This window comes from Carassius gibelio, chromosome B25, assembly GCF_023724105.1.
Source record: "Carassius gibelio isolate Cgi1373 ecotype wild population from Czech Republic chromosome B25, carGib1.2-hapl.c, whole genome shotgun sequence".
Taxonomy (NCBI): Eukaryota; Metazoa; Chordata; class Actinopteri; order Cypriniformes; family Cyprinidae; genus Carassius; species Carassius gibelio.
Genome location: NC_068420.1, coordinates 7,608,531 through 7,882,903, shown reverse-complemented (window position 1 = coordinate 7,882,903; position 274,373 = coordinate 7,608,531). Strand labels below are relative to the sequence as shown.

Sequence of the window (274,373 nt, the reverse complement as noted above, 5' to 3'; positions counted from 1 at the left end):
TCAAGACATCCTTAAAAGGGATATTGTCATATTTAGTCAACTATTTTCAAAGTAAACTTTTATACACACATTTACACCAATATGAGACATCATAGACCTACAGTAAGATCAACTACAGTACACAACATGAACCAAGTATTTTTGACACACAAACACACATGCACAGTCTGCATCATAAACACGTGTCAGTACAAGCCACATGGATACAAACTAGCGCATCCCCCTGCTGTTTTCCCCCAGCGCTCTCTGAAACTCATCTCCAGCAGGTGGTCCAAGCCAACATGCTGCAGCTCTGCTATTTGATCCCTCTCTATATAGAAAAACAGATTTCGTTAAAACACATCTGATCAGGGGAATCCATTAAAAGAGAGCTGACAACCATCTACTCAAGGGTGCTTGACTAAAATGTGCTTTACAGTGTATTCAAAAGTTGGAAAAGCATAGCAAATATAGGGTATAGTCCAACTGCATTTTACAGTTTTAGATTTCCGTTGAGACAAGTTTGTTTCTTGTAGACTTTTTGGGCAAATTACCTAACTAGGATGTCACTATAATGAGCATTATCTCTACAAGTGGGCTCTGTTGCAGTGCCTCTATGAACAGTGTTGGTGTCATTGGCAAATATGAATTAAAGAGACTTATTCATTGATAAATAAATCAAGGGTGTTTTTGCAGAAAAGTTATTGTGCCGTAATTGGTGCTATTCTGTCTAGACTTCTTGGTGCGGGATCTGACAGTCTAGTCATTAAACAGTCACCAAGTGCCTGCAAGCATCGTGTGGCCTGTCTCATCTGAGAGCCACAACTTCTACAAACCAAACAAAGCATAAACTTTATAAATAATGTACAGTGTAGGTCATTCTACAACATGTCCACCATTGTGCCCTATATATAATAACTTTGACAATGAAGAGCTGATGCAATCTTTTACTGTGTTGATATAGACAACAACAATCATACAGTATAATGACCCATATAATACAACAGACATAAATATGAAAATCAATTATTTAAATTCAAGTTATTTAAATGGGTGTACAGAGAAAGAAGTAAATTAAACCTCATTATTTAGAGTAATAAAGGAACGGAAAGTGATTTTTATGCAAAAAGGCCAAATTATAAAAGCTCAAATTTGAAAAGTCATTGAAAATTCCAGTTTTTACAAGTGCTCTTTCATCCTTCGCAAAGATTCCTCAAGGGCCTGAAAATCAAAGCCAATATATAGCATTTTATTGGTCATGATAGAGGTTAAATGTGTGCATGTTTTTGACTCATTAATGTTTTGTACTGTGTTATTTAAAGGAACAAATCACCAAAAAATTGCTAGTCTGTTATCATTTACTCACCCTCATCTCGCTGCAAACCTGTATAACTTTCTTTCTTCCATAGAATACAAAAGGAGGCATTTCGCTAAATGTCCAAGCTGCACTTTACAGTAAAATTAGATGATGATTCATACTATTAAACTTCAAAATGGAGAATAAAAATGAACATCCAATCATCTGTGATTCTAAAGTCAAATGGGATTGGGATGGAATAGGAACAACATGAAGGTGAATTAAAAATATTCAAAATAGTAGTTACCACTGCTAACAAAGCATAACAAGTTTTAGCTTTCCCAGTAATATGTTACAGTAAAAGAAAAATCACCATCTGTGGGCAAAAAAGCATCTTTTTTCTAAGATGGCCATGTATTCTGATTAAGTCATATTTTCATGTCAAAGCTTACAATAGATGCTTATTAAGAGCGTAGCTGTTTGCATTCATGTGGTGCCATTAGCCATCGGGGGAATTAAATGATGACAGAATTTTCTTTTTTGCTGGGTAAAATTAACACTTTAAAATTGTTGTTAATCCTGCCAGATCCTTCAGTCTTCATAAACCTAAAGAATGAGAAAAACAGAAAGAAACCGTAGGTCCGTTACCATGGCAAAGCAAACAGAGCTGCAGATGTCCATCTAACAAACAAGCAGTGACCCCAAGAGATCTGTGCCTCTTTTCGCCTGCTAATTGACTTGTTATTGATAAGCCCAATGGCAGTTTGATTTATGTGAAAAATGTCTTGAGTCGACAGCCACCTGGCATTAAGCTGGGTGTTATTCTCCACTGTGTGTGAGATTTTGGGGAATAGCTGTTGAGGTGCTGTTATCAGCATCTGAGCTAGGGGACACCTGGCATGTGGGGTCAAAGATATTGGTGTCAACGCAGAGGGCAAAACTGAACTGCACACCAATCAAAGCATGTTATTTGAGTGAGATGAATCAACACGCACAGTCTTTTAAAGGTCACTAGTACCTGTTTAGAGAGCTTTCCATCTTCTGACATTTATGTGACGTTTTTATGACGTCAAATTGGTAATTTTGGATTTGATCAAGTTGTATTCGATCGCATAATTCCCTGCAGTGCTTGGAAGTGCTTGGCTTTTCCTGAAAGTTGTTAGTTTTTGGCAAGGAATTTGTTTAGCGAATTTGGCCCATCTTGTTACATTCTGTGGGCATGGCCATGTATTCTGATGAAGTCACATTTCCCTATTAAAGCAGACAACAGTTGCTATTAAATGCTTAGTTGTACACATTCTTATAGTGTCATTAGCCATTAGCAATTAAAGTAAAGTAAAATGGCTTGATAATCAGGTGATGGGCAAAAGCAACATTTCCAAATCGAGCATCCATTAACAATGATGTCAGGTTTCAAAACACATACTTCCTGTGCAACTGTAATTGGGAATGCTAATGGCTAGCTTTCTCTCAGACTTCCTTGTTTGAAAACAGTAATTATTTGGACAGTTTCATATTAGTAGCACTATAAATTAAACACTCATTATTAAAAAAACTAATCTTTAAATCATAAGAAACTTGCAACTTGGAAAGTTTTAAAGTACACTTGTGAAAATGAACCAAGGAACCCCCACCCCCAAACAAAACATGGTTACTATAGTTAAACCATGGTAACCACAAATTAACCATAGTTTAACCATGGTATTTGTAGTAAAACTGTGGTTATGCAAATGGTTATAAATATGCCAAAAAAAACACAGGTTAAAACAATGGTTAATTTCTGTAAGAGTCGCTTCCCAAACAGTGTTGTTATGCAATCAGATAAACAATTAGAATATATAAAACATTTTTAAAAAATGCATTTTTGGAGTGGACGAGGCCTTGTTCCAGGGGGTTTAACAAATTCTTCTTCTTCACATACCATCCTTTTTCCTCTTGTCTCCTACTCTCCTTCCTTAAAGTTTATTTTGTACATGAATATTCCAAGCCCTGGCCCTGAATCCACAGCCATTTGTCAAAGTTAGTTGACAGAAACTCTCCCTCTCTTTCTCTCTCATCACTTTTTCCTGAGCTCTGCCTAATAATTATTAATGCAATTATCAGGAAACACACTATTCATTACTGTCTTTCCATATCTCTCTCTCTCTCTCTCTCTCTCTCTCTCTCTCCGTTTGTCAGTTTCTGGTCCCCCTCATAGACGAGGCCTGGGAGAAATCGACGTGTCTTGACTGTCTGACCAATGTTGCTTTTGCTGTCTTCGGGTTCTGTTGGGTCCTTTTCTGCCACTCAACTGAAATTTAATTAACTTCTAATATTGTGCCAGTCTGTGTGTCGTACAGGCTTTTCTCAGTATCCAATAATACCGAATTAGACTCAATCTACAGCAGAGAAGATGGCGTTTGTATTCTTCAAACATGCAGTAAGACCTGCATGTGTCTGCGTGTGTGCTCAGAAGAAGAGCTAACCAGATGCACGCTATGTACTCAAGTAAACCTCCGGCGCTGAAGCCCGTCAGCTTGAATCCGGGACAGCCGGGTGAGAGAGAGCGGAGGGAAAGAAGCCGGGTGTCTTCAATCAAAATAACAACGCTCTTTAATTCTGCTTTAATTAAATCTGCTTTTTCCCCAAGCGAGGCGCAGGATCAGACAGCCGCTGGAGACTCGCAGCCCCGAAAAAGTCTCTCCTCCGAATGGGTTTGTGTTTAATCATTGCGACTTTACACTCTGTCAGAGAGCTTTCTATTCCAAACTAATGCTGGTTTACACAGCCGGCCTTCTGAATGAGAAAAGCTTAGAAAAGTGTAAACTGAATTTACTAGATTTTGACATTGTCAGCATGTGTGCATATAGATAGATAGATAGACAGACAGATAGATACTAATAAATATCGACAGATGCATATAGACAGATATAAAAGACACACAGATGGATAGATATAGACAGATTGACTGATATATAAATATTTACACACATAGAGAGACGGATAGATATTGCTAGATCCAGACAGTCAGATAGACAGACAGACTTTATTAATATATTAAACATACTGCAAGCTGTCTTTGGCGGTTGTCTGTGTGTGAGAATGAAAAGATGAAAAGAGCAACTCTGTCTCTCTATCTTGACTAACCCTCGTCTGTACCCTCCCAAGTCGATTCGTCAGGAAAGACAAACGGCGTCCACTTTCAGCAGTGAAGCCTGCTTATTATTTTCCTGTCCTTTAACTAAAAAGTCCATTATGAGAAATGGCAGGACGACTGTGGCCTTTTCAACACCGCTGGTGTCACACCGTAGCCCTGAGGACAATAGAGCCCCTGACACAGGCGTTAATTCAGGGCCACCTTAAACAGTCTGATCTTTAAATCTATTCGCTCTGTAATTATAATGGAGGACGGAGGGGTGAGGGTCCACCTGTCAGAGCGCAGAACTGTGTCCAGAGCACCGCGATACAGTGAGATCAGTGGCCAGCGAGCATCTGTCAAAATCTATCGTTTGTTTACAGCAGGAGATGGCCGCTGGGATAGCATATGGCAACCGCTGATGGGTACGGTGTGGCAGTCGATCAGAGACAGAGATGCAGAGCAGATGCTGGGTGAAGGATTCGGGAATAGAGCACTTTGTGGCACCCTAGAGGAAGATTTCATCACTCAAACATTGCTCAGTTGCTCATTTATGCATCGTCCTAAAAATAGAGAAATAAAATATAAAGCAGAGAAATGACATGAAGAAATAGACACAAATGAGACAGTTGTGAAATTCAGTTGGAGTATAGAGTGTAAAAGAGTATAAAAGTCTGAAAAGCAAAAAAAAAAAAAAAAATGTTTTAAAGATAATAGTGATGCAAAGTATAAAACCTAGTACTTTAAATAAATAAATGTGGAAAAAACAAATAATACAATTTAAAAATAAATAAAATTACAATTCCAGTTGTGAAAGTCACATTGTTACATAAAAAAAGGTACAGTGGGAAGAAATGAAGTCATGCTAATGATAAATTAATCATTAATAAAGTAACATTTACAAAATATTGCAAATATGACAAACAAATTCAATTATTAAATTATGGGTTATATATAAAAAACAAATGAGTACACAAACAAAATGTTAAAAAGATTCAAATTAAACTGCAATTATGCAAAAAAGCTGCAGTTGTGAGATAGCAAGTCACCCAAGTAACAGTTGGGAGAAATAAATTCATAGTAATGAGACTTACAAAAGAGAAGTAACAAAAGGTCATTGTAGTCACAACTAGATGAGGTTAAGTTGCAGGTTTGACACATTTCAGCCTATAAGAAACAACCAAGATATTAAAGATTTCATTTGTGATATTTCTTTCTTCTGGGAACTGACTTGAGAACAGTACTGCATAAGTTCAGAGGATTGATGAATCAAGGCAAGTTTGCTGTGACTCCACATTGCTGACAGTGGTACAGTTATTGAAGCGATGCTTCCTGTTACTACCACATTGCAAAATGAGCCACTTATTGTAATGATGAAAGGAAACACTCTTCCCCTCTCTGTCTCCCACTTTCTCCTCTGCATTTCCTGTTTCCTCTCTTTCAGTCCCCTGGGGTGCGCATCGCTCTAATAAAAATGGCTTTTCATTCTCTTCCACTAAGCGGACGGATTGAAGAAAAAAAGTGTGTGTTGTTTATTCTAAAATAGATGGCTGAAATAGATTTGATTTGTGGTAAGCAGCTTGTGAGAGACCAGAGTGACACAGCCGACACGACGCCGGGCGATAGTTTGCGTGGTCATATATGTAATGCCAGAAACATGTGCTGGCCAAGTTGCAGCCGCTCTCAAAGTCAATTTACCATTTAATCTCTGGCTCACCTAAAACTAATTCAAATAAAATAACTTTACGCTATCACCGTGCCTAGAGACGAGATACGACACTGTGCTCAACTTTCCCTAGCCTGTGTACCTGATTAGCATTGGCTTCTTGATAAATACGTCTGTTTCTAGGCCTTTTAGACGAAGCAAGTCGACAAACTAGTGTTTGAAATGAGAAAAAGCTTCAAACCTTCCAGTCAAACAGATGTGAGATCACATACACACCTGTAAGACAGGCATGCGACATGTAGTACAGAGCGATACTCCCTCTTCGCTATTGAGCTGATTATCAGCAACGCACAGTTCAAAAACACGCCCACACGTGCAAACACTGATCCGCTGCAGACACACGCCGTAGCGCCCACTCGCTGTCGTGAAGCTGTCCGTCACAATTAGCAACAGACAATCTTGAAGCGAGCTGACTCAGAATGAGAACATGCGAAACAACTGGCAGAGTAGCCGAGGTTAGCACAGAATGTCGTAGATGGCACACAGCTCTGATTTCTCCTTCATCTTTAGACAAACTCTTATCCACACACTTGTGGATGAGTCAAAAAGTATACAATCATAGCTAATCATAGCTTCTACTACAGCTACGCAGGAAATACCTAACTTTTGTGGGTGTACACAGCCGCTACGCAAGGATGTGAATGCTAGTGATAGCTAGGCAAGCCTGATTTTTCTGAGTAATTCATAACAATTGCAGTTGCATTCTATTTGGTGTTATGGGCTTCAGCATTAACTGTCTGCTTCTATGCTAAGCAAGCTTGATTTAGTCACACAGTAACTTGATTTAGCGCCGTCATACTAATTCATAACATAGCAAAGTAGCATTCTTAAAGATAAAGTGGCTTTAGCATTAACGGTTTACATTTATGATAAGCAAAATTGATATAGCTATGTCAATTCATAACACAACAAATTTGCTTTATTGATAGGCTTTAGCATAAACGGTCTGTTTATGCTAGCAACACAAGATTGATTTAGCTACGTAAGTTAGCTTTCATGCTTGCATAGCTAAAAATGTGTCATAGGATTTCATAATAAATTTGTATTTTCCATAGTTTAACAGGCATTCGCATACATTTCTTTTTAGTTTTTCTCTACAACAGAGAACGTCAAGATTTGAGCCAAACTATAAAATGTATACCTTGTAACCTGAATAATAAAATTGGGTATAAGTTCACTGCATTACCCTTTTGAGCATTAAGTTTAATTAGTGCAACAGCAATCCCATGGTTTTACTACAAATAAAACCAAAAAACACAATTTAACCATTGTTTTGCTACACTAACCACCATGGTATTTGTAGTAAAACTGTGGATATATAAATGGTAATGAATATGCAGAAGAAACATGGTTACTAAACTTTTAATAAAGTATAATAAAACCATGGTCAATTTACATAAGGGTCAGGAGAATAGCCACCTGCTAATAAAAAAAAAAAAAAAAAAAAAAAACAGACATAGCACTTGCACATCTCACATTTCTCAAGAAAATCTTGTTATAATCTTGTTTATGTTAGTAAAATAATTGCCAAACTCACTATTTGCCAGATATATTCAAAAAGATATAAGAGGATAGCATATTAGAGCTAGCCTTTTCCAGGTCTTTCTTTTTACTGAGACCATATGTGACAACAATAGCCCTGAACTTCAATTTACTGACAAATAACACAATACTGAGTGCTTTTCTGCTGTGTAAGGATGCTTCATTCCCATCAAAAGGCCCATAAAAGAAAGTACTGCCACCAAGAAGCTGGTTTAGATCATTTTAATACAAGCAGTTGCAGTGGAATTACACAGTGGTTTAATATAAACCCTTAATCAGCATAATTCAAGTAGAAACGTCCTCAAACCAACATACTGTTTACCTGCATTAAAACACTAAACAAGTCAAAATACAACTACAGTGTACCTGTTATTGCTAACAGTATATTGTTAAATTGTGCAAACGAGTAATACTTAATATTATGCAGATTTTTTAACAGAGGTGTGTTAATAAGATCAGAGTTACATGCTTAAAACATACTTAATGCATTAGCAACTATCTAGCATCATGGCAGTTCTGCTACTCACATTTCATCGTGAAAATCTAGTTCCAATCAAGTTCACGTTTGTAAACAAATTATCAGAATATCGTTGTGTTAAAATAGCTATTAGCTTAACAGGACTTGGGCTGCTCCCCTTCACACTATATAACTGATGATAGAAAAACCAGGTGACAGATTGAGAACCGTAACGAATCAAGATTTGGATTTGTCAGTGGAACAGCCCCAGCTCAATCCCAAACTCTTCTCCTGGTTGTTTATAATGCAGATCTGGTGTGCTAAAAAGGAATATGGACAATGATCAATAACAGCTGCTAGTGCTGTAGATGATCAGTCTGACACATTACATAAGACTAGCCATAAAAATGACCAATATAGGGGCCGGTCTCATTGGCGCAGATTGATTTCAAGTCTAAGGCTAGACAAGATTAGCCATTAGCAAGAACATGAAGTGGAAAACCTAGCCTTAACTCTGATTCTGTCACACACAATCTGAAACCAGAGAGGAGGTGAAAGAGGATTTTTGCGAGTTATAAGTGAGTTGTATTTCAAAGTCCATGTTAGAGCAGGGGAACAAGGACCTACTGGAGAGACAGGTAGTCAAATGAAATCCAAATTTAAGGTGGCACTCGATGGATTTTATCTCATTTTACACGCCTCTACTCTGTCATATCACATTTTCTCTTCTTCTATCTCTCAATCACTCTATCATTTTATCTGCAATCGGCTGTGTCTTTCTTGTCTGATTTTGTGTGGTTAAAGCTGTGAGCATGCCTAGCAAACCGTTATGAAAAAAAAGTCCAATTACACCAGCCTGAGAGCATTTTATAAAAAGATTCACAGCACATGAATCTTTATTATTTATTATATTCCAGAATACTGAGCACTGTCTGGTTTTTAGGCGACATTTCATCCAAATGTGCTTCACGTCTGAACAGATGAAGCAGTCCACATGTGTGGGCACACTTTTTTTTTCTCTCTCTCTCTCTCTCTCGTTACTCTCACACACACACACACACACACACACACAAGCAAACAACCTCCCTGCATGAAACAACCTTCCCTGATTTCATTATTCATCAAATAGGAAGAAATGAGACGGAGAATTGGCGCCTTTTTCACAAGACATGTTACAACACTGTCACCAAATGGCGAAGTCATATAATTACACCTTCTGTTTCGATCACACAGTAGAAAAACACACACACACACACAGACAGAGAAAATCTGATTAAGGTCGGCTTGCTTTGGCAGCCCTTGTCTTTATTTATTTATCTTAGTAAACACACGCACACTTTATTCTGGGAATGTGAAGCATAGCATAATTAGCAGAACATGGCTCCCTAATTGGGCTTTAATTGATATGAAGTGTGTCGCCAGGGCTGAGGCCTCACGTAGCAACACATGCTGAGCAAGTGGGCGTGGCTTCGCTGTCACTCAATCCCACTGGCACGGCTGACGAGGAGTCATTAAAAAGAACGTAGGTATGTTTTATTTGAGGACATATGTTTATAGCGCTAGAATGATGCAGGAATATACATAATCAGAATACATTTCAATGTTTCATCCTTTGCAATGACTCAGTTTAATCTAGTAACTAATTTCTGCCAAACCACCACAGTTAGCAATATGCTACATTCCATTTAAAGGCGGCTGTGGGATATTCTGACTTGATATCTCAGAAGCTCAGACTAACATAGATATGGTATAAATCAACACAATGGCATGGCTAGCACTTGTTTCGCAGGTGTACGATTACCAAAATAGAAGATAATTTACCGTTTTACTTGCCCGTCTTCGTAAATGTATGCTTAATTGGTTATATCACAGCAGAGCATAGGAACTTGGACTCAGTCTGTTTAAATTTGATTAAAACAGAATTTTTAATCACTGAATCTAGTCATATGATTAAAGAAACAGGCCTGAAAAAGGGATTTGTAACATCAGCCAAAAAGGAAAGTTGTCTAAAAAGTGGTAATCCGTTTTAAAAACTGGAGAAAAACAAAACATGATCATGCATAAAAAGTAAATTGTGTACATTTTGATTTGAAGTTGACTGTGTAAAAGTTACCCGAGTGCTGCATCTCAATGAAGTTTGCAGTGCGACTTCAAATGCAGTTTCTTTTTCAGATGTATTTCTGATTTACAAGTCAAATAGAATGCAGCATTACCATACTGTAAAACAATAGCGCAATCCCAACTAGCACACTTCCTTAAATAGTAAGTAAACCAGATTTGAATGTCCCAAATGTTAAAAAAAGAATGCCAAGGGTATCAAAAGTCTGCATGCTTTTTCATCAGTTATTTCCCACAACATGTATACTGCAAATGGAAGGTTTGTGAAGATCCTTTCAGCTCGCTATTGACTTTTAAAAAAAAAAAAAAAAACAGAAAAAAATAGTTTAAAAACAGAAATGAATGCTAAAGCGGTTTTAACATATGAACTACGTTATTTCTACCACCGTTATTTCTACCACTTGCAAATGCAAAGAGTATGTGAAAGAAATATTTCTAAAATCTAATTTTCTAACACGGTTTGTTTTTATAAAAGCAAGTTATAAGTGAAGTGCACTACAGGTTTTTTTTTTTGCTGGGGAACAAGGACCTGCTGGAGAGCTGGGTAGTCAATTATAAGATTTATAATTTTTGTATTTTATTTTTTCATTGATGTCAGTGGTGGCTAATACCAGGTATTATTGTAGGAACTTTGGATGTTCCCTATGGTAACCATGGTAAGTTCATGTAAAGGGGAATCTAAAAGAAGTTAATTTTGACCAGCATTTGCCCTGCTCAAAAGGGACACTTCAGGACAGGCTAAACTTAGCTGTCCTTTAAGTGAAAAAAAGAGGTCCTCACCTGGGAACAAACAATCGTAAATAACACTAAAAAGTGTATGCAGCAGAAAAAAGGGCACAGCTGCATGTCAGCATTGTGTGGACAGCCGAGTTCCTCTGAGAGCCGCCCTGCACTGAAATTCTCCTCAAACGATCATTTAAGTGGCCGCTTGTGTCCAGGACACACACACCGTCCGCACAGAGTGGCTTTCATGAACCCCTTGGGGGAGATGGAGATGTCAGCTTGTGCGCTCTCAAGCTCCCTGCCATCACAACCTTCAAGGACACTCAAGTTCTGTTCTGAAGGCCAATTAAGTGCTTTCCTGATAATAAATTAAAAAACAATTCTCTGTGGATTTAATAACAAACTCATTAGGCACTGCTAAAAGAACGGAACTGCCTTTTAATTAGACCCACACCGGATTAATGCACAATTACCACAGCCAGTTCATTCATCTCATCTTGGGTGGGATCAGAATGTAAACACAGGTTCAGATAGCTCTCAGTCTCATATTTTGTCTCCATGATAATGAAGAACATAATGATAGAGGGCATGACCTCAGTCTCAGAACACTACTGATGTTTTCCTGTTTAATTTTAATGGTCTGCATACAGTGGGCTCCAAAAGTCTGAGAACTCTAGTGAAAATGTTTATGTGCATTTATCTTTGTGTTTTTTTTTAAATCACAATAAGTTCTTTAGAAACCTAGACATAGTGCTGAATTAATATCTATTTTAGATTTTTTACTCCAAAATCTTTACAATTAGATTTAAAAAAAAAAAAAAAAATATATATATATATATATATATATATATATATATATATATATATATATATATTACACAAATACAATGATGTTAAATAAAACCAAGGTACTGTACTTAAAACATCATTTTAAGTAGTTGCAATAAAATATATTTTTTTAAAGTAATAAAATACATGGAAATTAAAAATAGAAATGATGCCATCCATGCCAAACTAAAAAAAAAAAAAAAAGTACTAAAACAGAAACTTAAATGATTATTTTATGCATTTAGCAGATGCTTTTATCCAATGAGACTTAGTGCATTCAGGCTAACATTTTTTTTTTACCTGACATGTGTTCCCTGGGAATCAAACCCACAACCTTGCGCTGCTAATGCATTGCTCTACCAATAGAGCCACAGGAACACTAATAAAATAATAAAAATAATATTTTACACATCTATTATATATTTAATAAAGACAAAACAACAAAATTACTGAAAGATGAAAATGAAAAACAAACAATAAAAACAAAGTAATTTTCAAAACATTCCTCCAATATGGTCTCAGATAGATAGATAGATAGATAGATAGAGACTCAACTTTATATGAAAACCATTTCATTTATTGGTTTAAAACAGTACAAAAAGGTTTATTTAAATAGCTTTAAAAATACAGGATAGAACATGATGCTCTTTGCACTATGGCCAGTAGAGAGCACTGCTTGCACTTAAAAAAAAGACGGATAGAAAAAAACAACAACAACTGGAGCACTACCTAGTAGTGTTGAATTCTGCTTAAGCACCTGGAAGTCCCTATTACACTAAGTGTTAGTAGTATAAAAGTGCTCTGACTAATTGAATCAGTATTGTCTGGAAGATTGAGAACAAGCAGAACAATCTGGAATTCAATGATCACCACTTTTTGGCAATGGGAATAAGGGGAAAGGTCAAGTGGATCTTAGAAGTTAATTGTTTTTCTATACAAGAACATGTTTCAATAACTTAAAAAAAAAAAAAAACATTTAAATGTCTTGTATATGGCACTAATGATTGCGTTTGAAGCATTAGTTAAGTACTACCCGTTGCCATTATTAGTAATTTTATTATATTTTACCCAATCAGTTATAAACTATTTTAGTGTTTTTTGTTGTTGTTGTTGTTTTAGTTAATAATTAGCATATTTAAAATGCATTTTGAAAAGCATTTAAGTCTGCATCCCTGAAAGTGACTGTATATAATTCACACAATAACAGCTGCAGACAACGACTATGACAAGTTCTAGAGGAATAGCCTCTCTGCAACTTCAAAATCCTTTCAACTTTATATTTCACACTTAGATAGTGAACCCTAGTAGTCCATTAACCACATTTTTGGGCATCCTCTTCCAAGTACATCTGAATACACTGAACATTATAATCTGTAGCTTTGTGTCTAACATCGCAGAGAGCAGTTACAGGTTTCTCATCCAGGTCCTTCACTCCTGTTGTGAGGCATATGCTCAGCTCATATATTTGGCTAGAAGACCAGCGAGACTAGAGTCTCTTCTCTGTATTTCCTTGCTACCTTCTTCCTCTTGTTCAAGGCACTGACAAATACCTCCTGAAGTCAGGATGAGACTTATGCTGTGAACGATAGCAACCCTCACTTAACGATCGCGCGTGTGCAACCTCAGGAGCCTTCCACCACATTTCGGCAGCATTTTTTAACTCCGGCAGGATGTCGGGAACCACAAACTTCTCTGCCAGGAAGACCACAGGCAGCACGGCCAATAGAGAAGCCCAACCCAACACTCCCAGCCAATAGGACGGACCGAGTCGACTGACATCATCCCTGATCTCACCAATATGTTCATGTGTAAAAAGCGCCCAGCTGAGAAAAAAGAAAAACCCTGTGGGGAAAAAACAAAAGGGAGAATGTTAAACATGTTCATGTTCCTTGGCTAAGGGAAGCTTAATAGCGAGGTACTGACCTGTAGGTACTAGTGTGAACAGCAGCAGGGTGGTCGGATCAAGCACCTGGCCTGCCATCAGCAGCGAGCGAGTGTTGGAGTAGGAACGCACCGTTTGAGACGTCCAGCAGAGAGCAAACATGAGACACAGCAGTCCAGAGCTCACCGACATCAGGAAAGCCACCACTGCAAACACTCTCTCAGCCTCCAGAGCTGTGGAAACCAGAAAGAAACTCCTTTAATACTGATGCATGTCATACGGTCATCCTTGGAGCCAAAATAAAAATAAACCATGTCCCGATGATTATGTCCAGACCCAATAATAATACTTTTTTTCTTTTACACATACACACAAATATATGATAAAGATAAATATACACATAAAAACTATAAAATACAAAAAAATACTTATTTGTGTACATATATATATATATAATTTTTATATTTTTGTCTTTAGAAACTCTAAAATATATAAATGTAAAATTTATAGTCTATATAAACCCTATAAATCTCCCAAAGAACAAAGAAAAAAGCATACAGGTTTCAAACAACATGAGGGAACAACACACCATTTTCATTTTTGTTTGAACTGTCCCTTTAAAGGGTTACTCCTTCCCAAAATGAAAATTTTATCATTAATCACTTATCTCCGTTGTTCCAAACTTGTAAAAACTTTTGAAAATTGAAAATATTTTGGATGAAAACCGGGAGGCTTGTAACTGTCCCATAGACTGCCAAGTAAAATACCATCAAGGTCCAGAAAAGTATGAAAGACGTCGTCAGAATAGTCCATCACCGTAACGTTATGAAGTGATGAGAATACTGTTTGTAAGCGAAGAAAACAGTGAACAGTCTCCTGTCTGTTTCACCACATCACTCAAATTACCTGCAATCTTCTGTGTCAGCCAGCCATATTTTTGTTTTATGTTCATACAAAAAGTATTCTCAACACTTAAAACATTACGGTTAATTTACCCAGTTTTTCATCCAAAATATATTAAATTGTGTTTCGAAAACGAACTAAGTTTTACGGGTTTGGGACGACATGGGGGTAAAGTGATTAATGACAATATTTTCATTTTGGGGTGGAGTATCCCTTTAAGAATGTCTAGCATAAAACCATGACAACAGATTTCAGTCTGAGTGCTCTTGAAGAACAACATCTCATCATGAAACTATTTAAAACTGATCAGTCATTACTTCATCCTTCATTATTTATAACATTCTTCATTTTTCATGTTCTGAGGAAGAACTAAACCGAGGGGAAAACCAGACAGGCTACAACTAATAAAATATGCGAGTAATGCAAGTCCAGCGTGTCATAGCCTGTCTGCTGCAGCCCACCGAAGCGTAGAAACCCCTCCAACACAAAACCATATCATTATTTTACGCCAACGTTGGAAATTCAGAAGTTGTTCACAGGTTCTCTCTCATTTGACTGCTCTGTGCTTCTCAGCATCTTAAATCCTGCAAAAAATGCCAAAATATGCTCTAACGCTTTCAGTTCCCATTCTGGCTATATATTTTAATACTCCAAAAAAACAAAGCTTTTAAAGGCCTCAGAGTGAAACACACAACAGAAAAGCATCTAATTGGGCTTTTTACTGTTTTTCAGTTATGCATCTTTTATAGAGGCCAAGTTTTTAAGATGCAAAGCCATTTTATAAAATTAATGAGGGCCACACGTGGGCTACTAAAATATTACTATTGGTCACATGACAGGTCGAAACCAAATCAAATAGCTCTAAAGGGCGTAAGCATACTGTTTTCTGAGGGGGTACTAATACCAGTCATGATTTACAGACAGTCTTTCGGTTAAAACATGACTTCAAAATATATTCACATGTAAATGTTATGTTTATAATGTAAGGTGACTTAATATTGTAGTATATGTTACAATTTAACACCACAAAATATAATATAATATAGCATATTATTCAACTTTTTTTTGAAGCAAACATTTCAAACAACACTTGGCAATGACAAATAGCTTTTATTCCCTAAGATAAATGAGAATAGCAGCCAAACAACACACACCTTTAGCAATGTCTTCAGTGGTCCAGCTGTCATCCAGTCTGGAAACATTCCCCGAGGTCCACAGACCCCGGTCATCCAGCCACCGAGGTGTCCAGATCGCATAGCTGATACACAAACAGCCCATCAAGCCGAGACAGGACTCAATAAATCGAAAACGACTTCTCGAGTCGACCACTTCTGGTCCTTTCATCGCTCTGTTGGGAAAAAGCAGATGGTTAGATATAACAATAACAAAGTTGCCAATTTAGCTGGAAACCAAACTTAAAAAAATTACAGTTGGCAATATCAGACAAAATTAGGCAATCATTGTTAAGTTTGCTTACCTTGAATGGCTGAAGTCTTTAAAAATGTGTTTAAATGACAGAGATTTGATTCCACGCAGTCCAGCGACTGTAACTGATCACGTTCGAATATCAAATGAATCAGAGAAACGATGTGCAGAAGCATTTCCCCCACAATGCTGTAATACGACACTGTAAAGGTTTCTCTCTACCCACGGTGGAGACCCAGTCGCAATGGAAACTCCCCCTCTCATAAACATACAGTACACTGCCAGGGCTTAAATTCCCCCAGAAACCCTGCGAGTGTTTCAGTGAGTCATGTGGTTTGAAAAGTGAAAATGACATTTTATAAATCACTTTCCTGTGCTCAAAGGAGTCTGTGGGTTGAATTTAACCAAATGTCCAATACTGGAGAAAAATAAATATACTACTCATAAATATATTATGTATATAATGATAATTATTATTTTTTTAGTAGATTACTATATATATATATATATATATATATATATATATATATATATATATATATATATATATAGTGTGCATATTAAATGTCCCTCTGAAGACAAAATAAGTATAGTTTACTCTGATCATCCTATTCAAAAATGATCGGCCCCCTCCAGCTCTTACTGCATTATGTTGCCTTCTTGAGCATCAGTAAATGTTTTCACCTTATACAATAGTTATCTATGAGTCCCTCAAATGTCCTCCATGTGACAAGATGGATCTCAAAATCATGAAGTCACTGTTGGAAAGGGTTCAAATATACAAAAAATGTTGGACAAACAAAAGAATGTGCAGGAGGTGGAGGATTTTTCTGAAGAACAGCAGGCAGATGAACTGCTCAGGACCAACAAGGGACTCAAGAACAGCCATCACAAAACAGAAAGACAGTCGAGGATCATCCAGGAAACGGCACGCAGTGTTAAGATGAAAATTTTAAACGGGTGTGTCATTTTTAGAAATTCAGTTATTATTTTGTCTTGTGGAGGATGTATAAACATCTGTTATGTGGCTTATTCAAGACAGTGTTAAACAAACAATAACGTGATTTTCATGATCCCTCTTATTTAGCTAAAATTAACATTTTGCATATTCTGCAAGAGGCATGTAAATTTATGAGCATAACTGTATATATATATATATATATATATATATAGGTACACACACATAAATATATGCATGCATACATAAATGTTTATATGACTTTAACTTTTTAAGCTTTTTACTTTTTTTCTTCTTTTAGTATTAAGCAACACAACCAGAACCACAGTAACTGTAGTAATACATCAGGAGGGTTATTGTGTCGTCATGGCAACGACTAAATGGCACAGGAAAGAGCCACTCTCTATTCTCCAGCAAGGTGAACTCACAGGAAACCCATGAACAAGGCTATTTCCTGTTGCTCGCTTTCTGCTACATACCTCAGGTCAGCTTTGCCGTACTCTCACCAATGCAAGCGAGACTGCGGCATCCGATCTCAGATCATTGTAAAGGAGCAACATAACACATTGGAAATATAATTCAACATAAAACATTTTAATTGATGATTGATTGATTGATTGATTGATTGATTCAGTCAGGAGCCCTTAAAACATTTAACACCAATGAAGATCTGAAACAAGGCATTTTCCTTGGAAGCTGAAAAATGATAAGCAACCACGGTGTGTAAAAAAAAAAAATAAAAAAAAAAAAGTCATTTTTGGAACAAATTCATCATGTAACGATAAGAAGATTCAAAAAGTAAATAAACACATCCACTTTTATCCTTAGACTGACAGCCAAGCCACAACAAAATCTTAAAATGATTTAAAATCAATTTAGAGGGGTCATATACATTAATATTCCCCTGAGATTTACAGCGTAAGGTTAGTAATTTTTTGTGCGCACGCCAAAAACAGGTGGTTTTTTTTATGTTTTTTGGGGGGTTTTTTACACATGGGCGGTTATTCCTCAATAAAAGTCTCTTTTCAAAGCTGAAACTGATTTCTGCCGCCCAAACTGTTAAGATCTGACTGAAATGAACGGGGATTTAATTAAAAATAAACATCTCCCTCTCGTTTCTCATGTTGGGATCCTTTGAAAGGACATGCAGAGTCGTAGGTGCTACACACAGTTAGAGACGCTGCAAAAATGCTTCTTTAATGGCTATTTAATAAGTCTTTTAAGTAAAATATCGAAAAAGCTTTAAAACTAGATCAATTTACTTAAGAAACAACACTTCATAAGATATGATTACTTTTAATAGATTCTCTTGAATAGCATTAGCATCAAATAACAAAAATACTTTTATTACTTTGTATTAAAGATATAATATGCAGTGCTGTTTCTTAAGTAAATCCATCCTGTTTAAAAAACATTTTTTTAGATATTTTTACTGAAAAAAAAAATTAAACTTATTTTAAGAATAAAATTAATTGATGAGTTGTTGTTTTTCCATAGGAAATTGCAATGGGAAGCAAAATTTAGATACTGAAATTTACAATACATTTCCCTTATACAAAATTCTAATCAAAAAATTAAAAAAAGCGATTCCTCTCAATAAGACCCCTTAAAATCAACTCCAAGACAAAAGAGTAAATACTTAGAATTTGATATGAGAGCAATTAAAGGGGCAGTCTCCAATTACTGTGACAGCCAGGGTAATAATTAAAGTACAAAAACATCCAACAATAACAACATTTTCATATACTGCTGTGGTGACTCTCTATAATTGTTTCAGTCTCTAATTACAGGGATTGCCACTGTGTTGTTTCTGCAATTAACAGATTTTACCTTTAAACTGTACATAAGGTGAAGGTATCTTTCATAAAATAAAAAAAAGTATTTGTATTTGACAGTTGCGTTGCACATACTTGTTTCTATCAACTGTTACTCTATTTCCTGGCTTTTTCAAGCAGGTCTGTGAAAACATCCAATTGTGTTGGGTCCTGTCCAGCAGCTAGCTCAGGCTTGTGCTTCTCCAGCCAATCAGATGTGACGATCTGCTGTCGCAGAGTACCAATCAGAGAGTCCAGACTCTCTGAGTGGATGTCGGATTGGCCATTAATAATGGCAAAGTTCTCATCAGCCAATGAGACGGGTTCTGCCTTAATGTGTACTGTGTCATGTTTGGTTTGAACGCTTGAGGACTTAAGTGTCTGGTCTTTGCACTCGTCTATCGTCTTAGTGTCTTCCCTACTTGCTGTCCCACAGCTGTCATCCTGTTCCTCACTTGTTGTCTGCTGTGTCTCAAGCACTGAAGAGCCCTGAAGTTCTTCTAATGCACATTTAAACCTCTGCATACCTGTAAAACAAGGATTTGAAAGGAATAAATGCCATAATCAGATCTTATCCAGCTCCAAAGGAGACACTACAAGAAGACGGGGACTGAAATGGAAATGAGCGATCGACAGACCTAGCTTTAGTTTGTGCAGCTGATCAGTGAAGATGATTCTGAACCAGCCTGGAGACACACAGCTGAAGGCCTGACCGCAGCTCAGCAGAACCTTGTGCTTGAGGAAACACCTCCACAGAGACAGCTCCTCAGCAAACGTCTTCACCCTCAGATACTACACAAACACCAAAACATTATATAGAAATCGGCTGAACATGACTGATTTCCAGAGTTTGGATGCATAAGTCTGGTCTAAAGGTGCTCACCTTGCTCAAGTCTGCCCAGATGAAGAAACCCGCACTCCTGTGCAGGAATGGTATGTCCAGTTTCTTCAGCTCTTCGGTCATGAAGCTGTGAGCCTCTCTTAGCCTGCGTCTGTTCTCTGGAAGGAACTCACCATTCAGCCAGTCTGGAGACAGCAAGAAATCTCTCTCAGTTAAGTGCTGTTGTGAACGAATCATTCTTGTCAACGAATAAATCTAAATGATGTGTTCATGAACTAGACTGTTAATGTTTTTCAGTTTAACTTAAGATACAAATCAGGTTCTCACGCAGTGAAACAAACATCGTGGAGCAAAGAGAAAACTGACAACATGCCCAAAAACGAGACAGAGCAGGTTGCTTTAGGTATAACTCAAAGTCTCAGCTTTAAAAAAAAAATTAATTTAAAGAATTTCAAACAATAAATACTTTTTTTGTGGCTCTTTAATGTGTCATGACAGATCGCTGTAGCGTCTCAGTTCAAGTGAAGCAATCATCTCTTCCTCTTTACTATTTATAGCTTGAAATAAACATGAATGAACATCAGAAGATAGTTTCAACCATGGAAAGACATCACTAAACACCATTTTTCAAGATCATGTTCATGCCTAAAATGGCAGATTCAGAGTTATGATTAGTCAAATCGCCTGTCAATCAAAATCACTGCAAAGGATAAAATGCACACCAGAAGGGAAGTTTATCAGTGAATAACGAAATACACTTTGGTCTATTTATCATTTAAAGCAATTGCACAGCTTCAAATATAGTCATATAGACCAAAACCATACTTTTGCAGTACAATCCGTCCTAAATTATCACAATTACAAAACGTTAAAGTTAAAAATACAAACTTTAAGTATGAATCAAGCCAGTACACCAAATTGTAGTATTCTAAAAACGCATATAGCGCAAAAGGTTAATGGTACAATTACATGACAAAAATGTACTAATTATTATTATTATTTTTTTTTTTTTGCATTTTGAAAAGTTTCACGTTTAAAGACAAAACATTGTTGTCATTTACACAGAGCCATAATGTATTATGCATCACTTCGTAAAGAAGCACTATGCGCAAACCTATAAACTATACATGTACGTATACATTTCCACAAATTTTTTTTTTTTTTTAAAGCTTACATGGAGACAGCATGGTGTACAGTATGATTTAAAAACATTTGCACTTTGAAATCTGTATTCAAAAGTTGATGCATACACAGTTTTCCATTTTTAGTTGAAAACAGTGTCATGTAAACCCCTATAAAAAGTCTATAAAAGCATAGAAAAACAAAAACAACAAGAAAAATAAAAAGTATACTATCATTTTGACAGTATGTTTTGGGACACACCAACACTAATTTTACATGGATTTACAGGATGAAATGTATGGGAATTGTGAATCAGCCGTAGAGTGAAAAACAGAAAAAACACTGACAAAGCTAGGGAGAAAATGTGTACCTCTGTCTCGAAGAAGCTGTGCCATCTGGTACTGTGTGGGTCCTGGGACTCCGTGGAAGCAGCCCAGCTGATCCAGGGCCTGAACCAAATCTCTATTCTCAGAGTAGACCATGCCAACTCGCATTCCTGCCATAGCAAAGTCCTATATGCATACACAACATTTGAATGCAATAAAGCAATGCCAAGAATCTGAGGAAATGCTTTTCTCACAGTAGGAATAGTGACATACCTTACTGACGCCCCACATAATGTGGGTTCTTTGGGGATCTGGCAACCTGTGAAAAAAATTGTGATGATTAGTTCAAGCAATATTCACATGTACCTAGGGCTGAATGATATGGCCAAAATTTATATCATATTAAATTTCAGTTGATATATAAAATAATTCCGATATCGATTTGAACAATATTTTAAATAGCCCAAGAAATATTTTAAAAATATTTGTCTGTACCTACAAATTCTACAAATCTATAAAACCTCTTCCCATATAATATTTTAGAAATAAAAAAAGTACAAATAAATTAAAGTTCATCTTTTATTTATATTTCATACAAACAAAAAATGTGAAATCACGTCAAATAAACAAAATCCAAATAAACAGTCAAAAATACTGTCAGACTCACCTTATTAATATAAAATATTTAACTTTAAAAGTATAAAATAGGATGATTATTCTTATAGACTGAAAAAAAAAGTGCTCAGAGTTGCAGCAGAAAACAGAAAAAGCGAAACTGCTAATTCATTCTGCCAGCAGGAGGCGCTTTTGGAGCAGCAGAAACATTGTTTTCCCCGGTAACGGCTGTACACAAAATGCTCTGCTCATAAACGCTACTTTATCAGATAAAAAGAAAATGACATTGACACCTTTCCAAACAAAACTAAGTAAATTACACTTTAAAAAAAGCACAGAAATAAGAGAGAGAGAGAGTTTATGTGCATGTCTCTCACCCATCCAAGCTGAGAACACTGCGAAATGTGTCCGTCTCATTGAAAACGGAGAGCATGTAAATCTCATCCACAATCACATGAAGCTTGTGCCTGGAGCAAATGTAAGAGAAAGAATGAATAAATGAGTCCTGCTGAGGGCAGAAATTAAAATTCAAATGACATTCCTGAACGCAAATGTAATTTCTCGTCAATAGGGTGCAACTTAATGACCCATGTGAATACATATGGAAAACGATGTGCGATCACAGACCCATAAGTTTGGCAACCAGTTTTTCATCAATTACACATCATCACGCCATTCTAAAACTTTTTTGATGAAAGCCATTTTTTCAACGAATAGGGTGCTAAGCTCTCAAGTGCATTTTGATACTTTTATGGTAGTTCCTCATCTCTCCTCTGTAAAAGTTTTTACTATATGGAAAAAGAGCAGCATGAACAAAGTTATGTGGGTTTTGTAATAACATGCCATTAATATTTCTGTATTGATAAAATGTCACTGGCTTCCAGATATTAAAGAGGATGATAATGAAAAAGCTGCTTTGGTTCAGTGCTTGTAAGAAACGGTTTTAACTCACATTTTGGCAAACTCTAGAAAGCTGATCATCTCTTCAGACGAGTACACTTCTCCCAGTGGATTGTGGGGGTTTAAAAGGATCAGGGCTTTGATGTTCAATCCCTATATAAAGAAAGTACAATTTTAAGAGAGCCATACGATGTGAGTTTCAAACATGTCATGTACATGTTTAAGTAAAAAAAATTAAATAACCTCTTTTTTGGCGTCTTTAAGAGAGTTCTCCAATTTCTCAACAGTTAGCTGGAATGGTCTGACATCACTTCCTGTGGGCTGTACCAACACAATACAAACAGAAATATAATATGTATAGCTACAAGAAACATAAACAAAACCACAGAAAACCAGTAAATATGTCAATGTTACATTATGAAATATTACGACTGGACTTTCGCTAACCACCTGACTGTAAAGTGGCACATGGTGTAGTTTGACACTGCTGTACAAGCCCACATCCTCTGTTATCACACCATAGAAGGGGGACGGGATGAGAATGGCATCTATAAAACACACACAATAACATTTTAGAAGATATTGTTTATTGACATGTTTATCAAAAATGGTTTGATTGTATAATAAGTAAAAAAAAAAAAAAACATTTTCTCAATATCTTAAAATGTTGGAGTAGATTTATAAATTGTTTAGTATCCATATCAAAGGCTTTCAGTAAATTTTGATAGTAATTGGTAGAAAAAAAACACAAATCAGCGTACCAAGTTTCTGAAGGATCATGTGTCACTTAAGACTAGAGTAATGATGCTGAAAATTCAGCTTTGCACCAAAAGACTAATTTACATTTTCAAATACAAGAAAATGGGTGAAAAAGATATTTTAAATTATAATAGTAATTCACATAATTTCCCTTTTTCCTGGCATTCTGATCAAATCAAAGCAAACTTGGTGAAAATATGGAGAAGAAAAAAAAAACTGACAACCCCAACAAAATGAGATATGAGCCCAGACATATTCTGTGGTGACCAGATGGTCTGATACCTTCTGGGTCACAGAGCGTAGCTGCCAAAGCCGAGAACAGAGACCCACAACCGTTCATAACAACGACCTGCGGAAGAACCGAAGGAAACAAGCATGCGGTCTGAATTTCTCTTTTAACAGAAAGAGGAAGACTAACAGACATAATACCATACAATAATTCAACAGTGATATAGAAATAGCAGAAAAACACTCACGTTCTTGGGTTTTAGCGGTTTGGGAGAACAGCAGTAGTCTGACAGGAACTTAGCAACTTCCTCTCGAAGGCTTTAGGGAAAAGAACATCAATACTGTGAAATGAAAGCTGAGCATGGGATTTTACACTAAATATACAGATTACAGAAAAAGAAAAGAAGTTAAGGATAAATGGTGGCTTACAAACTGTGGCCTTTCCAGTCGGGGTATTGTAAGAACGCTGGTTCAATCTGAAGCATGTCGGGTCGCATCAGCTGTTAGAGGAACCAAGAATCAATAAACAATGACTGTAACATGTAATATCCAGGCTCAATAACATCTTTGTCAATTCATGTCCATTTAAAGGTTTTTGGAAAGTATTTCTGGTTGTAAGAACACTGAAATGACAATGTGAGTGGTGCTTGTCTGTGCAGAACTCGAAAGGGTAATGTAGATGGTTGCTAGGACATTGGTATGCAGTTTCTAAGGCGTTCTGAATGGCATTTAGCTTGTTTTAATTCAGTTGCTATAGGGTATTTTGGGTGGTTGCTCCCTGGCCAAAAAAGCACATTCCCCAAGACTCCATGATAGTGTGATATATATATATTTTAATGGGATTTTTTCTTTCTCAATTTTATAGCCCACCAGGCGCAAATCACCGCTAATGAAAAAGGATCTCTACTAATGAATGCTAAACAAGTAAATCACATCTCTTACTCTTTTCTGCAGGAGGTCAAAGCACAGCTTGTTTTCACTGGTCCCTAAGTTTATAATGCCCTGAAATAAATAACATTAAAACCACAGCAAATTACCAAACAGCAGAAGCTAGTCAAACACAAAAAATGTATTCAAATGAGCAAACTTCACAGATTTGTTTATGAAGTCCCAAGAGGCTTGTGCCCTCTGCAGTCACCAAAGCAGTGCCTGTAAAACCAAGACTTGGTTTGTCTTTAACATCAGAAAAAATCAGTTCACTCAGACAGAGAATAAACTTAGTGAGTGACTGTAGAGTAATATATTTTCACAAATGTTCTCAGATCCAAGCAGTTTTTTTTTTTTCTCGAGTTCATCTTTACTTAAACCTGAATTTTGTTTAAGAAATTAATGACAAAAATGATTTAAAAAGGAACATGAATGTCACAATGCAAGGTGATTTCAAAATTAACTAATTAAGGAAAGGAATTATTAAAATTTTACAAAAAAGGAAAGGCACAGTTACACTTTAGTTATATATTAGTTAAATATTTTAACCATTTAATTTAAACTAGGTTTTATTTTAACTGCCCTTTCCACCACAGAGATTGTTTGGTTCTGTATGGTGCAGTAAAATGTATTTTTATCTTCTTCTTTTGGTATAGTCAGTCATTTGTTTATTTCTGCATAAAACATGCAGTATACATTTTTCTTGATTTTTCATCTACATACCTACACTACAGATCAAAAGTTTGGGGTCAGTAATTTTTTGCTAATGTTTTTGAAAGTCTCTTTGCTTATTTTTTTTAATAGTATTAAAATTTTAAATAAACATTTCAAGATATTTTAAAATGTTTTTTATTCCTATGATGGTAAAGCTGAATTTTAAGCATCATTACACCAGCCTTCAGTGTCACATGATCCTTCAGAAATAATTCTTACATGCTTATTTGCTACTCAAAAAACATTTATTATTATGATGCTGAACACAGTTGTTTTTTAATATTCTTGTGAAAATGTTTAATATATATTTAAGTTTCTTTGAAGAATACTAACCCCAATAGAGCAGCATCTATTTAATTTGCTGCCACATTTAATCAATTTAAAGTGTCCTGTCAAATTAAATGAATAATTTCTTTTACAAAAATCCTACAGTTGTGAGAGTATTTAAAAGTATATAATTTATCATATATTTTGCCATATCCAGACCAAAGTGTTATTTTGTTATACTAAAAAAATAAATAAAACAACAACATCTGCAGTAACTAATAATATTAAAGCAGTACTGTTTCCAGGGAGACTAACATGAGGGTTTGAATTCTCGTCGTGTTTGTTGGCACGATACTGATTGTAGCCTTCCTGCAGGATTCCCTGGTGCAGACGCATGCTATTGCCACGGCGGGAAAGGTACGGGCTGAACCGTGCCGTCTGATCACCCCAAGGCATGCTGGGTACAGCTTTGGCACTGCTGGGTAAGACATAGGGGAACAAGGTTTGTGAGGTGCTGGGCACCGGGAGCGTTTCCCTGCTGGTGGAGGCACTCTGGTCATCCGTCCCACGTGATGAACTCAGGACTTTGGACAACATGGACATGAGACGAAACTCATGATCTCTCTCCTGCTTCGCTCGCCTCTCCTCCTGCTGCTCCCTGCGCTCCTCGGCCCGCGCCTCCTGCCGCATCCGGTCCTCCTCCAGAGCCAGGAAACGCTCTTCTGCTGTCTGCTGCCAGCTTAGATATCCAGCCAGAGCATTCGATAACACCCCATCGGCCCCACGTCCCACTCGCCGACGCTTCCTCTGATGGAACGATCCGGAACCCCCTTCCTGGTCGCCATGGCTACCTCCGTCTCTCATCACAATGGGAGCTGTTGCCGGGGAAACACCCGCACCGGAGGAGCCGGTCATGTTCTGGTCACTGCAATCTGTGGTGCGATATCAACAGATATTCAACATTCAGTCAGTCCATCAGAGATAAAAGACCAAATAAACACTTCATTAAAAATTAACTGAACAATTATGTCAACATTTTATTCAAGCGGCAGTTGGTGTGATAACATGCCAGCGCTATCAAGAACATCTGCGTCGCTGAAAGTAAAGCACTGGATGGAAAATCCCTGCCAACAGCAGACAACAAAGAGTTTGGCATAAATACTGCAGTAATGCCTGTGCAGCGTTAAACCACACAGACCTTCTAAATAAATATGGATAACATTCATTTTCTTGATTATACATCAATGCAATGCTATTTTTGAATTGAAGTGATGAAAATATTATATACAGTTCCTGAAGCTTAGCTGATAGATAATATTACTAATTTTACCGTATTTTTTGATCAAATAAATGCTTCCTTCGGTAAGAAAAAAAAAAAAAAGTCTTTCAAGAACATAAAAAAAAAACTTGTAAATAATGGTGTACTGTGTTAAGCAAGTGGTGTTTTGATACTGTTTCTCTGTACTTACTGAAATCAAGGCAGATGTTTTTTTTAATATTATTTAAACATGAAAAAAAAAATCTGTCTATAAATTGTATACTGTTATTGGATATTGTGCCGATTTAAATATGTGACCAAAGTAAAAAAAACAATTTACCTGGCTAACAATAAATTATTTGTAAAATTTGTAACTGTCAAAATTAAAATAGCCTGAGATAAACATAAGATTGAGTTGAATATTTCTAACCAATTTGCAGTGTATAATATTACATAGGAGAAGAATTTATAGCTGTCATGAATAGATGCATTATTTTGCAGGTGTTATTGCACATTAAAAACACTAGTATGTTTCCGCACAATATACATGTTCACCTTTATGTTCATATGCATATGTGAAAAATCATTTGAATAAAATTGTGGTGGGGCCAGTGAAAATGCTGAAAGGGAAGTTAAAATCTTAACTTGCCTAAAAAAAACTCAATTATTGAGAAATACGTATTTATACATATTCTATGCAACAAGCGTCTGTAAGATGTGTATATTGTTTAGAACATTATGCAGATGATGTTTGGTTTCTGTTGCACTGTGACGTGTATTTACACATCCAAATCTGTTTATCCATCCATCCATCCATTCATCTCAACAGACTGTTCAGGATACCTGATGGAGAACAGATGACATGCGTGTTTCCCTGCTCTCCGTCCATCTCAGTGTTCTCCTCTGTGCTCGGACCCGCATGTTTGTGATCAGCTGCTCCTGCCTCATCATCCTCATCAACAGGTCCGAACTCATAGAGCATCTCAGGAGGGCCCGCAGCTTCATCATCCGAGCTCATCACCTCCGTCTTGATCTCCAGAATCTCGCCTGCTCTGGGCTGCTGACCAGGCGCCTCTGACCCCTGCATTCCGGTGACCTGGTTCGTCACTGTGCCGCCCCATAAAGGCAAAGTCGAACCGGAGGTAGCGGCGGATCGGTTGCTCTGCGCCCTTTCCATCAGCTCGTAATACCTCACGGATCTCAACGTCTTCTGCTTGTACTCCAGCTTTAACTTCTTGATCTTCTCCCTGCATTGATCCCCGGTCCGATTGATGCCCTTCTGCCGCAGAGTGCTGGCGATTCGGTTGAACACATGCTGGTTTCGGAGACAGGTCACTAGCTCGGTTTGGACCGGCACGTCTGACCAGATCTGCAGCAGCTCCAGAACCTCTGGCTCGGACCAGTTGCTGCCGCGTTCGTACTTTTTACCGTAGACGTGAATCAAATGCATTGCAGCACTACAACTAAAGCTACAGTGTTATGTTTATAGATTGCGACAAGTATGTTCACGCATTGGTATGGTACCGCGTCTGAAGGACTAAAAGCAAGTGCATTAAAATATTAAAACTCCAGCGTGTGAGTTACTGTAATCAATCATCTAAAACGAGGAGCGCTGGTACTTTACCCCGACCGGAACCAGATCCCTTTACTTTCTAATAACAGTCTCGATCATGCATTTTCAGTCCGATGCTTTTGTTCTTTATTCAAACAATTCCTGATACATCCGGGTTCACGGCACATGCGTGCTGCCCTTATTCCGGGATAAATTTGGACCGTGACAACAAAGAACGGCGCTGCGCATGCGCAGAACGAGGAACGGTGAAGCAAGAAACCCATTCGATGCATAGGCGCGCCATCTAGCGTTTACACTAGTATTTTTCAAACATTGCATAATATTTACTTATTTACTTGAATTTATTATTTTTGAATGCTATTAGATAAGGATCAAATTAACACACACACACACACACACAAATATATATATATATGTTTTCCTGTGTTTGTGAGTTAACATTAATTTTAAAAATTACAAAAACATTAGTGAATACAGAATTAAAATGCGTTTAACCTACATTATTTGGACATGAGCAAACAGATATCAGTTGAAGTATTTTAATTAATAAACGTTATCAAAGATGAATAAATATTGTAACAAATGTATTGCTCATTGTTAGTTTAGTCAATGCATTAATAAAGTGATACACATTTTCTTATGGTGATTCTCATTATTGTAATATAGATACTATTTCTATTACAAACTATTTCTTTTACAGTTAGCATGAATGAAAAGCAATCAAACAAACTCTACCATGGAGTGTAAATAATGAAATAATCTATTCTCCCTTAAATCCATCCATTCAGTCCTAAACAAGAATGAAAGTACGATGTAAATAAAACATTCATTTTTTATTATTTGAGGAAGCTGCAGGGTTAAGACGTGAACCCGTACTGCCTTTTTTTGTGATACTTTGGCAATAAAATAAAAATGATTGAGGGACAAACTAAATCAGCTTAGCAGGAGCTTGGTTCAGTGAAGATGAATCCTTGAAGGAAATTTTGTTTTCATTTGTGACCGGCATGCTGCTGCTTTCGGAGTAAAAATACTGACAAGACTGTAAATCTAATATATCTCTTTCAATGCAAACATTATGCTTATTACATTTGGCTCTCCACACTGAGAAGGATCCAACTGTAATATGATTCATTCACAGCAATGCAAATTCTGTCATCATTCATTAGTGGTGCTTGCCGGAGGCAAGGCATCACTATTACTATGCTCCGTGCTTATTATTATTCTTCTTCTTCCGCCAAAACTTCGGCGCGTAACTTGTCCCGCAGCCTTTGTCACAGACCAACGAAACAGGCGTCAAATCGTGCGGCCTATTCGGGAGATGCGTGCTATGACTTTTATAAGCGATCGGGTGTACGATGTTCGTACATCGGGCGAAAAAATGGCCGAAAAAACCCATAGAGTTAACATTGCGGCCAACTTTGACGGATCGTAGCTCTGAGAGAGAATTTCGCAGAAACATGTGAATCACCACATTTGTAGAGGCTATCAGGCTGTGCGAGAGGATACCTCGCAGAGGGGTACAAGTTGTACCCCTGGGGTGCTAGAGACCCCCAAAGTTGCCCCATTGACATAGTATGGTGAGGGATCGCCCATGAAACACTGTGCTTTTCCTACTATGGCAAATTACCTAGGGGTTTTGTATTGAACATAACTCTGCATCAACGTGTCATAGAGACAAGGGGGTGGGCTCATTTGAATCAGGCAACCAATCAGTCTCTCAGGATCACTGTGAATCTATCAAGCCACGCCCTAGCAACCATAGAGAGCGCCATAGCAACAAGCCCCATAGACTTCCATTGAAAAAGATCAGATGAATAACTTTGGATAGAAGTGTCATAGAAACATGAGGGTGGGCTCGTTTGACTCGGGCAGCAAACGGCCAATCATGTAACTCCTTCAAGACAACCTAGCCACGCCCTAGCAACCATTAAGAGCTACCTAGCAACCCAAAGTATAGAGAGATATCTTAACATCTGAAAGACATAGAAGCATGGGGGTTGGTTTATATTAGCAAGCAACCATTGGAGTATCATCATTGGCAGCTGCCAGGCGAGTCCCTAGCAACCAAACACAGTACCCTAGCAACTGTTTTGCAAGATCTATATCTCCGCATCAGAACATCGTAGAGGCATGGGGGTTGGTTTATATTGGCCAGCAGCCTTTGGAGTATCACCATTGGCAGCTGCCAAGCCACTCCATAGCAACCAAACGGAGTACCCTAGCAACCGTTTTGCACGACCTATATCTCTGCATCAGAACATCGTACAGACATGGCGGTTGGATTTTTGGACTCATGCTAGCACACTGGACTTCCAACATGCTAGTCATGCTAGCAGTGATTAGCTACATGCTAATAGTGATTAGCTAAGTGCTCAAATGGGCTAAGAACTCTATAATAACTACATAGTGACCATCTGTGACAACTACCAACCACCTAGTAACATCATAGCAACCACCCAGGAGACCATAGCAACTGCCTAGCAACCAGCCGAAACACCCTAGCAACCGCCTAGCAACACCTTAGCAACCACCCCAAGTACCATAGCAACTGCCTAGCAACCACCCAGGTTACCATAGCAACCACCCTAGCAACCACCCCGGGTACCCTAGCAACCACATAGCAACACCCTAGCAACCGCCCCGATTACCCTAGCAACCACCCTGGGTACCTTAGCAACGGCCCTAGCAACCATCATGGGGACCCTAGCAACCGCCCTAGCAACCACCCCGGGTTCCCTAGCAACACCCTAGCAACCACCCCGATTACCCTAGCAACCACCCTGAGTACCCTAGCAACGGCCCTAGCAACCATCATGGGGACCCTAGCAACCGCCCTAGCAACCACCCCGGGTACCCTAGCAACCACATAGCAACACCCTAGCAACCACCCCGATTACCCTAGCAACCACCCTGGGTACCCTAGCAACGGCCCTAGCAACTATCATGGGGACCCTAGCAACCACCCTAGCAACCACCCCAGGTACCCTAGCAACCACATAGCAACACCCTAGCAACCACCCTGGGTACCTTAGCAATGGCCCTAGCAACCATCATGGGGACCCTAGCAACCACCATAGCAACCAAGTGTACCTTAGCAATGGTCCTACCAACCACACCCTAGCAACAGAGGGGCGAGTTTTGCCACTGCAAGCACCACTCACATTTTCTTCAGGAAATGTACCTTCTAGTTATTATTATTATTGTGTACATATGCTTTGAAAATGAACAGGTTCTAGCATGAACATAACATATTCACATATTCTGAAAGCTGAATAAATAAGCTTTATATTGATGTATGGTTTGTAAGGATATGAAAATATTTGTCCGAGATACAACTTTTTGAAAATCTGGAATCTGAGGGTGCAATAAATAAATAAATAAATAAATATTGAGAATAAATTGCCTTTAAAATTATCCAGATTAAGTTCTTATGAATGCATATTAATAATCAAAAAATAAGTTTTGTTATATTTACTGTAGGAAATTTACAAAATATATTAATGGAACATGATCATTACTTAATATCCAAATGATTTTGGCATGAAAGAAAAAAATATAATTTTGACCAATACAAGGTTATTATTATTATTATTATTATTATTATTATTATTATTATTATTATTATTATTATTATTTTGGCTATTTCAAAAAAATATACCCCAGCGACTTGAGACTGGTTGTGTGGTCCAGGGTCACATATGTGCATTCACTACTGATACTGTATTTAAAAGAGGTCTGTGTTTAGGTAAAAAAATTAATTATGAACAGTTTCTGAATCCTGCAGATGGAGCCCGCGAATCGCAGACCTCACATGCCATGACGTAGGCATACTTCCTGGGAATTGTAGGCCATTTGTGATTACCATGGATTTGTGTACGGACGAATTACGGAGCCCGTTATGTCTGTGGAACAATAAAGAAGACGCTACCGGTGGCACGTGACACCACAGAGGCTTTGTCTGCAAACATTCATATATTAAGTATACCATGTAAACTGGCAGACACAAGATTAATAAATAATTAATGATAAAGGACTACAGGAAGACGCGTGCTGTTGAAAGTTTCATCGATCTGCGCGCTCTCGCCGCGTGATGCTGAGTTGAGTTCGCGGGGGTCTCGCGGAACGACGCGAATACTCCGTAACGGTCTCTCAGTGGATGTACTTAAATTTTTTTGTCGTGAGCGGAGTTCATTTCGTAGCTGTTGTCTGAAATGTGAGCCCGTTACCGGATTCCGAGGCTGTGTAAAGCACAGTAATGACAGCTCGGTTCGTGTTGGAGGAGGGGTCAGCGTCTCATTTCTAAGGTACGTTAAATGACAGTTCGCGTGTTTGTCGTTGTTTAATTTAATGAGAACGAAAAACTGAGATGAAGTTAAAAAATAGAAAGTTTTTATTGACTATGTTATTCTTGTCATATTAAGCTTTTGCGTTTTAGTCCAACTTCTGAGAGCAGTTTCATATAATTTGCTCAGCATAGTATTTGTAAGTTACAGCAGATTTGTGTTTCCGATGACAAAACGTGACTGATAATATTTTCTTCTTCTTCTAAGTTAACTTAACGTTACACACATTGATTTGAGGAAACCCAATAGATGTATAATTCTGTAATATTACAATTGTGACCAAAAGGGAGAATGTTACTTCACTCAAAAATCTAAATTCTTTAACCTTAACGTTACTAATGTTGTTCCAACCCTTTATGGCTTTATTCACAGAGTAACACACAAATATAAATGACACCGGTCACCGTTCACTTTCTTTGCACCTGTTTTCTATACAAATAACAAATAATGAACGGTAACTGGACGTTGTCATTCCACCACACGCATCCTTTTGTTTTCCACGAAAGGAAAAAAGCACGAAATTATATTTTCAATCTTTTAAACCGACTCCGAAAGATTTATTATTGTATTAAACGCCCGGTGTTTTCAGCGTAATTGAATGATTTCTGTTGCTCTGAATGATTTACGGTGCACGTGAGTGTTTAGAGCTGTAAATATACTCAAAGCGAGCATAAAGACACTATAGGGATACTCTTTGTCTCACGTAGTCCATATGATGAAAGAGTGATGGTCCTTAAAGAATATCAATCATTATATTATATAAATATTATAAATGTCTTTTCACTTGTCTTGAAACATGCATTCTTTTGGCAGGTTTGCTTATGAAACCTAGATTTTCCAAAGGGCTTTTTTGATCAGGCAACGTTAGTGTGGTCATCTCTTGATGAGAGAGAGGGAAAAAAGAGGTAGAGATAAACAGTGCTGTCTCTCTCCCTGTCTAATGAGTGACTAAGCACTTCGGTTCCTGCCCTCACAGAGCAATCATGGATCATTAAAGCTTTAGTAGTTGTGGTTGTGTTTGATGAGGAGTTATTAAGGCTTAGTAATTACTGTTCTTTCTTCCCCAGAGAGCGTGCTATAAAAATTTGGCCCTCCTAGCCAGCATACAGTAGCATCGCCCGGGACGGCGCCTCTCGCAAGCATGCAATCTGTCAGATCCTCGGAGACAGCTAGATAATCTTTCTTTCCATTTGATTCAGGCCCTAACAGAGGGCTCAGAGTCATTAAATATGAAAAATAAGCCATTTGAAAGAAGATTGATGGCCGATCTCCAAAAAGATCCCAAAGTTCTTCATGACTGACTTCACATTAATTTGAATGTCGTTGTGGCTTCGCAACCTGTTACTGAAGCAGGAATTTGTGATTAACTAGAAATGCGCTCTGTAATTTTTCGGTTCTTGGGAAAGCTTGGATAACCAATTATTTTCATTGTTTCTGGTCAATGTTGCGGTTGCAGCGCAATTACCAGAATTCCCTCTGGCCTTGTTCCACGTCCTGCTTGTAAGCTGAAAAAAAGCTGGTCTTCTGCCTTGTTTCCAACACACAAAATAACACAAAGACCTTGTCAGATCTAATAAAGAGAAGAAAGGACAAGCCACAAGCCCTGTTTATATGTCAGAACATCAGCTGACTTGAAATCAACAGCCTTTCTGACAGATCTTACATGTGCTGCGTTCTAAAGTTGAATCCTTCATTACCTCCTACGTTTATCCATTAGAAGAAAGCTTTCACAAGTGGCTGCATTATTAAATTAGTCTTGTCGAGACGAGCAAAGATTGAATACGAAGGATGTTAACCTGAATGGCAGTTATTTGACAATGCTGAAAATGAGGCGGAAAATAATTTCCTGAGAGTTGACCTTTTTTCAATTGCCTGTCTTATAAACTTATTTTAGCTGCTAATTGACTGAATCTTCTTAAATTGAGCTTAATGAAATGTATTAATTGGTTTAAACTATCGATTAGGTTTAGATATGTCAAGCTTTGCTTACAATGAAATGTACAGTATCTCTCTTTCTCTCTTCCTCAATGTCTCGCTCATTTTCTGTGCTTGCGGAGGTGTGACATTCGCAGGTTCCATCGGTAAGACACACATGATTATTTTCCTCCTTCCTCTCCAGCTCACCGCTCTGTGCCAGCCCTTAATGAGCTCTGTAATGCAGATTTCAGACGTGACGATTTGTTTGTTTCTTCAGCAGGCCTTTTACAAAGATACTCACTTCTTCTACCAGGAGCTGCTATTTAAATGCTAAACCCTGCATTGTAGCCGTCATACTCAGTGGAATAGTTTTGCTAATGGCATTCTGTTGTTTTTAAACCTTGTTTTAAATGACATTGTTCAGGTTGGCTCTATAATTTTAATACAATTCCTAGACCTCGTGCATCGCGCCTTTGCTTTAGAAGGAAATAGTATGAATTTGCACGCTTGCTGTCTTTGAAAGCGCACGCCAGGCTTAATTGTTCATGCTCTGTTTTGTTGTAGAGGGCGTTGGGGGTTATATATCAAGTCCTGAGCCAAGCTTTGAGCTTACTTACACCGTCAGCAAGAACTGAGCTGTCTCTAAGGAGCTGCTCAACTCTCATGGGACTCTCTCTTGCTGTGTCGGAGAGCTTCTCTGATGGATGGTGCAATGCTCAAGCCACACGGTCATCGTCCCAATGTATATGGTGTCAAACCTTGTATAAAACACCTTCTGTTTTTCCATAACTTCTGATCCCAAATTGTTCTTCTGGTAAAAACAGGATTCATTATAAAAGGACATTATAAAAGTAAGTGTAGACTCACACACACACGGTTTGAGGTCATAGTTTTCTTAAAGAAATTAGTATTTTTATCCAGCAATGTTGCATTAGTTTGATCAAAAGTAACAGTATGACTTAGGGGTGACCCTGAATAGTCGAAGATTCGATGCTTTATTAGGATAAAACTGATTCAACTAACAAACTCAAAGTAATATTTTAGCAGAGGTGTTAACGTAACAAGGAACATGCCATTTTGGCTGTATATGGGTGCCCAATGTCTGATTTCACATAGAACTACCAGTTTTCTCCCAATAAGGTAATATGCAGCCTGTTATGATAATGCTTTAAATAAGAATGTGAAAAGAAAGAAGATTTTAATAAATAGTTTTTAAACATGCGTGAATAAATCCAACTACCCCCTTGACAGATTTAAGGTTCACTTTCCACGATCTGTGACCGACAGGAGCATCTTGGCAGCAGGGATTTGAATCTTTTACAAGACTCAATTTGACACAGGCAGAGTGAAAGACTGGATTTTTTCGATCAAGTACTGTACAAAATTTCTAAACATTTCAGTTGGTTCCAATTACATTTTTGGATGCTGTGAAAATAAACGCCAAAAAACTCAAGATATTATCTATTCACTGTCATTCACTGATCTGGCAAACTATCCAAATGCTATTTGTTTTTGTGCTCTACAGATATTTCAAAAGATTTATTTTTGTCCAGTGCGAAACCTCTCATCATAACAAAACTTCATGAGATCGCACAATGAAGTAAGACGAGGGACAGCTTCACATATTTAGGCGTTCGCGTGGTGTTTAAAAATTGTATTTAAAAATTGTGTATTTTGCCCCGCCCCCAAACATATGGATCGATTATAAGTCAACTATAAGATTCTGATTGGACTATACTCCGATACTGGCATTTTCTGTGGATCGGGTATCGGTCAGACGAGACCGATCCAAATCCGATATTGTGCGTATACTATTCTGTGTTATTGTTGAGCTCTGTGAAAGGCACAAAAATATTATAAAGCACCAAAACTTTTTCATGCACATGTTTCAAGTGATCTGAAGCTGTTACATTCATACAGTTCAATGTGAGGAGCGATGAAACTCTCTTTAAGAGCACACAGTAACTGAGGTTTAAAACTGTTCAAAGAAAAGGCTCAATAAACTAATGCACAGATTTAATACACAACGTATCTACATCTCTTGCCTTTTTTACTAGTGATGTCCAGTTCGCAAATTGTTCTTAGTGAACCGGTTGTACCAGTTCACCAAATTAGACTGAATCGTTTGAAACCGTTCACGTCTCCAGTATGCATTAATCCACAAATTACTTAAGTTATTCACTTTTTTAATGTGGCTGACACTCCCTCTGAGTCTAAATAAACCAATATCCTGGAGTAATTCATTTACTGAAACAGTACACTTACTGAACTGCTGTGAAGAGAGAACTGAAGATGTAGAGCAGTGTGTGTTGTACTAACTTTTCTATGTGGACTCGGAGGACTGCACACTGTGACTCTGTGTTGTTTCAAGCTCATAATTTAGTGCAGAGGGTATTATTATATTATATTATATTATATTATATTATATTATATTATATTATATTATATTATATTATATTATATTATATTATATTATATTATATTTATTATACTTTTTTTTTGTATAATACTTTTCTAAGCAGTCGAAGATTATTAATAGTCTTTCTTGTTCTGTCCTAACTATATGTTGCTGCCTTTATTACAGTGCTATACATTTAAAAGAAACATCCTTTATATTTCTATATAAATGTATATACTTTTACAACAATACAAAGAGCAATGTGTAAAATTTTACCAGATTTTAGACTTATTCACTTTTATTTTTTAATTTTTTTTTGCTAAATTTTATAAAATTATTTTGCACCCTTGATTCTTCTAGAATTCTTCTATCGTTGAATCCCTAATATTTATTGAGCAGAAAATGTGGATATTAGAATGATTTCTGAGAGATCATGTGACACAGAAGACTTGAGTAATGATGCTGAAAATACACTTTTTCCATCACAAATTATACTTTAAAATGCATTCATATAGAAAATATTAAAATAGAAAACATTTTCTTGTTAGCACAATATATATTTTTTTATTATTATTTTTTGCATTAAAAAAATGTACTATTATCTATGATACTATCATTTTTAAGTGAACTATCCCTTTAAGTTTTTAGTGAAATTATTTAAATTCCCATCTGTATCTCACACACAGCTATTCAAAAGATTGGATCAAAAAGATTTTGGAATACAGATTACACCACTTTTATAGTTCTTTTATGCCCTGTTAATATATGAACGCTTACATTTCCCTTGTAATTACATGAAAGAGCATAGGAAACTGTCTGCAAATTTTTGTTTCACAGAAGAAAGAAAGTTTTACAGGTTTGGACGACACGTGGTGTGAATAAATGATGACAGGATTTGAACTATTCCTTTAAAACGAGCAACATCAGCAGGAGATAGATTTAATGTCCTTTTATGTGGACTTGCTCTAGATCCAAGCACAGAGCAAGTGGGTACAAATGAAACACACAGCCTTCTCCTTGTCCTACAAAGCGTTGTTTGTATCCCAGTTTCCCTTGGTGTAACACTAGCAATAGCACTCGAGACACTTTATGAAAATGTATGACTCGCCATGGTCCATCTGAGAATGTTTTCTGACAGAACAGTTATGTTTAGATAACCTGAGCTTTATAGAAAACGACGAGCCTCTTGGTGCGCTAGTATTTCTTTCCAGACACTCTGTCTTATCTTCTCCAGGACATTACAGTGCTGAATTCACAGTGCAGCCCACAGATGCATTAGAAAACTAACTTCATCACCAGAAGGCTTGGAGACGAAGCACTCCTGTTCATGGAGGGACGCTGGACCCTGCTGCCGTTTCTGGGGGCGCTCCTGGTGCTCTTTGGCTTCATTTCAGGCCAAGGCATATACACCAACTCATGGGCCGTCCACATTGAAGGGGGAGCCGAGGAGGCTGAGAGGATTGCACACAAACATGGTTTCATCAGTCACGGGCAGGTGAGTGGTTATCAGAGCTTAATCAAAAATGTATCTCTTGGATCTTGTGAGAGTTGCTACGTTTGTGTATGTGGACATAATGCTGCATGAGGCTTGTAGTGATGTTGTAGTATGTCATTCACCTTCTTGCTGTCAAGCTCTGTTGCTTTAAACAAGAGGAAGACAGATTTGCACAAACACTCATCCGCACACATACTGGCACAATCGCTATGGCCCCATCGAGAAGTCCTTGTAGATGCTTGTCGAGTCGCCTTTCCCCAGCGTCTGTCACCGTTCAATTCATTAAGATGGAGATGTGTCAGCTGTGATTGGGGAAATTAATTTCGGCTTATGTTGTATTCTTTTTTTCCTGCAGCTCGCATTGTCTCGTTTGTCTTGCCAGATGTTCCCTCTTCTGTTGTTATGGCATTAAATGCTTAGCTGGGAGACGAAAAGCAGGAATGTATCTGACAGCTGAAACATTGTATGTGAATTAATCCTTGTGAGTGCAATGCCCTCTGAGCTCGCGGTGAGGAGTCTGTGAATAGCACGTGTGTGGGAGGACAGGAGTGGAAAGAGCTGCCAAAATGAAGCTCTCCTCTCCTCTCTTTTCTTATCCTCCCCTCATCACTCCTCACCTCTCACATTTACCCTACTGTAAATCAAACTGTAAACACTAGACGCTTTTAACCCTGCTTGAAATCAAATTTACCTCAACAACTTAAGATTTGTATTTTCTTTTGGCCCAGTTGGTCCAGTAACTTGATTTGCTTGTCCTGCCAACATTTCTGCTGGTGCCACAACAAATTTTTTACTATGCATTTTTTATTTGTTAGAAATCATAATTACATTTTTGTTAAAGTCTTATCTATCTATCTAGCTATCTATCTATCCATCCAATCATCCTGGTGCGGATTGATGCACAGGCTTGCATAGGCTGCAGCCTAGGGGCCACACGTGTGCAGGGGTCATCGGATTGGCCAGACATTTTATTGAAATTTTTTAGCGCGAACCAGGCATGGCACGGCGCGTCATTACAGTTTCCAGCTTGGATGGGCCTGACAAATTGTGAACTTTAAATTAAAAACGTTATCCAATCACTGTTTAACATAATAAAAGTTAAAATTTAAAATGTAAAAATTTAATTAAATGTATGCATTTAGCAGACGCTTTTATCCAAAGCGACTTACAGTGCATTCAGGCTATAAATTTTTACATATCATGTGTTCCCGGGGAATTGAACCCCCAACCTTGTTAAGCAGTGCTCTACCAATTGAGCTACAGGAACACTATTACTATTACTATTACTATTACTAATAAATTACTAACTAATATACTGTTTGATTATCTATAAGTATACATAATATAGATTTTAATAGCTTGATGCTCTTGAAATATTTTGTTGCATTGTAAAAACATTTCGGTGCATAGCACGAACCTTTCCGCAATCGCTCTCCATGGTTCTGACCAAAGAAGAGTGCTTTGGAATCTCCATTACGCATCATATCTGGGCTGCATTTCCCGATAAAGCTGTCTCTTAGCATGCTACGAAGACTCTTAAGGTATAACTTAACTAAAGGTATACTACCACTAAAGGTATACCATTGCTAGGCGTCTTCAAGGCTATCATCAACTCGCGAGGCAGAGGCGCTGGTGCCCTCCTAGCAATGGCACTGGTCGTGCTAGCACCCTGGGGTGGCAGAGACGAAGATGTGCTAGGTGATGTGGATCTCAGCTCTCTTCATCTCCTGTTTGCAGCGATGACTCCGAGACTGTACGTGCACGTTTAAGGTACCTAAACAACGACAGTTGCAACAGGGCTGAGGACTGGGTTGGAAAATATGTGACGTCATTATGTTTTTTTTTTTATTTAATCAGTGTTGATTATGAAAGTGAGCATGCAGCATGAGTAAGATATGATACATTATGATATGCACAATATGTCTGGAGACATGGGTAAAACATTTTGACCACTTCATTAAGTTTTGTTTTGTTTTGTATAAATTGTAATCCTAATTTTAATCAATGTTTTTGCCTGTATTTAATAAGTAAGAAGCAAATATATAGCAGACAATGTAATAAGGCACTGACATGATCACTTGCATTGCATGTGAATTGGAGGGCGCCCAAACTCAGCTTGTGCCTCACAGATTTGAGAAATATAGGCTATCTATTATAGAAAGCTTGAAATGTCTACTTTTAAATGAAAATATTCAAAACCAACATAAATAGGCTAATCTCTGAATATGTAATCCATATGAAAAGTGCATCTCTTTCTGGCGTTCATGGCGAGTCCGCATCGTCAACTTCATCTTTGCAGCAACACAGAAAACACCAGTTTATTACTAAACAATTAAATGCCTCCTTGCTATTTGAGACACATTCAAATTTGATTTTTCCGGCCTCATTAAGGACTTAGAAAGTAAAATCAAGAAAGAAAAAACTGAAATGAAAGAGACAACAGCAAGTGATGAGAGAGAGAGACAACAGGAAGTGAAGAGAGTTGAAATGTGAAGGTATTTTGTTGCTTTGATGTTTATAGTTACATTTGTTTTTGGGGCTGTGGTGGCAGATAATAATATCTGCTATTCTTTCCACTTACACCTCTGTTTATGTTAGTGTTTCTTGATCATAATTAAATGGTTTATTCAAAGCACTTGGCCTTGTTTGTATTTGTGGTTTGTTTTGTAATATTCAATTTTTTATTTTACCTACGTGGTGTGGTGGTAATTGTCTTACTGTTGTGGTCCACCACTTGAAGGAATGTAAAGAAAACACTGTAGTGTTGGCTGTCTCAATGTGTGTGTATGCCAATTCACCGTAGTTGCATATGGACATGTATGGCACTAAATAAATTCCTTTTGGGGGGGGGCACCTTAATCCTCCCGTGCATCCATCCATCTATCTATCCTCAGTCAAGAGTCTCCTTTCTAATGTAAACTGACAGAACTGAACAAATTAAATCACTAATTTTCGACCGATACAAACCAGCTATTCTGATGAACACATCTAAGACATCCATTACTAAGAAGATAATAAGCTGGAGGAGAGCAGCAATAGATCATTTTTTATGACTGAAAAAAGATGGATTCTTTGTTGTTCTTCATTAAAAAACAACAATAAAATGGTAAGATACAATGACAAACTAGCTTACAAAACATTTATTAACAAAAACTGAAGTTAACGTAAAGCAGATTATGAATATACTTAAGATTCATAAATAACAAAACAACATGTCTACACCAGACGCGAGTGACATATGATTTGACAAAAGCAAATGAAACCCAGTGATATTCTCTGCTGTGGATGCGGCTCAACGGGACACAACGAATTCATGATGGTAACCTGATGACGCGTTCCATTTCTGACGAAATCTAGTGCTCTGACACAAAGCATTTCAAATTAAAAAAAATTGAAAAAATTGTTTCCTCAAAAACATTAAGCAGCACAAATGTTTACAACATTGATAATAATCAGAAATGGTTACTTAGCAGCAAATCAGCATATTAGAATAATTTTCAGAAGGACCATGAGACACTGAAGATTGGAGGAATGATGCTGAAAAGTCTGCTTTGATCACAGAAATACAGTAGCCTATATGTAAAAAAAAAAAAAAAATTAAATACATCATTTAAATTGACAATATTTCACAATATTACAGTGTTTACTGCATTTTTAATAGATAAATGTAGCATAAATGTAGCCTTGGTGAGCATAAAAAAATGTGTTTGTAGTATATAACTATTACACTGATTATACAATCATAACCATACAGTTTCATTAGCTAAATATATATTTCAAAAATATCAGAGAAGACAAATGATTGGTTATTGTCCAGCAGTGTATTTTATTTCTTTGCCAATTAAAAGTAAGAGCTAAGAGAAGGCGAAAGGGGCCAAAAAATGGGGCCAAAATGGCTCTTTTGACGTTGAAGGTTGCAGACCCCTGTGATAGACTGATGTGTGTACGTGCACATCTTGTGTTTGCATGGAATTCCTGGCGTTCATTAGTGTGGCATAATGAACAAGCTCTCCCTGCATCTCCATTGATTTATGCCTGACACCGACCTGTCAATCAAACACGGGACACTTTCACAACCAGCATGGTGGATTGATTTTTCATTATTCATTTCAGACTCTCAGACAGATTGTGAGAGTCCTTGAAGGATCCCTGTCTTCTGAGTTGAATTTTTGATGCCATATGGTGCTTTCTCTCGTCTGCCTCTCTCTCCTCTCCATTTGATGTTATTTTTCTTCTGCTCAGAAAATGTGACTTGAGCTGAGAGCTTTGCGATGCAAGGCTCTGGGTAAGAAGGCGTGGCATGCAAATCCAAAGCACTGCCACCACGGCCGTGTCTTGGCATGGAGCTTTCTTGCAACGATTTACCAGAAATCCTACACTACTGAAATCATATCGCTTCAAAAATGCATTATATAGATAGAGGAACAGTAGCGAGACTGTAAAAACTGGAAGAGAAAAAGTAGCAAAAGTGTACAGATGAAAGCCAGAAAATGATTGAGGGAGATGATAGGAAAGTTGAGTAACACATGTATGAATGGAGCGGAAGGTGGATAGATTGGATGAAAATGGGCAGTTTAGATGTAGACCAAAATACTGCAAGAAGAGACAGAATCACAGAACATTTTAGAACTGTTGATTTAAAGCTATTCTGATTTCCAACCAATTAGATTGCGACCTGGTTAAAACAAAAAGATCAAATTGAATAGATTTTAAAGGGGTTATTAACTAATAAATCAAAATTCCCTTCATTTTTATGTATAAGGGGTATTTGTGCTATAAAAGCAATTTTATAAATTTCAAAAATCAGATCTTTCTTTGTTAGTCTAAAAACTATTAATAATGAAGCCAATTTGCCAAAACGACAGGTTTTGTAATGTACCACTTTATGATGTAATTTGTCTGTTATTACAGATTGGTTGATACTGAGAATTTATGCACATTTGACCTGATTTTTACACCTTTTTACCTTTGCGGGGAAGTCGTCAAGGTTGCAGGTTTGAGTCTCATACCGGCAGAGGTTGTAGGTGAGTCTGTAACGGCGCTAATGGAGGACAGGAGACAAATGCAAGTACGAGTAAGTTTATTAGGAGTATGGTGATGATGAAAGGTCGGAGAGTAACGCAGGAACCACGGTGGCAGCACAGACTGGTGAGTTGAGACGTGGGGTGCGTAGAACGATGATGACAGCGGTGACAATCCAACAGTGGTGAGTGTATTCCAAGCGTGACGACAGGAACCGAACAGAACGGCGACAAGGCAAGGCAGGAACAACACGAACACGACATCAAACACCAGGATCTACAAACAACGATCAGACAAACAGGAAACGAAAGACAGGGTGTTAAATAGTCTGTGGGAACTAGCCGCACCTGCCGCTGATCAGTGATCAGCGACCACACCCACATGAAACAATCAACATGACGTAACATGACTACAGCTGGAGACGGTGCATTCACGAACCGTGACAGTACCCCTCCTCCTAAGAATGCCTCCTGGCGTCCCCAGAATCTCTTACCTGTCGATTGTAATCATCGATAAGGGAATGATCCAGGATGTCCCTAGCAGGTACCCAACTTCTCTCCTCCGGACCGTAACCCTCCCAGTCCACCAAGTACTGAAATCCGCGTCCCCTCCTTCTAGAGTCCAGAATACGATTAACCAAATAAGTGGTCTCCCCATCTACGAGACGCGGCGGGGGAGGGACCGGGGTAGGCGGATTAATGGGAGAATGAAATACAGGCTTTATTTTGGATACATGAAAGGCGGGGTGAATTCTCCTGTACGTCGGAGGGAGTTTGAGGCGGACTGTCACCGGACTAATGATCTTGGTGACAGTAAACGGGCCGATAAATTTGGGAGCCAGTTTATTAGAAACGGAACGGAGAGGAATGTTCTTAGTAGAAAGCCACACCTTTTGACCCACGACGTATACGGGAGGCCTAGACCGGTGGCGATCGGCTTTGGCCTTGGTGCGCTCCCCCACTTGGAGTAGAGTCTCGCGGGCTCTGGTCCAAGTGCGGTGGCACCTCTGGACGAAGGCGTGAACGGAGGGGACCGCAACCTCGGATTCCATACTGGGAAAAATTGGTGGCTGGTACCCTACACTACACTCAAAAGGAGATAGGCCCGTAGCCGATACTGGTAAGGTATTGTGGGCGTACTCCACCATAGACAATTGTTGGCTCCAGGAGGAAGGATTCTTGGAGACCAAACATCGCAACACCCTTTCCAAATCTTGGTTGGCTCTCTCGGTCTGGCCATTGCTCTGGGGGTGAAACCCTGAGGACAGACTTACAGTCGCTCCTAGTAATTTACAGAATTCTCGCCAAAATTTAGACACAAATTGGGGTCCTCTGTCAGAAACCACGTCTATCGGGAGGCCATGTAAACGAAAGACGTGGTCTATGACGGTCAACGCTGTCTCCTTGGCTGAGGGCAACTTGGCCAAAGGAATAAAATGGGCGGCCTTCGAGAACCGGTCCACCACGGTTAAAACAACCGTGTTGCCCTGGGAGGGCGGGAGGGCGGTAATAAAATCTAGAGCGATATGGGACCAGGGTCTCGAAGGTACCGGCAGCGGTTGGAGTAACCCATCCGGGGACCGATTGGAAGCCTTACCAGTGGCACATACCGAGCAAGCCAAAACAAAATCGTGAATGTCGCGAGCCATAAGTGGCCACCAGAATCGTTGCTTGACTAAAAATCTAGTACGGTTAACCCCTGGATGGCAAGCCACATTAGAGCAATGTCCCCACTGGATAACGTTGGACCTTAATCCCTCCGGCACAAATAAGCGGTTCGGTGGGCACCCGGGCGGAGGCGTTACCCCTTCTAAGGCCGTTCTGACCTTCGACTCGATCTCCCATGTGAGAGTGGAGACCACTAATGTCTCAGGAAAAATACACTCGGGAGTGGACGGGCGTTCGGAATGGTCAAAAATACGAGACAAGGAATCGGGTTTGATATTTTTGGAACCCGGGCGGTACGAAATAGCAAAATCAAAACGACCGAAAAAAAGTGCCCATCGAGCCTGCCTGGAGTTCAACCTTTTGGCGGTGCTAATGTACTCTAAGTTCTTGTGGTCAGTCCATACTATAAAAGGAACCCCCGATCCTTCTAACCAGTGTCGCCATTCCTCCAATGCCATCTTGACTGCCAACAATTCTCTGTTACCAATATCGTAATTACTTTCTGCAGGAGATAAACGATAAGAAAAATACGCGCAAGGGTGGACCTTGTCGTCTAAGGGAGAACGTTGGGATAACACCGCTCCTACCCCCACCTCTGACGCATCGACCTCCACCACGAACTGCCGTGTGGCGTCAGGGGTAATGAGAATTGGAGCTGAAATGAAACGGCTCTTCAGTTTCGCAAACGCAGCTTCCGCTGTGTTTGACCACCTGAAAGCAGTCCTGGCGGAGGTCAAGGCGGTCAGAGGCGCGGCTAGTTGGCTGAAGTTGCGAATGAAACGCCGGTAGAAGTTAGCGAACCCCAGAAACCTCTGTAGGGCCTTACGGGAATCTGGACTTGGCCATTCTACCACAGCCCTAACTTTCTCGGGATCCATGCGTATTCCCTCAGTCGACACGATAAACCCCAAAAATGGAATAGACTGTGCATGAAACTCGCATTTCTCCGCCTTGACAAAAAGCCCATTCTCTAGCAACCTCTGAAGCACTCGTCGGACGTGCTGCACATGTTCCTGGAGAGAAGAAGAAAAAATCAATATGTCGTCCAGGTAGACATAAATGAACTGATCAATCATATCTCGCAGCACGTCGTTGACGAGTGCCTGGAAGACCCCTGGGGAGTTGGAGAGCCCGAAGGGCATGACCAAATATTCAAAGTGCCCTCTGGGGGTGTTAAACGCGGTCTTCCATTCATCCCCCTCCCTGATCCGAACCAAATGATACGCATTGCGTAAGTCCAGTTTTGTGAAAATAGACGCTCCCTGCAACCTCTCGAAGGCTGAAGACATCAACGGCAAAGGATAAGTATTCTTTACCGTGATGTTGTTCAGCTCTCGGTAATCAATACAAGGTCGCAGTGATCCGTCCTTCATTCCCACAAAAAAGAACCCCGCCCCCGCAGGAGAAGAGGAAGGGCGGATGAATTTGGAAGCTAGAGAATCAGAAATATATTTCTCCATAGCCTCCCTCTCTGGCACAGAAAGTGAATAAAGTTTGCCTTTAGGCGGAGACTTACCTGACAATAACTCTATGGCACAGTCGTAAGGACGATGCGGAGGAAGAGAAGCAGCTTGAGACTTACTGAACACTTCCTTCAGGTGGAGGTACTCAGCGGGCACGTTAGATAAATCCACCGCCTCCTCCTGTAACACAGACACAGACACAGACGGACAAGCAGACACTAAACAAGACTCATGACACTTTCGAGACCAAGAAAAAATGGAATTAGAGGACCAGTCTACTTTGGGGTTATGGAGAAGGAGCCAAGGGTGCCCGAGGACAATGGGTGCCAGGGGAGAGTCAAGGATGTGAAATGAGATAGTTTCGGAGTGGTTGCCAGAGGTGATGAGTGTGATCTCCTCAGTGCAGTGAGAGATAGTGGGGAGTTGCTGTCCAGTGAGGGCGTGGACCGTGATGTGGTGCGGCAGGGTCTTGAGGGGAATGTGGAGCTTGTGTGCAAGGTGACGATCCATAAAGTTACCTTCTGCCCCCGAGTCCAGTAGTGCCTGACAGTGGTGTGTCTGTGCTGACCACCGCAGTCTAACCGGAAGGAGCGTAGATGATGGTGGTGATGAGGTCTTCTCGGCAGAGATCCCACCCGATAGTAGCCTCATGCGTACTACCGGGCTTGGCCTTTTACTGGACAGGTCTGGGCTTGATGTCCGGCTCCCCCGCAGTACATGCAAAGGCCCAGGGATCTCCGCCTCTCCTTCTCCTCCCGGGAAAGCCGAGCTCGCCCTACCTGCATGGGCTCGTGATCGTAGGTGGGGCTGACCACGTCTCCGCCGCTGAATCGCCCGTCCGCCGGGCCCCTGGATGTGGTGTTGAACAGCCCCCTCCTCTCCATCCGAGTGAGGCGGGCATCCACCCGTAACGCTAGCTCAATGAGTCCATTAAGAGAGGGGGGCAGATCCAGGGCGTAGATCTCCCTCTGGACGCGGTCAGCCAGCCCATGCAGGAACATGTCCCACTGCGCCTCCTCGTTCCAATGGCACTCCGCCGCCAGGGTTCTGAATTCGATGGAGAAGTCTGAGACGGACCTCTCCCTCTGGCGTAACTCCGCCAGCCTCCTGGCTGCCTCCCGTCCTGCGACGGCCCGATCGAAGACCCGCCTCATCTCCTCGGAGAGCGCCAGGAACGAGTCGCAGCATGGGTCCTGGTTCTCCCACACCGCCGTCCCCCATAGTGCCGCCCTCCCAGAGAGTAAGGTGAGCACAAAGGCCACTTTCGCCCTCTCGTTGGCGAATGTCCTGGGTTGCAGGGCAAAATGCATATCACAGCGGGTTAGAAATGCTCTACAAAAGTTGGGCTCACCCGAGTATGCTTCCGGGATAGGAAGGCGCGGTTCCGGCTGGGAGGTGGTCACTGGTGGTCCCGGGAGAGCGGGCGGTGTGGGTGGCGCAGTGGGCGCTCGAAGAAGATGGAACTGCTGGGTGAGCTCGGACACCTGCGTCACCAAGGCTTGGACCGCGCGACCAGTGTCGTTAAGAGTCCTCTCCTGGGAGTCCATCCTCCGAACACTGGCGCTGAGAAATTCTTCCAGAGATGAAGCTTGAGTACTCGCTGCCTCCATGTTGGTCTGATCGTTCTGTAACGGCGCTAATGGAGGACAGGAGACAAATGCAAGTACGAGTAAGTTTATTAGGAGTATGGTGATGATGAAAGGTCGGAGAGTAACGCAGGAACCACGGTGGCAGCACAGACTGGTGAGTTGAGACGTGGGGTGCGTAGAACGATGATGACAGCGGTGACAATCCAACAGTGGTGAGTGTATTCCAAGCGTGACGACAGGAACCGAACAGAACGGCGACAAGGCAAGGCAGGAACAACACGAACACGACATCAAACACCAGGATCTACAAACAACGATCAGACAAACAGGAAACGAAAGACAGGGTGTTAAATAGTCTGTGGGAACTAGCCGCACCTGCCGCTGATCAGTGATCAGCGACCACACCCACATGAAACAATCAACATGACGTAACATGACTACAGCTGGAGACGGTGCATTCACGAACCGTGACAGAGTCAAGGCACTGAATCCCCAACTGTTCCCAGGGTGCCGCAGCAAAAAGTGGCTGCCCACTGCTCCGGGTGTGTGTTCACAGCTGTGAGTGTGCACTGTGGATGGGATAAATGTAGTGCACTTATGTAGGCCACATCATTTCACTTTCACTTTTAAATCACAGCAGCATCCATCTATGAGGAATGTCGCTGTCAAACATACACAACTGTTAGCCAATCATAGCAGTGGGCATTTACAATCTACAATCTGCCACACCTATTCAAACAGAGCATTCTGATGAGGGTAGTCAAAACAGGACAGAAAATTAGCCAAATCAAAATTATGTTGTTGTTTTTTTTATGTAAAAATCTTGATAACAATATAAGTGGACATCATAGAACAGCACAAAATAAAAACAAAGGCAGTTCATGAGCCTTTTAAATTAGATTTAACACTCTTTATTGCACTCTTTATATCCTGGTTAGGACACATTGTAACATAAAATACAACTGTTTTTGTGCTCTGTTAGTCCGGGGTGTCTTTGGTCTTTTAGTGTCACCCCTGAGGCTCAATGTGAGTACAAAACAGAGATTAAGGGTGACAAAAGTTACATCAGATCAACAAATGACTTGTCCATAATGATGGAAGACACCTTATTCATCTCTGAAAGTGCTTGTCACTCTCTGCGGGAGAACAATGGGACGCAGGAGACATTTATCCAAGCCCATAATTGCTTGATTGCCTGGCTGGAATCCTGCAGGGAAGGCTTCGGCCTGTACTTCAGTGAGAACAGATGGATAGATGAAGAAAAAAGGAGTGAAAGCGGGGCTTAAATGTCATGTCGTGTCATCCCTCAGAGCTATAGGATATTCCTGGGAGGAGGTGGAGGAAGGTAGAGGGGACCTGGGGGAATGAGACTGAGCTCCACATTCTCTCACGCTGGAGGCTGTGAATGTCACTGAACAGGTGAAGAGTGGGTTATGCATTGTCTCTGAAGCCTGCTTTCAACACCTTACCAAGCCCTGGCCATAACTAATGTCAAATTCCTGCTGTTCAGGTTATTGTACAGTTCACTTAAATACATCTTGACCTGTTCCCTGTCATTTCCACAACCAATTTAAGAGCTGTCACAAGTGTGGATACGTTGATTCACAGTAGAGCCAGACACACACATATATGTATATGTGTATATATATATACCCCCAGGCGGTAGTGATGTGATAGTTACAGGTGGTTAAATTCGTGGTCAGGCACTGACAAATCAGGTCAGGCGATCCTTGGGGCTACAGACGAGCAGAGGGTGGCATTCAAGAGGGCTCCTCGAGCTGAAGACATCCCCTGAATTTAGTGGAGATCTGCCGGCACGTTTGTGAGATAGTGACTCCAGTCCACATCACTTCAGTAAGGAGGCCCTTGTTCAGGCAGCAGCATTCAAACGTTGTTTTAATTGATTGTAAGTGCCCTGCAAAGTGGATTTCACATGATATATAATTTAAATTGTAATTATTTACATAGGTATATTATGTCACACTTAACACTTTTTTTTGTAAGTTTTGTCTGTGTGTGAAGACAAAAGCGTAAATCCATGAATGAATGTTCCGAAGTGAAATAAACTTCAAAGGAATAAAGTTGAATGGAACTTTATTGAAATAAAATTCAATAAACTTCAACTTAACTGTTCAGTGCACTTATGTCAGACTCGTTTTGGATAATAAAGTTTATTGTTAAATTGTTAAATAACCTGCCTCCATTAAATATCTTTGTAACGTCATTATAAGTGTTTGATCACCACATTTGAGTGATCATTGCAAAAAATGTGTTTATGTATATATTCTGTTTATGTATATACTGTCTTCTATATATAGTACCAGTCAAAAGTTTGGACACACGAATGGGAAAGTGTCCAAACTTTTGATTGGTGCTGTACTATAATATACACCAAGAATATCAGCCGATATATCGATATCAGTATCAGCCCCTAAAAAAACCCATATCGGTCAGGCTCTAATTCACAGTATAACAAAAGCTGAACAGGCTGTTATAAGTCAAACTGACTTTCCCAACTTCCTGACTACTAGGCGTTTCAAGGGCCTCCCACTGTCCACACACCTGCCACTTTTCACCACTTCTATTGTAATGAGCATACCTTAGGTACGTGGATGTTCAGATGGGGAATGAGGGGGAAAAATTAAGAACAACTGGTTCTTATCACTGCAACAATAAAAGGAATGAGTTTAGGGAGTAGTTCGGGAAAATGAATCCTCAACCTGAGAGTAGTGAACAGCTGCTGAACCCATTCAGTGGAAAAGATATGAAATAATTAGCAGTGGAGTAACGCCATATGCTCTAGTTTTGCATTAGTGTTGTACGTGGCTGTAGTTTCAGAAACCATGGACATCTTCTTTGTCTTATAGGTCATTAGTCATTTTGCACACCCTTTTATCTGAAGTGATTTACTGCACATAAAGAAGGGTTTTTTCCCACTACATTTTGATTATCTATTTCTTGAGAACCCTGCAAGCTATACATCTGTCACTCCACTTCTTGTTCCTTAAAAAGCATTTGATTATTTCTAGTACCTTCAAAGTATTCAAGACTGTGGTGCTGAATGCAGAGGGCATTGTTTCAGAGAAGAGGAAGGCTGGGGATTTGCTTTTGGAAGAGGATTCTAGCATTTGTGAGGGTTTAATTTGGGATTTGAGCAGCTTTCTTTGTCCCGACTGCAGTTGGTGTTGTTTTTGCGTTGTGCTTCGTTTATGTCGCGAGTGTGTGTTAGAATAACAGCTTAGCAGGCAGCTGATCAGCACACTTCAGTGACGCATTTCACCCATATCTCCCCACCTCTCTGCGTCTGCACACAAAAAACACTCGTGATTGCTCCCATCGCTGAGCACAGCTCTCAAAGGCCTCTCTACACTCATAGCTGCTGTTGGGGAAAATGGTGGCTGGTGTATTGTGGGCTGATTGCATTTGCCACAGTTCCTTGATATCATTGTCTTCAGTTTGTTTTGAATGAGACAGGTCCTGGAATTGGTTACAGAGAGCAAGTCTTTGGTTTCTGTGGTTCTGAGAGTGGTGTAAACTCCTGTTACGTGCCCCTCATGTATCTTTCCTCCCGTATTGATTCTTGGCATTTAGCTGAACACACCAGTACACATATGACTAAGGGTTATGTGGGTTTTGACAGTAAAAATTATATATATTCTATAATCTTTGTATTTATGTGGAGGAGATGATAAGTTCATTTTGCCGTGTCTGTTGAACTGAGGTGCTACAGCGATCTGTCACTCCACATTAAACGGCGCCAAAATGGCATTTATTGTTTAAAAACTGCAATACAATGGACAGAATTTGAAATGTGAGACTTTGTTTCATATTTAAAGTACCAAAGCACAATGCTTATTGCGATTTATTGGATGGGAAGTTGTCCCTAAGTCTCCACTAGTGGTCTCACTTCCCCATAGGCACCTCACCGTAGGCACTACAATTCCCACAAAGCCTTGTCCCTTCATCACAATAATTGCACTCTTGTTAATTGCACTCATGTGTATTCACTTGTTAGTCATTATCCTCCTTATATTAGCCAGTCTTTTCCTGTTTGTCTTCATGGAGTCCTTTCCTTCTGTTACCCAGTTTCCTCGTCTTCTGAGTTCCTGTTCCCGTTCCTGTTTTTTTCCAGTTTGTATCTTTGTCGGATGGATTTATGGTTTGACCCCCTGCTTGTTTGATTTCTCTTTGGATTACCCATTAAAACCCTACTGCAATTGGATCTCTCGTTTCCTGCGTTTCACTGGGTCTCCGATCGTCACAGAAGTGCCCTTCAGTGTTCCTTCCGTTAATTGAAAACAGGGTGGACTAATCGATTCTTGGGATTTAAGAATCTATATCATTCCGTAAGAATGAGAATCGATTTATATCTAGATATCAATATTTTTTACCCAGCCCTACATAAAACCCAAAAGGGAGCAATGATTTGGTGTAAAAAAGCTAAAAGAAATGTTTATGTGATGTTGAAAGAATGTCAAATGGCTCAAGCATAGTTTCAACTTATTAAGTGTTTGAAACATCCACTGTGAAGCTGATGTTATCTAAATAGAATTATTACGACCTATCGCAACAGCACTGTTATTGCCCTATGATTTCAATGATGCGGAATACATGGAATCCAGTCATAAAAACAGAATTCAGTTTAATGCGGAATGTCACAGAATTTGTCAAATTTGGAATGAACCAAAAGATCAAGACACTTGATCTGTAATGACTATTACACTAGACTTTTATCTGTAAATATTAAGCCGTAAAAGTCAAATTAAATATGAATCCTGCATTTTCTGCATGTCTCTATTACTGAATAGAGCAGAAGCGCTGTTTCATTTACTACACACATACTGAAACTAACGTGACACTCGTGGTGATTACAGCATCTGCCGTCTTGAGTAAAACTAGTGTCATATCACATACACAGAACTGTAAAGGTATTCCCAGCAACCCATCAAAATAAATGTCTGGTTTCATTTGAAGACATTGTGCCTATTACTATTTTTCAGTAGAATGTACATAGGCTGCTGCTACTACTACTACTACTACTACTACTTCTACCACCTCTACTACTACTACTACATCTTCTTTTACTACTACTACTACTACTATATCTTCTTTTACTACTACTAGTACTACTACTACTAATACTACTTCAGATTAGATTAGATTAGATTCAACTTTATTGTCACTATGCAGAGTACAAGTACAGAGCCAATGAAATGCAATTAGTATCTAACCAGAAGTGCAATAATATAGTGTTTTATATACATTTAAGAGTAGAGTAAGTGAAGCTATGATTTACAGAATGAACAGTGGAGTTGCTATATACAGTATTAAGCAGAGTATGTACAGAATATAAATAGGAATGCAATGTAAGTGTGATACAGTTTGATAGCTTGAAAAAATATATATTTTGTAGTCAGTGCAAAATATGAGTCATGCAAATACATGTATGTAAAGTACTGTGACCAGTGCAGTAAGAAAGCAGGTGCAGGTTAGATTGGTTGTGTGGAGTTCAGCCTCGGGGAAGAAGCTCTTCCTGAGCCTACTAGTGCGAGAGCGTAGGCTCCTGTAACGCCTGCCAGATGGAAGGAGGGTGAAACGTCCATGATTAGGGTGAGAGGCATCCTTAATGATATTCCTTGCCCTGCCCAGGCAGTGCTTATGATAAATGTTCTCAATAGTCGTTAACTGAGTTTCCAGTGATCCGTTGAGCAGTTTTCACCACCCACAGAAGTGCATAGCGGTCAGATGTGGAGCAATTTCTGTACCACACTGAGATGCTGTTTATGAGTATACTCTCAATAGTACAGCGGTAAGAATTCAACAAGGCTCCTGGGACTCAGGTGAACTTTCTTAAGGCCCCGTAAGAAGTAAAGGCGCTGCTGAGGCTTTTTGACCAGGGTGGAGGTGCTTAGGGACCAGGTGAGGTCATACTACTACTTCTACTACTACTACTACTACTACTACTACTACTACTAAAATAAAACAAACATTATTTTTTAAGGAATAATCACACAACGGTTCTTCCGTGTTTTAATTTTAATTGTAAATCCCCTTTGTTTGCCAAAAAATAAAGTTTGCTTAATTCTCAGTATATTAAAAGATAAATTAAATAGAATGTCTTTATTTGATAACCAGAAAAAAATTAATACATAACACAGAATTTCTGAATTATAAGGCTACTTTAAGAAAACAAAAAAGAAATTAAGTTGTTTTATGCATTCAAATAATTAGACATGTTAAACACATAATATGGTAACTGAAAAAAAAGAAACCAGGAAAAAATGAACAAATCAGTCATTTCATAGGGCCCTACACTGTGTCTAGCAGGATATAATGGGAATAAATTTAAATAAAAAAAAGATATAAAATTAGAAGAGGTAGGCTATTAACTTTCTAATGAAAATGTGGCATTTTGGAAGCTTTCAAAATATTTTGTGTTAAATACAAGTTAAGCTCTTGTAAATCTTTGTTTATCTGTAGCTTGCTGTTGATTACCAGACAAAACACAGTTTGTAAAAACAAACAGAAAATGAATTTGTAGTCAAGGTCGGATTTTTTTATTCTATGGTACACAAAATATATTTTGAAAATCTTCAGTTGAAATGCCTTTCTTTTCAAATGTACAATTTTGGGTGAATTATTTATTTAATAGCACATAAGCCTATTCTTTGTCTTATTGTTACCAGTTGTGGACATTAAACATTTAATCACATTCTTTCATCTAAAAACAATAACTTGCTTCTCTCTGAAACAACTTTCCTTTGTATCCTCACTATTTATTTTCCATCTGTATTTTTCCAGCACACCCTTTGTCTTGCATCTTTAATTCTTTTAGAAACAACTTTTCACAATCCAATGAATTCCTGATGTGGAAAAAAAAATTACTCTGGACTATGAACATGTTTAATGCACACTTTAATGTAGTATATAAATACAGATTATTGCAGTGTTTCCCATACACTGATATATTTGTGACGGCCTGCCACAATAGCAGAATTGAGCGGCACAAATACATTTTCCAAAAGACTTTGGCTTCATTAAATAAACTTAAGCAGTGCACGTTTCAAAATCGAAATACTATGTTTCCCTGTCCCCACATTGACTACACCCACATTTCTTTAATCTAAGTTAATCACAAGTCCCCACATGCACACATTTCTCCTCCAAATCCCATCGTCATTCACATATACTGATCATTGATGATGAACTTTCACTGCCTGGCTGTCTGTTTCTTTCCTTTACTTTCTTTCTATATACCTGGTGCCAGAATACATCCAAAGGCTTTTCTCTCTGCCAACTTTTCAGAAATCATTACTCTAAGAGGGCTAGAGAGCTAGGAAAAAGTTGGACACCCTCCTCAAGGCTCTTAGTGCACTAAGAAAGAAATGCATATTGATGGACCAACTCTGCAGTCTCAAACACACACACACACACACATCCACTCAAAGATGTAGCCATGATGAGACAATATCTGAAAAGTTACGTCTATATGACAGCATGGGTGTTGAAATGCAATCAGAGGTTTGTCGAGACAGTTTAGAGCAAAAATGTACCACAGGGACCTATGACAGCCACAATGAAATGCAAACAAACACACAGGAATTGCTCAAATAGAACACTTTTGCATTACACTTGAACTTCGCTCTAACTGTTTTACACGTATGCTACACCGACATCTTTCACAGTCATAAAAATAGTGTAGTGGATCATTTTCAGCTTTTAAGTAGTAAGCAGATCAGATGAATCTGTGGGCTAAGCATACTTATACATGAACAAGTGTATTTACATATGGAGAAGTGAAGTTATTATATTAGCAGTGGTGTACAGGAGTTAATATGCCAATAAACACACCTGTTCTATTCTGTTGTGTTTCATTTATCTGTTTCTGAAGCAACAACACGTCCTCTGTAAAAGGCCCCTTAGCCTGCTGCATTCTCTCTCAACATCTGATCTCACCTAGCAGACTGGTAATAGAGGAGAATACAGGATTGTGCTGTTTGTTGCAGGGTCGGTGAGAAAGTTTGCTTTGATCTGGTGCCGTGACCCGGAGCTTTCTTTGCTTTTTTTAAGTCTGGGTTTTTGACACAGTTCACAGCCGATTTCAAGAGCATTTGTTGATTTGAGATGATGAGGGGTTCGAGATGAAGACATGTTAATTTTGAAGACTAATTATCCATCAGCCTCAAACAGCACTTCCTCTAATCTTTAGACGATTCATCTGTTTTGTGTAGCCCGGAGCACTTGAGAGAAAACTTTTACTTACAAAGCGCTTGATGAAAAAGTTCTCATTTTGCCAGCTCTGACAAGGGCAAGAGAATCTGTCTTACAGCTGGAGACGATACTGTCTGAAGTTCTGCAGGAGGTCGATGGAAGATTGATACGATCAGCAGAGATGGTGGAACTTGAAATATCAAGTCTGGCGGGCTCAGTGTGACTCAAGGGAGTCAGTGTGGAGGAAAGAAAGTGAGAGCACTTATGCAGTGTTTGTGTGTGTGTGTGTGTGTGTGTGTGTGTGTGTGTGTGTGTGTGTGTGTGTGTGTGTGTGTTTGCATCTACTTTGAGCCGTCCAGCATCAGCCGGACAATTATAGGGTCTGAAAGCATTTTCACTTCTGTTGTGAAATGTAACAGGTCACTGAAGGGAGAATTCAGTAAACTGTCAAGCTACCTATGCATGCAGTATTTCAGCTACCTAGCATTCAGAACCTGTCCTCGAGATTGTGGCATACAGATTGTTACAGATTGTTTGCCGTTACCCAAGTTGCATGATTTCTTTAGTCAGTTGCTTGCTAAAGCACCGCAAAATGCACTATTTGGGCACAATTCATTCTTAATTCCCCACAGACGGCAGTACTGTGTAGTTTCTACATTCAGAGCAGAGATTTGACTTGGAATGTGCACTTGGAATTTATTCCCATAAATAATACAGCAACCCAAAGCGACTGCAAACTCTGGATGTCTTCACGCAGTGATGTCCTGATCAAGCAGCAGCATCATTTGCTTGGCAGGAGTTAGATTTCAGACTTGAAAAGGAATACATTTATATCAATGGTTGTGAAAAGACTAAGATCATTTCTTAAGCGAAGCAGAAAAAGATCAGGGTTTTAGTAGTAAGCAGTTAAAGTGTAACTAAACCCCTGGTCAGAGCCTGACTCCACCCACTGACAATATTTGAAAATTGGTCTTCCAGGCCAAGTGCATGCAACACTGGCGCCTAATTTTAAAGTCTACTGGAAAACTATGCAGTCCAGCAGTGCTGTCACAACCAGCAACACACCTACGTACCATCCTGAGCACTGTACTAAATACAGATAAATCTACGCTAACTTGAATATCTAAATAACTATATAATTGATATGCTAAATAGAAGCTATAATCCTGATCCTGACCGTTTTCAATACTCGCAATTCCAACTCTTGACTCACTACAGTGATTTTGACGAAACAAGATGGTTTTATACTGCCAGGGGCGTGGTAGCTCGTAGCAAGGGGCGTGATGAGCTGGAAACTGCTTGCGTCACCTGCCACCGCTTACGTCACTTGCCACCGCAACATCCAATAGGAAAAATCAACAGCAGTAGCCACCGTTCAACCTGAAGAGGGCAGCACTCAGACGTTTTTACACCATATATTGTAGAATTAAAACACTTTATACTCAAATGTCAAAAAAGTTACTCGAAACAATGAACAGCACTAATAAAGCCCCATTCTTATAGATCATTAACTAAAAAAAGTTGGTTTAGGGTTTAGTTACTCTTTAATAAAAATCTTCTGTCACCTGTTGTTTATTTCCAGTGCTGTTCATCTTATTTGTTTGAATTGTTACTTGACTGCACCTTTCTCCAAAGAGAACTGTCAGAAAGGGAAGATTTCCATCAAACAATCTGTCACTCTCCCTCCCTATCGCCCATCTTCACTCATTCTATTACACATCTCTCTCTCTGTACCGCCGTTCTGCAATAAAAGGAGATGAATGTCTCTCATCCTTCTCTGTTGTATCGTTATTTCCATAATTCACAGTACAGATAGAGCTGTTCTGGCTGAGTGAGTCACAGCAGAGTGGGGTGGGAATGAATATTCATAAGGCCACCGAAGGCACTCTTAGCCGACCAACATGGACCGCTCATCACTTTCAACTCACGTGCCACGGCCGGACATTGTTTGTTGTGAGCAGGGATGATGTCATGATCCTTCACTGTCTCTCACAGGTGTCTGGTGACATATGAGAGCTTGTTGAGGTCAATTAATTCATTTAGATTATTTTGCATTTCCTTATTTGAGGTTTATTTTTTATTATTAATAAATATAAATATAATACAATTACTGATGTATATCAGATCACTTGCCACAAGCAATGTTCTCATTGCTATACAACTCAGTTCTTATTTTATTTACTGATCTTCTTTTAAATGCCATGTATACAAAAATAAACTTTTTCAGTTTAACGAACAAATCTGTAATGATACAGGCATCATTAAATGTAAAGAAATCTTGCGGTTGTAGTGAACATTAAGTGAAGTGAGTGGATTCAGCAACCAATTAAAAGTTTGTTAGGCTGATTCAAACTGATGGAAACTTGTGAATTGTTTTTTTTTTTTTTTTTCATTATATATAATCTATAGGGTTTCATTTTTCTGAACACTGGGACAGTTTTATGAAATAGAAAAGTATATTTTTACCTAAAACAAAAATGGCGTAACTACTTTAGCACCAACTAGCCTAGTTATTAAGAAATTCCATGTATGTATGTAGCATTGTACTTCCCCATTTTATTGAATACTTAAAGGGGTCATCGGATGCGACATGCACTTTTACAAGCATGTGTGATGTCACACAGACAGGCCCCTGCCATGATTGTTTGATTGACAGTAGTTTTTCAGCACAGACTGGACTGGTGTCTTACCGCAGGAGCAGATGTAGATAAGAATGACTCCTAAGAGACTGAGGTGTTCTGTTGTTGGATGTAATAATGAACATAGCAGTCGTCATTTTCTCCCGACATCTGAGCCACTGAAGACATGGTGGATTACCTTTGTTTCTGAAGGCAATTGTCACCCCGATCTACTTAAATACATCCACACAATTTATTCATGGTCCAGCTTCACCTCCAGAAGAAGTGAGTGTAAGGTTTTTTAATGAATCTTTGCAAATCACCTTTCCTAATAATGTGCTAGTTAGCGAGTTTTACGATGAATGTGGCTAAAGTTTACCATCTCTCAGAGAGCGTTTTGGAAGAGAGGGATGGGGCGAGCAGAGCTCATTTGCATTTAAAGCGGAATTCAATAAAACAGCGTGCTGTAGACAGAGCTTTTTGAAAGGGTAAAAACTGTTGTTTTTTACACTACCATTGACAAATTTTACTGAAGACTAAAGAATCATTACCTGTTAAATTAGTTTGCCTAGAAGAAATGTAATTTTGCTAATACAGTCAGGATTATGAAAGATTTGCGTAATACCTGGTTTGGAATAGAAATGTTGCTCTTCACATTGGCTTTGGAAATGTTACCAAACACCACTATAAATTATTTCCCCAAATGCACTCAAATTGCTCAAATTGTCCTTAGCAATCTGTGCTGATTGAATTCAAATCAGCACAATGTTCTGTTCATTTAAAAAGTTCTTAGAATTTGAGCAGTGGATATCAATTGCAGTTCGGTTCTTCCTGTAAATCTGCAGAATGAAATCTCCTAATAGTCAGTATTGATTCCTTAAAATTTGAAACTCTAAATGATAATTTATCTAAGTAACCTTCTCCCAGAGGGAGATCCCTCTCTCTCACAGCTGATCTGTTCTTTTTTTCTGCTTTCATATTGGATGAGGGATTTTGGGAAAAGAGAGTTACAGCCACAGCATGCTGCATCCTTCATCTTCATCTTTTTTGCTCTTAAAAAAGGTTGTAGTCAGGAATTCATAACAAGGTGGCTCGTTGGCACGCTTCTCGTGCCAGAGTGCATCCTGTTATGCTCATTTCTGCATGTTCATTTGCAATTTTAGGTGCAGTGGCACCACGCCCCGTCTGGAGCGCACGGGTACCATTTGTCTTCAGTGACGGATTTATGTCCCAAGCTTGTTATTTGAACAATATGTGCGCACACACAGGATTCACACATGGTGGAAATGTCCTCGGTTAACAATGTGAAGTGAGTATGCCTGATTACGGGGTATTTTTCTGCCTTTGTAAAGGAGTTCCTCACAGGAGATGGCTAAATAATTACTCCCCCACTGTTTCTGTTCTCTGCACAGCACTTTCTTTTTCTCTGCTTCCACCATTTCTGCTCACTCCTCTTTCCTTTTCTTTTCTTTGATTTTTAATTCTTTTCTATACAGCTTTGTTATTATTTTTATGCATTTCTCACTTGTTTATTAACAGTTGGAAGAGACAATGGAATAGGTATCGGCGATTATATGTAAATGTCCATTATTTTTCAGACAGTATTGAACATAAACTACTGAAATGGCTTAGAATTTATCAAACAAAACTATTTTTCACCCAAATTATTGTTGACAGCTCTGTTCAAGAAGATTTAAGATTAATCAAGGCTTGAAATTGCTAACAGTTTGGTCGCATATGCTCCCGAAATTTTATCTGTGGGACCTCTAAATATATTTGGGAGCATTAGTGCGAGAGCATATAATTGTTATCATGCGACCTGTTTTAATTTCTCTAAAAACTTTGAGAGTATGCGCCTTCTGAGTGTCGAGAGTTTGCAGGTAACAGCGTTCACCCTTAATCTACAGTATATAGCAAAAAAAAAAAAAAAGGGTCTTACAGTGCATTTAGGTTATACATTTTTATCTATCATGTGTTCCCAGGGAATCGAATCCCCAACCTTGCTACAGGAACACTAAATATATCACAATATCACAAGAAGAGTCCTGTTTTTTTCCTCCAAAAATCAGCGTGATTACAAACGTTCAATAAAAAAGAAGTTGATATTAAAAGACTTACGTTTTAGACAGTATATTGCCAGTGCTGTTTTGCATCTCTGAGCCACATGAGGGTGTTTAGTTCCTGAATGAATCATTCGTTCAATGATTTGGTTCAATCGCAATGACTCACTTATTAACAGTGCTTTTCTGCTACTCTCTGGCAGTTTTAATTTCACATTTAAAGTTTCAAATATTTCAAATATCAGTATTCAACGTTTTATGTTTTCAAATATTAAAATATTATTTATTCATGTGTAACTGAAAGCTAAATGCCAGTTCAGATGCAGCTTCTGTGTTTCCTCTGCATTGCAAAGATGCATTTTGTTGATTGATACTTATTATAATTGACTGATTAAATATAAGAATTTGACTCATATGATAATGCATACTTTTAGGAAAAAAAAATCTTTTAAGGTAAAAATTACCTTGAAAGGTAGAAATCAATTTAAACTTATTGGAAAATATTAATTTCTTTCACTGCTGTGATTTAACAACACAAAAGAAGAATATAAAAATGTTTAGAAGTCAGCTGTCCACTGTAGTCCTTAAGATATCAGCACAGTAACACTCAAATTCTAATAGTAATGAGTAATACTCAAATTATTGTTATCGATAAAATCCCAGAAAATATTGAGATATACTTTTTTGTCAATATCGCACACCCCTAGCTGCCAGCCGTTCCGTGCAAATTGGCTGAATGTAAAATTGAACACCGCATACACCATCCTAACCCTCGCCAAAGAAGAGCTTCACTTTAGGTTGTTAACAAAATAAATTGGTTAGTTAAATCATTTTCTCTCCTCTTCAGCTCTTTTTTTTTTTTTTTTATTGCAGTAGTTAGCGGAAAGCAGTGACTGGGTGATTGACAGCTAATATTAACCAATCTAAAGTCTCCATTAAAGTTAAGAATATAAGGATAAAAGATATTATGAAATATTATTACAATTTTAAAATGACTATTTTCTGTTTTGATATAATTTAAGGCCCCGTTTACACTAGTGTGTTTTCATTTTAAAACCTTTGCTACAGTTGCGCCTACCATTTTACACTATTCCAGCGTTTTTCTCGTTCGAAAACAGAGACTTTTGAAAATGCTGCTGACCCCGTTTTAGTTTGAAAACTCCGGGGTTGCATTTCAGTGTAAATGGACCAAAACGGAGACTTTCGAAAATGATGGTATGGCTGCCCATGTGATGTCTGCGTATCCTTGACGACCGTTTAACCACATCATGTCTTTGTCGCTGAATTTGTTTTGGCAATCGACATTTTTCGGCTGCCATGGTCGCCTTGTAATCATTAGTTACTTTGAATAACAATTCCACCTCATCATCTGTCCACACAAAGACGTACTTGCTTTTCCTCGCCATCATGCTTATTGTTGAACCTGCCTCTGACTAGCAACCGACTTCTTGTTTACACATTTACGCACATGCCCAGTGTGCGTGAATGGTCATGTGACATGCATTTGCAGTTATGTAGTGTAGACTGAGATAGTTTCTGAAACGCCAGTTAAAAGCGGATCATTTTAATTCTAAAATGCAGTTTTAAAACGAAAAAACACACTAGTGTAAATGGGTCCTATAGACGGTTTCATCGGGCTCACGCACCTGGACCTAAGTTAACTTCCGGTCTGTGTTGTGTATATCGGTCTGGCTGCGGTGCCATCTACAAACGCAGTTAAAGCCAAGGTGATGAGTAGACTGAAGTTGGGCTCAAGTGGCTGTGCTGCGGGATGTGTTTCCCATACGTTTATTTATTTTTGGAGACTCGCCACAATTTTAAAACTGATTGATTTTCAAAAAGGCTTCGTTAAATAAACATGAGTAACGTAACGTTACGTAACGTACTGCACGTTTAATAATAATAATTCCTTACATTTATGTTTAAATATCAAAACGAGGCACGGGTGTTTTTATATCGCTGTATTTCTGAAAGAACACTTGCATGTTATATGCCTGATAAAGCAGCGTATGAGCGTACCAGCTCTGCTTTGTTTACAGCTGTTACTGGGGAAACCTGTATTTCTCGCGCTTTATGTCTATGCTTTAAAACATCTCCTGCTGGCAAATAATGAATTAGCATTTTCATTAAGTCCGCCTGATCCACACAGAAAACACATTTTGTTTGTTATCAAAAAATATCTACTCTAGAGGGACTTGGCTGTTGTTATTGATTCTATTTGGAGTCTACCGGAAGTTAAGTTAGGTCCACAAAAGCGCTCACGCGCATTAACATTTGTTTATGTTGATGCCGTTGAAACCGTCTATAGTGTCATTTAGATTTCTTTTTTAAATTTAAATACTTTTTCAGCAGCTTCAGTCTTCACTGTCACATGGTCCTTCAGAAATTATTCTAATAAGCTAATTTGCTGGTCTAGAAACATTTTATTATTACCAGTGTTGAAGACTGTGGTGTTGCTCAATATTTTTGTGGATATTGTGATCATTTTTTTTCTTTTGAATATATATTTATTTAAAATATAAATCTTTTGGACATTTTAATGCATCCTTCCTGGATAAAAGTATTTTTTTATTATTCATTTTAGTTTTAATTATTTTAAATGTAATTTATTATTAATAATTTATAATCATAATAATAACTTTAGGACCCCAATCTTTTGAATTATAATGTATGTGGTATTTTGAAAATTTGCAATATTCATGGTTTTGGTTAAAGTGTAAGTAAAATACTATTATGAAATATATACTTATATGAAATCACCCTGCACTACTCCAAAGTAATTGATTTCTGAAATAAATAGCTGATTTTGTCAGCTATATGGACACAAACAGAGAGAGAAAGAAAAGTTGTTGCACACACCCTCAAGAAAACACCCCTGAAGGGTTAGGCATTTCGCTCAGGGGCTCAACAGCAGGGTTAGAGAAACTGCCCCAAGCTGCCTTTGAATACGGATCTTCATTAACGGTACAGTGATCATGCTGCACAGACACTCACCCCATGTTTCAAGCTTGAAGAGAAAACATGTCTCTCCTCTGTCCATGCACACTGTTTTTCTGGGCCGATGAATGCGTCATATTTTTTAAGAGAATATACAGAAAATATGCCTGATCTTTCAAGGCTATTTCTTTTCAAACTGTCAACTGTACACTTACGACAGAGAACGTCTCCATAGAAACGTGAAGCGTTAGAGGACGTTTTCAGTCTTATTACAGCTCAGCCATGTGAGAAATCCCTCCAGAGCCATCGTCTCTCAAGTACAGCAGTGTTTCACAGAGACAGAAAGACTGAAATAAATGCACTGGCTAGTTATTATAGTCATTACCTATGCTCTAAAAGCGCTCGTGATAAGCACCGAAGCTTCAGGGAAAATGCTTCTTCTGTTACAAAAAAAAATTGAAATTGTGGTTGGAGTTTTTTTTTTTTTTTTTTTGCTCTGAAATGTCCACAGGCAAACAGGATAGGTTATAAGCTAGGCGAAAGCAAGTGTCTTAATGATTTCACAAACATTGCATGGATGAAGAGCTTTGCAGGGCATATTCTAAAGCTTGATATAAATATCATAATTTATTTGCGTGAACTTTCACAGAAACATAATGGTTATTTACAGTTTTTCAAATATCACATCCCAGAAATCTTATGGGCCGTTTGGCTTTAAATATCTTATATCTATGTTAAAACTGTTAGCTTCAAACAGAGATCTGAGGTCTGATTTATGACTGTAATGTTCAGTTCTGGTTTATCTCAGCTGTCATTGTCACCTCATTCGCTTGGCAGTGTATGAATTTGAAAATATGAACCGATCCATATCTAGAGCTCTTTTGAGCAACCACATTGCATTATTCTGGTTACCCATTCACTACCACAGAAATACTGAACTTCTTTTCAACATGATGATGATGATCATGATAATGTTCAGAAATGTTTCTTACACAAAACTTTCTGCACCACAAAACCAGTCTTAAGTGGGAAGTCATGGCCTAGTGGTTAGAGAGTTTGACTAACCCTAGGGTTGTGGGCTGCCCACTGCTCCGGGTGTGGGTGTGTGTGTGTGTGTGTTCACTGCTGTGTGTCTGTGGATGGGTTAAATGCAGAGCACGAATTCTGAGTATGGGTCACCATACTTGGCTGTATGTCACTTCACTTCACTCACTTCAAGTGTCAGTTTTTCAAAATAAAGATTCATACATCATCTGAATAAATAAGCTTTCCATTGATGTATGGCTTGTTAGGATTGGACAATATTTGGCCAAGATACAACTATTTGAAAACTAGAATCTGAGGGTGCAAAAAAGAAAAATACTGAGAAAATCGCCTTTAAATTTGTCCAAATGAATATCTTAGCAATGCATATTACTAAACAAAAATTATGTTTTGATATATTTACAGTAGGAAAATGATCTTTACCCAATATTCTGACCCATACAATGTTTTTTTTTTTGACTATTGTTAAAAATGTTGTGGTCCAGGGTCACATATTAGAATACTAATAATTGAAGTAGTGCTAACAAATTCAGTTTCAATTACAGGAATAAATTACATTTTGAAATATATTTTAAAAGTTATTTGAAATTGTAATTATAATTCACAATATTGCTGTTTTTATGTGTGTAGTATGCGTATATGTTCTATTAACACCAGCTATGATGCCATCCTTAAGTCCAGTCCAGTTTGTGCAAACACGGCTTGGGAAAGACTTTCTTACTCTTTCACGCTGAGCTTTTTTCTACAGAGGCTGAGAGAAAGCGTGTCAGGGTAAAAGATGCTGAGAGAAGGGATGAAACCTCCTGCCACCGAGTTACAAACACCTTTGAAATGGCTGACATTAAAGTGTGGAGGATGTGGTCCACTCTCTCTCTTTCGCTTTCCTCTCTCCATCCCATCATTCCCACACATACAGGCGTACACACAAACACACACCGCAGCACGCTTCATCTTCAGCTGGCACATCTACTGAGAGAATGATATTGTTGTCACTTTGAGGTTTTTCCCTTTGAATCTCTTCTGTGCAATCATGTCCCACCAACCCTTGCTGACCGCTTTGGATCAGAGGCGGTGGTTTTTGTCACAGCCTGAGTCAAAATTGAAAGGTTTCGTTTTAATTCATGGTCTATGCCAGTACAGTTAATTAGTAAGTCATTTTAATAACCTCACATCACTAATATGAAGTAACACTAATATGAAGTAAAAGAGCAGACTGTGTCGTACTAATTAGGTTCACCACCTCTATGACACACACATGTGTTTATTAAGAGATGCTCCGTGTAATTCAAACTGCCATCATTCTGTTGGGGAACATATTTTGCCAGCGTTTGTACAAGCTGGTTAACCTCGACACAATAGCCATCAATCCTCGGGTCACGCCCCTGCGAGTCTCACACTCAAATAAAACATCAACAGGCAGACCTTGTGTTTTTTTTTTTTTTAAGTTACGCAGCTCAAATGAAAATGAGCCACTGTGGAGAACGCTGGGCATAAGTAACCCTTGCCTATGGACATCTGAGCTCCATTGATTTGTTACCGAATCTCTTGTGTGCCAGATGCTGAAGCGCACAGGGAATGAATCATTGTCGTCAAGGGCGTAACTTTGGGTCTACCATTGGGGGGGTTAAACTTGCGGCATATTTATTAATTAATTAATTTATTGAATAATTTTCTTGTGTAAAAGGTAACATGCTAATTTGCATAATTTAATTATGCACCCCCCCCCCCAAAAAAAAACAAAAACAAAAAAAACAACAAAAAACGGGTGACTCTATTGGAGCAAACATCAACTTAAGTTACAATACAGTGACATTGGTTCTACACAGTCCCTGGCACCCTCTGGCTTTACCTCATAGGACACTGGCAAACCAACATCTAGCCAGCCAACTCCAGTCAACAAAACAGCATAATAACAAAAACAAAAATAACAGCATTAAAAACTTTCAAATAGAGAAAATGAAAGTGCAAATATATTATCACTTTGCATGAAATAAGACTCAAAAGTAGATTAAAAAAATAATAATAATTGTGTTTGCATTTAGCCTCTGATAACATCAAATTCAGAAACTGAGAAAATACAAGTGTGGAGTGACGTTAACCTTAGTTGTGCTTTGATTCATTTTGTCACTTTGCAAACTCCATGCAAAAAAAAAAAAACGTTACGTAATTTTTTAGGTATTTTAATAAGATAGATACCTAAAATACCTTGCGCATACAACTCAATTAACGCAATCATTATAAAGGTGTTTGAACAACAAAACACATCCACTTGCACATATTTGACAATCGGAATATCAGATATATCCTGCTATAGCTAACAAATTTGTGAAATTAGAATAAAAAAGGAAATAAAAGCAGATCATCAGTCATCAGCGCTGACAAGCAATGAATGATTCGTCTCCATGGGAACCATAAAGCGATACTACGATCAATAACGGTCGCCTTGAAAAACTTTTAAACTTACGTGTGAAAAGGTTAAGTAAGGCTTACATTTAAATGTGTCTTTGTTTTGTTTTGAGTGTATGGTCAATAAATAAAGTAATTAGAAAAAAGTGGGCACAAAACATGTTTGTCATGTATCTACTCCCCACACTTTGAGAAACGCTCATCTAACTTAACAGCCAATTTAGCGGGGGTACCTCCGTTTGGTCAGGATTTTCTTTTCTTTTTTGGCTGGTGTCGACAAACAATGAAAAATTGTTGTCTGGCTGCCTTTCAGTGTCCTTTTCATCTTTCCGTCAGCTTTTTCCACCCATTCATCCCAGGGACTACGCAAAATAGTGAACAAACTTGGTAGAGAAAGCCGGTTGGATAATACCAAGTAGTCGGTGCGGGGGGCGGGGGGTACATTACAGATTATTTAAAATATGATACTATCTTTCTTGCTGGCAAATAAAGAAAACGAACAAAAGTATTTATTCTGAATATTTCATATTATTTTAATCTGAATGGTTTAATGATATTGAGGGGGTTATATTAGTTGGATCTGATTTTTGGGGGGGTCATGACCCCCCTAACCCCCCTGCAAATTACGCGCATGATTGTCGTTACACCGCTATGTACAGAATGATTCTGAATAAGGTAAAAGCTGGTCGGGACAGGTAATGGCTCTCTGGAGACGAAGCAAAATATTGTCAGTCAAAGTATTCCTATTAGGCCGATATGAGTAATGAGCCATTTAAGCATCTTCTTCTAGGAATTCTTCAAAATGTTATAAAATGCTGGATTTGCTATCAGGTTGGTTATATAAGGTGATCCCGGGGTTGATGTTGATGAATGCTCCCAGACGGTGCTTGACATGACTCTGGAAATATATTTCATTATCGACCTGGTGTTTTTGTCTCTGTTTTGTTTGTAATTCTTTGTGCAGCTAAGTTCATCGCCTACAATGTGCAGTGTGAAGTGGTGAGGTTTTGACCGGGTCAGAGTCCCTGTAAAGCAAGTTGGTGCACACGACTGTTATTTTCTGTACAGCTTGTACATCTGGTTTAAAAGAGGCCAAAATGTTTTGTTGAAATAATGTTTCTGACAGTGGTATCATAAACTGTGCTTTTGAAGCTCAAATCAGGCAGAACGGACTCTAGCTAATTTGTGTCACTGTTTTTGTTCCTGAATAGATCCATGTTTTTGATGAAAGCATTCAGTTATATGGATAGGCTGTGTATGAAATCACATACTCTCTGACTTATGAATGTAATCTGGGAACACTGTAGAAAATTGACAGCAAATTTAAAGGTAAAAGACTGTTACAATAAATGTTACAGTAAAGACCTATTAAATGGTTAACGGTAAATTACCCTACTATAAACTGTGAATAACCGTTAATTGACATACCCAGAATTCCCTGCGTTGCACTTCAAATTTGATGTTTTTTTTTTTTTTTTTTTTTAATTGAAATAACTATGTTTCTTCTTAGTTTTTTCTTAGGGTTGTGTGTTGCACCTAATGTTTTCAAATGAATGTTTAGTGCATTATTTCAGTTTCATGTGTGCTACCATGATGGTGTTTAGTGTTTGTGTGAATCACACTGTGCATCTGCTATGTATGTTAATATCTAAAAGCTGCTTGTGATGGGCTTTGCTTCATCATGTGACTTTCTCATCACCACCTGCAGTTGGTGGTTATCAGTGTATTACAAAAGGTACAAAGCCGATTTTAGTACTTCAATAGGTTGGTATATTAACATTATATCAGTTAATGAAATTACAGTATTTAACTGTAGGTTTAAGTAACGTAAAACTGAAATTGTTGCTACAGTTTTTTTTTTACTGTAAATTTTATTTTACCGTGTACTTTTTTATGAATACTGGGAATTTGACATACTACTCTGTTCACATATTGTTTTTATAATTATTTTGGATGGAGCCATAGTCAGATGTTTTGTTCCTGACTATCTGTTTTTGAACAAATCGTTGAGTGTAAGATTCATTGACTGTATTATAATGTCAGATACTTGTTTTGTTCCTGAATTAATCAAATGGACATCCACAATCACCTACTGTCTGAGGAACAGTTGGAAATTCCTAATTGTATTTATTTATTAATTTTTTTATACTGATTTAGTGACTTGGTCATAAAGACGATCCAGTGTTGCCATCTACTGATGTGCCATGTTTTACCTGAACTACAGGAACCTATGCTCATATTTATATTAATCAAAGTATGGCATTATGTTGCTCAGTTTATAAGCTTGCCCTCAAATCACAGTCTGCAGTGATGTCAGTGTGCTCACTGCTGATTATTAACATGCTCATGTAATTATGAAAATTAAAGGGAGCATTGTTGTGACTTGGTACTTGGCCAGAGAAGCTTGAAAACCATTAGTTTAGACTGAATGTAGCCGTAAAGCACTAAAGCGAAACGGCCTCGTTAGTCACGATCAGAATGGTGTAAAATCTCTGTCTGTCAGCCTCGGTGGTGTGTTAGTGGGAGAGAGGGAGTGGGAAGCAATTGCTTTATGAAATGAAAAAGGACACTGTGATTCATTCAGAAGAGCTTAGCATCTTCTCACCTCTTCACTGCAGCTCTGACCTGATCAAGGTAGCGGCGATATCCTTTTAGTGCCTTACACTGGATTTGAGGAGTGAAAGCAGCACCTAGATCAGTGTGAAAATACTTTTACAAGCAGGAGAAATTAGCAGATGCCAGATTCCACTATAGGTGGGATCAATAGATCAACATGGCTTTGTTGTACAGGCTGTTATTCCTCTGTGCTCAACACTTAGGGAATGTTGGAGCGCCTTTTCTCTGCTCCACTTTAAGTTGATAAACAATAGTGGTAAAATAATTTTTTTTTACTATGGACTTTGAATAAGACTTTTTTTCTGAGTAAATTAGAGGCTGCTTCCACATAAATAAATAAATAAAATGAATAAATGAAAAAATCAGAGAACATAGATAATGTATAAAAAAAAATGAGTTAATAAAAATAAGTGAATTTGACATTTTTGCTGTTTTCTCACAACTGGTTGGAAACAATGTTTCTCTTCCAATTTTGTTTTGTCTCTCTTCAAATTTAAACACTGCCTTTCAAACATTTAGTTTTTTTTATGTTTTGAAAAGAAGTCTTTTATGTACATAAAGGGTGCATTTATTTGATAAGAAAAAATGCTGTAAAAAATAATGTTGTGATATATTTTTACAACTTCAACATATATATTCTAAAATCGAATTTATTACAATGAAGGCAAAGCTGAATTTGAAAGCCATTGCTTCAGTGTCACATGATCCTTCAGAAATCTTTATTTATTTATTTATTTATTTTTGATGAATAAAAATTTCAAAAGAACAGCATTTATTTGAAATGGAAATATTTTGTAACTTTATAGATGTCTTTATAGTCACCTTTGATCAATTTAATGCATTTAATTTTTGAATAAAAGTATCAATTAAAAAAAATAAAACTGACGCTTTTAAACAGGTTTTAGTGTCATGGTCGGGAGCAGGGATGAGGCGAGGACTCAAATTCAGACAGATAAGAGCATTTACTAATAAAATATAAACAAAACTACAACAAAAACTACCCCAAGGGGGAAAATACAGCAGGCGAGGCGAACATACACACATCCAACAATACTTTGAACATAACATTAATTAGCGAACCAGCAGAGGACTGCAGACACAAGGAGAATAAGTAGGGAACCTAATGAGGGAGACACAGGTGGAGCAACTAAAACAATAATGACATAACAAGATGGGCGGGATCAGACAATAGACAGGAGAGAGAGAGCACATGGCACCAAACAAACACAACACGAGCCATGTGCTCACAGAAAAACAGTGTCATCTGGTCGCCATCCTGGGCACACCAGCTGAAGACTGTGACATTTAGTACCTTTATGTCCTCCAGGAACTTTATTTCCTGTTGATGATAAAATCTTTGACGAAGTGTTAGTTTGGAGTGATGCCATGTGATCGTCCTTTCACGTGGAACCCCTGATGGTATATAATGAGTTGTTGTACTGGATTAGTTCAGTCACCTTTTCGGCAGGGGTCTGGAAGACAGTGAAGATCTCACGGTTCCCACTGATCATTTCAGTGAATCAAAGGCAGATTCTAATGACAGTAATAACCACTTCTTATGAATAATACATTGAGAGATTAACGTGTGTGTGTGTGTGTGCGTCCGTGCGTGCGTGTTTGTGCGCATCGGAAACTCTCACATCTGAGCGGAGCCGAGCAGAGTGCTAATGATCTCTAGTTGGGTCCGCGTGTGCCTGTGTGTTTGGGTAGGTGTGTGTGTTCTCCAAACTTGGAATGTCTCTCTCCGTGTCATTAATTCTGTCTCCGTTTCCCAGGTAATGACCCCTTTCCTCTCGGCAGCAGTCTGACTTTGTGACTGTATCGCTCTCTCTGCCTCTCTCCTTTTGGCTTCAGACAGTCATTTCCCTTTTGATTGAGATGTTTCTCGTGACCTTGGACTGCCTGGTTGCCCTTGAGGAGGAAGAACTGTTCCCGGGAGCCATTCGGCTGTCGCTACCTGACAATTTGCATTATTCTTAGACAAACTTTCATTGCGGCGACAATTTAAGTCAATGTTCTGTCATGTTTTCTCTCGTGGAGCTGTAAAATTTTATAGTCTGAATAATCTGAGCATGTTTCCGTTGACATAAATTAACTCTCCCGTCGTGAATTCTCAGCGCTGACTGATTTGCATCCAATTTCAGCCCGTATAAAATTCCTATCCATTTGTTCACGAAGCGACACACGGTGACATTGAGGATCATGAGGGTCACTGTAATGGATAATTAATCAAGCTCGTCTGCTGTAGTGATTGCATAAAACGACAGTGTTAATTAGGTGAAAAGGAAATGAATCCCAGTAACGATCGTCAACCCCTATCATCTGATCTGGGGTCAGGTGAGGGTTAAAACCACTGTGACTTATCTGATAGCCTTTCTTTTTTTTGCTCCCAGGAAAGTCATGATCAAACAAGAATTGTGCCGTTTTGACATGGCACAGCTGACGGTTTGATTTCTTTCGCATAGAGACTAGTGAGGTTTGGGGAGAGAAGGATAGAGATGGAGGAAAGAGAAGAAAATAGACTGGCGGAGGAGCAGCGAGTGTGCGGTGTACATGTTGACTCACAGTCTGTGGGGATATAGACTGAAGCGAGTGTGTGATTGTGTGTGTGTGTGTCTCTGAGAAACAGAATAGAAACAACATGACTGCAGGAACAGAAAAAGGGTTGTGGACTGTAGAACAGAAAAGTAAGGGATAGATTCTGTGTGTGTGTGTGTGTGTGTGTGTATATATGTGTTTTTGTGAAAGAGAGAGAGAGAGAGAGAAATAAACGCACTGTTATTGCTGTGCAGAAGCTTTTTGATATTGCCAGTCTGCCAATACAGCTTCTGTTGAACTGAACTGATGTCCTTGACAGAGGAATGATATATAAGCAAGCATTTTGGCTGTCACTATATATTCTTATATTATAAATTTGGTCTATAACAGCATAATACTGTAAATAAACCTGTAAATAAACAAAGGTTTTGCTTTTTTAAAATGTCTCAGTGTTTTGATCTCGTCCAGACAATGGAGTCCACATGGGCAAAACCAGCTGGAACATTCTTCAGAATCTCTGTTTTTATTTTTGTGTTGCAACTGACGAAAGAAAGCAGGTTTCTCAAGACATTTTAGGATTATTCACTATACACAGGTCACAAATCAAATGAGTCTTGGTCATTTTTAGAGAATTAATAATATACAGTGTGAATGGTATAGTTTGATTCTCAAACAAATGACTCTTATGAAATGATCGTTTTTAGTAAATCAGAAATATACAGAGAGACCAGCCTGGTTTGTTTCCTGAACAAATTACTCTTATGAATAAATATGTATATGCGAGATGGGCATCTTTAAGTGAATCAAAAACGAACTAAATGACAAGTGTAGTTTGATTCCTGAATGAATGACTCCTTGAATGACTTGATAATAGAAAACACAATACGACCAGTGTTGTCTGTTTCCCAATCAAATGATTCTTATGGGCCATTTCTCTCTCTTTTTTTAGTTTTGTGTGAATCAAAAACATACAAGGGGACAAGTGTAGCTTGATTCCCAATACTAATGACTCTTGTAAAATAGTTCCTTTTAGTGAATCTGAAACATACAGCATAAATTAAATTAAATTAAATAAGCATAAATCAGTGTAGTTCGATTTTACGTAGTTTTTTGATTTTTTATATATATATATATATATATATATATATATATATATATGTATATGTATATATTTATTTATTATATCTTTATATATCTTATGATCGTGAAATATAATGCATTCTTATGTTGATTTATTCCTGAGGAAATTGACTCAATCCGATCACAATTTTGTGCAAAAAAATAAAAATACATAAAAATAAAGATTTAAAGCAGTTTATTCTACCAAATAGCACATTGTACAGAATACTGGAGCAGAAATCAATTATAAAAGGCATGCGAGAGAGGGATCAGTCAATGTAGTGGATGGTCACATAAGATGACTTCATATCCTTCTGTGTTGGCTGGGGAATGTGAAAATCTGGCACCAAGAAAGAATTCTATCAGCAGGGAAGAAAAATTACCACCACCTTTGTTACAGTCATTGTTAAAAACGTCCTCGTTTCATTTTTAAAGTGCACCATCATTGTCATTTAGCTGGAGGCTACAGACTTTGTTAGTAGAGTGTGTGTGTGTGTGTGTGTGTGTGTGTGTGTGTGTGTGTGTGTGTGTGTATACTCCAGCTAATACACACCAATGTGCTTTCATTGCCCTTCAGTCTATCTCTGCCCTTCCTATTTCCTTTATTTTATTCTGAAAAAAATAATATTATCAAAGAAAACCTCCATGGTTGAATAAAATTCTCTCTCATCGTGGTTAGATTAATGTTATCCCTCGTGACTGCGGAGGTAGGACAGGAAGACCGTTCCATCACCCCTGTCAGCTGCTCTCAGATCTGAGTGTGTGGAAAAGAGAGTGTTTCGATTTTAAGGCGAAAAACTTAAGAAGCGCAGCCAGCAGATTCATATTCTATGCATCGTCAGACCAGAGGAAATATGCAGCGTATACTAATTTAGTGAACATATTCTTCAGCCCACTGGGAGGTTTCAAAACTTATGATTCAGCCAGATGGATCCTCTTGATGTTCACTGCTGCATTCTTTCTGGTTTTATCAAACACACACACACACACACACATCTAGGTTCATTAAACTAATTTCTTATTAACCCTTATTTACTGTTCCGGGTCAATTTGACCCAGTTAGATTTTTGAGTTATTGGAAATACCAGTTAACTTTTTTTTTCTTGAAATGTTGTGAGTTTTTCTCATTTAGGGTAAGCAACATTCATACAGTGTTTCAACATGCTGATGTGTTGTGAAATCTACATACAGAAATTTGTATACGTTTTTGATGTTCACGGGTCGATTCGACCCACATAGGAAGCCATTCAAAAGCAACTGTACAGACACAAGATTACAACAAACTCCTCAACTCTAGTCCTGAAGTGCTTACTAGTGCCAGCATCTTGATGAATTTAACAACTTTAGATTTTTAAAGTTTGGGAAAACAAACTGGTTTAACCTTTTAACTGAAAGTCCTATTTTTTTCATAGACGAGAAAATGACCTTTCCAGCTCAAATGTTTATAAATCTTGAATACTTTGGAGGACACACTTAAATTTGGTATCTTTTTAAAGGTGAAACTTCACAGATCGTTGTAGAAATAATTCTTTATTTGACCCTCTAACTTTAACACTCACTATTCTAATTCTATTCTTTATAAAAATCTAACTACCTTTCTAAGTTATAGAAGTTTAAATTTATGGAACTGTAAAATATATATATTTTGATATTTTATATAAAATATATATTTACAAAACATGTTCACCTCCAAATCTTCAGGACAATCAAAGGCAAACATCTGAAAAAGTGCCAAATTTTGTGCCAAATTTGATATTGATATCTCAAAAAATTAACTTTTAATAAGATTTTGTGGATGCAGTACCAATCGTGATGTGTGATGCAGGGCGAGGGGAGATTGAACACTACCGGATGGTAGCCAGTTGGTAAATATGATATATAATGAGGGTTAAGCATCATCACTGAATGGCAATCAAAGATCAGCATTACGGCACTAAATGTTGTGTACGTGCTTCCTATGGTTATTTCACAATAATGCAAATATGAAATAAGCAGGACACACACAGACCCTCGTGCTCAAATGTAGTCAGTAAAAACCTTCTGTACACATTCAATTTGTTTTCCCAGAAGTGTTGTCGCCTGTCTGCTAGATCAAATTGACTCACTCAAATTCTATTTCAAACCTGCATTAGTAAATGTGACAGTGCCATTTATTTTGTGAGCTATTGCCTTAAGACGGATATTTTCATCGCTTCTTTGATTTAAGAATTGCTGAAGTTGTAACAATTTAGGTTTACTCAACTCCATGATTCAGCAGTTGTTTTGTATCGTCACTTAAAACTGTTCACAAAGTCCATCCATGGCATATTATTTACATTAAAAGAAGTTAGCAAGTAAATACTTGAGTTAATGTTGATAATAAACTTTTTGAATCCAGGTATTTTAATTTAACATATTCAGTCTTGTATTAAATCTTACATATTAAATCCTGTTTATTTGACAGAGCAAACTATTGAGATTTTGATCAGATATTTGACTCAAATAAAAAGACTGCTTGAACAATTGCTTGTAATACAACTCTGTGTCGAAAGAAAGGAAACCACAGATCCTCTGCCAACATCCTCCTCCGTCCCTCACCTGGGCCTTGACTCCCCTCATTCCCCCCGAAAACCTGGATTTGAAAAGGATGTTTGATAAGATTCCTATTGATCGAAGGCCATTTCTGCTACAGTTCTGTATTCCCGAGGTGTGCAGGCCCCTCTGAATTGAATTTAGCCGTAGAACATCAATAGCTCAACGTCAGTGGCTCCATCACTTACTTTGGACCCCAGTGGGGCAGCAAAAGCTGTTACAATGATTTCCCAGAATAGTTTTTCCCCAACATATAACATAAATCTATTCATTACTACTCGCTGCGGAGGCAATTATGAAAAATAGATTTTTATTGATTTGTTGTATTATGTAAAGCAATTATGCAACTGTACTGATGATGGCGGTGAGTAACATGATCAATAGCCCTGGCATGTTTTTCAGATGAGATGTGGTGTTCAGTTTGGGAGTGCTGGAGCTGGTTACATCAGTGGTCTAATTCAATGAAAACATCTCCAATGACTTGCTTAACATAAGGCTGGAAATGAGCACTGCTCTCCTGGAAATCAAAGCAGGTGTTTTAAGCAGGTGAAAGAAAAATAATTATTCTTAGAATAATAAAAGAATGCTTGAGGGAGTGCAGAGCGTTGACTGTCTGGAGAATTGCGAATTCAAATGCCAGTGTATCTAAAACCAATTAGACTTTCTGTATTTCTTTTTTATCGCTTTCTATGGATTTTCTTTACCTTGCATTGTTCCTAAAATTCTGATGTTTTTTTTTTCTGATGCTTATTGCATGATGCTGATTGGCTTCTGAATGACGAAGTGTTTATAAGGTACTTGGCTGATTTAATACATCATTTTCAGGGAAAAATGAATACGTTTGCCAGGTTGGAGGCATAGTATTGAGCAAGTGTAAGTCCAGTTTTACATTTGTGAAAAGATTGGTGCTTGTTACTTATGGACGAAAGTCCACATTAATGCTCTTTTCCCCCAATGTTCTCTATACAAACATTCATGGACTGAGACCTCTGTGAGAGCTGTTATTTATATTATTTTTCTTTTCCCAAGATGAGCTGTTATTTCATATATTTCAGATAAACCCACCCTAAATGACACAGAAACTAAATTGATTGGGATTGATCTCTTTATATGTCTAAAATGCCCTCTTTCTGAATAAGTGGGCGTCCCTTAGCCAGAATAAGCTGCATTTAATAGTCTAAATTAAAGGGTTAAAATTCAAGTAGTCATATCATGGAAAAACATTTTTTTCCTAGGATCAATGAAAGTGTGCAAAATGGTGTAAGAAAAGTTCACTAACAAAAACTGACACAAAAGTGTCAAATATGGCTCTTTAAAGCACTGTGGTAACAAATATGCCTCACTTCTCAAAGGTTTGCGTGTTGTAGACCAGTAACTCCTCCATCTGGGTGTGCTGTGTTCGCAGACTGCCAGTAAAAGCATCTCGCCATCTTTAGGTCTAATAAAGGCACAGTCTCTCAGTATGTGTCATGTCCAGAGGAATTGGCTCTGAGAGAAGCGAGCCAGTCTTTCAGATCTCTGGTCTTTGGGTTTATGAATTATACAATCACGCATCAGGCCAAAGAGAGTAATGATGTTCACATTCGCTTCTTCTGTAGATCAAAGTAAAGGGTTATCCATCTTTCTTTCCATCTCTCTTTTCAGTTCCATCTTTATCCATCCCTGTCTCTCTCTAATACACACATTGGCTCACAAACACACTTATACACACAGTAGTAGTATTAAAATCTTAGTGTAGGTGAAAGAGACAGAATAACTGCGATTCGAAGAGTATAAAAAGGGAGTGAAAAGAAGTAGAGGATGAAACGAAGTGGTGTGTGGATTCTGTGACACATCTGACAGCACATGCCGTGTGATTTGAACTGTAAAAGCTGGAAGCTGATCCCAGCCTCCAGAGCGTTAGACCCCATCCTTGTTAACAACATGCTACACAAGTCCTGCAGACCCCGTCCAACACACTGGGGCAGATCAGGGAAAACCTGGTCTCCAGTTACTCTTTTAGAACACAGGAGGCTTAATGGAGCTCCTAGTTAATACATAACAGATTGCAGATGCACAAACCGCTGATAAAATACTAATTCTAAATTCTTTAGTTTTATATTTATTTATTTAAAATGCATCTCTTTGATGGATTCAGGTAGCAGTTTGTTAGTAGATTCAAACCCACAATTGAACTTTATTCAAATTAGTGTTTTATTAAAGGGAACTTGCTCATAAGAGTTATTTGTTCTTGAATTGGACTACACTGGCCACGTTGTATTATTTGTTTTTGTGTGGAGGAGATTGCATGCATTGTTTTAGTGTTATTTCCGGTCTGTTTATCTCATCACATTCAAGTCAGACTGCAAACTCATAACTCTGATAAGATATCATTTGTTTTGCTTTGTATACTTTGTATATTCGTTGGTTCAGCAAACACTGGTTGACATGAAGTAAGAGTTTAGAGCTGTAAAATAAATATCAATATCAAAGCCCACATGAATTGCTATGTGCAGAGTTTAATGAGAAATTTGTTTCTGACTTGATTGCAGGCCACAGCTGGCACAGTTTGTGACTTGGTTGAGATCTTTCCTGGAGACAGCTAAGCAAAAGTCTTCATTTGCTTTGGCCAGGAGACTTTATTTTTTTTCTGAAAGGTTTCAGAACACCGGGCACGACTTTACCCAATTTACCCACTTCAGACACTCACGCTGAGTCCTGCTGGTTTCGGAAAGCATTTCCATCCCCGTATGATCCCAGGGGACACCTCTGTAGTTTCAGTGAGACAAGTAGATGATGGCAGCAGAGGTCATGTTATTGATCACACGGACATGGAGAGTGAGAGAGAGACGGAGACGGCAAAGGAAACCAAGAGAGGCCGTCTGCAGTGAAGCGTCAGGGGAACAGAAGCCCAGCAGGGAAGCGTTTTGATAAATGGACGTCATTTTAGCAAGGAGACCCTTGACTGTATAGTGCAGGATCTATTCATTGACGTCACTTCTGAAAGAAGTGTGTGGGTTTTTGGCCGTCCAGAAGTTGCTTTCAGCGTTCTACTGGGAACAGAAGAAGATGACTAATGATAGAGGCATGATTCTCTCACATACACACACACACAAGCTCAAAGTACACAAGGTTATGAGCTGCCCAACTAAGCACCAGATCCCACACATCAGTGTGTGGCGCTCCAGATACAGGGAAGTTTCTGCTTCTATGTGCTGCTTTACTGAACCCAAGCTTCTGTGGATCAGATTAATAAAAGATAGTTAGATCTTTTCGTCTCCATCCCTCCTTCCTTTCGCCATTAGACATTTTTAAATGCTTGTATTTTGCTCTTTTTTTGTGTGTGCTAATAGTACCTGAAATTGTAAAGAAATACTTCAAACTTGTCACCATGTGCGTGTGTTATGAAAAAACCTGCCTTTCATCATTTTCAAAGAATCTGTCTCTCAGTGGGGAGTTATTTTTACTGTGTGTGTGTGTGTGTGTGTGTGTTACGTGTGTGTGGCTCTGTTCTGGGTTTTGTATTAGAACTTCAAGAGATAAAAATATGTGGCTGAACCTTTGCTGCTCAGCCCTTAATGTGTGTGTGCATGCGAGCGCGCGCGTGTGTGTGTGTGTGTTGGAGAAAGAGATGGCCTGGTCTGTGAGCAGGTGCTGGAGTTAATGAGTGTGTTTCCCTCTGGAGTGTAAGATCATATGACCTTGTACGGTGGGTAAGACACGACTCCTTTGCAATAGCACTCTAATATATCACCTCTGTGTGTGTCCACAGGTTTTCGGGGATTATTATCATTTCCAGCACAGGGGTGTGGTGAGGAGGTCTTTGTCTGGCCATCGCGGGGTTCATGTCCGACTGCACACCGAGCCACAGGTAAAGAGAGTCACTCACAAACACGACTGTACAGTTGACAAAGTGGAGAAGTGAAGTGGGAGGTAAAGAAAATATAAGGTGAAAAGAAGAAGGAAAAAATTAGAAGGGAAGGAACAGATTAGACAGTTGTGTAAAGAGAGCAGAGGAAAAGAGGAGATAGCAATGGAGAGATGAGAAGTGATGAAAATAAGTGGGGTAAGGAGAGAAATAGAGGAGAAGAGACAAGACAGGAAAGGAGAAGAGACAAAAGGAAATGGAAAAAAGAAACTAGACAAGAGAAAATTAGACTATGGGAGATTATCTCCATTTCTCTTCTTGTACCACTTTTCTTTTCTACTCTTCTCTTCACTGCTATCTCCTCTTTTCTTCTGCCCTCTTTTCCCCTCTCTTCTCTGTTTGTGTGGGATCTCCTCTCCACTCCAACTGTCGCATCTGTTCCCTCCCTTCTTATTTTTGGAGATGAAATGAAAGGAGATGTGAGGAGAGTTGGAGGACAAGAGAACTATGACAGGATAGGAGACCAGACGGGAGGAGACAAGATAAAAACGAGAGACAAGATAGGAGAGAAACAGATAAAACATGACGGGATGAGATGAAAGAGATGGAGGCAAGAAAAGAAAATGTGAAGCAGGAGATGAGAAAGCGGGAGAAGTGGGCAGAGGAAAAGAGGAGATAGAGGGAGGGGGCAAGAATAGATGATACAAAATAGGACACAAGATGAGAGCAGGAGAGGGAGGAGACAAGATGAAAAAAGTAGAAGGAAGGAAGGAGTAAAGTGTGAAGAGATGAGACAAGAGGTGGGACAAGACCAGGCAACAGGAAAGAAGAAGAGACAACAAGAGACCAGAGGAGATGTGACGACTCAAGAAGGTTGTAGATGAAATAAGAGGAGAAAATATGAAAAGATAAGAGACAAGATGTGAGGAGACGGGAAGAAATGGGACAAGAGAGCAGAGGAACTGACAAAGCAGGAAGTGATTGAGGCAAAAAGAGAAATGAGAAGGATGGAGAACAGATGAGACATTAGGAGAGGAGATGATACGAGAGGAGAGGTCATTAGCATGCCATGACAAAGTAGTTCGGCCAGAGTCTCAGATGGTTGACTGTGATTTTTATTGGTGTGTGTGTGTGTGGTAGTACTAAAGTGCAGGACTCTGGCTATGCCGATAAGTTATCTGAGAGCAGCACAGGCATCCCGAGCGACTGCATATTTGGGCCGCTGGCTGCAGGCTTCCATAGATCTCCTGCTGACAAGCCTCTTATCTTCACTCTCTGAAGCTTCAGACACTAGTTAAAACTCCATGCACACTCTGAGATCCAACTACAGGACTAATACTGATGCCCTCCCAGACTCCACCTGCCCACAAGACCCCAGCTAAAAGACCCAATGACTCCTAATGCTGATCCATGACAGCGGAAAACGAGAAAGGGGAAGATACAAGCAGGATTGCTGCTCCCTTGTGTGCTAGCCTCTATTTATGCAAGGCTAGAAGCATTAGGGTTCAGCTCTGGGCCTGTGTCTGTTGCGGCGGGTCAGGCATTCTTGTTGCCAGGGTTCATTTTGGCACAAGCCTCACGCGTACAACACACAAACACACACACATGCATCGCCTGCTCTGCATTCCGAGGTCAGCACGGTTTTATGCTAATGAAGCAGATTTCTGAAGGCTGCCGCTTGTAAGCACATTCCCTCCAGCGACCGGAATTTATACAATATTGAATGTAGGTACGTGATCGTCTTCTCCCTCGCTAACCAGAATTTCATTCGCTCGCAAAAAGTCAAAGTGGACTTCTCAGAAGTTTGCCAAGGGACGAAGTGCAGCAAGAGGTGAATGGCACAGGAAACGCATTCTTCCTCCAAATCTGACCTGGCCTTGCTCCACATTTGCTGTTTTAGAGATAAATTTAGCCCAGCGCTGGCATTACTGCAAAACAAGGGCGTAAAGGACGACTCACTCAGAGGATTTCAAGCGTACATGTGTGTGTGTGTACGTGCGTGTTTGTGTGAATCACTCTCGTCTTTCAGCAGAACACTAGCTGTGAACCCTTGCTACGTTACTGTATTACTACACTGAAAGATTTTAGCTCAGTGTTTCTAAAAGATGAGCCTTTGGTTTAGTTTGAACCGCATTACATTGTCACATGGTCATGCGAGTCAGCTCCTGTTGTCATGACACAGACAAAAAATATTGTTTACTACATTTTATTATTTTTTATTATTATTATAACAGTTTTCCATAACAAGAATAAATATTTAAATACATTAAAAGAGTTAAAGCATGTCAAAAAAGTTATTTTAAATTTCAATTATATTTCAGTGTTAATGTTTTTACAGAATTATATATACATATACTTGCCTTACCTTGCCTTGCCTAAATTATATATATCTATATAAATAAAACAGCTAGCTAGGTTAGCTGATTAGCTTCAGAGTCTATAGATATCAGCATGAGTTCATACTACTCTTAACACTTTCTCTGAGAAATGGATACATTGAGACTTGTTTTCTGGTTTGGTCAGGTGATGCTCAACATATTCGTGTCAGTTAGGGTGTTTTCACACTTGGTTTGCTTGTCTGGTCCGAACCCGAGTTCGATTGCTCCCCCTACCCCTGCCCCCACTGGACTGTGTTCATATTATTTTATTTGGGTCCAAAACGTGGTTCGTTTGCGTCATCAAGCCAGCAGCTGTTTACATCGTTGCTTAATAACAGTGGTGCAGGAGAAGACACCAAATCCATAACATTACTCTCTGCGCTTTAATATATTTACGTTTTTGACGTTCGTTTTGTTTTCAAAGCTTCGGTACATAACAGCACTCACGTCTGTCTTACGAATGTACTGCAGATGATCTAAAGAACATTGAAGACAAACAGAAATGAGATATAAAGCTCTCCGTTTGCTGCTCCTCAGGAAAGTGAGTGAAACACACAAACACACATTTTTATAAAATAATAAGTCATTAATAGTCATTCACTTCTGCAATTTAGTACGATTGTGTTCACATCAGCAGTGAACTGTACCAGAGTTCACATGAACCGCACCCCAGACCTCTCTTTTTAATTTGACTCGGGTATGGTTCGCGGGTGGGCACCCGAGTTCGGAAGACAGCGTTCACCTCATCCAAACGAACCGAACTCTGACGTCACTCGAACCCGGGTGCTCACTAAAAGTGCCAGTGTGAAAGCACCATTAAAATAGGTGCAACACTCACTCTTAAAACGATCAAGACTTTATTGGTTAAAATAACGTTTCAGCCATTATCAAGGGACATGTCTGCTGAAGGCCTTGATTATGGTCGAAACGTCATTTTAACCAATAAAGATTTGATCTCTTCAAGAGCGAGTGCTGCAACCTTTTCTAACTGACATGGCTTTTAGATTTTTGGTTGCACCTCCTCTTTCTTTGGTAGGGCACCTCTTTTCAGTAATCTTTGATGTTTAACAAATCCCTCATTATCACATGAACAAAAAGTTATTCAAATGAATTTAATTTAACGTTCACACGTTAATAAAAACGGCTATTTGTGGAAATTAGCTGACTGATTCTATTCATTATTCAGACCATCTACATGTTTGATTTGTCAGTCAGTTTAATTGATTCATGAAAAAAAGACGTTGCAAATTGGACAGTGTGTAGTATGTGCAGTCAATACTGTAAGTTCAGAGTTCAAGGCAATATAAAGGTGTCTCGTCTTGTATGTGTATGTTGTTTTTCAGAGCACAACTCACCCATCCATTAACCAAGAGATGGTTAGTTTTCATCCCTCTGACACAACCTCCTAAATTACACCCTCCAAGCACACATGTAATTATATAAACAATGCTTTGTGCTGAAATGCCAAACTGGTGTACATGTGTCTTCTCCAAGAAAGAATGGTTTTCTATCCTATCAGAGCGATAGAATGGACATGAGAATGAAAAGAGGCAAGACTTAATCACTTTAATCAGTGGGCTCTCTGGTCATCCCCTTGAAAAGAGTAAAATGAATGCTGTATATGAGTCAGGGGCCCTGTGGACCTTTAAGCTCATTTAAAACAATTGTTTTGCAGAGAGAGCACTTCATACATCAATAAGTGTCTGGTTCCTGATTAGATTTCAGCCTCCGCTGCTAAAATCTCTGATGCGAATGTTAATGTGTATGCACTGTATGTTAGCCATGTCCATCTCATAATGCAAAAACATTTGTTACAGCACAGCTGGGGGTAAATCCTTATCTGATTTGGTGGTATAGATCATTTCTCACTGATAGAGTTCAGAGAGTCATGGTGAATAAAACCGTGTCGTCTGAAATCATTACAAATGTCGGAGTACCGCAAGGTGATGGAAAGATCACATTGATACTCAATGTAAAAAAACAAAGCAGAGAATCTATTTTCTTCGCCGTCTTAGGTCATTTGGAGTAAGAAGGCAGATTCTTTTGTTGTTCTATAGGTCTGTGATAATGAGCTTACTGCAATACTGCAACTCTATTTGGTATAAAAGTTTATCTGTTGCGCTAAAAAACAAGGTTTTTAATCAATTAAAAATCTGTTCAAAGATAGTAGGTCAGCCGCTTGAGAAGCTTTACGATTCATCCTATTATAAGAAGATGCTTAGGCTTGCTAACAATATAGTCTCTAATCCTACGCATATACTGCATAAAGACTTTGAATTATTACCGTCACAACGGAGGTATAGAGTTCCCAAATTTAAGAAAGTGAAGCTGAAAAATTCTTTTGTGCACCAGGCAATCCTTGCACTGAACAAAAACACCTAATCAGAGATCAAGAGTATTGGGACGGTGTTGCGGATGTATAAATGTTGTATGAAATGTATAATTGTACGTGCTAGAGTGAATGTCAATGTAGAATGTATGTTAAATGTTGTAAACATAAATACTGTTATGCAAGAAAAATTTCAGACACAGTCTGACAATAAAGTATAAAGTAAGTAAGTAAGTAAGTATTGCTCAGAGGTAGCTCTTTCATAGATCAATAGACTTAATTCAGTTCTTAGTGATGTTTCATGTAAGTGTTTGTCTTTCCACTAAAATTCCCATATATAAAACTAGCCACAAATGAGTCAGCCATCAACATACAGCAAGAGTACATCAGGGTGGAGGGAATTACTCAGATCACTTGATCTGAGAGGAATTGGATGAGAAATGTTTGAGTTTATATGAAATCTCTCACTTTTCATTGCAGATTTGTAGTCTTTGCAAATAGCGAGAAGCTACTTTCATTTTCAGATGAAACTTGTTTTTCACGCACACACACATACACAGCTAAATGAAACACTATAAAAAAGCAGCCTGAAAAGCACACCATGGGTTAGTGTGAAATGTCGATATTTTTAGTGCTAGGACAAGCTGTGCAGAAGAGACGTACATCCCTGGTTAAAGGTGGAAATTGAGATGTGTGATTTACAAGGATGTAGGTGTGTAATATTTGAGATATTTCCTCTATTCTGTGTGTGTGTGTGTGTGTGTGTGTGTTCAGGTGATTTGGGCAGAGCAGCAGATTGCCAAGCGAAGACACAAGAGAGACATTCATATTGAACCCACCGATCCCAAGTTCCCCCAGCAGTGGTACCTGGTAGGTAAAAAGCTATTGTATGTATTTATATTGTGGCTGTACATTGAGCTTTTGAATGCAATGCGTCTAAAGCGCTTCTACAGTGGAAAGGAGTCCGCCCTTGATCTGTGAGCTTTCTCATTCTCTCTGATTCTTTCCCGCTCTAATTCCCCCATGTCTGTTTTGAAATATATAAACAGTATTCTGTGTGCTTACACAGTCTCAAGATGACATTGGAATTGATCCTTTTTTGCTTGGTTATTATATGTCTCTCCTATTATTGTGAATGATACATCAGTGCATGCTATTCTAAAGGACAGAAATGTTTTTCTGAATTTTTCACCACAATATAGAAGCTTTCTCAGCATCTGAAACAACTTTTCTGACCTAACCAAGACTACCGGGTGAATCTGATTGGCGACAACAGCCAAAGAGGTCAAAAGAGGACCTTTTCAGCTTCCATTAAAGTAACATTAAATAAACTGAATGTGATCTCTGAGGTGTACTGAAGTAGAACTTGAAAAAAAATCATCTAACCACATAAAACAAGTGTGATTAGCACAAAAAGAGAATACATGCCTTATGAACTAATATAGAGAGATTATAAGGGTAGTTCACTCAAAACTGAAAATTCTGTCATCATGCATTCACTTTCATGCCCTTATAAATCTGTGATTTTCTTTGTGCAAAGTACAAAGTATTTAAAACTGTTAAAGCAGACTGGGTCCAAAAAGCATTGGGTGAACAAAAAAAAGTTTTTGGGTGAACAGTCTATGCATAGTACTGCACTGGATCACATTTGTTTGGGAGAAGAATCATTTATCCATGAAATTATTATAAATTAAAATCAAAGTTAACTTGTGTTAAATGTATGCATTAAATGAATTAGACTGTGAGTCAGATTTTTGACTACACTAAGTTATAATGGATAGTGTTCGAAAGTCAGTAAGATGTTTTGAAAGATATTAATACTTTTATCCAAAAGGGATTCAATAAATTGATCAAAAATGACAAAAAAGGCTTTTACATGTACAGTCAAGACATTTTGATAATGTTTTTTAAGTGATATCGAAGACTACATTAGTTATTAATCAAATAAATGCAGCTTTGGTGAGCATAAAATACTTTTTTTAAAAGTCAAACATTGATTGGTAGTGTAGATATAGACAAAAATAAACCATATTTCAATATTACAATAGCAATTCAGATTTCTATCATATTTTTTTTATAGAATGAAAAGAAGGCAGATAGTACTACAGCCTAATGTGTTGTTTATTTAAAATCACATTGGACAACACCCACCCTACATTATTACCTGAGGAATATTCTGTTCCACTCTGAAATACATCACACAGTTGCAAATGTTGTTGTCAAATCAAACAGTGGTGTAAATAAGGCATTGATATATAACTATCTGTTATTCAGGTTTGTCTTGAGACCTGCACGCACACGCAGACAACAAACCGAAAACGAAGTGAGCTAATGTATTGACAGTCACGTTCACTGACAGAGAAGGCACAACATCATATTAACCTTCGCCGAATCTGTTTAAATCATTTTATTAAGTGATGACAGATTCAGAATGAGTCTGACTCACCGAGTTTATACAAAACTTACACCAAATAATGAGTATGTGTGGGTGTATGCTTGAATACTCGCTCGCACCGGCGTGCCTTCAAATGTTTGTTTGCGTAACTGCTTTTAAAGCTCTGTTCGGTATTCAGAGCATGAGTCCTAGTCCAAAACATATTAATGTGTGAACCGAACGACCAGAGAGCATCCTAGGCCACGGATGACAAAACAAACGCCAGAGCTGCCATTCTCCATTAGCATGCTAATCTGTTAAAGTTTCGGCTCCTTCACAACCTCTTTAAGCCACATCTGTACGTGCTACTGTCAAACATTACCCCGAAACACACACACTTTTGTGCTTTTGTACCAGAAAATGGTGATTGTATCATTGTTGACAAGGGAATGAATGCTTTTTAAGTTGTTTACTCTGAAGAAGCAACACAGAACGATGAGCAATTTGATTCTGTCTGCTTATTTTTATGCTTTTTGTCAGGGGGAGAGAAGGTCGCGAAGGGGGCAGTTATCTGAAGATGCGCCAATTGAAGTTTTTCATTGTGTTTCTGCGCCCAATTTCCACATTTACGTTTAATGTTCTTCTTTTCTTGCATTGAAGGAAATATTCAGCTGTGGCGTTTTAACCGACAGTGTTGAGCAAAACGCAAAGTGTGAGGAAATGAAATAGAGCGAGAGAAGGAGATAGGACAAGAACTTCACTGGGGAAAAAGCTGTCAGGTTAAAAGGAATGAGTTTCCACACCTTCTGGGATCATCCTGCCGACAGGGTGACATCTGGGAGGAAAAAGCATGTGACTGTGTGAGCAGTCATCTTTCATTAGCATTAGCTCCTGCGGCTGGGCCTTTCTCACTGGCAAGGGTAAAAATTCAGTGTGTGTGTGTGTGTGTAAAGTACTGTAGGTGTGCTTTCCTCTACTGGGAGGTCTTGGTCAAAGACTCTGTTAACTCTCCCCTCCCAGAATGGCTCTGAGGGCTTGTGTTCTGCACACGGGAGCTTTACAGAATCCGATATTTGCCTTTGCTGAAGGGAAATAAAGAACTGAGGAATCTGGCACCAGTAAACTTGCATGTAAAATCTTGACTTATTGATGAAAAAATCAATTTTCTTGCAGTACAACCCCAGTCATGGAGACCTGAATGTGAAGGAGGCCTGGGCCCAGGGCTTCACAGGAAAAGGAGTAGTCGTGACCATTCTAGATGACGGCGTTGAGAAAGATCACCCCGATCTAGCGAGAAACTATGTGAGTCATCCTTTTTCACAAACTGTACATTTTAAGCAATGAGTGAGCAATGGTATTTATATGACTGATTAATAGACCATATTTTCCGGACTATAAGTCGCACTTTTTTTCATAGTTTGGCTGGTGCTGCGACTTATATTCAGGTGCGACTTATTTATCAAAATTAATTTGACATGAACCAAGAGAAATGAACCAAGAGAAAACATTACCATCTACAGCCGCGAGAGGTTCTAAATAAATGTGATTTATAGTCCAGTGCTACTTATATATGTTTTTTTCCTCATCATGACGTATTTTTGGACTGATGCGACTTATACTCAGGTGCGACTTATAGTCCGAAAAATACGGTATATCGAGACTTTGTGGTCACTTATGTTATATGTTAATTAAATGTATACTGTTATTTAGCAAGGATATATTTAATTGATCAGAAGGGACAGTAAAGTATTTATAATGTTGTTTTTTAAATAAAAATAAATTATTCTTGAGCACCAAATTAGCATATCAGAATGGCTTCTGAAGGATCATGTGACACTTAAGACTGGCGTAATGATGCTGGAAACTCCGCTTTACCATAGCGTGCATAAGTTACATTTTAAAATGAAGATACAAAATAGTTTTAAATTTTGGTCATATTTCAAAATGAAAATGTTTTTCCTGTATTTTGTTCAAAGTAATGCAAACCAAGAGACTAAAACATCAAATAATCATATTAACCCTAAACTTCAAAGATTTGAATGGTAGTGTACATTTAAATGTAATACGTTGGTATTACTTACTTTACTGAAATAAACACTTTTTGACTAAAATCTTAATAAGAGGCTTGTTATAAATCATTTGATATGCCTCAGAAGTTGTACATGCAGTGAAAAATATATTTGTGTTGTGATCAATCAATTATCACAAATTATGGATGTACCAAATGCATTAAAATAAGGCAAAATATTTCTGAAGCAAAACTGATTTTTTTGACCTTTTATTTCATATACAAATCTTTATGAGTTAGATAAATAGTGTTTGCAAATGTAAGATTTTCTGTAATTCTTCAGGCATTTATTATTAATTCACTGACATTGACGTTGTCATTTATAATTAATGTATTGACTTTCCAAACCTGAGCTGCCTTACCTACACAGTCTTTAAAAGCATTGTATGTAATAGTCAGTCAGTAATGTGGACAAGTATTTGTGTTGTGTAGTCTTTGTTTTTAACAGTAGTACATTAAAGGGAATAAATTTGCAATGCTGCTGTAGCCATCTAAACACCTTTTGAAAAACAAATTGGTCTTTGATTATGAATTTATATTTTGTCAAAGCATAATGAATGGAATGTATCAGAAGGGCTGTGCAGTCAGCGCTATTTTTAATCATTGGCAAATGGACACCGTCACATCAAAAAATGTCTCCGAACGCTCTGTTGCATGTCATTTCACTCTGTCTGAACACGTATTATATGAGCGGCTCAAAAGAAATGCATCTGATATGCGTGTGGCAGACATGACCCTAAATCAGCCTAATTATACAGGGCTTCATTAACATTGATGAGTCACTCATATGGCCCACTTACTAGTCGATTTTGATAATATGTAATTTTGTACATTTCTGGTTCACTGAATTCTTAATGCTCTGATTCAGTAATACATAATTTGCCGTTAAAGCACGGTAAAAATGTGGTTTCAGTAATACAGTCAGGATTATTAAAACATTGCTTAATACCTGGTTTTGCATAGAAATTAGACTCTTCACAGTGGCTTCATGAGGTAGTTGGGGTTACCGAACATTTCTGTTCAGCCTTATTATACATTCTATCCCAGAATGCTTTCTGCTTAAATCGTTCTTGCCTCAGGTGTCTCAGGGGTTTGTGGCATTTTACCTCAAGCCTCCCTATGAATTGAATTCATATCAGCAGACAGTTTGCTACTTAAGAAGCATATTGGTGTTGTGGACATGACCCAGTATTGGTCTAATTATACCTAGAAGTGCTTAATTATTAAAATATGTGGTTGTGCACATCCTTAATTTGAATATTCAAATTCATATGAAATGTCTTATAATGCCGTCTTGGTAGGTGTGCATCCAAGCAATGCAAGATCAAATTCAGTGCATTTCTCAGTGACCGCACAAAAGCTAAGGTTGAGTGTTGCAATATGATCTTTTTGATTTATGCTATATTCTATTTTTAGGATCCTGATGCCAGTTATGATGTGAATGACAGAGATCCGGACCCTCAGCCCAGATACACACAGCTGAATGACAACAGGTACGAATTTATCTCTCGTCTTTTTCTTTGCCGTTCCGATCGGTGCATCCACAGCAGGGTTGCCAGGTCTGTCAGCCTGCAACAAACATGCCATATTGCAGAAGCTCTTTGGTTGTAAATGTTTTAGAGGTTCTTTCAGGTGACGAGAGCCAGGAGCTGTCTTGTGCAAACATGCGTACTGCTAACTCCGGCTGTGTTTGGAAACCTAGTGTGCCACCTACCTAGATTGCATCTTGGATGTGTTTGATCAAGGTAGGCAGCTCGCTAGGGCTCTTCTCTTTGGTGCACTGATTTAAGCTGTGATGTACAGCACTTAACTGAGGCGTGGGGATGCGTTGTTCGGTAGGTTTGCAGTCAGCGAAGCACCTGCCGTTCAGAGACGTGCACCAACAGCTGTTAATTACTCATGAAAAATGCATTTCATAGGAAATCTTGTAACTGCACAGTTGCGTTTGGTTTCTCCAAAGGGAGCACTTCTTTTTCTGTGCTTCTGCCTATCTTTTTTTTTTTTGTCTCTGTCTGTCATGTAGCAGCAATCAGTCGCCTGCTGCAGCATCGTTGAAATTAACCGACCAGTGACCTCTCTCTCATCTTTCACTCTCCACGGCCCTTTCCGTTTTTATGTTTGAAAAGCATTTTAAGCACTATTTAAAGATGCACAATCTACAATATAACAGTCCTCCGTCTCGCCTTCCTCTTGCTCCGTAAATCATCTTAGATTTAATTTAGTGCACTGAAGACATTTGGAGGTTTACTCTTTCTTTTTGATTGACTCATAGCCATTAAGCGTCACTAGATGGAGAGTGTCCCCATCCCACCCCTTTAACCCCCAGACCACTTCTTCATCCCTCCACCCTGAAATCTCCCAGCAGCCCATGCATCGCTCTGCCGTCAGGGGGATTTGCTTCAAATCTCTTGCACTCTGGGCTTCCTGCCAGGGCTCTTTCTCCCTATTTCTTTCTCTTGTTATTTTTTGTGTGTGTGTGTTTTCTGTTCAGAATCTCACAGCAGAAGGATGGAGGGGAAAGACTCCAAATTTGGTATCTCCTCAGAACAGTGCAGCTTACAAAGTTGCGGAAGCAAATCTTCTTTAACGAATCTGTTAACTGCCATGGTCGTGCTGGAGTGCCTCGCTCTGCTACTAACACGCTGAAGTTACTTTCTTCGCTCCTGCTAATACCGTCGGCTGCTGCTTAAAATGTGACAGTCGCTTGGTGGCAACAGTGGAGCCGTAACAAGCATTCGTTATCCTCTCGGTGTCCAGACACACACACACATCAATCAGCTGAGAAAAGTAGGGGGAATCCATCCCCAACACCTCGGCAACCCAGCGCACAGGAAGTGTGGCACATCTTGAATGCTTTGGCTGTCAAGATCATTATCCTGAACTGAATCGGTTCGAGTCCATGAAATGAGAAGCAAAATGCATGACTGTGTCAATAGCTGAAACATTGAGGCGGTCTCATAGATGGCAGATTGCATCAGAGGGATTTATTCCATACAGATGAAAGATGCACATTATGGATACCAACAAAATTATATGTTGTGAAGTACAACCAAGAAACAGGCTTCTTTTATGAAAAGCAGCTTGTTTTTACTTCTTTGAGTCCCCTGTAAAACCTGATCTTGAGATGAATTGGATCCTCGGCTATAGAGCAAAGCACATGGCAGAGTCATGAAGCCATTCAGTGTGATTAAATGAGAGATAGTGCCAGTGTTGCCACGTTAGCATTCATGCATCTTTTGAAGACAAAAACACATTTGTCTTTATAGCCTATATATTGACACTGGCGTCGCTGTCCACACTAAAGAGTAATTGTTGGCTTCATGGCTTTTATGCACGGATGACTACCAGTGCTTTTAGAAACAGAGGCTTTTCATTGTTTTGTCAGGAAGATTGAGGGGTAGTACAGCTTTTAGACCGCTTATTTTTTATTTCTTTTTTTTTTCCTGAAAAATCAAAAAACTTTCAGTCTGGCACTGTATTTTTCTCTGCAGTCTCTTTAGAAAAAAAAACTGCACATTTTTGGTCACCATCAGACTTGGACACTTCATAGCTCAAAACTCACATGATGCTTTTGTTCTCCTTGATGATTGTCCAGAAATCCCTCAGGATAAGAATAATAGGAATAAGATGAATTAATATTCTTTCATCATTAACAAAATAACAGATCCTTTTTAAGTAGAGATGCACCATCAGTACAATATCGGCACATATTTTTCAGTTCATATTTTTATTGCGTGTATACATCTTACTAAGTAAGTTTTTTTCAATGTTAAAGTTGATCTCCATTTATTTGATCAGAAATACAGTAAATCATTTTAAATAACAGTTATCTATTTTAATATGCGAAATGCTATTTATTAGCATCATTACTCCAAGCTTAAGTGTCACATGATCTTTCAGAAATCATTTTAATGTGCTGATTTGGTGCTCCAGAAACATTTCTTATTATTATCAAAACAGGTGTGGAAACCATGATGAACCTTTGATGGCTAGAAAGTTCAAAAGAACATCATTATTAAAAAAATGTTTAACATTATAAAAGCATTTTCGTCAATTTAATGCTTCCTAATTTAAAAATTAAATTATGCAGAAAAAAGTCTTACTTGAACGCTACGTTTTGAAGAGCATGTGCATGCTGATATGCCCTATTTAAAAAAAAAAAAAAGCTGATCTAAAAAGTAATACTAATAAATTGTAATACTACTTAATTTTATTTCGCTAGTTGAGCTTTTATGATAATTAAATTTATCCATACAAACAATGCAAATTACTTTACTTTTGTTAAGAGCTCCGTCTGGGTTTGATTTAGAAATATATTATTCGCAAAGAATGGCTTCTCCATCATTAACTAATAAACTCAGTTAGAGATTTGTGTGTGTGTGTGTGTGTGTCTGTGTCACAGCTCTATTCAGTCAGAAATCACACAGAAGCAAATGATGGATGGTTATAATGTCTAATTTAATAAACTAGGCGTTAAACATTAATTAGTCAAATAGTCCAATATAGATAACGGAGACAAAAAGTATTAAATATGTATAAAAATGTTTGTGTTTTAGATGATTCCAAACATGCGGTGCTGGCATCTTCAACAGGCTTAACTATCTGACTTAACCAACCAGACTTGCTTTTTCAGCAAGCTCAGTTTCAATGCTTTGTAGTGATTTCTTCTGAAACTTTAGAGGAAGTACACAGGAGAGTCTATTTCTCAGGTGAAAAAACTGAAAAAGCAGGAGACGCGTCTCCATCTGCTCTTCATTTCTATCTAGGAGAAACAATTGAGATCTCATATTAAATACATCTAATTTTCTTTCCTACGGGACATCGCCAGGTGCTCAGAATGATACACTGATCCAAAGACAGCTGTCGTTCTTTGATATGTTCTCAGAACATGGCACCAAGAGACTATTTCAATGCCTGTCTCCTGAGAGAGAGACGGATGCAAACACAGAGACAAAAGGAGACAGTTTCCTGTATTGAAGGGCACCATAAGATGTTTTTTTTTAGTTGATTTATTTCACAAATAGCTAATATGCACAGAAACGCTTCTTACATTTCTTTGAACCCAATCCACACAGGCAGTGCAAGTGAGCTGAAAGCTCTGCATAATTTCAGCAGCATCATGCTAATGTTAGATAAGAGGGTGGAGGAGCATGGCATACATCTTTGTTTTCGTAGCCACAATTGTACACACCTGCTGTAATCAGATCCTCCATGACCCATTTCATCTGCCGTTGCAACATGTCCCGGATTTGAAGCTTTTACACTAATGTTCAGTGGGTCTGGCTTTATTTGGAATGAACTCTCTGCCAATGACGATTGGGCAGTAAAGTGTTTATTCAAATTCAAATACAAATTGCAGAAATGGTTTGGCGTAGACTGAGAGCTGGAACGACAATGAATGGTCTCTCTCTTCGTCTCTCTCTATCGCACTTTGTGCTGTAGTTGTGATAAGGGAGTGATGCGCTTGCTGTTGTGGGGTTAGTAATAAAATATGGGCCTACATGTTCTATATTTGGCTCTTTTTATTTGCCGCTTGAATCAGTGGTTCCAAATGAACGTATGTTTAATTGAATATTTTTAATTTGACATTAAATTAAATTAAATGTAAAATATTGTAATTTTAAATTATGCATGCTCATTTCACCCTTTTTTACATTTATATTACATTTTCCAGCATCTAAAATGTAATCTTTAATAACAATAAAAATGAATGAAGACACTGTTAAATGTAATCCTTAGCAAATCGATTTTCAACTATACATTATAGTATTGTGATTCCGTTGTAGCATTTTAAAAAAAATTGTTTTATTATATGGAATTTGAAATTGTAATTTATTTTATTTATTTATTTGTATTTAATTATACATGCTCATTTATCTTATTTTAACATTTGGGTCATCTTTACAGTCATCTAAAAATCTTTAATAACATTAATAATTTAAAGACGCAGTAATTATAATGTTCTCTAAATAAATATCCATTTTTCATACTATAAATTATAATAGGATGATTTGGTTGTAGCATTTAAAATGATTTTATTTTATTTATATTTTAATCTAGTAATTCCTTAGCAACAAGAATCTTAGACTTTTGCACAAGCAAGCATCAGTAAATATTTCTGGAAAGCTTGAAATTAATATGTATATGGTGCAGTTGTGGCCTAATGGTTAGAGAGTTGGACTTGTTACACAAAGGTTGCAGGTTCGAGTCTCAGATCCAGCAGGGATTGTAGGTGGGGGAGTGAATATCTAGAGCTCTCTCCACCCTCAATACCACGACTGTTAAAAAGTTGGATTCTAATTCTAAATAGAAAAAAAAACGCTTTAGACACATAACCAAGTACACACCTCTGGGTTTCTTTCAAGTTTCGGGAAGTTTTTTTCAATCTTGGAGTTTCATTACATCATGAAGGTTGGAACTCCTTATAAGGGCACTCCTTATAAGAACACACCCACGCACGCATCGACCAGAGCAAGAACAAGAGTGCACCCTTCAACACGCTTCACTCGGAAGCGCTGCACGGGACTCACTCGGGAAGAATGGCTCTAAAGAAGTTTTTGGTTGTAAGGGAAAGATAACCTTGTTCAGCTTCCCGAAGAACCCAGCGTTATGTGAACAGTGGATGCAATACATTTTTCGGGGCAGCAACATCGTTTGGTAGTGAAAGATGGAGCAGTCCCAGCTGTAAAAGATCCCGGTCATGATGTCAACATGTGAAGACGTATATGATGCGTGGGGACATAAATGATTCTGCGCCACAATCATGTCATCGCTGGAAATGCTATGATGTTTCGAGAAGCAATGAAAATTCGCTATTTGTCATGTATGTTTTGCATCATGATATGATGAATAGATGGTTCATTTTTTACAGCAGATTCAGTGAGGTTAGAAGTAATCTGCGGTGTGTTATGGCTCCACGGGAACCGGAGCAGATCACGGTCACTCTAGTCAATGCTTGTGTTTATACCAGCCAGCCACGGCATGCTTCAAATGCAGCTCTACACACTGCTTGGCTAAAAATAGTCTTTTATGGAGGACAGAACAAAACATTGTCAGAGCCGTTAGGGGTAATGGTAATATAATAAACTGATCATGGTCTGCTTTTAAATGAACATTTATTTATAAAACAAAATATCTTCTTTGGCCATATTAGCCTACTTAATACCATTTACACAGACTTTACTCCTTTCAAACTTGATCTGGAATGTCACCATTTCTGTCACTGCAACTTCTCGATCGGACGAACGCACACACAATTGAAATCGTCTGCCTGATGAAAAAATGTATTTAGACAAATTTAGTTAATATTTGCATCATTTATGATTTAATTTATCCACCCGCATATAATCATAATTATTTTTTTATACCCGACCCGCAGATTATCCACAGTGGATATAACCATGACCAAACTGTTTTGTTCTTTCAGTAGTTAAAAGGTTTCTGTTTATTTTTTCCCTCTTCAGTCTTATATTGGACAGTATTAAACTTTATGAGTTACATTAGACTTTTCCATGTTGGAGTTAAAATGTTTCTATTTATTTTGTCCAGTGTTAAATTAAACCTAATGTGTTGCATCAAACTTCTCCAATTAGTTATTTTAGGAGTTAAATGTTTTATTATTATTATTATTATCAGACTTCTCAATTTTATGAGATTAAATGTTTATTTTGTCCTCCACAGTTTACTATTGGATAATGTTTAAATAAACCTTGTGGACTGCATCAGACTGCTCCATTTTGTTTGTATTTATTTTTTGTCTCATATTAAGTATCCTGATTATCCATGTTAAGATTCCTTATTATGCATAAACCCCATTTTAAAGGCATATTAAAATGTTCACCATATAAGGAATAATTTGTGTGATTATTTATAACATTATTACATATGTTATATAAAGCTTGCCTTGAAGCATCAGAATCGGAGACCAGGTGGAAGTCAGCTTGGAGACACTTTGTTTGTTTGTCCATCGATATCCAGGTCTCGTTGGCTTTATTGAATCAATAAACAAGACCTTAAAAGTCCTTCTCTTCCTTTCTCTTTCTTCAATTCTAATAACGCCTGTGATGGATGGATTGTGTAAGGTGGCTGTCAGCCAGAGGTCTAAATAACACGGTTAGGCATGAAGCCCCTGCCTCCCTACTCAACCCTCTGCCTCACGTAACCCAGACCTGTCAACCTGCCTTTCCAGCGCTGTCGGGCCTCTGGAATCTCATCAGAGATGCTGAAAATCTGACCCAGCATCCACTGCTCCCTACCAGCCAGGCAACTGAACCTAGAGACTCAACCATGACAGGGACTTCAGGCTAGGAGCAGCGCTTCTGACTTCTGAAATGTGCTTCTGTAGTTTCGCTACCACTTCCATCACCCTCTCATTTCTCATCCCATTATCTGAGATTCTTTCTCTTTATTGCTTGCTGACTCTCTACCTCCTCCGTTTCGCCTTCTCATTCAGGACATGTGGGTTTCCGAAACCCTGCCCGAGGGCTGAGTTTAGCTGGCTGGAAAATGCACTAATCCTTTTTAGAGTGCTTCCTAATCCAAGCCTATTGAAGAGAGGAATAGAGATGCACTGCTCTACGACACATGGCCGGATTCCATCAGCATACTGTACACAGACTCATCACCAGTTTTCAAGGGCACCCTATGCCTCTGAGCGGGGGGATTGTAAATGCATGAATCAGGAAATTGAAAGGAACATAAAACAAGCTGATAGAGGGCTAAAAAACAAGGAGACAGAAAGAATTAGAGCATGTCTCTTGTCCTGCTTTCAAGTGTAGTGGTTTTGTTGTTGGCAGGAATGGAAAAAGAAACTCCACTTCCATTCAGGTTCATTTTCACTCTCTTCTCTGCCTCTCCCTGGTGGGCCCCAGGCAGATCGTTGCGGTCCCCGCAGGGAAGGTTGAGATTGGTGGTAATTTTGCACCTAAATAGTTGTCGGACAGGGAGGGGAGAAGATAAGAAAGTGATCCGGTCCACCATGTTGTTTTTCCTTCTAAGATGTAAGCAGCTGCATCCACAAACAATTTCTGGCTCACTTTGTGCTTTAAAAAAAATAATTTACTGTCTCTTAAATCAGTCCAAATGAGTTCATTCTGCGGAACACAAAAGATATTTCAAATTCTTTTGTCCATATAATGAACAACAGTGGGGTTCAAAACAACTCTGGACCCCACTGACTTTCATTTTATAGAAAAACAAACCAGTCATACAGATTTGGAACAACATGAGGTTCAGTTTTTAAGTGAACTATCCCTTCAGGAAACTGTCGAAAAGAGGTGAACCAGCAGATAGAGGCTTACAGCAGATATTCTCCAGCTCTTTTAACATCGCTCCCTTGAGTTAAAGTACTCCACAGATTTCCCACCGGGTTGTCACTTCATAATGTCCGACAAAGTATGAAAATGTTCATTTTAATTAGCTTTTTCCAATGAATCTTTCTCGACGAACCCTCTTATATAAATGTGAATAGGCGTCTTAATGATTATAGTCTAGTTGTTGCATCAGTTTGATGTTGATTTGTAGCCAATCAATTAACACGTTGCCACCGCCATCTTTTTACAGGTTTATGGTCGAACCATCATTTATCTAAAGGCACACAAGGACGCTTGTTATTGCATCACGTGTTCGCATTCTTTTCCCCACCCGCACATCATTTGAGCTCATCAGCGTTATTGTGACTCATGGCACTTTAAAAAATACTGAGACCACAGTTATCTGAATCAGTGTTTTTGCACCTCGCTGAGCTGTGAAAGGTAAATTAGCTGAACAGCATCTCTGTAGAAAAAGCTTTCTCTGCAGTAGGGAACTCTAATCATCCGGAATAAGGTTTCGGGTTTACAAAGCCGTAGATTGGATCTGGTCACGAGGTGCCGAATGAGTAAAATCTGATTGTGAAAACATTACGTGGACTCGGCTATGAAACAAAGCCCAGGACTGAGTCACAATCCATTACTGTTGTGAATAAATTAATGCCAGTGCCCGAGGTATGCATTCCCCACATCTTTTAAAGAACAAACACTAACTTTTTACAAATTGACAGGCTCCACATGTGCTGCCCACAAACAGGAGTAAATGATAGGTTGATTGTTTTTATGCTTGAATAGCTGCCAGCGAAGCGACCTTAGTGTTTTTCCTGATTTTAGAAGAATGGACTTTTTCCTTTTTTGCAAGGAGGACTGTTTGTGTTTGGATTGGTTGTGTTACGGTCCTGTGACTTCTTTTGAAACTCATTGTGTAAAATAACTGACCTTACCCTTGACTGTGCCACAGCTCCATAATGATACCCATTGAGCCCTTGAGTTTTGACTCCATGTGGGTGTCTTTGAAAGTTGTAGATGGGAGTATGCAAATCAAAGCAATATCACAGCATCAAACATTTTACATGGTGAATTTCAAAGAAGAGTTTGTACATTACACAACCTCGAGATTATACAGCCATTCACTTTAAATCACGTCCAGTCAATCTTAAGGAGGTCCTGAACAATTTGAATAAAATGTTGACAAAGGTTGAGTTTAACCTGCACACATTTACCGTAATTTGGCAAATTTCAGTACTGTGGAGCCCTTAAAGGAACAAATTGATGGAAAAAAATTATGAAGTGGGAGGAAAAATGTTCAGTGCAATTGTGGTGTTTTGCCAAATGTTGTGTTCCGTCAAGTTTTGAGTTTGTCTGAAAAACTTTGCATTGTCTTGCAAAACCTTTTCTTGGGGGAATGCAAAACATTTGTGAGAGAACGCGAAAGTATTAAAAAAAAAAAGTTTCCTTCCATCTAAATTTATTTTCATCTTGATGTCCCTTAAGGGGCTCTATTTAATAAAAATCCACAATTTTGTGTGGGTAAAACATTTCCCCAGGCAGATTTCACATCGGGTTCAGATGGTCATGCGAATTCGCAAGAAAGCTGCTTGGTTTAAAAAATAACTTCTGTAGCAATTCATACATTGCTACTATTTACAATAGACAAGGGGCTTTTTTCAAATGAAATTGTGTTGAAATTAGGCTAGTGTGAGTAACATAAACAGTTAAAATCAGCACATAACATATTGAACTGTCTAGTTTACCTTGCTACCACCTGACTAGTTGGCCATTCTGAGCCATCTTTGTATATAAGGTGTGCATAAAATATCATTTTTACTGTAGGCTATTCCCTTATGCAATACATTACAGCTGCAAACAACCTCCTGAACGAGCTGATATAAAAACTGTATTGTTTATTCATGAGGTGTGCCCAGCTATCAACCATTCGTCATGATAACTGTCACCTTGCCTAAGACAAAATGCAAAAAATGACGCTTTATTGCAAACGAAGGCTTTACAACCTCAGCACGAAAATAATTTGTTGTGATTCAGGGCTATTGCCCTTCATATGAGCATGCGCAAAGGTGTCATTAGACTGGCAGAATGATGTTAATTGTGAGGAAAGGAAAAAATCGAACTGCCTGCTAGGCAGGTTAACTAGCTACCGTGCTTGTTAGCATAAAATAGTTTTGGTCTCATTCACTGCTTGAGAGAGATAGATCCTGATGGATAAATCTGAATAAGACACGTTTTCTCCTCTATGTGATGAAGGACGTTATCCTGAAAGTATGTCCTGTAGTTTCACATGTCCTGGAAAATAAATTCAGTCCTAATTATGGTACGGTTTGAATTACTAGCACACAGCAGGTTTTGTGGAAGGCTGAGAGTGTTTTCACCTTGTGTATTTGCTCAGTAGCCAGAAACAGATCTTAACGACCTGCATAATGACCTGTCGAGAGCCCCTGCTTTCAACATCCGTGGACACCTCCCTCCTCAGCAATTATTGATTAGATGAAATACAATACATCTAGAGCCTTAATCAGAAGCTATTGTTGCCCACCTGAGCTTTACACGTTTAACAAGATCACCCATGTTTGAACCGCTCCCTGTGTTCCGATTTTACTGATGTTATTTGAAAACTCTGATTTGAACATGCAGATGTTTGAAAGATTGGTTAATAAGTTATTTATCCACTTAATTTGTTTGCATCATTACTCAAAATCTTTCTAGAATTTTTTTCTTATAAATACAAATTATTTTACCTCTACTAATTAAAGTGATAAAATATCATTATGTGGTTTGTTGATTTCACATTTTTATTCTTTTTTTTAATTTAGTGTATTTTACTTTTGTAATATATCATGTATATTGTACAGTGCGTTAGGGGTGTTACACTGGCACATGACTAACACAGCCACTGATTCATTTAGGAATTAACCAAGTGACTAACTTTGAATCATTCACTCAACCGATTCATTTCGATTCACATCACTACTGTGTGTTGCTTGTAGATGCTCAGCAATTGATTCTACCGTGCCATTTTTTTAACTGCTTTTTGTTGATGGAGCAAAAATAGCAAATAACTGGCAATGTTATGTCAGAAATGTACTTTACTCAATATTAAATTGTTTACACTTCTTGAGGATTTCTAATTTGGATCATGGTTGGTGAATTAATTGCAACTACAAAATAACTGTTGGAATGCTGTCCTGATACTGCAGGGGTGTGAATTAGCTATTATCGTTCCTCTCAGTGTGCTAGACTCGGTTAATTTAGTGTTCTGAGCACGAGTGCGTAGAGACCAAGAGCATGAAGCATATTCATTAGTGTTTTTTTTTTCCCGTTGTATGTCATGTTCATGTGTGCCTTATAATCTTAATGTGTATGTTTTGGTGTAAAACGGCAGATGTAATGAAGGCTCTGGTGAAGCGGGGCGTCCGCCTCAACACATCTGCAGTCTCATGGGCTCTCCAGACCCTTTTCTCTGGTCCCTATCGTCCCGTTCTCTGCTTTGTCTCAGGGAAACAATGAGCTCCAATAGAGCACAGATGAATGGAGTGAATAGCTCTAGCAGTGCACACGCAAAACCCAGAGCCAGCTGCGATTTCTTTAGACAGTGAAGTTCATCTCCAACATCCCACAGAGATTTGTGCAGTTCTGTAGGAACCATCAGGGACAACTGTTTATTTATTTATCCTTGTCGCCTGCAAGGACTAAGTAGAATTTAGTTAAATGATAAAGATAATGCATGTGTATTTGGGTGTGTCAAGAGCTCTGTTGTGATGACAGCACCCAGAGAATTTGTGTGTAAAACGTGGACTGAATTTGAAGCGGGATGGACTGAATGTGAACTGGATGTAAATTAGACGACGCCACACTGTTCACTAGTGCAAACTCTGTCTTTGTCTCTCTAGACACGGGACACGTTGTGCCGGGGAGGTGGCGGCAGCAGCAAACAATGGCGTCTGTGGAGTGGGCGTGGCCTACAATGCCAAAATCGGAGGTGAGTGCAGAATCCGATTGATAGAAATTAGCATATGGTAATAGGATCAATCAAATAGGTCGCGCATTAAAACTATCCAAGCATTCTCTCATTTCCTGCCCTTTGTGCATTTAATGGCTGATGTCGTCATGCTGCTTTGGACTAATCTCAAATGCTTTATCTTTCAATTATAAAACACATCCATTAAGGTGAATATCTTGGCTATTCCGGTCCCATTGAGTGCTTTCAGGGCCAGACATCCCTGCAGGCATACACAAATTCCCCATCTCTTATTTTAATAGTCTTTGTAGGAAAATATTTCTCCATCTAGATGAGGGTGATTAAGGCAGAGGGCATTGCCTGAGTCTGCATGTGATTTCTGTGTTTGTGTGTGTGTGTCTTTGTAATAAGAGGATAAATCTGCCGTGTGTGTGTGTATGTGTAAAGAAAGCAGATGTTGCTGATCTAATTGGCCACTGGGTCATGTGTGTGTGTCTGTTGCTAAGATTATTATTAATCAAACAAACGGCCACGGAATCATTCTTATTAATTAGATTCTTTCTCCCAATATTACACTATGTTCTAGCCAGACGCGACATAACACTGCGACAAGCAATTCATCTCAGACCAAAGAAGTCAGATTTTTGAAGTAAAATTTGCATATAGCATTGTGACAAAAAAAAAAACTAAACTAAACTTAAACTTTAATCAAAAGGAAATATTTTCCAGATTTAATTTTAACATATTTGACCATATAAAAACTATAATTATAAAAATATATAATTATAATAATTATATTTAAGTTTATATATTTATATTTCTCATGTCATTATTATTTATTTATTTTTGTATGTATGAATGCCATATTTTATTTTATTTATTTTAAATTGTAAATTGATCATATTTAAGGTCCTTGCCATCAAGTCCCTGTACAGTCACCCTTACTTCATTTAGTATGTACAGAACCACTGAATATGCAGTATTAGTCTCCGCTTCCTCTCAATCACATCAGCTCAGACTACAGGTCATCAACAAGTTACGCAAACAATGTTCCTGTGATATGTTAATGATTTGAATATTTGACAGGGTTGTCAGCAATAGTGTTGACTGATGAATTGGCACAATTTCTCTTTAAGCATAATAAAAACACTCATTGGTCTAAATCCTTCTCCATGTACTTTTATAGTCAGCTTTATAGCAGCATTTTCACCTTCAGTCCCAATAGAAAACTTTGTGCTGGAAAGTGGAAACTCTCTCTTCCAAATATCCATCACATTTACAGACAGTACATTTCCACAAAAGCCATTTTTCCTGTCTCTCTGGTATCTTCATCAGTGCTCTTTCTGTGTGCTTCTGTTCTGCATGCAGGTGTGCGGATGTTGGACGGAGAGGTAACAGATGTTGTGGAGGCTCAGTCTTTGAGCTTGAACTCCCAGCACATCCACATTTACAGCGCCAGCTGGGGCCCAGAGGATGATGGGAAGACTGTGGATGGCCCTGCCAAACTTGCCAAAGAAGCTTTCCTGCAGGGCGTTACTGAGGTCAGTATAGACAGGAAGAGATTTTACCGCTGGAGGTCTCCAGGTCGCTAGTAGGCGTTTCTGACGCTGGACGTTCTAGCATTATTGGTGGGTTGCGTAACTGACCACCATAGCTTCTGAAAATATGATTACAATCGAGATGTATTTTCAGTAACATTAAGATTTTCATTTTATTTCTGTTTCCTTGCTATTAAAATGTGTTCTTATATCAAATGCAGGAGTGCATAATACATCACAAATGCTTACAACTTCTGAAATCCATTTATTTTTTATATCCATGCAAATGTGCAGAAACAAGTAATTTTGAGCATCTCATAGGAGACTCGTAGCATTCATGCTCATTTGCATTAATCAAAAATCCAAAAGACGTGCCTAGAAATCACTCATATCACTGTCTCCTCAAGTCAGTGTCAGCATGAAGGCTCACATCAGGTCATGCGAGCAGTTTTTAGTTCAGCTAAATGTGTCACAGCTGCCATCGACTCCCATCAGCACCTCTGCTGGAGGAAGCAGGCTGGACAGGGTGAGCTGTAGAAGATGTCATCCCCTGCATTTACAGACAGAGAATTGAGAGAGATTACAGGATTACAGAGAATACTATCTTCAGGGAGATTACTGTGATCTTAGAAGAAGATGAGCATTTGTTTTCTGTTTTCATTTTTGATATGTTAATTCTTTCTTGTGTGGCACACATAACCTCATCCCTTGTGAGCGAATACCTTGATAGAGTTTCAGCATACACATTGCACTATGAATATGAAAATCAGTTTGTTTTCATCCGTGACTCAAAAATGAGGCTGTCTTGTTCCTTTAACCCTTTCTTTTAACAGTGTCTTCCTTTTATGGTGTTTTCAAAGGCAAATATGACAATTAATTTTTAAATATATAACATAAAGAGTAAGCAAAATTAATTGTCATATTTGCCTTTGAAAACACCATAAAAGGAAGACACTGTTAAAAGAAAGGGTTAAAGGAAAATTATTTATTTGCTATATATATATATATATATATATATATATATATATATATATATATATATATATATATATATATATATATATATATATATATATATATATATATATATATATATATATATATATATAGCAAATAAATAATTTGAATATCTTAATATGTTTTCAGATGTCATTTATTCCTGTGATGGCAAAGCTGAATTTTCAGCATCATTACTCCAGTGTCACATGATCCTTCGGAAATCCTTAAATATCCTTCAAATAGAAATCTTATACATTATAGATACAGAGCTGGACCGATTTATCGTGTTATTGTATTCTATATGTAGTACCAGTCAAATGTTTGGACACACAAATGGGAAAGTGTCCGACAATCTGTCTTTTTTTACTCCATAATATCGGTATCAGTATTGGCCCCCAAAAAACTTATTTATAAAACTTATTTATGTCTTAACTGTTAGTTTTTAACCATTCAGTGTGTCTTTGCCAAATAAAAGTATTAATTTCTTAAAAATAAAAAAAAATCCTGCAACCCCAAATGTTCGAGCGGTTATGGATATAAAAAAACACTTTACCTATGTGGTAAATCATCAGGAACCATTTGTGCTACAGAAATTAGTGATGCCTCAAATTACGATTTTTGCCTAAAGTCTAGGCTTTTTCACACACATCTTGTTTGTTCATGTCAGTATTCTTTTTATTACACTTTCTTTTATAAACATTGTGCTATCAAGTATTTTAAACTATTTTCTCACAACTTTTTTTCTCCTCAGACAGTGTCACAGCAACTTTGACATTTAGTTGAAAATTCCATCCTGTCTTCTTCCCAATGAGCATGTTAAGACATTCTAACAGCCATTTAGGAAGCTTGCCTTATCTTCAGAATAACTTAGTAAAATCCCCATAATGGAATTAAAACCACCTGCTTTCGCACAGAAACTATAAGATTTGACAGCGAGAAAAGAGCATAATGTTTGAAAGGCAAAGAATCTGACCTTTTTAGGACGGCTGCCCGCCGCGAGTGCTGCTTTTGTTTCATCAACATGTCCTTGGTAATCGCAGACATGCTTTTGTCAGAGCGTTGCAAAAGATTTTATCTTTTGTCTTGTCTGTGTGAATAATGGCACTTTGATACAGCCGCGCAGACTGAGTTTGACTGCTGTTAATTTTGGTGGGATTTAAAACCGATTTCTCCCTCTAGTAATTTACTCAAATTACGCATCCCATAAACATCTGCCTCAGCAGTGCAACTCGCATACTTCATCCCTTTAGGATTTTATCCCCAATTTTATCATTCCTAGAATTGTACCTTTAAATATTTTTGAACCAGATTGCGGTGTCTCAGACAAACAAACAAACTGTTTATGGCCGCAATAATCCTGAGTCAGTCAGCTGTGAATATTACCCATATGGACAGCAGAAGATAGAACAGGAACTTTAATCAAATTCTGCCGACTTGCTTGACTGCAGCGTGAGAGGAGACTAATATATGGGAAAAGAAAAGTGGCGCTTTGTCAGCTGTCCAGCCAGTATTACTAAAGCATTAAATACAGCAGATTCCAGAGGTCACAGTATTGGTTTTAAATTAATCATGACAGCCATAATTGGCTCGTTCAATTGGATTTTTGTGGGCTGTTGTAATAGAGATGAGGCCTGTGCACACAGACATTAATGGACACTACACAGATGTTTGATTCATAAATTAATTTGTCTCACATAGCCAGGCGTTTGATTTGCATAAAGACTATCAGAAGCTTATTCTGGCCAAGTTAAGTTTTGATGCCAGAGACCTCACAAATCCCATGATTAGTTATACCTCAGAACGTTTGTATGAGCCTAGCAACTTAAATAACAGTTTGTTTCCAGAAGGGATAAAGTCTCAAAAGGCCAGCCAATCAGATTAGAACTGGTGATTTTTAATTAGCGCTTGCCAGTTATGTAAACAGACAGGTGGATGAGAATATAAATAGTTTTAGACTGGTGTCTGTCTTTGTTGACAATATCATTCAAATATTTGGTCCCAATTTTTTTATTATATATTTGTTGGTGAAATTAAGACTTCTTTCAAAAACATAAAAAATGTCCAAACTCCAATCCTGTGAATGGTAGTGAGAGGTACTTTGGAAGGAGTGATTGATCAGGTTTTATGCATCTGTTCTAGGGTCGAGGTGGCCTGGGCTCTATCTTCGTGTGGGCATCGGGTAACGGAGGACGAGAGCGGGACAGCTGCAACTGTGACGGATACACTAACAGTATCTACACGCTGTCCATCAGCAGCACCACACAGTATGGCAATGTGCCGTGGTACAGCGAGGCCTGTTCCTCCACCCTCGCCACCACCTATAGCAGCGGAAACCTCAACGAGAAACAGATTGTAAGTTCAAATCTGCAAACAGACCTCCATACATATTTAGCATAGTCACATATGTTAAAGTATTTTCATAAAGGAACACACTGCATCTTTACACATAAAGTGTATTTTTATTTTTTGTTAACAAAATATCCTTGGATTCATTTTTTATATTTTTAAATAATATAAGATTTATAATAAAACATTTATAAATGCTACTTTTTAAATATTTTTTTTTGTGCATGTGTGAAGCATAAACTTTGCAAAAAGTTTTGTTTTAATATAATATATTCATATAAAATTTAATATGTTTTTGAAGCCTAACTTGAAAGAAATTGATCGTTTTATTCCGTAAGAAACTTTCACTTCATTAAAGAATCTTAAAAACTATCACAGAATGGTGATAGTTTTTATGAAGACTGGAGTTATAGCTGCTCAAATTCAGTTTTGCCCTTGATACATTGTTTATATCTTTAGTTATATAACTATATATATATATATATATATATATATATATATATATATATATATATATATATATATATATATATATACATACATACATACATACATAGATAGATAGATAGATAGATAGATAGATAGATAGATAGATAGATATAAACAATATGTTCTCAAAAGTTAATTCCTTTTGCAATGAAAGTAAAAAAAGTGCATTTTTCAGTTATCTATGCAAATGCTTACAAAAGCCTTCAGATGTGTTTATTATCAGAAACACATACACACAGTTTGCTACAACCGTGTCTCATTAAAGGCTCCAGAAATAGAATGAATTCAGGTTTCAGCGCTGCAAAATTTACACATTAACAGCACACTGACGGATCATCATGCCCTCACACAAACGCTGGCATTCTCAGTTGTAAGCAGAACTGTAAGCGTCCCGAGTGTGCCAAATTTTCTGCTTGGTTTAAATGGCCACGTCATGACTGTACACAGGAAAAGTGAGTGATGGAGTGCCGCCCCGTTCAGCGTGCTGTGAAGATGAAGTGTCAGGCTTTGAAATGATTTCCACATCTGCCGCTGTGATTTCCTGTGGGCTATAAGAAAAAGAGCTCTCTGAACGTCATGCCCTAAGGAGGCAAAAAAAATCACTTCAGAGCAGTGTCTGAAAACTTCCCAATCACAGGTGCTCCGGCTGCATGCCATACACATCTGCTTCTCTGCCCCGACATTTCCTATGAGAGTGGAAATGAGAAAAAGGTGTTTGAAAAAGCAAAGAGAGAAGGAGCATAGAAATTCGACCTAGTGAAAGACAGCAAAAGACATAGAGGCAGCAATTTTGGAATACCAAACATGCTGCACTGCCAAATCTTTGGATCTTATTTGAAAGTTTTCCCCTCGTTTTCAGTTCCATACCTTCATTTTATCTGCATAAGCTGTATTTGAGCATGCCTTTGCAGGCTTTTTAATTAGGGCAAGCTAATTAGGCCAAAAGACGCCTATAAAAAGGAAATGCCCTTCACAAGTTCTAAAAGTCATTACTTTGGATCATCTTGATGAGAATCTGGGCTATTAGTTTGAACTGTGGCTGCGTTTCTAACAGAATTCAGAAGTCATTTTAGAAAAATCTGTCATTTACACACACACTCATGTCATGTTAAAGAATGTCCTAGTCACTCTTTTCTGGATAATTAAAGTGAATGAGGACTGGGGCTGTGAAGCGACATAAAAGCCGTCTTTACAGCTTATGAAATATTTAAGTCTACTGAAGTCATATGATAGAAGTCGTGTAAGTCATATTCACTAAAACTGTTGACATCTGCCTCAGATCTCCTTGACGTTTTAATGATTCATTAACATTTTGTTCACAGGAATTGGAATGACACAGTTCAGTCATTGATTCAACGATCTCGTTCAGCGATTTGTGATTCATGAGCATTTTGCTCACTAAAATTGGAATGATTAAGTTTGGTCATTGATTCAAAGATCTGATACATGATTCATGAATGATTTGTCAACTGGAATTGGAATAATCCACTTCAGACTATGATTCAAAGACATAAATCATTGATTAATGATTCATGAATGATTTGTTTATTGGAATTGGAATGATCCAGTTGAGTCATTGATTCAAAGAAATAGAATGAGTTATGTTTTTGATATTATATATTATCATCACAATTCCTTATTTTATATAGCTAGCAGAATATCTTGCTAGCTGGATTTTCTAACTGATAACTCTTTTTGACCAGTTAAATTTGGTTCGCTCAAATTCACACTCACATTGAGGGGAAAATATGATATTTTTGTGCTGTCGGTAGTTATGCGAACTGTGAATCTCTGATTCGCTCATTCCTGTGAAAGTGGTTTCAGACTCTCCAGGCAAATCTATCTCTACCAGCTCATTGAAGCTCATCTGAGGTGTTTCAGGTGGCTTTAGGGTGTTACTTTGCTTGATGTCAAGTCTGTCCCAGTATGTACGAGTGCGATAGCTCCCCATCTCCCTCTTCTGAGACCTCCAGTTCCATTAAGATGACAAAGGCAATAAACCGATTCAATTTAAAAATGGACGCAAACTTGCCGACAGCGGTGGGGTGGGATTTTGAGTATGTATTTGTCTGTATGTGTTTATATCAGACTGAAGGGACAGAGACAAATAAAAGACAAGAGAAAGAGTGTGTGTGGGTGTCTGGCAGCTGCTCACCTGTGTATGCTCTGATGGTTCTGTAGCCTCGGGCTGGTCGTACTCTCATCCTGACCGTTGTCAATCACACAGGCATGTCGCCGTGTCTCTTATGGTGTGATTGAAACCCAAATCCCTCATGTGTGGGGTGCCAGCTTATTAAGTCTCCCAAGCTGTCACGCATCTCATCTCAGAAGCGGCAGTGAATTTGGTTTTTCCTTCCCTCTCGGACTTTGACAGGCGCCTCTGACTGACGGACGCCCTCACATCTTATATATAGTTGCAAGCAATGTCCTTCCGATGGCTGACCACTAACACACCTGATCTTTCCATATATTTGTTTTCATCTGTGCAGGTGACGACGGACCTGAGGAAGAAGTGCACAGACTCGCACACGGGCACGTCCGCCTCGGCTCCCCTGGCCGCGGGAATCATCGCTCTCGCTCTGGAGGCCAAGTGAGTAATGACAACAATGACACCTGTCTCTACGGACAGACATACGCACACACGCTCTACACACTCCTGTCCATCATTCCCCTTCATCGGTTAGACTTCGTTACCCCTCGTGCATCATCTTCAGCCCTCCGACACACTCTGACATCACCTTGACATTGCTCATCTAAAAAAATGAAGGAGGGATGGAGAGAGATGGGTGATGACTGCCAGTCAACACTCATTGCTCGGGGGCCGATTGACCCCAAGGCCCTTATACAACATCAAGTCATCACGCTCGATTAAAATCTCCTGCAGAGTATTTTATCCTGTACCATGGGAGGTTGTAATAAGGCATGGAAATCACGTCTCACTCAAGCATAAGGTTTCTTTGAATGTTTTGTGTGTGGCGGAGTCACGGGGCTCCTGGTTCACACACAGTGTCTGTGCGTGTGTGAGTTCGGCCCCTGCTGTTCAGGTTTGTAAGCCCCACTGGTGCCGGCTTTGATCGTGCTTGGCCCAACAATGAAAGAGATGGGGACGTTTTTGGGGGAATTTTTATATAAAGACCTCCATCTCTGTTCTCTTTCTGTCACAACTGTGCTCTTTTCATCGGTTGGAAGTCTTTGTGATGTCACGCTGTAGGTGACTTTTGAACGAGTTCAGAAGAAAGACCGTTCACTTTCCACTGAAATGTGTGCTTGTGCAGTAGCCGATACTCTCAGAACTCATGATTTAAAACAAATAATAATGAATTTGTATCATAAAATATCATATATTATATAAAATACATGTCTATTTATTATATATTTGACTTGTATGAACTATATTTTATTATAATTATATATAATATTATTTATTAATGTATATCACAGTACTTCCCACAGTTTGAAGTATACTTGTGGTGGTAGCCGGGTGGAAATCCTCCTATTACTGACGGCACAAAAATGGTCTACTGTGTGACTTTTAACAATATTTTTATTTAATGAAATTAATTTTGATACTGATAATGCTGTGTTTAGGGGGATATGAAGTATTTGTTATCCATTTACCACAAAATCGCTCAACTACACCATTAGCGAGCATTTGAAATATTACTTTTTTATGAAAAAAACAAACAAACACTTTAATGATTAAATTAAATATTTAATTTGTTTTTGGATATTGATCTAGGGCAGTGGTTTTCAACCTGTGGGTCGCGGTGGTATTGCAGGTTGGCCGCCAATTACTATTAAAAGAAATAATAATATTGTTAATATTTAAAAATGTCCAAGTCATAACATAATAACATCATTTCATATTTATAATTAAATAACTAAAAATAAATATTAAACTGTAACTATGCTTCCACTACTCGAGCTCGCTGATTGGTTTAAGAATAAACCAACAATTTATCTTAGATATTTTTGCTGAATATGCTACAGAACAACAAATTCAAACATGCCAGCCCGAGTTATTTTCTGTTCATTGCCAGTTCATTCTAGGGCTGTGCGATTAATAGAAATCGTCATAAAATCACGATTTGAGCGTGCGCAATTTCTAAATCGCTTCATAGCACGAATTTCCCGCGGCCCTGACCTCCCGCAGTGTGCTATCCGATCCAATCAGACTGCAACACCGCTAGCACGAGAACAGAACATACTGTCTGTGATGCGCATTTTTTCCAAGCCTATGTTAACAGATCAGAGCGTTCACACTGCACGAGGTTTAAGGCTATAAATAAAAACGTGCGAAAATAGTATCTAGCACATGAGCATAGAGAGAGTTGTGAGTGCACAGGACGCAGTTTAAGTGCGCACACTCTCTCCGGGCGAGAGCAGCGTGTATCTGAGCAAGCACGACTGGTTTTGTGACAGAGCAAAGGAAATCTGCGTGCAAACAGAGAGATTCTCACTCGTGCATTAATTTAATGTGCTTTCGTGTTACAAAAACCCGCTCTTGCTGCTCCTTCTGCACCGCGCACATACGCACTGCAAACGGAGTCGGCATACATGTGAACCTTTATATTGTATAACAAATCTATTTCAACACCTGAGTCACCACTACAGTTAATGAGCTCTATGAACAATGCATGGCAAAAAAGAAAAAAAGTCCCTGGACATGGGATTTTTTTTTTTTTTTTTTTTTTGCCATAAGTCTAGAAATTTTGTTGCACCTTTACTATAGTGATTATTTTGACTTGTTATTATGTCTGTTCTAGAGACGTTACAACTTTTTGATAAGGCTCTAATTGGTTTTCTTTTGGAAATATGTTTCAAATTCATACTGAATGCATTTATGACACTAAAGCATATCTGTGTGTCAAAATCGTGTTTAAAAATCGAAATCGCAAAATTGATCAAATAAATCACGATAGTTTTTTTTGTGTCCATATCGCACAGCTCTAGTTCATTCAATAAAGTCAGTTAACAATCTAGCTTCGGAGTACTAAGTTATTAACCAAACAATAGCGGGGTCAGTTAATTTTTTTGCAGTGGGCCACACGAACATATGTGTTTGGTTCTGTGGGCCGCGAGTTGAAAAGGGTTGGGAACCACTGATCTGGGGGTTTGGGGCAGAATTCTGCCATCTGCTGGTTACAGAAAAATCTGGAGGAAATACAGTTTTAGGGGGGAAAAAAAAGTGTAATTACTACATACATCCAGCAGAGGCGCTTCACATCACGTCTTTTGCAAACTCAAGCGCTTTATTTTAAATGTAGACATTCAAAAAGAGATCGAAAGCTCAGCCAAGATTGAGGAACAGCTGACCGTAGCTATTTCTCATCTCTCTAAATATATCTAGTAGTAGAGTTGAAGCAAGTGCTGGAAATCCATTTATCCTTAAAGTAATCTTCTTCGTCTTCATGGAGAATGAGGCTGGCATTTTTTATGCGTTTTTAGACACGACAGCTGAACGGCTGAATGCATGTCTCAGTGCTTCTCTTATAATTTATTGATTATAATAGGCGTGATCTTAATGCGGTTTTGCATTAGTGTAGCTATGTTGTTGTTATGTTATGAAATCTTTAAGTGGTGAGGACATTATTCCACCCCCTGTCCATGAACAGATTCCTGGTTTGAGTCCAGCCTGTTTAAAGGCTCTGGCATGTTTTGCAGCTCTGGCACCTCATCAATATAAAAGGATATCTGTTCGATATCTGTGCAAGTCTTTCCATGTACAACATGAGAATTTCAGTAGTCTTATATCTATTAATCACTGAATGTAAATCACAGAGAATCTTGTGCCTTGGCTTTAGGTTCATAAATCGTGCATGCGGCGTTATGGATATACCTGCTAAGTCATTTATTGTGAGGTCATAGATATTGAAAGCTTATGAATTGGATCCCCTTTTTCATAAATCACCCTGAAAAATATATACGGACGCCAGAGCAGGATGTTTTTCATTCTGTTCTACGGCGTATCTTCATGCGAACTCCATTTCTTTTGGGTGGAAATGGCTTGTCATGCAGGTATTTTTGGCAGTGCTTTATGTCCAATTCCTGACGTGAAAATACCTGTTGAGAAATAACACAGCTTTTCAACTTTGGCCGTGGGGGCCACGAGTCTCAAAGCCGCTTGTTTCCGCCATGTAGAGCAAAAAACGACAGAACTAATAAGCTCGAGTCGTGAACCAAGGAAATACAGTTATAAATTGAATCTGATATTGCTGTGTTTTCGGGGGAATACAATTTTGGGTCTTCATTTGAAAAAAACAAAAAAAGCTTTGTCAGCTGTGTAATTACAAAATGATGCATGGCCCCCAGGATGGAATATTTCCATTTGCAATTTTCTCTGACTCGAGTGAAAGAAAAGCTTTAATTATGTGTCTTTCAAAAAGACATCCTGTCACATCCAAGAGGATAATTATGTGCAAATTATCTGTGTGAATATGAAAATAAATCTGTGGCCCTGCTGCAATGTAATACTCGTGCATTTTTTTCGTACCACATCCAGCATGAACCTGACCTGGAGGGACATGCAGCATCTCGTTGTACGAACCTCACGTCCCGCCCACCTGATAACCAACGACTGGAGGACCAATGGCGTGGGGCGATTAGGTAAAGGATGGTTCTCGTTACCAGTCAGAGAGCTACGTTTATTTATTCATGTCTGACCTTGTTACTTTTTCCATCTGTGTCTCTCTCTCTCTCTGTCTCTCTCTATGTGGCAGTGAGCCATTCTTACGGCTACGGTCTGTTGGATGCTAGTGCCATGGTCGCTTTGGCCCAGAACTGGAGCAGCGTGGGGCCGCAGCACAAATGTGTCATTAATATGCTGACCGAGCCCAGGTAAGGACGGTCAAACACCTCATGCAGCACAGGCAGTACATCAATACACCAGATAGGTAATGCCAGCTAATGCCTGCTACTTGGGGACCCAGAGGTCACCGTTTAAGGACAGGCAAACTAGACACATGAAATTGAAAGCAAAATTACGCTTCATCATACTGTATAGTTGCTTGTCAGAGTGGAGTGTAATTTCAGATTCTTCTGTGTTGTAGGGACATAAGAAACCAGCTGATCTTCAGCAGAAGTCTAGATGCCTGCTCTGGGCAGCCGGATTTTGTGAGCTCTTTGGAGCATGTGCAGGCCAGACTCACCCTCACCTATAACCACAGAGGAAACCTGGCTGTTCACCTCATCAGCCCACTGGGAACTCGCTCCACGCTGCTGGCTCCACGGTAAACACACTCAAACACATCATTAGCAAAAATGCATTTGCATACACTACAGTTCAAAAGTTTGAGGTTGGTAAGATTTTTTATGCTTTTGAACAAAGTCTCTTATGCTCACTAATGCTGCATTTATTTGACCAAAAATACAGTAAATCTGGAATATTGTTTTCTATTGTAACATAAATTTTTAAATATAATTTCATCCTTTAGCAAAGCTGAATTTTCAGCATCATTACTCCAGTCTTCAGTGTCACGTGATCATTCAGAAATCATTCTAATATGATGATTTGCTGCTCAAGAAACATTATTTCTTATTATCAACATTGAAAACGTTGAATAACTGCTGAATATTTTTGTGGAAACTGTGATGCATTTTTTTTCAGGATTCTTTGTTGACTAGAAAGTAAAAAAAAACTTTATTTTACAGAAATCTTTTGTAACTTTCGAATTGTCTTAATTGTCACTTTTTTAATCAGTTAAATGCATCATTACTGAGTAAAAGTATACATTTATAAAAAAAAAAAAAAAAAAAAGTTCAATGCTGAGTGAACGCTTCTGCCAGGATTCTGACTAGAACCAGAAAATCTGAGCATATCACACCAGTCCTCAGGTCCTACACTGTCTTCTAGTTACATTTAGGATTGATTTTAAAGTATTATTACTCGTCTATAATTCATTCAATGACCTAGGACCGAAATACATTGCAGATATTTTCACTGAATATAAACCTAACAGAGCACTCAGATCACTAGGATCGAGTCAGTTAGAAATACCAAGGGTTCACACAAAACAAGGGGAGTCCTCCTTTAGTCACTATGCTGCTCAGATGTGCTAAAACACTAGTCAAATTTAAATATAAAATATAAAATATCAAGGTGAAAGTCATCATAGCTTGCTTAGTATAGACCCAGCTCCCAACCCAACTATGAGAATAGAATAACGGCGATATCCAAACTGATTGCACTGTATTTTCACTGTTTTTTTTTTTTTTTTATGTAAAATAATTTTCAATTTCTAACTATTTTTAAATTCATTTTAAATAAGTCAATTTTTAAATCATTTTCAAAGTTTTAAAGTTGCTTGTTTTATTTTTATAATTTTTCTTCATGATTATTTTACTTTCTTTTATGTAAAGCACTTTGAATTAATGTGCTATATAAATAAACTTGCCTTGCCTTGCCTTGAAGTGTGTAAATGATGCATGCCAGCATGTACAGAAAATGCATCTGATGAACAAGAAAACACATTTGCGCACTTGTCTGGCCATACACAAAAAATCCACCCCATTATCTTTATGAAACGTAATTATTTGGATTGTAAATACAAACTCAGTTTATTTCGTGTTCAATTGATATCTTGATTGATAAGTTGTTTCTGCTTCTCCGATAGACAAACACATGAATAAAAATCTCTTTCTCTTGTGTTCAGACCTCAGGATAACTCAGCCGAAGGGTTCAACGACTGGGCATTCATGACCACTCACTCCTGGGACGAAGACCCTCGGGGAGAATGGACGCTGGAGATTGAGAATGTGGCTGGACTTAATGATTATGGTACTACATTCAGCTTTTTCTTAATCAGTGCTTTGTCTAGGTTTTCAGTACAAACATCTAAGCATCCTTTAAAACAAGATAAAGTTACTTAAAAAAATGGCTGGGAAGAAGACAAAAGACATTTCAGAGAATAAATTTTGAGTCCGGATAATTTTTCTTATGAGAATTAAGAATAAATCTCTTTCAGTTTTGTTTGATTTATGCTTGAAACAAGAAAATAAACGATTTGCCAGCAGGATTAGAAAAAGTCAACTTCTTTTAAGATACATACAAGTCTAAACATCTTATGTAAACTGCTTCTCAAGTGTATTTATCTTGTTTTAGGGATGTTTAGATACTGTTACTGCAAAACAAGATGAAAAATACTGATTAAGAAAATGATTTTTTTTATGCTGTGAATGCCATTTGTGTTTTGGCTGATGATCAAAGCATCTTTAAAGTTCAGTATCATTTCCACAGGCGTTCTTTCTCAGTTCACCCTCATCTTATACGGCACCGGCTCCAGTGCCACAGATCCGTCCATATCTGATTACACCCGGCCTTCAAACAACAGCTGCAAAACCTTTGACACCCAGCAGATCTGCATCGGTAAGACACACACACACACACACACACACAACCCTTAACAGACAAGCTTTTCTAGGTGGTGACATTCATGACTAGAAGGAAATATTTACACACTCAGTAATTCCCTTGGCAGACCCTCTCTGTCATATAGAAATCTTCATATGTCTCAGTATGACTGCGTTGTGCTTATGAATATTAATATATGTTTATGAGTATACATATTGCAAAAACGCTTGAAACTGATGCCAGAGAGGTTTAAATTAGATAAACTGTGCATTATTAAAGAAGTGGAGAAGTTCTCAAATCCTCAGCCCTCTTCTTGATGTGAGGTCGTACCTTCCTAACCTTCAGAGGGCAGTAAACAATCCTTAATTTGTTCATCAAATAAAAAAGGTTTATTGTTCAAAGTTGCTGATGGATTTCTCTATCATGACTCCATATTGTTCCTGCAGTCGAGGACAAACTTTGCTAATAAGTTATTTCACTCATTTTTCATAAGGTGTTCTTGCACTGTTACTCTAGGTGGTACTGAATTTCACTAGGTGAATCATTTGTCCCATTTGAACCAAAAATGAGAGCACAACATGAAATGACCTTATTATCTATAATAAATGTAGCTGGTCTTATTCCAGAAACATTCTCTTGGCAATTATGCAAATGCAAACGTGAATGCTTAGCTCATGTATTAAAAGTGTGCAGACTGTAGCTTAATGTGTGTTCTTCCTCTACTACAGAATAAATTCCTTCAAATGTGTGCACCTTTGTTTTTGACAGGGTACCTAGTTAAAAAGATGCTGACAGTTTAACTACCCTTAAATACCACCATGACAGCAGTTCAGCAGACAGGTTATGCTAATGCCCGCTGTTTGCATGTTATTTTTTAGATATCAAATGTGCCAACATTTTACAATAGGGTCAACACAATATTTAACTAACAGTGAACAATAATTTTACACTACATTTTTCATACGTTACCACATATATGTGTGTGAATGTATATTTATATATCTATTTATATTTATATTTATATATATATATATATATATATATATATATATATATATATATATATAATCCTACTTATTTTCTGAATTAGATTAATCCGACAAAATAAAAAAATGTAAACATATTTTTAATTTAACATTCTATCTTCAAATTAATGTAGAAACAACATAAAGACAGTATATTTTGAATATTTGTTTATGGCATTCTTTAATGACTAAAGGCGAGTATCACTGATACCAATACTACTAATATCTCTAAGATATTGTAAATTTTTTCCTAATATTTAACCATTGACTTTAGCCATTCAGCATTACAGTAAGAGTCCCCAACAACAGGTTGACATGCATGCAAAGTCAAAAAACACATTCATTGTCTTATAATATGCATTTGTTTTTACCTTACTTGCTCAACAACTCCCAAACGATTCGCTCAATTAGTCATTTTTCCAGACCTCTCCTTTGTGTGATGCTAATCTGCGTTGATTGGACCGATTGTTCTCATTTTCTTTTAATCGTGCCTGTAATACCTGACAAATCAGCATTTGTGAGAGCAGTGCTGCTTTGTGTACAGCGTTACCAGGGAAACCGCTATTTTACCACTCCGAAAACGGAAGCTAGCAGCAAAGAATGAATTTGTATTTTCTTGATTTCATTCTAATTTCATTTTAAAAATTCACCTTCTAATTCAAGTGAATTTAAAACGATCTTCACATAAACCCATCATAACAGTCATATTTACCTGTGCCCTTCAGCAAGTAGGAAATATACAGAAATTGAATAAATGTATCAAACACAAATCCTTAAAGCTACAAAAGTTATTGATTTCCTCTCTTTTTTTTCTTTTGTTCTTTGATTAACAGAAATCACAACATATTTATTATTTGGTTCATTTGCTGCTATTACCTTAAGGACTGCCACTGCTGAACGTGACGTGAATGTGTGTGTGTGTGTATAAATATATATAATACACATACATTAATCTATTCATATATATCTTACATGGCATGAATATAGCTGTGGTAGTTGGCATGGCCGAAATTATAAATACACAAAACATTTATTGCCAATTTCATTAATTACTCTAATAAATGTAAAGTGTTGGCAAAAATGTTTATTTCCATATTCACTTTAATCTCAACAACATTTGAAACCAAGTTTCTCTTCTGCTGACAAAACCCAATGCTGCATGAGCAGGGCAAACTAATATTAACCAATAATATCCTAGCTCCATCTGTTTTATCTCAAAGTTGTCACATTATGAAAGTAAAATCAAGTGCCATTTCATGTTCGTTAAGGATTCGCAACAACTGCAATTAAGCGTTCTTTCGATCTCTGTTTTCCAGAATGCAGCACTGGTTTCTTGCTGTTCTTGCAAGGCTGCGTGAAGTCCTGCCCTCCCGGCTTCAGCTCGGGGCTGCAGTATCTCAACTTGTCGTTGGATAACTGGGTGGAGCACTCTACCGTACAGGCGTGCCTGCCCTGCCACCCATCCTGCCTGACGTGTTTCGGGTCCGAGGAGAGCGAATGCCTTTCCTGTCCCTCCCACAGTCACTTGGTGGTCACTTCTTGTTTGCACCAGAACCAGCGACAATCGGCCAGCATTCCTGTGCTCCAGCACGAGGTGGATCCGATCTCGGATAAATCCTTGAACGAGCCTGGCTTTTCCTCGAGATTGCCGGCGCTGGTGGCGGTGCTCAGCTGTGCCTTCATCCTGGCTACATTCGCAGCTGTTTTTATGCTGCTTCAGCTGCACTCCGGAGCAGCCAGTGCCCCGTTCTGCCGGAGGAAGAAACTGCCGGTGATGGACACGGGCGGAGGAGGGATACGAGTAGGCTTTGGGTTCGGACTCGGCCGGGGGAAAGTGTCATACCGGGGGATTCCCACTGTGTGGGGGGACGAGGATACGGCGGGAGGAATGAACTCTGAGTCAGACAGCGAAGAGCTGGAGTATCACAGCGAAAAGACTGCTTTTATACGGACTCAGAGCACTCTTTAACGCCCCACTTAGATGTTTTTTTAACATCTGTCTTCCTTGTACTGGGATACAGAACTAGTCTGCACTACTCAGACTTATAGATCCACTGCTATGTTTGTGTGTGTGTGTGTGTGTGAGAGAGAGAGAATGCCTTAATGAGCTATAATAGTGCAGTTGCAGTTTGACGAGTTTGACCCGAATGCGATTATATTAAGGACATCTCTGCGGCACTGAATGACTCTTCCCTTTATTTTCACTTTTATTTGTCTTAGTGGTCTAGCTCTAATGCCCTGAGATTTGGACCACTAAACACGATCAATACCATCAGTGTGTGTGTGTGTGTGTGTGCGAGCTCCAGCTGAGTGCGTGAAGGCTTTGAGTAACTTTGAGTGACTTTGTAACACAACAAAAGGGCTGTAATTTGTTCCAGTCAACTTTTATTAAAAGTTCGGACTGTTTTATGCACAAAACTTCTTGCACTTCTCTAACTTCCATCGCGGTTACATCACTCATCATTTGTGCGACCCTGACAATAAAGTCTGCGTTATGCTTTCTTTGCTAGTCAAAGGCAGCTCTGGGAAAATTCCACTGATTCGATCAGGAATGATTTATCTGCGCATAATTTCTGTTGCAACAGTGATGTAGCAACAGCATCAGCAAAGTGAACCATAACAGCAAGGAATTAGATAACACACAAACCTCTGCCTGCTAAGAGCCTCCGGCACGGATTCAAAACAGTGGGAATCACAGACAAACAAACGATCGAAATGCTGAACTGAAACACAGCTCGATGTGCAGAGATCTTATCTGTCAGTCAAGCAAGATACAGTACGGTCTTAGGTTGATTTGAGGTGCCCGCGATCCGAAACACCTTGATAAACTTCACATTTCTTATTTTATATGTCATAAAAATAACTTTTGACTTTACCTTTTTAGATAATTTAGGTTTGTTTTGTCTGCTCTTGTCTCTAAGCTAATTAGCACGTACCTTAACAAATGGCTCAGTGAATTTCAATTATGGGTTTTCAGTAGTAGTGTTTGAACAAAAAGAAAGCTTTGTCCCAGAGGTTATTTTATTGATTTTCACATTGGAGTTTGACTTCAAAACTTGTCAGTGCTAACACAAAGGAGCCTCAAGAGGAAATGTGTCATATATTTCCCAAAAGGTCAGAGTCAGCCCTGAGACATGAGATTTGTGGAGCTCTGGTTGGACATTTTTTATATATATATATATATATATAATCATGTGACATTTGAGTGGTACAAAGATACAATGGCACTATAAACCATACAGTTCAACTGTTCCAAAAAGCTACTATGCTGCCTCCATAGGTAGCTACTTTCTAAGGAAGCATGTTAAGCAAAAGAGGAGCTTGTAAATAACAGATTCGGAGAGCCCTTCATAGGAAGCCACAAAGACAACACAACTCATAATTCATTCAAATAGAATTGACTAGCATGCAGCTATGCTAATGATGCAATTAGAGCTGTAGTCGGGCCATAAAAGTTAGGCCCGACAGGACCAGAGCCTGACAGGTTTCGGCCCATGCCCTAGCCCGAGCCCGACAAATAAATTTTGATTGACAGCTTTCTAAAAGCCCGAACTCGTTTACAGCCCGACATTATTCAAATGTGTGCGCACACACACAGCTCTTCTGCCTTTTATCAAGATTATCGTGTTTTAACATAATTTATTCATAACTAACGTAGACTAGACCACTTGGGAGTTGGAATAAAGAAATAAAATAAGTCATCTGTGACATCTTAACATCTCAGCACTCTAAATAGGCAAAGGCTCATTTAGCCTATAAATAGACCAACGCACCAATAAAAACTAGTCTTTTTTAACAAATTAAATTAAAATTTTAAATTAAGATGGGTATTTGGCAATAACGAAATCAAGATAAAGGCTCCGCCGGATTTTCTTCGCCACTAGCAGCTGACATTTAATAAAAGAACAATGCCAACATTAGCATGAATACTCTGTCCACATTAACATAAACACACTTTATTGTAAAAAAAATAAATACATACCATGAGCTGCATAAAAACATAAACAGAAAATATATCTTTATAATCATAGGTTTATTTGCTTTCATATTTCATGTGTAGAAAAATGTTTCTCTTCTTTTATTTCCAGAAGGGCAAGAGATATGATTACATGATTGACAGGTCTAGAGTGAACGCGCTCTAACACTCAAACTCTACAGATCACATTATTCAGATGAAAATTAATAGAAATGTTATTCTGTATAAAGAACATGAGAATAAGTCTGTCCTTAACTCAGCATCCACTCTCTCGTGGGAAAAAAGTCCTATACCTCTGTTTTTTTTTTTTTACACTCGTGGTCAGTACAGTCTTCTGAGCTTTTAGTACCCCGTCGACCTTTTGGGTAACACCAGTTGCTCTGGCCACGTGACGTAATGCTTAAATCTTATTGGACGGCCTGTGTTTTTGCTTCGCGAAACTGAAAAGATTTGTTTGGTAAAAAAAAAAAAAAAAAATTATTAACATTTTCGGTGTGCGAATGTTCGTGGTCTATGTGGAAGCATCCATAGGATTCTGTTTTATTCCAGAGCGTCATTGCGTCTGATATTAGTTTAGCTTTTTCACGCTCGTTGTGGAAAGACCTTTACAGTGATGCATCCTAGAAGGAAGCATGATGTTGCTACCAATCTGTTGGATCACCGAAACATGTCCATGATGCCTTAAAATGCAGCCTCATTAGATGCCATTCTGTGCTATTTTAGCATTTGGTAAAACACAATAAGCGTTCTTCATTATAACACATCTTTCAGCATTGCATCACAGCATTTGATAGTTTTGTGTCTGTCAATACTGCAGTCATTAAATTAATTACAAACATCTGTTGCATTCGTGTTTTATTTAATGAGATTTAAAAGTACTTGAATATCTGTTGAAACGTTTGGTTATTTATTGATGCCAATTGGCCATAATTCGCATGGAGAAACGCACCATTGGGCTAAATTAATAACGCACGCATTATGCACTTCGCTACATGAGGCGTGCAGCGGGTGATCATCAATATTTCATGTGCACTTCATAGGACGGCCTAAAGTTTCCACGTTTCCATGACGGCAGAGGAAAACTTACACCGACTGTTTTTCATTCCATCTCCCAGAAGAGGGAGGAGAGAACTAGTTTATGGAAATGGCACATTTAAAATGCTTTCCATAATTAGTTCAGCTGGGAGGAACTGGATCTCATATTCAGCGCTGGAAGCTTTTGCCTTCTTGGCATTAAAAGTTAGACTGAGACTGCTTCATGCATACTAATTGAGCAATGAGACAGAAATATGGATGGTCCAGCTACTGGTGAGGGTGGTGTCATGTTGTTCCTCATCTTCGCTGCTCTTCTAAGGCAATACTGGATATATATTTCCCTCATGCTCAGCTCACTCCCATTGATTTGCCATGCGACCGCCAATGTAACAAGCTTGTCTTTGACTAATAGTACAAGAATCAGTGCTGTCGACTGTTGTATTTTTACTTCAAGTGCTGTGAATATCTGCAGAGCGCACCTTATTATCCTCCTTAGATGTTCCGCAATGGTTTAATAGGTTTTATCAGACTCGTTAATGGTCCGAAGGAGAGGCACAGATCTTCTGTTCCTGCGAGACGAGGGCACTTTTTCTGTTCTATTGAAATGATTCTATTAGGCTGAATTTAGCGCGATGTATTGTGTTTGTCTTGTTTTTTGAGGAAAGGTTCAATGTGCTCTTTGGAGGTGGAAAAGAAAAGGTTGTGCAGACATTCAGAATGAGTAGGTGGTGCCAGATTGTTTGAACTGAAGCTCGACGTGCATCCGAAGCAAAATAGAAGGAATTTCAGAGCTGGTGTGAGGATGTTTATTCAACACTTCAATGAGCATATCAGATGAGTTGCTATTGAGTTCGGCTTAATTTTGCAATAAGCATATTGTTTATGCACTTACAAATATGCTTTGATCTTATTTCAGTGAAAAGTCTGTTCCAAACCGGTTTTCAAATCTTCAAAGCACATCAGATGTAGTGAACGATCTTCACAATTCTCTTTGCTATAAAATGAATACACTCAATCTCCAAAAATAAAGTGTAGCAAAACTGCTTCATGTAATTCGTGTGCTGTATTCTGAAACCGTATGATATATTAGTGCAAGAGACAAAAGGGAATTTCAAAGGGTCGTTCACACCAAAGAAGACAAATATACTCAGTAGAGGGTTATTATTTCACCCAAAAAATTATTTCTGACATGAATTACTCGCAACAATTTTATAGCATTTGACACCAATGGATGGTAACTGATTATTACAAGTGCCTTAAAGGGATAATTCACCCAAGAAATTCTATCATTAATTTCCTCCCCCTCGTGTCGTTCCAAACCTGTATGACGTTGGTTCATCTTCAAAAAATCAAATTAAGATATTTTTGATGAAATCCGAGAGCTTTCTTACCCTGAGACAGCAACGCAACTGCCAGAAAGGTAGTTTCATTGTTAAATTGTTCAAATTGTCTGTGTTCAACTGTTATTTCATGAAACTACGAGAATATTGTTTGTGCATAAAAAAATAAATAACGAATAACGACTTTTGAATAACAAAAACACTGACAGCCAATCAGAATCCACCAGCTTCGAAGAGCTCAAGCATTTAAAGTGGCAGATGACAAAACTGCAGCGTGCGTTTATAATAAGCAGACCGTTACTGTGTGTTTTTACATATGCTATACAGTTAACATTCTTGGTGTCATTTTTGAATATGTAAAATCAATTCCAGAACTAAGGCAGAGGACAATTTTCTGTCATTATAATGTCTTGCATTTCTCAAAGACTGCTTCAGAATACAGCAAGAGTAATATGAAATACTTCCTGGAGCTTTTTCACAGCCCATGGGCATTGTATGGGAAAAGTGCAGCTAGGACATTCTTCAGAGCTTCTCATTTCGTGCTCCATCTGGCAAAGAAAGTCTTTTGGTCAACATGAGGGCGAGTATAAATGACAGCATTTTCATTCCGGTCTCAACCAATCCCTCAAAAACGTCTCCAGCTCTATCAGTGCCTCTGTCATTTTATTAAAGTCCTCAGTGGTGAGATTGAGTTTTATTTCCATCTCAGATTTATTAAGAAGAATTGCCTCTTTCTCAAACGCCTGGGCTCAGGGAGCAAGCTGCTCTTTTAGTACACAAACCCGTCTGCTGTGGAGGAAACCGAATCTGGTCTCAGCTGAGCGTGAAAGGGCATTGAAAAAAAAAAAAATAACAACCACCATACAAACAAAAAAGGCCAGTCTGACTTCAGTAGACCTGTCAGCACTGTGAGAGGACAGCGGTTTTTCCAGTCCTCTCCAAAGGCTGTCTAGTAAATCAGTTCTCGATATCCCGGCTCTCACAGAGGATGTTTAGATATAAAAAGCATCTATTGTGAGCTTTTGTTAACTGAACTCAACATTTCACACCCCATGCCATTAAATGCAGACAACTCCATCCTGCCCCCTGTCTGCGCTTCATAGCACGACAACAAAGCTTCAAGACATCTGACAACAATGGAAAGCCGATTCTAATGCAAAATCTCACTTCAAGATGTGAATCACTCATCATGTGGGATATTTATTAAACATCCACTTTAATGTCTTTGCATTTGCTTTTACGAGTCATTTTTTATGAACACACACTCTCAATGTCAAACCAAGAAAAAAAAAATAAAAGAAACGACAACAAAAGAATAAATTAACTTCTCGTTTCAATATCATTTCTTTAAAAAAAAAAATCCATCTCAGAACACACAACAAATAAAGGACATCTAACAAAGAGATCTGCCAGTATGAAACACATATGCACAGTAAAAACAAGTATGGAAATGAATCAGACCGGATTACAGGAGCAAATGCGAGCTACTTTGGGCGCCAGAATGTGTTCCAAAGCAATCAGAGAGACGTTTGGCACTCCATGCTCAGAGTTCCTCCTGCAGGGAATTATCTTCCTGATAGGACGCTACTCCGGAACTTGATTAGCTTGAGAAGCCGGCTGATGGCCTGACTGATGTAAATGGACGTGGGCGCACTACAGAGAGAAGTCGGTATAAGTGAGAACATTGTTCTGTAATTTCAGATTTTCCCAGGGGAGACAGACGGACCGGCTGGGAGAGGCGAGACACAGACAGCATTCCCATGTTCAGAATTGTCAGATTCAAACAAACCGAGGTCACAAAAGCCAAAAAGGGAGGACTGAGATGGCTCTGCTACACATTACAGATGGGTTTCCTACAGCGAGATAAGCCCTAAATGCAGTTTGTGTGGGAAATGGGCTAAATCTGAGCACAGGAACCCGTCGCTACCCGCACTACAATCGGATATGAGTTCCGTTTACCTGAAAATACTGTGAGAAGGTATATCAAAGCAAACAGGTCGATGACTAAACTGATCTAAGTCTTGAAATAAGACGATCTCTGCATATCTGTTCCCGAACTGCATTTAAATACGGCTCAAACCTGCATATAAAATGACAAAGTATAAATGCACATTCTGCGGCTTGTTACTATGCCAGACGCGATCAAAACGGTACAAATAACAAAAATGTGTTGTGGATAATCCATAGCTAGCTTATTAAGAAGCAGCTTTATTTATTAACAGAAGATACGGTGGATAAAGATTGTAAACGTCAGCTCACGACGCACGATTTGAGGCCAACCAATGAAAGCGCTATCCGAAGACCCCAACCGATGTTGGATCACAGACGTCTTCTTCTGTCAGCGAACGGTCGGGAGCCATTCTGAAAGAAAGATCTGTAAATGCCGCATCTGTTACAGCACTGACAGCCTTCGCAGGCCAAGCTGGGTGATTGACATTCATAGAAAGAAAAAACATGCGGCCGCCGAGCGTAGGCAGAACCGTCCACAGCAGAGATAAAGAAATAAAAGAACGACAATGACGCAGATTCAAGCGTAGCTGCCAAGGCCTTAGGAATAGAAAACAAATTAAATGGAGAAACCAAGCTTCACATATTGCACCGAGTCCCACAATTTTGTATAGAGCCAGTTGTGTATGTAGTTTTGGGTTATTTACATACAGTACGAACTCCAGCGATGAAAGAAGCAATAAATGAGAAACTGTCAGCAGTTCCAGCCAAAGACAAAAAGGGAAGAAAAACAGAGCTAAAAAAAAAACAACGCTCGGCACTGCTGGAATAAAAAGATGTTCACCGATTAGTGCTCGTCTGATAAAATCTTTCTGAAAAGACAAGAGATGTAAAAACACACACGGACATTCTTATCTCAGCACCCGGGCCGGCTACCAAATCTGACTTTGGCTGGAACGTTCTCATCCTCGAGTGTTTATTTTCCATTTTGCGAGGGTTTAGTCAGAGCCTTTGCGTTGATTCAGATGCATTAAGTCTGGATAAACAATCTCCAAAAGAGTTCTCTGCTCATCCAGCTGTGGTTGTCTGCTTTAGCGCAGGTTCCAAGGGTCCACACGGAGAGCCCGGTTCTGGTGCAACCGTGTTCTAGCACAGCTTGAGCTTGTAGGCGGAGATCTCCATTGGCTCCAGATTGATGGAGGAGTCGTTGGAGAGCGGAGGCTGAGAGTGCATCAGAGACAGAGACATGGGCTGCAGGAGATGAAGATCTAGCCCACGGAACAGCCCCGAAATGGAGAGCTGGGAAGACAGATCAGAGACATTATACATAATAAAACATAATAAAGCTGTTGTGGTTATCCTTGACTTTCACTGTATAAACAAACAATTCTGAGATGTTTCTCAAATTATCTGCTATGTTCCATATTTAATGCAAGTCCATTGTAGCTGAACTGTTATATATATATATATATATAGGAATTAATTAATTAATTAATTACATTTCTAAAACTACAATTTGTAATGTCTTCTTGATACTTTCTCATTAACACACACAAAAAATATCTTCAAATAATCTTTGGTGGATATTTTCAAAGTAAAAATTATTTTGCGATTAATCAGATTAATTAATCGAAATATCATGCAATTAATTAGATTAAATTTAATTGACTGAAAGCCTTAAAAATTACTAAACATTAAATGAAAATGAAAACTGAAAATATACAAAAATAAAAGCTAATTCAAAATATTAATACAAATGATAATAGTACATATAAATAACACTAAAACAACTGACATTTTAACACTAGAAATATTTTAGAAATTAATAATTAAATATATATATACACACACACAAAACACACTCATTCACAAATTAAAAAATTCATGTTTATGATATGCTCCCCCTCAACACATTTGACACCTTTTAAAGGGTTACTCATCCCCAAAATGAAAATTTTGTCATTAATCACTTACCTCCATGTCGTTCCAAACCTGTAAAAGCTTTGTTCATCTTCTAAACACAATTTAAGATATTTTGGATGAAAACCGGGAGGCTTGTGACTGTCCCATAGACTGCCAAGTAAATTAACACTGTCAAGGTCCAGAAAAGTATGAAAGACGTTGTCAGAATAGTCCATCTGCCATCAGTGTTTCATCCGTAACATTATGAAGCAACGAGAACACTGTTTGTACAAAAAGAAAACAAAAATAATGACTTTATTCAACAATTCCTTTCCTCTGTTTCTCTACACATCACCATATCACCATTTTGGAGATTATGAGCTGAACGCAGGCAGCGTATGTTCTTCTGAGTCAGTTTTCTTTCTAATCAAACATAAATATACATAACAAAATTATTTGTGTACACAACGTATTCTCATCATAATGTTATGGTTGAACCACTCATGGCAGATCATCTGACGATGCTGGACCTCGACAGTGTAACTTACTTGGCAGTCTATGGGACAGTCACGAGTAGTGGTGGCACGGTTCGCTAAAAAAAAAAAAGATGAGATCTGAACAGCACACGTTAATATGTGTTTAAACTAAACTCATTTAAGCTTTGTCAGTTTAAACATTTAAGAGCCAGAGGATGCGCAGTGAGGAGATTTGTGCACGCAAACCCGCGCCTCAGAATGCGTGTAAAAATTAAGCTCTCTTTTAAGTATTGTGTTTAAATGGACAAATTCTGACAAAGAGTATGTCAAAATGCCTGTTTTGGTAAGTATCCTATAGCAGACAGAGCCGGCTGAACGCAGGCCACTGTATCAGTGCATTCTCTTAAAGTGACAGTCTTTATATTAATCGAACAGCAACAACAAAGAAATCACTCACTGTTCTTGATTAAAAAGCTTTTATAACTTAAATAAAGAGTTCTCTTTAATTTATACAGTCCAATATGCAATGCTGTTTTACATTTGATTACTTTATTCAATTTCTGTACCTAAAAACTTATGTTAAACCTACCTAAAAACAAAAAATCAAACAAACTGAAAATCACTGTTTATTGTTTGTATCTTTACTCTGTTGTATTTATTTGTGCTGTTGCTTGTAGTTGGATAGAATATTATTATTCTTTTTTTTTTTTATTAGAAAGTATAGTTTTTCCATTAACATAGCACATACTGGACTGCACCGAAACCGTGACTCTAAAACCGTGAAAAAAGTTTAACCTTACCCCCCATAGTCACAAGCCTCTCGGTTTTCATCCAAATAGGGCTGGGCGATATATCTAACTTATGATCATGCGCATCTAATCAGTAAAGCTGCTTCCTTGATCACTGCTGAAATCGCCATCACCTGCTTATAATTGGAGTGGCATTTAATAGACAGAGCTGTAGATCGCTGACAAGCTACGCAATATCGCGTTCATTATCGCAGATGAATCGCCTTCGATAATGAACGCGATATTGTGTAGCTTGTCAGCAAACGGCGCTTTTACGGGGTTTGGAACGACATGGGGTTAAGTGACTGATGACAAAATGTTCATTTTGGGGAGGAGTATCCCTTTAAGTCTTATTAGTGTAAGTGGTTTATTTTATTTTTTTCTCAAGTCAAGACACTGACCTGGCCTTGTGTGGTGGTACAGTTGAAACCAGGGTTCTGGGCCTCCAGACCACAATCCAGACCCAGTCGATGGAGGAGCAGAGCCGTGTAAGGAGACGGAGCGTGAGCGTCCTGCTGAAAAAAATGAAATGATACCAAATAAATGCCAGTGAAAATAAATCCCCCAATAAAACCACCAGACCACAAAATCTCAAACCCTTGAAATGTGAAAGTTTTTTTTTTTCCCCATTTACAAACTCAAAGTCCTCATCAGTTTCACAGCAGGCGAAATCGATACTAACACACATTTCTCTCCCAGGGCTCTCATTTACCAGGCTTTGGATGCTCCTGAGGTTCAGCAGGTGGAAGTCGCAGGGCAGGGTGCCAGCCAATGGAGCGAAGGTACGAATGGGCGGCACGCCGTGTTTCCAGGACAACACGGGCAGTGCCAGCACCTCATGGTTCAGGATGGTGGAGGTCATGTGACTGAGCAGCGACGGGAAGCTGACAGTTCTGCTGTCCACCGGCTGCAAAATACAGACATGCATCAGGTAACTCCCTAGGGTCACGGTACGAGATGAGCTCAGTACAGGATCTAGCTCTACACACTACTGATCTACAGCCTGTTATAATGTAAAAGCTCTGTGGGCACGGCAGCACAGGCAGAGATAGTGGACAGGAAACGACCTTTAGCCTCTTAATCCAGGTGCAAACCTGTCCCTTGTTGCTAAAGTAACAAGCTGAACTAGGGCTCCATAAAACTGCTACGCCGCTAACGTTACCTCCTCCTGGCCGTCTCCTAAAATACCAGCAATGATTTTGTTTATGATGTTGGTGACTCTGGCATAGGAGCCAGCAGGCTGCATGCATGAGGAGAGAAAGACAGGATGATAAGTGATAGACAGACAGAAACAAAACAAAAAAAAGAGGTTATGAGGGAATGGAATGGAAAGAAACACAAGGCGGTGCTTTGTTAACCCCTAATATATATATATATATATATATATATATATATATATATATATATATATATATATATATATATATATATATATATATATATAAAAATCCTTGCTTTATATATTTTTATTTTAAAATTATTTTATTATTAATATATACTTAATAATACATTTGCAATACATAATATATAGTGTTCAATATAGGACACTGTATTATTTATAAACTGTCAGGAGACAGCATGATTAAAATAAAAATATATATTATTTAAATCAGTCGGAGTCTGTGTGTAAAGCCCTTTATCTATTATTACACACTTGGAGTGAGAAGTGAAGATACTGTCCCCAGAGCCTTCACACAGCTCTCATGAGTAACAATAGTGTGCCCCCTACAGGACACTGGGTGGAATGAGCATTTACATACCCCTGGCACTGGTACGGGACACCTATATTCTGGTATGCATGACCAGATCTCTGATGCGAAGCTGAAATTGCAGGCTCCAATCAGATTAATCAACTGCTAGGATTCTCGCCAGTCGGGGCGCGCAGGGTCTTATCAGTCAGCCAGGAAATAAAACTGTATTAAAAATGTAGCCGGCTGCACTTCGGAGAAAAATCCAGTCGTGGTTGGTCTCATCTAATACTTCACATGTGCTTGAGGCATCCACTAGCATGTAAACTACAGCTATGTTCTGCTTTAAGTGTATAGTTTTTATTATTATTATTATTATTATGAGGGGGGGGGGGGTATATAATTTGCATGATTTGTTTAATTTACATTACATCTTCACAGAAGAAGCATGTACTAATGCAGAGTCGGAGTTTGACTCCGGTTTGGTTCATCTGTATCCTCGTATCCAATCAGAGCTCACCTTTCCAGCGCCGCTCCTCCTCTCCAGCAGAAGACGGAAGCGATTGGCCGTTCGTTTGTTGTCCTTCAGACCCTGCCCCAGACCCCTGTTATCGTCTTGCATCAGTCTGCGGTCCAGGATCACCTCCAGCTGACCTGCAGGGAATGGAAAGAGCGTACGAGAGAAAGGATGAAGAGAGAGAGGACGGTAATAGCATAGAGCGAGGCAAAGCATTAGACAGTACACTCTCTTCATCTTCATTATGGGATACATTGCATCAAATCAATACAGAAGCAGAGCACAGTGTCCCACTGTGAGTGTTTTCCTCCTCCCGACCGTCTCAGTCCCTGATTCATGTTTCATCCTGCTAAGAAACTCACTGCTATAGACCTCAAAGTACCAATGTTTTGGAATCGAGTCAATACGGAATTGAAAACAGCATAGCGAGGAGAGTTTTTCTCTGTATTGTCAGCTCAATTTGGTACATGGGTGAAAAAAGTTTGATTCCTTCTATGGTAAAAGCTCAGCTCGTGAATATTAATTAGGACATGCTTTTGTGTCTTTGTAACCTTCTTGAAGCATCTAGCCACATAACAGAATATTAATGAGCCAATTAGTCAATGCAGTTCAAATTTATGTAAATAATAAAGTAGTGTGTTTACTAGGGCTGGATTTCACAATTTGATTCGATTCTCATTCACAAGCTTGCGATTCGATTCGATTACCTATTTGATTCGATTCAATATTGATTTAAAAAAAATCTAATCAACTGATGATGTAAAGTATAGTAATGTAGTACCAACTGACTCTCATGAATAATGTTGAAGGTTAAAACTGACTGATTTGTTAGTTAACTTAGAATATATATTACTAACTGATAACACTTAATTAAGTTTTTAAAATATTAAAGTTACAAATGCAAAGTATTTCTTTTTCAATTAGTTTTATATACAGTACAGAACAAAGGTTTGGAAACATTACTATTTTTAATGTTTTTGAAAGAAGTTTCTTCTGCTCATCAAGCCTGCATCTATTTGATCAAAAATACAGGAAAAAAATGTAATATTGTGATATATTATTATTAATTATTATTAATTTTTAGGATCGTTGTCACATGATCCTTTAGAAATCATTCTAATATGCTGATTCATTATCAAAGTTGGAAACAGTTCTGCTGCTTAATATTGTTTCAGAACATGTGATACTTTTTTAGGATACTTTGATGAATAAAAAGAAAAAAAAAAGAAAAAAAAAGAAGCTATGTTTTTCAAATATACATTTTTTGTAATAACAATATACACTACTGGTCAGTAATTTGGGGTCAGCAATTCTTCTTTTTTTTAAATAAAATCAATACTTTTATTAAGCAAGGATGTGTTAAATTGATTAAAAGTGATAGTAAAGAAAATATATTATTAGAATATATCTTATTATAATTATTATTATTATTTTTTTATAAATGCAGTTCTTTTTAACCTTTTATTCATCAAATATATTAGACAGCAGAACTGTTTCCAACACTCATAATAAATCAGAATATCAGAATGATTTCTAAATGATCATGTGATTATGGGATGTTACATGTGACACTGAAGGCTGGAGTAATGATGCTGAAAATTCAGCTTTGCATCACAGGAATAAATCATTTTTTTAAAGTATATTCAAATAGAAAACTATTATTTTAAGTTGTAATAATATTTCACAATATTACTGTTTTTTCTGTATTTTTGATCAAATAAATGCAGGCTTGATGAACAGAAGAAACCTCTTTCAAAAACATTAAAATAGTAATGTTTCCAAACTTTTAGTCTGTACTGTACTACATATACTGTACCAAAAGTTTGGACACACCTTCTCATTCAAAGAGTTTTCTTTATTTTCATGACTATGAAAATTGTAGATTCACACTGAAGGCATCAAGGGCTATTTGACCAAGAAGGAGAGTGATGGGGTGCTGTGCCAGATGACCTGGCCTCCACAGTCCCCGGATCTGAACCCAATCCAGATGGTTTAGGGGTGAGCTGGACCGCAGACAGAAGGCAAAAGGGCCAACAAGTGCTAAGCATCTCTCGGGGAACTCCTTCAAGACTGTTGGAAGACCATTTCAGGTGACTACCTCTTGAAGCTCATCAAGAGAAAGCCAAGAGTGAGCAAAGCAGTAATCAAAGCAAAAGGTGGAATATGACATATTTTAAGTTGTTTCACACTTTTTTGTTATGTATATAATTCGATATATAATTCCACATGTGTTAATTCATAGTTTTGACGCCTTCAGTGTGAACCTACAATTTTCATAGTCATGAAAATAAAGAAAACTCTTTGAATGAGAAGGTGTGTCCAAACTTTTGGTCGGTACTGTAGTTATAGTACATACAATATAGTTGTCATTAATAGTTCATTAGTAAGAGTTTTTTTTATTATTATTATTATATGATGTTATTTTTAAGTTTATGTAAATAACATCCGAGTAAAACCAGTGTTTAATTCCATTTTAGTTTTTGCACCAAAAAACAAAACAAAGAAACTATAAATAAATTTGTGAAAAGATTTGTGTCACCGTTGCAATATCTACTCACCGCTGGCCAGGCTGCTGACTCCCAGTGCCTGGGCCGTGTGGAGCGTGAGCCTGTATTGGCTGTCCTGAATATATGCCATGGCAGGCATCGGGTAGAAATTAGCCTGCAGTGGAAGTTTCTGGAAGTACCGGCGAGGCTGGATCTGACGAGCAGGGAAAACACAGAGCATGAGCTTGATTATCCGGCCAGAGAGCAATCTGAGTCTAGGACGAACAGTGGCTGACTGCTTCAATAAAACCAAGATTATTTTAAGACTCCGATGAACAGTGTGTGGACGTGTGTACTTCACCTGGAAGCCGTTGAGGTCTGTGTAGAAAGTATCTCCGCTCTGAATGTCGGTGACCAGCCGCATGGCCAGCTCCTTGTTATTCTGATCTCTGATGTCCACCATGGTGGTGATGTCCAGAGAAAGACCATCGACTCCTGAAGTCATATGTCAGGAAGAACTGATCAGTCAGGGCAGAGATGTCCTCACACGAGCGAGACAGATGGATGGAGAGAGTACCTGGAACATTATGAATGCGGACCGTCTGCTGGAAGTGTTGATAATGTGCCACAACCTCGGCGAAGAGAGGCCCTTCCACCACACGCACTACAGGGGCTTCTCTCTGCGAATAAGGCTGAGGGCGAGCAGAGAGGGAGGGGTTAATTGTTTGGTAAATTGCTTTTCGCCCCAGTCAAGACTAACAGACACTACCTTGGCATTTCCATCCGGCAGGAAGAGATAGGCCCCGCTCTTGTCCTTGGAGGGTCGAGTCCCGTATGTGAGGAACTGAATCTGTACCCTCACCTCCTGAGGATCGTCTTTACGTCGAACGCTCTGATGGAGAAAAGAGAATTAATCACTGTAGACTTCTCTGCTGACTCAGACTCTAAAAAGACGACTCAACAGCATATGTACTACAAAAATAGGACAGGGATACGTTTCATTTCTTTTGGCAACAATAAGAAAAAAAAAACACTTGTCCAGATGACTGAACATAAAAATAGACTGCTGATGTCATAGCTGGGAAACTTCATTTTTTATTACCATGAAATATTTGCTCGGTGGCGCTGATTTTCAGCATTTTTTTTTTCTTCTATGAGGGCAATTTTTTCTAGTGGTGCACAAATATTCAAACTTATATTAACTTATTGAAAAAATATTAAATTTTTTCTTTAGATTACAAAAAGTGAATTTATACAATATATAATAGCTTATATACAATATAGAATAATGCCAAAAAATTTTTTTTTTCATATATTTCAATTGAATATTGGCTTATAACTGATATTAAAATTCTATACTATTTTACCCAAAATAACAAAACATAAAAATATATTTAAAAAATGATAAACTATAGTGAATAATTCTAAATGCTACTATAAAACAGTAGAATACAGTATTCAAAAATGACATTTAACAGTGTTATTACATTTTTACTACTTTAAAGATTAAGTGCGCTTTGCATGACGGCAAAGGTAATCAAAATTGTAAGAAATTGAGGAAAAGAGCATGCATAAATAAATATCAGCTGATATGTACACATACAATATAGACTGACCAATAGAAATTCCTAATATTTGCAGATATATGCATATTCATTGCACATCTTTATATTGTGTATTCATAAGAACAAGCAGGAAGTTCCCCAAGAATGAATTGCGCCGTTGACTGAATCATTTGCTAATGCTCTCTGGTTTGTCTTAGCAGTGGATTTACTTTAGAATTTATCCAAATGAGATAACAGTGTATGGTGTAAACGAAATAAAAACAAGCAAGGGAATTAACTCCTCTTCCTGGGGCATTTCAGTCACTTTAGTGGCACCCTCCCCTCAAGCCATGGTTATTTTCTCACTTCACTTCCTAACTCAAAATCATCTGACCTCCAGCAGGCCTGTGGTTCCAGAGAAGCCCAGAGTGAGAGACTGGCTCTGGATGTAGAACGGCTGGGCGTCCACCGTCTGTGATCGCACGGGCAGAGGCTCCAAACCCCGTATGCTCTGACCCCGTCCCGGGATCCTGAGCAGCGTATCAGAGCGCAGGGTCATGGGGGAGTCAGCAGAGTCATACAGGTGGAAGACGGCCAATCCCAGAGCGGGGAGGCGTGCCATGAAAGAGGCCTGAACGGAAACAAAAACAAAAAACAAGAAAGAGTGTAGGTATTGAAACTAACTTTCTTTAAGATCCAGGAGCGAATGGACACAATTAAACACACCTGGTAGACCTCTCCACTCATCTCAACGGCAGACACCCACTGCGCGCTCAGCTGAACCGGTAAAGTCTGCCCGTCTTCAGTGAGCACCCGAACTCTCACCGAATTCACCAGCACGGTCACCACACACAGACGCTCCTGCTCCACGGGGTTAAACAGCACCAGATACCTGAAGAAGAGGAGGAAGATCAGATCTGCACACCGAATTGAATGTGTTCAAGATCTACAGAAGACACATCTTACCTGGGAGAAGATTCCAGCTCGATAAGAGTACGCTGCGGGAGAGAGTCTTGTGTGGCGCGTCTGTCGTCCTGCAGTCACATGAACAGAGATCAAAGGTCAGACTCTTTTTCACCAAAATCTTAGATAATGTTGGTCACATTGGATTATACCCTACTGCTCGCATGGTCAAAACTGGCCAGCCAAACAAAATCTCATATGCATTGCTCATTGTTATTCAAAACCAGTCATAAGCAGCACAAGCCATAGCCAACAATACATTGTATGGGTCAAAATGATCGATTTAGGTAAGGTAAGGATTGTTTCTTAAAGATATCTTGTAAATTTCCTACCGTAAATATATAAAAACATAATTTTTTATTAGTAATATGCATTGCTACATTGTAAAAAATGAAAGTTTTGGGGGTTTTCTAAACTTAGTTTCTAAACTAAGTTGGCTGCCTTAAACTTTAAAGTTTTCTCAACTTTTGATTTTTTACAGTGCAAGAACTTAATTTGCACAACTTAAAGGTCGATATTCTCAATATTTAGATTTTTTATTTTTTTTTGCATCCTCAGATTCCAAATCAAATAGTAGCATCTCAGCCAAATGGAATGCTTATTAATTCAGTTTTCAGATGATATAATCTCCAGTATGACTGGTTTTGTGGTCCAGGGTCACACATTATTATTATCAAATACTGGTTTCAATATTTTCTTGTTTTAATGAACAGGTTTTGTATTGAATCCGATTAATCACAGGCCTCATTTATCTACGCTTATGCACCTGTAATTAGCCAAATTATTGAGAATTATTATTAATCAGTTCCTAAGAGAAATACAAAACCTGTAGTCATTTAAATTAAGTTGACAAAAAGACCAAAGATTCAAGATTTGGTCATTATTTCACATAATGAGAGATTTGCAAGCAATTTGTAAAGGGATAGTTCACCCAAAACGACGTTCCCAAACGTTTTTGACTGGGAACGCCAAATAAGGTCAATGATTTTCAGCTCAGCACAAGGGTTAAACACAAGCTGTTCCTCACCGTCTCTAAGAAAGGCTCCGTCTGGAAGAAGCGATAAATGTCTTTATTCTTTATTACCAGGAAGTGTGCAGCATTAATGATCACTCGTTTCAGACCGGCCAGAGAACGTAATAGCCTGGGGGGGGGGGAGAAACGAATCAAGAACCGCTTACAAATCGAAACTCTAAAAATGCTAAAAATGGTCCATTAAAGATGATATTTCAGTAATAACACCCTGAGAGACTTCCTTGGATCTCCAGATCAGTTCATGCGGATCAAATCTGCAAGCTCCGATTCAGAGACCTGTTTCCGTAGTCGATGACCACAGCCTCTTTGGCGGTGCCCGTGATGGCATCGTGGTGCTGGAACAGCCCTATGTTGCGCCTGGCATCGGTGAGGAGGGAGTAATCCGAGACGGGATAACGTCCTTCCAGTCCCGCACGCCGGGCGTGAGCCACCGCCAGGCTGTAGAGAATCTCTGCCCCTCTACAGCAAACACAAAACCATAGAGTCTTAAATCAAACCGTTCATGATGCCGAACGAACAGCGAGAAACGAATGATAATAGAATTAAAGACTAAGTAATGACAGTAATTACGCAATGCCTCGTGCTTAATTCAGGAGATAAACTTGTCACCCACGTGGAGAATAACTATTTTAATTTTTCCCCATTAATTAATGCCGCAGAGAACAGGCCTTTATTTAAAGCATAATTGAATCTCTGGCAACTAAACCCCGACACTTTCCAAAATTGCTAAGATAATGGATTAAATTCAGATACCTCGACGGCAGTTTGTCAGTGTAAATTCAAACGTGTTGGCAATTAAAAATGAAAAAGCTCCAACAAAACCTTGTTAGCATACTACTGACTGAAAGCTACTTGTTGAATTGTTAACAATGTGTTAAATAACAGCTTTATGTAAATATACTCTTCCATCCCCTTGCAGAGATGTTTATAAATGAACAATTCGTAGTTGATTTTGGTGAAAAGTGCAAACACTTTATTCACAGACTCAAATTAAAATCACATTTTAATGAAATGCTGGCCAATAATGATAAATAATTTATAGCTTTTTGTAATTTATAGTGATACATATTTATAGTGATACATATTTCAAGTTATAGCAATAAATGGCTGGAATATAAAATGTATTATTTTATAAATAAACATTAATGTAATTAAAATTAATATTTTATAATTACATTATTAAAAAATAAAACAAAAAATTTAAATTTAAATGATACAAAAAATATTTAATTTAGGCATCATGGCATTGAAATGTACAGTAATGACAAATGAATATTAATTGGTCATGTAAAAATATGTAAATGAGCATAAACAATTAAATATCAACAGATATTAAAGAATAAAAACCAGCTACAAACTATAATGGTACTGATGCAGGGTGCATCTTAACAGTTCGAGATATTATTAGGCATTCATTGGATGTTACACTACCTACGTTTCCATTACCGTTTTAATACACATTTAGAAGTATCGCATCTGAAACAAGTGAAGGAAATGGCAAATTTCGAATTCGCAAAAAAAGTTTTTAACCCTTGCTTGAGGTGGTTTTTGTCTTGAGCGACAAATGGTTAATGTGAATAATGGGAGATGAAAATGTATTTTCAGGATAAAGTCCTCCATGCACATCAAAAACATCATGTGACTTTACGCGACGACATAATCTGTCTAACCAGCGGACCGATTTGTTGCACAGCATCTGAAATGTTATAGTAATTCTGAAAGGCCTGAGCAAAGTCGTCAGAGTATTTCTGTATTATTGCCTCCCAGAATCGTTACACGACTGCCTTCCCGAACAGAACGCATCCACGGAAACAGTGACCATTTTCATTGTGTTTTGTCTGATCGCTCTTAGGGGCCGTTTACACAACGACGTTTTCAGGCAAAAACTGAAAACTTTTTATGCGTTGTGCCTGTTAATTTCATGACAATGGCATTTTGGTGACTGAACAAGCATATTTGCAAGTTTTAGAAAATGCCATTTTCGTTTTAGTTAACACCCAAAAAGGGAATCTATGAAAAACGTGACGCCATGCATAGTAAGTGTTAAGTATGTAGACATGCACAGCACATGTTGATTCTAAAGGTTAAGTGTGAACAAACATGGAATGGTTGTTACTGTTAAGAGTTTGTTAATGCTTCTTCAGCAAATTGTGGATTTACTTCACCAATATTACAACCAACAGCAGACACACATCATATACACACGGCAGCAGGTACTGTTTACTAACAAAGTGACAGCGCCAACTACTGGCCTGGAATACGTGACACAGCGTTTTGGGGTGTTGTCGCATACATGTGTAAACACAAATCGTTTTGAAAACGTAGGCGTGTATGTGTGAAATAAAAAAAAAAAACGCAAGGGAAAAACGTTTCAGTTTTTGATTACATCGTTGTGTAAACGTAGCATGAGACACAAGTCATTTATAATATATGAAAGTAATTATATTCAGTGACTTCTCCCACTTTTTTTCTTCTTGATATTAATGCCAGTTTACCAGGAAGTGACGATGCTTATTTAGAAAGTGATGGTGCTTATTTGTAAATGTTTTATGCAACATTCCAATTATGCGCACAAGTTAAATTTGCAACTTTGCATGGAGACCCAGCCTCTGACTAACCGTAGGTGAGATTCTAACACACGGTCCAGGTTTTTGTAGAAGGGACGTGAGGTGTAGTATCCACTCCAGTAGTGGTCCTCTCTATCCGCATAAGCGAAGAAGTCCCCGCTCAGCACAGGGTAATCGGGGGGTCTCGTCCCCGGAGGGACCCCTTTAGCCTTGTACACTGCATTAAAGTAATCTGTCAGCGTCGCAAACTGGGCCTGAGAACACAGAGATCTACTTTCAGGGCAATTCAAATTCATTTCACATTTTTTCCAAAAATCCAAAACATCCGTGCTCTTTTCTTCCCTCACAAACAAGTTAAATTATTCATTCAAATTATTCCTAGTTGTACATCAGAAGCTGAGCTGAAGGAGCTGTGTTTGTTTAAAAAAAAACAAGATTTCTGACATTGCAGAAATAGATTTAGATCTATTAAACCTCTTCCTGACAAACCTACAGACAATTATTGTAGTTTTCTATTCATTTACAGGTTAGAGCCTCTATGTTTTTCAGAAGGCATACCTTTACATGCATTTCTGGGTGAGAGTTCATGTAGTCGAACAGTTTCTGGTAGTTGAAGTACTGCTGGTCCCACTCTAAAGCTTTGTCGTAGCGGAAGTCATCCCCAAGAGGAACCAGCAACACTTTGCTACGAAACAGCTTGGATTTTTTACGGTACTGATCAAGCAGAACGCCAGCCCTGAAACAGAAAATGTCAAATGTGAAGTAAATCCCTGGATAGGTTTTTATTAAGTCTGGCAATCGATTAAAAACAAGTTTTTAAGCACTGAATAGACAAAAAGTGGTGTATATACACACTACCTGTTTCTTTAACTTAAAGAAATTTTACTGGGCAAGGACACACAGACTGATCAAAACAGACATTTATTAACATTTATAAAGTAAAATAAAAAATACTGTAGTTTTGAACTTTCTATTCATCAAAGATCTGAAGGATTCACTTTAAAAAAAAAAACAGAAGTTATTTTTTAATAATATTGCACAATACAGCAGCTTTTAATCTTTTTAATTTTAATTTAATTTTAACCTGTAATAATTTTATATAATTAATACAATTATATAAAATAAAATTTTACAATTAGCACTTTTTTTTGTATGTAGTTTTTGACAATCTTTTTTTGTTGTTGTTATTTTAATTGTAAATAAATGAAAATATTTTTTTTGAATTCATATCTTAAATGATACTTAAATGCTCAAGGTTTCATCTAAGCAGATCAATGTCTACTCATAGGAAAGTAAGAAAACACGTTTGAACATTTTGAAGGAAATGACTCATTATTCAAGTAAACCTGAAAGAACTCTGGAGCCTAATGACAAATGCAAACTAATTGCTACAAGCTTGTAATATCCAGGTTTTCTTCTGCAGATCAAGAGAGCATTGGATTTGGGTTCGAGCCCAGTTCAGACGCGACTCGTATAAATACAGCTGGTGCCAGCTGGGTGATGGACAAATGAATTTTGTTGGCTAACACAGGAAATTAACCTACATTCATTCTTTGGCTTAACTCCCTGGAATCCAATTATTTCCCAGGTTTCAGAAAACAATCAGTCCTCGGGCCTCACCTCTCAGCTATGTTGGCATCTGTGATGGCTCGGGGCGGCACCTTCCACGGGCAGTTGACTCGACTGCCCGGCAGTCTCTTGAAATCAAACTGGCAGCAGATCTTGGGGTCTGGGCCGCATGTATGAGGCACGTCGTAGCTGTAAAATGGCATCATGTGACAGAACATGTCTGTGCCCGATTCAATATCTGGAAATAAAGAAATTAAACTTTTATGTGTAAGTCTCCAAGAATGCTTGGCAAGCCTCCTTGGCAAAGCTTTAAAAAACTTTTGCCAAGGGTTTGTGCTTTTCGAAACCTTAATTTAAAGCCTTTCCAACATGTAATGAATAATTATAAACACTATATTCTGGTCTATTATAGTTATTTAATAAAACATTAATGTTTTGTCATGATGCTAGGTTGTTGTTGTTTATTTTTGACTAGTTGCGAGAGTGCTTCCTAATGTGTTTCAGGAGTTGTTTGTACAGTTTTAGAGGGTTAATATGCAGTTATATGTATAGATGTTATATGTATATGTTATATGTAGAAGTCAAAACTAAACATGCCCTTCATTACATGGTTCAATGAGACTCTTAAGGGATCTTATCATTGTCGACCGAGAGAAAATCATAAGTTTTATCACTAAGAAACGTAACAAAACCCTCAGTTTGACAAATCATTCATATCTAAAACATAAAAGTGCCAGATGATCAAGCACCCCTAATAAGCAATACTGCAATTGTTAACCAAAACTAAAACTATTAAACAATTGTTTTTGTTATTGCAATCAAAAAAAATAAAATTAATTAATTAAATAAATAATAAATATGTACACACACACGTTGTTATTATGAAATAACTTGTACTAAGATTATTAAAAAATAATTTACATTAATTGAAATAAAATTGAAGTAAAGTAAAATACAAATATTAGATTAAACTACTAAAATTACTAAAACTGGAATTAAAATAATTCTAAAATATCAAGCAAAATATAACCTTACAAATTTACAACAAAAAAGATCAAATGTTGCTTCGCCAACTTACTTAAAATACATTTAAATACTAAAATTATTAAACCTAAAACAAAAATACATTTAAAACATTAAATAAAAAGTTAACCTTAAATAACAAACAAAAATCATGGTTAACTTAATATGATTTTGAAGTAAAGTACTAAAAATAAAATATAAATTAAGCTGAATAGAAATAGAAAAAAAAAAAATGACACACACAAAAAATACAATTGTAATAAAGATGATTTTAAATTAACAAATATATTTATTTAAATGCTTGTTTTTGTTTTTTTGTAGTCATTCACCCCAGGCCTGCCTCCACATGAACTCAAGGCTCCGTGTGGCAGCAAAGTGCTTCTTGATGGAGTAATGGACCCTCTGGATCAGCATGCTGCTTATGTTCGCCTGTTTCAGTAGGTAAGGCATCGTGGCACTGTGCCCGAACGGATCAACGGCCCAGCCTGAGCGAGGAATCACACCTGCAGTAACACACCCATTAAACTTACAAACCACTTTAAAAATTAAACCCACATCGCCTACATCTAGAACAAATGCGCTAAAAGATAAGCAATCCACACCATCCATAAAACAATCTTACCCAGATTTTTCTCTAGCCACTGATGGCCTTCAATCAGCTGATCGATCATGGCGAAATAGTGAGCGTTGGCCTCATCCGTCATGACCCAGCCTCCCGTCACCATCTCAAGCTGTCCGCTAAGGATCAGCCTGGAAGAAAATAGGATTTAGAAAGGATTCTTCAAATTAAAAGCACTGATCACAAGATGAGGTTAAATCCATGACATTAGATCAGGGTTTATGAGGAGCGTCTAGACTAATTAACCTTCAGCGGATTACTGAGTTAAGATGAACAGATCAAGAGTGGGCATGAGGGACTGAATCCAAACACAAGAGACAGAATGAGGGCACAGAACCGCCAACATTACAGAGACCCGAAGGGAACATTTTCCAAGTGATTTCCACAGCGGCTCAGTCAGGAATTGACTGGATTATGAACTGGATGGGATATGATTACATTTAAAATATCTCTTTACTATTTTAATATATTTGAAAAATGTAATTTATTCCTGTGATGCAAAGCTGAATTTTCAGCATCATTGCTTACCTTGTTTTATCGGAAATCCTTCTAATATGCTGATTTGCTGCTCAAGAAACATTTCTTGTTATTTTCAGTATTTTAAACAGTTCAATATATTTATGGAAACATTTTGTTTTTCAATATTCTTTGATTTATAAATTCAAAAGAAAAGCATTTATTTGAAATATGAAACTTTATGTCATTATAAACGTGTAATAGTGTAACTCTTAATTTAATGCAACCTTGCTGAATAAAAATATTAAGTTATTTTAAAGTGAAATTTTCTTTCAAGGGCAGAGCCAGCTTTGATTATGAAGATTATGAAACTTATTATTCATAAGGTTATGAAGAGAAACTAATAAAGTTTGATTTTTGAATTAGTTTAAATATACTATTTTAAGATCATATTATTTTTAAACTTCACATTTTATTTAAAGGGATAGTTCACCCAAAAATGAAAACTCTGTCATTAATTGCTCATCCTCATATCATACCAAACCCATTAGACCTTCATTCATCTTCAGAAAACAGATTTTTTTTTATAAAACCCAAGAGCTCTCAGACCCTGCATAGACAGCAAACATAGTAAGGACATTGATAAAATAGTCCATGTGACATCAGTGGTTCAGCCTTAATTTTCTGAAGCTACAACAGAAAAACGAAAATAACTTAATTACATTTATTTCCTTCCATGTCAGTCTTCGATGCACGTTCACATAACATTACAGCTGAAGCACTGATGTCACATGGACTACTCTAACAAAGTTCGGACTTCCTTTCTGGGCCTTAAATGTATCAGTTGCACTGCTGTCTATGGAGGGTCAGAAGCTCTAGGATTTCATAAAAAACATCTTAATTTGTGTTCTGAAGATGAATAGAAGGGTTTGGAATGACATGAGTGGGAGTAATTAATGACAGAATTTTTATTTTTGGGTGAACTATCCCTTTAACACAAAACGTTACTCACTTGCGCATTGCCTCTTGTTTATGGACATCTGTGGTTTCCCACCACTTGGCGAAGAACGAGATTTCCGACCAAATGAATTTCCTGCGAGGATCTTCGGCCAGTTTCACCACCATGTTGTTGAAGATATGCTGGGTTTGGTCATTGTAGTACTTGTCAAATGTTTTGATCCATCCTGTCACAAAAAGAAAATTGAAGGTACAAAGTCACAGTTAAAACCATCCGAGGACGGCAAACGGATCAGATCTAGTTCTGCCAGCACAGAAGGAAGTGTGTGCTAAAAACAAATGCTCTTTTAATAAAACACTGAACTGTTTCTAAGAAGCACAGCCATTTGGCCGCAATTGGTTCCTTGAAGAACAACCTGTTCAATCTAACACTGTCTGTTCATTATTCAGAGGCTGGACTGTTCAAATGTCTTTCTGTCAAGCTGTTGCTCCAGCGCTGACCCTCAGAATGACAGAAAGACATTTTGAGTCGCGGTAGACTGATTGAAACATATAGGGAACATGTTCAGTATTACACAATCTGCATTAAATGCGCAGCACCACAAAGACCAGTGACACAGTACTGACCCCAATAAAACAACAGAGAATCGGTTCACTGGCCTTAAAGAATTAGATTCTTCATTCTTTTTTATACCGCTGTAATAAATGGCAACTGCAGGGGTTCACGAGCAGATTTGGAAACGTATCTGTCGTGTGGTTGATGCTGAAACTCATTGTGTTTCTCTTAAGGTGCATCACAAATTGTGCCAACGCTGCAAAATGCAAGCCCAGTAACTGACCCACTTTACCTGCGAGACTCTTTTGGATACGCATTGCTAGGTGCTAGACTGAGGATGCTGCTTCAACAACTAAAAATGAAAAATGTTACATCCACTTAAAGACGGAGGGTGAAAACATTCTAGTAGAGATTGAAACTTAATAAGATTTTTAAATGCTTGATGTGAAATGTGTTCAAAAAGATGAACAGGACCATAAAAATATCACAAGCAGCCAATGCTCCAATTAGAATATTTACAGAATATAATTTTTTTTTTTTTTTTTTTTTTTACTTTTATTCATGATTAAACACATTATATTGATCAAAAGTGACAGTAAAGACATTTTATGCTAAAAATGATTTATATTTCAAATAAATGCTTTGGTTTATTTATTCTATTCATCAAAGAATCCTGAAGAAATCATGATTTCCTCAAAAATATTAAGTAGCACAACCGTGTTCAACATTGATAATAAGAAGAAATGTTTCTTGAGCTACAAATGAGCATATTAGAATTCATTCTTAAAGGATCATGTGACACTAGGGGTTGTACGACTACTGATTTCTTCTAGTTGATTTTTATTTTAAAAATACTCAAGTTACTCGAAAACTCGTGGTACACACTACTGTAAATGACAAGACATTGAATATTTCTTATCAATAAACGCTTATTAATTCATAGTCTTATGCAACAATTACATTTGTAAATTGTCAAACCTTTATAATTATGGCATTACATATTTCAACTTTCATGTAACTATCAAATTTCATGTAGTCATGTAGCGACCTACAGTGCATTAATGCTTACATTTTTTATCTAACACGTGTTCCCTGGGAATTGAACCCACAACCTTTTATGCTGCTAATGTAATGCTCTACCACTGAGCCACAGGAACACTAATCAAATAAATGCAGCCTTGAAAATATGATTAATATCAAATTAATATTAAATACAAATCATAGGAGTAGTTTAAATTAATGTGACAAATTTGTGTATTATTAAATAATACTATTATTTTGATTAATAGTATAATTAATAGTAGTAATAATACATTTAATATACTACATCTTATTGAATTTTTTTAAAAAAAAGATTTTTACATTTTATTTACCAATTTATTATAAATATCAACAAGTCTATGTCTATTTCTAATAACATTCTGATGTTGATAATATTAGTTCCTATTGGAGCTATATTGAAGGGAATGCTCTTGTGAGGAAGAGACTGAATGTTTTTTTTAATAAAGATTTCTGAATTATATTCCTCTTTTTGTAACCAGCATTATTATTAATATTTACCCACATCCACCTCAGCTGTTGGCTAAGATCAAAAATAAGTCTTCAAACCTCTCATTCTCTACCTCTGAAAGTAGGTTTGCATTATCAAAATAACAAGTCGAAAGGTCACCTACAGGAAGTGATTATGGGCTCATTCTCATTAGTGATTAGTGATCGGAGCATCGCTTTAAACGGATCCATACAACTTGTGTACTTCTGAAGCCATGAATTTGTTTATTCAATGAAAATCAACTTCATTGGGCTGATAACTGGAGATCTAGGGCAGATTTAAACATTATTAGTGAATTAGTGAATATTTTATGATCCTTTTATGGTGGTTTTGTGTTTTGTCAGTTCCAGTTACATGACTAATTGAAAACACAAAACACAACTTACACTCGAGACTGCAGATTTAATGTATTATGCATGTAGCATGAAATCTGATAGCAGAACAACTACTTGACATACAGTATAAGCACAGCTTTTGTGTTTATTACTCTTTCAAACTAATCTGGGTTAAAGTGAATCATTCCCAACACTGAAAGAGTAAACTCAGGCCAGGGCTTCGGTTTCAATGCTTACCTGGATCGTTGTGCGAATGAGGGACCACAAACACTTGCAGGGGCTCGTCGTCCCACTCGTTGGGCTCATAGGTGATCTCAAAGCCTTGCTTCCAAACACCTCCATCCACATTATCGAAGCTCAGCAAGGAGTATACATCCAGCATCTGTGGTCAAGCAAACAATTCAGAGATTGTCTCGAATGTTATTGCATGAGCTCATCTGGATCAGTCTTGATCCGCTTCACAATTCCCAAAAATCTTTACAAAAACCTCCACTTGGGGACACAAAAATGTGATAAAGATGTTACATTACAAGTGAGTGCTAGATGATGGCAAATGTCATTTCAAATCTGATCTAAAAATAGGCAAAAACAATTAAACATCAAATTTCAGCAGCTAAAATCCACAATGGCCAATTCCAATTTAAGAATAACCAATTAAAATAAGATTAAAGATAAAGTAATTGTAAAAATGCTGATAAATAACGTGCATTACTAGGAGAAAATTACGTAAATGGTGATGGCAAATGTAATCTGAATTTAAATCTAATCTAAAATAGGAAGAAACAATTAAACAACTAATAACCGCTGATATTACTTTGGTTTTTGACCACTGAAAATGTGTACAATTTAACCATTTACTCCTGGAGCCAAATTTACATCCCAGTATATCTGGAACTGAACCATACAGGGCCTTAAATACGAAGATGCCAAAAGGAAAGTTTCTTAACAGGGCTCCAGACTGCGACCAAATGGTCGCATTTTGCGACCAAATTTTGAGAGTGTGCGACTGAATTTTACATCCAGTCGCACATGTGCGACCAGTAGATTTGCACGCGCACGCACGCAAACACACACACACACTTGCACACACTCGCGTCTCATTGAGTGATGCCTGTCTGTGAGGCGGCAAATGCGTGTGAGAAGAATAGGGAATGGCCACTGTAAGTGGCTAAAATGTGTGGAGGGGGAGGGGCCTAGAGATAATTGAGCGGGCGTAAACATCTGTGGGAAGGAAACGGAGACAAATATCATCACAACCTGATATGTGTGTGCGTCTGAGCCATACCTGTCAAGTATCCCGTTTTGGCCGGGAAAGTCACGTATTTTACCCTTCTTTCCCGCCGTCCTCCCGTATTAGTATTTTCCCGTAAATCTCCCGTATTTTTAATTATTAATTTTTTTACCTGCGTTATTAATAAAATAATAATAATAAAAACATTCCCAATCTGAGCTCTGTCACTAGTCTCGCGATAACTCCCACCTGTAGCAGCCTGTCGCGAGGGGTGTGTGAGGTCAGATGACATGAGTTATAACGTGGGAAAAACAACAACAACAAAAGAAAAAACAGAGACGGATGATGGATGCTACAATAGAGAGTGAAGAAAAAAACCAAAAACCATGTGTAAATACCGTGATAAATGGGACAGCGAATTTACTTTTTTTAAAGAATGCAAAGTCTGCAACAAATTGGTACAACAACTCACTAAAAGAGTAAAAGAAAAGTTATGTGAAATGAAAAGAAAAACTGTTAAAGAAAAGCAATATGAAATGAAAAGAATGTGTGGAATTAAAATAAAATGTAAATGTAAAGACATCAATGTTAAATTAACAGAAAATATGCAAATAAGCCTTTAAATAAATGCTCTTCATATATACCCTTTTGTGTTTTAATTTGGGCTATAACACCTGTCTTAAAATGTAAGGGATACTGGAGCTTTGTTGGGGTGGTGGGACTGCTCGCAATGGGCGCTGGAAAATTTCCCTTATTTTCAAATCCAAAACTTGACAGGTATGGTCTGAGCTATGAGCAAGCGAACTATTGATTCGTTCTTCCGACCTGCGGCTAGTGTACCAGTGCCAGAGCCTAGTGTCACCGTCAGATGATGATTCAAAGTCAGAGGTTGGTGTGGCTAAAAAAGTCCGCACCAGGGCCGGTGTGGTGAGAAATCCAGTCCCCCCGCGAAATCGAGTCCGCTTAGGACCAAGGCGGTAGCTGTTTTAAATGCCTGATCAAAAGTTGTTATCGCGATAACTTGTATGGCTAATCGGACCTGCGGTAGCTTGTTGTTTCAAGCTAAAATAATTTAATAAAAGCAACATACAGAATGTAATCGATCAAAATGTTTTTTAAATGTCATAAAACTAGCAACATCTCATAAATAATGCATTGTAATTAGTTTTAATATTCGGTCACTAGAACGCTTCTGCACAGCTTTTGAATATATTTTCCAGTTCTAAAATAATAATAATAATAATAATTCAGTTGTGATGAATAAAACACGTTTAGCCCACAAATTCAAAAGATTGTGGGATAGTAGAAAGATAATTATTAATAAAACAAACCTACGTACAATATTACACACACACACACACACACACACTTTGATTATTTATTTTGACTTACTACCTAATTCATGTAATTTTTACATTATTTTAAATATTGTAATAAGTACTTATGTTGTTATATATGGTTTTGCTTACAAGCAGTTCATGTATTGCAATTGCTGATTGTATATTATTTAAGAAACTATTGTTTTCAAAGAAAATCATACAGCAATTATCACACTACATAAATTCATTATGATGACAGAAATTACAATTGTAATTGACTTTAACTCATATAACAGTACATAAAATAGTACAACAGTTACGTGTACTATTACAAATCAGTAATTGTAAGTGAATAATGGCTGTTTGTGCACTGAAAGTAACTAAAAATACAGCTAGTTTATAATTGCTAATTATAAGTTGCAATTATAATATAATTTTACACATTTTCTTTTTACATATAAATGTTCAATCAATATGAAAACTATCAATGTAAGACATTTATACATTTTTCAAAATACATAACATTTTCAAAGAATCTTTACAGAAAGACATACTGTTGTGTCTATATGGTCGAAAACACCCTCACTGTTTTAATAGTTGGTGCTAAATGCATTAGTCGTCATACATACAGCAAGCAAGCCAAAGGCAACGGTGGTTAATAAAGAAAAATCTGTAAGATGTCGATACTGGAGTAAAAAAAACTTTGGAGAAACCAAACTAACCAAAAACACTGGGGACCAGTTCTCCTCTGTATATACAGTCTGAACATTTGGTAAAATATCATTGGTAGTTAACAGTGTTACTGCATTGATTCAGCTGTAAGGTTAGAGGTTAATTGTGCCATGTACAGGCAGCAACATTGTTTTCTCTGTGGCCCAGGTGAGGCATGCAGTGGCAGTGAAGAGTGCTAAGGTGCAGTCATCCATTCATAAATTCTTGCTTTTTTGCTGAAACTGGAAACAGTTCATCCTATGTGAAGTCCATTGTGGAAGATTGGGGAATCATCAGTCTCAACGTAACTCGAGAGCATCTCGGGACAGGGCTTCTGTGGTAAAGAAAAATATAAAAATGTTTAGGAACTGTAGTATAATAACAATTTTTTTCCTCTCTGCCTTTGTAATATACAGTATGCTGGAAGAATTTCTTGACATCATACAGAACGGGTTCAGAATACAACAGAAGCAGGAAACATCAAAAATCACTGTTAACCGTAGAGCATCGGTTAAAAATTCTTGCAAAAATCAAGTTATGATTTATGTGTATGTTGTTATATAAACAATCAAACAGACGTAAATGTAATCTGTTAACCTCAGTCTATTTTGCATTCAAACATTGCTTTAAATACAGAGGCAGGTGATTTATTTGAGCAGAGTTTGTTTTCTGCCCCCACTATTTGGAAAGGCTAATATATATATATATATATATATATATATATATATATATATATATATATATATATATATATATATATATATATATATATATATATATATATCCTATTTGCAATTAAACAAAAAACTGCTGCAATTTACTGTTAATTTCATTCATAATTATTCACTTACTGAACGCTATTATAAAAGTATATGTGTTTGTTTATGTTAAATAAAAGATAAACATGAGAAAAGAGTCGTATTTTCACTTAAAATTGCATCTTGAACAATCGGGTCCCACCTAGCGAGGACCCCTAAGATGGCGGCCGTCGCGATGCCTGTGCGCAGGACGCAACGGAGGCACTTGTCCTGCACGAAGGACACGAGACAGTTACTAATGTTCACTAAAAATCTATATTATTAACGTATTAACTACCTGCAAAATCCGTTCATATGTGGAAAAAATAGCAGATGGAGTTGATAAAACGCCTGAACAATGAATACAGACCTCATCGACAAAGATCGCAAGAAAAAAGGCTTGAACAATCGGGTCCCACCTAGCGAAAACCCCTAAGATGATTCATTATTATTATCACTACTAACGTTACTACTATTATTTGTGTGTGTATTGTCAGTGTCGTATTACTGTACAGGGACAGTGGATAATATTAGTTGTTAATAAGAAAATCAAATCATTAATCGCCCCTCCCCTCCACACCCAAATGCCTGCGTGTGCAGGACGGGTTTAAGCACTCCTCTAGTTCTGTCATACTCGTCCACAAATCACACGAAGATTTTTAGTGTGAATTACTACCTGTCTTGTGTCCTTCGTGACAACTGCCTCCGTTGCGACTTGCGCACAGGCATCGGGAGGGCCGCCATCTTAGGGGTCCTGGCTAGGTGGGACCCGATTGTTCAAGATGCATTTTAAGTGAAGATACGACTCTTTTCTCGTGTTTATCTTTTATTTAATATAAACAAACACATATACTTTTATAAAAACGTTCATTAAGTGAATAATTATGAATGAAATTAATAGTAAATTAAGGCACAATAAATCAAAAGGAGATTTTCATTGCAGCAGTTTTTTGTTTAATAGAAAATAGGATATATATATATATATATATATATATATATATATATATATATATATATATATATATATATATATATATATATATATATATATATATATATATATATATATATATATATATATTAGCCTTTCCAAATAGTGGGGGCAGAAAACAAGCTCTGCTCAAATAAATCACCTGCCTCTTTATTTAAAGCAATGTTTGAATGCAAAATAGACTTGAGTTTAACAGATTACATTTACGTCTGTTTGATTGTTTTTATAACAACATACACATAAATCATAACTTGATTTTTGCAAGAATTGTAAACCGATGCTCTACGGTTAACAGTGATTTTTGATGTTTCCTGCTTCTGTTGTATTCTGAACCCGTTCTGTATGATGTCAAGAAATTCTTCCAGCATACTATAGTACAAAGGCAGAGAGGAAAAAAAATGTTATTATACTACAGTTCCTAAACATTTTTATATTTTTCTTTACCACAGAAGCCCTGTCCCGAGATGCTCTCGAGTTACGTTGAGACTGATGATTCCCCAATCTTCCACAATGGACTTCACATAGGATGAACTGTTTCCAGTTTCAGCAAAAAAGCAAGAATTTATGAATGGATGACTGCACCTTAGCACTCTTCACTGCCACTGCATGCCTCACCTGGGCCACAGAGAAAACAATGTTGCTGCCTGTACATGGCACAATTAACCTCTAACCTTACAGCTGAATCAATGCAGTAACACTGTTAACTACCAATGATATTTTACCAAATGTTCAGACTGAATATACAGAGGAGAACTGGTCCCCAGTGTTTTTGGTTAGTTTGGTTTCTCCAAAGTTTTTTTTACTCCAGTATCGACATCTTACAGATTTTTCTTTATTAACCACTGTTGCCTTTGTCTTGCTTTCTGTATGTATGACGACTAATGCATTTAGCACCAACTATTAAAACAGTCAGGGTGTTTTTGACCATATAGACACAACAGTTTGTGTTTCTGTAAAGATTCTTTAAAAATGTTATGCATTTTGAAAAATATTTAAATGTCTTACATTGATAGTGTGCATATTGCTTGAACATTTATATGTAAAAAACAAAAACAACAACAGTAGAATCATTATATTATAATTGCAAGTTATAATTATATAGCAATTATTGCTATCTATATAAACTATCTAGCTGTATTTTTAGTTACTTTCAGTGCACAAACAACCATTATTCACTTACTATACTAAATGGTATATTATTATTATTATTACTCTTTATTTCAGACTCATGGTCCATATGAAAAGAAGAAAGAATGAAGAGGAAAATACACACAGAGAATTTAAAAGACATACAAGCTTGCATTCCAATGCTTCCGCAAACTGGAAAAATACCTTGTATCACTATATAAATATAATAGGCATACTGACGTACTTCATGTAAAATTAATGACATTCGTTTTACATAAAATAATAATATATCTGTATATAATACAACAATAACACGGTTCTGCACAAGCAATTGCGATATTATATCATTTAGATTAACAATATAAATTCACACACACATCGAGTAAGCTGTACGCTATACTGATACTCGAGTAACAAAAAAAAAACCGAGAAATGTTTGATTTTACAACATATAGCTCGTCGGCTATATACTAGCCTATGAAAGATGTAATTTAAAGTACATAAATGGTCATTATAGCAAAGTTCAAACGACAAAAATAAAAACGCGATTTAGCAGGAATTGTAATCAGGCGCTAAAAATTAATACCCATTAAATGTTCGTTGAGCCAATGGGATTACTCGGGGTCCTAAGCGGACTCGATTTCTCGGGCGGACTCGATTTCTCATGACACCGGCCCGTGGTATAGGCAAATGCTAAGGGCGCCACTCATCCATAGGGGCGGCAGAATGAGTGAACGAGTGATTTTTTTTTTTTTTTTACATATTTTTTTTTATAATAGGCTACTATTTAAAAACCATTAATTCAAAACACTTCCAAAAAAAAAAAAAAAAAATCCGGCTCTTCAATCTTCCCCCGCCCATCGAGTGCTTGAAGTGTGTCAGAAACATAGGTCAGAAACAGAGTGCGCGCACGATCAGTTGTTGGTAATTTGTTGTGTAGCGTGCCCGACGCCGCATCCAATGTATACAGCACTGCTTTTGTTAACACACAGCTCGTAGAAACGGGCCTGGCAGCTCGCGCCAGTTCTAGACACGGTGAAAGTTTCCTGATTGTGACGGAAGGCCGAATTTACATGACACATTATAAATGAGCATAGTCTGCGATAGATACAGTGCCAAAAAGAAGAGAAGAGGATAAAGACAGAGGTAAAGAGATGTAGTGAAATAGCAATTTATTGCATAGGAGTAAGAAGATACTATAATTTCATGGCAGTTATTTTTACCTTAAACTTAATGTTAGCAGTTGTTCTGTGATCTGAGTCCCCAGACTGTGATTTTGTACAATCAGTTTTAAGACGCATTTTTTATTATCACTTTTTGTTTTGTTTTTTGTTTTTTTTTTACTCTACAGTTGTGCAGTTTTGGGGGGATACAGTACAGGCCAAAAGTTTGGAAACATTACTATTTTTAATGTTTTTGAAAGAAGTTTCTTCTGCTCATCAAGCCTGCATTTATTTGATCAAAAATACAGAAAAAATGTAATATTGTGTTATATTATTACAACTTAAAATAATTTGTTTTCAATTTATTATACTTTAAATTATCATTTATTTCTGTGATGCAAAGCTGAATTTTCAGCATCATTACTCCATTCTTCAGTGTCACATGTGACATCCAGTCTATCACATGATCCTTTAGAAATCATTCTAATATGATGATTTATTATGAGTGTTGGAAACAGTTCTGCTGTAATGTGTGTGTGTGTGTGTGTGTATATATATATATATATGCATGAGGCGCCAGGTAAAATCTTGCAAATTGGTCAGGGCCGGCCCTGGTCCACACTCACCATTTTCGAGAAGACTGGCTGTAAGAATTCAGATGGCTGAGGTACTATAATTATTAGTTATTATAACTATTATTAATTATTATAACTACTTTTCACCAAATACAAAAGCCAGCTCGACCTTCAAAGGAAGAATGGCTTAAAACTTAACGAAACATACAACAACGATAAAGCATGCACACAAACTTTTTTACTATGCACATTTTTTATTCTGAGTGTATGGAATTTTGTTTACTATTTGTACTGTCATGACAGCGATGGTGCTGTCAGTTTACCTTGTTGCATCTTCAAAAGTGCAGAATAAAATGTGACACTGAATTTGAAACGGCACATTGTAATTTCTGCATCTATTATTAAAGTATTTATTAGTAATACAGTGGAAATTAGTAGATTTGGTTAGCATGTTGATTTACGGTGTGCGCCCCTAAATTTTCTGGTTGTGCCCCTAAAATTTTCAGTTGGGGGCCACTGTGCTCCTAGTGTAAAAAGTTAGTCTGGAGCCCTGCTTAAGACCCAGTAGGGCATTATGATATCTTTGATACTTCTTGAGTTACAGACATCCAAACTTGGAAGAAAAAACTGGAAAAGTGCCTTTTCCCATTATTGAATGCTCACCATTGGCATGTAATGCAAACAAAGACTGCTAAAGTTAACAATTTTACTAACAGACCAAAATAACAATGATGCGGTCATCTTTCTGAAGTCATTTTTACTCTCTGGTGAAACTCAGGTGAAAATGTTCAATTTGATCCCCCTCTACAAAATAGTGGATTATTGGATTAGTGGGACATTTAATATTGGTTTTCATCACTATACATGTTTATCTTTCTTCAAAACAGATACTGACATAATCATATATTCGAGCCAGCGACCTCTGAATGTGTTGACATTAAAATTAAAAATTAAACTAAAATTAAATTTATCCATTTAGCAGACACTTTTATCCAAAGCGACTTACAGTGCATTCAGGCTATCAATTTTTACCTATCATGTGTCCCCGGGGAATCGAACCCCCAACCTTGCGCTAGCTTGCTTGCTAACACAATGCGTCACCAGTTGAGCCACAGGAACACTAAAAAAAGTTACATTAAAAAAAGTAACTGTAAAAGTTGGAGACTCTAGAAAAACTGTGTGATTATTGATGGAATTCTTGGCAAGGATAGCCACGAAACACAAACAGAGCACCGCAGCTGTAACCACAACAAGTGAATCCCAAAGCCACACTGCAATCCTCTCCCAGAGAACACGGCATTAAACTCAAGCAGGGTTCGTACAGAAACTGCGAAATTAAATTCCAGGACTTTCAAGGTCTTTTCAAGCACTACTTTTTTTTTGTTTTCAAGGACTAAAATCAGAGGTCACAATATTGTTAACTTTTAAATTCTAATAAATTAATAAACAGAAAAAAAACTACAAATAAAGTGCAAAACATGCAAAGCACACAATGGCTGTGGAAACTTGAAAAGATACTATGGCAAAGTTACTGCTTTCCTTATTCAAAGTGATTTTTTTAATGAATATATGATTGACATAAAGAGTAAAACTTCATCATACAAAAGGAAAATTATGAGCTATATCATGCTTGTAGACACTAGGGGTGTGACAATACACTTAGCTCACGAAATGAGACAAAATCCAGATGCTTGGTAAACTAGAATGAGACAATATTTTAATACTATTTTAAGGAAATTTTCAATGACAAACTATTTGTCTTTTAATCACAAAAAGCAAATGCAGAGGAAAAGTTTGTGGACCAAGCTGCTGATATGGAGACGCGCTCCAAGCTTGAAAATGATAACAGTGCAACACAAAGCACCTTAGACTTTATTTGTGTTCCCAAATGAAACTCAAACAGACAGCACTTGCATTAAAAGGGCGAACAATATAATGCAAGCACTATCAAAAGTTTCACCACAAAATCAACTTTTTACTGATATCGCGAGACCACTTTTCACCTCAAGGAGTAATAACGCGAGATCTCGTGTGCTGCTTAAAGCCAGGAGAAACGGCTCTGTATTTATATCAGACGCACTGCATCGTTTATTTTGGCAAAAAAACAAGAGACTGTTTTTATCGAAAACTTAAATGAACACTAATTTTGTACATACTCCCTTTTTAAACATTCAAGTACTTTTGAAGTACTTTTTCATAAATATGGCTGCTTTTAAAGGTTTTCGAGGACTTCAATTTCAAAAAGTCAAATTCAAGTACTTCAACACTTGTACAAACCCTGCTCAAGTCATTCCACACACTTCAGCCCACTGAGATGCCGTTTTGATTCTCACCTGCAGGTCTGTTTGGCTCCTGTGGCCCAGTGCGAACTGGCAATCCAGTGGCTTGACGGAGAGGAAGGTGGGCCTGCCATCAAAGGGCAGCACCCAGGAGCCATTGGCGCTACGGAAAGGGAGGTGACCGCTGGGAGAGATGGCCCCCGTGTCGGTGAGCTCCAGCACAGAGTCTTTGATGTGGCTGATGATCTGATGGTTCTCCTCCAGGAGCTGCTCCAGCTGCTCAATGCGGTTCTGCAACACCGAAATCTGGCTCTGAAAAAACCAGGGGGATGGAGGTGTAAACTATCTACAACATCACATGACTGACCTGAGCGCTCTAGAGAGGGTGGGGCGACACACCGAGGCACACAGGACTGGCATTGGCTGAACTGCGACACGTCTACAGTCTCACTAACAAACTGGATTTTTACTTCATTAAGTAGCAAATCTGAGTGGGGATGTACCAATATTATGTTTATGGTTATGGCCAGAAACGAACAAATGGATGATCTTCTACTATTTTTTTTAAATTAGGGTGGTGCAATTAATCGAAATCGTCATAAAAATCGCGATTTGAGCGTGTGTTATTTTGAGACCTACAATGAACTCTATGACCATCGCATGGCAAAAAAGAAGGAAATAAAACATCCCTGGACAGGGGATTTATTATTTTTTTTGCCATATGTCTAGTTTTGATAAAGCACTCATTGGTTTTTTGGAAATATGTTTCAAATTTATACTGAATGCATTTATGACTGTAAAGCATGTCTATGAGTGTCAAAATCTTGATTGAAATTGAAATCGCAAAATTGATCAAAGAAATCGCGAGTTTTTTTTTTGTCCATATCGCACAGCCTTAGTTTAAATACACCCCAAAAATAAATTGCATATTGAAATGAACAATTTTAAATTTTGCGAGTGAATTTAGCCATCACAATATATAAAATTATTTACAAATTTGAATTAAGTGTAAATAAATACATTCTGTAATGCCCATTGTATAATATCTTAATCTTCGTAAAAATGAATATCTATTTTTCATACTGTATGTTATAATGTGAGGTTGCTTAGACTTACTTGCAAAAATGTAAATGGTTAATTTTAATTTGTGATTTTTATTTTTTTATTATTAAGACAAAATAAAATCATCCAGTTATAATTTTTCGGAAATAAAGTTTATATTGGTACATTTCTACTCAGAATTGCTATTCACATATTCCTTATATACAAGTATGTACATTATATACAAGTAATACACATAAAACAAGTAAATAAAAATTATATATATATATATATATATATATATATATATATATATATATATATATATATATATATATATATATATATATATATATATACATATGTAATAGGTTTAATAGGAAATAGGTTTTCAAAAGAACTATCTAATAGTCCTTAGAAACGTCTCAGATCCTTTCTTTAAAGTAAATTCACAGGATTTATTTCTTTTTTATTCTGCTATTTTATCATCCCCCAGGCGGATCACAAGGCTGATGGCTTAGAAAGGTAATAGCACACCTCTCCCCAACACGCCGCATGATTTGAGGTAACATTCAGATCCGTAGTACAAAGGGTGAGGGATGAGTTACATGTAAAAACGTACTACTTAGGATTGGGACTTCCTTCAAATCCCTTGCCTTAGCAAATATTACTAATATCAAGTGTCACAGAAGCTTTAAGTGTTCGCCGGTGCAAAGCTCAATGACAATCAAACTGAAAAATGATTTAGTACAGGCTTTTATTTTCTTTTTATTTTCTGAGGCTTATGATATGAAGCACATAAAACATGTTAATACATGTGTCATCCTGTACAAGAACACCAACACATTTTCCTAATAATTAGGCTTTTTGCTTTTAAAAAGCCTTTGGTTTTGTAGCAGAAAAAAGCCAGCACTCAGGGAGAGTTAGTCACCAGCTAATTTAGTAGTTAATTAGCTCGAGTCAGAGCCAGAAACGAATTGGTCACATCACTAGCTTTAACACTTGCTGGCCTGAAAAAAACTCATGCGAAGACTTTGATAAATGGAGCCATTCAAACAGACCAACCCAGCAAAAAAATTTAATCCAGGACAAAGGGAATTCATAAAGAGCTGACCGCCCACTTACCCTAGGAAAGTTCCCGGCGCTGTGTCTCCTGGCGGGATCGTGCTGGACGCGGTCCAACATCAGGTAGAGAGAGAAGACGGCCACGCAGAAGATGGCCCCGCCGCAAACGGTCACCTGCTTCTTCAGTTTCATCCTCCTCGGCTTATCTGACGGATGCTAATGTCCAGGTCAAGAGGAGCGGAGACAAAAGAAGAGAGAGGGAGTTCTGATGAAGCTGTGTCAAAACAGTGCTGGGAAAGGATTTGCCCACCTCTGCTCTCCCACAGAGCTCCAAATTCTAAAGCAGGGGCTTGTGGGACAGGGGAGAAGTGGTTAAATATACACGGGGGACGACGATCAGCGGGAACCGAGCAGCAGTCTGTCAACTGTGACCGAACCACGGCCAATTCCAGCCTCCTTCAAAGCGCCTCTTGTCCTCAGCCATTCAAACCGAAGAAGAGAAGGGGAAGAAAGAGCAACACAGGTTCTGAACAGCGGGAGCCCAGACAGGGAATCTAATGTCCCTCCGGCAAAGCTGCTCTATGTGTGTGTGTGTGTGTGTGTGTGTGTGTGTGTGTGTGTGTGCGTGCGCATATATATGTCATTACGTTGAGGACATGTCCCCAGCACTTTCTCAAACAGCTTCCGACAGGGATGGACCTAATACAGCATCTCCAGTTCTTGAGCTAGAGTTCTCACTTTGTTACTAGTTAATGTTCTCCTGCTCAGCTCAGACGCACGCTCCAATCTAGCATTTCTGTGGATCGACATACAGAAAGATATAAAGCAAAATTCAAATAAATCATGAAATACATCAAGTGATGTACACTGCCAATTCTGGTTAAATAAAATAGCAATAAAATGTTATATCAGGGGCCAATTAAAACCCAAAAACATGAAATGAAGCAGATGGAAGTAATGTTTAATATATATATATATATATATATATATATACACTTTTATTTCAAAATATTATTACAAATTATTACAGTGTATAAATAAAGCCAAAAACTGTTATTAACACTAGAAATATTTATTATTATTATTATTATTATTATTATTATTATTATTATTATTATAGTACAATATATAATTGATTTAATAAATATTAATAAACATAATATAATTTTTATATATAATATACAGTTTTGTATAAAAAAAAAATTTAATAAATAATTGAAAACTACAATTATTAAACAGAATTTTCATTCACTGAAATAAAGCTATAATAAAATAGAAATATCAGATGACAACCATAAACTGTGATATAAAATACATTTAAAGTTTACATTCAAAGTGCTTTTGTACTGGAATAAAAATGTAAAGTTCGGATATAATCACTGCTGTCTACAGAAGCGATCAAAATAGAATAAATGAACTGTTTTAAAGTGACCACGCTTCAAATAAAAATTTCATCAATTACAACATAATGCCAGCAGGTGGAGACGAGTGACTTAAAAAAAAAAAGACGTTGAGAAAACGTCGAATCATTCAGGAATGAAACAAGTGAAGTCTTTATGAGCGAGTCATTGAATTACTTGTTGAACTTATTTTTTTTTCATCAATTTGTTGAATATTGTATTTTATAAATAGACTGCAGTGATTTTTACTAGAAACTCTAGTAAATGACATGTTATTTTGTTTAGTTGTCTTTTCTTTCAGAATCCCGGTGGAAGAACAGTGACATCTATTTAAAAATATATATATTAATACAATATATAAATATGAAAAAAATTATACTTTTCCTAAAGAAATCTGTAAACTATATTTGCTCGTGAATGTTTCGAGTTTTAGTATTTTGAGTTTGTTCAATACTCTGTGTGCATCAACATAGCAAAACAAACTTTTAACCTTGAATAAAATATACGTTTGCACGATCAGTGTTATTTTAAACAGGATGAGGACAAGCAAGACTTAGAGAAGTAATGAACTGTATTTCTAAAGCAGTAAATCTGCAAATATTGTCTTAAAGTCTGATGATGCAAATAGTAATTTGTGGTCCTTCCCATTTTATGTACTCAAGCACCCCTGGTTTAAATGATGCTCTGACATTTCTAATTGTACTGTTTTGTCAGTTTAGACTTAAAAGTCAAGTTTAATATACTTGAATATTAAAAATATATATATTTTATTGAACTAATATGATGCCACAATGTCTTTGTTTTTAAAACAATGTGTAAGTGTGTTTTCTGACTTACTGGGTTGGGTGTAGTCCTTCACAGGGCAGTGGTCACTCCATCACAACGAAGAGCAGAGAAATGACTGGAGCACAATAACAACAACCTGGTTCAGTACGCCCCCTCTTTCTGAAGCCGTGTTTTTCTTTCCAGCTTGGCTGATGGGTCTTCTCGGACACAGACGATGCAGATCTGCTTGTGCTTTACGCTTTTAATGTCATAATGTAACCAACAAAGTCTCAAGTCTTAATATTTTGGGGCTGAAGGCGAGCACCGTCCCTTCCCTGCAGTCAAGGATGTCTGACCTTGATTCTGAATGATTCTGGATTATCACGTCCTACAGCAGGAGGCAATTCTGGGAAGTGCACAAATTGTGCCAATCTTGACAATGGAAGGTGGCGTTTCGCATACAAGATCCAGAGCAGCGTGGCCTGGATGTGCCTGTAAAAACAAGCAGGTGTTCTCTTTCCCTTGTCTCCCAGATCTAATATGAAGTTAATCCCGTCAGTTTCGAGTCAGCCAGTGTCTTGGCGCTCTCCAGAAGGATTTGGGATTAGGCCTTTCCTCCAGCGCTGGTAAACAGCTCAACCGTTCCCACGTCCAAAATGAAGAGCTTCCAGGAACGGCTACATAAAACTGAGGAGGCTACAAATTGGAACAGCTCTTGACGGAAGATAGTAAACCTAGTTTTAGAAAACTAATGACTGGAGTTGGTTTGGAGATCTTATTCCATGTTTCCCATTTTGAAGCTCAGATTTCCACAGCAGGCCTGAGAAACAGAGAGACGAGCACCTGTGAAAACAGACAATCTCTGAACGGTTCTCCCAAACACTACAGATGCAGACACACCAAACACATGCATCAACTGAACATAAATCAAGACAATGGAAGCCAATCAATAAATCAATTAAAAACACATTATCCCCAACGCAAAAGCATGGCAGGGAATTTTGTCAACTATAGAGGTTTTTTTTTTGTTGTTGTTTTTTTTGTAATATAAGTCTGAATCCGTGGATTTTGGAAGCATATATTATAATAAAAAATTACATTTATTTACTTAATATTAATAATTTAATGTATTTATTTATTTTAAATTGAAGCAATATACTATGCCTGAAAAACATGCTTAATTGTTTTTACTATGATCCACTGAGATTTTGACAACGAAAAACATATTTAACCACCAAATATATATATATATATATATATATATATATATATATATATATATATATATATATATATATATATATATATATATATATATAGTCCATTTTTATACATCATAATTAATTTTAGCATGAAAAATTATTTAGTGGAAGTTCATTGTTAATGATGATAGACTGATATATCAAACAAGTTGACGATTTAACTGCTCTTTTATATTTAGTAATTAAGTCTGTTTAGCAGATTATTTCAGTAGATTATTCAGAGAATGAATATTCATTAGATGACATGATCTCAGTAATGCTGTACAGCTCATTTGCCTTTATATTCTTTTATATCGGTCATCTAACACCATCAGTTTTGGCATCAGCAATTAAAAATCCCATACTGGTCCAACACAAATTGAACAGACAAAAGACTAGATTTATGATATCAGCTCATAATTAAAAGAAAATTAAATCAAAAATTTAATGAAAATAGTAATTCAATCTCTTGAGACTGAAAGAATGACAGCAACCACTGTCTGTTTGAAAAATAAAAAGTAAAAAAAATACAGATACATCACAATATAAAAATGCAAGTAGTTTACAAGCGAGGAAAGTGACATGTAAAACTACAGAAGCCCGATCTTTGCCCTGAATGTCCCAAAGACCTCAGCATGGCTATCCAGAGATATGCCTGAATTAATGGCCTCGTCTTGTGTGTGAAGGTAATTGTCAGCAGTGATATCAGATCCTTTAAGCACATAGTTTATCATTAAACCCGCTTGTCGCCATAGACATCCCCACTGATATCCACAGACAGCCCTAGCCTATATCTGCACATTTATCCGATCTATCCACCTCTAACTGGCATTCCCGCTCGAGATCAGACACATATAAGAGTTTATCCGCTAGATCCGCAGGTACGATCGCGTACTATGCGCGTGCAGCATGTAAATACATTTTGCTTTGCTCTATTCTTCAATACAAGCGCGCGACCAAGCTACAGAAAACACCTTTCTAGCGTTTAAAATCATTATACAGCACTTCTAGCGTTTTTTGAACGACTGATCTGTTAGTGACATGGATTTTAAACAAGAAAACAGTTACGGGACATCAAATATTTACCCGTTATTTCCTCCTGAAAGACGTCTGTGATCCTATGCGAGAGCTTGAGAATGGAGCAGAGCACTGTGGGAAGTGGAGTTTTCTGAGGGCTGAGGCGCACTGGCTTCTGGTTGGTTAGATTACTGTGGGGGTGGGAACGTAACATTTTCATCAATCAGACCGGGGCAAGTTGTCATGCGTTTAGTGAATACTTCTCAGTTTGCTTTTATTTCTAAAGTCAATGTATAGATAGATAGATAGATAGATAGATAGATAGATAGATAGATAGATAGATAGATAGATAGATAGATAGATAGATAGATAGATAGATAGATAGATAATATTTTTTTCAATATACATTCAATGTAAATAAGTTATTTTAGAAAAAGAAAACAGTCCTTCAGCAGAGGGAAAGGCAGATATGAATGTCTTGGTTTATTGCCTCTGTCAGTACAACGGAATTCAAATTAATAGATTCCTGGACTTATATGGTCAAGACGAGGAAATGAGGCGGAGCTTCGAAATCCCACAGTAGTCAAGTACTCAAGGCTGTGCTCATGAATATTAATGACGCAACAAGACGCTCGACCAGTAGGATTCTGCGGCGTCATCATCGCGTATCAAAATCAGGAAGAGCACAGGCAGAACAGTCGAGAACAGAAAGAACAGAAAAACTGCTGTTTGAGAGCAGTGTGAACATTTCACGGCGTTTAAAACAAATAGAAACATCCTAGATTGTATTAAAGCCCTAAACTTTTTTTTTCTTTTCTGAAAAACGGAAACGACGCAGTGAAAGGTGAGTTTTATGTATGTTTACTATGCAACTTCACCATAGTTACTCAGACACAGATGTTATGATGCTAGGCATAATGCAATATGTATGATTTGCGAACACATTTTTGTGTGTGTGTGTGTGTGTGTGTGTGTGTGTGTGTGTGTGTGTGTGTGTGTGTGTGTGTGTGTGTGTGTGTGTGTGTAGTGGCTTGCACTTGATTGTAAAGTGTCCTTGTTACAGTGCATTTAAGTACTGAGAAATATGAATGAACTACATGTGCACTACTAACGTTATATGGTTAGGGTTTGGTTTAGGGATACTTGCATGTAATCATGCATAACTAATTGTTATTAGAATAATAATTACATTTGTAACAAGAACACGTTAAAATAAAGTGGTTTTGCATACTGCAGTGCCAATGACTGGGGCAATTAAAATATATATTCTATATAGTTAAGTTCTATTCTGTTTCCAAATGTAATGATTTTTTTTTTATTCATATGTAGATGTCCCAGGACTCCTCTACGCTGAGGGAGGAAGGAAACAACCATTTTAAAGCCGGGGATGTGCAACAAGCTCTCAGCTGCTACACCAGAGCTCTAAAGATCAGCGACTGTCAGTCCGAGAGTGCAGTTCTGTACCGCAACCGAGCCGCATGCTATCTCAAACTAGAAGACCATACCAAAGCAGAGGCAGATGCCACCAAAGGTAAAATGACATCAAGGGTTTCACCTTCATGACCATCCTCATGTTCATCACTCTAGCCGAACCATGTTTTTAATTCTCAAGCATTGGACGTGGATCAAGGCGACGTCAAGGCGCGATTCCGTCGAGCGCAGGCTCTGCAGAAGCTCGGACGGTTAGATCAAGCGTTTATGGACGCTCAGAAATGTGCACAGCTGGAACCCAAGAACAAAGCTTTCCAGGACCTGCTTAGACAGCTAGGAGCACAGATCCAGCAGAAGGTGGGTTATGAGTTCTGCCTGTGAAGGAAAGCATCACTATTACTGTTTCATGACCTGAAGCCATATTTGTGTTTATACGCAGGCAGCACAGCTCTCCTCCACAGACTCACGAGTTCAACAGATGTTCAAACTCCTCCTGGACAGTTCAGCGGCAGTTTCAGACAGACAGAAGGTGGGAAAGAATGCCTTTAAACGTATTCAAATTCATGACATACAGTCTTTGAGATGTTCTCTGATGCGTTTTAACCAGGCTGCTCAGAATCTGGTGGTGCTTTCACGGGAGGACGCAGGCGCTGAGCAGATCTTCAGAAACGATGGAGTCAAACTCCTCCAGAGTCTTCTCGACTCCCAGCAGGAGGATCTGATCCTCTCTGCTCTCAGAACTCTGGTTGGCCTGTGCACCGGACACCAGTCAAGGGTGAGTAACGTCCCCTCACAATCAAGATTATTATATTAACCCAAAGATCGTGTTATGAATATTGTTTTGTTTGTAGACCATGGCCATTGTGAACGAGGTGGGCATGGACCGCCTGTGCGGCGTCATGGGTTCTGCTGCTTCCACCGTGTCTCTTTCAGCATGCCATCTGATCCAGGTGATGTTCGAGGCTCTTACGGAGGGCATGAAGAAAGAGATCAGAGGGAAAGATGAGGCCATACTGCCAGGTGAGACTCCACAGTTCACTTCCAGAGCTCGTTTCACTGACCTACTTTAAGCCCAGAAATCATTTCCAGCAGAGAATTTCTGTTCTACTTCTTTAAAACTGGGTTATGTCAGTTTAAAGACTAGAATAAGTCTTTGTGGCCACAGGCTTATTATAGTTAACTAAAACTGCTTACTTTAAATAAATATAAACAATCAATTAAATTAGTAAATACATTTGAAATGTAATAAAAGCCTTTTTTATTTCAGCTGGTTTCCAAGGCGTAACTTAACTTTTTCTAAATGGAAAATTAATAAAAACGACATATATGTATATATACAATACAAAAAATTACCATTTTTTTTTAAATAAAACTGCAAATATTTTGAGCAATATTAAAATGGAAAATCTAAAAATAAAAACGAATTAAAAATCTTAAAACCTATAATAGTATCTCAATGATAAAGTCAAATAAAATAAACAGTGATTGACTGTTATCGCAAAATACACCCAAATTGTTAGATCAGGACCCGGACATGAATCAGAGAGATTTTGTGTCACCTTGGGGTTTATTTTATGAAAATGACTGGCTTACAGCCCATTATCACACTTATTACATGTCTACTTAAATAAAAACATGCATAAATGCATTAAGAAAATGCATAATTATTTTTTTCTTTAATGTGAGAAGAAATATTGATATGATCTTTTTATAAGAAGAAATGGTGATATGAAAAATAATGATTTCAGAACCTTGCATAGATACGCAGTTGGTTTCCTTGGAAAAACAAAACTGAAAAATGATATAAAAAGATTTTACTGCAGATTAACCAATTAGAATCTAGTATTCCAGAATGCCAAACTTCAAAGAGTTTGCGATTTATACAAGTATTATTGTAGGAAATTGCTGTAATAAAACATGCGAGACATCCGCTGTCATTATAGTAGCACTTCTAGACATTTCTGGTGTCTTCTTGGGTCATAAATATGACATTGAAAATGCTCTGTATGTATTGCAGAACCCTCTCGTGAGTTGCGTTCCATGTTGCGTCATCTAATTGACATGCTCCCTGCACCCAGCGTGTCTGGAGCCGGACGTGACAGCGCCATCAACCTGCTGGTCAAACAGGTGCCACGAAAATCCTTGAAAAACCCAGACAACTCTCTCACCCTGTGGGTCATCGACCAGGGTGCGTTTGATCTGCTCTCATCTCAGCAGACACGTGCAGACGCCACTGATATTACACATCCCTTGACACCTAAACAGGTCATTTGATGCCTCTTTAACGTTTCTTTAGGGCTGAAGAAGATTCTAGAAGTAGCAGGGACTGTCCCCGAGGTCGAGGGTGGGCCGCCGCTCACCGACAACACTCCTATGAGCTGCTCCGTTCTACTTAATAAGCTTTATGATGACCTGAAGAGTGATAAAGAGAGGGAAAACTTCAACAAGCTCTGTGAGGAATATGTCCAGTAAGTTATATGGAGGCAGAATTGCAAGATAAAAAGTCACAATCACCTTCTATAGTTATTTATATTTTCTTGTCACTTTCCCATACAGGTATCACTTTGGCTGCTCCGATATAGAGAGAAAACTACGAGCGATACAGACGGTCTCTGTCCTGCTGCAGGGTCCCAGTGATGTGGGAAATCTGACTCTGGAGCTGAGCGGTATCATGGATGCTGTCATTTCCCTCTGTGCGTCCGAAAACATCACTCACCAGCAGGTTGCAGTGGAGGCGCTCATTCACGCCGCCGGGAAAGCCAAGAGGGCATCCTTCATCACGGCCAACGGCGTGGCTCTGCTGAAGGAGCTGTACAAGAAGAGCGAGAATGACCGGATCCGTGTGCGAGCGCTGGTGGTGAGTGTTCAGACTCAAAGACATCCACTTTAGGAGAGATTTAGCTCTATTTTTTCCCCTCAATTCCGTACGTTTGGGGTGTGTTTTGTAGGGCTTGTGCAAGCTTGGCTCCGCTGGAGGCACTGATTTCAGCATGAAGCAGTTTGCAGAAGGTTCGACACTTAAACTCGCCAAGCAGTGCAGGAAGTAAGTTTGTAAAGTTTGTAAGCTTTGCTAATAGACAACTATCTGGTGGCAGAAATGACCGTTTTCAAGCAGCGCTCTATGGGAGCCATGGAATAAAAGAATAAAAAGTTTGAGCTATATTTCAAAATTCTGACTTTATTCTCAATTCTCAACTCATAAATGTTATGTAAAATGTTAGTAGCAATAGGTTTAAAAAATTGTTTCATGCTGTAACTGTAGGGCTAATACAATATGTTCCTATGAACCGCTTATGTGAATATTATATAGACCTATTTTTTTAACTAAATTTATGCTTTTAAAAGAAGGGGATTCATAGCATTTCATCCATAGACAGTCTATTCATTTAAATGTCTGTCTTTAGTATCAAATGGCTTCTTTGACAACAGTATTCTATCAAAAATGATTTGCATTCCAATTCTGACATCCAAAAGCACAAAAATAGTTTATTTCTCTTATTCCACGGATTTAACCATTTCCCTCCACTTGTTAGCAGTGTTTTTCTGCCACCTGATGTAACTTTGACATCTACTCCAAATTGATCTGTAGTGGTCAGTGCACTCATTTTCCCTCAGATGTTCAAAAAAATCTAGTTTGGGGTTTCATACTAATGTTAGGAAGCTAAATGAATGATTTTTAGGAGATCTCAAAATTAACATATTAACTTCAAATATTTAAGTTTTTTTTTTTATATAATAAAAATGTAAATATGTATTATTTATTATTTTGTGAATATTATATAATAAATTATTTTATTTATTAATGTAAAATGGTATTATTGGTTAAAATGAATTATTTGATTTATTAATTTATATATTACTTAAGGTCATTATTAAAATGTTGTTAATTTTATATATTATATTTATTAATTTTGCACAATTAGTTTAAAAGATAAAACAATAAATATTTTAATGTATTTATATATTGTTAATGTATGATTGTCATTTAGTTATTAATAACATTACATTCTTAAATATATGACATAATTTTTTATATGTTGATATTAAATTATTACATTGAAAATATAAAAGAAAAAATATTCAACTTAAAATATAAGAATATGCAATATCTATTGATTTATTATATATCTTTGTCATAATAAAATATCTTATAGACATTAAACATTATTTACACATCTATATTTTGTTTGAATATTTAATACATAATTTAATGTATTGATTTATATTAATTATTAATAATTATTATTATTTAGTTATATTTATATAATTATTTTAATGTATATTATTTTATATATTTATGTTGTTATTACATTATTACATTGAAAATATAAGAAAAATATAAACTTAAAATATAACAATATGTAATACCCATTGATCTATTTAATCACAATATAAATATAAATGTTTTGTAGACTTGAAACATTACACATTATATACACCTATGTTTTAAGATTTAAGTTCTGTCACAAGGGGTTCATCATATTTGGGTAGTTTTTATTTTTGTTTTATTTAAGTCTCTGCTCATGTCCAGCTGTTATTCATATGCACTACCAGCAGCATTTAAACCTATGCAGATGTCTTCGTTTTACCCTTTTAATTTTGCAGCTGCATCAAAAGCGCATTTTATGTGTGTGTGTCTATATAAAGCAGACCCCTTTAGAGAAGCAGAATGACCTAAAATTGCAAAGGTGTACATACAGGTGGCCTTCATCTGTCTTTCTTTCCCAGGTGGCTCTGCAACGAAGCTCTTCCCCCAACATCCCGGAGATGGGCTATCGAGGGTCTGGCCTACCTCACGCTGGACGCCGATGTGAAAGAAGACCTGGTGGAGGATAAGAAAGCCCTTCAGGCCATGTTTGAGCTGGCTAAGGTATCGCCTTTCTCTCAGTTTCTTTCTGTTTTCCCATAATGCTAATCGTTGTCGTCTACGCAGTTCCCTCATCTTCTCATTTTCTTTGCAGTCTGAAGACAAAACGGTGTTATACGCAGTCGGATCGACGCTGGTTAACTGCACCAACAGTTATGATGTTGAGAAGCCAGACCCTCAGATGGTGGAACTAGCTAAATATGCTAAACAGCACGTACCTGAGGAGCATCCAAAGGCAAGAATAGAAGACAAATATAAGAAAGTCTCAGGGGTTTGAAACAGCATGAGGGTGGATAATGAATTGTGACTACAGTGATGTCTCATCGTGTTTTCATGCAGGACGCCCAGTCGTTTGTAAAGGAGAGAGTGGTGAAGCTGTTGGAGGCCGGGGTGGTGTCAGCGCTGGTCTGTATGGTGAAACAAGAGAGTCCCGCCCTCACAGAGGCCTGCAGAGAGTGTATCGCCAGGTCTGCTTTCAGCTTGATCATGTCTAGAAATATTCTGAAGCACAATCAATCTGAAACATTCTGGCCAGATTCAAAGGCTGCCACGGGAAAATACATTTATTTGCACTCCAGATTTGGCCCTGTCCCACTGCTGGCACAACTACCGTCCCAAATTCAGATTAAGCCTTGGATTGATTTGTTCCATCAGGGGAGAGTGTGTGAAATTGGATTTCAGTGTGCAAAATGGTTATTCTCCGTCCAAGGAAATGGCCCGTTTATCAGATTAAATCAAGTCTCTCTTCCTCTCCCTGACAGGGTGATATTGGCTCTGGTGGAGAGACAGGAGGACAGAGGGTTAGTTGTGGCACAAGGAGGAGGAAAAGTAAGTATATTCTTCATCTCACCTGATGAGTTTCAGAAGGAGAACATTTCAATCCACACCATTGATGTAATGTACATTACCGTTCAAATGTTTGTGATTGGTAAGATTATAAATTGTGCTGTCAAACTATTAATCACATCCAAATGAAATGTTATTGTTTATATATGTATGTGTACTGTGCATATTTATTATGTGTATATATAAATACACACACATGCATTTATTTTGAAAATATTTACGTTTATACTTTATATATTCATTCTTATATTTTAGATATAATATATAAACATAACATATTTTTCTTAAATGTATACATGCATGTGTGTGTATTTATTTATACATAATAAATATACACATAAACATTTTAGAAGTGATTAATCGTTTGACAGCACTAATTATTATGTAAAGTATATATGAATACAAACACGTGCATGTATATATTTAAGAAATGTGTTATAATATATAACATGAGAATATAAATGTATAAACGTAAATATTTTTTAAATATATACTGCATGTGTGTATATATACAAAATAAATATACACAGTACATATACATATATAATGTAAACAAAAACTTTGGATGCGATTATTCGCAATGAATCGTTTGACAGCGCTAATTATAAAATATTTTTGAAAGAATTCAATTATGCTTGTCCAAAGCTGCACTTATTTGTTTAAAAATACAGTAAAAACAGTAATAATGACAAATATATTACAATTTAATATAACTTTCTATTTTAATATATAAACATTGAAATGGAAATATTTTGTAACTTTAGACGTCTTTACTGTCACTTTTGATTAATTGAATGCATCCTTGCTAAAATTCTACATTTCTTTCAAAAGCAAATTTTGAAAATGGTTACTGTTTTCTTGTTTGCTTGATGCAGGCCTTACTACCGCTAGTTTCTGAGAGCACAGATCGGGGAAAGATCAAAGCAGCACAAGCTCTAGCCAAGATCACCATCACATCCAACCCTGAGATTGCATTTCCGGGCGAGAGGGTACAGCAGGACCTTATTCACGCTTCTCTCTGATTGCAATCAGGAACTGAAAGTCTAATGTCATGATTTGTGAGTTTGTGTAGGTCTATGAGGTGGTTAGACCCCTGGTCAGTCTCCTGGCACTTGACTGCACGATGCTGCAGAACTTTGAGGCTCTGATGGCCCTCACCAACCTGGCTGGCATCAGTGAGCGACTCAGGTTAGTGATCACCAGCTAAAACAAAATGAATCTCAAATTTTACATTAAAAATGACAATTTAATAAAATAAATGTTAAGCCTCAGGTAATCCAAGATGTATGTGAGTTTGTTTTATCATCTGAACAGCATTACCTGCTCAACCATATGATCCTCTGCAGTGAATGGGTGCCGTCAGAATGAGCTGATAAAAACATCACCAGTAATCCACACAACTCATTAATTAATGCCTTGTGAAGTGAAAAACGGTGTGTCTTTAGATTACAATTCCATTATTAAGAGGTTTTAAACTTAAACTGTTGCTTCTGGCTAAAATACAACTCCAAAGTATTGCTTTCTCCTGTGAAATTAAACATTTTAATTGAAACTGCCTTAATGATGGATTTGTCCATTACAAACACGCAACTTTTGGCTTTATTTTATTTTCAATTATTTTTTACAGGGGCAACGCACAACAAAAGTGTTGTGGCAGAGTTAACTATAAAGCTAATTTGCATCTGCAGTCTGTGGGCAATATGTTATTACAGATTTACAATATTCAGTCACAAATAATACAATACACACAACAACACATACAATATCACAACATACTCCATTAAATTAAAAAAAGTCAGTGATCACCTATTTGATTTTTCTTAAGCCATTCTAAAAAATACTAAATGTTGTACACTCTAACATAAAGCAGTGGCCACAGGGAATTAATATATATAATATTCCTGAAGATCATCAAACTTGCTTTAGTACTTCAACTAATTTATGTTTTTGAAAGTTTAAGTTAGAATCCATAATCATACCTAAATATTTAAAATGCTCAACAATATTTATTACCCTGCCTTTAACTAAAATATCTGGACAACGCTCATCAATTTCCTGATCGAAAAAACTTTACTCCAGATTTACTCACATTAAGAGTAAGGCAAGAATGTCAATCTGAGACTCTGTTCAGTGCAGCAGTAAGTTTGATAGCAGCTTCTTCTTTTGTCTTCGCATAAGTATAAACAACTGTATTATCTTTACAAGATGTTCATTCATGAACTCCAGTTGTGTGGATTGTTGTGATGTTTCTGTTCGGATTCTGACGGCACCCATTCACTGCAGAGGGTCCATTGGTGAGCAAGTGATATAATACAATTGGTATTTTCTCCAAATGTGTTCTGATGAAGAATAGATGAACATTTCTACTAACTATTCCATTAAGCCTAAGAAACAACCCAAGCATCAAAGCCACATTTCAATCCCACAGACAGAAGATCATCAAGGAGAAAGCTGTGCCTAAAATAGAGGGCTACATGTTTGAGGAGCACGACTTGGTCCGCGCTGCTGCAACGGAGTGTATGTGCAATCTGGCCTTAAGCACTGAGGTACGTCACATGACCTTATGGTTTTTTTGGATCTAAATCCTTCTAGAAAAGACTGATTTTGTAGTTTTCTTTGATGCATCAGGTGCAGAAGTGTTACTTGGCCACAGACAGTGACCGTCTCAAGCTTCTGGTGCTCTACAGCGGTGAAGATGATGAGCGGCTGAGGAAGGCTGCGTCAGGCACGCTAGCCATGCTGACCGGAGAGATGCCCGAGCTGTGCACACGTATTCCTGACACAGTGAGTAACGATTTCATTCTTACTTGATTAAGTCCTCACATTCTTCATCTCAATTCACTTACTCTTCTATAGACGAGCCACTGGCTGGAGATCTTCCAGGCTCTGCTGCTCAGTGAAAGTCAGGACCTGCGGCATCGTGGCGTGGTCATCGTAATGAACCTCATGCAGGCCGACAAAAGTCTGGCGGAGAAACTGATAGAGAGCGAGGCTCTGGAGATCCTCTCTGTCCTGGCTAAAGGAGACGATCCCAAACAGGCCTCTGTTCAGAGAGCTGCCCAGCGCTGCCTGGATCTGGCCATTGAGTACGGCCTCATTCAGAGCAATGAGGGTGGAGTCAATGGTAAAACCATGTGATGCAGTATAAGGGTGGGGGGGGGGTGTATTTTTGTCCGCTATGGGTAAAAACGTAGCACACATTTCATACTGTCTACAGAGACCAAATATTAAGTTAATTCACTTCCAATCCGTTACTTGCACTTAGTTAATTTTACATGCACATTCCAAAATATACTTTTATTCATTCCCCATATGTGTGTGATGAGCACTCATCGAAAGTATTGATCATATTTATGCCTTGGCACATTTGTTGGATATCATGTATATTCAGGTCTTAACTGTTGAATGTGAAATTATGTATTCTGGTTTTATATAAACACTAGTTTGTTTTAACAGTTAAGTAGATTTGGTTGACTTTCCATACTTTTCTGCAACTACCAGTCATTAAAAAATATCTAAATAAATAACAAGTGGAACCTTTGTCTCTGACATGAAAATTTGGTGACATTTTGCTAATGATATAGTACACCTACTATTTTATGCTTTATAAGTAAAATCCTTTTTTTTCTTTCTTTTTTTTTTTTTTTTTTGTTAATGTTGATATACAAGATGGGTTTCTTTTTTTTCTTTTTATATTTAAAAGGACAAAAACATGAATTTACATGTTTGCATTTTATTAAATATTTGATGGTGTAAAAAAACATGAACTGCTGCTTATTAGGAAAAACAAATCTGCTATTTACAGTGGGCTCACTTTTGATTTATTATGCTAATATGTGCATATTTAACAAAAATGATAAAAGTCTGGAGTTTGCTTTTTTCATGGTAAATAAAAGTCTTGGCTCATGATGGCTCATGAAAAAAAAACACACGTGTGTGTGTGTGTTTTCATGAGCCATTACTCCAGTGTTCTTTCTTATTATTTTCAGTGGTAAAACAAGTTGTTCTGCATATCTTATATGTATATATTTTTTTTTTCCAGGATTCTGAAGAACAGGTTTTAAAAGAACAGTATTTATTTGAAAATGAAACCTCTAATAGTACGTCTTTACTCTCACTCTTGCTTGATCAGTTTAATGTGTGCTTATTTAAAAGGTTTTTTTTTTTTTTACTGACCCAAAACCTTTGAATGGTACTGTATATTAAAGATTATGGATGAAGCGAAACAGACATAAAACTACAAATCTCGTCGACACAAACGGCATGTGCCCTCTCACTTTACATACAATCAACCGCTGTCACGTGGCTCCCCGTGACCAATAGGACATGGTCAATGGATACAGCAAAAACCGGGAGCTCACAATAAATTAAATGTTATACCTATTAGATTTTTTTTATTTTTATTAACGTCTACAAATACCCCTTACAATAATACAAAAATAGAGAACAAACAGTGTGAGAGAAAATACGCTACATTGATGTGCGCATGTCCAGTCTAGCCTTTTAAGGCGTGCGAGCACATGCACGAGCGAGCGGCTGTAGTGTATTATTTTAGTAACTGTTACACACTGTGAAAATAGTGTTTACAATGTAATACAGCTATGGCTGACTGTACCGTTTTCACCTACACTAACGAGGACTTTATAAGCGATGTTTGTTGCGGACAGCAGAGCATGTCGAGGTTTGACGTGGCGCTGCGGTGCGGATGGACAGAGAAGAGAAACGCCGGTCTGTTCCGGTATCATCTTGACGAGCTGGAGACCCGGACCCTCCCCGGTCCGAGTGCCTACATCGCTCAGCTGAACATCATGAGGGGCATCGAGAGACGAAAACCTCAGGAGATCCTGAGCGTCCGGCAGAACTTTGACCCCCGCCAGTTCAATTTCAACAAGATCAACCCCAAAGAGCTGCTGTTCGAGCTACAGAAAGAGTGTGAAAGCCCGTGTGACGCTGGATGCCATCAAAATAGTTCAAAAAGGAAGTGCAAAGTCATTATAAACGTAAGTCCGTTGGAATTCGGTCACTGTCTGCTCGTGCCAGAACCGGACAGGTGTCTCCCACAGATCCTGACCCCTCTGGCGGTCCAGATGGGGATAGAAGCGGTCCTCCTGAGCGCTGATCCGGGATTCAGAGTTGGTTTCAACAGCCTAGGTGGTTTTGCTTCAGTCAACCATCTTCATCTTCACTGCTACTACCTAAATCACCAGCTGAGGGTGGAAACCTCCCCGGCTGAACCGATCCTGCCGAAGAAAAACTTGTATGGCCTTCTGGACTTCCCAGGAGGTTTTCTGTTCTATACACAGGGCCCAGACCTGGATTTGACAGTCAATGCAGTTTGTAGTCTCACTGATATTATGGTTGATAGGAACATCGCACACAACCTCTTCATCACCCGAGGTTGCCCCCCACGGAGGGAGCGTGACCCGTCTGTGTCCCGGAATGGGGTGAGGGTTATCGTATGGCCTCGGCTGTCCTGTTTTGGGGCCAAAGAAGAGGCGGCCTTCAACGTTGCCCTGTGTGAGCTCGCCGGACATCTTCCTTTCAAAAACAGAGAAGACTATGAGACAGTCACTGAAGAAGGAGTACAAGAAATCGTCCGGAAATATCTGCTGCCCCAAGAAGAGTTCAGGGCATTGCAAAAGCATGTCATGAAATGTTTATAAATGACACTTTTGGGCACAGATCAAAATATCCTGTCTGAAAACAAGGGTTTCAGAATACCTAATGAATGTTGATGTGTTAGAAATGAAGTGCTGCTTAGATCAACCATTCATACTGTATTACATACAGTGTATCATGTAAATAAAATGTTATAACCGTTTTTATTTCATGTGTGTGGTGCAGAATATTTTATTCATTTGTATATTATTATAGGTAAAAGCTGTTAGCCTGAATGCACTTGTGAGTCGCTTTGGATAAAAGTGTCTGCTAAATGCATCAATTTAATTTATTTTATTTATGTGCCATGTGGTGTAAAAATAACATTAACGTCAAATTAACAATAACAAAAAATAGAATTGAATTACTTCAAACTGTTGTGCTGTCATACCACCTTCTCACTTTTCCTGTTTAATTCACTGACATTTGGTTTTATGGCAATAAAACGATTTATTTATTTATGTTTGCTTTTTAGTCCATTATTGTGTAAACAATGTATTGAGATTTGACAGTCAGATACAAATAAAGAGTCTAAAAGAATGTGTTGGATACAGTTTTTATAGAGTTTATGGTTTGATTCTATATTTGATCATAGCAGTAGTGAAAGGTATATGCTTTTGAGTACTTCTCTATAGCTCCCTCTAGTGGGGAAAAATATCATTTGATTTTTTGGTATAAAATATGCAATAACAAACATGTATTACTCAGTAGTCTGCCTAATTGATTTAATTGTAAAAGTACGTCTAAACGAATCCATATGCTGTTTCTCAGGACTAATAAGCTATCAACATGATTTCTGATGACATCAAGCTTCCATTACAGAATCTTCCATCCCACACAAACATCCGGCGTCTGTGTATATTTGCAGCATTTCATAGAGACGCCAGGTAAGTGGACACTATTTAGTTCTTAATCGTATTGTGATGAACAAAGCAGCTTCTGATATAGGCCTGCGGAGTGCGTTTACTCCCTACAAAAGAATTCTGAAAATAAGCTAGTTTAATGCTGAAAGAAACGAATCCTCCCTTGAGTCTCATTATAGTTCTTCGACAGGAATTTATCCCCAAACGCAGTTTTCTGAGTGTTCTTTTGTACCGTGACTGTCATGTTTACAGCTCAGAAATCCCTCCCATGTGTCGAATCGAAACCGCACGCCTGAAAAGATCCAACCCAGACAACGTAAAACCATCCTGGCGTCGTTTAATCGCTCTCTGTGGCCTGTAACACCTATTAATTCCTGGTGATGCTCGCAGTAACTAACACTAAACCGGTCTGAGGAGACCTGTGTCATCTGTTTCGCACCACAACATGAGTCCTGCTGTGTGTGTGGACGCTTTTATCTGGCATTCACAAACACTCCCGAGGGCGTCTGGATGATACATTTGTCTTTTATCGTGAACCGATTCTGCTGGTTGCTTTGAGGCTAGACTTGACCAAACCTTTGGGCAGTGCTGACCAAACATTCAAATATGGACAAACTGCAAAAATTTCTGCGTGGCTGGTTTAAAATGAACCCAAAATAGGGTATAAAACGGTAAAATCAGACAAATAATAACTAGAGACATCAATGATAATCAAAAGGGAAACATTTATTAATAATCCATTTAAAAACTGTATTATTAATGTATTGTTTATTCAACTTATTAATAAATGTTGAAAATTTTAAGCAAGAAATATAGTCATTTTTAAGTAATGGTTGAGTTAAAACTACCCAGAGGATAACCATTATAAAAGTGCAGCAGACATGTTTGTGGCATACTGCTGACAAGATGTATAACCACAGTTTTGCTACAAATGCCATGGTTAAACCTCGGTTAGAGTAGCAAGACCATTATTGATTTGTGATTACCATGGTTTAACCATGTTTTTTTTTTTTTTTCATAGTAAAATCATGGTTAATTTCCGTAAGGTTATTTATACTCTTTTTTTATGTACAATGTAAAATGGAACAATGCATCATATAACTGAAACATTTTTTTTTTAAAGCATATATAATCAGGGTGTTAAAATGTTTTAAATTGAAAAAAATATATATATAATACATTTATTTAACCATTAATTATGTTGTTACATCATTATTTATCTAAACACTTTATTTATTTAAAAATAATTACATTTTAAAATCTTGACCAACTTGAAAATGATGTATTATACGTAGAGAAGGTTATTTTATTATTATACGAGAGACATACACATTGCTAAGTATCACTTAACATTCATACAAAATCTCAACGGAGACAGCAAAGAGTTTGCTTCAGCAGAACAAGCCCCTCTCCTCACAATGTAGTGACCCACGGGAGTTCAGTGTTCACCATGTCAAAATTCACACAATACACCACGTACCAGATACTGTACACAAAACTGGTGGAGGTTTAAACCCTCCAGCTTCAAAATAAACTGTCTGGATCTAACAGGGGACATTTGTGTCAATCTCTAAGCAGGTTTGGGTTGCAGCAATTCCCTGGAGCAGATCTTACGTCTTATACAGACCAGCAGATTTGAGCTATAACCTCTGTCATAGCCTTTTCCATGCTCCTACAGGTCCATACTTTGATGAACAAACAGGGCATTTGACAACCAAGGGAAGCCCACAAGAACACATTAAGCATGCTATTATGGTCAATGTCAAATAGTCAATAGAGAATCAGGATGTGTCCCTTGTCTAAAAATAATCTGAGCCTCAGGAATTACACCTTGACCATGTCAAAGATCTCAATCTTCACAATTAATTACAAGGGGAAACCGTGAAAGTTAATGGTCTCATTCAAGAATACAAGCGCATATTCAGATCAATGAGTAACCAGTTCAGCCCACTGACGTCCAACATGTTCACCGAGTCAGTGCCTGGAGAAGGAGAAAGGTTAATAAGCATAACATGCACATTGTACAATGAGTGTATTATGTGCCAGTGATGAAACAGGTAAAAGTTACAGGTAAATGTTCCACATTAGCTATAATTAATTTATCAAATAAACCAGCTCCTCCCAAGGCTGGTCAAATCCAGCCCATCCAGTCCATGAGTTCACCTGTGAAAGTTATTACTGGAGTTACAGCCTTACAATGGAGTCAATAAAAACTAAATAAAGTAACACGCAGAAGTTTGAACCTCTTTGAAAGTGATTTATATTTCCCAGTAATACAATTAATAAAAGCAACATTTTATGATGTTTCGTCACACATTTGGAGTTTTTGCCTTTTGCCGAAACCAATGCGCCACAGTTTAAACACAGCAACCCGTTAATAAAGTTATTATTAGTTACAATAATAAAGTTATTGTCTGTCAAAAAAAAAAAAAAGGAAAAAAAGAGTCGGCTCGCAATTGCCTAAACCAATCGTCATGAATTTTATTCTTATTCTATTATGGCTCTATATCACAAAGTAACAGATTTTTATAATGTCCGCCCAAGTTATTAGCAACCTTAAAAACGAGGCACTTTAAAACACACAAAATAAAACTAAAACAGAGGATTTATGTCTTTTCAATATAATATAAAGTCTATATTTAAGTACTGAATATAATAAATCATATTTAGAACACAGCCAAACAATTTCCCGCGTAAATTATGACATCTTGGCGCGAATGGCATGATCCAAATTGCAATGGATGAAAAACGCAATTTTGACTTAACAAATTTACGCTAAATGAAAAACCTGAAAAAACTTTAACCTGAAATGCCTGAATACTCATATTAGAATATCCGAATATTTCGACAACAACACACGGGTGCTTTAAAACCAGCGCCATCAAATTAGCAACATGTGGCGTAACTTATAGCAGTCAGTCATCCTCAGACTTTTCTCGCAAATGTTTTCTCTTTTCTGAGAAAGCATACATACACCGACACGGACACACCTCCGTCCGCGCCCCCGCTGCGTTTAAAAGTGAGACAACTCTCAACAGCAGCATCACAGACTGCTCTATGAGCCTGCGGAGATGGGCAACTGCATGTGCATCCGGGACCTCTGCGACCGGCCGAAGAATACTAACGTCAGGTGGAGGTTACCTGCTGTGTGCTTCATCTGGCAGCTGTCTATGATCATTCTTTTTGGGGTATTTGTGCGGTATAATGAGGAGGCAGATACTCACTGGGTTCACTACAAAAATAAGAACAATATAACGAGCGATATCGAGAATGACTTCTACTTCAGATATCCAAGTAGGTGCACAATTCTGTTTTCTTATTTTAATTGTCTATTAAGTGTCTATTAAATGTTGTATTCATGTAGACATTTTTATTATTATTATATATATATATCTGTGTGTGTTTGTGTGTGTATAACGTGTCTGTTACATTTATTATTAATTTTTATTATTATTTTTTATTTAAATTAATACAGATTTTATTAATATTTACATTTTCGATTAAATAATTTTTTTATTATTTTCATAAGTAATTATTATTTTAATTAAAGTGTTAAGTTTTAAATTAATATTCATATAAATTACACCAGTAATTATTTACATTGATTTTAAATATTTTATGACTTAAAATATAATTTTTTATATTGTATATAAAATATGCAAAAATATATATATATATTATATTATAGAAATATAAAATATTATTAGTATATGTGTGTATAATATATAAAATGTTATACAGTTATTTACAATAACTTACAATTATGTGTGTGTGTGTGTGTGTGTGTGTGTGTGTGTGTGTGTGTATAATGCACACCCAAGGTGTAAACGCCGTGGCCGCATCACCACCTCCTGATGCCCAAGCCCTTAGTCAATTATTCCTTATACATAAAAGTGCTGTCAAGTGATTAAACGCATCCAAAATAAAAGTTTTTGTTTACATAATATATGTGTGTATAGTGTGTATATTTATATATAGAAATACACATACAGTATATATTTGGAAAATATTTCCATGCATATATTTATATCCATATAGCATAACTGATATTGTATATCGATATTTTTTAATCTATAAACTTAACATAGTTTTCTTAAATACATGCATGTGTGTGTGTATTTATATATATATATATATATATATATATATATATATATATATATATATATATATATATAATATGCACAGTACATACACACATATATTACGTGAACAAAAACTTTTATTTTGGCGGCAATTAATCATTTAACAGCACTAGTAACATACATAAAAATCTGGCTGTGGTTTTGAGGTTTATCACTTTGCTACATCTGTGAGCTTTTCTCCTGCTCTTGTACACTTGAGAACCTGCATACCTCCTTATGCACATGGGACATGGTCATTTTACCACAAATGTTCTTTCGTGACAGGTGGCACCGGGGGAGGTAGGGGGTTTATTTTCTCTTTACTTGTGTAAAGATCATTATCATGTCATCTTTTGAATCTTCAAAGGTGTGGTTTAATTCTTCAGTCGTGTATACTGTAGATCTCCAGTCTTCTGCTCAGACGATCCGCTGTTATGCAACTACCGAGACATATGGTGTATGAACACGGACACAAACTATTGTTTTGTCCAGATCAGATGTCACTGAATGCATTTTGTATTGGCTGAGGTGGTACCGTGGCTGCAGACGTCTCCTGGAGGAGTTCATCTTCTTGCAGTTCACTTGTAGACCAGACTCAAGGTGTCAATTATAAAAATATTCCCTGATAGTGCAAGGACAGGGTGGATTGCTTGAGTAAGGGATGATATGCTTTTTATAAGTCAAAAGCAGTGTTTGTTTGCTATGTGAGATGTGATGTGACACTTTAAAACCTTTAGACCCCCCCCCCCCCCCCCCCCACAATGTAAAGCGCTTTGAGTGCCTAGAAAAGCACTATATAAATGTAATGAATCATTAATGTGCCTGAAAACAAATATATTGCACCTGCTATGTCCAAATTACAGTCCAGGCAATGTAGTAAGACTTGTAATTCAGAAAGTTATTACAGTGCGAGATTTCATTGTTTTCTGACCACGAGTTTTGTAGCTGCTGCATCTTTGGTTGAGAAGCATTTTAAGGTGAAGCATCATGCCAGACCGGATCAAACGGATGACAAAGTGCAGTCAGTTTCTGGAAGAGCTTTCCTACTCAAAAGGGCCAGTCGGTTCTGTTTCTCTGTGCAAAGAAGGGCTTGTTCAAAAAGCACAGCTCTGTCTGATGTCAGAAGTTTTGTGTTGCCATCAGCACCTAGATGTCTTTGTGTGGGTGTCGTGCAGTTCTACAATGGAAGAAAACCTAGAACATCTTCACAATAACCAGCCCAACCCTGTCCTGTTCTGGGAAACTGATGTGTGGTTACTTTTAAGCTCTGCTACAGGTTTTTTTTTTTTTTTTTTTTTTTTTTTCAAATTCACTTCTCGTTTGTCCTCAGTTATGCAACAAAAAGCCTCAGATTACATTTGTGACTATAGGTAAAACACTTTTGTCCTTAGTCATGGTGATTCAACTGGATATTGGTTGTAAGTGTACATTTAAGTACATTTAGTCATTCTTTTATTTCAGATTTTATTGTCATCCTATTGTTTAAGGCATCAGTTTAAAAAATGGGGTCGTGCACTTAATATATTAATAAAATATGTAATGGTGCTTTTCTACTGCATAGTAAAGTATGGTTCTGTGTGGTTCACTTTAGTATTTTTTCCACTGGGTACAGTACCTGGTCCCTAGTACATTTTTAGTACCACATCAGTTGATGTTCCAAGTGAACCGTACGTACCATTACCAAAACGTGATGTGTATACTCTGCTGATCACAGATTGGCCGGAGAGAGTTGTCGCCTTGTGCGTCACTGAACTTGCGACACAGAACCGCTAGATTTAAATCAGCACAGCCAGTGAAGGATTTCACCAAATTTTTTTCACAACCAAAAAATGTCTGTTTCGCTGTCTGTTGAGGAAGTGCATACATTCCTCTCATTGATAAGGGTGACGCGGAATGAAGAAGTTTTTCACGAGTCACAGCATGCGGCACAACAATGATGGCATGTGAATAATCCCGCCCACTCTAAAGCGGCACTAAACTAAACTGCAGTGGAAACCCAAACTGAGCCATGCAGTGGAAAAGGGCCGTAAGTCACATTTACAAAAAAAAGTAAAAATTATGTTCACCAAATTTGGTTAATATTTCATCTGCTTTCTAAAAATGGATGTGAAGTGCTATTCAGATCTAATATTCAGTTTGGAGTCAGTTTTTTTTTTTGGCAGAAAAGGCACGTAAAATTTCTCTCAACTTGCTGTAAAGACAGTTGTGATTAGGGATGCACCGATACCACTTTTCCAGTACTCGACCGATACCGATACTTTTATTTTTGGTACTTGCCGATAACGAGTACTGATACCGATATTTTTATAGCATTTGTACATTTTTTTAATATTGGGTACAGAAACCTAAAGAGTATGTATAATGTTAGCTGGTTAACTTAATTTATTAAACAGATACAGTCAAACCAAAATGTATTCAGACACCTTCAACCTTCCTCACATTATCACAGTTTGTTCTCTATAGTTTAGAAGATGGTAATATAATATGACAAGAACTCAGAGTTAAACTGTGTCAGAACAAATTCATCTTGATAATGTTAGATGACTTTGATAGAAAAATATGTAATGGATTACAATCAATACTTAGTCGGGCAACCCTTAGCCCTAATGACTGTCTGTAGTCTCCTGGGCATGCTGTCATCCAGGTTAATGCAAACCTGAACGTTAGTTTTTTCCCCAGACTTGGTCTGAATAATTTTTGGCCCCAAATTTGTATCATTTTTACTGGTAGTCCACTGTTTGAAGAATTTTTTGGGTATAATTTGTCAAAGTTTACTTTATTTTGCTATCCTCACTTACGTAAATGAACTATAGTGTCCTGCACCCCAAAAAAATATAAAAAATTATATCTGAATATTTTTTATTTGTTAAACTGTATACCCTTCGGTTATTTTCACACTTAATTATGCCCATTATAATGTACAACTTTTTTTTCTTCCTTTGTAAATTTTTTTGCTTTATGGTTCATCATCTGTAATTTAATAGCATTAGAGCTGCTCTTTTGTACTATAAACTCGCGCTTTGCTATAATAACAGGGTACCACTCGTTATAAATATCCTGGGATATTTTTTACAAATAAAAGTTTTTTTTTTTTTTTCTGAAATGTGCTGCGATTTACATCCCATAGCCACTCATATAATGCAGAAAACACTCAAGCAAGCAAAACACGCGCAACCCGTGCATGTATTTGTCCTGTTGCAGAATGAGAGGGACAGTAACGCACTGCCTAGCGGATTACACACAGGCTGCTAGAATTACTTTCGCCAGTCATGTTTGCCTAAGGTTGAAAATAAATGACATTTATAGTGAATGCCCCTATAAATGGTCTTTTTTTCGATTTAGTTTCAATCCAAATGCGTGCACATCAAAGATCACACAACAGTAGTGCTCTCTCTCTCTCCCTCCCTCCCTAACAACAAACTTTCCAGTGATGAAATGTATATTCTGTCGACAAGCTTGGGCATCTCCGTCGCTGCGCGCTCAATCCACTTTATCAGCTCGTGCACGTCAGCTGTACAGGCTTTAATATTGAATGTTTAACATTATTTTCATTGCATAGATCTCCTACGTAGACGACCTTAATCTCTAATAACTACATTCTGATGGCTGTTGTTCTGTTGCCTTTGTTTTTTTTGTCTGAATATGGCACTTATCACATGCTGTGTGGTTTTGGAGGCCTAGTGGTGATGTTGGAGAAGATTGCAATTTCCAATATATATTTTATTTTAATTTTTTTATAATACTGAAAAATCCTGAAAGTTGTCATTGTATAATAAATAAAGAAATAAAATGTATCAATAAAATTGATAATAGGCAAATCAGCACACTGGAATGGTTTTTGAAAGATCATGACACTGAAGACTGGAGTGAGGACAGAAATACATTTAAAAATATATTCAAATTGGAAATTGGTTCATGTACTTTATATTGTATTTTGGATCAGCCCCTGGTGAGCATAAGAATATATATATATATATATATATATATATATATATATATATATGTGTGTATGTATATAGCTGCCTCTATGATTTACAGTAAGAGGGGAATCATCATATTTGGGGGTTCTTTGCATCGTAAAGCCAATTTTTCAATATTTGTTTGTTTACATCCTTGACACCACATCTTTCTACTAATTTTTTATAATCCTCACTATGGTTTTAATTGACTGTATATATATTTTCTTCATCTTTCTGCAGGTTTTCAGGATGTTCATGTAATGATCTTCGTGGGCTTTGGCTTCCTCATGACCTTCTTGAAGCGCTACAGCTTTGGTGCCGTGGGATTTAACTTCCTGATTGCGGCTTTCGGCATCCAGTGGGCTCTTCTGATGCAAGGCTGGTTCAATTCTCTGGACTACTCCGACGGAAAGATCAAGATCGGTATAGAAAAGTATGTTATTTCGTATTTGTGAGATATTACAGCTGCCAAAAAAACGGGCCACAGTTTTAGTCAAAACCAGGTGAAAAAATGATACAAGAAAATGAGAGTGAATTAAATGGAACACACATTCAGGGCTGAATCGAATGGTGCAGATGTTTCAACGTTTCCTCTGTGTTCAGCTTGATCAATGCAGATTTCTGTGTGGCGGGGTGTCTGATCGCCTACGGAGCCGTTCTGGGGAAGGTCAGTCCTGTTCAGCTGCTGGTGATGACGCTGTTTGGTATCACGCTGTACGCAGTCGAGGAGTACATCATCCTGAACATCCTCCATGTGGGTCCCATCACTGTTATGCTTTCTATTTTTTAGATCTGTCATAGTTAACATTTGAGGTTAGTCATTTTTTCCTGACCAATAGTTCAAATGAATGCCATCAGATGGCTTTATCCTAATCTTTGTTCAATGATTCAATCCCTGTTAGGCCAAAGATGCCGGCGGATCCATGGTGATCCACACTTTTGGAGCTTATTATGGTCTGTCCATTTCATGGGTTTTGTATCGGCCTAATTTGAATAAGAGCAAACATTTAAACGGCTCTGTCTACCACTCGGATGTGTTCGCCATGATTGGTAAGTCCGTTAATCTCGTTACAAATGTTGAACAATTAGCTTGCAATATATTTTGGTATTGGACCGTTGCTGGACATGCTGTGCAAAAGCTTTCTTAGCAAATACACAGATGGACACTGATGCAAAAATGAATTGGAGGCTCAGGTTTTGTTTGCATTTTACACCCTGGCGTCCCGTGCAGGCACCCTCTTCCTGTGGATGTTCTGGCCAAGTTTCAACTCTGCCATTGCTGATCATGGAGACGGTCAGCACAGAGCTGCCATCAACACTTACCTCTCCTTGGCCTCCAGCGTCCTCACTACAGTCGCCATCTCCAGCCTGTTTGAGAAAACAGGGAAACTAGACATGGTAAGCATCTGCCATCTGCCTTTTTATTTATTTATTTATTATTCTTTTTTTAATCAGAACAGTTTCACCAAATTGCAAGATTCTATCAGATAACAAAAAAGAAAAAAGAAAAAAAAAAATTTAATTTGCAAAAAAACATTACTGAAAATATGAGTTTATTTCAAAAATGCGATTCCCAAGCCTGGAAAATGTGCAAAAATTAATCAAATAAAATCATTTGTGATGTTCATGTAATGCAAATATATATATTTAATTATATTCGTATATTAGTATATTGTTATTATTTGTATTTTTGTATTATTCATATTATTCGTGTTGCTGTTGTTATCAACTTTTATCCAGCAAATGCTATCACTGGGCAAGTCACAGAAATGAATTGCTCAGCCGTTTCACTTTCTCATTTAATCTGTTGGAAATGCATATGTGATTTTGAACTAGATTTAGACTCTTTCATTTAAATGGAATGAACATTGAATTGTGTGTGTGTTTGTTTTTTCCCGTCCAGGTTCACATCCAGAATTCCACGCTGGCTGGTGGAGTTGCTGTAGGAACAGCAGCTGAATTTATGCTGTCGCCATACGGTGCTTTGATCGTGGGCTTCATCTGTGGCATCATATCCACAATGGGCTATATTCATCTCACGGTGAGTCTTGACCGTGAAAGAGGAGTTATTCCAGATGTTTCTCCATCCAGACTGACCTTTTATGTCATCTGTGTTTCTTTAATTGTTGATTTAACTACATTCATTTGATCAAGGACACAGTCACAGTAAAAACTTTTTTTTGTCTCTGCTTCTCAGCCGTTTTTGGAGGAGAAACTGAAGATTCAGGACACTTGTGGCATCCATAACCTGCACGCTATGCCAGGTGTCATTGGAGGAATTGTGGGTGCCGTCACCGCCGCTGCTGCCACCACCACTGTTTATGGAGACCTAGGGTTTGTAAACCAGAAAAAATTACATTTTGTTTCACATAAAACAAGTTTAAAGGAATAGTTAATACAAAAATGAAAATGTATTCACCTTCAAGCCATTCAAGATGTAGATGAGTTTGTTTCTTCATCAGAACAGATTTGGAGAAACTTTACTTCATTACCTGCTCACCAATGGTCTTCTGCAGTGAATGGGTGCCGTCAGAATGAGAGTCCAAACAGCTGATAAAAAACAACACAATTAATACACAGTCCACAAATTCCAATGTCTTGTGAAGTGAAAAGCCACATCTCTGTTAGACACAAATCCATCGAGTTGTTTTTTTTTACTTGAAACCATCACCTCTGGTCAAAATACCAGTCCATAATCCAAAATGGTGCTTGATCTTTGCATATTTCAATTATTTTATTTTTTTTACCGGAGACACCAATTTTTCTAAATAGAGGACACCTAGTATTTTAATAATTTTCCCTTCACAAGCTTTTAACTGATGGAATGGGGTGGTGTATTGTGATGTTTTTATCAGCTGTTCATTCTGACGGCACCCATTCACTTCAGGGGATCCACTGGTGAGCTACTTTTCTACAAGCATGCTCTGCTCAAGAAACAAACTCACCTACAGTATGTATTGGATGGCCATTTTTGGTTGTACTGTTCAGAATTGGTATTAATAATATTAAGCTTACTCTAATAATTACCATTGTCCATTTCAGGTTGGCAAATACCTTTGACTTTACGGGGTCTTTCGCCAAACGTGCACCCAATATCCAGGGCGCATATCAAGCTGCAGGACTGTGTGTGGCCCTGTGTTTTGGAATTGGAGGTGGCATATTTGTTGGTAAGAGTCTTTTGATATTAATCCGGTTTATGTACAATACAATTCTTCAGAAAAGCTTGTGGATCTGAAGCACTTTGTTGTGATTGTTCGCCATGTATTGGCACAGGTGTGTTGTGTGGTCAGTGTAGGATGACATCAGCTAGTCAGTCTTCATAAATACAGCTGATCTTCACCTGGAGTGAATGGCCAGGCGTGTTGGATTTCAAGGCGTATTGGCTTTCAGTTTGTAATGGAAATGTCACATTTATCATGTTGACATAACTGTATCGTTACACCAACAGGCCTGGTTCTGAAGCTGCCCATCTGGGGCGATCCTGCAGACGAAAACTGCTTCGATGACGTGATCTACTGGGAGGTCAGCCAGTTTCCTTTCTCTTTCAACATTTCCAGGAAATTTGAATTTAAAATACACTATAATGTTATGTTATTTTAACCATTGCAGGTTCCTGAAGATGAAGAGAGTGTTCCTCCCGTCCTGGTCTACAACAACCACATGATCCCCAACAAAAACTCAGACAGGTGAGTACTGGGATAAAACACTGACCCCAGCTTTTCAAATAACTTTCCTCAGTTACTGGCTTGTTTATGTGAATTATAGAAATTTTTGTGTCTAATAAAAATTATATATACTGTCATATACAATGAGCATCTTCTGTGATGTGAAAAATGTCCACCAGGGGGCGCATGAGACTCACATCGTTTTTGTCCTTGAAGACATTTGTACACTAAAATGTGTAATCATTTAGAAGCAACAATTGTGAAAATACTAGACATGCATAAAAGCCACAGAACTGAGCATGCACAGTGAACAATAATGCAAAGTGAGTTTTTATTTAAAATAGTGCTGTTATTATTATTAGAGAAGTTATTTTGATAAAAAAAAGAAGTTTAAAAAAGAAAATTGAAAAAAAAAAAAGCTGCTTAAAAATCTGTCAGCATATAACTGAAGAGCAATAGTAGCAATAAAAAGCTATGTAGATTTATTATGGTTTGACATTAGGAGGGATTTCTTCTGTCCACCAGAAGGTGTCTCTTGATGACCGCTCTTGATGTGAGTTTAGGAGCAGCACACTCGGAACTGAAAGCTGAAATTAACGCATGCTTTCTCTCATACAGGAGAGAGACACACTTTGTGGAGCAGAGTTAACTCACGGAGTCCGATCTGCTTTCCTGCTGCTCTCACTCAACGTTTTGCTTTCCATGAAGCACATATCCACAATATTTTAATTATACAGAGAATACATTTATTTCACACAGGTTGAGATCCGAAAATCTTGAATATCTCACTTCATGTTTTTGCGTATAGGAATTATTTGGTCAGAATTCAGGTCATTTAGAATTATAAAATGGAAAAAATGCATTTATCTTTCTTCTTCTTTTTTTTTTTTTTTTTTTAAGTGACTTTCTCTGTGAATGTGTTCATAAAAAAGTGACCAAAAAAAACCTCTGAACCTTTTTAATGAAACCAATTTCACATGTGTTAATTTAAACATTTGTTATCCAGACATTCTTTGATCTTTGTAATGTAATTATTTAGTTTTATAATATTAGAAATAGTTTCTTAATTTTGTAGGCAGGATCCAGGAATTGTATCTACATTTTTTTTTAAGCAAAATTCTATAATCTTTTATTTATAGATTTTTCATGATATTTCACATGTCAGTGTCAATTGGCATGCGTGCATAACATATCTAAATCAAACATTTGTCATTTTCTTAATGCATGCACAAATTTGTTCAAAACTAGCAAAAATCTGTATGTGTTTCCTTTGTCTGATAATGTACCGTACATGTTTAATATTTTATCTTTACTGTAAGAATGTTCAAAAGAAAAGTAAGTACTATTAAACCTTTGACTTCTGTCTAATTCCAGATTAAATTATTAAAGTGATTCCTACATTAGCTCCATTTGCTCATTTCTTCTATGCACAGTTCCACGCTGATTTATATAAATACATTCAGCTTGGGATAAAAAGCAATATAGCACAAATCGCTCACAAATATGTGCACAAATGCTCTTAAAACAATTCCTTTTTTTTTTTCTTCCTCCTGATGTGCTCTTTAAGGCTGGTTTGTAAATGTTAATTTGAGAAGGAAGTTGCAGTTTGCATCCATTGTGTGCTACAGATAGGATGTTCAGTTTTTCTTCCACCAGAGTGCTGTGTAAACTTCTCTTTTGGACCCTCTTGAGGATTCCAGTTGTTTTTGACCAGTGACCATCTTTATATGGCTTGAAGACTGACGCAGGGGTGAAAGGTCGTGACATTTGCTTGTCTGAGGTCAATTGGTTGATGTCAGAGGTGTGTCCCATTAACACAACACCAAACAGACAACTGGATGTTGGAGGTCAAAGGCTAGATGAAGGCCACAGGTGAATGCAGGACAGTTTAAGAAATTCATGCTTTTATTCAGCAAGGATGCATTAAATCGATCAAACGTGACAATAAAGGCATTTATAATATTACAAAATATACACAAATGCCACATACATTTAGAAAATATTTACATGTATATATTTATATTCATATAAATTATTTCATTTTTCTTAAATGTATACATGCTTACATGCATAACATATTTTTCTTAAATGTATACATGCATGCATGCATAACATATTTTTCTTAAATATATACATGCTTACATGCATAACATATTTTTCTTAAATGTATACATGCATGCATGCATAACATATGTTTCTTAAATGTATACATGCATGCATTTATATATACATAACAAATGTACACACACAAATATTATGTAAACGAAAAGTTTTATTTTGGATGCGATTAATCACGATTAATCACGATAAATCATTTGACTGCATATATATGAGTGTATATATTTATAAAGCATAAACTGTTTGTTGTTGTTTTTGTTTATTAGATTAAATGGACAAGCTATTGAAGGAATTCTTCAACACTGCACCTCATTCCTGTTCTTCGAATTTGTGTTTTATTATATCATGGTTTCAAAAACAGTCAAATATTTAGTCAGAAGAGCGCCACAACAAACAGTCCATATGGGTGAACGCAAGCCTTTAACGTCCCCTCTCTGGGAAACCAGCATGTGACATACTTAGATCTCCGCTCCCATCCCGTCAAAGGACGTGAGGAACAAACAAACCTTCCAATTAACTGCTTTGGGTTCCTGCGGAGGGAAGCGGGAAACCCCCTCCTTTCTAGAAGCACTCACACACCCCTTCTCCACCTTCTCAGCATTCACAGGCCCCGTTCTCCATTCTCTTTCCCCGCAGGCCTTTCGCGGCTAATGTTTATTCATTTACCACTTAGAGGACGGACACTGCACCCTGTTAAAACTAAATCAAGCTCCATTCATGACATGATCCTTTTCGCAGGACTCAAAGGGCCCCGGTCCGAGGGGGGCCGTGACCCTGAAGACGCAGAGCGAGGGAGGGTTGGGTTTGATCCTATAGCCCTCTGAAAAAGACAGCACTGTCTGCCTCAGCGGTGATTAAGCCGACCAATGGCGGCCGCGGCGGGAATTTTGAAGAGGCGTGCTGGAGATTAAAATATGTCCCGTCCATTCAGAGCCGCTGGGATAATGGAAGAAAGGAGCGTAAGAGGAGGGAATGAAGGGATAGCGGGACGAGGTCTTTTCACGGCTCATGACTGATCGCCCATCTTTTGATTGACGTCCCGTGTGGAGCTGAAGGGTGGGAAAGTTCTGGGTGGGGTTGATGTTGAGCTGTGAGAAATGAAGGTTAGGACATTGTGTGTGAGAAGAGAGGCTTTGGTGAGACGCTCCACGCCGCTAATTAGCTGTGACCGTTACAGGTGCTCGGTGGCACGCTGAATACTACAAATAAATGTTTTACCCAGATTAGAAAGGATAATGTGGAATTAAATGTGTGCATTATGTGCAGCGGATCCATAATGCTTCAGACACTCAAACTAGACAAGACTCTCTAACCAATTACTATATACATATACATATATGTGTATATGTAGCCTATATGTGTGTGTGTTTTAAACTTATAATATATATTTGTTTAAATGTTTTTGATTGTGTGTGATTTTAGAATTTTGTATGAATTATTTTGTATTTATTTATTGTTCGCCATTACAGGAATAAAATTAAATAAAATGGCAAGATACAAAGAGAGGAAGCGCATATCACGTACACATTATACATAAATAATTAAAATTTAATGTGTGTGTTATTTTTGTAGGCAAGTACAAATTTATAGTAAAGCTATAAAATATGCTTTGAATTAAAATAATGTATATTAAATCATTTTTATCTTTATATATATATATATATATATATATATATATATATATATATATATATATATATATATATACACACACACACACACACACACACACATTAAACACTATTTTACATTAAAATGATTGATACTAGTAATAGTAAATAATAATAAAAAAATGTTTTACATTTTTGGTCTTTTGAGTGTCGTGTGTGTGTGTGTGTGTGTGTTGATAATAATATGATAAGATGGTTACATTTATGAGTTTTGACTCTATAATTTTACGACGAACTGAGTTCATATATCCACAAATAAAAAACCCTAGCACTTGTTTATTGAAAATGGCAAAACTTATTCTTTTTCAAGTATATTTTGTATAGCGCTTTTTACAATACAAATCATTCCATTTATTCATTTAGCAGATGCTAAAAGCGACTTACAGATGAAGACAGTGGAAGCAATCAAAACAACAAAAAGAGCAATGATATATAAGTCTCCGTTAGGTTAACACAGAACACATTTACACGCTTTTAAATAATATAATATGTAAAAAGAAAACAGATTGAATAGAAAAAAGAATAGAACAAGCTAGTGTTAGAGGTCTTTATACACACACACACACACACACACACACACACACACACAATTGCATAATTAATGAAAAGAAAATAGAATACAAACAGATTAGAAAGGTAGTATTTAAAAAAAAAATTAAGAATAGAATTAGAATATTGAGTGATAAAGTTAGAGGGTCAATCAAAAATGGAAGAGATGTGTTTTAAGCCGATTCTTGAAGATGGCTAAGGACTCAGCTGCTCGGATTGAGTTGGGGAGTTAATTCCACCAGAAGGGAACATTTAATTTAAAAGTCCGTAAAAGTGACTTTGTGCTTCTTTGGGATGGCACAATCAAGTGACGTTCACTTGCAGAACGCAAGCTTCTAGAGGGCACATAAGTCTGAAGTAACAAATTTAGGTAAATGGGTGCAGAGCCAGTGGTAGTTTTGTAGGCAAACATCAATGCCTTGAATTTTATACGAGCAGCTATTGGAAGCCAGTGCAAATTGATAAACAGAGGTGTGACGTATTCTTTTGGCTCATTAAAAATGTATCTTGCTGCCGCGTTCTGAATTAATTGTAAAGGTTTGATAGAATTCGCTGGAAGACCTGCCAAGAGGGCATTGCAATAGTCCAGCCTGGACAGAACAAGAGCTTGAACAAGGAGTTGTGCAGCATGTTCCGAAAGAAAGGGCTTGATCTTCTTGATGTTGAATAAAGCAAATCTGCAGGATCGGACAGTTGTAAAAAATGTGGTCTGAGAAATTCAGCTGATAATCAATCATAACTCCAAGGCTTCTAGCTGTTTTTGAAGTTATGGTTGATGTGCCTAACTTGATGGTAAAATTGTGATGAAACGATGGGTTTGCTGGAATCACAAGCAGTTCTGTCTTGGCAAGGTTGAGTTGAAGGTGATGGTCCATCATCCAGGAAGAAATATCTGTTAGACAAGCTGAGATACGAATAGCTACCATCGGATCATCAGGATGGAATGAGAGGTAGAGTTGAGTGTCATCAGCATAGCAGTGGTATGAAAAGCCATGTTTCTGAATGACAGAACCTAATGATGCCATGTAGACAGAGAAGAGAAGTGGTCCAAGAACTGACCCCTGAGGCACCCCAGTAGTTAGATGTTGTGACTTGGACACCTCACCTCTCCAAGATACTTTAAAGGACGTAAGACTCAAACCATTGAAGTGTGGTTCCTGAGATGCCCTTTGCCAGTAGGGTTGATAGGAGGATCTGGTGATTAACCGTGATCAAAAGATATGATGACATAAGTGAACGAATACTTATTGGATTGGCTTTGATGATGCATAGAAATGTATAGTTATTATTTAAATAAATGTGCATTTAGAGCTTTAATATTAAAATGAAAATGTTTTTAATGTGTCTCTGTTGGTCTAATATAACACTCCTCAGGTTGTGAGGTTGTGAGTGTTTCTGTGCTCTACACTCATGAGCCAGTCTGTAAATCCAGCCTGAGCTCTATAAAGGGGTTTACAAAGGCGCCAAACTGGGCTTACACTGTCCTCAGTCTGAGCTCTTCGTTTGTATTCTAGTTTCATTGAGGAAGCTGTTAGTATTATGGGATGTCGGTCTAAATCTCATTCAGGAAAAGCAGCAGTAAAAGCTTTAACTGCTCTCTGAGCGTGATCCGGGTTAGGAAACTCTTTAGTGTTGATTCTGCTGAAGAGATCCTATTAGAGTTTAGAGCTTTGAGGATTTGTTTTCTATATTTCTGATAGTGATAGATCGGTATATGTACCATCTTGATTAAGTGCTCAATATTGAAAACTGCCCATTCATCCAGTCAACACAACCAGCATTACCTCCTGTAACATCAAATTCAGTTAAATGCTTTTTGCTTCGTTTGTATTATAAGGAGTGTTCGTTTAATTTGAGCAGTTTTCATTTCTATATTCATGTACAGTATGCGTCAGCTTTTTCAATTTAGACAGAAACAACAGTTTATAAAATGCAAATTTAAAGTAAATGTTTACTCTTTTTGATTGTTTTACAAAGGTTCCTAACAGAAAACCTAAAGTGAAGAAACTAGAACCTTTGGGAGGAGGACAAAGCTTTTATACACAAGGTCAGGGAGCTGAAAGAGAGCAGTGATTGAAAACACTTGAGATCAGTTAATAGCCATATCGGCTTTCTCAGTTTCCTTTTGTGTTACCGACAGGCTTGTCAAGAAATAATGTACTTAAATTTTTCATATATTCGAGTGATTTAGAGTATTTAGAGTTATACTGTTATACTGAGCCAAAACCGCTCTGTTTATGTCTCTTCTCTATTTAGCCCATATTATTCACTATTGTTTAGTTTTTATATACTTTACATTTTATAGATTACACTGAAAACATTTTTTAAGGTAAGTGGTTGCAAAAATTTTATTTTAGCTAAATTCAATAATAAAAAAAAATGTTAAAAGTTAGTCAACTACATTTGTTTATTTAAATGTAGCTAAAATAAATAAAAATTGACTGTAACCACTTACCTTGATTTAATTTTTTTTTTTTTACTTTTTTTTTTTTTAATTTAGGGCCAGTATGATTTTTTTATTAATTCTTTTTTTTTGAAAGTTTTTTTTGTTTGTTTGTTTTTGAAGTGTCATAGAAATGCTATTATAGTTTTAATTCATATTTCAAATCAACCAGAGGTCGGCATTTATTTGCTTAATCATACAGTAATAGTTTAAAATATTACAATTTAAAACATTTTTCTATTTTATAAGATCTCATGCTTCAGAGATCATTCTAATGCTGATTTGGTGCACAAGAAGCATTTCTTATCATCAACCACAGTGCTGCTTAATATGACACGTTTTCAGGTTTCTTTAATGAATATGAAGTTCAAAAGAACAGCATTTATTTCAAATAGCTATTATATTTTGATTCATTTAATGCATCCTTGCTGAATAAAAGTAGTAATATCTTCCATAAAACAAAGAAATAAAAATCCTATTGACCCCATGCATGTGTAAGCTGAAAGTTTTTTTGTTTTGACGTTCCTTAAGAAGCTGGATTGTTCATTATTAATCATGAAGGTGTTGGATGCCTCTGATTCCATAAGCTGGAGGTGATTTTTTTCTTTATTTGTTCAGCGTCCTCCTCCTGATCCTGTTCCTGACACTCCCCGTCGCCGGCTGTGCGCCTCGCACACTCCAGGTATCCGGTGACTCAAAGGGTCGGTAAGTGCCCCTGTCAGCGCACCGCGGTGAGGAACAAGAGATTAGCACTAATCCAATCCACTGCATCCTTCTCCTGCGTTACTCGAGCTGTTCCTTCACGCTGGAGGAGGAGCTGTGGCTTTCAGGTCAGCGCTGGAATCCCTGGCCTCTCTTTAGACCTGTTTGGGGTTTGAATGGTGCTCTGTGACAAAGGGCTTCTTTCACAGGACGGAGCTGAATGAATGAGGAGGGAGGATGCCACTGTAAATGTGTGAGACGTCTCTGTTAGAGTTTGATTGACGTGGCTGCACGCTCGGCTCGTCCCGTCCCGTCCTGTCCCATCCAGACCAGACGCACCTGTCTGAGAGCGTGTTGCATTGTCTGACCTGAAGATGGTGTGGATGCCACATTTCCCATCATGCTTTGTGAGACTGTATTACACAGACATCCATCTGAGGGCATCAGCCTGGGCATTGCGTCTGTAATATATGGGAAGTCTCCTCCTCTGCTGAACCGAGGCTTTTCTGAAAGCAAAGCAAAGTCTTAATGGTTTAGAAGGAGCCACTTTGTTTCAGTATATTACATTAATAGAGGAGCTTTACCATATATTGTATTTGCAATGCACGCTTGTGTGTTCAGTATTGCATTTAATATTTACTTGTTTTATAAAGCTTTTAGTGGATTTTTAATGGATGATCAACCAAGCTGAAGGCAAATGGTATTATGGTAGTTCTGAACAAGTTATAGGGAAGATAAAAATAAGGCAATAATAATATTTGATAAATATTTATTTAAAAACCATGTTACATTCTTTATAAAAATTGTAATGTTGAAACAGAATAAGGTAATAAGACAAAAATTGTAATTTAAAAGTACACATATAAATGATTTAAATATCTAAACACTTAAATGCAATAGTAATAATAGTAATTTTTGTTTAAGAAATAATGTTAAAAGGCTTTTTTTCCCTACATTTATTGATATCAAAACTCAGAACATTACAAAATAATTATAATAAGTACTTATTTTAAAATTATGTTTTTTTTTAAAGCATTGTAATATCAAAACACAATTATAATAATTCATAAATAATCTTTAGTTTCAGTTACATTGTTTAAAATTATCTTAATATCAAAACTTAAATGTAATAATGATAATATTTAAGAAATAATATTAAAATGTTTTTTCATGATTTATTAATATCAAAACTCTACTAATAATTCAATAGAATAATATACAAATTTAAAAATAATTCAAATGTTTTTAAAGTATTGTAATATCAAAACACACAAATATAATAATAATGTATAAACATTTGTTTAAAAATAACGTTAAAATGTATTTAAATGTATAATAATATCAAAATAAGATATAAAAATACAAAATAAGATAAGTTTGTATTTAGCACTTGAAATAATTTATATTCTTTTATTTTTAGAATTTATCATCTGTCTAACATTATAACTTCACAAAAACCAGACCATTTAATTATAATTTTTTTTAGCATATATTTGAATTATGTAAAATTTAAATGCAACACAATTTACAAATATTAGGCAATATGTAATATTACATCATTTTTAAATATTCAAACATTTAAAATGAAAAATTTAATATAAAAATATACATTAAAAAAATACCGGGCAAAATAATAATCAATCAAATTTGATCATTGAAACGTTTATTAAAAGCCGTATTATTTTGTGACTTTCTGTCATTTTAGAGAGCATATGCAAAAGAGTCTTTTAACGTGTTTTTAACATATTAAAATTCGAAGACAAATACTATTATGATTACTTAGAATATTACTGAAGTGCCATGATTAAATGTAGCTCATTTCCCATATTGTTAGTGTTTGTGTGTGTGTGTGTGTGTGTGTGTGTGTGTGTGTGTGTGTGTATGTTTGTGTATGCTGATCACACTCGTCCTGTCTGGCCCCCGCGCCCCAGTCAGGGCCCTGAGGTGGGGCGTCTCACTCAGACTTTAGGATATATGGGTACCACATTGTCCCGAACCTGTCTCCTCTCTCTCTCCTCCCTACTGAGACGTGTTCTGGGAGTGTCTGGATGGCTTTTCCCAGACAGCCGCCCTCCCTGCAGGGGCTGAGAGAAGCATGACCCCTCTTGGCAACACAGCGCTCCAGACAGCAGGGGTCAGAGGTCAAGACCAGCTGTCACTTCACCCCATCCTCCGAATCAGTGTTGCATTATACTCCTGATTAAGGGATGGAGGAATGCAGACGTGCATTCCTCAGGACGTCCTATAGAGAAAGCCAATAATGCAACAGTTATTGTTATTTAATTTACAGCACCATTTAAGTGTGTATTAAAACTGCACAGAAGTTGATCATAAAGTAACATTTTAGTTAGTTCAGTACAACAAATGTAGCGTTTTTATGATTAATGTAAATAACTTTTTTATGAAGTGTGTTGCGTAAATGCATTTTAAATGTCACATATACAATCTGAAATATTTGATGTATTAATTTGATGGTTTTAAAGATGTTTGAATGCAGATTTCCTCTCTGTAAAGGGACAGATGTCCTTGAGGTGAAGTTCAAGTCCAATGTCTCTCAATTTGTCTGATAGAAAGTTTAGAGAAAGTCTAAACCAGTCTCAGAGAGCAGAGGAATGGTACATTCACATGAACTTCTAATTGAAATAAATAAATACAAGTTATAAAAAGGTAATTTTTTTTTTATTTCGTTTACTTTGAACACTTTCAAACCAGAAAAAAAAATGTGAAGGCAGATTCTGAATTGTGCTTGATTTCAGACTATTTGTCACACAAGGAAGAAGTCAAGAGGTGTTTCCATTACTTAATGAAAAACCTATTATACAAATGTGTATTTTATATTTAAAACCCTCTTATCATTTGCGTGTATTCATTATAAGCATATTCTCTTTTTTAAAGATTTTAAACTGATATGAATGATTATGATATGATATGATTTTATACAGTAAATGAAGTAGCAGATATTTTTCATAAACGTTAAGGCTGGGGCTAGTGTTTTAATGTTGTTAATAAAAAATCAATAAAAATCAGATGCAATATATGTTGACCAGAACAATGGGTTAACATGTTTCTTTTCATGTTTTATGATTGCTATTTCGTTGATAATATTTTGATAGCCTGGACCAACGAGTGTTTTCATTCATGGGCAACAACGGTAGGCTACAAGTCTCCACCAGCTTATTTTAGGTAAGACTTGTGTCTATGCAGAAGATTCAGATATAAACCCACCCTGAGAAATACTAAAAGTGTGACAACTAGCCCCGATTCACTTTATAGCGAAGGATTATATCCGCGCGCTTTTTAAAAACTGTGTCCTTTCATTAATAATAATTTTTTAATTATTTTCCGTTTCTATCCTTTTACCATTAAGCTGGTCAGGAATAATGAGTTGGGAAAATAATTTTTGTGTTTTAGCTAAAACCTTGATCAGCTATAGTCTATAAATTTTGCGAAAGGTTTGACATCTGACCTTTTTTTTCGATTCCTAAATGCATTAGGCTTCCATAATACTTCAGGTTTAATCATTTGCTTAACGAAGAAAAACGAAAAAGTTCTGTTTTCAGAACAGTTGCTGCACTTTTTCGTACAATTTAAAAATTCTTAAATCTAAAGCTGAAGTGAAGAAAAGAAAAAAGACACGTGCTGAAATAATTCTACGAGTAAGGACATTTAGCGTAATATAATATAATATAATATAATATAATATAATATAATATAATATAATATAATATAATATAATATAATATAATATAATATAATATAATATAATATAATATAATATAATAATGATTAAAGCAAAGGCTACTAACAACGTTCAGGGAAAGATAAATAATTTTACACACAAAATGTAAAAATGATAATACTCGTTGAGTAAATCATTGTGGAGTTCTAGCTATTACATTTAATATAAAAGTAGACATGGGTTTTTTTGGATTTGTTGAATGCAGATTAAACGTTTAACAATTAATTCCGATAAAATAGCACCCTCACAATTTCAAACAAGCATTCTTTATCGTTTTGGAAAACATTTATTGTAGACAAATTTGTAGATTGTTTTATGTCTAGCTTAGTAAAATATTATTTAGGCTACACACAGTTGTTTGAAATCATCCCATGTTTGTATTCAGTGTTTTGTTGTTTTAAATATAGCCCTTGCTGTTACTTTGAAGAAAGCTGCTGAATAATTTGTTTTAAATAACAAAAATCACAAAGTAGGTAGGCTATTTACTTTTTTAATCGAATTGATAGCTACGATATTTTTAGTAGAATTGTCTTGAGTTTTTTTAAGAACACTTTGGCCCCTGTCGCGTAATATTTTTTATCCTACAAACTGCGTTTATATATTTTAATTTTTTTTAAAGCATAGCTTATTCTCAGTAAATTAATAAACAAGCGCATCTAAGCGTTGACCTGCAGCTCGCGCGAGCGTCGATAGCGTCATCTCACACTCGGCGCACAGAAGCGACTTGCGTCGTCGCGTTCTGATTGGTCAGTTCGCAGCATGGCGCTCGGCGGACGCTGTGATTGGCCGGTCCGCCGCTGACGTCACTGCAGGAGAGAACATACTGGGCTGGATGTTGAGGACTGGTACCACAGCCGCGCGCCCCTCATCATCGGCATCATCACAATCAATATAATCAATGCTGCTTTGGAGAGTTTGCCACCTGTTGTAAACGTTTCAGTGTCAGCACGCGTCCAAAGCGACTTGTTTTAGGAAGAAATCCATTGTTTGGTGAGCTTGAGAGGCATATTTAGAGAGCAGAGGAGACATTGTGGATTACAGACAGGCTGCATGTTTCGTGTGTTCCGTGTTCAGTTGAATGAGGATGGGGATGATGATGCCATTTGCACGGAGGGATTCATGAGGTAAGCTGCACAAATCGCTTTTGTTTTCAGTGAATATTATATTCACGTTATGGATAGATTTATCTTGCACTATATATGACTTATTGGCTCTAAATCAATTTATTTGTTTATAATTAAAGTCGGTTCTTTATAAATCCGCTTTCAATTTAATATTTGATCACAAAAAAAAAAAAAAAGAGCAGAAACCCACTGGGTGTCGTTCATCCTTGACCGTTGAGCCAATGAGATACACGTCTTGTGCTTTATTCTAAATAAGATTTAATTTGCTAGTGTTTTTAGAGTATGAAAGTCATAATTAGTAAATAAAGTTAGCTAGAGGTCTATAGTGTATATTATATAATTATGTCGCCTAACACTGGAACACTTGCCCCCTTAATGTATGTTTGGGATAGAAAAACAATACTTATGACTCAATTGTGGTATGTTATATAACAATCACATTAAATATGATGGACAATACAGCATTTAAGATGTAAGGGTGAGCTGACCTTTCACAAGAAATAGTATGTAAGTTTATTGAATGTGTGAAATAGAGTGTGATGTTTTTGCCCTTTATGATATAATAAAAAAAATTATATCAAGAAAGGAACCGATCCTTTTGAAAGCATGCAACGAATTGTTGAAGGAAGATTAATTTTGAATTACAGAAATTACCTTCAGATAAATTTGATATTAGATTTAATTAGAAATATATAAAATATACTCAAATATCAGCCCCTTAGAAACAAAAATTAAGAACATAGTTTATTTATAATTTGAAGATATATATAATACAAATATGCACATTATTATTATTATTATTATTATTATTATTATAGCCATTTTGTTGATTATTTTCTCAAATATTTTGAATTGTTTAAATTGATTTTCTATTTTATTTAGTGTAATTCATTGATTCATCCATGAGGCATTTTGCTGTTGATTTGTTTTTAACGAAATACTTGCAATTTCTTTGTAGATGTGTTTCTGCGGTCCTGACCTCCAGACCATCAGTGTACCAGCTCTCGTTCCTCAAACCTCTTCCTGAGGGTTGGTTTCTCTCTTTGGTTATCTAGCTGTATGAGTTTTAACACTGTTCATAAAGCTAGATAACCGAAAGTAGAAATAATTCTCAAAATCTGTTGAAAACAAGCATGAAAGCAACAGAGCACCCACTTTTACCCCCAGGTATGTTTTAGTTTAAAAGAAATCCAGTCAGAATCGTTGTCCAGATTGTAATTCGTTTTCAAACTCGTGATAGAAATTACCATTAGTAACCAGTCAACATCCTGTCAATCTAAACCAATTACAGTACAATGGGAATACATTGTCTGTATAATTTGTTTAGCATAATCTACATTTGTAATAAGAATATCTTTGTTCTTTTCTCTTGACAATCATTTTAAAAGATCAATTAGGTTGAAAACCATGCAGGGCATTTCGAGAGATTCTCATTTAGTATATTTTCAGCTCTGTGCTCATTTGGATGAGATTGTCAGGTGACATTGGTTTCTGGCTGCTGCGATCCTCACTAGCTCAGCAGTCAAAAGAGGTACTTGAGGGCTATTTGTTGCGGTCTGTAGCCTAAAGGGAAGCCTAGGATTGTCCTGTAGTCCTATTTAGACTCTCTGTGCTGGATTTGCCCGTGTGAAAGGCAGAAACAATGGCAGCAGTACAAACACTTATTCATTGGCTGTATATACACACACTGAGAAAGCAGCCTATCATTGCATTCAGTGGCTTCTTAGACGAGGCTGCATTTAATTCTTTAGGAAAAAGCTCTTGTTAGAACAGGCATCCCTTGCGGTAGGTAATGATACACGGTGATGGCTAATTGGTTAGACTCAGTGGAGTGCATTTGTAGCTTTAAAAGGAACCGAGGATGTTCCCATGCATTGCTGCAGTTTCTGGATTGGACACTTAAGATGTTTCCCTTAAATGGAGACTATTCACTCTGTGCTCTGACACTCTTGCATCTTCAAAAGCATGCATTTAAAAATGCAAGTTAGTATTTATTTCATAAAAATATGTAAAATCATATGTGTGCATATATATTTTTTTAAATAAATAAAATGTATAATTTTTTATCAGTAATACATTTCAGATATATTTTTTTAATTTAGTAAAATAAATATAATATAATTATATTTTAATAATAATAATTTAAATATAAAATATGTCATTATATAAATTGAACATATTATGTATATATATATATATATATATATATATATATATATATATATATATATATATATATATATATATATATATATATATATATATATACATTTTAATTTTATTTGAATAAATAAAAATCAGTATACCTGTATTTGATATAGTGTTGTCATTTTTTATACAAAATTGAAATGATGAATTCATACAAATTTAATGAAAAAAATAATAGAATTGCATTGTGTATACATTTTATATAGGTATATTAAAATGGAGTTTTATTATTAATTAAAGTTTTTTTTATTAAAGCTTAATTATTATATATAGATAATTTTATAGTATTTAATAAAATAATGATATATTTAATGAAACAAACAAAATTATACTAACTATATATATATATATATATATATATATATATATATATATATATATATATATATATATAATGAATGCTTTATAAATAAAGAATAAATTCACAATCAATTTTTATATTCATTTTTTGATTGAATAATATTTGTGTGTGTGTGTATATATATATATATATATATATATATATATATATATATATATATATATATATATATATATATAATTTATTAACACTTAAAAAATAAGAAATAACTGAAATGATATGTTGTATATCGAAAAAAGATCTCTGTAACCAGCTTGAAACAAACAAGACCGTTGCCATGGCATCAGCTTGCCAATAATAACAGAGTGTTTTTAATGCTTCTTTTTCATGTTGTTTCAGTCGTCTTGGTACCTTCCGTTTCTTTTTCTCTCTCTCATTGTCTTGTACTCACTCCTTCCCTCTCGCCTTTCATACAGAGTCTTATTTCCATCCACAATATGGCACAATAAAGTAACAACAACAAGGGCACAGCCATCAGAGAGCAAAGAGAGAGAGAGAGAGATGCTTGGAGGATCATGGCAGTCTCCATTTGCTCCATCCTCCCTTCTCCATCTACCCAGAAAGCCCCAGTGCCATCTGTACCCCTGTGGGGTGCGGGAGAGTCCGTGCCAGTGCCAGCGGCGACAAAACCCTCGTCAGCGTCACGGGGAGGAAGGGAGGCCATCTTGACGGAGATCTTACACGAGAAGCTAAGATGGCTGGGCTGGCACATGAGGTGAGTTGCATCATGGTCTTTTTTGTGCGTGCGCGTGTGTGTGTGTGTTTATTGGGGATATTATAGCCCCCTTCATTTGCCCCCCTTGCTTCTAGTCTATCTGATCTTACTACAGTAATTAGCGAGAGGGTTCTGGCGGGGGCTTGGCGAGGAGGAAGAGAAATGACTGGAGCAGCGACTGCCATCTTCCTTTGTTAAAGCTGCTAATATATTAACAGAGATCTAGTGTTCGTTAAGGTCTAAATTCAGATTTATCGCCAAAAAATGAACCCTAAAATTAGGTTTGTCTCATTTAAGATAGCAGCACATTAGTGAATACATTTATATGTATGTTTTATCATTTCCCAAAAAAAAATATCTTTGAATTTAATAGAATTCAGATATTTTTATGACTTTGCAGTGCGTATGTATGTGTGTGTGTGTGTGTATGTATGTTTCTAAAAAATATGCATTGAAATCTATATAAAATATATGTACATTAAATCCATATGATGTACAGTACATACTGAAGTGAAAAATGATGTTACGCTCTTGTTTTGTTTTTTTACATTCCCAACAAAAAGCGAAATGTACTTCTATAGCAGGCTTATTTACAATTCTAATCTTTCCCTTAAAGCAAATTGGAGACGGATAACGAGGGGTGGGAGGATAAAAGAAGAAAATCAGGAAACTAGGGCTGCTAATGAGTGATGCTAAGCTAAGAGCCTCTTGACACAGATGCAGTGAACGGGAGCGTGTTCAAAGAGACAGACAGCATCCCAGCATTCTCGTGGCCGATGATTCCTGTTGCATTCGGCGGGATTTGTTTCGATCTTTACATAATTGAAAGTTTTCGAATTGGGGGCTACATAAATGCATGAATTCAGTTCAACGTGCGCTATAAGGATTCCAATATTAGGATAATATTACAATATGAAGTCAATACGGTGTGTCATTTCAAAGTTGGCGTAATTTGAACCCCTTTGAGAATTGTTGGTTAATTGCTTAAAGAATGAAGAAACGATTGAATTTGTGAATGCATGAATGAATTAATATATGAATGCATTAATATGTAAACCTTTGAGAACTGCAGCTAATGTGAATTTAGATAATACATATCACATTTTGTTAATTGCATGCAGTTTCGAATTAGTTTGATTTTTTTATTGTTCAGAACGCATAAGAAATGCTCGAAAAATGTATCTATCACAGAAAAGAAGATTAAAAATAATAACATTTCATTTGTAAATGAACATTAGTGAATGACATGCGATATAAGTGAGATGTTTGAGTTACAGTTGTCTGATAATTCTTTCTAAAATTAATTTATTTTTTATACATACACATAGTTTTCCTAATATATCGATATGAATTTGAACCAAAAAAAAGCTTAAATTACTATATACATAATTTTCCTTATATATCCATAAAACCATTAGTGAATATGTAATATTTTAGATATATACATAAGAACACTTAGAATAGTCTGATAATCGTAAAATGACAAAAATATTCATAATTTTCCTTAAATATTAATTTGAAAAGAGCTTTTTGGCTAATTGTGGAAGTCACAGTGTCTGGATCTTGCTCTTTGGCCTTCACACAGACACAGCATGGGTCACCCCCGTGCCTCCCCCAGTGTTGGGCCCTGGCAGAAGCGGCCCCTGATGCCCCTGGCGAGGGTGAAGCTGGTATGAGGGCCGGCAGCTGCAGCATGCGTGCCTTTAATGAACAGAACGTGGTGTCAGCCATTAATATTCTGCCCAGCTCGCGGCTGGTCCCTCGCTCTCAGTGGAGGCCCCCTCCTTTATAAAGAGCTCCGCTTTCCCACCATTGTCAGGACCGCTGCTCCTGCGGCACGACTGGAGAGGGGGCAGGGTGGGAAACACCGATGCAGACCAGACACCAGCAGATGCCAAAGACACGAGAGGGTTATGCAGATCGCAGAGCCTTTGTGTGTGTGTGTGTGTGTACAGGGGTGTGTATGTTTACAGACGGAGGGTGTTCGCCACCTGATCATCTTAATTAGTTTGCATGTAGTTAATACGGGTCTCAGTCTGAGTGGGATGCAGATGTAAATGGGCCGAGTGTGTTCCAGAATTGAAGGCTATTTTGTTCTCTGTTGTTTCTTGAGAACAAATGCACAAATTTAGCTGTTAAATTAAAATCTTTTATATATATATATATATATATATATATATATATATATATATATCAGTACAATTTTTCAGCAAGGATGCATTAAACTGATCAAAAGTGACAGTAAAGACATTTATAATGTTACTAAACTTGAACATTTTTAAACTGCGATATTAAAAATAAATGTTTTAAAAAAAACTAATTACATTCTAAGATAGAAAAATAGAAAACAGTATAACAGAATAAAATTGAAATAGAAAGCAGAAAACAGTTCAATTTAAATAAATATTTTATATTATCACTGGTTTTGTGGTGTTTTGGATCAAATAAATTCTTCCTGGTGAGCATAATAGACATATATTAAAAAATAAATAAAAATAAAATAAAAACCTTTAAACTGTATGATAAAATATAAAATAGAATTTTGAACTGTATAATATAATATAATATAATATAATGTAATGTAAAATTTTGAACTTTATAATATAATATAATATAATATAATATAATATAATATAATGTAAAACCTTTAAACTGATGTATAATATAATATAAAATAGAATTTTGAACTGTATAATATAATATAATATAATATAATATAATATAATCTAATATAATATAATATAATATAATATAATGTAAAATTTTGAACATGTATAATGTAATATAATATAAAATGCATATATTGCTTTTAAAATGTTGTTTAACCAGATTTAAAATATATGAAAATCATTATAGCAAAATGTCAAACGAAGTGACATTATTTATTTGAAAGAAACTACACAAATACACTTTTTTCAAGCACGGTGTATGACAAAATGACCAATTGCAATGAAATTCATATATTTTGAAGTGCAAAAGTGTCCAAATACTTTTTGGGGCTCCTAAATATCATATTAAACAGGGACCAGACAACATAAGTGATTTACAGAGCCAGTGCAACTGCAGTAATGTACTTCATGTACTTATTGCTGTTGAAATCAATTGAGAAATGTCCTGAGGTGTCTACTGTTTCAGATACAGTACAGAACGACTCTTGATGAAATGAATAGACCTCTGGGTCACGTACAAGGCTGCATGGCTTGGTGATTTGCATCGGCGCTGTGATGAAGGTCATATGACATCAGAGGCACTGTGAGCTCCGCAGAGAACAGAAACCATCAAACAACAACCCCACCATCAGATACACAGAGAGAAAATCATCATGCTGATAATATGCCGTTACAGCGATAAAGACTTGAAAATAAAACAGAAAGGAAGGAAAACAGGGAAGACACACTGCGAGATTGATAGATTCAGAGATTGAGGGAAGGAGTGTGGACACGTGATGAGGAGACATGTTTTAGTTCCTCTGATGGCTCACGGGGCACAGTCACTTCCTCTGTGATAATTACAAAAATTAAAATATATCAGAACTGCATTTGCGGAAGACGTCTCAGACATATTAGGTGTTGATAGCACTGTACTCTACTGAAACTACTGATACTATGTTTAACATTTACATTGGGAATCGTAATATTGTGAAATAAATTACAATTGAAATTAATAGTTTCAATCTCAAAATGACATTTTTATGTCTTTTTTTTTTTTTTGACATGATATATTTTTTTTTTTTGACATGAAATCATTCTGATACGATCCTACGCTGCTTTAGATGCAGTTGAAAAAGTCGAGCATTTCTAATGAACAGTCTTCTCCTGAGATTGATTCGAATGGTCAGGTTCAACTTAAAATAGCAATAATTATAATACTAGTAATGATTGGTATAATAAGTTCTTCTGACCTAATTAAAACCCAGCAGGAAGATATTATTAAAGCTATAACCCTTGTTTAAGCACAGTGTGTCTTAGTATGTGAAAAGGAATATGAGATATGTAAAAATATGGTTTATACGGATATCAGTAAATAGCAAAATGCTTTTAAAGCTGTGGTACAGTGGACTGTTTGATATATCTGTCCTGTGTCCAATTTCATAAAAAAAAAAAAATTATATATATATATATCTTTTTGTTTTTTTCTAATCAAAATAATTTTAGATTTTAATTTTTTTTTTTATGTCAATCTGGAATTCACGAAACCTTGTCTTTGAACAGAGTTTTGCTTGTATTCAGTCTGTGATATTCCATCAGAAAATGACTGGTTGACTGTAGGAAATCATGCATGCTTTTTGATTGTGTGCTGGATGATTAAATCCAGTGAGATTAAATCAAGATCATGTCGGCTGTGTATATAGGTCAACAGCCATGAGCAATCTGCTGTCTTTATATATCTTTGACTGTGTGCGAGTCGCACTCTATCAAGTATCTGTCACGATAGGTATTGGGGAAAAACACAACGAGAGGGTAGATCCAAATGCAGGTAAGGGTTTTATTTAAACAGAGGGGTAAATACAAAATAAACAGTCATGAGAGACAAATCAAACAAAAAGGGAACCGGATGAAACGGGGAACTCGGAAGAATGGAAGGTAGAGGAAGTCTGGTGGAACGAGAGAATGAGACACATAGGGTAAGACAAAGCAAGACTGATGGACCTGAAACACAAAGACATCAGACAAGGACTCCGTGACATAGACTAAGACAGACTGGGTATTTATACACAGAAGGATAATTGGGAAACAGGAGACAGGTGGGGTGAACAATCAATCAGGTAACAAGGAGGAAGGTGACCATATAAGGGAACAGGAAGTGATCTGGGACAGGCACCGTGAGAAGGAGGACATCTAGTGGAACCCCGGGGAACAACAACCCAGACACTGTGACAGTACCCCCCCTCTACGGAGCGGCTACCAGACGCTTAAAGACAAAACATGACACAGAGACCAGGAGGGAGGCGGACAGGTGGAGGCTCAGGGGGAGGGACGGAGGGCCAGAAAAGGAACACATGGGGGACAAACACCAGAAATGATACATAAACCCGGGAGATCAGGAGGGAGGAGGACCGGAGGAGGTACAGGGGGAGGGACGGAGGGCCAGACTAAACTAAAGAGAACAGACAGAAACAGAACTCAAAAAACACAAAACATAAGTCCATGAAGGACATGTTGAGGCGTCCACTAGGACGGAGCAGATGACCACCACAGCCGTGTGGTCAAGGCCAGAGCCCTCCAGGGCGGAGCGGAAGACCACCACGTCTCTGTGGTCGAGGCCGGCGTCCACCAGGTCGGAGCAGAAGACAACCACGTCCTCATGGTCATCACCAGAGTCCCCCAAGGTGGAGCGGACGACCACCACGTCCTCGTGGTCACCGCCAGAGTCCCCCAGGGCGGAGCGGATGACCACCACGTCCTCGTGGTCACCGCCAGAGTCTCCCAGGGCGGAGCCGAAGACCACCACGGCCTTGTGGTCACCGCCTCGGGAACTGTAACGGACACCGCCTCGGGAACAACATCGGGCACCGCCTCGGGAACAACCTCGGGCACCGCCTCGGGAACAGCATCGGGCACCGCCTCGGGAACAGCATCGGGCTCCGCCTCGGGAACTGCATCGGGCACCGCCTCGGGAACGACCTCGGCCTCGGGAACAGCATCGGGCACCGCCTCGGGAACTGCATCGGGCACCGCCTCGGGAACTGCATCGGGCTCCGCCTCGGGAACTGCATCGGGCTCCGCCTCGGGAACTGCATCGGGAACTGCATCGGGCTTCGCTTCGGGAACTGCATCGGCCTCGGCCTCGGGAACAGCCTCGGGCACCGCCTCGGGAACTGCATCGGGCTCCGCCTCGGGAACAGCATCCGGCTCCGCCTCGGGAACAGCATCCGGCTCCGCCTCGGGAACAGCATCGGGCACCGCCTCGGGAACAGCATCGGGCACCGCCTCGGGAACTGCATCGAGCACCGCCTCGGGAACTGCATCGGGCACCGCCTCGGGAACTGCATCGGGAAACGCCTCGGGAACTGCATCGGCCTCGGCCTCGGGAACAGCCTCGGGCACCGCCTCGGGAACTGCATCGGGCTCCGCCTCGGGAACAGCATCCGGCTCCGCCTCGGGAACAGCATCGGTCACCGCCTCGGGAACTGCATCGGGCACCGCCTCGGAAGCTGCATCGGGCACCGCCTCGGGAACTGCATCGAGCACCGCCTCGGGAACAGCATCGGGCACCGCCTCGGAAACAGCATCGGGCACCGCCTCGGAAACTGCATCGGGCTCCGCCTCGGGAACTGCATCGGGCTCCGCCTCGGGAACTGCATCGGGCACCGCCTCGGAAACAGCATCGGGCACCGCCTCGGGAACAGCATCGAGCACCGCCTCGGGAACTGCATCGGGCTCCGCCTCGGAAACTGCATCGGGCACCGCCTCGGGAACTGCATCGAGCACCGCCTCGGGAACTGCATCGAGCACCGCCTCGGGAACTGCATCGAGCACCGCCTCGGGAACAACCTCGGGCACCGCCTCGGGAACAGCATCGGGCTCCGCCTCGGGAACTGCATCGGGCACCGCCTCGGGAACTGCATCGGGCACCGCCTCGGGAACTGCATCGGGCACCGCCTCGGGAACTGCATCGAGCACCGCCTCGGGAACTGCATCGGGCACCGCCTCGGGAACTGCATCGGGCTCCGCCTCGGGCACCGCCTCGGGAACTGCATCGAGCACCGCCTCGGGAACTGCATCGGGCACCGCCTCGGGAACTGCATCGGGCTCCGCCTCGGGAACTGCATCGGGAACTGCATCGGGCACCGCCTCGGGAACTGCATCGGGCTCCGCCTCGGGAACTGCATCGGGCACCGCCTCGGAAACAGCATCGGGCACCGCCTCGGGAACTGCATCGGGCACCGCCTCGGGAACTGCATCGGGCTCCGCCTCGGGAACTGCATCGGGCACCGCCTCGGGAACAGCAGCTGCCTGTCTCCTCCTCCGCCCTCTACGATGGGGAGTCGGTGGCGTTGAGTCGGCCATCTTGTGCTGTGGTGCAGGGCTGGCGGCCATCTTGGGCTGTGACGCTAGGTTGGCGGCCATCTTGGGCTGTGGGGCTGGGCTGGTGGCCATCTTGGGTTGTGGGGCTGGGCTGGCGCCCATCTTGTGCTGTGGGGCTGAGCTGGCAGCCTTGTCTGGACACTCTGGTGTGGTTGTTGCATTCCACTGGGCACGATGGTGCAGGTAATTGGTAAACCCCCAAAAGTCCAGTATCTCTAACCCCTTCATCTCCCATGAAGGTAAAGGATCATCCAGGCAATTATTAAATAAATCCTTTAGTGCTGCATCATTGTAACCTAGCCCGACTGCCATAGTCCAAAACAATTGTGCCAGGCCACCCACCTCACTTCCCTCTTGATGAAGGGTGATTAAGTTCTGGTATCTCCCCCTCCGTTCCTCCATGGTGGCTGGGGAACCGATTCGAAATCCCACACCGCTGGATCTAGGCAGGACGGAGTCCTTCTGTCACGATAGGTATTGGGGAAAAACACAACGAGAGGGTAGATCCAAATGCAGGTAAGGGTTTTATTTAAACAGAGGGGTAAATACAAAATAAACAGTCATGAGAGACAAATCAAACAAAAAGGGAACCGGATGAAACGGGGAACTCGGAAGAATGGAAGGTAGAGGAAGTCTGGTGGAACGAGAGAATGAGACACATAGGGTAAGACAAAGCAAGACTGATGGACCTGAAACACAAAGACATCAGACAAGGACTCCGTGACATAGACTAAGACAGACTGGGTATTTATACACAGAAGGATAATTGGGAAACAGGAGACAGGTGGGGTGAACAATCAATCAGGTAACAAGGAGGAAGGTGACCATATAAGGGAACAGGAAGTGATCTGGGACAGGCACCGTGAGAAGGAGGACATCTAGTGGAACCCCGGGGAACAACAACCCAGACACTGTGACAGTATCTGCTCCTAAACAGTAACAAGACATGCTGTTAAACTCCTAAAACCAGAAACTATAAGTGATAAAGTTACTAATCATCTAGGAGTAAACAATATCCATCATCTGTCATCCTAAATGACAGTAAATGTAGGTCAAGGCCAAGAACTAATCTATCAAGAAGCCCGGATCTCTTTTTTAGAGGGGAAACCCTGTAGACGAGCATCGGGACAGAAACACTTGACCTGATTTTGGAGTCGGACTTGGTTCCGTTGTCTGATTTCTTCTCGGGACAAAGTCAAAGCATCATTTTCAGAAGTCTGTTGGTTTGTTTATGATTTAATCGCTGGAAATATGCATTACTGCACGAGCCGATTAAATTAGCCGAGTGCTGAAAAGGATGTTTATAGTTTATTTATTAGGGCTGCTCATTAGCTGATGCAAAGCGCCTGTAACCCTCGAGGCCCGTGAGTTTAACTGAGCCTCTGTGGTGAGACGCAGGAAAGAACTGAGGAAGAGAAAAGCAGACGCTCCTCAAACATGAGTTTATGTAGGACTTGAAGTGATAGTTCTCCCAAAAATCGAGATCCTGTCACCATTTGCTCATCTCCATGTCGTTCCAAACCTGACTTTATTATTTTTTTACTCTGTGGAACACAAAATACAATCTGTTTTTGACTTATGAAAGGCAAGAAGCACAAAAACAACTTTTTTTTTAATTTAAAATTTTTTTTTTTTGAATATCTTATTTTGTGGACAAAATGAGAAAGTAAAATAAAATAAAAATTCATTATAAGGCAAAACATTTTTTTTATTTTATTTATTAATTTTGGGCTATTTTGCTTCCATAAAATTGTATTTCCGAATAGTGGAAAGAAAACAAGTATTTTTTTATTTATCTATTAGCCAGAAATAGTAGCACTTAATCTTTCTTTTTTAATATATATATATATATATATATTTTTTTTTTATTATTCATCTGATTTATGTGAAATCTAAAAACGGTACTGGCTGTTGACAGTTGACGAGTGATTAAAATAAAAAAATCCAAAACCTTTACTACGTAAACAAAATGAAGCAAGAATTTTGAACCTGTGTTCAGAAGCCAGTTTCTAAAACAATTCTAAAATTAAAAAAGCAACTGTGACCTTTTTTTTAAACTCACAATTAATATTTTTTCTTGCAATTTTGAGATTATACTTCACAATTCTGACTTTTCTTCTGACAATTCTTTTCAAAAACTTGAAATTGCTAGAAAAAGTCAGAATTCACATTCTCATTATATCTCTCAATTCTGTTTTTTTTTTCTTAGAATTGCAAAGAATTGAAAGAATTATGAGATTAAAAGTCACTTTACAATTACTTTATTTATTTATTTATTGTATCCTATATGTTGGAAACAGGTATCAACAGATTTTTTTTCTTTTTATAATTACATACTGCCTCATTTGCATTTCAGAAAACCAGTAGGCTAATACAAAATGTTATAGCACACTGTCATGAATTAACTGGGGAAGTATTCACCTAATTTCACCCACTTCTGATTTTATGACCGGTGGAACAAACAGTCATTGAAGTCAAGTTCAAGTTCACATGTGTCTAGACCGTCTCGTTCCATACTTTCTTCACACGGGGGGTCTGTTTGCCCTTTGACCCATGCGTAAGTTGCTATGGAAGGGCAGCGAGAGGGTTCAATAATGTTCCCGTGAAAAGGCCGTGCTGTCAGGGCTGTCTAGTGACGTCCCCCCTTTCCCCGCCTCTCTCTGCAGCTGGGCACGGTCCCGGAGCCTGGGAATCTTCAGGATAAGACCTGGTCCACCCCCCATTGAGACCCAGTCTAGCCGTCCCCTCACCCCACCATCTGCACACGGCCGGTCTCAAGTTCAAATCTAATGCACATATGATGCACAATACAGAGGTGCAAAGGTTTGGTTGTGATTGCAGTAATGCATGTGTGTTTTTATGCACTGTTCAGTAAATATAAACGGAGATCTGCCAGGACCGTCGTCTTGTAATTGGTTGGCGATGCTGAAGGTGTGTGGTGTGTTTGGAGTCGGAAAGAGAATTACAGTATGTAAGAATGTGTGTGTGTGTGTGTGTTGTCAGGCAGCAGGAGGGTATAATAAAAGGAGTCATTTGCATAAGCTGCATGGAGCCCGAAGAGGGTGTTCGGAGGAAAACAAGAAGAATGAAAAAAAAGGACAAATCCTACGTTGTGCGGCCAGGGAGAGAAAGCGAGGGCTATAGGGGAGAGGGTGGAAATGAACAGAGAAAGACTTGAAGCTGCTCCCCTGTGGTAATGAAAGGCATCAGGAACCTCAATGCATAATATTTGAACACTGTGACAGAGCGCTTACACTGTTTACAAAGGCCTATTGAGGAAGAGAGAAAGAGATTGATTACGGATCGTTTATTTTGCTTTTGATGAGCGTGGAACATGGGAAAATATTAAAATCGTATCATCGTGGCTCTGCGGCCTCTGTGTGAAGCAGTATTGTGATTTGGGTTTCGAGCGGCAGGTACAACGGCACGTTTTATTCTGATCGTTTGCCCACACAGTGTCTGTGCAATTAAAAAATCACTGTTTTAGGAAGCAGGTCTTTTTAGATTGTAAGTTAATGCACCTTTGGTAAGCATTGATCTGTTTCTCTTTTACAGATGTGGGCTGAACTCTGTGGATTTGACTGATTATGCATCCAGAGAGAACAATGGGAGCCTCAAGCACCTGGAATATTAAGAGGAACATAAAATCATAATAATGATGATGATGATGTGTGTATGTATGAGAGCCAGAAAATAATTGCACTGTACTGTATTATACAGTATTTTCATTAAGATCATTAGTATCATTTGAATACATTTCTTTACACTTAAAGGTATTCAAATCTTTCTAAACCTGTCATTTTTTTTCTTTTTTTATAAATATATATATTTTTTGCTTCCCTGATAACTGTTAAAAATGAAAAATATGATGTGCATTTACATAAATATATTGTTTTGTATTTTTACAGGCAGACTATGGGCCTATTTCCTTTGTTTATTTCCTGATATTATAATGTCACTTAATTTAATTTAAAAATAAAATATTTCTACTGTAGGCTATAGTGTATTGTATGGATGAATAAAAAATGTGATTCAAAAAATGAATGATATGAAGCAGCTTTGCATTTGCATTTTCTTGACGTCAGATTGCGTCACACCTGTCAAACGATTGAAGAGTTAATTACTCTGAGTTAATTGACTTAATTTGTAGGCTACATAAACACTTGTATATTGTTGAGAACTATGAAAATCTGATTTCAACGGGCAGCGAGAGTTATGAAAAGGTCTGTGGTTTAGTAACAAAGTTTTGAGTAAAATATTTTAATAAGAACCCTTAACATATAATAAATTGGTTTAGCACGATTTATGTCTAATCCAAAAATTAAAATAATTAGGTAACGTTATAGGCTACAATGTTTAGAAATAGAAAAACAAACCCTGCAAAAATGTTCATGTAATTTGTCGTGAAAACGCCGCCATAATAATTGTAATTAGATAGCTGTGTTTAATTTAATTTATTATAATTTTTTTTTATCATGAAATCAAATTTCATACCCACATATACTAGGCTAGTGTGTGTATAATTTTCCACTCGTTCAAGCTGTATCAGTTTTTCTTATTCCTCCTGCATTTATGCAAATGACTGTGAGAATTTCTCTATCAGTGACCTCTGTGCCAGCTAGAATTAAGTGTTAATTAGCCAATGAATAGAGGAGATATGACAACCAGACGCTAAAACGTGCCAGGAATCCCTCACGCGAATTCACTAATCCTACTATGGCGAAGGATATCCGATTAATATTCATAAACTAAGCCTTCGCCATTGGACGTATATCGAGCTACGTCAGCATGACCTACTTAATATTCAAAACACAAACGTTCCCCATTGGAAGGTTCCAAATCAACGTCAGCGAGATCATATAAATATTCAAGACGTAGGCTTTCACCATTGGAAGTTGCACCAAGACACGTCAGATGGTCACTTAATATTCAAGGAAAAAGGTTTCGACATAGTAAGATTCGCAAATTCTCGTCAAGGAAAGGGTTTTCGTAACAGACACTATAAAGTAAGCTGTGCATATGTGTACAACTGTGGAAACGGAGAAGAAAAATCAGCATAAGGAAACATAATTAGGTGCCTTTACATCCAAGGAGCACAAACGCCTATACAATATGTCACTAATTATTTAAAAGAAAACAGCTTGTGATTGAATTGTGCCTCAAACTAGACAAAACATAAAGTAGATTCACATTGACTAACAATATTTCAGATTATTAAAGATTTGAAGATTATCGATTCTATTAGATCTACACTGGGAGAAACCGTTTGTTAAAATAAGAACTATCACACTTTTCAAACATTTAAGATGATTTTCAACCATAGACAAATGGGAAATGGTAAAAAGAATCATATTATTTTAAATATAATAGGTATAAAATTACAATTTATACCTTTAAATAAATAATCTTTTACTAATAGCGGTTGTATAATGAATTACATTTGGAAATTCTATTTTTTTAAGCATTTAATTTGATATATTGTAATTTTACCTGTAATTTTATATATGAAACCTCTCAAAATATAACATATATACAGAAACACCCACAAAAGGTGCATTTTGGTTCTTTACCGGTAATGACCTTGACTCTTTTAGAGCAGACCAATAAATGGACACTTGATGGAGTCCAGATGAATGAATCTCAGATGGACAGGGACTGGCTCGCTCCCTCGGGGATAATAAACTGGACAAAAATGACAGAGGTCAGAGTTCAGAATGACAGGTCAAGAACTGCTAATTGAGAGGTGATTTCCTTTTTCTCCCTAGTGACCACTGAGAGCGGATGACACCGAGGTCCCTAAAACCTCAGCACAGTAATGAACACATGACCATTCATAGACACTAAGAGCTAACGGCTGAGAAAATATGAGAATTAATAAATTAATTTTACTTAATTTAAAATGATTTAATTCTCAGTTCTCAACACTACAGACATTTGATTTAAGACAATGTTTCTTTCTCTTTTTTTTCTTTCTTTTGAATTTTTACTATTTTTTTTAAATCACTTTACGAAAACCAGTGTTCTAGTTAGATGGACAGATTTTCTTTCATTTGGCAGGATTTCTGTCTCTTCATGAGGATATATGTATATTGCACGTTAGCATACCAATAGAGCCGGAGCCTGTGAACCCCCCTGACCCTTTGACCTCTCCCCCCGAACATGAATAGCATCACTCAAGGCCTGGACAGGCTTTTCAGCCGGCCTGAGTCGTGCCTAAGCTCTTAAACATGATGATTTAATGTATCCTCAGCCCCCCGGGTAGCTTTTGCAGGGACTAACAGAAGTTTGTTTAAGACACAAACCCCCTCTGAAGACATGCCTCCCCATCTAACGCTCTCTCTCAGTTACACACAGGCAAACGTCCCTCCCCTCCTGTTATTCAGGCTCCACACTTGGCAAAATTAAGGGTCTGATCTAACAAGGGCTCTTTCATCTGCTGAGAAAAGCAGTTTCTGTTCAACTGGCTTCTGTAGGACTATGCTGGCAAAGAAAAGAAAGGACATCTACAGTACTTGTCCGGAACTGAACCCATAATAATCTACACATTAAATCACTGGAGAAGATGTGAGAGAACCATGTTAATGACGTATATTAAATAGATTTGTTCATTATCAACAAATATAAAGAGATGCTTTACCGTGTTGTCCGGAATTTATTATATTTATTGCCATTTTTACCTCATCTCTGTTCCTTGTTGCTTCGTTCCAATGAATATTATAAACACATATGCTAATGTTTTTATTGTTAAAAACAAATACAATAGCTAAATCAAACTTACATAAATAGGAACAATGAGTTTCATTTTAAATTTCAGTTTAGGTTTATAAACCGCAATAGGTTCAGCTTCTGTTGTTTGATGATACAATTACATCATTTATTCAATTACTATGTTATATTATGTTACATTATAAAAAAGTTAAGTTACAAATAATCAGTGGTGTCAAAAGTATTGGCTTTCATTACTCAAGTAGAAGTATAGATACTAGGTCTTAAAAAGACTTTTGTAGAAGTTGAAGTATCAACTCACGCTTTTTACTCAAGTAAAAGTGTAAAAGTACTGGTTTAAAAAACTACTTAAAGTATAAAAGTAGGTTCAGCTTCTGTTGTTTGATGATAAAATTACATCATTTATTCAGTTACTATGTTATATTATGTTACATTATAAAAAAGTTAAGTTACAAATAATTAAGAAATAAGTATAGTCTCTTTCTGTAAGATGTTTATTTTCTATGACGATAGCGCCCTCATGTGACAATATTAAGAAGACGTGTTGAACACTTGACTTCGACAAAAGTTCATCGACAAACATTGTCAGAGAGTCTGGTTAAGGTCATTTAGTAAGGATATTTTCATATACTGTCATGTTTCTCTTTTTAGTGGGATTACATTTAGATTAGATTTAGTGCATTACATTTAAATAAATAATATGCTATATCGAAGTCCAGAAGTAACATTAGATCTGTAATCGCAATATGATTCATTGGTATTAGGAGGCTGTTTTCGTGCAGTAAAATGTTATTTGTAAGTTATGAGTGTAACCTACGCCTTTTAACCATATTAACAAGAAAACGTTACACAAATGGAAAATAACGACCCCGGCAGGACTCGAACCTGCAATCTTCTGATCCGAAGTCAGACGCCTTATCCATTAGGCCACGAGGCCTCCGCTGACAAACATAGAAAATATGCCGTCATATGTTTACAAAATCACCAACAAAGACATCATGTTTACTCAGACCTGCGACTGTAAGAAAGATTATGCTTTATCTGTAAATAAAGGAAAATCCTCTGAGTACATAAAAAGTATGTAGAGAAGCGAAACTGTAATTACCACTCATGAATATTAAATAAGTAATGCTGACGATGAACCACTTAACGTTAACGTTACATCTAACGTTACTACCAAGCTAGAGCTGAACAACATAGCGATGATGAGCGGAGGTATTCGCGGATTTGTATTACTTTATTTGAACAATTTATCAAATATTTTTCAATTCAGAAACTATCTAAAATTATTTAGGTGCACTGCAAACTATTCTACCCCATTGATGGAAATGTCACATAGACGGCGTTATCACGCGCGCGGTACCAAAACACTGGGTGTCGCTGTGAGGCAAGTTGATCTTCAGAACAGGATTTCTTCGGACTGAGCTGTAGTTAGGATACATGTGTAGTGTATCCGAATGTGTCTGTTTTTGGTCAAATGCTGTAGTTAAAATGTTGCCTGTAATATAACGAAATCGATTTGTAAGTGCACTAGCATGGACACCAACTAGGCAGCGTCATATGTATGCAGCGGTGGTTAATCAGGTATATTTCATTATTTTTCTCAATTCATAATATTGTGTGACAGATATGAGCTGATGAATGCTCAGAGTTGATAATATAGGAAATATGCTTGATCAAAATAATGCATGCCATCACTAAATAAAAGCGAACTTCTCATTGTAGCCCTACCTATGTGCTTTTAGCTCTGGAACCATATATGAAATATTCTATTTTTCATGGTAACTACTTTATTTAATAATGTTTTATATATAATAAAATGTCAAAATACTGTATATCTATATTATAAATATTTAAATTGCATTTGAATACATAAAATGTGATTGAGGATTGTAAAAATAAAATTTTTAATGAAGTGCATTGCCAGTCTTGACATGGATAGACGTGGTCTTTGAGATGCATCTCTAGCTCTTATGTTTATTTTTCCTTTACCTTGTTTTTCTAAGTGTGTGATTATGTTTCATCCAAGGCTCTAATATGATGCTCCGTCTGATATCATGTCACCGGTGGCAGACCTTCATACGCACTGGAGTTTGGGTAAGATGGTGCTCTACCTCTGTGAAACCCAAATCCCAGCAGGGCTCAGATCAAACCCGCCTGAACCCCCTCCACATCCAGATGCTCTCCAGGAACCTGCAGGAGCAGATATTTCGGGGTCAGACGCAGGAGTACACAGACGAGGATGTTGAACGCAGTATAAGACACTTACAGCAGCATAAACTCTGGGGGAAAGAAGCAGACCTGTTACCAGACGTAGAACTCAAGCTACCTCAAATGTACGGCAAGGACATCGACGAACACTTCCGATTACTTGCCCAAAAGCAGAGCCTTCCTTACCTAGATGCGGCCAGTCAGCTTCAGAGAGCAAGACTTCCCATGATGCCCAAGGAGTGGGCTTGGGGAGTGGGCTGGACTCGGTACGGGCCGGGCGGGGAGCACCAAAGTGTGAATTTCCCAGAGGAGAGAGCTATCGTGTTTGATGTGGAAGTCTGCATGGAGGAAGGACACTGTCCTACGTTGGCCGTGGCGGTTTCCCCAAATGCCTGGTGAGGTTTACTGATCATATATTCGCCAGGGATTTTACCAGCGATTCTAGACAAACTTGGTGTATTTGGTGTTGCAGGTACTCGTGGTGCAGTAAGAGGCTCATAGAGGACCGATACACCTGGTCTAGTGATCTGACGCTGTCCGATCTCATCCCTCTGGAGACCCCAGAGAACTCCAGCCAGCCGCGGGGCGCTGTATGGCAGGAGAGGCTCGTGGTGGGACACAACGTCAGCTTTGATCGGGCGCACATTAAAGAACAGTACTTACTGAAAGTGAGATTCATTTTAGACTATTTTGAGATTGATTTCAAATATAGCTTTTTTTAGTTGATTCTGAGGGCGTAACGATATTGAAATTCTACATTTATTTGGTCTTAAAACAGAGAAATCTAAAATTCGAATCATTTTAAAAGCTAAAAGCAAATGTTGGCGTCAGAATATTATAATTTATAGCAGGCGTTCCCAAATGGGGGTTTATGAAGGAACTGCAAGGGGTTCATGAGTTGAAAAGGTAATGATTAAGTTAATCAAATATAGAATAATTTTAAAATAAAAACTAAATAAAACACTTGAAATATTTTATTTGGTTAACTGCATGTTATATGACCTTTAACCAGCATCAGAAAACTGTAAAAGGGTAATTTTTTAATATTGCCTTAATATCTCATGAGATACTTTACAGGAAATATTTTCTGTTAAATGGACTGACAAAAAGGTTTGGGAAACCCTGCAGTGTTATTACCGTAAACTTAAAAATGTTGTCTTGACAAGTGACTAAATTAAAACAAGTCTGAAAAACGAAAACTGAAATAAAATAAAGTGAAAATTGAAACTATTAAAATCATTTCTGTGTTAGTTAAAATGTATTTATTTAATTAAAATATCTTAAATAAAAAATAAAATATTGGAAGGAAATCTTAAACTTAGAATTGTTGTCTTAAAAAATTAACTGAAATAAAATTAGTGCAAGTTAAAGTGCTGAAATAACTACTTATAAAATAGAACTGTTTGAAAAAAAAAAAAAACTAACAATAAAAGCTCATAACAAAACTACAAAAAATTAACCAAAATTAAATCAAAACAAAAAATATAAAAATAAACGCTAATTTAAAATAGTGATATTATTAAATAAATTAAGGGATTTGCTGAAGATTACTTGGGGTAAAATAGTGTTATTAAAATATTAGTGTGTTAAAAAAAACAATCCAGTATTAACTGATAATAAACAATTACAGTTAAATAGAAATCTCTAATATTGGGCAAAAAAACAGTATGAAATATCAGTATGAAACCCTGTATATCATGCATGTGCTTTTTGGTTGGTCTGTGCAGGGCTCCAAAATGCGCTTCCTGGACACAATGAGTCTCCACATGGCAATCTCCGGTCTGACGGGATTCCAGCGCTCACTCTGGATGGCCAGCAAGTATGGCAAGAGAAGAGGGCTACAGGAAGTGAAGGAGCACATGAAGCGCCTCGGCCGAAGATCTGAGGGCCCGAAGGTTCGTACAAACCTCACAACTTCTGTCAGCTCAGCCTTAAAAGTTCACAATATGACCAACCGGTAACAAATTGTGTGTATTTTCTCATGCAGATTGGCTCATGGGAATGGGTTGATATTAGCAGTATTAATAACCTCGCTGATGTTCATGCTCTCTACGTGGGAGGAGAACCGTTGAGTAAAGAACCTAGGGACCTGTTCGTGAAGGGCAGCATGGCAGACATTAGGACACATTTTCAGGTAAACATCTAAAAGAAAGTTCACCCAATTTTTTCTTGAAAATGTACTCGCCCTCAGGCCATCCGAGATGAAGATGAGTTCGTTTTGGAGAGATGTAGCATTACATCTCTTCACAAGATGAGTGGTGTGGATTATTTTGATGTACCGTATTTTCCAGACTATTAGTCGCACTTTTTTCATAGTTTGGCTGGTCCTGTGACTTATAGTCAGGTGCGACTTATCAAAATTAATTTGACATGAACCAAGAGAAATGAACTAAGAGAAAACATTACCGTCTCCAGCCATGAGAGGGCGCTCTATGCTGCTCAGTGCTCCTGTAGTCTACACTGAAAACATAGAGCGCCCTCTAGTGGCTGTAGATGGTAATGTTTTCTCTTGGTTCTTGGTCCTAAATAAATGCGATTTATAGTCCAGTGCGACTTATATACGTTTTTTTCCTCGTCATGACGTATTTTTGGACTGATGCGACTTATACACAGGTGCGACTTATAGTCCGAAAAACGGTATTTATCAGCTGTTTGGACTCTTATTCTGACGGCACCCATTCACTGCAGAGCATCCATCGATGGATGAGCAAGTGATGGAACGCTACATTTCTCCAAAACTGTTCTGAATATAGAAACATCTACATCTTTCATTTTTATAATTCAACTATTGCTTTAAATGTCTATGCTGTACCTTTTTATAAATAGATGCAAGTACAAATAAAGGAAGTGTGTTTTAGGGTATTCTGAAGTTACTTGTTTTCTCTAATAGGAGCTGATGCAGTACTGTGCTCTTGATGTTTTGGCCACACACGAGGTGTTCATTCAACAGTTGCCTCTTTTTATGGAACGGTATGCCACTTAATTTACATAAACCCACCACCAGCTACACTATGGCATATTCTTGTTAAATGACCTGTCGTCTGTACTTTTCTAGGTGTCCTCACCCAGTGACACTTGCAGGTATGCTAGAAATGGGCGTATGCTACCTTCCGGTCAATCAGAACTGGAAGCGGTACTTGGAAGATGCCCAGACCACTTATGAAGAGCTGCAGAGAGAGATGAAGAAATCATTGATGATTCTGGCTGACGATGCCTGTCAGTTACTGGAGGATGAGCGGTAAACATGCACTAAGCTTGTTTCATTCATAATAACCGAAAGGAGTCCCTGAAGGACATGTATCCAGTTTTAAAGAGCATACAGTTACTGGCCTGGTGTTAAAATATTTTGGTATTATTGGTACGCTCTGCTCTGCAGGTACAAAGATGATCCATGGCTGTGGGACTTGGATTGGGACGTTCAGGACTTCAAGCTAAAGAAAATACCTGTAAGCAAGAAGAAAGCCAAACAAGAGGCTGAGGCAACAGCAGCAGCAAAAGAAAATGTCCCCGAAGACTGGAACGAGGGTAGGTGTTTTTTTATTTTATTCAGTAGGGTGGTTCATGGTTGAGTTACAGTATCTTGTTTGAAACTGTTCAGACAGTTAACATTCTTTAAGTACACTACCGTTTGGATTTTATAAAAAAAGTCTCACCAAGACTGCAAAAGTAGAGCGAAATAGTAGTATTCTTACAGTTTAAAATAAGTTTCTCTTCTAATACAGTTCAAATTGTGAGTTATTCCTGTGATGGCAAAGCTGAATTATCAACAGGCTTTACTTTAGTCTTTAGTGTCGCATGATCCTTCAGAAATCATTCGAATATATTGATTTGGTGCTCAAGAAACATTATTATCTTAAGCAATATTGAAAATGGTTATATGTTTAGAAGTGTTGGTGAAAAGTTAAATATATTTTATCAAATATATTTAATATAAATACACTTTTACACTTTTTATAGCTTTATCTTTACTGTGAATTTTTTTTTTTTAATCTTCAGGATTCCTAAATATCCCAGTAATTTTAACAATAAATACTGTAATCAAATGTTTATTATTTTTTTTCAATATTGTTAATATCTGAAATATTTAAATTCAAATATTATGTAAAATATTTAAAGAAAATGACACTCTCTTTTAGGTATATTAAAGGATAACAAGATTACTAACACTGTTTCAGACCCAGGTCCTCCTTCAGAAGAAGAGCAGGCTGGTCTACACCCCAGCAGAGAGCTTTTACAGAGACTAAAAGAGACCGTCAGCTACCTGCCAAAAAGGAGACAGCACTTACCGGCCCACCCCAGGTCAGTAGCGCCCCCTGTTATCCCATTTGAATAAAACAGCACACTGCATGAGCGCACATTGTAAATGTTGTTTATGCTCAGCTGGTATCGTAAGCTGTGTGTGAAGATGTCTGAGGACTGGTCTCCTGGAGCCAGTCTCATCAGTCTGCAGATGAGGGTCACGCCCAAGCTCATGGGCCTCACATGGGACGGCTATCCCCTGCACTACACCGACCAACACGGCTGGGGTTACCTGGTACCAGGCCGCAGAGATAACCTGGAGACCTCAGAGGACGGTGAAGGACCTGTATGTCCATACAGGTAAAATAAGGCAAAGATGTGTTCTTAAAGAGAAAATACAGTAGCTTGACAGCATCGTTCCTAAAAACTTGTCTTCCAGGGCAATCGAGAGCATCTATAAGGAATATTGTGAGCGCAAGGGAAAGGAACAGCCCCAGTATCCGGACAGCCCACCTTCTGATGACTTCATGTTGACGGACAGTGCCGTATGGCAGACGGTTAGAGCTTTGCTTATTTCTAAATAGGGTTTTAGGGTATGTTCCTACAAAGTGGTCTTTTTCATCCAAGTCTGTGTGTTTTGTGCATGTGTGTAGGTTGAAGAAGTGAGTCGACTGGAAGTGTTTGATGATGAAGCACTGAGTACAGCAGGCCCATCCAAGAGGATCAAGGTTAGGTTGTGATTTTGGGTCATTTTTAACTGTTATTTATATATTTTCAACAGTATTCTTTACTGTTGTTTAATGTTTCTTTATTTATAAAAAAAAGTCCTATTTATAAATACAATTATTATTATTATGTGCTATATTCAGTTTTAAACCGCAATTAAATAGTGTAAAAAAAGTATTGTTATTAAATGGATAAATTAAATGGTAGTAAATTGATTTAATTCATTTACACTTTTAAAACTTTTTTTTAACGTTATTTTTAAAATGAAGTTATTTGAAATATAATTCGTAATTAAATCGTATTCAGTTTTCGATTATTTTTAAAAAAAGATGTTAAATTTAATGCATTGCAAACACATATTTTGGTACCAATAGCTATATTTACTCTTTAGAAAAAACAAAATTCATTCACTGAAAATGGAAACGGCGAGTGTCCGTATCACAATGGAAATGGACCATACGATGATGTCAACATCCCTGGATGCTGGTTCTTCAAACTGCCTCATAAGGTTTTAGATTCGTCTTTATTGTACAGTGCATTCATTTAAGTTATAGACATCCATGACTCAAATGGTTTCAAATCACAGGATGGAAATGAGAACAATGTGGGAAGCCCATTCTCTAAAGACTTCCTGTCTAAAATGGAGGATGGTACGCTTCAGGCAGGACGACGGGGCACCAACGCCACACGAGCGCTTGAGATCAACAAGATGATGTCATTCTGGAGAAATGCCCAAAAACGCATCAGGTTTGAGAGCTGTTTTTAGATATGCTAGTCTTTCGAATGTATAGATGGTGATTTGATCCGAAATCTGTTATTTTGTCTGTCTTTGCAGCTCTCAAAAGGTGGTATGGCTCCGTAAGGCAGAACTGCCGCGCACTGTCAGACGGTTTGTTGATGACGTCCTCTATTGTGTCTTTATTTGAGTGAAATCATCAGAAGTGGTCTGACCTTCTCTTTGCTCCTTTATTAGACATGATGACTTTGATGAGGAAGGACAGTATGGTGCCATCTTACCACAGGTCATCACAGCTGGAACCGTCACTCGCAGAGCTGTAGAACCAACATGGCTGACTGCAAGCAATGCTCGGGTACGACAACTCCAGAGTGCAGTGCCTTTCGTAAAACACTGTGAATGGCAGTTCATAATTACTGGACTTAATTCATTATTGCCATTGTGTGTGTGTGTATAAATCTAGTATATTTTATTATATACTATTTATTAGATATTTTTGTATAATATATTTTATGGTTTTTATTTCATATAGTTAATCGTTATTACTGATTTAACTCCATATCATTCACGCCTATGGAAGCACATATCCGCCACATAAGAAAAAAAGTTGACATGGTAAATCATCTAGAAATAATAAGGTACTGTGGTATCATTATGAGACAAAATATCAAAATTTTGACTTAAATAGAAATTATGACAGTTGAGTTTTTTTTCCCATAAGTCATATGACTTGACTATCTCATAATTTTTTTTTTTTTTAAATCATAATTATGATGTAGTATCTCATAATTTCTACATATTGGAGCAAAGAGGAACAACAGGCAAGATTTTAGAGCAGGTTACTTTACCTAAGAAACAAAGTCTCAGCCTTCAAATTTGCTAATTTTTTTATTCAATTAAAACAATAAATAAATACCATGTTGTGGCTCTTTAATATGTACAGATTGCTGTAGCATTTCGTGAACTGATCATCTATTCCACTTTACTAGTATTTTACTAGTACACTTTACTAGTAGTACAAAATAAACATGAATGAACATCAGAAGGAATCTTGTTTCAACTGCAGAAAGCCACCAATACACACCATTACCATTTCAAGTTCAAGTCCACCAACATTAATTTGTTCTCCTAACTGATTTGTTTGTTGGACAAAAATAGCAGATTCAGCGTAATGATGGGTCAGATCGCTGGTCAATCAAACTCTCTACGAAAAGTCAATTCTAACTTTTTAACGTGAAATATGTTTTTTTTTTTTTTTTATCTTGTGTGGCAAAATTGGGTTACCATAATTCTGGCATGAAAGTGGCAATTGTATCTGAGGGTTTTGTGTGTGTTTGCAGAAAGATCGTGTAGGCAGTGAGCTGAAGGCCATGGTGCAGGTGCCTCCTGGGTATCACCTGGTGGGAGCAGATGTGGACTCTCAAGAGCTGTGGATCGCTGCCATACTGGGCGAAGCACAGTTTGCAGGAATGCATGGTATTCCAGATGCACTTTCCCAGCCATTAGATTAAAAGATGCTAATTCCTAAAATAATTTTGACTTGCATTTACATTTAGTCATTTAGCTGACACTTTTATCCAAAGCAATTTACAAATGAGGACGCCAGATCATATTTCTTATGAGGAGCAAACTACACTCTTTGATCATTGTTAATTTCTGATTTCCAGGATGCACAGCGTTTGGATGGATGACGCTCCAGGGAAAGAAAAGTCAGGGCACGGATCTGCACAGCCGTACCGCAGATGCTGTGGGCATTAGCCGTGAACACGCCAAGGTCTTCAACTATGGCAGGATTTATGGGGCTGGCCAGCCGTTTGCTGAGCGACTGCTAATGCAGTTCAATCACAGACTAAGCCAACAGGAAGCAGCTCGTAAAGCTCGCCAGATGTACGCACTTACCAAAGGACTGCGTAGGTAGGTAAAAAAAGAATTCAATTATATTATATATAATATAATTGATATATATATAATTATATATAAAATGTGTGTGTGTGTATGTATGTATGTATATATATATATATATATATATATATATATATATATATATATATATATATATATATATATATATATATAAATAAATAATTATGAAATGTAATTGTATTCTAATAAAATTATTGTATACAAATTTGTGCTGTCAAACAATTAATCGCATCCAAAATAAAAGTTTTTGTTTACATAATGTGTGTGTGTGGACTGTCCATATTTATGTTTATATAAATACACACATATACATTATATATTTTGAAAATAGTTACATTATCTTATTTATATTATGTATAAATATTTAATATATAAACACAACATATTGTTTTACAAATATATACATGCATGTTTATTTATACACAGTACACACACGTATATTATTTAAACAAAAACCTTTGTTTGACAGCACTAATAAAAATATATAAAGTTTTATTACATTAAATTATTACAAACATAGTTAAAAGTATTAAAAATATAACACAAAATTATGTTATTGTAATAAATTAAGTTGAATAATTTAATGAATAATTTAATACAATGAAAATGTATTAAAAAAGTGAATAAGACATATTAAATATTTAAACCGATTATTAAAATATAAACATTTATCAAAATATTAATATAAAATTATATTGCAATTTTTGAAAAATATTATTTTATAATAAAATGTATGATTTATTGTGTTTCTTTAAATAAATAATTAATATTTGCAGATATCAGCTGTCTGAGGAAGGGGAATGGTTGGTAAAGGAGTTGAATGTGGTGGTGGAAAGAGCCGAGGATGACAGCATCTCACTCCAGGATCTGCGTAAAATCTCCAAACTGGCATCTCAAAGGTCTGCTGACTACTGTGTAACACAAGCGGTTTTATGCTAAGTGTTGACAAATCTGTGTGTCAAACTTGTGTTTAATGCTTGAAGCACCACCAGAGGGAGAAAGAGGAAGTGGAATCTCACAGGGCGGCGTGTGTGGGCAGGCGGTACAGAATCAGAGATGTTCAATAAGCTGGAAAGTATCGCCCACTCTGAGGAACCAGCCACTCCAGTGCTTGGCTGTAGGATCTCCAGAGCTCTGGAACCTTCTGCTGTTCAGGACGAGGTGAGACAACACTTGAAATAACTTGTATTGGAAATAACTTGTATCTTCTTGTAGCATGTACAGTATTGTTCAAAATAATAGCAGTACAATGTGACTAACCAGAATAATCAACGTTTTTAGTATATTTTTTATTGCTACGTGGCAAACAAGTTACCAGTAGGTTCAGTAGATTCTCAGAAAACAAACAAGACCCAGCATTCATGATATGCACGCTCTTAAGGCTGTGCAATTGGGCAATTAGTTGAAAGGGGTGTGTTCAAAAAAATAGCAGTGTCTACCTTTGACTGTACAAACTCAAAACTATTTTGTACAAAAAAATTTTTTAGCAATCCTGTGAATCACTAAACTAATATTTAGTTGTATGACCACAGTTTTTTAAAACTGCTTGACATCTGTGTGGCATGGAGTCAACCAACTTGTGGCACCTCTCAGCTGTTATTCCACTCCATGATTCTTTAACAACATTCCACAATTCATTCACATTTCTTGGTTTTGCTTCAGAAACAGCATTTTTGATATCACCCCACAAGTTCTCAATTGGATTAAGGTCTGGAGATTGGGCTGGCCACTCCATAACATTAATTTTGTTGGTTTGGAACCAAGACTTTGCCCGTTTACTAGTGTGTTTTGGGTCATTGTCTTGTTGAAACAACCATTTCAAGGGCATGTCCTCTTCAGCATAGGGCAACATGACCTCTTCAAGTATTTTAACATATGCAAACTGATCCATGATCCCTGGTATGCGATAAATAGGCCCAACACCATAGTAGGAGAAACATGCCCATATCATGATGCTTGCACCTCCATGCTTCACTGTCTTCACTGTGTACTGTGGCTTGAATTCAGAGTTTGGGGGTCGTCTCACAAACTGCCTGTGGCCCTTGGACCCAAAAAGAACAATTTTACTCTCATCAGTCCACAAAATGTTCCTCCATTTCTCTTTAGGCCAGTTGATGTGTTCTTTGGCAAATTGTAACCTCTTCTGCACATGCCTTTTTTTTAACAGAGGGACTTTGCGGGGGATTCTTGAAAATAGATTAGCTTCACACAGATGTCTTCTAACTGTCACAGTACTTACAGGTAACTCCAGACTGTCTTTGATCATCCTGGAGGTGATCATTGGCTGAGCCTTTGCCATTCTGGTTATTCTTCTATCCATTTTGATGGTTGTCTTCCGTTTTCTTCCACGTCTCTCTGGTTTTGCTCTCCATTTTAAGGCATTGGAGATCATTTTAGCTGAACAGCCTATCATTTTTTGCACCTCTTTATAGGTTTTCCCCTCTCTAATCAACTTTTTAATCAAAGTACGCTGTTCTTCTGAACAATGTCTTGAACGACCCATTTTCCTCAGCTTTCAAATGCATGTTCAACAAGTGTTGGCTTCATCCTTAAATAGGGGCCACCTGATTCACACCTGTTTCTTCACAAAATTGATGACCTCAGTGATTGAATGCCACACTGCTATTTTTTTGAACACACCCCTTTCAACTAATTCAACTAATTGCCCAATTGCACAGCCTTAAGAGCGTGCATATCATGAATGCTGGGTCTCATTTGTTTTCTGAGAATCTACTGAACCTACTGGTAACTTGTTTGCCACGTAGCAATAAAAAAATATACGAAAAACCTTGATTATTCTGGTTAGTCACATTGTACTGCTATTATTTTGAACAATACTGTATACCTCTGCAACTGATGTTTGTAACTGCATGAAATAACTTGCTGAAATGATTTAATGAGACTTCTATTATGCTTTAGTTCATTACCAGCAGAATAAACTGGGTGGTTCAGAGTTCAGCGGTGGACTATCTTCATCTAATGCTGGTGGCCATGCGGTGGCTGTTTGAGGAACACGACATCGACGGGCGCTTCTGCATCAGTATTCACGATGAGGTGCGTTATCTGGTGACGAGTGAAGATCGCTACAGAGCTGCTCTGGCCCTGCAGATTGCCAACCTGCTCACCAGGTGAAAGGCCAAACTTTGATTCGTTATTTTTGACATTACCCTGTGAAGTCCTTGCTTGAATATTTTTGTCCGTACTCAGGTGCATGTTCGCCTATAAACTGGGAATGATGGACTTGCCCCAGTCAGTGGCTTTCTTCAGTGCGGTGGACATCGATAAGTGCTTACGGAAAGAGGTGACTATGGACTGCGTGACTCCATCCAACCCCACCGGAGTGGAGCGGAGATACGGGTTAAGACAAGGTCAGTCTAAGCCTTAATTGTCATATTAAAAGAATAATTTACCTGAAAATGAAAATAAGCTGAAAATGTACTCACCTTCTGGCTAGTCAAGATGTAGATGATTTTGTTTCGTAATCAGATTTGAAGAAATGTAGCATTACATCACTTGCTCACCAGTGGATCCTCTGCAGTGAATGGGTGCAGTCAGAACGAGAGTCCATGATAAAAACATAGTAATCCACACGACTCCAGTCCATCAATTAATGTCTTGTAAATTGGAAAGCTTGGTGTATTTAAGAAACAAATCCATCATTGTTTATTTTTACATAATTTCTTCTGGCTAAAATATACAAGTTCACTGTCCATATATTGCTTCAGAAGTGAGACAGTTTAAAGTTAAAACGCCTTCGTGGATTTGTTTCTTACAAACACGCAGCTTTTCGCTTCACAAGCATTGATTAATTGTGGATAATTGTGACGTTTTTATCAGCTGTTTGGACTCATTCTGCTGGCACCCATTCACAGCAGAGCATCCATTGGTAAGCAAGTGATGGAATGCTACATTTCTCCAAATCTGAAAGAAACACCTACATCTTGGATGATCTGATGAAGATTGTGAGCAAATAATTTATGGGTAGACTCTTTTATAAAAAAAAAAAAAGAAAAAAGAAAAGAAAAAAAAAAAGAACAAAATTCACCAGATCATATGTGGACATTTTTTATTAAGATAATAGCAGCATTTTGTGAACACAAACTCATTAACACACTATAAATTCAAATAAAACGAACGACTACAATGAATTAATTAAACCGGAGTTGGATTCTTTTTATATCAGAAAGCAACTTGATCCTGTTTTTATATATCAACAGGTGAGGTGTTGGACATTTATCAGATTATAGAGATCACCAAAGCATCGTTCGCCAAAGGAAAACAGCAAGCTACAAGGATATAATATATGTGACATGAAAAGAATGAACACGGGCGATGCAGTCTCTCTCAGCACACAAATGACCACCCCTAGTGTGAACGCAATGTTGAAATGAATGAACAGGGTAGTAAAAAGTGCAAAAGGAGGACAAGAAGCTCTTTTTTTCACTGTTTCCTCCTCTTTTTCTTTGGTGCTTGATTTTCCTCTGAAACCTGAGATTCTTCAGCCTAAAGGAAAGAAAATAAAAGACACCACTGAAGATGAAAAGCCCAAACCCACAGCACTGTCTGAGTATGAACATGTTTGAACAAAGACGCACCTGTTGGCTTTGATCCTGCTGCTGTTCCTGTTCCTGCAGTGCAGCGTCCAGTGTGGCCGCATTGATTCGGAAGTCTCTGGAAGTGCTCTGTTTCATGTACTGCATCAGATTGACCTGTTTGAAAACATTCAGAGGTGCCTTCATTCTTCAGAGGTTTTGGTAACACTTGTTGTTGAATAGGAGACTTGGATCCTCTTGAGAAAATACCTTGGATTTCTTGGAGAGAAGAATGAGAAACTTCTCATACTGTTCAATGTTGAAAATGAGATTTGGGATGGCTTTAGTCTCACGCAGGACTTTAGCCTAGAAAAGATATCACATCAGATGCACAAAGTATTTTCAAGACTTGCATTTTTTTTAGTCTCAGGGGATAATTCGTAATAGTTCCTACTGAAGCAGCCGCTACTGCGTCATCTTCTTTTTTCTTCTTCTTCAACTTTTCCGGGCCTCCTGCCATCAGCTCTCCACTCTACAAAGGAATATGGTTTGATAATGCGTCAAAGACAGTGTGGTGAAGGTTGAAAAACATCAAAAAGAGGATCATTTACGTACACACCTGTACATACGTGATGAAACAGTAACACTGAGGAGTGAGATGAGAGCCTGACAGCTTCACCTGGACACGAGAGAAGTTATTTTAGTGGCATTTCAGTTAAATGTGGATCTACAGAAAACAAGCCTTGAATATTTTTAACTAGGTTTTTACTGTTTTAGGTTAAATATAACCCCATTTGGCAATAATGGCTGTTTGGTTCCTCAGTTAGAAAACAGTTAAAAGTTTTGTTTTTATATACAAATAAAAGCCATTAATGTTGAGTTGTATATTACATTTTACATCCTTGCAACACAACTACGCTACCTTTTAAAAGTTTTTGGTCAAATGTCCGCCTTTTTTATGCATTTATTTGATCAAAACTACTGTAAAAACTGTAATACTGTGAAATAAGAGCTGTTTTCTATTGAAATATATTTTAAAATACAATACTGACACAACTGAATTGTCACATGATCCTTCAGAAATCATTCTGATATGCTGATTTAGTGCAGAGGAAACATTTTATTTTATCTCAGTAGAAATTAGTTTCAGTAGTATAATCCACTGAAAGATCAGACTTTATAGACACATTATCACACATGTTAAAGTTTAACATAAAAAAAAATCATTTCTTTTCTTGCCCCTCTCTATGCTGTAAATATTTAGAAAAATCTTACCAGTTTCTCCAAACGTGCAGGTAGCTGGCCAGGTTGGGTCGCACACAGCTGAATATACTGCAAAATAAAAAAACAAGTGCTTTTAACGACGATTTTGTGTACAGATCCCCCAAACCATGACAGAGCAAACTGAAATTTCTGAATTGGCGATTTATAGATCACATAAATCAGAAGGAGGCTCACATATTTGGTAAGTGTAGTCAGGATGCTGTAGGTTCGACTGAGCTCTCTCATTAGTGTGTCTGTGCAGGGTCCCGTGGGCAGGGCGGTCTGAACCAGCTCGTGTAGAGCTGTTAGCAGCGTGCCTAACTGAATCGTGACAGCCTTCTCAATCGGGTCCTGCTGGCCCAGTGGCTGCTGGGTGTTTCCTAATGCAAAAACACACAAAGGAAATGGCTATAATGCTCTTTCTCCTAGATCTGCGATGTCCAATCCTAGTTCTGGAAGGCGACAGTCTTAATTAAACACACTTGAGCCAGCTAATCAGAAACTTCCAGGCGGGTGTGTTGGAGATCTTTGGTGTGTTACCTGAAATTGTTCGGTCTGAGCTTATCTGGCCCTTCTTCTTGGCGATTAACCAGTCGACTTCATCCAACACCTTTCCAACTTGAGACAAGACTAGAAGCTGGAAAGACAGATGTGCTCTAATAACAGGTACGAAGATTTAAAAACTTGTTTCTGGAGACTGTCCCTTCTTACCGTGGTGGATGCAGCGGTTTTCATGCTGATGATGGCAAAATGAGACTGTTTCTCCACCTCAACATCCTGCTCAGAAACAGAGATTATTCTAGTAACATTAAATCAAACTGTGACCCTGAACCACAAAACCAGTAATAAGTGGCACGTATATATTTGTAGCAATAGCCATCAATACACTGTATAGGTCAAAATTAAATTCCAGATTTTCAAATAGTTGTACCTCAACCAAATACTGTACTATCCTAACAAACCATACATCAATGGAAAGTTAATTTATTCATATATGTAGAAATTTCAATTCCGAAAACTTGGCGCTTATGACTGGTTTTGTTGTCCATGGTCACAAATGTAAAGTTCTCCAGTACTTTCAATTTTCAAAATAGGGTCAATTTGCTTTGAGAAGATCAGAGGTCCCAGTACCTGATCGATGTCTCCCAGCTGGCTGTGTATGTCCTGACACATCTCCCAGAGCAGAGACACTGGGCTTTTATACAGGACATGCAGGTTAAACAGCAGTGACAACAAGCCCTTAGTGAGTGAGATGTCCTCTGAAAGAGAGAATATCTTCATAAGAAACCAGTGAAAGTAGGTTCAAATGAATCAGCATTGTGAATATTTAGATGGTTTTTGATTTCCTGAAGACTGCACTATTGCTGTAATGCAGATTTCAGTGGTTTGAAAGCCACTCGGCAGCCCCTAATAAATGTTTCATCTTTGTATCTGGACATGAATCACTTACCGAAGTTGGTTTCCTTACAAATTTTCACAGTCCAGGTGATCATTTGCACAAACTGCAAAAAAAAAAAAAAAAAAAAAGCCACATTGAGATTCCTGACAGCTAATACTGAAAAATCATGGGTGTTTTGAAGATCTACCTGCTGAGAGGAAGGATTGAGATGCCGTGAGAGTACGCTGAGGATGCTGACCAATAACTGAGCTTCTTTACTGTTGAACTCCTCCTCTCCTCCACTGAGCTGGTTCATCAGTGCTCGCTGTACAGAAAAGATAATTTACGATATTTGCCCGTGTGTTTTAGACCGATGAACTGACTGAAAATTAAGCTGGTACCTGAAACTGTCGGATGTAGAAAGCGGTTTGCTCTGTCAGGTCAGACCCTTCACCCTCGGCCTCTCCTTCCCCCGAAATATCTTAAAGAACGTTTTTTTTTTGTCAAATTAAAACAGCGTAAACATAAGTTTTATGTAGAAGAGACAGTAGTATTAAGAGGCCCACCGAGAGATGACAGGAAGTTGTTCATGCGTGTCGGGTATCGTTGTAGCACAGTGGTGAAGACTCGCAGTAGACCCTCCAGACATAGTAAGGAGACACTCTGACCCTTCTCCTTCTTCCCAGCATCCTCCACGGTTGACGGGACGTTAGTGTAGCGCCACATTAGAACACTGCATGCAGAGAAAGGCATGCATGTGGTTAATAATTGCAGCTTCGTTCATGCACTGAATCCCTGTGTGTAATGAAATACATTGCTCCGTAACACAAGCCTTGACCTGGTGATGTCACAGAGGTGGCGGAAGGTTTTCTCAGGGCTCTGTCCCTCCGGCCCGTCTGTGTGTCCCGTCTCCTCCAGCTGCTGGATCTTCTGCAGAGCCACACTCACAGAGTAGCGGAGGAAGTCTCCGCTTGAACACAACACAGACAGGCTCTCCTCACGGCTCTGAGTGCTGTCTCTATATAAAAAATAAAAAAGATAATATTTCATAGTGATATTTGTGGATTCTTTGATGAATAGGAAGTTCAATGAACAGCATTTATTTGAAGCAGAAATTGTAACATTTTAAAATCTCTTTACTATCACTTCTGAATTAATTTAATATATATATATATATATATATATATATATATATATATATATATATATATATATATATATATATATATTTTTTTTTTTTTTTTTACTGAAAAGTATTCAATTCCAAGACATTTTAAAGTATGCTACAATAGAAAACAAATATTTCACAAATGAAAGTTTTCACTATGTTTTTATCAAATAAATTCAGCCATGGCTAGCATAAGAGTCTATGTGTATATGTTCATGTATATATGCTCACGTAGTTACACACTCAAACTGTACCTGAAAAGAGCAGTGAGCAGTGTGGAGATGAAGCCTAGAGACAGCAGGCTGCGAGAGGTTTTGCTGGACATGGGACGGCCTTTCCCTGCCCGTTCCTTTAGGATCTCTGACACCTTATGATAGCGCTTGAACAGCTCCAGAACATCCTCAAAATGGTTCTTACTGCTCGACATGTGCAACACAGAATATGTTAAGCACAGCATTAAAGATGTACAAGTAATCAGAAACACTTTCACAAGCACACACTTGTAATTGGCAGTGGTGAAGTTGTACTCCATGAGAACCTCGTTCAGTCCCATCACCAGCACAGCATAGATACTGTTCTTCACTCCAACACTGGAACTTGTTGAAAACTCGGCACACTTATCCTAACACACATTAAACGAGGCATTAACAATTTAGTATTGTTAGTCACAGTATCCACACTTTGACCGAAAATGTATATAATATAGAAAAATGTATATAATAAGCGAGTACACCATGAATCCATTTTCCAAACCGTGTTTTTAGCTTGTCCTGAATCACTAGGGTGCACCCATAATAAGTGTTTATATTCGGACTATTTTAGATTGCTTCGGAGGTACCGTGGTGGAGTAACCCAGTACCTTTGTGATTCTTCATAGACATAAACAGAGAGAAGTAGTTCCGGCTACGATGTTCTTCCGCAAGACGCAAGCAGTTCTGTTTATTAACCGCTAGAGCGTCAAAAGTTCCCTACCACAGCTTTAAGGCATAATTCCATAAAAGTGTAGATGGGAAGGGAAAGGTCTGCATTTGATCTGCACTCATTAAAGAACACAGACGCAGCTAGAGGATTTTCATAATGATCAGCGCAAATTACCGCCTGTTTTAAGACATGCTTTGTCTGGGTGTTAAATAATAGCGCAAATACCAGTAATTTGACAAGTGCAAATGTTAGTAATTTGTGCGAATACTCTCCTCCCATAAATTTTGCATCTGAAAGGGAAACTCCTGCAAAAGCATATTGAAATAACTGCGTTCACACCTTTTCAGGGCTAATTCTTCACTGTGTGTCTTTAATAATCCTTAACAGTACTTTTTTTTTTTTTACGCCAAAAGACGGTTTTGCGCTGGCGCAAGCTGTAAGTAAATCTGGCCCTAAGTATTTTTTATCAAAAGAAAAACCAGCAAAGGTGGAAATTACAACGTACCAACTCAAAGTCCTCCAGTTCGCTTTTAATCATGCGCTTCGTTATGCTTTCCAATATAGCGTGCAGTTCACTTTGGACTCCGCCCTCCTCGTCTTCGTCATCATCATCATCGCTCACATTGCCACCTGACTGTATGTTCTGGTTCCACAGCAGGCAGTGAACCGTGCAGCACAGCAAGTGAGCCTGGAGAAACCTACATTAGCTGAAAACTCTCATGTGATCAAGTGCATGATATCAATGTGATCGAGGCATCGCATCAGTACCAGAGGCTCCTGAATGAAGACCTGATCTCCATGTGCACTGATACACGACTCCAGCTTCAGAGGCGGAAGCAGATCTCGCTCTGGTTCAAAGTATCGCTTCAACTGGTAAACAATGAATGGATCAGTACCGTCAGTTAGTCAAAGCAGGAAGGCACGAGAGCTCAATTTAGGATGATATACACGCACTTGTGACAGGAGGGTCTGCATGATGGAACTCGTCAGCTGAGAGTTACGACGAAGGACATCATGGAAACCCTTTAAAATCAAATGCATCACATTCTCAGTACAGCGCAGATGGATCACTGAAACAGCTGTATTGTTTCACTGCTGTAGGGGAAGTGAGAGGGGTCAGACCTCGTAAAGCATGAGCCGCACATCAGCCTGCTGGTTCAGGCACCGGCGTAGACTGCTCAGGATCTCCAGACAGAAGGCTTCATTAGCGGCAGTGTTATAGCGTGAGTGGACGTCCGCCTGGACCTGGAGGAGTCAGAATCAGTCATAATCACGATAACAGAAGAGTATGTAATGAAAACTGCATAGCACATGTCTGCAGATGCTTACATACTGGTAAAATGTATAGCCTGAATGCACTGCAAGTTGCTTTGGATAAACGCATTTGCAAAATGCATAAAAGTAAACGTTCACCTGGCTGGATGTTATAGCCTGACTGGCCTGGCTGGAAGCTAAACTCCCCAGAATACGAAAGTTCTTCAATAGCAACAGGAAGCCTGCCACTGCTGACTTCCTGCCATCTAAATTACTTCAGAGAAAGGATAAGATTTATTGGAACTTAGTCATCACTTGAAACAGAGGGAAATACATTCGGATGCGTGGACCGTTTCTTCCTCTACCTGGAGAACATGGCCTTCCGGAGGACCAGGATGAGGGCATCTTTCATGGACATGCTCACCTTGAGCAGAGGCTGAGCAGAGGAAACATTAAACATATCACACACTTGATCATGTGACAGCAGCTCATTCTTAATATCATGTGGGTTGAGATGTTACCTGCACAGCTTTGAGGAGACCCTGAACAGTGCTGAGGGGCAAGTAGGAAAGCTGATCAAATGTTTCTGTGACCTTAGAGGAAGATTCCAAGAGGATCATGGGAGCAGACATCACAATGCTGGAAAGAAGGTCTGTGGAAGAGATGTAGTTTAGAAGAAATGAATGAAACTACGAATAAGCTTGAATAAATATCAGCAAAAAGAGGACTTCTAACCAATGAAGTGGGTGACAGGTGAGGCCGTTTTAGTCACCAGCCGGTTCAAGACTTGTTCTAGAATCTCCCCTCTGATTGGTTCATGCATCTGTACAAAAAGAAAACACAAGGAGTTGGCTTCATGTCACATATTTGGAGCATGCTTTAAATAATACAACTTGAACAGCTCTGGTTGACTTCTTTACTTTACCTTGAAGCTCTCAAGGAGAACTTGTCCACCAAGTCGACAGGCTAGCTGGTTTGGCGTTTTAACCGTGCTTGACGTTCCTTCTGTGACTTTCCCAAAAGCTCCAGCTTTAGGCCCAAAAGAATCCATAAGTATAAACCCCAGTTGCACCAGACCTTGAGTCACATGATCCCAGCCAAAAACGCTGCAAATAAACATATAATACATTGAACAAATCTACACAATAACTAAAGGGACCCAGAATCACTGCAGTTTAATCAGACCTGTTTTTGACGGTGTCTAATATCATGTCGGAGATGCTGTTACACTGAGGCAGCAGCTCCTGCAGAAACTTAGAGCTGTGCTGAATCTGATCATCCTTGAAGTTCTTAGTGACGGCGCCCTTCAGGAACTCAAATACCTGAGCATTATGGATCATTTTATGAGTTACACAAAGGTTTGAGACAGTAAAACCACTGTTTGAGGCCATCATGGGCACATTTTAAAGACTCTGAAACACTCAATGTTTAAATGCACACATGGTACGTAAAAATGCCATCCTGATAGACAGCTTACTAGGTTTTAAGAGGAATAATGAATTGGAGACTTACCTGCTCTTCGTATCGTTGTATGCGAGCCACAGAGAGCAGCAGAGCAATACTGAAGGGACACAACGGATCACTGTAGGCCATCTACAAAAGAAGACCAACAGCTAGTACACAGAATCCTCAAAGATAAAAACAGACTGTGAAAAAGGACAGACATTCACCTTAAGGTTTTTAAAAAATTCCCTGCCGAGCTCATGGTCAAGACGAATGGCAAAGACGATGTGGAGGATGACGGTTCCTTCTACGTGACGCAGCTGATCCTGTGGTATGGTCTGCACCTCCACATCTTCACTCCTAAAACAGATACATATATATATATATAAAAATGACCTAGGTCTCTTTATTTTACATACCAGGAAAAACTAATCGAGTGTGTGTCCTACTCACTCTCCTTTCCTCTGCTCCTCTTTCTGAAGTTGATCTTGCTTCTTGAAGTAACTGATGATTCCCTCTAGAACCAACTTCTTACAACCCTGTTGTTAAAAGAAAAAAAAAAAACAAGAATCTGACCATATTAACACACTGTGCACTTTTAAAGTACATTTAAAGCACGAGTTATAAATTGACCTTGGCAGACAGCAGCAGTAGCTGGTAGACCAGAGGTGGAATCTCCTGAAGGTCCAACTTGAGGAACATCCGTAGAATCTTCTCAATCAAAAACTGAAGCTCCTCAGCAGACAACGGAACATCCCTGACACAAAATGTACAGTTTTCTTTGTGTTCAAGACAAAAGTGGATAACTAGCCAGTAAATATGTCATACCTGAACATGGTTGTAAGGTGTATTACACACTGTGGATCCCATCTGCATGAAACGGAGATATGTTAGTTCAAGGCAGAAGATTGACTGCCTGTTGTGTTTTGTGAACTGGTATGACTTGTCACATTTCTTGATTTGTGTCTTTATGGATTATTAATTGAAAATCAGTATTAAAGCACTGAGATTTTACCTGCTAGAGCAAAGACTGTTGATCAGCTGTTTCTTGTATTCATCTCCACTTAGCTCACCTGAAATAAAATAAAAAAGTATACTTGTATGTATGCTACTATGTAATACAATTCAATAAAATCATTAAGAAACCAAGCAAACAAACCAGTCTTCAATCAGAAATCATTCTGCTATGGTGATTTGCAAAATTCAAGTCAAAAAGGCTTTAAAAAAAGTTTCTTCTCCCTACTCCAGAAGTATTTAAAAGTGCTGTTTGTAAGATTTTGACTGTACTAAAGCATACAAATTCCATAATTTGGTTGCAGATATTTAAGAAACATGCTAAGTTAACAAACTTGTTTATCTGAAAAACAATGCTACAGTCAGTTACTCTCCTTTCAAAATGTGTGTTCGGGGGCCGGAATGTCGGTCTTTGTTTTGGTTTGTGCATCAAGTCTGAGGAGGAGGGGCCGGGAGAAAAAAGACCCTCTCCAATATTTTGAATTTGGACTGCAATACCTATTACTCTTTGAAAAGATAACATTTTTGCTGTTTTATGATTTCCTTTTTAACAGAACATTTTGGGCTAAACAAATAGCAACTTACCTTTTCCATAAGCCAACACTTCTGTAGCGGCAAGAGCTGTTAGAATTGTAGGGAAAAGTTCCAGCGATCTCCCACTATTCATCTCACCTACTTTGATGGCATCTACATATAGAGATGCTAACGTGGCTAATGCATGACCAGGTAGACTGTGTGTCTATGGCACAGAAGAAAAGCATATTAGAAAGTTAAGGTATTAATACCAAGTTCAACTCCTCCGAATCGGGTTTTTGGACTTAAACCAAAGATTCATATTCTACAAATAATACAATTTTTTGAAAACACTCTAATTACAGGTTCAGTCCTCCAGATCAACCCATGTGGGATTCGAAACTACTGGTTACCAGCCAAGATGATAACCAGTGCATTGCTATTAATTTGTGTACGGTATGGTAAGTAACTCACCTCTAGCATCAGAAGCCCAATGATATCTGATGCCACTTCTGTCTGGAGGTCTCCAGATTCACACAGTGGAATACAGTGCTTGTACACAAGCAGTCTGCGGTTAGCGCCATGCGAAACACTTACTGGTGAACCTAACATCCCGAACACAAAAACAGTTTGATTTTGATATTCAGCTCTGCTTGATGAAGCAGCACAGAGTTAGTACAGATTACACACACACAAATGAAATATAATTAAAACATGTTACCTTTAAATATGGCTTTGATCAGGATGCCCGTGTCCTTCCCTTTCAGAGCACTATTAGTAAGCATGGTTGTGAGCTTTAGAAAGACACAAAAAGGGCATTTAAAAAATACTGCCTTGTACATAATATTTCAGACTGTTTGAATCAACTGCAGCCTCATTAGATATCAGTACACACAATAAACACAAACCTGATCATCAGACAGCAAAGTGAGATGCTTTTGTAGCTCATCTACCCCATCACTCTCCGATAATGACAGGATTTTATCCACCGTAACCTTCATATTAGACATTGATGTACACTGGCCTGTGAATATACATAACAAAACTCTAAAATTTAGAATTTGTTATTTCTGTTTTATAGTGCTTTTTTGCTCTTTTTGGAGCTTGACAGTAATAGTCACAATATTTGTCACTGTATTTCTGCATTTAACTATAAATACCAAGCATTATTTCTCCAAGCATTATTCAGAAATTTCTTATTTTTGTATTGCAGAATAATATGAGGGTGACAGAAATTTAATTCACATTTATTTTCTGCATACTATATTTGACAGCTAAGGGATGTTATAACCAATTTACACATTTTTTTAAATAACCATTTATAATGTGAACAGTCTCAAAGAACAGTTAAGTTACGTTACTTATGATTGTGCATATATTTTCATTATTTACGTAAGTACTAAATGTGAAATATTAAAATATGTAACAGACTTATTTGCTAAATATTAAGATCTCATAATATTCTATTCATACTGAAATAAACAAACCAGAAAAATTGTAGCAACAACTTTCAGATTAGCATAAAACATGACATATTGAAATATGAAAGCGTTAAACGTGTCCTCTGCCTTTACAATACCAAACACTTGCCTGTTTATTGAATTTTATGTAGGATTTGTTTATAAATGTTCCTTGTCAGAAGAACTGTTGCGTGAAATCTCTTGTCTTTAGTAGTCGGTAACCCGTTAGCTTGTTGAATAACAACCGAAACTCCCGCCAGTGTGTCCATGAAACGCTTCCTATTGCGTCATGTCGCGTTGGTACGTTTGATTGGCCAGTGTGGGCGGGGTTAGCGGGCCAGTCTTTTTCTTTTTCTTTATTTTTAACTATTCACTGTTTGTTTATTACTCCTATTATTCTATTATTTTAATATTAAGATAAATAATTAGGTTAAAATTCACAGCCATGTCTGTTCTTAGACTGCATTAGTATGTGGTACATGTAACTTTTCTAAGCGCTTGCTAAGGAGCACCAATCACAATCGTGTGTGTTTTTTTTGCGTTTCTGCCTGATGATGCTAGAGGAAACCACATTTAGAGGTTCTTGGTGTCAACAGGTGAAGTCAAAATAGTGAATGATTATTAAAATGTGGGCGATTATTATAATTTTCTTTGCGGTAAAGGAGTGGATTGTGGATTTTCTTGGCATTTAGGTGAGTTGTGGAATGGAGCTCTCCATTCATTTACAAATTATTTAATCTTTCATAGTCTGTATATGACACTGCTTGATGTAGGTATAGGTTCCTACTGTCACGTGCCAAGCTAGGAATCGAAAATAGGATTTTTCTCGTTGATTGTCAGTCATGAGAGCAGTTATGTGATATATGTGGCAATATTATAATATTGTATTGTTGCAATATTTATTTAATTTGATTAAATGACTTTTTAGATACTTAACCATTGATTTTGTATTATATGGTGTATATAGCAGCCTATAATGTTATATAAAGTACATATGGTTTACTTTGTTTGGCTTGGGCTTGGACTTGGACACATGATCTTGGGATATGCATACATCTTGTGTCCCATAAAGTATCTGTAAATGCACATTTACAGTAGAGGACTGCAGCTGCTTTGCTTGTAAATTTTTCCTCTTAGATTTTCTTTGTCTGGTGGACACAAAAGCCATTTCTAAGCAAAGTTGAGTTTGAGACTAGAACTTAATTGTCAAATGTTTTTGAAAAAAAAAAAAAAAAAAAATGAATGCAATGCAATGAACTTTTTTTTGTGTTGCTGGTTTACTTCTTTATTGTGTTGAACATACACTTATTTCATCACAATTATACAGAACTCTCATTATACCACAGAAAAGAAATAGTTTTGTTACAGATAATTTAAACATTTAAGACCATATTCAAAGTGAAAATCCTAGCCCTAGAATAAAAGCATGTATTCCTTGCCATGCTCCTTATTTCAAATATCTCTTGTCTTAAGTAATTTAGTACACATAAGTAATAACCAAATGAAAAGCTTTAATATCAGCATCTTTTATCAAGTCTTCAGGGCTTCTAGTCTATACATTTTTTAGGAGTGCATGTGCAGCTCTCAATGTAAATATAGTCATAATTGCGCTGGCTGTCATCGGCACACTTCAGCGTCACCTGACGATGGCTGATTTTCTCCTCTTGGCAACAAGAACAGATGTGCTTCATGCTCTTCTCTTCCATTGAATACCTGAAGATGAACAGGCTTGTTAGCATTTTTTGTAAAGCAAAATAGCACTGTATTATTAGAATGATGAGTTATCCGATATGTGATGTGTGATGATTTTTGAATCTTTAAATTTTGAATATTAATGGTTTCTGATAAACTATTAAAAATAAATGAAATTGGCTGTAACCATACCCGCTATTCACATGAAAGTTTTCATATAAAAATTTTCATATGTGCAAGTGCTCTTACATTGATTGGGTACCACAGTGACCACTGCAGGACGTCACTTCTATGGGTTGGATGGACTTGCAGTCATTTACATTCACATCGGTTATGTTCTTCAAAACAATGCAAATCTTGGGCTCACCTAAGAAATTTGAGAATTGTACATATGATGCATTGTTTTATGTATTTTATATATATTTGCTTGTTATTGGTCAATCATTTCGGGTGAATGAACAATAATTAAATGGTTTCTTACAGATCTTGCAACATCCAGATGCATCATATCTCTCAGTTCCCTATATATAAACAGTCACACATTTCAACATCAGTAGATAGAAACCAAATTATACAGCAGTCAAGTTGTTGAAGCTTATTATAAATAAATTATTGATGATGATTAATAGTCTGTGAATAAAGTATACCAGATATATTTGACTTACAGGCTCACAGTCATCCGGATTGAAATAAGGGCATTTTGGTGTGATCTTCTCGGTCACAAACAAGCCATTAATTTTACTGCAGGTTATACTCTCACAACTGTAATTTTTCACTTCTCCATCCTAAAAGAAAAAGGGAAACATGCTACATGAGGACTGAAATACAGAAAAGGTTTTTTGACTGTTAAAATTGACAGATGGAGAAAAATGTGTAAATGTTTTAAAATATACCTGGAGAATATGTGTGGTGTTGCCCGGTGCAGTATAAATGCAGCTGGTTTGCTTGCATGTTCCGCAGCACTCTCCTTCTTGTTCTACGCGCTCAAAGCCCTTGGGGAACCAAAAGAATATACTAGATTTTAGTAAATTAATTTAAAGGGGTCATATCACATTGGATCAAATTTTACTTAATCTTCAGAGAAACTCGATGTAGGATCCTATGAAAACAGAACTCAAAACAACCTTCCAGTCCAAAAGGGCTTTACTATAAGTTCAGATAATTTTAGAGTATATAATAGAAATCTATCCTGATGTTTAATATTATAATAATAAGCATACATTGTAATCCTTACCTCAGCACAAGGTGTACAGACTTTATTAACACATGCAACAGAATGTAGTTGGGTCTGTGGGTCTTTATCCATTTGGCAGTAACATTCCAAACAAGGCTCTGTAGGGATTTTAACTCCAGGCTAAAAAGAAAGTGAATCCACCATTATACAAAAGTTTATGGATTTAGATAAATATTACACATTCATCTGGATTCCTTTTTTTTTAACAGTGAAAAACATATAAAGTAATTTGATATAAATAGGATATTTATGACATTTTCTGTTTGTTAATGTTAGCAGTTAGCATGAGCATATGAACCCAGCAGCTCACCTGGTATTCAGTATTATTGTGCACACACACATCTTTGGGCACTGAATGGAAAAAAATAAAACAAAAAAAATACAGTCAGAAAATGAGCTAGTGTAATTAATTCGCAACTATTATATAGGTATATCAAATTTGATTCAGTATAAATTCCAAATGTTTCAAAAGCTTTATAAAATGATAATTAATTTTTTTGTAGAAAAAAAAAAGTTGTTAACAATATGTGTAATTTGAAGTTTAATAGTAGTTTTCTGGGTATGAAATTTGAAACTTACCACATGGTGGACAGCATTTGCCCTCAGGTATCTTTGCTGCTAACTCATATCCCACATCACACTTCATAGAACACTGGCTGGTATCACACACTGAATGGGCAGAGGAATTATTATGTAGACAAAATTATGCATTATGTAATTATTCAGAAACATTTTTATTGTTGTATTTATTCTTTTACTGTGGTTCCAATCTGATGTGGTTAAACATTCAAATAAAAAGTTTCCTACAGATATTCAACTAGATTTTTCCCCCATCCAAAATTGGATGATGAAATTCTAAGTTTGGAGGTTGTATTTGTAATCTGAAGGATGAAAATGAACCTTTAATTGATAAATCATGCACAGTTAGATCAGAAGTTTGTACTAGGACAGTGAATGAGGTCAGTTTTGTTATCATGTTTAATTAATTTGGTCTGTTTAGCTCTCTGATTGTCATTGTACTTGATTACTCACCGCAGGTTGGACAGCAGTTTTCAATTATGCTTTTGTATTCATGGCCACAAGGCTCTATGGTTGGACAATTCATAGGTTCTTGAACAACACCAAAGCTCTCAGTGGAGCATTTGTATGTTGTACAGTTCACAATCCATTTTTCTCCTGGCTATAGCAGAGGAAGTAAGTTAAAGATATGGGTTTAATATGGGGTAGAATGTGTTCAAATGCAGTTTTTCCTTTGACTGAATGAGTAAATTATCTGTATACAGCAATTATTTTGCAGTACTGTAATGGTTAAGCTCTGGTTTTTACACATGTGTAAGGGGGTATGGGTAGGACTAGAGTTGAGTTCACATTGCTGGAAAATTTAATGTGAATGGTTTTGCTGCTATTGCTAAAAGACACATACCTGTCTTGGTAACCCATCTGGGCCAATGCAGTCTATATGTGGGGAATGGAAAAGATAAAATTTTGGCTTCAAGAAACATTATTTATAACAAATAGAGTAAATTAAATAATATCGCTTACCGCAAGTAGCTGTGCACTGGTCTGTTGTTGAACTAACTAGATATGTGTTTTCAGGACAGTAACAACCTTCCATGAATTTTTTATGGTCGGTTTTGCTTTGGTCTTCCACAAACATCTCATTGTATCTGGTTGTGAGTCAAACAGATGTGACATTAAAGTTATTAATGCAGTGAAATTTGGACAATACTGTATTAAATTTCCACTTATGAAAATTAATTGATGTAGAGAGTGGTTACCTTGTACTGCAGGTTCTTTCAACTTTAGGCCCACATGCCTTGAAGACTTTGTGATCAGCACATTTGTATGCTATTGACCAAAGAAAATCAAGCGATTTAGGATACAGTCAGAAAAAGATGCATCACTGTGTTAAGGTAGGGTAAATCTGTATTCTTACTGCATAGCCCGTTAAGGTCAGCTGAGTCTCTCCAGTCCACACATATAGACTGCTGGCCACATTGCTGTGCATAGGCCTCTACACTGGCACAGGCCATGGAGTCATTTTTCTTGTAGCACACATCATATTTACATGCTTCATAGTAGCTTTGATAGGGAACGGTGTCATGACAGCTCTTGAACAAACTGCAAAATTTAGGGAGAAAACGTAAACTTAAGCATATCATCATTCAGCAAAAAAGGTAATTGTCATAAACACTATCTCTGAAATCTCTTTTTAATTACTTATAGGTAAAGTGTATCAATTGGAATTGCAGTTTATTTGAACAGTCCAAGAGGACTTAACAGAGTAACTCTGGCTCCAATGGTGTTATGGGTGCAATTATCTAAATGCAGAATAGTGGCAGATAGAGGAGGTGTTTAAATATTGTTGCAATTCTATTTGGTGCTGTAAGTGGAGGAGAAATCCCAAAATTACTGTGTGACAGTTTTGGGCTTAGCCTTACTCGCTCTTGATGACCTCACAGATTTGTGCTGTGCAGGTAGGAAGAGGTTCGCTTGGATGTGGTCGAGGGTTTTCACATTCTGGGGAGTCCACCCACAATGCTGCCATTTGCTCACATGATTGGTCAGTTGTTCCATCGGGACGTCTGCAGTCATTTGTGGCATCATTGTCACAAACACCTAAAAATATTGACAAAATTTAAAAATTTGAATTGACAATGACTTACAATAAAGTTGTAAATCTGGGAAAGTTGTTGCATTGTTTCACAGTAGAAATTCTCTTTATCATTGTTATAGTCATTGCAGCGAGGGCACCACACTGTACTCACCGCACTGTCCCTCTGTATTACCATGGAAGTAGGAGAACGGGAGATTGATCTCAAAGCCTTGATGACTGACTAAAATCTCAGTTTTGATTTCATTAATGTTCAAAATCACTGCCATGCCAGAGGTAGTGATGCTGAAATCTTCATTAAAGAAAGTGGGGACTTTAACAGCATCATTGACGTAAACCTGTAGACAACAAGGGTTTTTGAGATGTACTAACCCTCAAATTAAATTTTTGCAGTGTTTTAGTGTATATACTGTATGCCAAGTTAGCAGTATTAAGTGATATTAGCATTGAAAATGTTTTAAGTTCTGGATATTACAGTGTGTCAAGAAAATGTGAATATTTGTGATCAAATTTGTCTGAAATAGTCCTGACTTACCTGTATCTCTTTACTGTTACTTGCTAGCTTGATTTCATAGGATTTGTACTTAACAGTCACATACTCTGGACAAGCAAAATTATTTGTAACATCGCAATAATAATTTTTTACATAGACGCTGATATTGTGTCTTGGAATGATTTCTCGGACCAACACATAGTCGCAATTTCCTTGGAAAGTATAATATTTTCCATCAAACGTATTGTAATGAGGGTCACCCCAGCCACTGCATCGACCTGTTTTTCAGAAAACAAGATAAACTAAGGTAAATTAGAATACAAGGATAGTGTTACTTATCAATTTCCTGCCACATGGATCAAACTCACATAGACACTCGTACTTAGCGCAGCAGCCATTATTATAATAAACCTTCTCAGGCTTAAGTCCGTTGACACATGTAGGTATGACAGAATCTGCTGGATGACACTGTACAGGGCTTGTGGTAACATTCCCATTTATGCAGGTTTTAGTGGTACATTCCTCATTCCATGTCTCTCCATTCTGTTAAAGATTCAAATAAGATTGCAGTTCAGTTCTCACTTAGAATTATATATTTTTTTGGAAAATATAATTTGTACATGAAAGTGCCTTTTTAACCTTTCTGTTGACATTGGTACAGTCATTTGGAACAGTTGAAATTGGAACTGTAGTAGTCTGAGGACACGGTTTCTGTGTTATTTCACTAACACAATTGGAGTTGCAGTAAGCGAAGTAGCACCAGCCTGCTTTATCAGTTTTGTTGTAAATGATTGACTCTATAGTTAGAATAATAGAACATGCATCATTAATGTCAATTGTTCATGCTTTTGTCAAATTTTCAAATAAAAAAACTAAGTAAAAAATTGCATGTAGTACGTACCAGGTGGGAAAGTTTGATTTGCAAATGTACAGTGACATATTGTTGTGATGACAATTTGAGGTGATGTACCATGTGTTCTTTTAGGTGTTGATTCTGTATATACAGTGAAATCGGTTGATGGCGTTTCTGTCACTTTAGGTGTTACTGTCAAAACTGTTGATTTAACAATGGTTGTAGTAATTGCTGATAGTGTCAGAGGTGTTTCTGTTCCTGTGGGAGGTAGTGTTTCTATAGATGATGTTGTAGCAGTAAGAGCAGTAGTAGAAACTTCTGGTGATGTTGGTGTACCAGCAGTAGTAGTAAATATGGGTGGTGTTTTGGTTCCTGTTGGAGGTGGTGTTTCTGTAGATGGAGTAGGAGCAGTAACAGCAGTAGTAGAAACTCCTGGTGATGTAGGTGTTGGTGGACCAGCAGTTGTTGTTGCTGTTGATGGAGTTTCTGTTCGTGTTGGAGGTGGTGTTTCTGTTATTGGTGTTTCAGTAGTAACAGCAGTTGTAGCAATTTCTTGTGATGTTGGTGTACCAGCAGTTGTAGAAGTTGTTAATGGTGTTTCGGTTCCTGTGGGAGGTGGTGTTTCTGTAGATGGAGTAGGAGCAGTAACAGCAGTAGTAGAAACTTCTGGAGATGTAGGTGTCGGTGGACCAGCAGTTCTTGTTGTCGTTGATGGTTCTGTTTGTGTCGGAGGTGGTGTTTCTGTGATTGGTGTTTCAGTAGTAACAGCAGTAGTAGAAATTTCTTGTGATGTTGGTGTTGGTATACTAGCAGTTGTAGTTGCTGTTGATGGTGTTTCAGTTCCTGTAGGAGGTGGTGCTTCTGTAGATGGAGTAGGAAAAGTAACACCAGTAGTAGAAACTCCTAGTGATGTAGGTGTTGGTGGACCAGCAGTTGTTGTTGTCGTTGATGGTTCTGTTTGTGTCAGAGGGGGTGTTTCTGTGATTGGTGTTTCAGTAGTAACAACAGTAGTAGAAATTTCTTGTGATGTTGGTGTTTGTGTACCAGCAGTTGTAGTTGCTGTTGATGGTGTTTCAGTTCCTGTGGGAGGTGGTGCTTCTGTAGATGGAGTAGGAGCAGTAACAGCAGTAGTATAAACTCCTGGTGGTGTAGGTGTTGGTGGACCAGCAGTTGTTGTTGTCGTTGATGGTTCTGTTTGTGTCGGAGGGGGTGTTTCTGTGATTGGTGTTTTTGTAGTAACAGCAGAAGTAGAGATTTCTGGTGATGTTGGTGTTCCAAGAGTTGTAGAAGCTGTGGATGGTGTTTCGGTTCCTGTGGGAGGTGGTGTTTCTGTTGATATAGTAGGAGCAGTAACAGCAGTAGTAGAAACTCCTGGTGATGTAGGTGTTGGTGGACCAGCAGTTCTTGTTGTTGTTGATGGTTCTGTTTGTGTCGGAGGTGGTGTTTCTGTGATTGGTGTTTCAGTAGTAACAGCAGTAGTAGAAATTTCTTGTGATGTTGGTGTTGGTGTACCAGCAGTTGTAGTTGCTGTTGATGGTGTTTCAGTTCCTGTGGGAGGTGGTGTTTCTGTAGATGGAGTAGGAACAGTAACAGCAGTAGTAGAAACTTCTGGAGATGTAGGTGTCGGTGGACCAGCAGTTCTTGTTGTTGTTGATGGTTCTGTTTCTGTCGGAGGTGGTGTTTCTGTGATTGGTGTTTCAGTAGTAACAGCAGTAGTAGAAATTTCTTGTGATGTTGGTGTTGGTGTACCAGCAGTTGTAGTTGCTGTTGATGGTGTTTCAGTTCCTGTGGGAGGTGGTGCTTCTGTAGATGGAGTAGGAGCAGTAACAGCAGTAGTAGAAACTCCTGGTGATGTAGGTGTTGGTGGACCAGCAGTTCTTGTTGTTGTTGATGGTTCTGTTTGTGTCAGAGATGGTGTTTCTGTGATTGGTGTTTCAGTAGTAACAGCAGTAGTAGAAATTTCTTGTGATGTTGGTGTTGGTGTACCAGCAGTTGTAGTTGCTGTTGATGGTGTTTCAGTTCCTGTGGGAGGTGGTGCTTCTGTAGATGGAGTAGGAGCAGTAACAGCAGTAGTAGAAACTCCTGGTGATGTAGGTGTTGGTGGACCAGCAGTTGTTGTTGTTGTTGATGGTTCTGTTTGTGTCGGAGGTGGTGTTTCTGTGATTGGTGTTTCAGTAGTAACAGCAGTAGTAGAAATTTCTTGTGATGTTGGTGTTGGTGTACCAGCAGTTGTAGTTGCTGTAGATGGTGTTTCAGTTCCTGTGGGAGGTGGTGCTTCTGTAGATGGAGTAGGAGCACTAACAGCAGTAGTAAAAACTCCTGGTGATGTAGGTGTTGGTGGACCAGCAGTTCTTGTTGTTGTTGATGGTTCTGTTTGTGTCGGAGGTGGTGTTTCTGTGATTGGTGTTTCAGTAGTAACAGCAGTAGTAGAAATTTCTTGTGATGTTGGTGTTGGTGTACCAGCAGTTGTAGTTGCTGTTGATGGTGTTTCAGTTCCTGTGGGAGGTGGTGTTTCTGTAGATGGAGTAGGAGCAGTAACAGCAGTAGTAGAAACTTCTGGAGATGTAGGTGTCGGTGGACCAGCAGTTCTTGTTGTTGTTGATGGTTCTGTTTCTGTCGGAGGTGGTGTTTCTGTGATTGGTGTTTCAGTAGTAACAGCAGTAGTAGAAATTTCTTGTGATGTTGGTGTTGGTGTACCAGCAGTTGTAGTTGCTGTTGATGGTGTTTCAGTTCCTGTGGGAGGTGGTGCTTCTGTAGATGGAGTAGGAGCAGTAACAGCAGTAGTAGAAACTCCTGGTGATGTAGGTGTTGGTGGACCAGCAGTTGTTGTTGTTGTTGATGGTTCTGTTTGTGTCGGAGGTGGTGTTTCTGTGATTGGTGTTTCAGTAGTAACAGCAGTAGTAGAAATTTCTTGTGATGTTGGTGTTGGTGTACCAGCAGTTGTAGTTGCTGTTGATGGTGTTTCAGTTCCTGTGGGAGGTGGTGCTTCTGTAGATGGAGTAGGAGCAGTAACAGCAGTAGTAGAAACTCCTGGTGATGTAGGTGTTGGTGGACCAGCAGTTGTTGTTGTTGTTGATGGTTCTGTTTGTGTCGGAGGTGGTGTTTCTGTGATTGGTGTTTCAGTAGTAACAGCAGTAGTAGAAATTTCTTGTGATGTTGGTGTTGGTGTACCAGCAGTTGTAGTTGCTGTTGATGGTGTTTCAGTTCCTGTGGGAGGTGGTGCTTCTGTAGATGGAGTAGGAGCAGTAACAGCAGTAGTAGAAACTCCTGGTGATGTAGGTGTTGGTGGACCAGCAGTTGTTGTTGTTGTTGATGGTTCTGTTTGTGTCGGAGGTGGTGTTTCTGTGATTAGTGTTTCAGTAGTAACAGCAGTAGTAGAAATTTCTTGTGATGTTGGTGTTGGTGTACCAGCAGTTGTAGTTGCTGTTGATGGTGTTTCAGTTCCTGTGGGAGGTGGTGCTTCTGTAGATGGAGTAGGAGCAGTAACAGCAGTTGATGGTGTTTCAGTTCCTGTGGGAGGTGGTGCTTCTGTAGATGGAGTAGGAGCAGTAACAGCAGTAGTAGAAACACCTGGTGATGTAGGTGTTGGTGGACCAGCAGTTGTTGTTGTAGTTGATGGTTCTGTTTGTGTCGGAAGGGATGTTTCTGTGATTGGTGTTTCAGTAGTTACAGCAGTAGTAGAAATTTCTTGTGATGTTGGTGTTGGTGTACCAGCAGTTGTAGTTGCTGTTGATGGTGTTTCAGTTCCTGTGGGAGGTGGTGCTTCTGTAGATGGAGTAGGAGCAGTAACAGCAGTAGTAGAAACTCCTGGTGATGTAGGTGTTGGTGGACCTGCAGTTGTTGTTGTCGTTGATACTTCTGATTGTGTCGGAGGGGGTGTTTCTGTGATTGGTGTTTCAGTAGTAAAAGCAGTAGTAGAAATTTCTTGTGATGTTGGTGTTGGTGTACCAGCAGTTGTAGTTGCTGTTGATGGTGTTTCAGTTCCTGTGGGAGGTGGTGCTTCTGTAGATGGAGTAGGAGCAGTAACAGCAGTAGTAGAAACTCCTGGTGATGTAGGTGTTGGTGGACCAGCTGTTGTTGTTGTCGTAGATGGTGCTGTTTGTGTCGGAGGGGGTGTTTCTGTGATTGGTGTTTTTGTAGTAACAGCAGTAGTAGACATTTCTGGTGATGTTGGTGTTCCAAGAGTTGTAGTAGCTGTGGATGGTGTTTTGCTTCCTGTGGGAGGTGGTGTTTCTGTAGATGGAGTAGGAGCAGTAACAGCAGTAGTAGAAACTTCTGGAGATGTAGGTGTCGGTGGACCAGCAGTTGTTGTTGTTGTTGATGGTTCTGTTTGTGTCGGAGGTGGTGTTTCTGTGATTGGTGTTTCAGTAGTAACAGCAGTAGTAGAAATTTCTTGTGATGTTGGTGTTGGTGTACCAGCAGTTGTAGTTGCTGTTGATGGTGTTTCAGTTCCTGTGGGAGGTGGTGTTTCTGTAGATGGAGTAGGAGCAGTAACAGCAGTAGTAGAAACTTTTGGAGATGTAGGTGTCGGTGGACCAGCAGTTCTTGTTGTTGTTGATGGTTCTGTTTGTGTCGGAGGTGGTGTTTCTGTGATTGGTGTTTCAGTAGTAACAGCAGTAGTAGAACTTTCTTGTGATGTTGGTGTTGGTGTACCAGCAGTTGTAGTTGCTGTTGATGGTGTTTCAGTTCCTGTGGGAGGTGGTGCTTCTGTAGATGGAGTAGGAGCAGTAACAGCAGTAGTAGAAACTCCTGGTGATATAGGTGTTGGTGGACCAGCAGTTGTTGTTGTTGTTGATGGTTCTGTTTGTGTCGGAGATGGTGTTTCTGTGATTGGTGTTTCAGTAGTAACAGCAGTAGTAGAAATTTCTTGTGATGTTGGTGTTGGTGTACCAGCAGTTGTAGTTGCTGTTGATGGTGTTTCAGTTCCTGTGGGAGGTGGTGCTTCTGTAGATGGAGTAGGAGCAGTAACAGCAGTAGTAGAAACTCCTGGTGATGTAGGTGTTGGTGGACCAGCAGTTGCTGTTGTTTTTGATGGTTCTGTTTGTGTCGGAGGTGGTGTTTCTGTGATTGGTGTTTCAGTAGTAACAGCAGTAGTAGAAATTTCTTGTGATGTTGGTGTTGGTGTACCAGCAGTTGTAGTTGCTGTTGATGGTGTTTCAGTTCCTGTGGGAGGTGGTGTTTCTGTAGATGGAGTAGGAGCAGTAACAGCAGTAGTAGAAACTTCTGGAGATGTAGGTGTCGGTGGACCAGCAGTTCTTGTTGTTGTTGATGGTTCTGTTTGTGTCGGAGGTGGTGTTTCTGTGATTGGTGTTTCTGTAGAAATAGCAGTAGTAGAAATTTCTTGTGATGTTGGTGTTGGTGTACCAGCAGTTGTAGTTGCTGTTGATGGTGTTTCAGTTCCTGTGGGAGGTGGTGCTTCTGTAGATGGAGTAGGAGCAGTAACAGCAGTAGTAGAAACTCCTGGTGATGTAGGTGTTGGTGGACCAGCAGTTCTTGTTGTTGTTGATGGTTCTGTTTGTGTCGGAGATGGTGTTTCTGTGATTGGTGTTTCAGTAGTAACAGCAGTAGTAGAAATTTCTTGTGATGTTGGTGTTGGTGTACCAGCAGTTGTAGTTGCTGTTGATGGTGTTTCAGTTCCTGTGGGAGGTGGTGCTTCTGTAGATGGAGTAGGAGCAGTAACAGCAGTAGTAGAAACTCCTGGTGATGTAGGTGTTGGTGGACCAGCAGTTGTTGTTGTTGTTGATGGTTCTGTTTGTGTCGGAGGTGGTGTTTCTGTGATTGGTGTTTCAGTAGTAACAGCAGTAGTAGAAATTTCTTGTGATGTTGGTGTTGGTGTACCAGCAGTTGTAGTTGCTGTTGATGGTGTTTCAGTTCCTGTGGGAGGTGGTGCTTCTGTAGATGGAGTAAGAGCAGTAACAGCAGTAGTAGAAACACCTGGTGATGTATGTGTTGGTGGACCAGCAGTTGTTGTTGTAGTTGATGGTTCTGTTTGTGTCGGAGGGGATGTTTCTGTGATTGGTGTTTCAGTAGTAACAGCAGTAGTAGAAATTTCTTGTGATGTTGGTGTTGGTGTACCAGCAGTTGTAGTTGCTGTTGATGGTGTTTCAGTTCCTGTGGGAGGTGGTGCTTTTGTAGATGGAGTAGGAGCAGTAACAGCAGTTGATGGTGTTTCAGTTCCTGTGGGAGGTGGTGCTTCTGTAGATGGAGTAGGAGCAGTAACAGCAGTAGTAGAAACACCTGGTGATGTAGGTGTTGGTGGACCAGCAGTTGTTGTTGTAGTTGATGGTTCTGTTTGTGTCGGAGGGGATGTTTCTGTGATTGGTGTTTCAGTAGTAACAGCAGTAGTAGAAATTTCTTGTGATGTTGGTGTTGGTGTACCAGCAGTTGTAGTTGCTGTTGATGGTGTTTCAGTTCCTGTGGGAGGTGGTGCTTCTGTAGATGTTGTAGGAGCAGTAACAGCAGTAGTAGTAACTCCTGGTGATGTAGGTGTTGGTGGACCTGCAGTTGTTGTTGTCGTTGATGGTTCTGTTTGTGTCGGAGGTGGTGTTTCTGTGACTGGTCTTTCAGTAGTAACAGCAGTAGTAGAAATTTTTTGTGATGTTGGTGTTGGTGTACCAGCAGTTGTAGTTGCTGTTGATGGTGTTTCAGTCCCGGTGGGAGGTGGTGCTTCTGTAGATGGAGTAGGAGCAGTAACAGCAGTAGTAGAAACTCCTGGTGATGTAGGTGTTGGTGGACCTGCAGTTGTTGTTGTCGTTGATACTTCTGATTGTGTCGGAGGGGGTGTTTCTGTGATTGGTGTTTCAGTAGTAACAGCAGTAGTAGAAATTTCTTGTGATGTTGGTGTTGGTGTACCAGCAGTTGTAGTTGCTGTTGATGGTGTTTCAGTTCCTGTGGGAGGTGGTGCTTCTGTAGATGGAGTAGGAGCAGTAACAGCAGTAGTAGAAACTCCTGGTGATGTAGGTGTTGGTGGACCAGCAGTTGTTGTTGTTGTTGATGGTTCTGTTTGTGTCGGAGGTGGTGTTTCTGTGATCAGTGTTTCAGTAGTAACAGCAGTAGTAGAAATTTCTTGTGATGTTGGTGTTGGTGTACCAGCAGTTGTAGTTGCTGTTGATGGTGTTTCAGTTCCTGTGGGAGGTGGTGCTTCTGTAGATGGAGTAGGAGCAGTAACAGCAGTTGATGGTGTTTCAGTTCCTGTGGGAGGTGGTGCTTCTGTAGATGGAGTAGGAGCAGTAACAGCAGTAGTAGAAACACCTGGTGATGTAGGTGTTGGTGGACCAGCAGTTGTTGTTGATGTGGATGGTTCTGTTTGTGTCGGAGGGGATGTTTCTGTGATTGGTGTTTCAGTAGTAACAGCAGTAGTAGAAATTTCTTGTGATGTTGGTGTTGGTGTACCAGCAGTTGTAGTTGCTGTTGATGGTGTTTCAGTCCCGGTGGGAGGTGGTGCTTCTGTAGATGGTGTAGGAGCAGTAACAGCAGTAGTAGTAACTCCTGGTGATGTAGGTGTTGGTGGACCTGCAGTTGTTGTTGTCGTTGATACTTCTGATTGTGTCGGAGGGGGTGTTTCTGTGATTGGTGTTTCAGTAGTAACAGCAGTAGTAGAAATTTCTTGTGATGTTGGTGTTGGTGTACCAGCAGTTGTAGTTGCTGTTGATGGTGTTTCAGTTCCTGTGGGAGGTGGTGCTTCTGAAGATGGAGTAGGAGCAGTAACAGCCTTAGTAGAAACTCCTGGTGATGTAGGTGTTGGTGGACCAGCTGTTGTTGTTGTCGTAGATGGTGCTGTTTGTGTCGGAGGGGGTGTTTCTGTGATTGGTGTTTTTGTAGTAACAGCAGTAGTAGACATTTCTGGTGATGTTGGTGTTCCAAGAGTTGTAGTTGCTGTTGATGGTGTTTCAGTTCCTGTGGGAGGTGGTGCTTCTGTAGATGGAGTAGGAGCAGTAACAGCAGTAGTAGAAACTCCTGGTGATGTAGGTGTTGGTGGACCAGCAGTTGTTGTTGTCGTTGATGGTTCTGTTTGTGTCAGAGGTGGTGTTTCTGTGATTGGTGATTCAGTAGTAACAGCTGTAGTAGAAATTTCTGGTGATGTTGGTGTTGGTGTACCAGCAGTTGTAGTTGCTGTTGATGGTGTTTCAGTTCCTGTTGGAGGTGGTGCTTCTGTAGATAGAGTAGGAGCAGTAACAGCAGTAGTAGAAACTTCTGGTGATGTAGGTGTTGGTGGACCAGCAGTTGTTGTTGTCGTTGATGGTTCTGTTTGTGTCGGAGGGGGTGTTTCTGTGATTGGTGTTTCAGTAGTAACAGCAGTAGTAGAAATTTCTTGTGATGTTGGTGTTGGTGTACCAGCAGTTGTAGTTGCTGTTGAAGGTGTTTCAGTTCCTGTTGGAGGTGGTACTTCTGTAGATGGAGTAGGACCAGTAACAGCAGTAGTAGAAACTCCTGGTGATGTAGGTGTTGGTGGACCAGCAGTTGTTGTTGTTGTTGATGGTTCTGTTTGTGTCGGAGGGGATGTTTCTGTGATTGGTGTTTCAGTAGTAACAGCAGTAGTAGAAATTTCTTGTGATGTTGGTGTTGGTGTACCAGCAGTTGTAGTTGCTGTTGAAGGTGTTTCAGTTCCTGTTGGAGGTGGTACTTCTGTAGATGGAGTAGGAGCAGTAACAGCAGTAGTAGCAACTCCTGGTGATGTAGGTGTTTGTGGACCAGCAGATGTTGTTGTCGTTGATGGTTCTGTTTGTGTCGTAGGTGGTGTTTCTGTGATTGGTTTTTCAGTAGTAACAGCAGTAGTAGAAACTCCTGGTGATGTAGGTGTTGTTCGACCAGAGGTTGTTGTTGATGTTGATGGCATTTCTGTTAGTTTTGGAGTTGGTGATTCTGTAAGTTTTGTTCCAGCAGTAACAGCAGTAGTAGAAATTTCTGGTGATGTAGGTTTTGGTGTACCAGCAGTTGTGGTAGCTGTGGATGGTGTTTCTGTTCCTTTGGTAGATTTTGTTTCTGTAGAAGGAGTAGAAGCAGTAACAGCAGTAGTAGAAACTCCTGGTGATGTAGGTGTCGCTGGACCAACAGTTGTAGTTGCTGTTGATGGCGATTCTGTTCTTTTCGGTGTTGGAGTTTCGGTCAGTGGTGTTTTAGTAGTAACAGAAGTAGTAGAAAATATTTGTGATGTCGGTGTTGGTGTACCAACAGTTGTAGCAGCTGTGGATGGTGTTTTGGTTCCTATGGGAAGTTGTGTTTCTGTAGATGGCGTTTGAGTAGTAACAGCAGTAGTAGAAACTCCTGGTGATGTAGGAGTTGGTCGACCAGTGGTTGCTGTTGCTGTTGATGGCATTCCTGTTCGTGTTGGAGGTGGTGTTTCTGTGAGTGTTGTTCCAGCAGTAACAGCAGTAGTAGAAATTTCTGGTGATGTTGGTTTTGGTGTACCAGCAGTTGTGGTAGCTGTGAATGGTGTTTTGGTTCCTGTGGGAGGTTGTGTCTCTGTAGATGGTGTTGGAGCAGTAACAGCAGTAGTAGAAACTCCTGGTGATGTAGGTGTTGTTCGACCAGAGGTTGTTGTTGATGTTGATGGCATTTCTGTTCGTTTTGGAGTTGGTGTTTGTGTACCAGCAGTTGTGGTAGCTGTGGATGGTGTTTCTGTTCCTTTGGAAGATTTTGTTTCTGTAGAAGGAGTAGAAGCAGTAATCGCAGTAGTAGAAACTCCTGGTGATGTAGGTGTCGGTGGACCAACAGTTGTAGTTGCTGTTGATGGCGATTCTGTTCTTTTCGGTGTTGGAGTTTCAGTCAGTGGTGTTTTAGTAGTAACAGCAGTAGTAGAAAATATTTGTGATGTCGGTGTTGGTGTACCAACAGTTGTAGCAACTGTGGATGGTGTTTTGGTTTCTATGGGAGGTTGTGTTTCTGTAGATGGCGTTTGAGTAATAACAGCAGTAGTAGAAACTCCTGGTGATGTAGGAGTTGGTCGAACAGTGGTTCTTGTTGCTGTTGATGGTGTTTCTGTTCGTGTTGGAGGTGGTGTTTCTGTGCGTGCTGTTTCAGCAGTAGTAGAAACTCTGGTTGATGTTGGTGTGCCAGCAGTTGTAGCAACTGTGGATGGTGTTTTGGTTCCTGTTGGAGGTTGTGTTTCTGTAGATGGTGTTGGAGCAGTAACAGCAGTAGTAGAAACTCCTGGTGATGTAGGTGTTGGTCGACCAGCGGTTGTTGTTGCTGTTGATGGCGTTTCTGTTCGTGTCGGAGGTGGCGTTTCGGTCAGTGGTGTTTTAGTAGTAACAGCAGTAGTAGAAATTATTTGTGATGTTGGTGTGCCAGCAGTTGTAGCAACTGTGGATGGTGTTTTGGTTCCTGTTGGAGGTTGTGTTTCTGTAGATGGTGTTGGAGCAGTAACAGCAGTAGTAGAAACTCCTGGTGATGTAGGTGTTGGTCGTCCAGCGGTTGTAGTTGCTGTTGATGGTGTTTCTGTTCGTGTCGGCGGTGGTGTTTCTGTGAGTGTTGTTCCAGCAGTAACAGCAGTAGTCGAAATTTCCGGTGATGTTGGTTTTGGTGTACCAGCACTTGTGGTAGCTGTGGATGGTGTTTTGGTTCCTGTTGAAGGTTGTGTTTCTGTAGATGGTGTTGGAGCAGTAACAGCAGTAGTAGAAACTCTTGGTGATGTAGGTGTTGTTCGACCAGAGGTTGTTGTTGATGTTGATGGCGTTTCTGTTCGTGTCGGAGGTGGTGTTTCTGTGCGTGCTGTTTCAGCAGTAGTAGAAACTCTGGTTGATGTTGGTGTGCCAGAAGTTGTAGCAACTGTGGATGGTGTTTTGGTTCCTGTTGGAGGTTTTGTTTCTGTAGATGGTGTTGGTGCAGTAACAGCAGTAGTAGAAATTTCTGGTGATGTTGGTTTTGGTGTACCAGCAGTTGTGGTAGCTGTGGATGGTGTTTCTGTTGCTTTGGGGGGTTTTGTTTCTGTAGATGGTGTTGGCGAAGTAACAGCAGTAGTAGAAACTCTGGGTGATGTTGGTGTACCAGCAGTTGTAGCAGCTGTGGAGGGTGTTTTGGTTCCTGTGGGAGGTTGTGTTTCTGTAGATGGAGTAGAAGCAGTAACAGCAGTAGTAGAAACTCCTGGTGATGTAGGTGTCGTTGGACCAACAGTTGTAGTTGATGATGATTCTGTTCTTTTCGGAGGTGGCGTTTCGGTCAGTGGTGTTTTAGTAGTAACAGCAGTAGTAGAAATTATTTGTGATGTTGGTGTTGGTGTGCCAGCAGTTGTAGCAACTGTGGATGGTGTTTTGGTTCCTGATGGAGGTTGTGTTTCTGTAGATGGTGTTGGAGCAGTAACAGCAGTAGAAGAAACTCCTGGTGATGTAGGTGTTGGTCGACCAGTGGTTGTTGTTGATGTTGATGGCGTTTCTGTTCGTGGCGGAGGGGGTGTTTCTGTGCGTGCTGTTTCAGCAGTAGTAGAAACTCTGGTTGATTTTGGTGTGCCAGAAGTTGTAGCAACTGTGGATGGTGTTTTGGTTCCTGTTGGAGGTTGTGTTTCTGTAGATGGTGTTGGAACAGTAACAGCAGTAGTAGAAACTCCTGGTGATGTAGGTGTTGGTCGACCAGCGGTTGTTGTTGCTGTTGATGGCGTTTCTGTTCGTGTCGGAGGTGGTGTTTCTGTGAGTGTTGTTCCAGCAGTAACAGCAGTAGTAGAAACTCCTGTAACTGACTTTGTAACTGTTATTATAATTGTTGTTTTAGTGGTTTGTGGTGGAGATGTGAAAGTGAATGGCGTGGTTATTGTCACACATGGGTAAATATTTCTTATTATCATGCCATTAAAATCACACACAGCTGTAAAACATGTGCCATTCCCATCTGAGGTATCGTACACCACTTGTCCAGTAGTGTATACTTTCCCATCATAGGTACACAGAGAAAGACATTCTGCCTCCGTAACACATTTCCTTGTGTCTTCCCTCAGAAAAGGCCTTTCTAAGGGGCACCGAGGAAAACAACCTAAGATAATAATAAATGGCAAGAAGGAATAAACAAAAAATAAATTTCAATTAACTCAGTGTTTTGTTGAATCTAAAGAAACATTATTAATATATTAACAATTCACTCATCATAATGTTCTCTGTTGTTTGGACTATATTTACCCTGTAAATGATTAAAAGATTATTTCATACCTTCTAGAAGAGGAATTTGATTAGAACAATTTCCCGACGGGTTACTGCAAGTTTTCATGCAGGTGGATCCACAGGTTCTATAGTGCCATTCACATTCATCTGGAGGACTGTTGTAGTAATCACAGAATAAAGCTGCAAGAACAATTACTTCAGTCAGCAGTATGACAATGTTTATAAGAGGTCAAATAATAGAGGATAATGACAAAATACACTTTTTCTGCATAAATCTGTATTCTGAGTTCCACATTTCATATAGATCTGCATATGGGGAATTCTGACTGCATTGAACACAATTTTATTACAATACTTGGACTTACGACATATGCTTGGGCTCCGCCATGCCACACAAGCTCCTTTTTTACGACATTGAGCAGCATAAGCTGCCACTGCAGTACAGAAACAATCACAGTCACCCCCACTGTCACATGCACAGGTGTCTCTTACGCAGGCATCATAGTACGGACCAGAATCCACCTAGAGACAAGAAATCATTTAAATATAAATTTCAGAAGACCAAGAATTTTCAAAATGCACAAGAATTATAATTTTTTACTTACACGTGAATGGCAGTCTGTAAAAACAGGGCTTGTGATGATGCTGCATTGTTTGATAGCCCAGGCACGCCGATGTGGATTTTTTTCACATGGATTCATCAAGTTGCTCACTTCTGGACAGCTGGGATTTACCTTCCAGCTGTTTCCAAATGCCACTGCATCAGTGACCTCTTCTCCATCATGCTTCACAAAGTCATTGTTCGCATTACCGTCAAAGTTTCCACACAGTCCACACACCTTGCCCTGCCACAGAGATCATGTGGGTATTAAGGTAAATGGATGAACACAAAGGTGTAGAGGATGGTTTTGTGATTTGTGCATTTAGAGGTAATGCTTACCTTAAATTTAGGATGGAGTTGGAGCATCAGACTCGTTTTATTGTCCCAGATTAAGTTCAAAAGACCTTTGACCTCTATGACATTGTATATTCCAGCAGTATGGATTTGATACAGGTAATCAGTGCCATTGCTTTCAACAACTTTGATCCCATTCTCCTCTGATAAAATCATCTTGTATCTCTGCAGGATTTAAATAGTTAGTGACATGCAATTATCTTTAAGCAAACAATGTCTGCATAAATATATTATCATATTCCAGATTTTAACATATGTTTAAAGTATGCTCAAGCTGATTTCGCACTATGAAATAAACTCACCCCAAAGGAAAGACTAATGGATTTGGAGCAAATGGTGCCACTGGTGCCACAGGGGATGTTCTCTGTGACCAGGCGTAGAGAATATGGACTCTGTTCATTATTGCAATTATCCTAAAGGGGTTGCACATGAACTGTGTGTCAGACCAGATTTTATTTATTTTTTTACTAGGTAAGAAGCCAAATAATTCAAAGAAAAACATACATGGGCCAAGATGTGTTCACAGTCTCCAGGGAAAGAATATTTCTTGCCATCGAAAGTCATGAAATGACCTTCACCATAGATAGTACAGGTGCCATAACACTCATTATCTGTACATGTCCACATACCATTTGTGCATGTGCTGAAATATAGACAACAATTCACAGATTAACCCTTTAATGTTGTATGTTTCTCAGTGAGACTGCAGAGTAGGAATCTTGCAATGTTTTTAAAATTACTTATTTTTTGGGGGATGGAGAAAAAGTTGCATATGTTGTGATGGTAGCTGTAATTTATTTTTTTACTTCTATCAGTGCTAGCTCACCAGGTGTTACAGTCCTCTTGAACTTGCTCTCCAGGTGAATAGCTGAGTCCGTTGTGGACACAGGTGCAGTTTGTCCTCTCCACACACCCACCTTTTCCATCAGCCAGAAGGTGATCTGGACACATACACCCTGATACACACCCAGTACTCACCTACAGACAAAACAAACCAAGAAGGACCAGCATTGGTAAGCCTAGCTATGCTTTTACAAAATTATTTTGTGGCAACAAAAACAATTACTACTGGAAAACTGGAAACTGCTAATTGCTAAGTAATGTTTTTGTCTTTTCCTCATCCAAACTCACGCAGTTGCTTAGGTCTTGGTTCTGACAGGTCCTCTGACACTCTGTCCCTTTTGTTCCAGGTTCATAATTTGAGCATTTGAAGTAGACCATTGGAGCCACACAGTCTAAAAACAGTCAAATGTATGAAAAGTGGGAATCTTCAACACTGATGACTCAAGTTTGAATTTTACAAGCGCTATTTCAGAATTACATTCCAACTTACCTTCCTTACTGGAGCAGTGCAATTTTCCAAGCGTACAGGTGCTATAATATGACAAATCAGGAGTTACTGATGGTTGTCAAGACAAGAGTTATCAATTGGTAGTCTAACAAGAATGCATTGTTTATAGGATGAAGAATTCATACCATACAACACCGTCTATGTTGGATGTTGCCGATGGTTCTATGACCTGGTTGCCTTCGTAACAAGGACACTGGTGGGCAGGCACACAACTGCCAACTTCATTAAGGTAGGTTCCCTCAGAACAGACGCAGCCGTCTACTGGGGTGAAGGACCCTGGGCAGGTGTTGTTTGGTTCATTGAGAGAGCGGCAGGTGTTGCCACAGCTGGACACACCGTAGGAGTGCTTCATGTTTTCTGAACACTCAGATACTGTGCACGGATAAATACATTTTTATTATGACTCATTGTTTCATTATTTTCAAATTCTGCGGAATGTGATTCAAATGCATGAATTCTGTTGAACTCTACAAGCAAGTATTCTCACCACAGGGTTCAGAATCCATCCATCCCTGGAGAATGATTCCTCTGGCAGCACAGGCGTGGGCATAGTTGGACACAGCCGCACACATACACTTCCTAATATCTGCACATTTGCAGGTGTCATAGACACACCACTGCATAGGATGAAACCCATATTCAATTATATGTAATTCATAGATATATATTGTTAATTTCAAAATAGACGAGTGTTCAGTGCATAAATACACACTTGGTAGAAAATCTCAGGACATATTTCTGAATGACATGCGGAAAAGACTCCGCTGCTGTTTGTAAGACGGGAACACCAGTCTTTAGCAGGTTTTTCTGAATGGAAAGAGTAAAGAGAGTTCTGTAATGTTTGCAAGTTGAATAATCACATATATTAATGACTTTTATATATTTATTTATGAATTTCTTTAAATGTTTGTAATATTGTGTACCTGTGTCCACACTCAAGCTACAGGGGTTGTCAAATGTGTTTTCAATATCTGGACAACCATATGGGTTTTTCTTCCAAAAGTTGACAAACGTTATTGGTGTGCCCTCTATGATACCAGACTCTGTTTTGAAATCATCTGATTGGACATCATTATAGTTTCCACATAGACCTGAATGAAGAAAGGTGTAGAATTAAAAATACAATGCCTTTAATTAATTCACTATACACTAATGCATTTTTGAAGGGTCATACATTTACATTTTAAATCATTATACTGTAACAGTTTTATAAATCTTACATTTTTACTCTTTCTTCCTTCCCTAGCAATATATATATATATATCTGTGTGTGTGTGTGTGTGTCAATAAATTTATTTATGGACAAAACTCACCACTCATCTTTCCTTTCTCTTCAGTGCTGGCTACAATATACAACTGCATGACTGGAGCTAACTGAATCTCTAGACGAAGACTCCTCATATCAGCAATGATGAAAGAGGAAGTGGGCTGAAAGATGCTCACAGGACCTGGGACAATTAAATAGGTGGGTAAATCAGGACATCTAGTCATTGGTGCCAATTGTTATGGTAATATACTTAATAGGGTGTCAACCCACCTGTGGTGGCAGGAAGCTTATATGGACTGTTTCCATCCAGTGTCACAACACCATTGGAGGCAAAACTAATCTGTTAAAACAAAATATGTTTTGTAATTGCATCTTGCAGGATTTTGTAAGAAAAATAGTGCTGAAGAATGCTTTATGTATTCTGCACTATGCTGAAAGCAAGTGTATCATTCTGATCATAGACAATAGAAAAATTAAAAATATGAACTCAGTCCTTACAGTGGTCCCCGAAATTACAAGGGTAACTGAATTTAGACATGTGTCTGTTCGGGCCGGATCACACTTGGCCAGGTTTCCCACAACAGCAATATCACTGTCATTAGAGTGCTGGAATGAAAGAAATGATTGTAAGAACCTCAAAGTTATATAGTGTGTATTACATACAGGAGAATGGAAAACTTTATAATGTCAGAAGTTTTTATATATGAAGTTGTTATATAAACCATATGAATAAATGTGTAAGTGGAGGCTTTAATGTATCTAGCCCTGACAGAAAACATCTGGATCATCTGCTGTACTAACAGACCTTAGTGAGGATGTAGTCACAGTTGCCACTGAAGGTGAAGGTCTTTCCATCATAAGTGGTGACGTGAGACCCTCCAACAACAGAGCAGATTCCGGGACATTCCAGGTATGTACAAGTCCAGTGTCCAGCGACGCACACACTGACACAGTACAGAAGCAGTATTAGAATGGGGAAATATGTAGTGGTATTAAAAGTGAATTTAAAATATTTAAATTATAAAATTGTTACCATTTTTTGCAAGCTTGTGTGTAAGACTCTCCTGACTGATATAGTGCACCGTTATGATCACAAGGGCACTCGTTCACAGGAACACAGCCATTCTGACCAATGTCATCTTCCACGGTGCCTTTACAAAAAGAATCATGATACCATTTATTAAGAGGAAAAAGTGGCTTTAAAATAACAGTTTTAAATATGCAAGTGTTTGACTCTTGATATGGTGTGAAATTACCTTCAGGGCAGAAACAGCCATCCACACAGTGTTCTTTACACAGTAGACTTGCGGTCGGATTTGAGCAGGTGTTCTTGCACGGACTCCCACACTCCATGTATTGCAAGTTCAGAGGACACGTCTTTGCTGCTCCACAGAATAACACAATTAGTATATCAAACACATCCGACTATATCACAACTTTTATACTACAGTAATATTGAAAACTTGTTTCAGATCCTTGAAAATGAATGAATTATTATTCATAATTCACTCGCTTAATGTTATTTATATATTTACTTGAATCATACCCATAGAGTCTGCAAGTTCTAATATTAAGTTCTAGTGAGCTGTAGGTGTTGTGGTGGTATTATCATATTATTCCTAGTGATTTTTAAAAATTGTTTTCCAGAAATGAAACTCACGACAGAGCTGTTCTGTCCTCCATGTTCCTGGTTTTCCTCCAGCATGAGTGCATTGTCGTGAAATCTCTGTGAGCGTGTGGCAGAGACAGTCGTAATTTCCGTAACACTGACACAGGTCGTCTACACAAGCTTTTTCAAATGAACTCATGTCCATCACATTTTGACAGTCGGCAAACCCTGGACTGCTGAGATACTGCTGGCAAACACTTATGTGCTATATAAAAAATTTAAATAAGAATTTAATTGGCAAATGAGTGAATCAGTTGAATAAATAGAAAACAGTCAATTTAGTTCAGTGAAATTGGCAACTTTTTTAATTGTAAAATATATTGCTCCGAAAACTTTGTCACATACCTGGTCGCACTGATCCCCAGGAGGAAGTGTAACGTCCTCGCAGGATTCAGTTGGTGTGGAAACCTTCCAGGTGTCTAGGCCTGAGAAGGATTTATTTATTTGATATTTTGTCTGGCATTCAAAAGAAGATCTAAAGCAAAAGTTTATTATGTCATTTAATTGAAACATCAGGTTTACCGCTTTTAGGGATATCGTCATTCTTGTTGCCGTTGTAGTTTCCACAGAGTCCACAGGTCTGACCTTGGTACTTCTCTGCAAGTTCAATCTAGGGAGCATCATATAACAAGATACTGTTTATACAATTTATTTTCTCAAAACCGAGTCTGTCCAAATGTTTATTTATTTCTAAAATATATGAGCATGCAAACACACTTAAAATCAACACTGAGCTGTCAGAAACATCTGCAAAACCTGTTGGTTCACTATGGCTTATTTAGACAATTCATATTTGCTTTGTGATTAGTAGAACTGATATCCTGTTTGATGTTTAGTTTTCCTAGTCTTAGTTATTGTGTGCAAACAAATATGATTGCTTAAAGGGTGTGTCTGATTTCATTATAGGGTTATGGATTAATCATGGCACATACTAAACAAGAACCTGTGCTGGAATTCTCCTGCACTTTATTTGGTTCGCTTTGTTTTGTTTTTTTTACTGCTATCATCAGATTTAATCAAATCAGTTTGAACTCTTATTTGGCTTGTAGTATCACATATTCATTACAAGTATTACAATAACCACAGTTAAACATGACGATTTGATTAAATCATACCAATATAGAGTTGTCTTCTTCCCAGAAGACAGTCATTCCATATTTGGAAACTTTAATACTTGTTGGGGTTCCTTCAATTTTAATTCCATTCTGACTGATTGGAATCGACACCCTGTAAAAGAAAGTGTTACGAATTTCAACCAAACATTTTTGCATTTTTAAGATGCAGTCATATAATTGAAAAATGCTCATCTTTAAGATTCTAGGCAAAATGTTTATAATTGTAGTATCATTTTAAGTACTATTTTCACCATTTTACATTTTAGAAGCACTAATATTATGTTGCTTCTAAATTAATTTACATTTTAATTGACTTTTAATTGACAGTGTAAAGAAGACTGACGCTAGAATAAATCAGGTAAAAATGAAATAAAAATCAACTCACACATTATCATCCATGGTGATGTCGCCATTAGTGATTTTGATGACTGTTCCCTGCAGTTTTATTGTGACTGTGTTGAAAGTGATCGAACCATTCACAGTCTCTCTTTGCATTTGGATGTTAAAATCAGATGTGGCAGTGTCACACATCACTGTCAGAACATAGTTGCACGTGTCTGGCACTTGAAAGAATTGACCATCAAAGGTCTTGAAGTGGAAATTTCCCCATGTGCTGCAGACCGTGGATTGATGATCAGGATTTGGTTCAACTAAACCAAGAGAGACAGTTTTTAAATCTCTAATCTGTGATAAGTACTTTCAGTGAGCAAAACTACACAATTTAGTTCTCCGAATTGTAAGAACTGCTTAATACCTTTTGTTACCATCACAGTCGTCATTGGGAACACTAAATATAACAGACAAAAAGAAAAACAGTTTTCATTTTTAATGAAACACATTTGTTTGAAAAAAAAGAGAAAACTATCCTAATAAAAATGTTATAAGGTAGATGGATATAGTGTGACAGTGTTACAAAAGTCATATTTACCCACTGAAAAAATAATGCACCTCAAAATGTCTTATAAATCTAATATTTACAAATATTTCTGAAAAAAAAATTTTTGGCCTAAATTATGTTTTGCAATTATAATGCGCATACCACTTAAACTTTTACTCTATTCATTATTAGAAACTTTGACTGAAAGAATGTTACATATATTAAAGACTGAAATTATGAGTTCAGTTTTCTATTCCATTATTAGTGTTACAGTTGTCAAATGTCAAATCTTGTAAGTTGGTTAATATAAATGTTTTATAATATTAAAGTTTTTTATATAAAATATAAATTTTAATCAAAAATTTTGAGTTTTAACTTTACTGTTATCAGTCTATGTATTATTTTTGATGGATGACAAATTTAAACTGGAATACTTTGATTAAATATATTTGAAATTACTTATACAAAAGGTTTAGGTTTACTTCTTCTGACGGATCTGATGGTTCTTGGTCAGTACACACTCATATAATCCATAACTACAATTAAATATTCACCTGTTGTTGTTGTTGGCGGCCAGGTTGTAAAGTCCGTTGGATCCTTCATAAAATCCCCATAATCCTCCATGAAGCCTTAAAGATAGAAAGAGGTTTTTAAATGATATTTTGAAAGGCATTTTAAGGATTTGATTTTTTACTTATTTAACTTATTTTATTCTGCTTACCTGCTTGTACTAACTGCAGACCCATCAGCAGGACGACCCATCTCTGCATCCACACCTGGGACATCCTCACAGTCCCCATGGAGACAACATCCATCCTTGAGAGCTAATGTGAGCTGTCTTTCAGCACTTGTCCTTTTATAACAGCCATTAGTTTGCTTTGGAGGAATGTGGTTTGTAATCAGAGGGTGGACCCCTTGCTTGGCCTTGGGCTTGATAGATACTTGATACAAACCAGAGGGTGGACCCATTGCTTGAATTTGGCCTTGGGCTTGGTAGACACTTGATACAAACAAATATTTAATGTCTTCGCTAGTGATATTAAATAAGCTGTATTTAAATGATGAGAACGATGTACGTTCACACAATGATTCATTTTTCTCTTGTTTAAATTACAGGGATGTACAAGGATGTGGTTCTTGACTCATTCACAACGTGAAGGATATTTCATTTAGCAATATCATTTTTGTAATTGTCAAATTGTCTTTGAAAATGTTTTAGCACTACTGGACATTACTATTTTTCTCAATTAAAATGTCAGTTAATCATGTTTAATGAGACGTTTATATTTTGGTGTTTATAAAAAAAAAAGAATGAGAATGTATTACTAAAAAAAAAATAGATGCGCAAACTCCATAAATGTATTAATGTGGTAAATATAGCATCCCTGGTAATTATTTTAATCTAGCAGGATTAAAATCTGTAACTTCAGTTACTTATAACATCATATAATTGTTATTTATAATTATAGCTTTTAACCAACTTTTAATTAATGTAGTATTATCAAGGCATTGTTACAAATGTCAATTACTTTGACAAATATGTCAAAATGCCGAAGTATAGCCTAGAAACATTTTCAAATTCATTGACTCTCCATGATTCTAAAGAATCTAAAGAGCCCAGGCTCACAACAATATTATACATTTGTATTTTTGTACATGTAACTTCTAGGTGGCACTGTGCCAATTCTTCTCGTCTATGTTTGATGCACAATTTAGATTATCTGTACCAAGTTTTGTCTCAGTTCACCAAAAAGTTAGTAAAACACAGCAGGTTGCATGGAAAAAATCAAAATGGCAGACAAGCAATAGAACACTGAGTATCATTCAGTGCTCTTTGACAAAAACAGGTGTTCTGTGCTTCCATGATAAACATTTTTCAAGCTTGAAGTACCACCTTCATGTTTAGTTTCTTTTTGATTCATTTTGTTTACTTCATAGGTTAAAATGTGATTAATTAGATTTAACATGTTCCGTCAACTAACCCTTGCATCTTAAATCAATACAATGACATAATCCAAAGGCAAATAGGAGCAGTACTTGATTCAATAGCCTTTCAGCAGAGTTGTGTACTCAGAGCTTCATCTCGCCCAGTTTGACATGTTTGAGGGGTTAATTCTTTGAAACCTTTTATGACTGTAGATCTTTCTGGATGCAACAGCAAACATATGGTAAGTATTTAAATGTGTAAACTTTGTCTTTTCTATTCTCACTGTTTGCGAAGTATCAGAGTCCTCGTACTGAAGGTTGAATTTGACATCGTGTTAAAGTACGTTAATAGCAATATTAAATTATTCAAAAAGTCCCTTAAATGACAGACTATGCTTTTTGGTCAAAATAATTGGTGTGTGTTGGCATTACATATCTGAAAAAGAATTTGATATGCATTTACCATAATACATGACCATGGACCACAAAACCAAATATAAATAAAATAAATAAGCTTTCCATTGATGTGTGGCTTGTTAGGACAGGACAATATTTGGCTGTGATACAACTATTTCAAATCTGGAATCTGAGGGTGCAAAAAAAAAAAAAAAAAAGAAATTCTAAATATTAAGAAAATCACTTTTACAGCTGTCTAAATGAAGTCCTTAGAAATGCATATTACTTATTAAAAATGAAGTTTTATATATATTTATGGTAGGGAATTTACATAATATATGTAACATGATCTTTACTTGGGCCCAATCTCAGTTCTATTTTATACCCCATTCCCCAGGGGTGAAATATTCCCTTAAGAATTGGCACACCGCTACTATACTGCTACTTACACGTCATCATACGTCATCCAGCTCCTACAATTAATACGCCTATACTGGTGTGCTTGTGTCTTTAGAGCCTCCCTGTTCTATATTAATAGGCTGCTTACTGACAAACACACATATTGAAGAATGTGCAGCTCACAGCTCAAGGAGCAAAGAAAATGGTCAATGCTGTCCCATGATATTAATATCAGATTAAATACTGAATCACTACATTATATTTTCCAGCAACGAGAGCATAAAATCTCGCTTACACACAACTTCCATCTCTCTCTGTCTTTGTATCTCTCTTTCAATTTGGCAATATTTGAGAAAAGGATTTAGCTATTTCTAATTATTGCACTGTACAAACTAAAGGGTGCCCCAGATATCCTTTTATATATTTTAGGAACTTAAAAATGTATGAACCTCTTAATACGGTTCCTGGAGGAACCATGGGATCCTCGAATCACTTTGTTTCTGATGTTCTGGAGTCACTCTTTCATTACATTGAGACCTCAAAGTGCTCTGGAGGTTCCTGGAGGTACTCATTTAAAAAAAAAAAGGGTTATTGTAAGATCTGTTAGCATTAAAGTGGTTCCTGGAAGATCTCACTTGTAAAAACCAGCATCTGGAAGAACCCAAATATTCATTTGACAAAAGTGTAATATGACTGATTATTATTACTATTAATATTTACTTTACTTTTGTGGCACTTGCCATGTGAAAACATTTTTTTTTTTAAATTGCATGATTAGTAAAGAATAAATTGTCACACTTGTCTTGTTCACAGTCAGAATTGGCCCCCATAACATAAATAAATAAATGAATGAATAAATAAAAATATCTAGAAATCAGTCACAGTATATCCAACTAAAATTCTAAAATAATTTCTGAAATCACAAGAGCGATTTCAAAAAAAAAAAAAAAAAAAAGTAACGGAAAGCCAAAATGATATATCAGTCCTCTATACACTGAACAAAATGAAACAGTTAAAAAATCATAAATATTTGTGGATTAATGCTTATTGGAGACACAAACCGTTTCAAACGATTCAGTTCGATTTGGTGAACTGGAACAAGAAGAACTGGTTAAATCAAATGATTCGTTCGCGAACCGAATATCCCTACACTTGAACACGCTCACAACAGACCCGGAAGAGAAGACAATGCTGAATAAAGTCGTAGTTTTTGCTATTTTTGGACCAAAATGTATTTTCGATGCTTCAAAAATTTTTAACTGACCCTCTGATGTCACATGGACTACTTTCATGATGTTTTTCTTACCTTTCTGGACATGGACAGTATACCGTACACACAGCTTCAATGGAGGGACTGAGAGCTCTCGGACTAAATCTAAAATATCTTAAACTGTGTTCCGAAGATAAACGGAGGTCTTACTGGTTTGGAACGACATGAGGGTGAATCATTAATGACATAATTTTCAATTTTGGATGAACTATCCCT

The 274,373-nt window shown here is 37.9% G+C and overlaps 10 protein-coding genes, 1 long non-coding RNA gene and 1 other non-coding gene across 17 annotated transcripts; 6 read left to right on the top strand and 6 right to left on the bottom strand.

Annotated features, from left to right (window-relative positions):
- Positions 1-12,361: 12,361 nt before the first annotated feature.
- si:ch211-256a21.4 (uncharacterized) lies at positions 12,362-16,218 on the bottom strand. The gene is made up of 4 exons (XM_052598066.1): positions 16,048-16,218; positions 15,725-15,918; positions 13,709-13,900; positions 12,362-13,627 (listed from the first exon to the last, which is right to left on the bottom strand). Exons 2-4 carry the CDS (start codon positions 15,912-15,914, stop codon positions 13,317-13,319), a joined length of 693 nt encoding a protein of 230 aa, XP_052454026.1. The 5' UTR covers positions 15,915-15,918; positions 16,048-16,218; the 3' UTR covers positions 12,362-13,316.
- Positions 16,219-17,526: 1,308 nt separating this feature from the next.
- Positions 17,527-28,474, bottom strand: accs (1-aminocyclopropane-1-carboxylate synthase homolog (Arabidopsis)(non-functional)). The gene is made up of 15 exons (XM_052598115.1): positions 27,568-28,474; positions 25,782-26,398; positions 24,501-24,560; positions 23,988-24,058; positions 23,807-23,876; positions 23,613-23,679; positions 23,022-23,119; positions 22,815-22,892; positions 22,624-22,724; positions 22,049-22,138; positions 21,330-21,375; positions 21,101-21,242; positions 19,651-19,793; positions 19,406-19,559; positions 17,527-19,294 (listed from the first exon to the last, which is right to left on the bottom strand). The coding sequence occupies exons 1-15, from the start codon at positions 28,172-28,174 to the stop codon at positions 18,885-18,887; spliced, it is 2,754 nt and encodes a 917-aa protein (XP_052454075.1). The 5' UTR covers positions 28,175-28,474; the 3' UTR covers positions 17,527-18,884.
- A 3,686-nt stretch (positions 28,475-32,160) lies between these two features.
- Positions 32,161-120,752, top strand: furinb (furin (paired basic amino acid cleaving enzyme) b). Its single transcript, XM_052598183.1, has 16 exons — positions 32,161-32,601; positions 38,190-38,450; positions 80,063-80,161; positions 85,640-85,735; positions 88,413-88,541; positions 90,724-90,800; positions 102,521-102,609; positions 103,957-104,129; positions 107,265-107,477; positions 110,450-110,550; positions 114,463-114,566; positions 114,680-114,797; positions 115,010-115,189; positions 116,612-116,736; positions 117,196-117,324; positions 119,651-120,752. Exons 2-16 carry the CDS (start codon positions 38,283-38,285, stop codon positions 120,301-120,303), a joined length of 2,454 nt encoding a protein of 817 aa, XP_052454143.1. The 5' UTR covers positions 32,161-32,601; positions 38,190-38,282; the 3' UTR covers positions 120,304-120,752.
- A 1,596-nt stretch (positions 120,753-122,348) lies between these two features.
- On the bottom strand, positions 122,349-164,562 carry man2a2 (mannosidase, alpha, class 2A, member 2). Of its 5 annotated transcripts, XM_052598180.1 has the most exons (25): positions 164,453-164,562; positions 162,198-162,968; positions 160,021-160,176; positions 157,909-158,166; positions 147,898-148,042; positions 145,276-145,447; positions 143,811-143,938; positions 143,518-143,691; positions 142,217-142,403; positions 141,155-141,332; positions 140,648-140,850; positions 138,306-138,488; positions 138,024-138,138; positions 137,000-137,067; positions 136,760-136,925; positions 136,428-136,664; positions 135,259-135,381; positions 135,067-135,181; positions 134,851-134,984; positions 134,562-134,703; positions 132,007-132,140; positions 130,961-131,038; positions 130,511-130,705; positions 130,200-130,313; positions 122,349-127,931 (listed from the first exon to the last, which is right to left on the bottom strand). In XM_052598180.1, the coding sequence occupies exons 3-25, from the start codon at positions 160,150-160,152 to the stop codon at positions 127,779-127,781; spliced, it is 3,534 nt and encodes a 1,177-aa protein (XP_052454140.1). In that variant the 5' UTR covers positions 160,153-160,176; positions 162,198-162,968; positions 164,453-164,562; the 3' UTR covers positions 122,349-127,778. The 5 variants fall into 5 exon arrangements, with proteins under 5 accessions (XP_052454140.1, XP_052454137.1, XP_052454136.1 ...); XM_052598177.1 differs by lacking the exon at positions 130,961-131,038 and having other exon boundaries at positions 160,021-160,756; positions 164,453-164,560; XM_052598176.1 differs by lacking the exon at positions 130,961-131,038 and having other exon boundaries at positions 164,453-164,560.
- A 479-nt stretch (positions 164,563-165,041) lies between these two features.
- On the top strand, positions 165,042-175,076 carry unc45a (unc-45 myosin chaperone A). The gene is made up of 19 exons (XM_052598182.1): positions 165,042-165,227; positions 165,713-165,914; positions 165,996-166,171; positions 166,254-166,343; positions 166,422-166,589; positions 166,666-166,834; positions 167,832-168,002; positions 168,111-168,282; positions 168,371-168,671; positions 168,763-168,857; positions 170,543-170,684; positions 170,776-170,916; positions 171,021-171,148; positions 171,443-171,509; positions 172,403-172,516; positions 172,600-172,715; positions 173,956-174,073; positions 174,156-174,311; positions 174,384-175,076. Exons 2-19 carry the CDS (start codon positions 165,713-165,715, stop codon positions 174,663-174,665), a joined length of 2,808 nt encoding a protein of 935 aa, XP_052454142.1. The 5' UTR covers positions 165,042-165,227; the 3' UTR covers positions 174,666-175,076.
- Positions 175,077-175,835: 759 nt separating this feature from the next.
- gdpgp1 (GDP-D-glucose phosphorylase 1) lies at positions 175,836-177,727 on the top strand. Its single transcript, XM_052598184.1, has one exon. It carries the CDS (start codon positions 176,129-176,131, stop codon positions 177,188-177,190), a length of 1,062 nt encoding a protein of 353 aa, XP_052454144.1. The 5' UTR covers positions 175,836-176,128; the 3' UTR covers positions 177,191-177,727.
- A 3,357-nt stretch (positions 177,728-181,084) lies between these two features.
- rhcgb (Rh family, C glycoprotein b) lies at positions 181,085-190,798 on the top strand. The gene is made up of 11 exons (XM_052598175.1): positions 181,085-181,342; positions 186,372-186,564; positions 186,735-186,885; positions 187,034-187,181; positions 187,363-187,529; positions 188,035-188,172; positions 188,329-188,465; positions 189,174-189,298; positions 189,580-189,653; positions 189,741-189,817; positions 190,415-190,798. The coding sequence occupies exons 1-11, from the start codon at positions 181,120-181,122 to the stop codon at positions 190,443-190,445; spliced, it is 1,464 nt and encodes a 487-aa protein (XP_052454135.1). The 5' UTR covers positions 181,085-181,119; the 3' UTR covers positions 190,446-190,798.
- Positions 190,799-201,870: 11,072 nt separating this feature from the next.
- Positions 201,871-207,568, top strand: LOC128013893 (uncharacterized). Its single transcript, XR_008183446.1, has 4 exons — positions 201,871-202,141; positions 203,100-203,308; positions 205,127-205,425; positions 207,011-207,568. It is a non-coding gene; the product is annotated as an uncharacterized LOC128013893 (long non-coding RNA).
- Positions 207,569-220,043: 12,475 nt separating this feature from the next.
- trnar-ucg (transfer RNA arginine (anticodon UCG)) lies at positions 220,044-220,116 on the bottom strand. Its single transcript has one exon. It is a non-coding gene; the product is annotated as a tRNA-Arg (tRNA).
- Positions 220,117-220,509: 393 nt separating this feature from the next.
- Positions 220,510-234,602, top strand: polg (polymerase (DNA directed), gamma). Its single transcript, XM_052597615.1, has 23 exons — positions 220,510-220,763; positions 221,209-221,785; positions 221,863-222,058; positions 223,118-223,285; positions 223,378-223,524; positions 224,281-224,360; positions 224,446-224,628; positions 224,767-224,915; positions 225,566-225,689; positions 225,771-225,989; positions 226,069-226,186; positions 226,283-226,357; positions 226,747-226,863; positions 226,942-227,102; positions 227,191-227,244; positions 227,329-227,446; positions 228,432-228,567; positions 228,759-229,005; positions 229,791-229,913; positions 229,998-230,175; positions 231,934-232,142; positions 232,222-232,382; positions 233,232-234,602. Exons 2-23 carry the CDS (start codon positions 221,217-221,219, stop codon positions 233,312-233,314), a joined length of 3,615 nt encoding a protein of 1,204 aa, XP_052453575.1. The 5' UTR covers positions 220,510-220,763; positions 221,209-221,216; the 3' UTR covers positions 233,315-234,602.
- Positions 233,067-244,246, bottom strand: fanci (FA complementation group I). Of its 2 annotated transcripts, XM_052597614.1 has the most exons (38): positions 244,091-244,246; positions 243,409-243,524; positions 243,222-243,294; positions 242,975-243,105; positions 242,573-242,726; positions 241,989-242,046; positions 241,802-241,843; positions 241,607-241,730; positions 241,427-241,512; positions 241,201-241,333; positions 241,043-241,123; positions 240,716-240,852; positions 240,456-240,636; positions 240,266-240,353; positions 240,052-240,182; positions 239,896-239,966; positions 239,690-239,804; positions 239,399-239,521; positions 239,231-239,299; positions 239,045-239,146; positions 238,782-238,964; positions 237,856-237,977; positions 237,610-237,771; positions 237,026-237,205; positions 236,754-236,920; positions 236,589-236,668; positions 236,396-236,512; positions 236,260-236,311; positions 235,941-236,068; positions 235,521-235,586; positions 235,350-235,446; positions 235,005-235,189; positions 234,822-234,878; positions 234,166-234,225; positions 234,001-234,078; positions 233,817-233,912; positions 233,610-233,723; positions 233,067-233,517 (listed from the first exon to the last, which is right to left on the bottom strand). In XM_052597614.1, the coding sequence occupies exons 2-38, from the start codon at positions 243,508-243,510 to the stop codon at positions 233,455-233,457; spliced, it is 4,008 nt and encodes a 1,335-aa protein (XP_052453574.1). In that variant the 5' UTR covers positions 243,511-243,524; positions 244,091-244,246; the 3' UTR covers positions 233,067-233,454. The 2 variants fall into 2 exon arrangements, with proteins under 2 accessions (XP_052453574.1, XP_052453573.1); XM_052597613.1 differs by having other exon boundaries at positions 233,067-233,723.
- A 978-nt stretch (positions 244,247-245,224) lies between these two features.
- muc5.2 (mucin 5.2) lies at positions 245,225-270,981 on the bottom strand. The gene is made up of 54 exons (XM_052597284.1): positions 270,888-270,981; positions 270,721-270,795; positions 270,044-270,076; positions 269,675-269,939; positions 269,290-269,401; positions 268,697-268,784; positions 268,520-268,599; positions 268,166-268,379; positions 267,762-267,887; positions 267,539-267,656; positions 267,311-267,449; positions 267,004-267,111; positions 266,776-266,845; positions 266,552-266,686; positions 266,162-266,329; positions 265,951-266,045; positions 265,726-265,855; positions 265,364-265,610; positions 265,221-265,261; positions 265,019-265,122; positions 264,714-264,865; positions 264,392-264,530; positions 264,190-264,300; positions 263,873-264,052; positions 263,538-263,777; positions 263,298-263,454; positions 262,981-263,112; positions 262,567-262,807; positions 262,083-262,476; positions 261,599-261,981; positions 261,134-261,556; positions 260,675-260,857; positions 260,015-260,569; positions 259,629-259,909; positions 257,936-259,471; positions 250,895-257,752; positions 250,633-250,790; positions 250,362-250,536; positions 250,036-250,271; positions 249,655-249,838; positions 249,328-249,505; positions 248,823-249,007; positions 248,665-248,734; positions 248,429-248,553; positions 248,310-248,341; positions 247,919-248,066; positions 247,466-247,555; positions 247,197-247,237; positions 246,887-247,006; positions 246,546-246,644; positions 246,318-246,437; positions 246,134-246,173; positions 245,902-246,019; positions 245,225-245,673 (listed from the first exon to the last, which is right to left on the bottom strand). Exons 1-54 carry the CDS (start codon positions 270,979-270,981, stop codon positions 245,508-245,510), a joined length of 16,692 nt encoding a protein of 5,563 aa, XP_052453244.1. The 3' UTR covers positions 245,225-245,507.
- Positions 270,982-274,373: the final 3,392 nt, after the last annotated feature.

Bases quoted from the DNA above. Each gene is read 5' to 3' on its own strand.
- si:ch211-256a21.4 (XM_052598066.1), bottom strand. From the start codon at position 15,914: ATGAAAGGACCAGAAGTGGTCGACTCGAGAAGTCGTTTTCGATTTATT. The intron at 13,901-15,724 runs GTGTGTGTTGTT...TGGTTTCCACAG, and splicing joins CACTGAAGACATTGCTAAAG to CTCTGGAGGCTGAGAGAGTG. The intron at 13,628-13,708 runs GTCAGTACCTCG...TTTTCCCCACAG, and splicing joins GTTCACACTAGTACCTACAG to GGTTTTTCTTTTTTCTCAGC.
- accs (XM_052598115.1), bottom strand. From the start codon at position 28,174: ATGCATTTGATTCACGTCTACGGTAAAAAGTACGAACGCGGCAGCAAC. The intron at 23,680-23,806 runs GTGAGTGTTTTT...GTTCTTCCGCAG, and splicing joins AACCGCTAAAACCCAAGAAC to GTCGTTGTTATGAACGGTTG. The intron at 23,120-23,612 runs GTATCAGACCAT...TGTGTTTTATAG, and splicing joins TACGCTCTGTGACCCAGAAG to ATGCCATTCTCATCCCGTCC.
- furinb (XM_052598183.1), top strand. From the start codon at position 38,283: ATGGAGGGACGCTGGACCCTGCTGCCGTTTCTGGGGGCGCTCCTGGTG. The intron at 107,478-110,449 runs GTAAGTTCAAAT...TCATCTGTGCAG, and splicing joins ACCTCAACGAGAAACAGATT to GTGACGACGGACCTGAGGAA. The intron at 117,325-119,650 runs GTAAGACACACA...TCTGTTTTCCAG, and splicing joins CACCCAGCAGATCTGCATCG to AATGCAGCACTGGTTTCTTG.
- man2a2 (XM_052598180.1), bottom strand. From the start codon at position 160,152: ATGAAACTGAAGAAGCAGGTGACCGTTTGCGGCGGGGCCATCTTCTGC. The intron at 136,665-136,759 runs GTGTGTTTAATT...GTTTCCGTTCAG, and splicing joins TGAGTGGAGAGGTCTACCAG to GCCTCTTTCATGGCACGCCT. The intron at 135,382-136,427 runs GTCAGATGATTT...TTTCTCCATCAG, and splicing joins GAACCACAGGCCTGCTGGAG to AGCGTTCGACGTAAAGACGA.
- unc45a (XM_052598182.1), top strand. From the start codon at position 165,713: ATGTCCCAGGACTCCTCTACGCTGAGGGAGGAAGGAAACAACCATTTT. The intron at 166,344-166,421 runs GTGGGAAAGAAT...CGTTTTAACCAG, and splicing joins CAGTTTCAGACAGACAGAAG to GCTGCTCAGAATCTGGTGGT. The intron at 171,149-171,442 runs GTCTGCTTTCAG...TCTCCCTGACAG, and splicing joins TGCAGAGAGTGTATCGCCAG to GGTGATATTGGCTCTGGTGG.
- gdpgp1 (XM_052598184.1), top strand. From the start codon at position 176,129: ATGGCTGACTGTACCGTTTTCACCTACACTAACGAGGACTTTATAAGC.
- rhcgb (XM_052598175.1), top strand. From the start codon at position 181,120: ATGGGCAACTGCATGTGCATCCGGGACCTCTGCGACCGGCCGAAGAAT. The intron at 186,565-186,734 runs GTATGTTATTTC...CTCTGTGTTCAG, and splicing joins ATCAAGATCGGTATAGAAAA to CTTGATCAATGCAGATTTCT. The intron at 189,818-190,414 runs GTGAGTACTGGG...TCTCTCATACAG, and splicing joins CCCAACAAAAACTCAGACAG to GAGAGAGACACACTTTGTGG.
- polg (XM_052597615.1), top strand. From the start codon at position 221,217: ATGATGCTCCGTCTGATATCATGTCACCGGTGGCAGACCTTCATACGC. The intron at 227,447-228,431 runs GTACGACAACTC...GTGTGTTTGCAG, and splicing joins TGACTGCAAGCAATGCTCGG to AAAGATCGTGTAGGCAGTGA. The intron at 229,006-229,790 runs GTAGGTAAAAAA...TAATATTTGCAG, and splicing joins CTTACCAAAGGACTGCGTAG to ATATCAGCTGTCTGAGGAAG.
- fanci (XM_052597613.1), bottom strand. From the start codon at position 243,510: ATGTCTAATATGAAGGTTACGGTGGATAAAATCCTGTCATTATCGGAG. The intron at 236,312-236,395 runs GTAGATCTTCAA...TTTTTTTTGCAG, and splicing joins TCAATCCTTCCTCTCAGCAG to TTTGTGCAAATGATCACCTG. The intron at 235,447-235,520 runs GTAAGAAGGGAC...CTGTCTTTCCAG, and splicing joins AAACCGCTGCATCCACCACG to CTTCTAGTCTTGTCTCAAGT.
- muc5.2 (XM_052597284.1), bottom strand. From the start codon at position 270,981: ATGGATGTTGTCTCCATGGGGACTGTGAGGATGTCCCAGGTGTGGATG. The intron at 263,778-263,872 runs GTAAGCATTACC...TCTCTGTGGCAG, and splicing joins AACTCCATCCTAAATTTAAG to GGCAAGGTGTGTGGACTGTG. The intron at 248,735-248,822 runs GTAAGAATACAG...TTTGGTCAATAG, and splicing joins TGACCTTAACGGGCTATGCA to CATACAAATGTGCTGATCAC.